A 281,756-nucleotide genomic window follows, 5' to 3' on the forward strand; every position below is an offset into this window, starting at 1 on the left:
TACAAAAAAGTCAAAAAACCTAAGACAAATTAAAAAGAATCACTGGCAAATTTATACATGCAGTAAAGTTGAATTGAGCATCACCAGAACATAAACATAAAGTTCCTCATTCTGCCCTTAAATTGCCTTAAGTGTGTTTATGCTCCAAACCAATGAGGGGAACTAGACAATATCTTTTGCCAAACAAGTGCTTACCACCTCTCAGAGCGCAATGAAAAAGCAGTAAAAGGCTGTTGCGCAATCAATTGGTGTTGGAGATCAGGTGTTGGTTTTACTGACTAATGTTACCAAACTAATCACAGAATATCCAATGCTCTTTAGTGACACCCCTACTCAAGCTCTGCGCCCATCCGACAGCATCCATACTGAGTCAATGCTACCGAACGTGCAGCCATGAAAAAGGAGGTACAGTATCTTTTGTACAATCAGTTAGCCAGTCCTAGTTCAAGCCCCTGGAGTTTGGTGTGTTTGTTGGTGCCCAAGACAGATGGTACTCCCAGGTTGTGTACGGTTTTTGTAAGGTGAATGCAGTTACCACGTCTTGGCTTTTGGTATGCGAAATGCCACTTTTCAAACGTTGCTCACTATTGTGTTCTGATCTGTTACGCATATCTGGATGACTTGGTTGTATATACCAGCACTTGGTCAGAACATGTACACATCCTGAGAATGGTATTTGACAGATTTGCATCGGCTTTGTTCATGGTCAACCTTGTCAAATGTGAGTTTGATAAAGCTACAGTCATAAAATGTTGGTAAGCAGGTTGGCCAGGGTAGGGTATGGCCTGTAAATGCAACATATGTGGCCATTACCGGATTTGCAGCACCTAAGACCAGCGTAGGTTCATTGGAATGGCTGGCTATTACCATAGTGTTTGACAGAACTTTTCCTTGGACACAGCTCAATAAATCAATCAATTCTTTTTCAAAATTTTTTTTATTTGTATAGGACTTTTAACAGAGGGGCTTTGTCCCCCAAGAGTATGCCTAAGGCAACAGTGGCAAAAAAAAGGAAGACACCTTGAGCAGAACCTGACTAGGCTGCTGGTTGACACCGGTTTGTTGTAAAAAATGTTTTTTACATAAAACCAGATCAATTATAGTACATAAATGTCCAATCTGAATTAATTAAGTCCAAGCAACGATGACGCCGCTCATGTGGAGAGATGGCAGGAACACCAATGGGTGGACTGTCAGGCTAGGGGACAAGCTCGGTGCTACAGCTGAATCAACAGTGGGCGAAGGAGGGCGCACTGCTGGTCTTGGGCTAGAGGGAGAAGGGGAAATTAACACTGTTTGGGGGGGTTTCTGATAGTAGTTGGTCAAGCAGAGCAGGAGAGAGAGGTGCCTGCGTGCGATAAGGAAAACCCAGGCAGAATAAGACTATGGCAGCATAGCTAAGGGAAACAGAGGCAGTAGCCAACACAGCCATGAGGGCAGACTTGAGACCACCAGTCCACCAGGGACTCTATAGCTTATCCCAGTCCACTCCTGCCCCTCAACTATAGTTTTAAGCCTAGCTTTAAAATAGGTGATAGTGGCTGCACCCTGAACATGAGCAGGCAATATGTTCCACAGGAGAGGAGCACGATAAGAAAAGGGTCTTCCACCGATGGTAATTTTAGCCATTCTAGGAATAACAAGGAGGCCTGCACCCTGCGAATGGAGCAGTCGTGAGGGAGTATAAGGAAGAAGTCAAAAGTACAAAGCGGCAAGCCCATGTATTACATTACATTACATTACATTACGTGGTATTTAGCAGACGCTCTTATCCAGAGCAACATACAGCAAAGTGCAAATCAAACACAAGGCTTTAAAGGTCAGAAGTATTATCTTATAGGCGCCATTTAAATTTAAATAGCTCCCCTGACACGTTTGCTCAGCTCTACAAGACAGTGTATCTGGTTCCAAGATTGTCAACACGCCTTTGAAAGCGTCAAAACCTTGTTGTGCAGTGCTCCTGTGCTCGCTGCTCCAGAGTTTGCGCTACTGGAGATGTTTGACGCGAGCGCCTTTGGAGCTGGAGCTGTGTTACTTCACGAAAGTGCAGAGGGAATTGATCGCCCCATCTGTTTATTTTTGAGAAAGTTTACCAAGCCTCAGCTCAACTATTCCACCATAGAATAAGAATAATTAAATGAAAGGTCCTAAATAAACGTACTATACATTTTAGATTGCATTTTAGTAATTTGGCAGAATAGTTAAAAACCGAATCAAATAAATATTTTTGATTTGCTTCTGATCTCAGACAGCCTTTATCAAGTTTTTATGTAAAAACTAGTCAATTGCTTACAGTAATGTGTTACTTTTGTCTCTGTAAAATTAAATCTTTTGGAAAACCGAATATTTGTAAATCTCAAATGTGTTCTTTTATACTAACACACACAAAAAAAAAAAACATATATCGAATAAAGTCTAGGGTGCCTAAGACTAATGCACAGTGCTGTATAAGTGTAAATACCAGGAAATAAAAGCTGAACTTCTTATCTCATGTTAATCTTTTCATATCGACCACAAATGTATTCAGTGCATTGCAAAAACAAGGGGACTGTAAATTCAATGTCCCGAAGTGTGCGTACTTGAACAAGCTTTACAACTCCACCGAGCCAACGCCCTCAATTATCCTTAGCCTACGGAGACTTGGTATATCTTACTGTCACATTAATTGCTTGGAATGGCAGTGAGCTCCCCTAGGTATACAATCAAAATCATAGTAAACATAAGAAATATAAAAGCAAGTGAGACTATTGAGCAGTTGATGGAGGTGAGACAGAGCACAAATATTGTTTGGCCCTTTAAAGGTACCGTATCCAACAAACTGAATATATTGCTTGGCAAACTGAGATCCGGTTAAACTGTATTGATTCATGGGATGGTCATCTTCACGTGCTTCTCTGTAAATGAGTTGAAACGCCATTGGCTGTCGCAAATAAAACCACTTTTCAACCAATGAGCTTGAATCATTGTATATATAGTGTCGTGCCATCAACTGTATATTTTGAAACCCGAATTTAAGGACACAGGCAGAAGGGATTTACAGTGGTCTTGTAACAATGTTTTAACGCAAACATCTTACCTATTGTACCTTTAAGGAAATCTCAAGCAGCCCCCAAAGTCATTTGTTATGATGGTTTGAAAACATACAGGTCTAGTTGTGATGTCACTAGCTGTCACTCTGATACAGGCCACGTTCAGCAGGCTTTTGTTCCAGGGAGCATGGACTCTTTTACTTGGTACACCGCATTGTCTGGTTCACTTCCTTTGCACACGAATGCAATGGACACAGGACAAACGGTCAGCCCTGCTCAAAACTCCATTCCCCGGTTATTGAGACCATCATGAAGGGTCCCCTTTGTCCAGCTCCTTTTCTCTCTCGCAAATATGCGATTTCCTGTGATAGGCTGTGCAGTGCAGATAGGCAGCAGAGACAGGCTCCAGAAAGAATTTACAAGGTCTGCATCCAGAAGTGATAAGCTATACTTGAATTCTTTTGAAATCATTTACTTCTGGAAAGCACAAAGAAAGTGCATTTTAAATAGCTTCTACTCTCTGGGGGTTTTATTATTAGGCATATTATTGTAAACACCTTTTTTAGTAAGGGTTGACAGCTACGAATAACTGGCAATGGCAATGGAGTAAGCACCTTCCGTCCAGATGCGTCCGTAAAGCACCAACGTATTGTAAAACCTTGATTCAGTTATCCGAGCTCAACACATTAGTCAAGTGAAATTTCCATGCACTACTTGGTCTCCCGAAAGTCCTTTGCGCAACTGACCCCCCATCTTGGTAGAAATTCCCATCAATGCACTGAGAACGCACACAAGTTTGTGTGTAGAAATGAGTAGGTTACCACTCTGTAAAAATCGGCCTCACAAAAGTCTATGTGATGGCACTTGCAGACTGCTATTAGAGGATGCGCTGAAATAAACAGGTTCCCAAATCCCTGTCCTTTTCTTTATGTGTTTCCCCAGTTCCCTTTGCATCATGTTTTGTATTATTTTACTTGTGTGTTTTTATTTTTCCATGTTGTAGGTTGGATGCGGATTTCTTCCAGTCCTGGTTTTCCATCACACACAATCACTCCAGCTTCACCTGCTTTGTCATGACCTGAATTATTCCATTAGCACAGATTTTGGTTTTGGTTCCGCTCACACTCCATTCCCTTCTCTGCCAGACCGTGAAGTTTCTTCTTCTTAGTCAAGTGCCTTTTCATGTCTGTCTGTTGTTATGAGCTATACTGTTTGTTTTTGTGCCCAGCCTTGTCTCCTGCCTGTCCAGCTGGTTCCTGCCTGCCGTGCCTGCCTGTCTGGGGGTTCTGACCTCCAGCTCTACTTGTGTACTACTAATAAACGCTGATGAGTGCTTACTGAACTGTTGTCTGCATCTGGCTTTTGGGTCCTAACTAGTCACCCATTGTAACAAAAAGAGTAAATAAGAACAATGTTGATACAACCAGTCACTCTGGTTTCATGCTATTCCATGAGATTAGGTCTTTTTATACCTGTTGCAGTGTTTTGTTTAATGTGAGGACATCATCTATGCATTGTGTGTGATTTTATTTTGGGAGATTTGGAGAAATGTGGGCATTTCTTTCAAAGAAAGGGAGAAGTTTTAGATGTATTGCTTTTGCATATACACTCAGTAAGCACTTTATTAGGTATATGCTGTAGCCTATCCACTGAAGTTTGACATGTTGTGTGTTCAGATGCTCTTCTGCATACCACTGTTGTAATGTGTGGTTATTTGCATTCCTGTCACCTTTCTGTCAGCTTTGACCAGTCTGGCCATTCTCTTATGACCTCTCTCAATAAGGTGCTTCTGTCTGCATAACTGCTGCTCACTGGATGTTTTTGTTTTTTCACATCATTCTCTGCAAACCCTAGAGACTTTTGTGCATGAAAATGAGGAGATAAGCAGTTTCTGAGGTACTCAAACCACCCTGTCTGGCACCAACAATCATTCCACGGTTAAAGTCACTTAGATCACATTTTTCCCCAATTATGATGGTTTATGTGAACATTAACTGAAGCTCCTGACCTGTTTCTGCATGATTTTATGCATTGCACTGCTGTCACATGATTGGGTGATTAGACAAGTAGGTGTACAGGTTTTCCTAAAAGTGCCCGGTGTATATGTGTATATGTCTTGACATTTCGATGGTCTTTCTTTGGATAAGAGGAGTTTGGAATCAGAGGGATGGCCTGTAGCTTAGTGGTTAAGGTACAGGACTGGCACATGCAAGGTCGGTGGTTCTAATCCCAGTGTAGCCACAATAAGATCCACACAGCCGTTGGGCCCTTGAGCGAGGCCCTTAACCCTGCATTGCTCCAGGGGAGGATTGTCTCCTGCTTAGTCTAATCAACTGTACGTTGCTCTGGATGAGAGCTTCTGCCAAATGCCATTAACGTAATGTGCAGGGGAGAAGGAGAGACAATGGACTGATATGCTGCCGGTTATTTTTCTGTCATTAGTAAAACCCAGTTAAGCTAACTCTGTCCCCCTGGTTTTCAGTTGCACTACTCCACAAAATAGCTATTACAATAATTATAGGCTGTTTGATTTTGGTACATTCCCTACCAAAAGGCTTATAGGACTGGCATCCAATCCGCTTTGTAAAAACTCTCTGCACAAATCTACATGCAATGCCTGTCATTGTGCAACCCGTTTTCTTCATAGCTTAAAAAGTTGATTGGCAAGTTTTTGTTTCTTTTGTTTTGATTGTGTGTGTGCTGTAAGGAAGAAGTGGAAGCTTGGGAAAACCAAGATCTTGCGTGGTAAACAGTCAGGAACATTCAAGCAGTTATAAGAATACTTCACTTTTCTGGCAGGTGACACCACATGTTCAGGAAAGGGGTTGCCTTGTTTGTCCCTTCACCTTGCACGTCCTGCCTTTCACTCCCCAGTGAAATGCCAAATACCACCATCATGTGTCATTTCCTCAGTCAACTGCTGCACCACACCTCACCTCACGGAACACTGCCACCCTGATTCCGGGAGTTCTTTTAATACCATTCTCATTTCTTGTCACGGATAGCTATTTACCAACAGCGGCACAGCGACGGCCGATCCATTTCAGAATTTCCAGACAACAATCTGCTCTTAATTATTTAATTACACACACACAAACACACACACACACCACACACATTACCGGAACTCTTGCTTGCTGAAAGATGTCAGAAACCATTTCTGACATCTGATCTGATCAGGTCTGCATGGTTTATAGAGCTGTAAGAAAACTCAAACTAGTGACTGGTTGGTATAAAAACCAGCATGCAGACTGGCCCTCCTGGACTGGAGTTGTGCAACCCTGCTATAATTGAATATCTGAATGTCTCTTTCAGGGTGGGGGCAGGTTTGCATATTTTCTGTTATTTTTATTTTTAATATTTTTAACTCGGTAGACAGATGATCAGCACGAGATCTTACATTTATATTCAAGTCTTTCATCATAATTTGTGTGCACTTAAGCACATATTTAATATCGGAAAATTACAGAAAAACATCCAGCATTACATAATATCAAATCTATCAGTATTTGTTTGCTCTTTCTTTTGTGTAACCCTATTACCACTTTAGCTGTACAAGGACTGGTAGACCACTAAACTATCACCAATTATCACCATTCATCTGGAGGGCACCAAGAATAAGGGAAATGGGAAAATACACCCATACAATCCATAGCCGGCAGCATGAAATCCCATGCACCCAATCTTGCGTAGGGCAGCAGAGGATGTGCCTTGTCCCACACACCATACACTCTGAAAATGAAAAGTTCCTGGAGCTTTTAGGGTTTCCTGAATTTGCCACACCGGCAAAAACTTTAGAACCCTTTTTTGAGGTTCTCCGAGGTACATTTTGGAACTTGAAAGGTGCCTGGGGGAATCTGTTATGTCCCATAATAATAATAATAATAATATAATACTAATTCAGTAATAACAACACCAACATTGCTAGATCACATACAACATAATTTATTGTTTAGAATATATAAACAAATATGAGTACATATGAATAAATCTATAGTCCATGACAATGTTCTGAATACATTCCAGAAATGACAACTTCATTTAAGAAGGTTCTTCAAGCAACCCTAGGATGCTTAGGAGAACCATGTTTAATAAAGAGGAGATCATTTTTGGACTTACAAAGGTTCAAATATGAACTGGTGACAGAAGAAGAGCTCTTAAATTAACTTTACGGTTAATTAAGGAATCTATGGTTCTTTTTTGAACCTTTACTTTACCTCTGAGAAACACATGGAGTAGAGGCTTTTTCCAGTACATAATTTGACAGGCGCCCTGACAGTTTTCCACTTCACACTTTTGACAAATAGAGCAGTACAGGAGTTTGGCTTTGTATGGGAATTAGTGGCAGTCTGTATGAAAGTTCATTGTGAGCTCCCTATTCATGTAGCTACTTCCAATCCGAGTGCGTTTCTCTCTTTCTTACACACGCCCTCCTAAGCCTCTGCTCTGGCCAGCACCACGGTGTCTCCTGTGTCACTTCATCACACACCTGGAAAGGTGTCACACGCAACTTCCTCTCAGCTTCACAGGTGAGCCAGTCCTGCTAACTTAACTCTTTGTTTGACATTAAGACAATGGAATAGAAAGAGTAATGAAATGATACATATGAGCCTATGAATGATGAACTACAATAGTTACAATATTTTTTTTGCTTTGTAACTATTGAATTGGGGGCCTGACAGCTTGAATCCTTTCAGCTTTAAAAAAAAACAAAAAAAAAAAACACTGTGTTGTTTTTTGTACTCTGAGGGTTTTTTGAGTTTTTTTTATGTAAAATCAAGATTAGGTTTTGGCTCCAACTGCTTCAGGTCAACCTAAAACCCACTCCACAGCTTGTATCCTGAAATCTAACAATGTGATCAGTAAACATGTTTAGTAAAATTTGTTCAGCAAAAGATATACAATTAGCTTCAATAAACTAAAAAAAACTCAAATTAATTTGTGTGTGTGTTGATGATCATGATGATATTTTTTTAACAATCTTTGAACCCTTTCAATCTTTGATCATTTAAATATTATGACACCCATTCTCTACAATGAAAATGCGTGACTGAAATTCATTTGGGAAATGCAACAATCGTTAGATTAAGTCCCGATTCAAATATCCAACGGTCACCAAGAGAACCTCATATATGACTATTTTAATGCTGATTAGAACATGTTGCCCAACCATTTTATTTGAGGGTTTATCCTTTTCCTGGTGGCGTCATAAAGCAGCTGAGGAGAGGGAGGGGCCCACTGTTCCAGTTTGATGCCATGTTTTCAGGTGGCACCACTGAAGTCGGTTCAATAAACCAGCCGAAAACCAGACAAACGAGCCGAGTGAGCGAGCCGGCGCTATCTCCCATGAGTAACTCAACCGCTGACACGCGGCTGCATTGTGACATGTGCAGGATAGAGATTTAATCGACTGTCTGGAGGCCTGATACTCCAAGGTGGGCAGTATAGTTTAGCCCCTCTGATCCTTGTGGGCACGCATTCCTCGTTATCTGTGCGATACAGTATTTACTATTTTGATTTCAGAGCTAAGTACTATCAAATGAACTGTAAAACATATTTTCTCAGTACTTTTTTTTCTTCGTACTTTTTTTGTTTTATAGTACTTACCTCAATCAAATAAAATAGCTGAGCGGCACGGATGGTGCAGTGGGTAGCACTGCCACGGTCGTGGGTTCGAATCCTGGTCGACCGGGGCCTCTCTGTTTGGAGTTTGCATGTTCTCCCCGTGTTCGCGTGGGTTTCCTCCCACAGTCCAAAGACATGCAGGTTAGGCTGATTGGAGAGTCTAAATTGCCCGTACTTATGAGTGTGTGAGTGAATGGTGTGTGTGCCCTGCGATGGACTGGCGACCTGTCCAGGGTGTATTCCTGCCTTTCGCCCAATGTATGCTGGGATAGGCTCCAGCCCCCTGCGACCCTGTTCAGGATAAGCGGGTTAGGATAATGAATGAATGAACTAAATAAAATAGCTACCTAATAATTACACAAGTTGCAGGAGTTATTATATACTTAGTAATTAATGGCCTGTTAGGCGTAAACGTTCATTACAGCCACTTCACAGATGCTCGTATCTAGAGCAGCACACAGGAGTGGAGAGCATCAGTGTAACTCCCAGGACTCTGAAATGCGCCAGTGATGAGGCACTAAACATTACATTACATTACTATAATCAGAAGGTACAGTGTTGTAACATTAGTTGCAGATAATGGAGTTGAATAATTGGAAAGTCCTTTTAAGAGCGTGCTTCATCATTCAGGTGTGGATTATGAAAGCCATTTATCTTGGTATGTACTGAATAAAAGGAGATACAGATAGATAATAGTGCATTTTAACTGAGCTGGCCAGTTTAGACTGCAGAAAACACAAGCCACTAATAAAGGATCACCAAATTGTACAGTATTAAGATGAATTTGAAGATGCCTGGCTCTCAACCCTCCTGAAGCAGCTTGAGCTAGGTTTTGAAACAGCTGGTAGCTGGTTGAACAGTTCAAACCATCTACCAGCTTGACGTGGTTTGACCAGTTCAAGCTATATGTTTCGAAACAGCTGATAGCTGGTTGACCAGCTACCAGCTCAGATAAGCTACCAGTACTATCTGGTTGATCAGCTCACTCCCAGCAAGACCAGCTTATGACCAGCTAAATGTTCAAGGGACTTTACAGAAGCAGTACTTACAGGAAATCATACCACAGTACAGAAAGGAAGAAAGCAAGCATTAGTTCCTCTGACTGATTACAGGTTCCCACTAGGCCCATTCATATGGAAGGGAAAAAAGCACCCAGACCGAGAAAGCTTTAGATTTTTTCCCGGGGTTATGCAGCCAGCTTACACTGAAAATCTGTTTCTTTGGACCAATTGTCTTCTGTGTCTGTTTATAGAGCATAATATTTACACAGCCGTGGTATCATTCCAAGATTCAAAGAGAAAACATTCATTTTTTATTTGAATGAAAATGTTCTCTGTGTGTCATCTTTGTATTGTGGCCAATTAAAACTAAGGGGTTGGCTACAATAAAAGCTGTAAAAAAAAAAAGCTAGAAGTTGTCTTCTAGAAGTGCATTCTAATATTCCAATATTATATCCTCTGCAGTAAGCGGTGGTCAGTTACAGTAGAATTATATAGCTATGTTTTTTATGCCCGCTATGGCAATGTCACTACTAGTGTGATCACTAGTAAAAACGTTTGTTTAAAAAAAATGATTGGCCTTTTAAAGTTGTATAGCTGCAGATTTTCTGCCTTTGCGAGGGCATGCTATGTTGTAGCATGCTTGATGGTAGCGGTTTTTACGTTTTCCCTTGAATTTGCTGCATACATCTCAATTATCAGATTTTTTCGTGCGTTGTGCCTGCCACAAGCAAGTTACAGCACCTTATAGTGTACTTTTGCAGTGTTGCTTTGGGAAGCCTGTGCTCTTCTTGCAGTGTACTTATTCTTTCTGAAATAATTATACCATATTTATAACATATTTACATCATTTCTTTCTTTTCTTTTTTTGTACCACCACAAGTATGTTTGGTTCAGACGTTAAGTGTATTGCCGTTAGGAAGTGTCATATGAGTGCTGGAGAGGGGCATTGAGTGTTTGTAAAATGTATTAAAAAACCTACTCATTTGGCCAACCAACCCTTTCTTAGTACTGCCAAAAAACATTTGCCTATGCCACTGTATAGCTTGCACAATATGACTAAATAAATCAATAAATGTTCCTAGGGTTTATTTATTATTTGCCTGTGTGGCCAAAATGTGTTTTATTCAGAATGCCAAAATAGGTTATTTCATCCCGCTTCTGTTACAAGGGTTATAATGAAATTATGAATTTCATACATTTTTGTGCCATTGCTGCTAGCATTATGGCAAAAATAGTTATTTTTTTATCAGAAGGCAAGTGGATTAGTGTACAATGTCCTGAATTCCAAATGCAGCTTCTGTAAAACCCCACGCTAACCCAACGACGGAATTTAGCGAGGGCTGAAGGTATCAGCGTGCTCGTCCTTCTGGTGTTGCTGAAAGAATACTAATAGGGCCCCTATGCAGACAGTCTAGATCAGCCAATAAACAAACCACGATACAAAGGCAGTAGTACCACTCTGCCTTCCGCTCTTTACTGGTCCGGGCTGACCCAGAATCTCCACAATAGGGCCAATAGATTCACCTTTGTTGACTCCATTTTAGAATAATAATTTAGATTAGTTATCCACATTAGTGGATGTCGTATTTATAATTTTGACTTGATCGCTATAGGAATCCTGGACTGAGATTTACTCTCCGAACAGTCCTCTGCTGGTACCACTGCATGTCACATCACGCGTAATGTGCACGTCTCACGAACTGACTTGCTATCTGTAGTCATTACAGAGGTCGCAGGAATAGCTACTCTTGGGTATATCTGTTTACAGCCTAGGGACCCAAGCAGACCAACCTAGCTACGGCTGTGCTCGACATGAATGAACTACCACGCGGAGGCGAGGGATTTACCATCATAGGTCTACGGTCTATATGCCGTGATACATTAAGCGTAAATATTCATCCTCCCTAGACCAGTTTGAGGGGGTAAACCAAGCATTCCCTGTGTAACATTAAGTGTCAGTAAGGAAAACCAAACAGATCAAGTTTTAACAATTTATTTTACCAGGCAGGTTACATACGTAATTACATACTAGTTCCAAATCAAAAAACATTACAACGGAAACCAAATTACAGAGTCTTAAAAGTCATACCTGGTAATAAAAGCTACATACGGGAGTCTGGCTACAGACACCCTGTACGTAGAAATTACGTGCACTGGGTGCACGGGAAGCTGATTGCATTCTCCCAGATTGCTTAGTTTGCTGTCCTTAAATCCAAAATCTGGCCTTTGATGTTAACCCTAAAAATGGGTCACCCATCTGTAATTTGGAGCCACGCCTCCCCAGGAAGCGCAGGGGGGTTGAGGCACATGGCTTTCACTGGGGCAGAGCTCCACACAGCTTCTCCTGGTTGGTTATGATGTACAGAGTTTGCTGTTGCAGAAATAAAACCATTGCACCAGTCGCACTGAAACAATCAGAATAATACCAAACATGAATATTATCTAAACTGACTTTGTCATGAAACATCCAATGCTGTACACATCATTTAGTGACTGAGTAAAGAGGGAGAGAGCAATGAAGGGGGGTTCAGGAGAAGGTCAGGTCCTAACAGGTCGTGCCCTCTGAAACCTTCCCGTGCCGTAAAGGATGTTCCCCCACAGGCTCCTGCCCGTATGGGTGCGGAGATAGTGGGGGTTAATGGTGCATGCTCCTGAGTTAAATTACTTTACAGCCACATATTCCACAATACCAGAGGAAGCCAGCAAGCTGACCAGCCCTGAGTGATAATGCCAGATGTCCGCCTTACACTTCCATGGGCTTGCATGTCCACTGTCGAACACAGAGAGTGTGTGCGTGTTTGTGTGTGTGTTTAGGCGCCTGTGTGTGTGTGTGTGCATATGGCCTCTGACAGTGTTTGATACTCCATACAAGCACACTACTCGTACTAAATTCCAGGCTGATTTCCATTGAAATGTAGTACGAGTCGTGTGCTTAGTATTCGCTTTTGAACACAGCCTCAGGGGCCCATTCAGAACAGGCCCTTTGAACAGGCCTGCATCCCGCCAGCTCTATTGACATTATTATCTTTGTGAACCAGAAGTTTTTGTAAGAAAAATTTGGACGTATTGCTACATAAGACCTTCTGCCACTGGGTGTCGCCAGGACTGACACTTGTATCCCATAATCTCTTCTTCTTGTTGCCTTTCCACATGAATGGTTTCTTATCTGAGACATGCCCTATAAGACCATTTCTTGCAAGACTTATTTTTGCTTGTGCTTTGGTGCCAGATGAATCTGCCAGGTGCTAAGCAAGCCCTGCATTGGATTTCCTTCTGTCCATCCAGGAAATGAACACGAAGTACTTTCATTTAATTTAATTTTTTTTTAACTTGAATACCACATCCTAAAAATCCGGGTAGGCAGGTTATTGCTTGTTGTGAATTTGCCAAAATATTTTCATATGTTGTAACATGTTTTTGCCATCCAAGGTGCTTTTATTACGTAAAATATATACTATTTATTATGTACTTTTTTCTCCTGGATCTCAGGAGTTTAAGTGACATTTTTATTGCAAATTAATTATATACAAATAAATTATGTATTTATCATTCTTTATAAGTGTGTGGTGTTAAAAATGTCAAAGATACTAAAATCTAGGTGTAATTCCAGTTTTTATGAAGATGAAAGTGAGACCAGTTAACTGACATGAACTTCAAAGCTGAATATCTAATGCCAAATTTGTTAGCTTAATATTATAAACCTCTCAAGCTCACCCCAGTTACTCCATGTATTTGTTAAATTCCACCACCAACAGGTCTGCTAATCAGCGCCTCATTGATTTGAGCCATAAATATATTATGTATACTTGAACTTTGAGAGCTTAGAATTATAAGGTTCTAACTAGTTGGTGTCATAAATACAGTATGTTGTTTATAGGGCACTAAATATATGTGAGACGTTTTGCACAAAAATACTGTTTAAAAGTATTAAAAAATTATAAATTTACCACAGGTAATGCCTGGAACCCATTACCTGTGGTATCTTTGAAGTTTGATTTCTCAAAACCACACTAAACGCAGATAGAACCTCATACATAATTAATTAATTACATAAGTATACAATTTATCTGAATATTATATTGTGTCTTTCCCATCAAATTAACATTTACTGCCCAGATAAATATCTTTCACCCCGGGGCAGGGCCGGTGTTGGTATTTTAGCATGAATTCCTTTACTCGTACTGCAATATTCAATCACTATTGTCACAGGATATACCATATGAAAGTTTTACAGCCGTGAGTTTTATCTGTAAGATGTCATTGCTTGAGCGACAACAGTTCCTTAACAGGATCTCGCTTACTCTGCATTTTGGAAATCCATGTACAGTACTACACAAAATAAGGTAATGTCAGTGTCCTTTTCATGGCATGCATCCAGCAAACCAACTGCATAATAATGCAATTCTAAGAAAGTCAGAGAAACGTTGATAGAATGTTCATTGTTTACTTAGAATTTCTCTGGATGAATTATCATGGTTATCTGAACATTTTATATAGGCTCTCTCGAACAGGATGGGCCCACGTATCAACTTATCTGACTAGTATCAGTAATCCAGTAAAGGCATGATCCCCATCTGTGAGCAAAAAATACAGTGTAACTTCAGCTCCGCCTAGAACCGGCTAGTGGTATGGTATTGACGCATTTTAGCTAATGACATTACGTTTCAAACAATGTATAGTTTGTTAGGCTTGCAGAAAAAAAACACAGCATTTTTTGCCTGCATAAGGAAACCATTTCAATTTCCAATATGCATGCTGAGACTGTTACGCTTTAGCAAAACCAGTTCTTGAGATTTTTTGGCCAAAAAGGTTGACGTTTTACAACAAATTATGTTTGCGATGCCTATGTTTAAAAAGAGGACTTTCCTTTCCAAGGAATCTTTACATTACATTACATTACATTATTGGCATTTGGCAGACGCTCTTATCCAGAGCGACGTACAGTTGATTAGACTAAGCAGGAGACAATCCTCCCCTGGAGCAATGCAGGGTTAAGGGCCTTGCTCAAGGGCCCAGCGGCTGTGCGGATCTTATTGTGGCTACACCGGGATTAGAACCCCTGACTTTGCATGTCCCAGTCCTTTACCTTAACCACTACGCTACAGGCCGCCGAATCTCTCGTCTCTCTTCTCTTCTCGAGTCCCTTGTATTATCGAGTGAATATTTATGAGGAAGACCGTGAAAACACCTTTGGCTCCATTATAGAGCGAATTTCCATTGACAATCAATATATTACTATACAAGATGTTATTATTGTGATAATTCTACGTTTTTTTACAATCTTATCGACCTGTTGCTGTCTGAGGAGAGCACGAGGCGAGGGAGAAGGAGAGGGAGAGCACGAGGAGAGGGAGAGGGAGAGCATGAGGAGAGGGAGAGGTAGAGGGAGAGCACGAGGAGAGGGAGAGGTAGAAGGAGAGGGAGAGCACGAGGAGAGGGAGAGGGAGAGGGAGAGCACAAGGAGAGGGAGAGGGAGAGTGAGAGCACAAGGAGAGGGAGAGGGAGAGCACAAGGAGAGGGAGAGGAGAGGGAGAGGGAGAGAATGAGGAGAGGGAGAGGGAGAGCACAAGGAGAGGGAGAAGGAGAGCACAAGGAGAGGGAGAGGAGAGGGAGAGAGAGAGCATGAGGAGAGGGAGAGGGAGAGGGAGAGCATGAGGAGAGGGAGAGGGAGAGGGAGAGCACGAGGAGAGGGAGAGGGAGAGGGAGGGCACGAGGAGAGGGAGAGGGAGAGCACGAGGAGAGGGAGAGCACGAGGAGAGGGAGAGGGAGAGGGAGATCACGAGGAGAGGGAGAGGGAGAGGGAGAGCGCGAGGAGAGGGAGAGGGAGAGGGAGAGCACGAGGAGAGGGAGAGGGAGAGGGAGAGCATGAGGAGAGGGAGAGGGAGAGCACGAGGAGAGGGAGAGGGAGAGAGAGCACAAGGAGAGGGAGAGGGAGAGCACGAGGAGAGGGAGAGGGAGAGCACGAGGAGAGGGAGAGGGAGAGCACGAGGAGAGGGAGAGGGAGAGCATGAGGAGAGGGAGAGGGAGAGCATGAGGAGAGGGAGAGGGAGAGGGAGAGTGAGAGCACAAGGAGAGGGAGAGGGAGAGGGAGAGGGAGAGCACGAGGAGAGGGAGAGGGAGAGCACGAGGAGAGGGAGAGCACGATGAGAGGGAGAGGGGGAGGGAGAGCACGAGGAGAGGGAGAGGGAGAGCATGAGGAGAGGGAGAGGGAGAGGGAGAGTGAGAGCACAAGGAGAGGGAGAGGGAGAGGGAGAGCACGAGGAGAAGGAGAGGGAGAGAGAGAGCACAAGGAGAGGGAGAGGGAGAGCACGAGGAGAGGGAGAGGGAGGGCACGAGGAGAGGGAGAGGGAGAGCACGAGGAGAGGGAGAGGGAGAGCACGAGGAGAGGGAGAGGGAGAGCACAAGGAGAGGGAGAGGGAGAGCATGAGGAGAGGGAGAGGGAGAGCACGAGGAGAGGGAGAGGGAGAGGGAGAGCACGAGGAGAGGGAGAGGGAGAGGGAGGGCACGAGGAGAGGGAGAGGGAGCGCACGAGGTGAGGGAGAGGGAGAGGGAGAGCACGAGGAGAGGGAGAGGTAGCGGGAGAGGGGCAGGAGGGGTGAAGTTGTGTACTTTCATTAGCAAAATACTGTATTTTACACTTCATAAGACCCATAATATCATTTAGTTTCCATATGTCCTTTTGGAGCCACCAAATGACCTTTTTGGAAAACTACCTAGACATAGCTTAGAAAAAAAACCCCAATGCAGAATGCGCGTTTTTGGAGATAATTTCATCAATTATTATTGTGGCTCCATTGTATTTCCACAATAATCTGTATCAACTCGAAAAATAGAAAAGCTTTTCAGAAAAAAAATCTTCTACTTCCACTGTGTTTGAACTTCTGTACTTCTGAACTTCTGTTTTAGTAATACTAGAAATTCTGACTCTTGGAAAACAAACCCCAAAGAGTTATCTTTCAGAAGACACCAGGGTTATACCTTAAGCCAAAAAGGGTTCAAGAAATGTGTTATTTTGGGTATGTGATCAAGCTTGTATCAAGAAAAGGGGTGACAGTTACGGGTTAAACACAATTATCTTGTGTGGCCGAATACTAATGTTGTATTTTCCTATTAGGTATACTTTGATTCCAAATGCACTGATAACTCAAGAGTCAACATGCGGCAGCACCCTCACCTCCTCACCCTCTGCGTTACTGCTATAGCGCTCGGTAAGTAGCATTCACTGCCCCTCCTCTCTCTGACCAGTGTGACTGGCTAATGTGGCAATTCCATCTGATACAACAATGGGATGCTAGTGGCTAAAGTGTTTGTGCTTCAACAACTCGGAAGTACACTGTTTGACATTTATGGCTTCTTGTTCTCTTGTTCTTAGGGTACCTGACAAACCACGCATATGCTCAGGTATGTGTATTTTTTGTATTATGCCAAGAATGATTAATTATGTATGAAGAACCATTATTAATCATATAATTATTATCAATTATTATCAATTATTATGAATTCCCTGATACACAAATTAAAATGTGATACAAATATAAAACACTTGGAGAGATATTAAGTGAAATCAAACAAATGAAAATATTCCTTTATCTTATTATGCTTCTTGTCTGTTATACACTCTGTCTGTTCTTGTCTGTTATACATGAAAAAAAGGTGCAAATGATTTATACTGTATATTTCTGGCTAGGGGTACAATTATGTATGTATAGGGTACCACCCCAGTTAGAATTTTTAAAATGTATTATTTCATTTTTTCTGAGTGTACTTATCGTACTAAAGTGTAGTAAAGCCACTAAATGCAAACTACCTCCCTGCTATGTCAAACCTACCTCCCAATGACATTTGTAGCAAGATTGCCCATAATCCCTAAAAAATAGTGGTTTAGGGTTTGCTTTTCACACAACCACCACCAGGTGGCAAATGAGGGTATAGGGTAGGTCTTCCACTGTAGCACTAAACCTCATTAGCACTGGCATCTCTTATATAACTTTTAAAGGTTTAAATCCCATAGTGGGACTTTTACTGTTTATGGATGTTGCAACAGAAATTTTCGGTGCCATTACCGTGACGGAATGCTTTCATTTTTAAATTAGAAAAGTCTTGGCTGCACTGAGATGGCAAAGTCTGTCTTTGAATTATACTCAAGCTTGCCTTAAAACATGACAATATTGTACATAAGCGAGCATGTTTAGCATTATGGAGTTTTTTTTTGTTTGTATTACTATTCCGCTTCTTCTGCAGTTACGGTAACCTCACTGACAGGCTCATCAAAGACTTAAACCTTGCAATATAGGCCGACCAAAACAAACTTAAAATTTTCCCCTTCTCTGTCGTTCAGTTTGCTACTGAACAGCAGGTCAGACACATTCCCACTTAGACTCTCAACACCTATTGTCAAAGGAATGTTTTTGATATCTTGTGGAATCCATTCCACGAAGAATTGAGGCTGTTTTGAGAGCAAAGTGAGGCCCTACCCAGTTTAGTATAGTGTTCACAATAAAGTGCTCAGTAAGTGTATATTGAGTGTTGTTATGGTCAATATATCTGTTATATGCAATATATTTTGCAAATACAGCATGCTATTGACACTGTCATGTTACATAAAAGTTTGCCGATTGGTGTTTGCTAATTTAAGTGTGCTATTCTAACTCTTAGCGCATTTGCCATTCTCGCAAAAAAATATCCCCAGCACACTGCAATATGCAAGTAAGCTTGTGTGTAATTCAAAGGCATGCTTTGCTATCTGGATAGGCTCCAGCCAAGCCAGACATGGTCAGTTCTGTAATGTATTTGTAAATAGCGTTGTAGAGACGTGGATGTTGTTAACATGAGCTCAACAGTACAAACATTAACGTAACATTAAAGTAAACAAACGTTTGTAATCCAACTAGCTGATGTTGGCTGTCCCTGGTGTAAAATCCAGCTGTGACCAGCTTGAGATACCAGCTACCCATCTGTTTCAAAACATAGCTTGCGCTGTTCAAACCATGTTGAGTATGGAGCTGGTCTAACTGGTCAACCAGCTACCAGCTATTTCAAAACCTAGCTTAAGCAGTTTTTTTCAGCAGGGGTTGATATTCGCTTGAAAAGTTGGACAGGGATGTAACATTACAAGCGACCAGAAAACAATATTGTTCATTTTTGGCTGTGGATTTACTGTCTGTTCTGAGTGATAAAGTAAGGTTTATAAAGTTTGCTTTAATTGTATTCACCCACTCCACCCCCGCAAGACTCAGAGAAAGTGCTAATATGTGTAGATATGGCCCGCTATTCATCTGAATGACTGAGGATTTCCATGCTCCTGATAACTGGAGTTGACACGTGTCCCTTGTGCAAAGAAAAGACCATACCCTGACTTCCTGTAGGATAAATAAAAAAGAAAGGGGTTATTTATCCACTTTGCAGATACAAGTTGGCAAGCAACACACTTATGGAGAGAGATTAGTCTCAATATTATTCACAAATGCGTGTAACATGATCCACAAATTAGAGACGATTCACAAATGTGTTTACTGTACTGTTGGTTATTTCTGGAAACAGACTTTTCAGATCTTTCATGACAATGCAAGCTTTTCGTGATAAAGGGCACTGCTGCCCACTACTGTCAGAACCTGCAAGTACGTCAGACCGCTGTGGATTAGTGCGCTAACATATGCCACCTCATGGTGGTTATGCAACCATGTATTTTATAGTTAAAGTGTTTGGAATTATTTGTATTATTCAGTGAGACATTGAAGTTTTGAAATTAGACTGACTTTGGCCCATGAATTGTGTACTAATGCAGATGAATATGAGTAACATGCAAACTGAATTACACATTTTCCAACATATTCAGTCATGTACCTTTGTCAGAAAGAATATCCAACATATCCAAAGACTGCAAGTCTAGATTCTGTTATCCCGATTTTGCGGTATCTGGATCAGAATGATCCTATCTGAAAATTATTTGAGTAACCAGAACAAAACCTATAAGATCAATTTGATCTGGGGAAAGTAGATTTCAGAATCTGGATAATTCTGGTTTAGACCCAGGTGATTTACTTTTTAGGGCTTCAATGAGTCAGATGAGTATAATTCCATGGCTGAACTTTTTATTCTGAAGTAACTCCATGCCTTCTAAAGTATCCAACAGCAGTGGCTGTTCTGTCTGGTGTTAGTAACCAAGGGTTCCTCTAAACAGTTGTCCAAGGATGTCAGAATCAAGATGGTTCATGGTTCATTTCAAGGCTACAAAAATTCAATATTTCAAACTCCCTATTTCCTCTGTCAGAAACAATATTATAAAATTGAAGATAAATGGAACATTTGGAAAGGTCAAGGAAAGGTCTGGAAGACCAAGAAAGATTTCAGACAGAATGGCCCGAGACCTGGTGAGAAATGCTCAGAAGCCACATCACTGCCAAAGAGCTGCAAAAAAATAGTAGCAGACACAGGTCAGAACAGCTGTTCACAGGACAACAATACAATACAACAATACAAAGACCTACATGGCAGACTTGCCAGAAAGAACGACCTCAACACAAAATTAAGCGTCTGAAGTATGCAAAAGAAAGCATTGAGAAGCCTGAAGCCTTTTGGAACAATGTGCTTTGGACTGACAAAACCAAAACTTCTTGGCCACCACCAAAAAATGGTGAAGCCTTTGTAGAGAAGAGCACCTTGCCAACTGTTAAGCATGGAGGTGGATCCATTATGCTTTGGGATTGTGTAGCAGTTGGGTGCACAGGAAATATTGTGCAAGTGGAAGGAAGGATTCCACAAAATACCAAGACATTCTAGAGGCTAATGTTCGAAGGTCAGTCCAGACCTTGAAGAGAGCTTGAGGAGAGGTTGGGTAAGACAATACTCCAAAACATACCTTGAAGTAACTCCTGGAAAGACAGATGAAGGTTTTGGAATATTAGATGAGGTTGAATATTATTGAAAATCTGTGGAGAGATCTCAAACATGCCATACATGCAAGGAGGCCAGAGAATATTTCTGAGCCAGAAGTGTCATGCCAGGAAGAATAGGGAAAATTCCAATAGCAAGAATTGGAAGACTCTTAGGCTACAGGAATCTTTTCAAGCTTTTATATTTGCCCGAGGAGGAGATACAAAGGACTAACTGACAGGGCTCCCAAACTTTTGCACAGGTCCTTTTTCCTTTCTTTATTATTTTGAAACTGTATAAAATTAAAACAAAAGGTAATCTTGTTTTAAAATTTGAAGAAATGTGTCATGTTTAATATTGTACCCGTTTGCAATTAATTAATTTTGCACACCACTGTATCTTCTTTCCAGGTACAGTGTAAAGAAACTTCTGCAGATTCTCTTTAAGTAATATCACATTCCACAGATAACTGTTTTTACAATTCTTTTGACCAGGTTTTAAACAAAAACCTTTCACATTTTGTTTAAATTGTTGTGTTCTTTACCAGAGGAAGCTCAGATAATCTGTGAAATATGCTGTTAAATGGTCCCTTGATGTGTTTTTTGAAGGCTTCCAATCCCACTGTGAAAAACTTCTTACAATGTGTTGGACTGAAGTCTATGAACATGACTGGTGGCCAGAACAACAGCCAAATTGCCGATGAAGTGTTAGAAGAATTCACAGATGTCTACACCTTCGTGGTAAAGTATACTTTGTAACATACATTTCTGTTGTAATTCAACCATTTTACTCTTTACAGTACATTTACTTTACAGTTGCCACCTTTTTCATTCAGACCAGTTGAAACCACTTATATTTTATTGTTCATAACATCTACTTGTATAATTACAGATTTACTGATATGTAATTGATATATACTGTATGTCAGCCTCACTCAGTCAGTCATTAACACATGCCTGAGCATTGTGGGAATAGGTTGCATCTGTATCGACTCAGGGAATCATTATAAATGTCTTTAGTGTGGTCCTGGTCCTTTCGTCTTAGATTAACTGTATAATTCTGGTGGTCCTCTGGTTTTAAATTAACTGTGTAATTATATAAACTGGTACCATATTTATTTTCCCCTGCAGAGATCCAGCTTCAGTCGTGATTCCATCCTGGAATTGTTTTTTAGCCTTCATAACTCCTCAGCCAATCAGTCGCCCCAGGATTTGGGCTTCATCAAGCTGTGGTTCCAAGTGAACCTTAGACCCTTCCTCGCCAGGGTGTCCAAGGAGTCCCTGTCTTGTCTGAGCGGAGGAAACTTCAGCTGTGAGACATACCAGGCCATGTATGTGTTTCACACTGTTCGATCTCACACTGTTAAACCCCACTTTATGTGTTCCCATGCAACACTGTTCAGATGGCAGGCACACAGCAAGATTATTAGTGCTTTCAAATATTGTTTCAGTGTTTGCGTTTGATGTCTGTTCGATGTGAATTTCTATGTGCGATGAAGGATATTTTATATAATCACAGCAGGCTTTACAAAGGTTTCCTGCTTTATTCCATTTTATTTTATTTTTATTTTTATTGTACCATATGGCCCTCGGTGGCCCAGATGGATCTAGCGATCCTGAGAACAACACGCCTTCTTCAAGCAGTCTCGTCTCATAGCCCTTAACCGTGTTTCTGAGGCGATCGTGGTGCTGTTGCACACAGCGATCCTACTGGTCCATGCTGAGTCCCTCCCTCGGAGCAGTGAGCCAATTATGCCGCTCCATGAGAGCCAAACTCAGCTTTTGGCAGGACCGGGAATCGAACCCCGGTCCTGAGTGTGCAACTGTGCTGCCTACATCAAAGTCTGTTACTTTAGCTGTGCGCCACCATGACCCCCCCCTCCCCCCCAAGGTTTTGTGGTGTAAAGAAAAAAACGTACACACACACACACACACACACACTTCATACAGCATTGAAACGGCTTATACAGTGATGTTTGACACAAAAACTGTCTGAGCCAATCAAAAACATACACTGAAACTGAAATAATATCCGAAAACTAAATAAATATCTTCAAGTTGAAAGTAATTTTGCTGCATATACTCTCCAATGTCCTGAACATTCATGTGAATATCATCCTTCTGATCCTCCCATCATTTTCAAAATGAATTGTAAAAATTGCTTGTGTATCTTTAATCTCTGCAGCGTCAAAGAGATAAGTCTCCATTTTTCAAGTCTGGACCCTGCCCGGCAGAAGTGGATCTACAAGCACTTTGTGTACTCCTTCCTGGCCAGGAACAGCACAGCCGGTACTGGTATTAGGACCCAAACATACAGTATTCCATATTAATTATGTCAAAGGCTCTAATCATCTAAAGAGCACCAACAGCACCTTGCTCCCTGCACTTGAAGTTATGTTAAATACGATATGCACTTGGCAATTTCCTCTATGTGCCATGCAAACTGTGAATGGGTTTGGTCTATTGTTAATGAAACAGTGTTAAGGGGGTCCAGTATACATGAGACAGTGTTAATGGTGTCTCGTGGGAGTTCTTGGGGAGAATGATTAAAGTGACTGTGAAGTGGCTGGAATGTTTTTGAAATGGGTGTATCCACTACACATCCACCAAATATCAAAGTAATGTGGTCGTGATCCTAAAAATTGGGATACTGATTTGGTAATCCAATCCTACCTAGAATCTTGATGAAGCCTTTTAGGGTATTTCAAAATTCTATGGTGGAAATTAGGATACATTTACATTTACATTTTAGTCATTTGGCAGATGCTTTTAATCCAAAGCGACTTACAAGTGCATAGGTTCTACCATAAGTCAGAGCATCACATCCAGAAACTAGCAAAATACACAGGAAATGCTGTTCTAAACATAGTTGTCATCAGAAGTGCATTTTTTATTTTTTTATTTTTTTTGGGGGGGGGGTTCGACAAGGATAGGGATATCAGAAAGGAGGGGCAGGGGAAATCAGGAGGGAGGACTATGGTAGAGTTTGAAAAGGTGGGTTTTGAGTCTGCGTCGAAATAGGGGGAGGGATTCTGCTGTTCTGACAGTGGTAGGCAGGTCATTCCACCACTGAGGAACCAGAACGGAAAACAGGCGTGAACGTGCAGCTTGACCGCCAGGTGCACGTAGAGAGGGAACCGTAAGGCGACCAGAGCTGGCAGACCAGAGTGGTCTAGCTGGGGAGTAGGGAGTGATCAGGGATTGTATGTAAGGTGGGGCAGTCCCCATACATCACTTCACTACCAGGTTTTTCACCTCAATCAAGTCGTTTTTTCCTTTGAGCGTGGCTAATGTGACAGAATCGAATTCAGTAATTATAATTATAAGCCTCAATTGCTGTTTTTATTAAATGTGTGCGTGTGTTCCAAAATATTATTTCACTGGTGGCGCGAACCCAAAAGGTGTGATTTAATGTGACCGTGTTAAATATTCATTTTAGTTAAATGAGACCACGTTTATGATTAATTTAGTGTTAATTTAGTCATGAAGAGACACAGGTTAATGGGGACTTTGTTAGCTGGATGGTGTTAAAGAGGTCCAGTTTCATGAGACACTGATAATTTGGTGTTAGTTAATCAATAAATGGTGTTTGTTATTTTTTTTTATTTTGGATAAAGGCTGCGTTTCTTCTGGGGAGACCAGTGAGGTATGGCTGAAGAAGAACTTTGGTGCATTCGCAGTCGTGTCTCAGCTCAGAGACTTCACCACACTGAACACGGGCTTCAATGCTGTAAGTGTAACTTCATGTGCTGCATTTATCAAAAATGATCTGAAATTCCACTTCTAAATCCATTTCTTAACCCTCCTGTTGTCACATGACAAATGGTACTGGCCTGAAGAAACATTATTCGCCAATTTTTGATGAGGGGTGGGTTGTTTCCACATTGTTTCTACAAATATTAATTGGGGGTTAAAATTCAATGAAGAGGCTTTATCAAAGGCAATGGCATTTCAGACCCTGTGGACACAGGATGCGGGTATAAAATGAAGACGACACTGGGGTTTATTCCTGTTATTGATTTAAGATTAATTTAAAGAACATAATTTCTATTGTGCTGGCACCATAATTTTTTTGTGGCTACTACAGTGCATTTAATGGTTTGTTTCAAACCCCCATTTACAAGACAGACATAGTTAGCCTATCACCCGGGTGAATTTGTCAGGTATGAAATGGTGGAGAGGGGGTGGCTGTATGTAGGCTAATTAAAACAACCAGTTTTAAAACCTGGTTAAAACCTCAGGCTTTTACACTCAGTGAGTACTTTGTTAGGTATTTACTTGGCTGTTGTAATGTATGGTTATTTGCGTTACTGTCACCTTCTTGTCAGCTTTGACCAGTCTGGCCCTTCTCCACTGGCATCTCTCATTACCAAGGCCCACAGAACTTCCCTGTCTGGCACCAACAACCATTCACAGTCAAAGTGACTTAGATCACATTTTTCCCCATTCTGGCATTTGGTCTGAAAAACAGCTGAACCTCTTGACCATGTCTGCATGCTTTTATGCATTTAGTTGCTGCCACATGATTGGCTGATTTAATATTTGCATTAACAATCTGGTGTACAGGTCTAGCTAATAAAGTGCTCAGTGAGTGCATATCAGGTCATTGTAGTTCTGAGGCCAGTTTGGATCAAAGATGCAATGAGACCAGACAAGATAGAAAATAACCCTTTTTCAGAACATCTTCTGTTTGTATGTCTGAGATGCCAGAGTGTTTAAGAACTTAAATCATCTCATCTCTTGACCACTTGTATCCTAGTAAGCAAACATGGGGCTAAAGCATATATGATGGTTAAACAGAGGGTTACAACAATTCCCTATACAGCAAAGACTTTTCACAAATCACCTTACTGGTTGGGTGCTTTGGAGGTTTCATCCAAACCATAGACCCAGCATCATTAACTTGATTGAATATCAGGGTACATCATGCATTGGGTAGTCTAATTTGGTTTGAGTGGCAGGATCCATCTTGCATCAGAAATTCTAATTTGGTTCGAATAGCAGGGTCCGTCTTGCATTGGAAATTACATTTTCATTTCACTGCTTCAACTTCAGCTGGAAGTCCTGCACCTCCTCACTCCAGTACAGAAGGCAGAGCTGCTCCTGAGCCCTGAATTGGGTCACCTCGACGACAGTACCCTCGCCATGGTCTTCGAAAGTCTGCTGAAGCCCCTCCTTAACCACTCAGGACCCGTGGTCAACTCATCTTCACCAGGACTGGGGGTGGGTCCAATGTTAGGCCGCCGGTATGCTCTTTGGGTCAAAGGGTGTGTGTGATATGTCATTCAGCAGAGTAAGCAAACCCCTATTTACGTCTCCACAGAAATCCAAAGGGTTCCTGAAAAAGCTTAAACCCCTGGGGAGATTTATCGGGCGGATTGTGAACTTCATTCATAGGGTAAGTACACCAAGTACAGGGCCTGCGTGGCCTCCCCCCTGTTTTTCCTCATTCAGCACTGTATTTTACTCTCCGTTTTCCACGTCCTTGCTATTTCAGAAACTTGGTTCATTTGCCAGACGGTTTCAGCTGGCATTCTTACAATGATGCCATGTAATGGCTTCAATGAAAGACAAAACAGGTGTTTGTTTTAGTTTGAAATTCTGCAGGAAGCAAACCTACTGGCTGTCAGCAGTGCAAGAGCTGGAGTTACATGACAGCTACTGTTAAGTGAAAGTTCAGCAGTAATGCACTTGCAATTGTCCTGAAATCTGCTGGGCATTCTGCACTCATCTGTGCCTCCTTTGCCCTCAGTCTGATCTGACGTCCTTGAAGAGTCACAAGGTGGCTCAGGCCGTGCTGAACTACACCCTCGCAGAGCTGGTCGCTATCCTGGGGAACGGGACCAACGGGACTCACGGGACCAATGGGACCAAACCAACCCCCTCACCCTTCCCAGCCAGCTTCAACATCTCCGACGTGCACGACTGGTACCAGCATGTGGTGGTCCCACTGATCCGCCGTTTCCTGCCCCACAATGAGAGCATCCCCCCTGAACTCACTGCTGCCTTCATCCATGCTTTGTGAGTGTTTGCAAACAATGGTCATCTCACAAAGTGTACTGATAACACACAGCTTGACTAGCTTGAGTGTGAGTTGGTCATAATGCTGGTCTAGCTGGGTATGAGCTGATCAACCAACTAGTGCTGGTAGTTTGTCTGTTTCAAACCATAGCTTGAGCTTGTCAAGCCATCTCATGCTGGGACCTGGTCAACCAGCTTAACCATGTTGAGCTGGGAGCTGGTCTGAACTGGTCAACCAGCGACCAGCTTGAGCTGGTTGACCGGTTATTAATGAATTGTTCAATTATTGAATTGTTAAATTATTTGTAATGGAAATTTGGTGGTTCAAATAGATGACTGTGCACTGTTTTATGTTATAAACTGTTATTCTTTTAAGTGGCAATTATTGATATTAATGATTACAGATTGTATGCAGTGTAGGAGACAAAGAAAGCATTTTAACCAAAATAATTTAGACATTTATTTTCTGTGTCTGTCTGCAGCTCTGGAAATTCTGATCCAGAACCCTCAGATCCTCCAGACATCTGTCACGCTCCTGTAGATGTTCGCCCCTGCGCTGTGAGTTCCCTTTCCAGTTAGTCTTATTCTGCAGTGTACCTCACCCATTATACTACCTGCGGCATAAACATCAAATCACGGTCCTCGAGGGCTGAGAACTGCTGGCTTTCCAGCCTCCTGTTACCCGGTCTGGCCAATCAGAAGCACTAATTGCTTCGTTAATCACCTGAGATAAAAGAAAACCAGGGCTGAATTTGGATTTGAGGGCCAGGTTTGATGAACCGTTTACACAGGTATTGCACCTAGCGGACACATAGCGGAAATTTTTGAGGATGCTTTCTTGCATACTGTGTGTGTGTTCACATAATTCATCATGCACAAATTATTTTTTCGGGTTCCTGTTCTGAAAGGTTAGATACAGCCATTATCCTTTTTCCGTTCTTTCTCAGGAAGTCACACTTAGAGACAGCAACACCAGTAGAAACTAATGCCACACAGGGCAGCAGTTTCACTAATTCGACATGCGCATTTTTGTCCTTGGTCACACGCACTACGAAGAAAATGCGGGGGAAATGACCTGCCTCTTGGGCAGTTTTATGTCAGAGCATTTTTTTTGGGAAAAAATCATCTCTATCTTTGTCTGTGTGCTAGAGAGAAAAAATCAGACCTTGGAAAAAAGTAATATTATAAAATATATGTAGCCTGGATTGAACATCCATATATGAGCGGAAATATTTTTCATTTGCTGTCAAACATGAAAGTAGTCAAATGGGGAAAATAGTTTCTTTGGAAAATATTGGTATCACTAGGAGGTGAACTCATATCAATTGGTGAAACTAATAGCTTGAAAGTTGGCCCCTTGGGTTAAAGTGGCAATCTACGATTTTCCTCGGTTTACTCAACTGTACTCAAATGGAATGGAATGGACTTTATTGTCATTGCACAGTACAGAGCAACGAAATTACAGTTGACAGTTTCATCCCGTCCAAGAAACATACAGAGGCCATTTCGTGGCCAACATGGGGAGGGAGACAGGAGCAGGAGAACTATCATTAGATAAGAAAGAAACAATGGGGGAGATGAGGGAAAAAAACACAACTCCCCAAACTGGGCTCCTTTATGGGGGCCCAGTTTGGGATTAGGAAAAAAAAAACCTTGGCACATAAGCAAACAATTAAACATCACAACAAGAAAACTCGAGACATGCACATTTTGGTATTGGGAAAGGTCTCAGGGAGGGGAGGTGTCGCAGCCACATGGCGCAACGCTCAACTCCCCAGCAGACTGCTCTATGATAGGGAAAGACTCGAGGGGGCCGACAAACTCCTCCTCCTCGTGTTCATGCCGCTCAAACTCTCCTTTGTCACTTCCAGAAGTACATGTACGCATCTCCGCACTCGCAACAGTCATTTCTTCCAGAGGCTTCCGTGGTTTCCGCGTGCACATTTCAATATAGTTTTTATACAATTTTAATATATAGAAATGAAATTAAACAACGCTCAATGGACATTGCTACATGTTTCAAATATAGTATTTGTTCGCACTAGTTTTGCGCTGTTCACATGAATAAACCATTGCAAGCGGACATTGTTTTCCTCTTCCTGTCCTTACAGCTTGCCAACTCAGTGGAAGTCGTAGATAAAATCTTCAACTGTGTGGACCAAACAAACCTGACTGCTGAACACCTGAAGCCCCTCATGGCTCAGCTCATTGCCATTGTGGAGCCGCTAATTCAGCAGCGCTGTGGTCCGGTATGTTGCATTAAAAAAAACAGTTAGGGACATGGTTTCATTAGCTAGTTCTATATAACAACAATTCCATCTTTCCCTACATTTTAATTATTTAAATGGTTTAGTTGTTCTTCATTTGTTGTTCATTCCAAACAACTTTGAGGGTACGGACTGATACATCAGTATCTTGCTGGTCAACTGTTTTGCATAACTGTTTTTTTTTTTTTTTCTGATTCAGAATTCAAGCGTCATGGCATCTAAGCTCTGCAGCTCACTCTCCCTGCCCAACATGGACAACATCTCCTCTGAGAACTTCCAGGATGTGGAATCCACCCAGATCTTTTTCCAGACCAAAATCAGGCCTTTTCTGCCCTCTATTTCTGGAGATTTCCTCAGATGTGTCTTGACAAGGAACCTCAGCTGTCCATCTTACCAGACCTTGTATGTATAAATCCAATTCCAATGATACGGTGTTGTTTCTCTACCGAGTATATTGAGCTGGGATTCTATATACACTAATGGAGAACTTTATTAGGAATTTATTATTTTACTTTACTACCCCTACTTATTCATGCGATTATCTAATCAGCCAATCATGTGGCAGCAGTGCAATGCATACAATCATTTAGATACAGGTCAGAGGCTTCAGTTAATGTTCACATCAACCATTAGAATGGGGACAAATGTGATCTAAGTGACTTTGACCGTGGAATGATTGTTGGTGGCAGACAGGGTGGTTTGAGTATCTCAGAACTGCTGATCTCGTGGGATATTCACGCACACTAGTCTCTAGAGTTTGCAAAGAATGGCACAAAAAGAACAAAAAGACATCAAGGGAGAATGGCCAGACTGGTCAAAGCTGACAGGAAAGTGATAGTAACACAGATAACCACACATTGCAACAGTGGTATGCAAAAGAGCATCTCTGAACACACAACGCATCATAACTATAAGTAGATAGACTTCTTTTTTAGACTTCTATTGCTGTAGTCTAATACCTAATAAAGTGTTGACTGACTATATGTACTATAAGTATATCTGGGATTCACAAATTCAGTCCTGGTTTTAGTTCCAGTCAAAGGTGCAACCCCTGATTTGTCCTGAACTAGACACATTTAGGCCATGGAATCAGTGCACTTGTGAAAGAATTTCATAGTTAAAAGCCCAAAGATCAAATTCACTGCAAAGTAAACATGCTGTGTGGAATGGATTCTAGGGGTATGCCCACATACTATTGAGTATACATGTTGAGTACATTAGATGAGAAAGTTAAATAGGCGAAATGAAGTATACTCTTAAATACCCATAATAATAATGCGCAGCCTCGCTTTTAAAAACTCTTTTTGATATTTTCATTCAAAACGACAGAGACAGATGAACATGGCCATGCAAGGGTGGAATGTCTCAGAACAGTGGTTCTGGGCCCCCCTGTGTACGCTAGTTTTCATTCAAATCCCAGAACTTTACCAAACAATATAGCACAATAAGCACAATAAGCATAATAAGGGACATTTAACTCTTCCTGTCATCCATTACGATTTCTGATATGAAATTGCTTAAGAGGGTAAATAATCCCTTGAAACATCAATAGCACATAATTAAGAAAAATGGACTACTTAAATTTCTGGGAATCCAAATGTGATTAAAGCATTTGTATACCATTTGGGGCAAACTTAAGAATGAACTTAAAACTTCTTTCCTGAGACTGAACTGGTTCTAGTTCTCCATAGCTAGAATAAAATATTAATGTGGTGATTGATGTGTCTTTCTGTGGTCCTGGTGTGCTTTCCCAGGGTGAAGGAGCTGTCCAATCACACGCAGTCTCTGGGCAAAAATAGACAGATGTTGGTGTATACAAATTTCATCAATCCTTTCCTGTCACGACAGATGTCTGCAGGTACTTCCATCAGCTGATTTTACTGTTCTTAAAACAGGTTACTACTGCAAACAGTCAAAACTGTTATACCAGTGTATTTATTCTTCCTTTTTGGATTCTGTTTCAGATCCTAGCTGCATATCCCAAACAAATGGCAGCAGGGACTGGGTGATGAAGAATTTTGGCCGGTTTTCCGTCTTTGCACCCTTGCAGGATTTCTTCTCTTTGAACTCAAACTTTTCTGCTGTGAGACATTTTACTTTTGTTCATGAGTGATATGTGAAACCCAAATGATTTTTGAAGGTACCAGCTGCCAGCTGCTTCAAAACAAGGCTTGAGCTGCTCCAACCATATCAAGCTAGGAGCTGGTCTGAACTGGTCAACTAGCTACCACCTGTTTCAAAACCTAGCTTGAACTGTTGTTTTCAGCAGGGATGCATAGTGACAAAAGCTTTTTAAATAAGGTTGACTTTATTGTGCCAAACTGGTGACTTGTTGCTGCACTCCTCTCAGCTGGAGACCCTGAACCTTCTCAGCCCTCGACAGACAGCGGAGCTGGTCGTGTCGCCCCACCCTGCACTTTCAGATAAAGAGGCCATCATCAATGCAGTGTTTGACCACTTCATGGAATCACCAAATGACATGAAGCAGAGAGAATTCCTCAGGGAGTTTGCAATGTTATCCCAACAGGTAATATTCTCGTGCGTAAGGGTTTATGTTTTTATAAAATGTATTTTAAATTAGCATCATATGTTCAGTGTGCACAGGCTCAGCAGGGAAACAAGGCCACATATAGCCCTTAAAAAGATCACGTATGACCATTAAAATAAATGGTGATAGAAAAATGAAACCGTGTTCTCATTAAGTTATTTTTTCCCGTTTGTAGAGACCGCTGAACTGCAGCTCCATCCAAACCATGTGAGTTCAACCACAGGCTTACTTTGTCTCTGTCTTTGATCACATTGCTGCAATATGGTGTTCCCTGGCGTGATTGGTCTGTTGACCTTACCAGGCATTGTTTCAGTTTATTTTCCTCTTTTTGCTCAGAATCAAGAGGCTTCGTCACTCACTGTCCTCAATGCCAGGACGTCAGGAGCCAGTCATCTGGGCCAGCATTAACGTGTTCATGCAAGCAGGACCCAGACGTGAGTACAAGTAAAATTTGCAGAACAAACTGCATTTCCAATTCTTTGTAAAACCCCATAACCCAGAACATTAAACACAGCTTTTTCAACAATTTTCAATTATCGTTGCCAAATTACTTTCAATTCCGTTCTGTAGTGTGCATTTTTCAGTTGTTGTTATCTAATGTCGCTAACTAGCAAACTAACACTTCTGATTTACTAGTGCAGAAGGATTCTGTTGAGAGCAGTATTACGAATCGATGTGGTCAAACTGGAAATTATTAGCGTGCTGGTTATACAATATGATTGAGGGACATTGAGTGATCATTGCTTTGAAAACATTATTGTTGACAGAAATTATTTCAGGGTTTTTTTTTACAGCAAAGGTCAAGTGTGTCAGATCTAGTGCTGTGTCTATCTCTCCACTCCTGATATATACTTCCTTCCTGTCTCCTGTCATTGATTCCACCTGTTTCTCGTTTTGTGCTTGTTTAGTGGTGTATTTAAACCCCTTTGTTTCTGTCTTTTGTTGCCAGATTGTTATGTGTCCCGACCATATGCCCCAGCATTGATTTCTGATTGATTTCTGTTACGACCCATTTTGTCTTAGACTTCCGCCTCTTGATTTATCCTTCTGTTCTGATTTGACCCGTTGTGTTTGGACTCTGTTTGGCTTTGGTGTTTGGCTTTGGTATTTGTTTTTGGATTGTGCTTTTGTTTGGACTGCCCGTGTGTTTTTGACCCTTCACTTGTATTATCAACTACTCTCTGGATTTTCGTGGTTGTACCCGTTTTCCTGTCTTCTGAACCTTTGCCTGGACTTTAGTTTCTGAACTGCCTAATCTCTGACCCTTGCCTGTTTGAACTGCTCTGAACTAATAAAGTCTTTAATGTTAAGTTCTGTGGTCTTGCTCTTGGGTTCAGTGTTCTGGCTCCTGACATATTTATTTTAGTTATATGTGATTGTTCCAGTGTGACACTGTTTCTTTTTTTGTATTTGGCACAGACTGCATGACGATGCCAGTTGATGAAAGGGTAATGCTAAGTTCCAAGTTCTTCTCATAATGAATATGAACATATCCAGATCATTCACATACTTGCACCAAAATAATGTAGCATGTCCAAAGCTTTGTTTTCCATTTAAAGCCAACTGACATTTCCCATTTTTTGTATTTGACATTTTGGTACTGCTGCTTGAGAGTATATGAGCAGGAGAGTAAGTGTGATTTTCACAAAAGCAGCTTTTACTCACATTTGTTTTTCCTTGTTTCAGTGTCCATTCACACCATGGAACGGTAAGCTTCACACAGTCCAACAGGGCTGTATTCGTACGCACTGAGAGAGTTTCTCTACCGTCCACATGCTTAAAAAAAAAAAAAAAAAACGTTCTTACATTACTTTGTATGTAATATATATCTGGGCTTAATGACACCTGTCAGCCCAGTTTATCACAGTTTGATGCATCTTTTTGAATTCCAGGTTTATTTTGATATATTTATCTGACTTTTTACAGAGAGCAGCATTTGTTCTGGAGTACACAAGTGGGTACAATTCAAATACTAAAGGAAAACATTCTTAATCTATCCTTTATACAAAAATCATTGTGTGTGCATTAATTATTTGACAGATGATATAATAATTAAATAAAGCTTTGTTTCTGACATGCTTGTTCTTGAATGAATTCAGCTCGAGCCTACAGGATGACTTGGACTCTGGGATGACTGGAATGCTCTGCAATATTACACTCACTGAATATGCTTGCTCATCGGTATGAGTTTGTAAACCTTTTTTTCTGAGATTTCTATGCAAGGCTTTGTATTCAAGGTTTAGATAAATGACATTAATTTCATGGTCTTCATATTATTTCCTTCAGTTGGCCTCACTCACTGGCGAAAAACTAGCTGACCTGCTAACATGTAAGGTGTCTGGTGGCATGGTCTACCCCAAGCAGACCTGGAAGCTCTTCCTCACCAAGGCGTCTGGAGTCCTGAATGAAGCTCTCACCATCCTCACTAACAGGGTAACAACATCTCAGTGCTGTGAGTTTGCCTTTGGCTGATGTGCTCCCGAAAGTCTGGCAAAAATAACGGCTTTCACCTTTCACAGTCCGTCAAGTTGAGGAGCCCGCCCGTCCTGGAGGTGGTGGGTGAACTCAGAATCAACACACTCAGCGAGGAACAGCTACAGACCGTACCAGTCATCCACCACCTGTTCCATCCAAAACTGCGGACTCTCATGTCCTCTGTGTCAGTGGAGTTTCTGTCCTGTCTCAGCAGCAAGAACTTCACCTGCGAGACCTACCACCACGTGTAAGTGCTGAGTCATTTCCCATCATACATTGCTGCAGTGAATCAGTGTCATTCTCATGACTTCATGGAGGTCTGTCGCTAACTGCAGTCTTTTTACCCAGGGTGAATGAATTTGGCTACCAGTTTCCTCACATGGACGACATGCAACAGCGCATGGTGCTCAAACATTTCATCCTCCCCTTCCTGACCCGAAATCACACCTCAGGTAAAGATCTTTTTCAAAACATCATGTGATGTTGTACCTTCAGCATTCCAAAATGGTGGCGCTGTTAAAGTGTCTATTTGCGGATTCTTGCCTCAGACCCTGCCTGTGTGGACAGCACTAATGGAAGTGAGGCCTGGCTGTACAAGAACTTCAAATCGTATTCTGCCTTTGTGCCTCTCCGGGAGCTCCTGATGCTAAATCCAAACTTCCAACCGGTATGTTGCACTGATTCATAATTCCATTCATGTGTGTCAGTAAGCCATGGTACTTTGCATGATCGCAGTAGCAGAGTAGTCTCGTGGATGCTGCATTGTGGAAATCGTGGAATTATAGAATTATCTGTGTTATGAGTGGTTTTGAGGTATTTAGCTTCACAGATACCAAAGTGAATGGGCTACAAGCAGGTACAACCTTTTAAATCTTTTCATACTTTTAAACATTATTTTCATTATGTGTGTAAAGATTCACACATATACAGTATTTAGTACCTTTGACGTATTCACAACACTAACTAGTTTTGGTCGAAATGTTAGTTAGAACCTTATAATTCTAAGGTCATGAAATGCACATAAACAATCTTTTAGAAAGACATCACTCAGCATGCAAGAGCATTAGCATGCAACCACTGTCATCTTGTCCTTGCTGCTCTTGCCCATGGCTTGCTTTTAGGGGGCTTTATGCCAGGTTCTGCTGCCAAGCATAGTGATAAATGCTTTGTAAAACATGCAATTTAACTAAGTTTGACTTTATTGTGCCAAATCGGTGACTCGTTGCTGCACTCCTCTCAGCTGGAGACCCTGAACCTTCTCAGCCCTCGACAGACAGCGGAGCTGGTCGTGTCGCCCCACCCTGCACTTTCAGATAAAGAAGCCATCATCACTGCAGTGTTTGACCACTTCATGGAATCACCGAATGACATGAAGCAGAGAGAATTCCTCAGGGAGTTTGCAATGTTGTCCCAACAGGTAATATTCTTGTGTGTAAGCGTTTATGTTTTTATAAAATGTATTTTAAATTAGCATCATATGTTCAGTGTGCCCAGGCTCAGCAGGGAAACAAGGCCACATACAGCCCTTAAAAAGATCACGTATGACCATTAAAATAAATGGTGATAGAAAAATGAAACCGTGTTCTCATGAAGTTATTTTTTCCCGTTTGTAGAGACCGTTGAACTGCAGCTCCATCCAAACCATGTGAGTTCAACCACAGGCTTACTTTGTCTCTGTCTTTGATCACATTTCTGCAATATGGTGTTCCCTGGCGTGATTGGTCTGTTGACCTTACCAGGCATTGTTTCAGTTTATTTTCCTCTTTTTGCTCAGAATCAAGAGGCTTCGTCACTCACTCTCCTCAATGCCAGGACGTCAGGAGCCAGTCATCTGGGCCAGCATTAACGTGTTCATGCAAGCAGGACCCAGACGTGAGTACAAGTAAAATTTGCAGAACAAACTGCATTTCCAATTCTTTGTAAAACCCCATAACCCAGAACATTAAACACAGCTTTTTCAACAATTTTCAATTATCGTTGCCAAATTACTTTCAATTCCGTTCTGTAGTGTGCATTTTTCAGTTGTTGTTATCTAATGTCGCTAACTAGCAAACTAACACTTCTGATTTACTAGTGCAGAAGGATTCTGTTGAGAGCAGTATTACGAATCGATGTGGTCAAACTGGAAATTATTAGCGTGCTGGTTATACAATATGATTGAGGGACATTGAGTGATCATTGCTTTGAAAACATTATTGTTGACAGAAATTATTTCAGGGTTTTTTTTTACAGCAAAGGTCAAGTGTGTCAGATCTAGTGCTGTGTCTATCTCTCCACTCCTGATATATACTTCCTTCCTGTCTCCTGTCATTGATTCCACCTGTTTCTCGTTTTGTGCTTGTTTAGTGGTGTATTTAAACCCCTTTGTTTCTGTCTTTTGTTGCCAGATTGTTATGTGTCCCGACCATATGCCCCAGCATTGATTTCTGATTGATTTCTGTTACGACCCATTTTGTCTTAGACTTCCGCCTCTTGATTTATCCTTCTGTTCTGATTTGACCCGTTGTGTTTGGACTCTGTTTGGCTTTGGTGTTTGGCTTTGGTATTTGTTTTTGGATTGTGCTTTTGTTTGGACTGCCCGTGTGTTTTTGACCCTTCACTTGTATTATCAACTACTCTCTGGATTTTCGTGGTTGTACCCGTTTTCCTGTCTTCTGAACCTTTGCCTGGACTTTAGTTTCTGAACTGCCTAATCTCTGACCCTTGCCTGTTTGAACTGCTCTGAACTAATAAAGTCTTTAATGTTAAGTTCTGTGGTCTTGCTCTTGGGTTCAGTGTTCTGGCTCCTGACATATTTATTTTAGTTATATGTGATTGTTCCCGTGTGACACTGTTTCTTTTTTTGTATTTGGCACAGACTGCATGACGATGCCAGTTGATGAAAGGGTAATGCTAAGTTCCAAGTTCTTCTCATAATGAATATGAACATATCCAGATCATTCACATACTTGCACCAAAATAATGTAGCATGTCCAAAGCTTTGTTTTCCATTTAAAGCCAACTGACATTTCCCATTTTTTGTATTTGACATTTTGGTACTGCTGCTTGAGAGTATATGAGCAGGAGAGTAAGTGTGATTTTCACAAAAGCAGCTTTTACTCACATTTGTTTTTCCTTGTTTCAGTGTCCATTCACACCATGGAACGGTAAGCTTCACACAGTCCAACAGGGCTGTATTCGTACGCACTGAGAGTTTCTCTACCGTCCACATGCTTAAAAAAAAAAAAAAAAAACTTTCTTACATTACTTTGTATGTAATATATATCTGGGCTTAATGACACTTGTCAGCCCAGTTTATCACAGTTTCATGCATCTTTTTGAATTCCAGGTTTATTTTGATATATTTATCTGACTTTTTACAGAGAGCAGCATTTGTTCTGGAGTACACAAGTGGGTACAATTCAAATACTAAAGGAAAACATTCTTAATCTATCCTTTATACAAAAATCATTGTGTGTGCATTAATTATTTGACAGATGATATAATAATTAAATAAAGCTTTGTTTCTGACATGCTTGTTCTTGAATGAATTCAGCTCGAGCCTACAGGATGACTTGGACTCTGGGATGACTGGAATGCTCTGCAATATTACACTCACTGAATATGCTTGCTCATCGGTATGAGTTTGTAAACCTTTTTTTCTGAGATTTCTATGCAAGGCTTTGTATTCAAGGTTTAGATAAATGACATTAATTTCATGGTCTTCATATTATTTCCTTCAGTTGGCGTCACTCACTGGCGAAAAACTAGCTGACCTGCTAACATGTAAGGTGTCTGGCGGCATGGTCTACCCCAAGCAAACCTGGAAGCTCTTCCTCACCAAGGCGTCTGGAGTCCTGAATGAAGCTCTCACCATCCTCACTAACAGGGTAACAACATCTCAGTGCTGTGAGTTTGCCTTTGGCTGATGTGCTCCCGAAAGTCTGGCAAAAATAACGGCTTTCACCTTTCACAGTCCGTCAAGTTGAGGAGCCCGCCCGTCCTGGAGGTGGTGGGTGAACTCAGAATCAACACACTCAGCGAGGAACAGCTACAGACCGTACCAGTCATCCACCACCTGTTCCATCCAAAACTGCGGACTCTCATGTCCTCTGTGTCAGTGGAGTTTCTGTCCTGTCTCAGCAGCAAGAACTTCACCTGCGAGACCTACCACCACGTGTAAGTGCTGAGTCATTTCCCATCATACATTGCTGCAGTGAATCAGTGTCATTCTCATGACTTCATGGAGGTCTGTCACTAACTGCAGTCTTTTTTCCCAGGGTGAATGAATTCGGCTACCAGTTTCCTCACATGGACGAGATGCAACAGCGCATGGTGCTCAAACATTTCATCCTCCGCTTCCTGACCCGAAATCACACCTCAGGTAAAGATCTTTTTCAAACCATCATGTGATGTTGTACCTTCAGCATTCCAAAATGGTGGCGCTGTTAAAGTGTCTATTTGCGGATTCTTGCCTCAGACCCTGCCTGTGTGGACAGCACTAATGGAAGTGAGGCCTGGCTGTACAAGAACTTCAAATCGTATTCTGCCTTTGTGCCTCTCCGGGAGCTCCTGATGCTAAATCCAAACTTCCAACCAGTACGTTGCACTGATTCATAACTCCACTCATGTGTGTCAGTAAGCCATGGTACTTTACACTGCTTCTGATATCATGCAGTCTTTTGGATGCTGCATTGTGTGGAAAAAAGTCATTTAGAAATAAATCATGTTAGAGAAATCACTGTCATCTTTCACATACTTTCTCCTTGGGGCTTGCTTTTATTGCGCTTCATGTCAGGCTCTGCTGCCAACCCTGCTGTAAAATCCAACTATGTCAGCATGACCAGCTTAAACATTGAGCTGGGTATGAGCTGGTCAACCATCATGGCCAAACTGGTCCGACAGAAATGCTGACTTAGCTCGGAATTAACTGATGAACCATGTACCTTGTAATGTGTCTGAGCTGGTGCTGATCAACCAGCTACCAGCACCTTCAAAGCATGGCTTGAGCTTCTCAAACCATATCAAGCTGGGAGCTGGTCTGAACTGGTCAACCAGCTACCACCTGTTTCAAAACCTAGCTTGAGCTGTTGTTTTTAGCAGGGATGCATAGTGACAAATGTTTTGTAAAACATGCTATTTAAATAAGTTTGGGCCAAATCAGTGACTTGTTGCTGCACTCCTCTCAGCTGGAGACCCTGAACCTTCTCAGCTCTCGACAGACAGCGGAGCTGGTCGTGTCACCCCACCCTGCACTTTCAGATAAAGAAACCATCATCAATGCAGTGTTTGACCACTTCATGGAATCACCAAATGACACGAAGCAGAGAGAATTCCTCAAGGAGTTTGCAATGTTGTCCCAACAGGTAATATTCTCATATGTAAGGGTTTATGTTTTTGAAAATGTATTTTAAATTAGCATCTTATGTTCTGTGTGCCCACACTCAGCAGGGGACAAGCTGGGTTTAGTTTTCTTTTTACACTGCTCCCCGTGAAAGAGAATTCCTGGAAGAACAAGAAAATATCAGGAATGTTTTTTTCTTAAGGACGTTGGGCCTCATGGAAGAACATTATAGTAAATTGTTTTACTTTCTCTTATTCCTCCTAAACAGTCCACTAAAGTTGCTGAAAGAATTTGAGCCGAGAATTAAGCAATGCAGGTGCTGAATCTGGATTCATATTTGGTCTGGACCACCTACTTTGATCTGAGTTCTGTGAACCAAAATACGATGGTTCTTGCATGAGGTCTTGCATGTTTGGTTTTAAAGGCTTGCACTGCAAAAAGTGTCATTTTTAACAAGCTTTTTTTTTTTCTCAAAGAGAAAATGGCCTGAAAACAAGACCATATATGACCATAATAATAAATACCACACTATAACTTTGCATGTTTTCCACTCTCAGGCAAACCTCAGTTGTGACCTCTACAAAACCATGTGAGTTGGCTGACACATCTCAGAATTTCAATAATGTATCCTTCAGTCATTCTTGATAGTGAATAAAAATGGTTGCCTCGTTTGCCTTTGTTTTATATGCCCAGACTGCGCAGGATAGACCAGGCAGCACTATCTGAGTCCAGTGAATTTGAATCTCAAAGAATGCCAATCAGGGGCAAGATTGCACAGATAGCTCTACTGCGTGAGTACTTTGCATTCATACCAATGACAAATGGAGTTGTACAGACATAAACTTAACATAAGACGTTAATACATTTTCCAATTGTGTTTTTTCATTTTTCTCCAGATTGCTCAATAAATGACATCATTCCAGGGGTGAGATTCTGCCAATCAGAATATTACTTATAAGACACCAGTGCCAGTCAGAACAATACCCATAAAACACCACTGCCAGTCAGAACATTATCTATAGGACACCACTGCCAGTCATAACATTACCTATAAGACACCACTTCCAGTCATAACATTACCTATAAGACACCACTGCCAGTCACAACATTTTATTTAATATAAGATATTTTTCTGAAAACAGCAGTGTGTCAGTATATGACAACTTATGTTTTTCTTTTTCAGTGTCCTACGACCCCAGTAAATGGTATGTTTCATTAAAAATGTACCTTTCCCTCCCTACCTCACCACCATGATTATCCCTGTATATGCCATAGACGATAATGGCACTTATGTAGTTATATATAGATATTGTTGTGTTTTGTATTGGTATTGTATTGTTGTACTCGGGGTATTCTAGCTGCCAACCGTGGTATGCTAGTTTGTAAGTTGATGAATTCTTAAAGGGTTCCGATTGTATCTGTATGGTCACACTAGGACTCCTACCGTCATCTTCACACTTGTTCCTGTGTTTGATCTGCACTTCATTGTACGACGCTCTGGATAAGAGTGTCTGCTAAATGCCTTGTAATGTAATGTAGATAGCATGAATTTACAGACTTTTGTTTTTGCAGAGAGCCGAATCTGTGCTGAAGCCAACAGGTGGGTAGATGATCATAATAACAATAATGATAATAATAATAACATAATTATTTTTTCGGTGACACTTTACAATAATTTTCATGAATTGGCAATAACTAATGTCGTTGTGAATTAATTATGGACAGATGACCTTTTCTAAACATATTGTCAGTTTTAGAAACTACTCAAAAGAGAAGGTAAGCTTTATAACGAGACCAAAGTTATCTCTCTACTCTGGATATATAGGGTGTTGTTTTCCATTGCATTTTGAGTGCTACCAAACAATGTTTTTGAGAAAAACGGATTCAAAGTTTCCTCGCAAGACAGTAGTTACGTGAGGCTGGCAGACTGCATTGGGCTAACAAAACTCTGGGGCTGTAACTTGTCATCTTCTGAACCCTTTAAAAGTATATTTTACTCTGAACATTTACTCTTGACATTAAAATATACAGACCATGAAAGCAAATACATTACAATGTTGCCACAAACGCAGCTGATGTGATTGTTTGTGACTGGTAAACAGTGACAAGTTGGCAAGCCTCCAAACAATGCACAATTGTGTTACTTTCACATTGACTTCTTGCATTTGAAAGCTTAAAAACTATAGTTTTACTCTGAATGTGGCATTAAGACAAGCATTAGTTTATGCATGTGTTAACGACAAACTAACATCTTTGTTCCATTAATATTTAAACATTGGCAAACCATTGGATCATTTCATAATTCAACTTAATTAACCAAATTAGCAAGCCAGAGCTACATGGCTAATCTGTATCCAGTCAAAAACAAAAAATGTTTTCAGTGAGAAATAAAGCTTCCACTTTCACTGTGTTTGAACTTCTGTAACTTTGTTTTGGTAATATGTTGATTAATTCTGTCTCTCGGAAAACAAACCTCAAAGGGTTACCTTTCAGCAGAGACCACGATTATGCCTGTAGCCAAAAGGGTTTAATTTTATTTTGTAATTAGTTTTTAAGCTTGTGTCAAGAAAAAGGGGCGATACTTAAGGGGTTAACAACTTAATTAGTTCATGCCAATTCAAGGAACCTTATTGGAAAGTGTTACCATTATTTATTATACACTGCTTGCCATATAAATGTGCTCAAATACAATGCAACTGTCAATATGCAGCACATAGTAATGTGTATTGTACCTGTGGCTTCTTAAAATAGCCCCATTTAGAAATGATGGATGATATGAAATCTACATACTAAATGGTGACTTTCTGTTGGAAATCCAAGCATCTGTGACATTTTCCATGTTGAACATTAGTTTGGAAATATGAAAGCATAAATTGACTTGAGTTATATTGGGCCATTGTTCATGGTATTATGCTTGAATAGCAGGTGTCAGAAAGGGAATAAAACTGATTAGTATTTCATGGCCTCTTCCCTCAGTGGTGCTTACACAAACACGATGATGCTGTGTAACAACAGTCTGAGACATTACGCCTGTCTGTCAACGGTAAGTACATTGTATCTTTCGACAGTCTGTCAACACATTATGGCTGTCTATAGTTGGTAAACAAGTTACGATTGTGTACAGTCGGTAAGGACATTACGCCCATCTACAGTCGGTAAGCACATTACACCTGTCTACAGTCAGTAAGCACATTACACCTGTCCACAGTCGGTAAGCACATTAGACCTGTCTGCAGTCAGTAAGCACATTACGCCCATCTACAGTCGGTAAGCACATTACACCTGTCCACAGTATGCCTGCATACAGTCGGTAGCTGCATTACGCTTGTCTACAGTCAGTTAGCACATTCTTTATTGTATTGTTTTCATCTTTTATTTTTGATTATTGTTAAGCACATTCCAGATTTAATTTGTGTTATGATAATATTCTTTTTTTTTCAGCCAACAAACCTAACATCGGAACAAGTGGCCATGATTCTGAGCTGTAATTTGATGGGCAACAAGACGTATTCAAAAGAAACCTGGAAACTGCTCTTCACCAAAGTCTCCGGAGTGCTGCATGAAGCTCTGTTACTGTTCGCCAACATGGTAAGAAAGCACCTCTTCCTCTGATGTTCATTTTTCTGATTAAAATTCTGCAACATGCCTGAATCATCAGTTGCTCCATATCCATGGAGCCAATAATTACTTTTTAGTTTCATCCCAAACAACACACTGTTGGAATAGATTAGCACTCATTATACAAGCATTTGTTTATATCCATAAAGCTGTGCACAAAGAGACAGACATGGTTCTTTATCAAACAAAGGCCTTTTATGTAGTGTCACTGGAGTATAATTCTCTTCCCTGTGGTAGACCCCCAGCCTGAGAGAGCCTTCTGCTTCAATGGTTCTTGATGTGATCAGCGAGAGCCTGGATGCAGGGATCACTGATTCAAGTGAAGACGTATCTTTGATCACCAAGATCTTCCAGAAGAAGCTGAAGCCATTCTTACCCTTCATATCAGAATCCCTGCTGTCCTGCCTGAGCGCCAAGAACTTCAGTTGTCAGGCCTTCGAAGTCATGTATGTAACATGTGTTTGTGTTTGTGTGTGTGTGTGTGTGTGTGTGTGTGTGTGTGTGTATATGTGTCTGTCTCAATTTCCAATAAGATCAGCAGGGACCCCAATATATTGGGCATGTGACCCAAAATTATGTAGCACCTGAATTCTCATGGGGCACTCTAGGCATTGGATTGTCTCAATCATCTGATTAATTGTGGTTGTTGATCAATTGTGACCCTCATGAAAATGAATAGCTGATATAATAGACCAGGGGCTGAACTGTGAAGGGAGTTTAACATACCCAGGGTTTCTTTGTATAACTTGGCTTAACAAAACCAAACAACTGGTTTCGGGCTTAACCGGTACTCGGAAAGTGATTATCAACTTGCCAAGTAAAGACGGGCTTTGTTAACAAAGAGCTTTACCCATTCCCGCAAAAGTGGCAGTGTATGTAAAAATGAGCCCATAGCAGTGCAGCTTGGGCTACTTGAGCAGCATATTTCTCACCTGAGGAATAAACTGATCTGAACGAATATAATGGACTGATAAGAAGTCCGAACTTCGAAGCTGTCTTATTGACAGAAGTTATCATGTATTGGGAAATACACGTGCAGGGAAAAAATGGAAAAAGAAGAGAGACGTTGGGAGAAGTTTTAGGAGAAGTTATTTGGAACTATAACCGCTGAACACACATGTATCCTTCTGACTTTCAAAGTATTTGGAGCTATCACAATCAGTTTCAGGCATTGTCCAAGATGCACTGCATGGTGCTTCTTATGAGCATGAGGGCAAGCTTCAGACTTTACTGTGAAAGCTTAGAAATATAGCTTATAGGTTAGACAATAAATCTATATTAATGACAGTAGGAGATCAATTGCTGTCAATCATTGTGCTGAAGTAGTGGCAATTGATGTCGATTTAGGGGGAGGGGCAGTGTGATAACAGATGTACAAGGAGACTTGCAGTGGGATGAGTGAATTGCAGCTGAGAAAACTGCCCTCGATAAACCGGTGTCCCTAGATAAAATTGATAAATACACCATCAGCGAATATACTTTTGCCTATGTTGAGTGAATAACACTGTTTTTTTTCCTTCTTCTGCATCTTCAAAATTGCCCACATGACTGCTTGTAAGCTCATCCTTTTTTATTTCAGAGTGTGGACTCTCAATGACAAATATGAAGAGATGGACAGACGCCAGCGGGCTTTGGTCTACATGGATTTCATCCAAATCTTCTTGTCTCGGACTGAAACTAAAGGTGCCAGATTTGTTCCATTCATTTTTTTTTGTATTCATGTGAGAATATGGTGCTTTAACCCTTTCCACTTTGGCCCTCTAGAGGGCAATTTCCACCTAATTTGTACTAGTCCTATAAAAGTGTCAATATCTAGTAAAGTATTTACTACACACACGCTTGATTACATCAATTAAAGAAGAGGCTTGTTCCATTCAGAAATTTGAGACAGAACAACTTTATGTCAGAGCATGTCGATACAGTGTACACGAAAGACATTAAAATACAAAGCAATTTCAAAATGCCTTAATTTTTATATTTTAGCACTGAATATCTCAATTTATAACTAAAGGACCGACCCATCTTTTTGTCCAGACACATGAATAATATTTTTCTATTAAAACAGATTTTAGGGAGCCCTTTTTCATTTCTACCAATTTGGTAATTCATTTAACTTTTGCAATGAAAGGCGATTAGGTAATCTCTTCCCTCATGCTGACGACTGATTCCAATTGTCTGCCGCATGTGGTCTTATTGCCTATGAAAGTCAGCTGCGTGTCTTTCTATTTAATTCCCTTTTCTCATTGAATCGGCGCTTGTTTGTTGAATTCCCCATTTATGTGAGGTATGTGACTGACGATTCTCATTTACCTGTTGTGAGTTTATGGGAGCTGAACATGCAGCAACTCTCCGTCACCTTTGAATAGTGAGTCTGGCACACTTTCACCTGCACATTTTGTTTTTGCACAAATGCAGACACACAACGGTTGTAAGACAGGATTCCTCTGGGAATTGAGAGTAGCTTCCTTCTGTCTTAGATAAGTGTTGGGGTTTTGTGTGTATTGCACCCTTTTTGGCACCCTTGGAAGGAGCATTAGGCTGAGTTAGTGTAGACCTTGGAGTACTGAGGCCCTCTGTCGGTGGCTAAGACTGGCTCAGACTCTTTTCGACTTTGATCAAACGTAAGGGATAAGTCAATGTTTCCCCAATCTGTGTGTGACAGTTGTTCTTGCCGTTGCTGTGTGTCCCGTAGTGTGCTGTTTCTAAGTTTGACAGCAGCATGGCATTTGCTTTGGTATAGCGAGGTGTTTCTTTTGGTCACTTTTCACACTCATTGTTTTCATTGTTGTCATTGTTCATGTCTGTTGTTGTGTATGTGTGTTTAGCACTAAGGCTCAAGACACCGCTGTCAGAGAAGAGTCTTGCACACCTCCGATAGTTCAGGAATCTGTAGGAGACCCTCGTGGCGGATTGTGTTGTTAGGTTAAGTCTGCATTTGCCTCATACACGAGGGGCTTATGCTTTTTCTTTCCGTCTTAGTGCAGGTCTGTATTATGTATTACACTGAGGTTAGTGTCTTGGAGTTGATGCCCCTCGTGGCTGATAGTGGTGCATACCTCTGATATCCAATGGCTCTAAGCTTGTTCTGCTTGGAGTATCGCCCCCCTTAGATGAGGGCTTTGTGAACTCACCGATAAGCTTGGGGCTCTGTGACTGAGAACCCTGTCACTTTGTGTACACTTCCTATCTCTGTAATATTCCTGCGGTGCCAGGTGAATCAGAGGTTTCTGTGTTTCATAGGTTCCCATCTCTTTTTAAAGGATTCCTGCTTTGTCAGTGACTTAGATTCTTTAGGTTGTTTTGTGTATTTTAGTTTTAGGGCTAGTATTCCTGCTGTGGAATCAGAGACGGGATGTCTTGTTTGTCTCTCTGGTCCAAGGTAGGCTATAATGCTGTTGGGAGCCTGGGTAGGCATCTCCCTTCCGCTATAGGTGTACCTACGGTTTACTCATCTCATTTTATGACCACCATAATCTGTAGGATGTGAGGTTGAGTTTCCCTGCCGTGTCTTGTTTCCTCACTCGATTCAGACTAAACTTTGCGACCGTTTTGATAGGTTGTTTTATCGGTTGGCTAGTTACCAGGGAGTAATTTATTCCCTTTCTTGTTTATCCCTTACTCCTCTGGGGTGTATCCCTTGTCTCAAGGAATGCCCCCAGATAATATCAGTGGTTATCTCACATCTTGTGGGTAACTTTTTCACACTTACATTCACACATATGAGAGTATGTTTTTCAAGTGTTGAAAAAGGAAATGCCGTACAAGAAGCTTACTAAGTTTAACATTAGTTTGGTAGTGAAATGACCTAGCAATGCATTTACGCAACAATAAGAAGTAGTTCAAGGTACTTGGGTATAATGAGAGGCTGATAAGCATCTAAGCTGCTGTTTTCACTAGCGGAGAGTCTTTCTAACAGTCTGGCATCACCGTTTTGAGGTGGGTTTTTTTACGTCACAGTATTTATTTTTGTATTATATAAATATGAACACAGCAATAATTTGGGAGGTTTATGACTCAACCACAAGGGGGCAAAGTTGATAGGGTTCAGCCATTAATCTTGTTCTCATGCATGGTTCCTTGGTTTGGAATCAAATCTGAACCAAATCAGTGCTGACTGAGGCCAGTGAATATTAAAATTGAATTACTGAATTATAAAGTAATGCAAGTAATAATCTGCCACATGCATTTTCCAGACCCAGGGTGTGTCCGCAGTTCAAACGGCAGTGTGCCATGGCTTCAGAAGAACTTTGGGAAATTTTCTAGTTTCCTAACCCCCGAAGACATCCAGAGGCTCAACAGAAACTTCTCTGTGGTAGGTTAAAGTGCCGCAAACATGGAAGATATCTGTAGACAAATATAGGAAACGTAGGAGGATGTAAAGAGATCTCTGTAATGAAGACTGACATTATGAGTAAAGAATTCTGTCATTCAGAATTAGAGGTCTAAAGTGTGTCTTCCCTGTGGGTCTGTAGGAGGAAGCTCTGCGTCATCTGACCGTTAAGCAGTTGGCTAACTTCTTTGCTGCTCCAGGACAACTGGAAACTGCTGAAGACGTCAGCAAACTAATGAGCCACGTGGCAGACGACCAATTGGGAACGTTCTTTGATAGGTTTTCAACAGTCATTGAGGTATGAAGTGCAGACCAACACTGGGCTTTGAGAAGGTCTACAAAATGTTGTCTTTATTGTGAGGGTTGTGTAACCAGTGTAACCACCAGGAAGTGAAATGGGTCATTTTAGTTGTTGTGGAAAATTCCAAGAACATCCAAAGACCATAAGAAATGTTGCGATTCTGTTGGGCGTCACACCTGAAGGACCTAGTCCTGTAAAAGTAAGACTGTTCTCTAAAAACACTCATAACATAACATAATGACAAGAGCAGGCCATTCAGCCTAGCACTACAAGTGGGCAGTACATAATGCTTTGTTTACCTAAAAGCTATCTAGTACTATATCAAGCCTGGTCTTGAAAACCCCCCCAGAGATTCTGCCTTCACTCCATGACCTGGCAAGCTATTCCACACAGTTACCACTCTCTGTGTGAAAGGATACTTCCTAATGACTGCGTGGAGTTTATCCTTTGCTAATTTATATCATTTAATAATTCATGCCACCTCGTTCTGCTACCTGAAGAATATCCTGCAGTTCACTTTAATCCCTTTTATGAATGAAAAGCCTCAATCGCAGGTATCAGGGAGCAGGTGACAAATTCTGGGAGACTCCCGTACCTTCTGGGAGTACTACACTGTCTGTCTGGCAGAAATCAAAGCCAAAGGGCAGCTGTCCTCTGTGGGGGACTGAAAACCTCTCCAAAGGATCTGCTCCTCGGGTGAGTGGTGACGCTCTGTCTCCTTTAGGGTCGGCCCTTCCCGATGGAGGCGCGCTCTGCAATGCTGCAGCAGGTGCTGGACCGAGCCAACCTCTCCGATGCCGCGGTCAGCGATGAGGAAGCCCAGGTATGGCTTCAGCAACGTCTGCCGCCCCTGCTGCTGAACCTGCAACGGGAACACGTGGGCCCTCTCTTCAACATCGTCAAGCGCAGGGACTGCAACATCAGCCAGGAATTGTAAGATGGCCTCTCTTCCTTCCTCCTGCTCTAACCTACAGTAAAGTCCTTTAGGAACTTTCCCACTGCAAAATGGTCAGTCTGCCAATGGGATGACTTGTCAAGAAAACAGTTACAGGCTAATGTTTTCTACTTCAAAGAAAGAAAAAAGATCTTAACTCTCATTACAAGACTAAAACCGCTTGTTAGGTCAGACATTTTTTGCAGTGCTCATAATTCAGGAGAGTGGACAATCAATGCTGGCGGTTTGAATGAAAATGGTTAGACCTGGATAAAATGATGTAACTGTTTTGGATTCAGACATTTTCTATGGGAATATTTCTTTATCCATTCATAGCTCTCACTTCTCCTTTTCATGTGATTTTCAGGGTGAAGCATCTTAGCGGTATCCGCCAAACCCTTGATGATGACACGGAAAGCGAGGTCATCAAAAACATTGTTGACTCACTCAGAGGTACTGAACAAAATACCAAATTTATACACAGACATCTTCAGCACAAAGAGTCAGTGTTATCTTGTGTCACTGCCTAGAGGTCATGTTATTTCGCACATAGAGTCATTGTCTTCTCGCCTCACTCCCTAGAGATATAAATTGCTAGAAAAAATGGCAGAGAGGCATGAACAGTGCAAAAAGTAACAGTAACACTGGTACTGAGTAATCTGAGATTTGGCTGTTGATCTGTGCTGCTCTTTGGTGGTGCTTCATAGTACAGTAATCTGTGCCTGGCTGTTTATGTCAAACACGAAACCGTGGCCTTTCCTTTCTCACAGACCCTCAGCCACTGCGCTGCTACACAAACCAGAGTTTCTACCAGTTTCTGAAAAAAAGCTTCCTCAAATTCCCTTCTCCCCAACTGTCTACTGTCCTTTCACTGATGCCTCCTGACAGACAGGCAGAGGTAAGTAAAGATGCTGTATAACCCCTCCAGTAGCTTTAGCCTGTTTCTTTCTGTAGATTTAGAAACATTTGGCTCCTCCCCTCTAATACATTTTTAATGGCCAGGATTTGGCTCCTCCCTTCCAATAGATTTTTATTGGTCAGGATTTGTCTCCTCAATTCTCCTGTTTTCCCCACTGCAGCTGATAAACTCCATTCCTCCCAATGAGCTTGGTGAGCTGCTGAGGAAACCGATGTTTATAGATAACAGCACAGACCTTTGCACCCTCCTGCTGCACCACCGACAGACCCCCGAACTCCTGGAGACGGTGAGCAGTGATGTTGGGAGAGTGAATAAGAACAAGCTGGCCCAACATGAGCTTTTTATTTTATGTCAATTATGAATAGAACTGGAACCCAAACCTGATTGATATCAGGAAAACAAATTCTAACATCAGTGTCATGCCCACTGTCAGAAATTAGTATGGCTCCTGAAGTTTGGTCTGAACACACCTAAATTAAGAGTCATGGGATTAGGTCATAATATTTGTGTGCTGTTTTTCCCACAGGAGGAATTTTCAGAACACGTGAGGTCACAGATCTTGCCCTGTGTGTGGCCCCTGGCCCTCAGAAGTGACAATGAGGAAGAAGTGAAGAGATGGTTTGTCAGTCGGCTTAATGGTTACTTGCAATTCCTCAATGAGGACCTCATCAGCTCCCAGGATACCCTCAATGCATCATGCTTGGCCTTCAGGAACCTGTAAGCATTAAAAGCAGGTGGAATAGCATCCTCTCACTCACCTGTGTTCAGGCATTCATTACATGACAATTATTTTACTGACAACTTCAAAAAGTCAAAGTGCATCTGGTTTCATTTTCATTTTGTAGCATCTTCTTACTGGGAACCGACTACAACTTCAGCAGGACGGATATCGAAGAAGATGAAGTGTATGACATCATTAAGACCTACCTCAGCACCGGTGAGGCCCACTTCCTGCCTTCTAGTAAATGTTCAAAAAGATTTTTGTTAATACTGTGCAATTTCTGAATCATTCTATTTTATAATACAATATTTGCATAGGTTTAATGAAAAAGGCTTTGCCCAATTTAAAGCATACATACATCTGTACACTTCTTTTTGTTGTCATTAAAGATGGAAGTCCAAAGTGCTACGACCGCAATGACCCGACCCTCAACTCCACAGCTTGGTTTTTCAACTACTTTTGCAATTTCATTAGATTCGCTGACTCGGATGACTTCAGAACATTTGGTTCAGAAGAAGCAGTATGTTTTTTTTTTTTCTTCTAACATTTATAAGTGCTTTTTTGTCAGTTTTTCTTTGCCCTTAAGTTGAGTCTAAGAGAGTTTGCACCGATAGTTATTGAGCTTAAGAGTTTGCACTGAGAGCCATTGAGTTTAAGAGAGTTTGGACAGAGTTATTGATTTTAGGAGAGTTTGCAGTGAGAGTTGCTGAGCTAAAGAGAACTTGTACTGAGAGTTACAGAGTTGAAGAGAAGGTTTGCACTGAGCGTTACTGGGCATAAGAAAGTTTTCAGTGAGAGTTTCTGAGCTTAAGAGAGTTTGTACAGAGTTATTCAGTTTAAGACCGTTTGTACAGAGTTGTTGATTTCATGAGAGTTTGCAGTGAGAGTTGCTGAGCTTAATAGGGTTTGTACTGAGCGTTACTGAGTTTAAGGGAGTTTGTACTGAGTATTGTGTTGAAGAGCAAGTTTGCACTGAGAGTTACTGAGGGTAAGACTTTTTTTCACTGAGAGAGTTACTGAGTTTGAGAGAGTTTGCACTGAGAGGTACTGAGTTTAAGAAAGTTTGTATTATATTTTATTGTATTGTATTGTATTTGTATTATATTGTAAAGAGTGATTGAGTTCAAGAGAGTTTGGACATTTTAGGAGAGTTATTGATTTTAGGAGAGTTTGAAGTGAGAGTTGTTGAGTTTAAAATAGTGTTTGCACTGACAGGTATTGAGATTGAGAAAGAGTTTGCACAGAGAGTTTTTGAGTTTGAGTGAGAGTTCTACTGAGTGTTATTTAGTTTAAGAGAGTTTGATCAAACTTATACTGAAGACAATCAAAATGTTGCATTTCAGATACAGCAGGTTTGTTTAATTATGCGTGTGTGTTTTCACTTTCAGCTTCAGGTCTTCTCTGTCAATCGACAAAATATCGAGCTCTTAAGTCAACCTGGCATCCCAGATGACGTGGTCTCATGGTACACTGAGTCCATCTTCCAGGAGAACCCACAATTCCTTCCCACAAAGTAAGCTTGGCATGTAAACCACACCATTGCCCTACAGAAACACCTCACATGCTTACTGTCTAATATGAGTCATTGTTCCATTCACTGTAAATGTTAGGACTGCTTCTGTGAAACCCAAAGTCCAGTTTGAACATGCTTTAGACAAAATAAATTGTATGCGTGTTGCACTGAACAAAATAAGTTGATGAATTCAAAATATAAATTGATAAAGAAATGTGAATGTGTTTAAAGACCAGAATACGGCAAGCAAATTTCCATTAAAATATAAAAAATAAATACTATATATTTATATATTATTTGTGGAATTCTGTATCATCTTTTCCAATTGGAATGCTGACATTCAATGGGCCTCATTCAAGAAACATGCATACGATCAGAGTTTGTTCTTCTTTATATGATAAGACTGTTGATTTTAACTACAATAACTAATCAATCTTAATAACTTTACATTTTCCACTAGTTTTTATTTGTAATTTCATTTTCAATGTCTTAGATTTATACCACCACACAGACAAATAACCAACCACCTCGGTTATATCGCATCGCTTAATTTCTTATAACCTTGTTATAAGAAAGCATAGAACGAGGAAGATTTCCATTTTCATTTAAAAATGTAACTTTTGAATGCCATTCACTTATTATTTTCTGCTCACATGACATGACATGACATAAGGTAATGGTGAGAACAGGCCATTCAGCCCAGCAATGCTTGCCTTTAAGCAAGCTAAATCATGTCTAACACTATCAGGCCAGGTCTGGCAAGCTATTCCACACATTGACCACTCGCTGTGTGAAAAAATACTTTCTAAAATACAATCTGTATGGAATTTCTCCTTTGCCAGTTTCCGTTTGTGCCCTCTCGTTCTCCCGTTCATGAAAAAACGCTTTAAGCAGGTGGTTTTAATGTTGTGGCTGATCAGTGTCTGTCTGATGCAGTTAGGTTTGAGGCAATTTTAGGCTGTGCAAAGTTATTTTTTCCCAGCAACAGGGGCTATATTTTCTCCCGTTACCATTGTATTTCAATTAATACATTTGTTTCGAAACTAAAAATAAATTGTGCATAGCTACATTACAGTGGGATAATACCCTATGAACAAATATGTGGGGCAGTTATTGCCTCATAACTGACTCGTTCATAGGGTATTATCCCTTACTTAAAGTGATAGGTCACATTTTTAGAACCAGGTCCTGAATTACTGAACTACTATATTCACCACGTGATAAATTGTGGGACATGTTGGGGTCAAGCCCTCCTGCCTCGAGTAACACTGGTCTGCCTTTTACAGACTGCCGCCCCGACTCCAATGCTATGCTTCAGGAGAGGCTTTGTCCAGCCTGGATGAGAGTCAGACTCTGGCTGTTATCAGGAACATAAATCAGTCCTGCACTGCTGTGGAACCCCATGTAAGTAATATATTAAAACAGGCAGAGTCATAAAACTTCTGCTCTGAATTATTTCATTTGAACAACCATTTCAGTTATTGCATGACATTCTGTTTTTCTTTTCCACAAACCTCGTTTTGACAAAGTTTTGGAATGATTATCAAGATCGTATGCCATCATCAATTATTGGTTCTGTTAAGTGATAATCTCCACATCTTTCATCTCAATAACTTTTCTCTCGTACACTGTTTGTTCGTTCATTTGATTTGCCTATGGCACTAAACATTCATAAAAAAAATATATAATAATAATAATAATAACAACAAAATTAATTTAGAACACTGATGAGGATAATTTGTGAGTGGCTGATTGATGGACAAGTGAATTGGTTGTTTTTTGTTTTCTGGTTGAGTGGTTTACTGATTCCCTGATTAGTTGATTGCTTTCTTGATAGGTGGAATTGTTGAGTAGTTGAATAATTGGTCCTGTCACTGGTTGTTTTTTTGACGAGTGTTGTTTTCATTATTTCAGATTCCGGCAGTGCTGGCTGGGAATATTAAAACACTCAGTCCTGGACTGATCACTGCCCTGGGAAACCAGGTGACAGGTTTGAGTCCAGGCCAGATCAGTGGAGCTCCTCCAAGCGTCATCATCGGGTCCCTTAAGAACCTGGGCAAAGTTTCAGGCTGGAACCAGGCCCAGTCCAATAGCATCATAGCAGCGATCCTTGGACAAAACTTCCAGGTCCGTTTTTACACATCGCATCCTGTCTGTACAACAGCAAAGTCATTTTTGAGCTGAACATGGAAAATAGGCAATTCACTATGTGAATTGAAGGAAAAATATTTAGAAGATGCTAATTCTAGAAAAATAATGTCTCCCTTTATTTACAAAGATGAAACAAGTATATGATTGGGTCAAGCAGTGGACACACACACACACAGACACAGGCACACATTTTGAATTACATAATCATTACTATACTCCTAATAACCGCAAATGTTGTATTATTTTTGTCATTAAGTACTAGTTTATGTCAGTGCATTTGTAATTTCCGTAGTTTTTCTTCAAAAATATGCTTTCCTTCCACAGGTTGACAATCAGGAAAATCTGGAAAGCCTGGGCTCTCTAATACAAGGCGTTCCCTTTTCAGCCATTTCAAAAATCTCCCCCACTGTAGCTCAGCAAACCGCTTCCAATCCAGTTTTTGTTAACAAACTTCTGAGTGCTCCTGTAATTGTGCGGGAGAAATTCGTCCAAAAGGTATGCTAAGAAAGTGCTACATTGCCTTTAAATCACTTCCCAGTGATTGGCTGAAACATTGAGCATCATTCACAAAACTGTTCTTAAATGATTCTTATAGTGGTCCTTAAGAAAGGTGTCTACAAAATTCTAATCTAGGATTCATAAAATAAAATATCCCAGGTGTGTCAGACTATGAGAAGCAACTGTTCGTATACTGTGTATGCAGTGTTCGTGTTGATTACAATAAGGAAACACTGAAGTGGTGCCATAAACGGCATGGTGACTTCAGAGTCATGCGCATACATCAGCCATCCATGCCTCTCCGCAAACATATCAGTGAGGTTTCTCCCAGAGGCTCGAATAGCCATGTAATCCAAAACAGTAAATATGCCACTATTAAGTGTTGGGATTGGCTGAGCGATCAATCATCATTATCAAACACTTTTATTGTTAAACAAAATGAATTATGTGTTCCGAACACGGCTATTATCGTAAGCTGAAGCCAGGATATATAAGGTACTATGTGTGAATAAAAATGTAAAGCTAATTCCGATGAGTTAATGTTGTTAAATTATCTTTAGGCCTACTGTATATTTGTATTGATAAACATTTTTTTTGTTGTATGAGGCTTGTATGTACATCGATTTTGATTGGACCAAAGAGCAAATTCAGAAAAGATGTTTGTGGAAATAAAATGTCCACTGTCACGCTCTGTATAACTTCTCTGGAAATAATACAATACAAAATGGGTTTTTTTAATTTCATGCATTTTTTTTTTTTTTATTAGCATGCATTTAGCGTTTAGTATGGGTTTCTTACACAAATAATGAATTATCTTTTGTCATTTTCCTGAGATCATTAGTCTCATTAAAAATCAAGCAGTTTAATAACTACAGTGGACAAGAGATAACCCCGTTCTCTCTTTCCCATTCTTCTTTCCAAAGATTATCGAAGTGGATTCTACACCCCAGATACTGTTAAACAACGTCCCTGATGACCTAGCCTCAGAAATCCCTGGAAATCTGCTGATCTTTTCTGAAAATATGGATCCAGCTGTGGTGCAGAAGATAAATAAGAAAAAATGGAAACCTGAGCAGGTACAGCATCGCAAACCTATTACATTTTTACACATCTCCTGATTCTTAGGAAAGCGGCATTATTCACAGCTGTTAACGCTTGAAACCCTCCCATCCATGAGCAGTGCTGGAGCCAACTGTGTGTCTTCATCCTGTGGAGTGCTTTAACAGATACCAGACCATGGGGCCCATCCACACACTGATACAGTACTTTACCAGATACCAGACCATGGGGCCCATCCACACACTGATACAATGCTTTAACAGATACCAGACCATGGGGCCCATCCACACACTGATACAGTACTTTACCAGATACCAGACCATGGGGCCCATCCACACACTGATACAATGCTTTAACAGATACCAGACCATGGGGCCCATCCACACACTGATACAGTACTTTACCAGATACCAGACCATGGGGCCCATCCACACACTGATACAGTACTTTACCAGATACCAGACCATGGGGCCCATCCACACACTGATACAATGCTTTAACAGATACCAGACCATGGGGCCTGAAAAAAGTCACGTGATCCTTCAGTAAAGATAGAGGCAACATCTAATCTTAGAAGGTCTTAAAAATCATTTTATATTGTCTTTATTCTGTAGTAATTACATGTTCATCTGACACTGGATGAAACCAAAAAAGCTATCTACAATTAGCTTGGTATGCAATACATAAGCAAATGAACTATTTCAGCTCGAAGGATGCTGTAAACTATGTTTGAAGGCTGTGGATATGAGATTGATTAATAGGAAACTATAAGGTTACTGTAACATGCTATGATATTTCCACCAATATCAAATTGTATTTAATAAAACTGAAATGCAGATTTTCAGGTTCTCCTGAAAACACATGGAAAGTAATGTATGGGCTATTCCTGTAGAATGAAAAATAATTATGTATTTATTTACGATGCCAGTGTAGTAAGATTATCAGTGATTTGACTCTGAGTTTTTGGATTAGAAAATATCAATTTTGGTGAGTGAGTTTTTTTGGTGAGTTTCCGGCCTTGTTCTGTTCCAGAAAGTACGGTTTTGTTTCGAGGGGGCCAAGCACTAAACATGTGAAGGCACCCTGGTGTTTTCTGAAATTTAGCATAATGGTAGAGAGTAATGGCAAAAAGCCATGACATTAATTTTACATTGGTTGGGCAATAGCAATCAATTGAAATGGCTAACTTTGAACAGGCCCCGTTTGAACTCTTGCCCCTACAATCATTAGATTTTGCTCTTAATGGCCCCTGGTGTTGGCGTCATCGCAAGGCAAAATGTTTAAAAGTGGCAGCATTTTCAAGCAATGTGAGTCTATGGCAGCACCTATAACCAATTTGTCATTTTTTATGAAACTTTGCACAATGGTAGAGGGTAGCTCCAATGTTGCAATGGTGTGTTGGCCTTGCTGCTTGGCCCTTGGGATTGCTGCTTGCAGCTATATTTACTTTTGTTATGTCTGATGTGGCTTTTGTGAAAATCACAGGGTCTTTTTTTACATCAAAAGTACAAAGAGTCTAATCTTTACAGTTGTATATGGGTTTCGTACTGCTCCTTGAATCATTAAGCAATAAAAGTTTTACTTTAAGGTTAATGTTATTGTTTTATGCTGGTATTGAATCAACATGGCCACTGGGGGCACAATAAACTACCATATTCCAGAGTGTGGCACCCATCCACACACTGCAACAGTGCTTTAACAGGATAAGCCACACAGCACCTTCCCCCACCCATGTTAAAGAAGCACTCCATGGAAAAGATATTTTTGGACTTTTATCCTGTTGTGGAATAAGGATTGTCATTCTTGCTAATTTAATTGAACTTTAACATAATTACCAAGTGACTAACATGCCAAGTGGACTTTACACACTTTACCGAGAAGTTGGTCTTTAATTTCATGAATTTTATTTGCAGGCGGCTCTGCTTTTTGATATAGTTGCTGAAGGAACCAGTGATGCTGATGAGTGAGTAGTAATACCTTTGAATTTTCTATAATATCCATAGCTTTTCCACTCTTTTTATTGCAATGACAGATGGCTGTCTCTTCACCTTTTGAGTAAGCATAGGTGACCTTGACAGACAAAAATGTGAACACCCTGGATTAAGTTCTTAATATTTGCTCAAAAATGTGTTGAATTGGTACTTTTATAGCTCACATGATATTGAGTTATTCAGAATTTGGATGCCTGCACCCTAAAACAATATTTTTACTTGTTTCAATGCGTTGAACTATGGAAACTGATTATATTACAAGAAGACAAGAATGTGATGGAATGTATGAAAAATAAGTGAGAAAAATAGACTTTTGTGTGTGTGTGTGTGTGTGTGTGTGTGTGAGCACATATTGACATACCGTGTGTATGTAACCATGCGACTTTCTCATTTTTATTGTAGCCTTTCAACAGAGATGCTCCAGGGATTCTCGTGCACAAGGATTCGCCGTTTTAAAAAAACAAAAGTCAGAAATCTCATCAGAGCTTGCAGGAGGAGAAGGAACCAAAGAAAGGTGGTTCTGCGCGAACCCCAGGTAATGCTGAAATGCTCAAACCGAGGATAAAAATACTAGAAATTCATAGCGTGGCAAGAGATGGATTAAAGTATAATGTGCTATTTCTTTTCGACAGTTAACCTGCATGAGCAATATCATCAAGAGTGAAAGGCCACAGAATTTCACAGAATTACCTTCCGACATGCTGTTGTACCTAGAGTGAGTTATCTTTCTAATGTTAAACCAAACCCAACTTTCTAACCCTAACACAACTTTCTAATGCTAGCCCAACTTTCTAACCTTAGCCTAACTTTCTAAACCTAACATTCGATTAAAAAAATTGCATATACCGTATGTCCACTGTTACATGAATATGTAGGAGAGACAGGGAATGCAATTAGATGTACACAAATACATACAGCATATAACATTAGACCCACACCTGGTGGCTCTTTTCCTTCACCATGGACTTGAGGCTCTAGAAATATGGGCCTTCAAATAAATAATTACTGGACACCAGAGGAGAGACGCAGGTTAGATCCGAAAACTTCATACTTTATAATACAAGTGGACTTAACAAACGCACATAACACTCTAACACAAGAGGGACCAAATTCTTCCTACTTCCAGTTCTCCAGTGAATGGCCAGGGCAAACTTATCTGTCCCAATGGAAGCTGATCGAGGGCAACTTTGGAAAGACAGATTATTTTTACTAATCTCACCCAACCTTTAAACCTAAGCCAAATTTTCGAAGTCAACTTCAGAAATAGCTTTTGTGCTTCAAATCTTAATGAAGGATTCATCTTCTTCATGTTACCCTGCATGCTCTTTTCCAGCATACTCACCTCCTGAATACTCTCTTCCTGCATGTTCTTATCCTGCATACTATACTCCTGCATGTCCTTAAGGTTTCTGTGCCCATGTGCTCCTGTAGCTACTCCACCGTGCAGCAGGCAACATGCAAGGCGTACTTCATACAAACCGGAGAAGCAGACTTTGATGTTCTGTCTGACGCTTTGAGTGGGAAGAAAGCAGAGTTACTGAGCAATGCCAAAAGCTGCCTGGTGAGTAGCACTGGTGAACTGTTAAATTAATTTTAATCGATTCTTCAAAATTGATTAAATCCAGTGGTAGGTACTGCCACCACTTTGTAGGTAGACAACAAATAAATGTTTCTTTGTACTAAAGAGTCCACTTACCCTGTTGTACAATATGGGATGATAAAAGGACATGAAATCCAGAACAGGTGCCGCCCTCCGGCCCGTTTACATTCATTAATCTATGCATTTTATTTATTCCAGGGTGTAACAGGAACAAACCTGAACAAGGAGACTGTGGAGGTTCTGGGAAACATGTGCTGCACACTGGATGAGTCTCACATCAGTGACTCTGACCCACTGATACTGGAGAAACTTAAAAACTGCAAGGAGTTCTCAGACAAGCAGCTCGATGCAATGGAAAAAGTTCTTCTCCGTGGTACCCCCATTTATGGGTAGGTAAAGAAAACAGTCTAACAGAGGGACATAAGGGCTGAACTCGGACCTGGGTCAAATACGTAAATGTTTTGGATTTATTTAGGATTTCTGTGCTTCATTGATCTGGTATGGTGCATTTGAGTCAAACAGAAGACCAGAAGGTGGTACCTAACCTCTATACTGGAGACCCTGTCTGTTCTGTCCTCTCTGATAGACTGCCTGTCCAACAATCCCACAATATCTAAATGAACACCTGTAGGAGGCAGTATTGTAACTTTGTTTTCAGGATTTAAAAAATAAACCTTTTTTAAAATCCTTTGGATTAAAATAGTCTAAATATCAGTTTCTACCTTTTCTTACTGTTCATCATCATCTTTTTCTTCTGGCTATGATGTCTATGGCAGCCCCTACAAAGTTTTTTAATTTGGCACAGTGATTGGAGACAGTCCCATGATTCTTTTCACCGAGATTAATGTCTACACCTCGAGCACTCTAGCCCTACCAACGGGTCAAAGTTGGAGTTACGTTTATGGATGTAAGTTGAGGAGTAATCGTGATTTTTACAATTGAGGTACCATTAAATTCCTTGGATCAAACTCACTAATTGAATTTGCACAAAATCCGCCATATTGGATTTTCTGAAAAAGTTAAGAACATGTTCACAGGCCACAAATTGTATCCAATCTTCACCAAACTCGGCACAGATGATGTGCATACTGAGCCTCACAAAAGATATCAGATGGATTTTAGATTTTTGAAAGCGCTTGTCCGTCACAGCAAATTGAAATCGGCGGCAAATTCACCTAACAAAGTGAGCTCATATTTCAGCAACGCTTTTATGAATCGACACCAAACTGGGTACATTGGCTCAGTTTGATACCATAGAATCATTTGACCACTGCAGGGCACCACAATATGTCAAGACATATTTTTCCAGATAATGGTAATGTGTTTGCCTTAAAGTAATTATTGTGTGTGGTTGGTTGTATCTTGGGAGATCCCAAGTCAAAGACAAAAGTGTTTGTCCATTACAGTCAATCAAAAATGTCAGCAATGTCGCCAAACAGAAAGTGGTGTCCGAACTCAGGAATGCTTTGCTGTATCAAAACCAAACTTGGTAAATCGACTCGGACCCTCATTTTGAAGAAGCAAGAAAGAATTTCTGTTATTTGGCCACTGGGGCCACAAAGTTTGGCCAGTATTCACCAAATCTTCTTGATCTTCGGACCAAGCCGAGGTATAGCCAATCAAAATTAGCAGCGAAGCCGTCAAACAGGAATCTCAGCAACGCTTTCATGTATTGATACAAAACTTGGTATATGGACTCACGACTCCTTCTTGAGGCTATGACACACATTATGACACACATCCGGTGTCATTTTCCCACTAGGAAGCACTGCAATAAGCAAAAATATGTCTGCTTATTACTGTTAATGTATTTCGCTTAGAAAAACTGATTCTAATGTATGCTGATTCTTTGGTAAATCCCAAAGCTGAGACCTGACAAACTGTTATTTGAACTTAATTGATGTTGCCATTGAACTTGATCAAAATGTTTAAAAACATTTCAACGCCAACATATTTTGTCCAATCTTCACCAAACTTGGCACAGATCATCTTCAGACCAACCCTCACAAATGTCTCTGATGCATTTTTGATTAACAAAAAACATTCATCCATCACAGCCAATGACCTAAACAGGGCGTGAGCTCATATTTTATTGACATAAAACCTAAAGCTTACAGCTACCCTTTTAACATGATCTGATCAAGTTTTCACGGCGACCCTGCCTTGCTGGACTGCTTGGGCCCCTAAACCCTGCTTGCAGGTTCAATTATATTTTTATTTATGCCATTTATTGTGCAGACAGTGCACATTGCCGAACACAGTGTTCATATGCTATGCACTATATTTTATGGACAATATGTTATATGTTAGTGTATTTTCATCCGTAGTCCCTCGGGCTAAAACCAAAATGTAACATTAGTAAAACAAAAAAAAGTTATTAAAGCATAAAAATATGTTTTTAAATGATTTCATTGTTTGCTTTCAGAAATCCTTCAAAATGGAACTTTAAAACTCTGCAAAAGTTGGAACCCCTCCCAGTGTTTCTAGGAAGCTCATTCTGGTGTCGTCTTGGAAAGGTGCGTACATATTTGCATGACTGGATCATTAGATGATAGATTAGTTTTGTCCATGTGCATGTTGACCTTTCATACCAAAGTAATTATTCAGTTGAAAATAAGAGGACACAATTGTGAGCAACTGCAATAGGTGGCGCCATTTTTTCTCATTCGAGATAGCCACACCCACACATTGATTTTAATATTGTTTCTATTGGCAAGAAATTCCTTTTCTTCTCTGGGAAGCTTGTATTGTATTTTTCTCATCATTACAGAGGGTCAAACGCAGATACCTCAGAAAGCTCCGGAAACAGAAAGGAAGCAGGCGGGAAAGGAAGAAGCTCAAAAGACTTTTCAAACAATTACGTTGTTCCAAAAATATACAAGGAGCTGGTAGGTTGGAACAAAATTTAGTTGTTACTTCTGTTTAAAAATAGGAGGCGGTATTGCTCAGGAGGTAAGAGCGGTCTTCTGGCAGTCGGAGGGTGTGTGGAAGTGTCCCTGAGCTAGACTCCCAACCCCCACTTGCTCCTGATGCGCTGGTTGGTGCCTGGTATGGCAGCGTTGGTGTGTGTGAATGGAAGAATGAGAGGCATTAACTGTAAAGAGCCTTGGATACACTCACCAAGCACTTTATTAGGTATTTATTAGACTTCTACTGCTGTAGCCTATCCACTTAAGAGTTATGATGCAGTGTTCAGTGATGCTGTTCTACATTACATTACATTACATTACGTGGCATTTAGCAGACGCTCTTATCCAGAGCGACGTACAACAAAGTTGTAATGTGTGGTTATTTGCATTACTGTCACCTTCCTGTGACCAGTCTGCTCTGACACATTTGGTTGACTAGTCATCTTTAACAGCCCATAACATAAATAAGCCTTTGTTTATTTAAAACTAGGACCTTTGCCCTAAGAAGAAAGTCATCCCTCTGAAATGTCTCCATTGCACTAGGTACAGTATGTACAAGCCCTTCCATGTTCACACTTCATTGGTTTGTCTTTCTTCAGATCATTGCACAGTTGGAAACATCACACAGGTCACCATCAACGATGACTCTTTTCCCTTCGGTTACGATGCCATCCAGTTCGGCCACTGTCTAAGCGTGCAGGTTGTGAAGGACAATTTTGCAGCTCTGGCTCAGAAGGTGGATGAGGATGAATTGCAGACAATTGTTCTGAGCAAATCAAAGCAGGTACTAATAACAATAATAATAATAACAATAATAATATGACCTATCACTATTGTGTCAGTTCCACAGGGCTGTCATCATTAATACATAAACATATTTTCAAATGTGCCATACGTAAATCACGGTTCTGCTATTTCCTGTCTCTCAGGCATTCCCAGCGGGCCTTTCAGATATGCAGTTGCAACTCCTGGGTTCTGTGTCTCGTATGGCCTCCCTGGATGACATCAGCAAGTGGAGCATCATCACCATTGACAACCTGGCTGCTCTAATGAACTCAGAAGATGGAGCGTGGGAGCCTGAAAAGGTAATGCAGGAACACAGGTTCCATGAAGCAGACAGCACTGCGCATTCAGTCCTGATCAAACTCGACTTAGTTTCTGGCTCTCTCTCAAATTCTGTCCTGACGTGTGCTTCTTTAATTTCACAGGCAGGATTATAGAATGGATAGTGTCATGATCAGTTTTTTTCCCTCCAAGTTCCCAGCGTTATTTCCCTCTGTGCTTTCCGTAGACTGTATTCCTCCACATTAATTTGTTCCACCTGTTTTCACTTCCTGGTTTTTGTGCACACCTAATTATTATTTTCCCCTCGTCTATTTAAACCTGCTTGTTTTGTTAGTTTTTTGGCAGATTGTCATGTGCTTCCGCCATACTTTCCAGTGTTTTTTCCTGTCTGATTACCTGGGTATCGACCCGTTTTGTTTTCGACTTTCGCCTTTTGGATTTCTCCTCTGTTCGAATATGACTTTGATTCACCGGTTTGTGCTCTTGGATTTGGCTGCCTGTTTGGACTGCCTTATCGTTATGGACCATCTGCCTTTGACCTCTACTATATATTGGACTTCCTTTGTCATCCTGTTGCTGCTCCCGAGCCTGTCTGTGCCCACCCAGAACCCTGTCTGCTCCCAGCTGAGCGTTACAATGGAGATCCTGACGCCTGCGGATCCTTCCTGTCTCAGTGTTTGCTGATATTTCAGCTGCAGCCACCCGTCGTCCCAACCGAGACGCTTACGTCATCGTCCTGTTGTCTGGCAGAGCATGAGAATGGGGGACGGGATTCGGGATTTTGGCGCCACTGAGTACAACCGAACACCCTCTTCACTTTGGCTATGAAGAGGATCTTCGACCTTGCGGTTTCCGGGCCTGTTGCAACGCGTTAACTCTTCCGCATCCGCCAGGGTAACCATTCTGTTTCGGTATTACTCCATCGAGTTCCGGACCCTGGCTGTCTCAGCGGGGTGGAGCCTTCAACAACGGGCTGTCCAGTTGAACAAGTTGACGACCTGCGAACTACCTGCTATTCTGGAGGCACTCATTGGTCTAGCCATACAAGGGGACTCACGTTTAAGGGAGCAACGAGCTTCGAGACATGCCCGAGAACCCAATTACCCCTGACCTACACCCGTCCCACATCCCAGTCGTCAGCCCTTGGGAGAAGACCCCGAACCTGAGCCCTAGCAAGTCGGCCGAACCAGGCTTTCACCGCAAGGGAGGGAGATGCATATTCTGTAATGTCTCTGCCTCTACTGTGCTGGACTAGGTCTACTCTGAGGCAAGCCTTTCGGACTAACACTCTAACGGGAGCTGCATTGGTTGAAGTTACCACCATTACATTACATTATTGGCATTTGGCAGATGCTCTTATCCAGAGTGACGTACAGTTGATTAGACTAAGCAGGAGACAAAGCAGGAGACAATCCTCCCCTGGAGCAATGCAGGGTTAAGGGCCTTGCTCAAGGGCCCAACGGCTGTGCGGATCTTATCGTGGCTACACCGGGATTAGAGCCACCGACCTTGCGTGTCCCAGTCATTTACCTTAACCACTACGCTACAGGCCGACCATCACGTCACCTGTTAGCCTCCTAATTTTGGGGAGGCCCTAGGTGATTCCCCGAAACCACCTTGTTTTTTAACAGGTTCCACTTCAACTGCACCTACTGGCCTGGCTCAAAGAACATCAAACTTGACACCCCGTCTGCCATCATACTTTGCCTCCCGCCTCCCCTATGCCGCTTCCATCCAGTTTTTCATGTTTCCTGGGTTAAGCCTTATGTCACCTCCATGACCTTTCTGTTAAACACCCTGAGTTGGACGTGAGGGGCACCGGGTGTCGCCCATAGGGGGGGGGATTCTGTTATGATCTGTGTTTTTTTTCCCCAGTGTTTTTGCCTGTTATTAACCAGCAATTTCTGAATATTCTGTACAGGACTGGGGATTTAAAAGGGAAGGTTCACTTTCTCGGGTATTAAAGAGAATTGGATTTAATTGACAGATTTGATTTGAGTTGAAATCAAAATGGACTTTTCCTCAATTTAGTCTTCATAACCGCATGAACATGTCTTAAAGTACATATTCCAAAACATTTCTGAAATAGTAATTTTATGTAAATAAGGACCAGTGGGCGTGAATGCCGATCAAATTTCTGTCAATTTTTCCCTCCAATCTAATATACTTTTCACATGGTGGCATGTAATCCACATTTATCTAACATTTCTTTTATTAATACTCCCAAACATTTACACTGATGCCCTATTTTCAGCTATTGAACCTTTCAATCAAAGTTGTTGTTCTTCATTTTCTGTTGTAGAGCAAAGCCATCATCTTAAAATACTTGGAAACACCTGCCAATACCCTGGGGACCGCAGAGCTGAATGCAATAGGCGGGCCTAATCTGTGCCCCCTTCCCAACAGTGTCCTGAGGAACATCACCCCTGAGAGTCTGAAGTGAGATTCTAATGAACCCTTATTGAGCTTTTACTGTGAGGCCTTATTGAGTCTAGGAAGCCTCATGAAGTTTTAATGATCAGAACTTATAAAAGTTTAAACTACGAGCCCTTACTGAGTTTTACCTATGGGGTCATATTGTGTAAAGATCAATCTGATTGAGGGTAACGGCTGTAGGTTTGTATTACAGGTGGGACATTGCAGTTAGTTCCTTGAGCAAAAGTGTAAGCTGAATGCTAAATGAAGGTACAGTAAGGACCATTAAACTGTGTGAGATAAAGCACTGCTAACACTAGCTCCTTTTTTTACATTTACAGAAATGCCAACTCCTTGACTATTTCAGCTTGTCCTGTGGAGTTCAAGGATGAAATGTTCCTCATAGCTGAACAGGCCTTTAATGAATCTGATCCCATATCACTGATGACTTACCAGCTCATTCAGTCTTACCTAGGTGAGTGTCATGGTCAACAACCTGTAGCTCGCTGGCCATTTTCATTTGCATGCTATAACACTATTTTCATTCCTCTCATACAGGTTGAACAAACAGTTGTCCACCGAGGTGGTAGCATTGCTTGGTTGTTAATGACTGGCTTGTAGCCATCTAGTTCTAATTTCCTTTGTGTTCCATTTGTGTCTGTTCAGGAGGCGCACCCAAAGATTACATATTAAGACTGTCAAGAGCCAATGTTAGCATGGACTTAGAAACCTTTATAAACCTGAACTCAAGCGTACTCTTGGTAAGTTGAGAAATGTGATGCGACACACAGTAAATGAACCCTAGAACATGGTATTCTCATAGACCAATATGATGCTTTTCTAACATGAATACTTCTTCCACTTTAAGGATCTCAATGTGACGGCGGTAAGTCAGCTACTGGGAGGTAATGTGCAGGACCTGAAGACCTTTGAGCATGTGACTGTCATACAGCACTGGATCCAGAGACAGCCTCAGTCCGATCTGGACAGTTTGGGCATTGAGCGGACACCTCCAGTAAACACAACTTCAACTCCAACATCTGGTAAGATGTCTGACCCAATGACATTTCATAAGATATTTTTTACATTCAAGCATGACAGGTTCCATAAATCATCCTGAATAATGCATCTGCCAAACTGCAGCATAACCATAATTATAATCAGAATAATGTTTCAAAGCATCCTTTATTCCTACAAGGACATTGGAGACCTGCCCCTAAAGCCCATTGTATTTTCTCCAGAGCTAATATACAAGGGTTACCACTTTTCACTCGCGATACCGAAACCAAGTATTGGAGTACTGAGGACCCATCCAATACAGACCACCATTTTCTTTATATCTAATTGAACAGCAGCACACAAGGCCTTAATGTGGATACGCTTCGATAGGGATCAACCCAGTCCATGTAAAAATAATAAATGAATAAAAACTAATATAGTCAAGCTGGGAAACAAAAACAAAGAGCTCCTTCCATTATTTTGCATAAAAAGCAGAAATATGAATTCAAATTATGCCACCCAGCATTCTTTTCTTCAGAATATCTCAAATTTCACAGATTAAGTCATAGCTGCCCTTAATGGAATATAAAGGAGGCTGATTCAGAGATGGCCATGTTTTGATACTACATATTTTAAAAACAGGAACTCATATCATGTGGGAATTTTCTCCCCTTTGACAGGCTCAATGATTTCCGTATGGCTTTCGAAAATGTCGGTGTAGAACCACCCATGTAAAAATTGTGTTCATAAAATACCCTTTCTGTGAAGAATTTATTTTATCGATATATGACTGTTCCTGTGTGACACTGTTTCATTTTTTTTTATGTACAGACTGCATGATGATGCCATTTGATGAAAGGGTAATGCAATTTTTTGTGTTTGACATTTTTTTGTTACTGCTTGAGAGAACATATGAGCAGGAGAGTAAGTGTGACTTTCACAAAAGCAGCTTTTATTCACATTTGCTTTTTCTTTGTTTCAGTGTCCATCCACACCATGTAATGGTAAGCTTCAATCAGGGCTGTATTCTGACACACTTTCTCTACAGTGCACATGCTTTATTTTTTAACAAAGAATTATACTTTCATACATTAATTTGTATGTAATGTCTTTATAGCTGGGCTTAATGAAACCTGTCAGCCCAGTTTATCACAGTTTGATGCATCTTTTAAAATTCCGGTTTTATTTTGATATATTTATCTGACTTTTTACAGAGAGCGGCATTTGTTCTGGAGTACACAAGTGGGTATTTTAAAATATTCAAGAAAAAGAAATACATTCTAAATCTATCTTTACAGCTATGTTATATCTATCTAACATGATTGTTCTTAAATGAATACAGCTCTAAGCTGCAGGACTACTTGGACTCTGGGATGACTGGAATGCTCTGCAATATTACACTCACTGAATATGCTTGCTCATCGGTATGAGTTTGTAAACCTTTTTTTCTGAGATTTCTATGCAAGGCTTTGTATTCAAGGTTTAGATAAATGACATTAATTTCATGGTCTTCATATTATTTCCTTCAGTTGGCCTCACTCACTGGCGAAAAACTAGCTGACCTGCTCACATGTAAGGTATCTGGTGGCATGGTCTACCCCAAGCAGACCTGGAAGCTCTTCCTCACCAAGGCGTCTGGAGTCCTGAATGAAGCTCTCACCATCCTCACTAACAGGGTAACAACATCTCAGTGCTGTGAGTTTGCCTTTGGCTGATGTGCTCCCGAAAGTCTGGCAAAAATAACGGCTTTCACCTTTCACAGTCCGTCAAGTTGAGGAGCCTGCCCGTCCTGGAGGTGGTGGGTGAACTCAGAATCAACACACTCAGCGTGGAACAGCTACAGACCGTACCAGTCATCCACCACCTGTTCCATCCAAAACTGCGGACTCTCATGTCCTCTGTGTCAGTGGAGTTTCTGTCCTGTCTCAGCAGCAAGAACTTCACCTGCGAGACCTACCACCACGTGTAAGTGCTGAGTCATTTCCCATCATACATTGCTGCAGTGAATCAGTGTCATTCTCATGACTTCCTGGAGGTCTGTCACTAACTGCAGTCTTTTTTCCCAGGGTGAATGAATTCGGCTACCAGTTTCCTCACATGGACGAGATGCAACAGCGCATGGTGCTCAAACATTTCATCCTCCCCTTCCTGACCCGAAATCACACCTCAGGTAAAGATCTTTTTCAAAACATCATGTGATGTTGTACCTTCAGCATTCCAAAATGGTGGCGCTGTTAAAGTGTCTATTTGCGGATTCTTGCCTCAGACCCTGCCTGTGTGGACAGCACTAATGGAAGTGAGGCCTGGCTGTACAAGAACTTCAAATCGTATTCTGCCTTTGTGCCTCTCCGGGAGCTCCTGATGCTAAATCCAAACTTCCAACCGGTATGTTGCACTGATTCATAATTCCATTCATGTGTGTCAGTAAGCCATGGTACTTTGCATGATTGCAGTAACAGAGTAGTCTCGTGGATGCTGCATTGTGGAAATCTTGGAATTATATTATCTGTGTTATGAGTGGTTTTGAGGTATCTAGCTTCACAGATACCAAAGTGAATGGGCTACAAGCAGGTACAACCTTTTAAATATTTTCATACTTTTAAACATTATTTTCATTATGTGTGTAAAGATTCACACATATACAGTATTTAGTACCACAACACTAACTAGTTTTGGTCAAAAATGTCAGTTAGAACCTTATAATTCTAAGGTCATGAAATGCACATAAACAATCTTTTAGAAAGACATCACTCATCATGCAAGAGCATTAGCATGCAACCACTGTCATCTTGTCCTTGCTGCTCTTGCCCATGGCTTGCTTTTAGGGGGCTTTATGCCAGGTTCTGCTGCCAAGCATAGTGATAAATGCTTTGTAAAACATGCAATTTAACTAAGTTTGACTTTATTGTGCCAAATCGGTGACTCGTTGCTGCACTCCTCTCAGCTGGAGACCCTGAACCTTCTCAGCCCTCGACAGACAGCGGAGCTGGTCGTGTCGCCCCACCCTGCACTTTCAGATAAAGAAGCCATCATCACTGCAGTGTTTGACCACTTCATGGAATCACCGAATGACATGAAGCAGAGAGAATTCCTCAGGGAGTTTGCAATGTTGTCCCAACAGGTAATATTCTTGTGTGTAAGCGTTTTATGTTTTTATAAAATGTATTTTAAATTAGCATCATATGTTCAGTGTGCCCAGGCTCAGCAGGGAAACAAGGCCACATACAGCCCTTAAAAAGATCACGTATGACCATTAAAATAAATGGTGATAGAAAAATGAAACCGTGTTCTCATGAAGTTATTTTTTCCCGTTTGTAGAGACCGTTGAACTGCAGCTCCATCCAAACCATGTGAGTTCAACCACAGGCTTACTTTGTCTCTGTCTTTGATCACATTGCTGCAATATGGTGTTTCCTGGCGTGATTGGTCTGTTGACCTTACCAGGCATTGTTTCAGTTCATTTTCCTCTTTTTGCTCAGAATCAAGAGGCTTCGTCACTCACTGTCCTCAATGCCAGGACGTCAGGAGCCAGTCATCTGGGCCAGCATTAACGTGTTCATGCAAGCAGGACCCAGACGTGAGTACATGTAAAATTCGCAGAACAAACTGCATTTCCAATTCTTTGTAAAACCCCATAACCCAGAACATTAAACACAGCTTTTTCAACAATTTTCAATTATCGTTGCCAAATTACTTTCAATTCCGTTCTGTAGTGTGCATTTTTCAGTTGTTGTTATCTAATGTCGCTAACTAGCAAACTAACACTTCTGATTTACTAGTGCAGAAGGATTCTGTTGAGAGCAGTATTACGAATCGATGTGGTCAAACTGGAAATTATTAGCGTCCTGGTTATACAATATGATTTAGTGACATTGAGTGATCATTGCTTTGAAAACATTATTGTTGACAGAAATTATTTCAGGGGGTTTTTTTTACAGCAAAGGTCAAGTGTGTCAGATCTAGTGCTGTGTCTATCTCCCCACTCCTGATATATACTTCCTTCCTGTCTCCTGTCATTGATTCCACCTGTTTCTCGTTTTGTGCTTGTTTAGTGGTGTATTTAAACCCCTTTGTTTCTGTCTTTTGTTGCCAGATTGTTATGTGTCCCGACCATATGCCCCAGCATTGATTTATGATTGATTTCTGTTACGACCCATTTTGTCTTAGACTTCCGCCTCTTGATTTATCCTTCTGTTCTGATTTGACCCGTTGTGTTTGGACTCTGTTTGGCTTTGGTGTTTGGCTTTGGTATTTGTTTTTGGATTGTGCTTTTGTTTGGACTGCCCGTGTGTTTTTGACCCTTCACTTGCATTATCAACTACTCTCTGGATTTTCGTGGTTGTACCCGTTTTCCTGTCTTCTGAACCTTTGCCTGGACTTTAGTTTCTGAACTGCCTAATCTCTGACCCTTGCCTGTTTGAACTGCTCTGAACTAATAAAGTCTTTAATGTTAAGTTCTGTGGTCTTGCTCTTGGGTTCAGTGTTCTGGCTCCTGACATATTTATTTTAGTTATATGTGATTGTTCCAGTGTGACACTGTTTCTTTTTTTGTATTTGGCACAGACTGCATGACGATGCCAGTTGATGAAAGGGTAATGCTAAGTTCCAAGTTCTTCTCATAATGAATATGAACATATCCAGATCATTCACATACTTGCACCAAAATAATGTAGCATGTCCAAAGCTTTGTTTTCCATTTAAAGCCAACTGACATTTCCCATTTTTTGTATTTGACATTTTGGTACTGCTGCTTGAGAGTATATGAGCAGGAGAGTAAGTGTGATTTTCACAAAAGCAGCTTTTACTCACATTTGTTTTTCCTTGTTTCAGTGTCCATTCACACCATGGAACGGTAAGCTTCACACAGTCCAACAGGGCTGTATTCGTACGCACTGAGAGAGTTTCTCTACCGTCCACATGCTTAAAAAAAAAAAAAAATACTTTCTTACATTACTTTGTATGTAATATATATCTGGGCTTAATGACACCTGTCAGCCCAGTTTATCACAGTTTGATGCATCTTTTTGAATTCCAGGTTTATTTTGATATATTTATCTGACTTTTTACAGAGAGCAGCATTTGTTCTGGAGTACACAAGTGGGTACAATTCAAATACTAAAGGAAAACATTCTTAATCTATCCTTTATACAAAAATCATTGTGTGTGCATTAATTATTTGACAGATGATATAATAATTAAATAAAGCTTTGTTTCTGACATGCTTGTTCTTGAATGAATTCAGCTCGAGCCTACAGGATGACTTGAACTCTGGGATGACTGGAATGCTCTGCAATATTACACTCACTGAATATGCTTGCTCATCGGTATGAGTTTGTAAACCTTTTTCCTGAGATTTCTATGCAAGGCTTTGTATTCAAGGTTTAGATAAATGACATTAATTTCATGGTCTTCATATTATTTCCTTCAGTTGGCCTCACTCACTGGCGAAAAACTAGCTGACCTGCTAACATGTAAGGTGTCTGGCGGCATGGTCTACCCCAAGCAAACCTGGAAGCTCTTCCTCACCAAGGCCTCTGGAGTCCTGAATGAAGCTCTCACCATCCTCACTAACAGGGTAACAACATCTCAGTGCTGTGAGTTTGCCTTTGGCTGATGTGCTCCCGAAAGTCTGGCAAAAATAACGGCTTTCACCTTTCACAGTCTGTCAAGTTGAGGAGCCCGCCTGTCCTGGAGGTGGTGGGTGAACTCAGAATCAACACACTCAGTGTGGAACAGCTACAGACCGTACCAGTCATCCACCACCTGTTCCATCCAAAACTGCGGACTCTCATGTCCTCTGTGTCAGTGGAGTTTCTGTCCTGTCTCAGCAGCAAGAACTTCACCTGCGAGACCTACCACCACGTGTAAGTGCTGAGTCATTTCCCATCATACATTGCTGCAGTGAATCAGTGTCATTCTCATGACTTCATGGAGGTCTGTCGCTAACTGCAATCTTTTTTCCCAGGGTGAATGAATTTGGCTACCAGTTTCCTCACATGGACGACATGCAACAGCGCATGGTGCTCAAACATTTCATCCTCCGCTTCCTGACCCGAAATCACACCTCAGGTAAAGATCTTTTTCAAAACATCATGTGATGTTGTACCTTCAGCATTCCAAAATGGTGGTGCTGTTAAAGTGTCTATTTGCGGATTCTTGCCTCAGACCCTGCCTGTGTGGACAGCACTAATGGAAGTGAGGCCTGGCTGTACAAGAACTTCAAATCGTATTCTGCCTTTGTGCCTCTCCGGGAGCTCCTGATGCTAAATCCAAACTTCCAACCGGTATGTTGCACTGATTCATAATTCCATTCATGTGTGTCAGTAAGCCATGGTACTTTGCATGATCGCAGTAGCAGAGTAGTCTCGTGGATGCTGCATTGTGGAAATCGTGGAATTATAGAATTATCTGTGTTATGAGTGGTTTTGAGGTATTTAGCTTCACAGATACCAAAGTGAATGGGCTACAAGCAGGTACAACCTTTTAAATCTTTTCACACTTTTAAACATTATTTTCATTATGTGTGTAAAGATTCACACATATACAGTATTTAGTACCTTTGACGTATTCACAACACTAACTAGTTTTGGTCGAAATGTTAGTTAGGACCTTATAATTCTAAGGTCATGAAATGCACATAAACAATCTTTTAGAAAGACATCACTCATCATGCAAGAGCATGAGCATGCAACCACTGTCATCTTGTCCTTGCTGCTCTTGCCCATGGCCTGCTTTTAGGGGGCTTTATGCCAGGTTCTGCTGCCAAGCATCGTGATAAATGCTTTGTAAAACATGCAATTTAACTAAGTTTGACTTTATTGTGCCAAATCGGTGACTCGTTGCTGCACTCCTCTCAGCTGGAGACCCTGAACCTTCTCAGCCCTCGACAGACAGCGGAGCTGGTCGTGTCGCCCCACCCTGCACTTTCAGATAAAGAAGCCATCATCACTGCAGTGTTTGACCACTTCATGGAATCACCGAATGACATGAAGCAGAGAGAATTCCTCAGGGAGTTTGCAATGTTGTCCCAACAGGTACTATTCTTGTGTGTAAGCGTTTATGTTTTTATAAAATGTATTTTAAATTAGCATCATATGTTCAGTGTGCCCAGGCTCAGCAGGGAAACAAGGCCACATACAGCCCTTAAAAAGATCACGTATGACCATTAAAATAAATGGTGATAGAAAAATGAAACCGTGTTCTCATGAAGTTATTTTTTCCCGTTTGTAGAGACCGTTGAACTGCAGCTCCATCCAAACCATGTGAGTTCAACCACAGGCTTACTTTGTCTCTGTCTTTGATCACATTTCTGCAATATGGTGTTCCCTGGCGTGATTGGTCTGTTGACCTTACCAGGCATTGTTTCAGTTTGTTTTCCTCTTTTTGCTCAGAATCAAGAGGCTTCGTCACTCACTCTCCTCAATGCCAGGACGTCAGGAGTCAGTCATCTGGGCCAGCATTAACGTGTTCATGCAAGCAGGACCCAGACGTGAGTACAAGTAAAATTCGCAGAACAAACTGCATTTCCAATTCTTTGTAAAACCCCATAACCCAGAACATTAAACACAGCTTTTTCAACAATTTTCAATTATCGTTGCCAAATTACTTTCAATTCCGTTCTGTAGTGTGCATTCTTCAGTTGTTGTTATCTAATGTCGCTAACTAGCAAACTAACACTTCTGATTTACTAGTGCAGAAGGATTCTGTTGAGAGCAGTATTACGAATCGATGTGGTCAAACTGGAAATTATTAGCATCCTGGTTATACAATATGATTGAGTGACATTGAGTGATCATTGCTTTGAAAACATTATTGTTGACAGAAATTATTTCAAGGTTTTTTTTTACAGCAAAGGTCAAGTGTGTCAGATCTAGTGCTGTGTCTATCTCCCCACTCCTGATATATACTTCCTTCCTGTCTCCTGTCATTGATTCCACCTGTTTCTCGTTTTGTGCTTGTTTAGTGGTGTATTTAAACCCCTTTGTTTCTGTCATTTGTTGCCAGATTGTTATGTGTCCCGACCATCTGCCCCAGCATTGATTTCTGATTGATTTCTGTTACGACCCATTTTGTCTTAGACTTCCGCCTCTTGATTTATCCTTCTGTTCTGATTTGACCCGTTGTGTTTGGACTCTGTTTGGCTTTGGTGTTTGGCTTTGGTATTTGTTTTTGGATTGTGCTTTTGTTTGGACTGCCCGTGTGTTTTTGACCCTTCACTTGTATTATCAACTACTCTCTGGATTTTTGTGGTTGTACCCGTTTTCCTGTCTTCTGAACCTTTGCCTGGACTTTAGTTTCTGAACTGCCTAATCTCTGACCCTTGCCTGTTTGAACTGCTCTGAACTAATAAAGTCTTTAATGTTAAGTTCTGTGGTCTTGCTCTTGGGTTCAGTGTTCTGGCTCCTGACATATTTATTTTAGTTATATGTGATTGTTCCAGTGTGACACTGTTTCTTTTTTTGTATTTGGCACAGACTGCATGACGATGCCAGTTGATGAAAGGGTAAAGCTAAGTTCCAAGTTCTTCTCATAATGAATATGAACATATCCAGATCATTCACATACTTGCACCAAAATAATGTAGCATGTCCAAAGCTTTGTTTTCCATTTAAAGCCAACTGACATTTCCCTTTTTTTGTATTTGACATTTTGGTACTGCTGCTTGAGAGTATATGAGCAGGAGAGTAAGTGTGATTTTCACAAAAGCAGCTTTTACTCACATTTGTTTTTCCTTGTTTCAGTGTCCATTCACACCATGGAACGGTAAGCTTCACACAGTCCAACAGGGCTGTATTCGTACGCACTGAGAGAGTTTCTCTACCGTCCACATGCTTAAAAAAAAAAAAAAAAAAACTTTCTTACATTACTTTGTATGTAATATATATCTGGGCTTAATGACACTTGTCAGCCCAGTTTATCACAGTTTGATGCATCTTTTTGAATTCCAGGTTTATTTTGATATATTTATCTGACTTTTTACAGAGAGCAGCATTTGTTCTGGAGTACACAAGTGGGTACAATTCAAATACTAAAGGAAAACATTCTTAATCTATCCTTTATACAAAAATCATTGTGTGTGCATTAATTATTTGACAGATGATATAATAATTAAATAAAGCTTTGTTTCTGACATGCTTGTTCTTGAATGAATTCAGCTCGAGCCTACAGGATGACTTGGACTCTGGGATGACTGGAATGCTCTGCAATATTACACTCACTGAATATGCTTGCTCATCGGTATGAGTTTGTAAACCTTTTTTTCTGAGATTTCTATGCAAGGCTTTGTATTCAAGGTTTAGATAAATGACATTAATTTCATGGTCTTCATATTATTTCCTTCAGTTGGCGTCACTCACTGGCGAAAAACTAGCTGACCTGCTAACATGTAAGGTGTCTGGTGGCATGGTCTACCCCAAGCAGACCTGGAAGCTCTTCCTCACCAAGGCGTCTGGAGTCCTGAATGAAGCTCTCACCATCCTCACTAACAGGGTAACAACATCTCAGTGCTGTGAGTTTGCCTTTGGCTGATGTGCTCCCGAAAGTCTGGCAAAAATAACGGCTTTCACCTTTCACAGTCTGTCAAGTTGAGGAGCCCGCCTGTCCTGGAGGTGGTGGGTGAACTCAGAATCAACACACTCAGCGTGGAACAGCTACAGACCGTACCAGTCATCCACCACCTGTTCCATCCAAAACTGCGGACTCTCATGTCCTCTGTGTCAGTGGAGTTTCTGTCCTGTCTCAGCAGCAAGAACTTCACCTGCGAGACCTACCACCACGTGTAAGTGCTGAGTCATTTCCCATCATACATTGCTGCAGTGAATCAGTGTCATTCTCATGACTTCATGGAGGTCTGTCACTAACTGCAGTCTTTTTTCCCAGGGTGAATGAATTCGGCTACCAGTTTCCTCACATGGACGACATGCAACAGCGCATGGTGCTCAAACATTTCATCCTCCCCTTCCTGACCCGAAATCACACCTCAGGTAAAGATCTTTTTCAAAACATCATGTGATGTTGTACCTTCAGCATTCCAAAATGGTGGCGCTGTTAAAGTGTCTATTTGCGGATTCTTGCCTCAGACCCTGCCTGTGTGGACAGCACTAATGGAAGTGAGGCCTGGCTGTACAAGAACTTCAAATCGTATTCTGCCTTTGTGCCTCTCCGGGAGCTCCTGATGTTAAATCCAAACTTCCAACCAGTACGTTGCACTGATTCATAACTCCACTCATGTGTGTCAGTAAGCCATGGTACTTTACACTGCTCCTGATATCATGCAGTCTTTTGGATGCTGCATTGTGTGGAAAAAAGTCATTTAGAAATAAATCATGTTAGAGAAATCACTGTCATCTTTCACATAGTTTCTCCTTGGGGCTTGCTTTTATTGCGCTTCATGTCAGGCTCTGCTGCCAACCCTGCTGTAAAATCCAACTATGTCAGCATGACCAGCTTAAACATTGAGCTGGGTATGAGCTGGTCAACCATCATGGCCAAACTGGTCCGACAGAAATGCTGACTTAGCTCGGATTGAACTGATGAACCATGTACCTTGTAATGTGTCTGAGCTGGTGCTGATCAACCAGCTACCAGCACCTTCAAAGCATGGCTTGAGCTTCTCAAACCATATCAAGCTGGGAGCTGGTCTGAACTGGTCAACCAGCTACCACCTGTTTCAAAACCTAGCTTGAGCTGTTGTTTTTAGCAGGGATGCATAGTGACAAATGTTTTGTAAAATATGCTATTTAAATAAGTTTGGGCCAAATCAGTGACTTGTTGCTGCACTCCTCTCAGCTGGAGACCCTGAACCTTCTCAGCTCTCGACAGACAGCGGAGCTGGTCGTGTCACCCCACCCTGCACTTTCAGATAAAGAAACCATCATCAATGTAGTGTTTGACCACTTCATGGAATCACCAAATGACACGAAGCAGAGAGAATTCCTCAAGGAGTTTGCAATGTTGTCCCAACAGGTAATATTCTCATATGTAAGGGTTTATGTTTTTGAAAATGTATTTTAAATTTGCATCATATGTTCTGTGTGCCCACACTCAGCAGGGGACAAGCTGGGTTTAGTTTTCTATTTACACTGCTCCCCGTGAAAGAGAATTCCTGGAAGAACAAGAAAATATCAGGAATGTTTTTTTCTTAAGGACGTTGGGCCTCATGGAAGAACATTATAGTAAATTGTTTTACTTTCTCTTATTCCTCCTAAACAGTCCACTAAAGTTGCTGAAATAATTTGAGCCGAGAATTAAGCAATGCAGTTGCTGAATCTGGATTCATATTTGGTCTGGACCGCCTACTTTGATCTGAGTTCTGTGAACCAAAATACGATGGTTCTTGCATGAGGCCTTGCATGTTTGGTTTTAAAGGCTTGCACTGCAAAAAGTGTCATTTTTAACAAGCTGTTTTTTTTCTCAAAGAGAAAATGGCCTGAAAACAAGACCATATATGACCATACTAATAAATACCACACTATAACTTTGCATTTTTTCCACTCTCAGGCAAACCTCAGTTGTGACCTCTACAAAACCATGTGAGTTGGCTGACACATCTCAGAATTTCAATAATGTATCCTTCAGTCATTCTTGATAGTGAATAAAAATGGTTGCCTTGTTTGCCTTTGTTTTATATGTTTTATAGACTGCGCAGGATAGACCAGGCAGCGCTATCTGAGTCCAGTGAATTTGAATCTCAAAGAATGCCAATCAGGGGCAAGATTGCACAGATAGCTCTACTGCGTGAGTACTTTGCATTCATACCAATGACAATTGGAGTTGTACAGACATAAACTTAACATAAGACGTTAATACATTTTCCAATTGTGTTTTTTCATTTTTCTCCAGATTGCTCAATAAATGACATCATTCCAGGGGTGAGATTCTGCCAATCAGAATATTACTTATAAGACACCAGTGCCAGTCAGAACAATACCCATAAAACACCACTGCCAGTCAGAACATTACCTATGAAACACCAGTGCCAGTCAGAACAATACCCATAAAACACCACTGCCAGTCAGAACATTATCTATAGGACACCACTGCCAGTCATAACATTACCTATAAGACACCACTGCCAGTCATAACATTACCTATAAGACACCACTGCCAGTCACAACATTTTATTTAATATAAGATATTTTTCTGAAAACAGCAGTGTGTCAGTGTATGACAACTTATGTTTTTCTTTTTCAGTGTCCTACGACCCCAGTAAATGGTATGTTTCATTAAAAATGTACCTTTCCCTCCCTACCTTACCACCATGATTATCCCTGTATATGCCATAGACGATAATGGCACTTATGTAGTTATATATAGATATTGTTGTGTTTTGTATTGGTATTGTATTGTTGTACTTGGGGTATTCTAGCTGCCAACCGTGGTATGCTAGTTTGTAAGTTGATGAATTCTTAAAGGGTTCCGATTGTATCTGTATGGTCACACTACGACTCCTACCGTCATCTTCACACTTGTTCCTGTGTTTGATCTGCACTTCATTGTACGACGCTCTGGATAAGAGTGTCTGCTAAATGCCTTGTAATGTAATGTAGATAGCATGAATTTACAGACTTTTGTTTTTGCAGAGAGCCGAATCTGTGCTGAAGCCAACAGGTGGGTAGATGATCATAATAACAATAATGATAATAATAATAATATAATTATTTTTTCGGTGACACTTTACAATAATTTTCATGAATTGGCAATAACTAATGTCGTTGTGAATTAATTATGGACAGATGATCTTTTCTAAACATATTGTCAGTTTTAGAAACTACTCAAAAGAGAAGGTAAGCTTTAGAACGAGACCAAAGTTATCTCTCTACTCTGGATATTCAGGGTGTTGTTTTCCATTGCATTTTGAGTGCTACCAAACAATGTTTTTGAGAAAAACGGATTCAAAGTTTCCTCGCAAGACAGTAGTTACGTGAGGCTGGCAGACTGCATTGGGCTAACAAAACTCTGGGGCTGTAACTTGTCATCTTCTGAACCCTTTAAAAGTATATTTTTACTCTGAACATTTACTCTTGACATTAAAATATACAGACCATGAAAGCAAATACATTACAATGTTGCCACAAACGCAGCTGATGTGATTGTTTGTGACTGGTCAACAGTGACAAGTTGGCAAGCCTCCAAACAATGCACAATTGTGTTACTTTCACATTGACTTCTTGCATTTGAAAGCTTAAAAACTATAGTTTTACTCTGAATGTGGCATTAAGACAAGCATTAGTTTATGCATGTGTTAACGACAAACTAACATCTTTGTTCCATTAATATTTAAACATTGGCAAACCATTGGATCATTTTATAATTCAACTTAATTAACCAAATTAGCAAGCCAGAGCTACATGGCTAATCTGTATCCAGTCAAAAACAAAAAATGTTTTCAGTGAGAAATAAAGCTTCCACTTTCACTGTGTTTGAACTTCTGTAACTTTGTTTTGGTAATATGTTGATTAATTCTGTCTCTCGGAAAACAAACCTCAAAGGGTTACCTTTCAGCAGAGACCACGATTATGCCTGTAGCCAAAAGGGTTTAATTTTATTTTGTAATTAGTTTTTAAGCTTGTGTCAAGAAAAGGGGGCGATACTTAAGGGGTTAACAACTTAATTAGTTCATGCCAATTCAAGGAACCTTATTGGAAAGTGTTACCATTATTTCTTATACACTGCTTGCCATATAAATGTGCTCAAATACAATGCAACTGTCAATATGCAGCACATAGTAATGTGTATTGTACCTGTGGCTTCTTAAAATAGCCCCATTTAGAAATGATGGATGATATGAAATCTACATACTAAATGGTGACTTTCTGTTGGAAATCCAAGCATCTGTGACATTTTCCATGTTGAACATTAGTTTGGAAATATGAAAGCATAAATTGACTTGAGTTATATTGGGCCATTGTTCATGGTATTATGCTTGAATAGCAGGTGTCAGAAAGGGAATAAAACTGATTAGTAATTCATGGCCTCTTCCCTCAGTGGTGCTTACACAAACACGATGATGCTGTGTAACAACAGTCTGAGACATTACGCCTGTCTGTCAACGGTAAGTACATCTTTGTATCTTTCGACAGTCTGTCAACACATTATGGCTGTCTATAGTTGGTAAACAAGTTACGATTGTGTACAGTCGGTAAGGACATTACGCCCATCTACAGTCAGGAAGCACATTACACCTGTCCACAGTCGGTAAGCACATTACACCTGTCTGCAGTCAGTAAGCACATTACGCCCATCTACAGTCGGTAAGCACATTACACCTGTCCACAGTATGCCTGCATACAGTCGGTAGCTGCATTACGCTTGTCTACAGTCAGTTAGCACATTCTTTATTGTATTGTTTTCATCTTTTATTTTTGATTATTGTTAAGCACATTCCAGATTTAATTTGTGTTATGATAATATTCTTTTTTTTTCAGCCAACAAACCTAACATCGGAACAAGTGGCCATGATTCTGAGCTGTAATTTGATGGGCAACAAGACGTATTCAAAAGAAACCTGGAAACTGCTCTTCACCAAAGTCTCCGGAGTGCTGCATGAAGCTCTGTTACTGTTCGCCAACATGGTAAGAAAGCACCTCTTCCTCTGATGTTCATTTTTCTGATTAAAATTCTGCAACATGCCTGAATCATCAGTTGCTCCATATCCATGGAGCCAATAATTACTTTTTAGTTTCATCCCAAACAACACATTGTTGGAATAGATTAGCACTCATTATACAAGCATTTGTTTATATCCATAAAGCTGTGCACAAAGAGACAGACATGGTTCTTTATCAAACAAAGGCCTTTTATGTAGTGTCACTGGAGTATAATTCTCTTCCCTGTGGTAGACCCCCAGCCTGAGAGAGCCTTCTGCTTCAATGGTTCTTGATGTGATCAGCGAGAGCCTGGATGCAGGGATCACTGATTCAAGTGAAGATGTATCTTTGATCACCAAGATCTTCCAGAAGAAGCTGAAGCCATTCTTACCCTTCATATCAGAATCCCTGCTGTCCTGCCTGAGCGCCAAGAACTTCAGTTGTCAGGCCTTCGAAGTCATGTATGTAACATGTGTTTGTGTTTGTGTTTGTGTGTGTGTGTGTGTGTGTGTGTGTGTATATGCGTCTGTCTCAATTTCCAATAAGATCAGCAGGGACCCCAATATATTGGGCATGTGACCCAAAATTATGTAGCACCTGAATTCTCATGGGGCACTCTAGGCATTGGATTGTCTCAATCATCTGATTAATTGTGGTTGTTGATCAATTGTGACCCTCATGAAAATGAATAGCTGATATAATAGACCAGGGGCTGAACTATGAAGGGAGTTTAACATACCCAGGGTTTCTTTGTATAACTTGGCTTAACAAAACCAAACAACTGATTTCGGGCTTAACCGGTACTCGGAAAGTGGTTATCAACTTGCCAAGTAAAGACGGGCTTTGTTAACAAAGAGCTTTACCCATTCCCGCAAAAGTGGCAGTGTATGCAAAAATGAGCCTATAGCAGTGCAGCTTGGGCTACTTGAGCAGCATATTTCTCACCTGAGGAATAAACTGATCTGAACGAATATAATGGACAGATAAGAAGTCCGAACTTCGAAGCTGTCTTATTTACAGAAGTTATCATGTATCGGGAAATACACGTGCAGGGAAAAAATGGAAAAAGAAGAGAGACGTTGGGAGAAGTTTTAGGAGAAGTTATTTGGAACTATAACCGCTGAACACACATGTATCCTTCTGACTTTCAAAGTATTTGGAGCTATCACAATCAGTTTCAGGCATTGTCTAAGATGCACTGCATGGTGCTTCTTATGAGCATGAGGGCAAGCTTCAGACTTTACTGTGAAAGCTTAGAAATATAGCTTATAGGTTAGACAATAAATCTATATTAATGACAGTAGGAGATCAATTGCTGTCAATCATTGTGCTGAAGTAGTGGCAATTGATGTCGATTTAGGGGGAGGGGCAGTGTGATAACAGATGTACAAGGAGACTTGCAGTGGGATGACTGAATTGCAGCTGAGAAAACCCTAGATAAACCGGTGTCCCTAGATATAATTGATAAATACACCATCAGCGAACATACTTTTGCCTATGTTTAGTTAACACTGTTTTTTTTCCTTCTTCTGCATCTTAAATATTGCCCACATGACTGCTTGTAAGCTCATCCTTTTCTATTTCAGAGTGTGGACTCTCAATGACAAATATGAAGAGATGGACACACGCCAGCGGGCTTTGGTCTACATAGATTTCATCCAAATCTTCTTGTCTCGGACTGAAACTAAAGGTGCCAGATTTGTTCCATTCATTTTTTTTTGTATTCATCTGAGAATATGGTGCTTTAACCCTTTCCACTTTGGCCCTCTAGAGGGCAATTTACACCTAATTTGTACTAGTCCTATGAACGTATTTACTAAACACACGCTTGATTACATCAATTAATCAATTGTTCCATTCAGAAATTTGAGACAGAACAACTTTATGTCAGAGCATGTCGATACAGTGTACACAAAAGACATTAAAATACAAAGCAATTTCAAAACGGCTTAATTTTTATATTTTAGCTCTGAATATCTCAATTTATAACTAAAGGACCGACCCAGTTGATGCCAACTTGTGTGCAAAATTTGGTTAAGATATTGACAGGAATTCAAAATCCCCAAGAGTTTTCCCAAAACTGCACCCAGATGTTCTCAAGTGTCCCCAAATTTCTCCAAATGAAAAACATTTGCATATCTTTTTGTCCAGACACATGAATAATCTAAAAAGCATATTTTTCTATTAAAACAGATTTTAGGGAGCCATTTTTCATTTCTACCAATTTGGTAATTCATTTAACTTTTGCAATGAACGGCGATTAGGTAATCTCTTCCCTCATGCTGACGACTGATTCCAATTGTTTGCCGCATGTGGTCTTATTGCCTATGAAAGTCAGCTGCGTGTCTTTCTATTTAATTCCCTATTCTCATTGAATCGGCGCGCTTGTTTGTTGAATTCTCCATTTATGTGAGGTATGTGACTGACGATTCTCATTTACCTGTTGTGAGTTTATGGGAGCTGAACATGCAGCAACTCTCCGTCACCTTTGAATAGTGAGTCTGGCACACTTTCACCTGCACATTTTGTTTTTGCACAAATGCAGACACACAACGGTTGTAAGACAGGATTCCTCTGGGAATTGAGAGTAGCTTCCTTCTGTCTTAGATAAGTGTTGGGGTTTTGTGTGTATTGCACCCTTTTTGGCACCCTTGGAAGGAGCATTAGGCTGAGTTAGTGTAGACCTTGGAGTACTGAGGCCCTCTGTCGGTGGCTAAGACTGGCTCAGACTCTTTTCAACTTTGATCAAACGTAAGGGATAAATCAATGTTTCCCCAATCTGTGTGTGACAGTTGTTCTTGCCGTTGCTGTGTGTCCCGTAGCGTGCTGTTTCTATGTTTGACAGCCGCATGGCATTTGCTTTGGTATAGCGAGGTGTTTCTTTTGGTCACTTTTCACACTCATTGTTTTCATTGTTGTCATTGTTCATGTCTGTTGTTGTGTATGTGTGTTTAGCACTAAGGCTCAAGACACCGCTGTCAGAGAAGAGTCTTGCACACCTCCGATAGTTCAGGAATCTGTAGGAGACCCTCGTGGCGGATTGTGTTGTTAGGTTAAGTCTGCATTTGCCTCATACACAAGGGGCTTATGCTTTTTCTTTCCGACTTAGTGCAGGTCTGTATTATGTAGTACACTGAGGTTAGTGTCTTGGAGTTGATGCCCCTCGTGGCTGATAGTGGTGCATACCTCTGATATCCAATGGCTCTAAGCTTGTTCTGCTTGGAGTATCGCCCCCCTTAGATGAGGGCTTTGTGAACTCACCGATAAGCTTGGGGCTCTGTGACTGAGAACCCCGTCGCTTTGTGTACACTTCCTATCTCTGTAATATTCATGCGGTGCCAGGTGAATCAGAGGTTTCTGTGTTTCATAGGTTCCCATCTCTTTTTAAAGGATTCCTGCTTTGTCAGTGACTTAGATTGTTTAGGTTGTTTTGTGTATTTTAGTTTTAGGGCTAGTATTCCTGCTGTGGAATCAGAGACGGGATGTCTTGTTTGTCTCTCTGGTCCAAGGTAGGCTATAATGCTGTTGGGAGCCTGGGTAGGCATCTCCCTTCCGCTATAGGTGTACCTACGGTTTACTCATCTCATTTTATGACCACCATAATCTGTAGGATGTGAGGTTGAGTTTCCCTGCCGTGTCTTGTTTCCTCACTCGATTCAGACTAAACTTTGCGACTGTTTTGATAGGTTGTTTTATCGGTTGGCTAGTTACCAGGGAGTAATTTATTCCCTTTCTTGTTTATCCCTTACTCCTCTGGGGTGTATCCCTTGTCTCAAGGAATGCCCCCAGATAATATCAGTGGTTATCTCACATCTTGTGGGTAACTTTTAGAACCCAACCTGGTCACACTTACATTCACACATATGAGAGTATGTTTTTCAAGTGTTGAAAAAGGAAATGCCGTACAAGAAGCTTACTAAGTTTAACATTAGTTTGGTAGTGAAATGACCTAGCACTGCATTTACGCAACAATAAGAAGTAGTTCAAGGTACTTGGGTATAATGAGAGGCTGATAAGCATCTAAGCTGATGTTTTCACTAGCGGAGAGTCTTTCTAACAGTCTGGCATCAGGTTTTTTTACGTCACAGTATTTATTTTTGTATTATATAAATATGAACACAGCAATAATTTGGGAGGTTTATGACTCAACCACAAGGGGGCAAAGTTGATAGGGTTCAGCCATTAATCTTGTTCTCATGCATGGTTCCTTGGTTTGGAATCAAATCTGAACCAAATCAGTGCTGACTGAGGCCAGTGAATATTAAAATTGAATTACTGAATTATAAAGTAATGCAAGTAATAATCTGCCACATGCATTTTCCAGACCCAGGGTGTGTCCGCAGTTCAAACGGCAGTGTGCCATGGCTTCAGAAGAACTTTGGGAAATTTTCTAGTTTCCTAACCCCCGAAGACATCCAGAGGCTCAACAGAAACTTCTCTGTGGTAGGTTAAAGTGCCGCAAACATGGAAGATATCTGTAGACAAATATAGGAAATGTAGGAGGATGTAAAGAGATCTCTGTAATGAAGACTGACATTATGAGTAAAGAATTCTGTCATTCAGAATTAGAGGTCTAAAGTTTGTCTTCCCTGTGGGTCTGTAGGAGGAAGCTCTGCGTCATCTGCCCGTTAAGCAGTTGGCTAACTTCTTTGCTGCTCCAGGACAACTGGAAACTGCTGAAGACGTCAGCAAACTAATGAGCCACGTGGCAGACGACCAATTGGGAACGTTCTTTGATAGGTTTTCAACAGTCATTGAGGTATGAAGTGCAGACCAACACTGGGCTTTGAGAAGGTCTACAAAATGTTGTCTTTATTGTGAGGGTTGTGTAACCAGTGTAACCACCAGGAAGTGAAATGGGTCATTTTAGTTGTTGTGGAAAATTCCAAGAACATCCAAAGACCATAAGAAATGTTGCGATTCTGTTGGGCGTCACACCTGAAGGACCTAGTCCTGTAAAAGTAAGACTGTTCTCTAAAAACACTCATAACATAACATAATGACAAGAGCAGGCCATTCAGCCTAGCACTACAAGTGGGCAGTACCTAATGCTTTGTTTACCTAAAAGCTATCTAGTACTATATCAAGCCTGGTCTTGAAAACCCCCCCAGAGATTCTGCCTTCACTCCATGACCTGGCAAGCTATTCCACACAGTTACCACTCTCTGTGTGAAGGGATACTTCCTAATGACTGCGTGGAGTTTATCCTTTGCTAATTTATATCATTTAATAATTCATGCCACCTCGTTCTGCTACCTGAAGAATATCCTGCAGTTCACTTTAATCCCTTTTATGAGAGAAAAGCCTCAATCGCAGGCATCAGGGAGCAGGTGACAAATTCTGGGAGACTCCCGTACCTTCTGGGAGTACTACACTGTCTGTCTGGCAGAAATCAAAGCCAAAGGGCAGCTGTCCTCTGTGGGGGACTGAAAACCTCTCCAAAGGATCTGCTCCTCGGGTGAGTGGTGACGCTCTGTCTCCTTTAGGGTCGGCCCTTCCCGATGGAGGCGCGCTCTGCAATGCTGCAGCAGGTGCTGGACCGAGCCAACCTCTCCGATGCCGCGGTCAGCGATGAGGAAGCCCAGGTATGGCTTCAGCAACGTCTGCCGCCCCTGCTCCTGAACCTGCAACGGGAACACGTGGGCCCTCTCTTCAACATCGTCAAGCGCAGGGACTGCAACATCAGCCAGGAATTGTAAGATGGCCTCTCTTCCTTCCTCCTGCTCTAACCTACAGTAAAGTCCTTTAGGAACTTTCCCACTGCAAAATGGTCAGTCTGCCAATGGGATGACTTGTCAAGAAAACAGTTACAGGCTAATGTTTTCTACTTCAAAGAAAGAAAAAAGATCTTAACTCTCATTACAAGACTAAAACCGCTTGTTAGGTCAGACATTTTTTGCAGTGCTCATAATTCAGGAGAGTGGACAATCAATGCTGGCGGTTTGAATGAAAATTGTTAGACCTGGATAAAATGATGTAACTGTTTTGGATTCAGACATTTTCTATGGGAATATTTATCCATTCATAGCTCTCACTTCTCCTTTTCATGTGATTTTCAGGGTGAAGCATCTTAGCGGTATCCGCCAAACCCTTGATGATGACACGGAAAGCGAGGTCATCAAAAACATTGTTGACTCACTCAGAGGTACTGAACAAAATACCAAATTTATACACAGACATCTTCAGCACAAAGAGTCAGTGTTATATTGTGTCACTGCCTAGAGGTCATGTTATTTCGCACATAGAGTCATTGTCTTCTCGCCTCACTCCCTAGAGATATAAATTGCTAGAAAAAATGGCAGAGAGGCATGAACAGTGCAAAAAGTAACAGTAACACTGGTACTGAGTAATCTGAGATTTGGCTGTTGATCTGTGCTGCTCTTTGGTGGTGCTTCATAGTACAGTAATCTGTGCCTGGCTGTTTATGTCAAACACTAAGCCGTGGCCTTTCCTTTCTCACAGACCCTCAGCCACTGCGCTGCTACACAAACCAGAGTTTCTACCAGTTTCTGAAAAAAAGCATCGTCAAATTCCCTTCTCCCCAACTGTCTACTGTCCTTTCACTGATGCCTCCTGACAGACAGGCAGAGGTAAGTAAAGATGCTGTATAACCCCTCCAGTAGCTTTAGCCTGTTTCTTTCTGTAGATTTAGAAACATTTGGCTCCTCCCCTCTAATACATTTTTAATGGCCAGGATTTGGCTCCTCCCTTCCAATAGATTTTTATTGGTCAGGATTTGTCTCCTCAATTCTCCTGTTTTCCCCACTGCAGCTGATAAACTCCATTCCTCCCAATGAGCTTGGTGAGCTGCTGAGGAAACCGATGTTTATAGATAACAGCACAGACCTCTGCACCCTCCTGCTGCACCACCGACAGACCCCCGAACTCCTGGAGACGGTGAGCAGTGATGTTGGGAGAGTGAATAAGAACAAGCTGGCCCAACATGAGCTTTTTATTTTATGTCAATTATGAATAGAACTGGAACCCAAACCTGATTGATATCAGGAAAACAAATTCTAACATCAGTGTCATGCCCACTGTCAGAAATTAGTATGGCTCCTGAAGTTTGGTCTGAACACACCTAAATTAAGAGTCATGGGATTAGGTCATAATATTTGTGTGCTGTTTTTCCCACAGGAGGAATTTTCAGAACACGTGAGGTCACAGATCTTGCCCTGTGTGTGGCCCCTGGCCCTCAGAAGTGACAATGAGGAAGAAGTGAAGAGATGGTTTGTCAGTCGGCTTAATGGTTACTTGCAATTCCTCAATGAGGACCTCATCAGCTCCCAGGATACCCTCAATGCATCATGCTTGGCCTTCAGGAACCTGTAAGCATTAAAAGCAGGTGGAATAGCATCCTCTCACTCACCTGTGTTCAGGCATTCATTACATGACAATAATTTTACTGACAACTTCAAAAAGTCAAAGTGCATCTGGTTTCATTTTCATTTTGTAGCATCTTCTTACTGGGAACCGACTACAACTTCAGCAGGACGGATATCGAAGAAGATGAAGTGTATGACACCATTAAGACCTACCTCAGCACAGGTGAGGCCCACTTCCTGCCTTCTAGTAAATATTCAAAAAGATTTTTGTTAATACTGTGCAATTTCTGAATCATTCTATTTTATAATACAATATTTGCATAGGTTTAATGAAAAAGGCTTTGCCCAATTTAAAGCATACATACATCTGTACACTTCTTTTTGTTGTCATTAAAGATGGAAGTCCAAAGTGCTACGACCGCAATGACCCGACCCTCAACTCCACAGCTTGGTTTTTCAACTACTTTTGCAATTTCATTAGATTCGCTGACTCGGATGACTTCAGAACATTTGGTTCAGAAGAAGCAGTATGTTTTTTTTTTTTCTTCTAACATTTATAAGTGCTTTTTTGTCAGTTTTTCTTTGCCCTTAAGTTGAGTCTAAGAGAGTTTGCACCGATAGTTATTGAGCTTAAGAGTTTGCACTGAGAGCCATTGAGTTTAAGAGAGTTTGGACAGTTATTGATTTTAGGAGAGTTTGCAGTGAGAGTTGCTGAGCTAAAGAGAACTTGTACTGAGAGTTACAGGGTTGAAGAGAAGGTTTGCACTGAGCGTTACTGGGCATAAGAAAGTTTGCAGTGAGAGTTTCTGAGCTTAAGAGAGTTTGTACAGAGTTATTCAGTTTAAGACCGTTTGTACAGAGTTGTTGATTTCATGAGAGTTTGCAGTGAGAGTTGCTGAGCTTAATAGGGTTTGTACTGAGCGTTACTGAGTTTAAGGGAGTTTGTACTGAGTATTGTGTTGAAGAGCGAGTTTGCACTGAGAGTTACTGAGGGTAAGACTTTTTTTCACTGAGAGAGTTACTGAGTTTGAGAGAGTTTGCACTGAGAGGTACTGAGTTTAAGAAAGTTTGTATTATATTGTATTGTATTGTATTGTATTTGTATTATATTGTAAAGAGTGATTGAGTTCAAGAGAGTTTGGACATTTTAGGAGAGTTATTGATTTTAGGAGAGTTTGAAGTGAGAGTTGTTGAGTTTAAAATAGTGTTTGTACTGACAGGTATTGAGATTGAGAAAGAGTTTGCACAGAGAGTTTTTGAGTTTGAGTGAGAGTTCTACTGAGTGTTATTTAGTTTAAGAGAGTTTGATCAAACTTATACTGAAGACAATCAAAATGTTGCATTTCAGATACAGCAGGTTTGTTTAATTATGCGTGTGTGTTTTCACTTTCAGCTTCAGGCCTTCTCTGTCAATCGACAAAATATCGAGCTCTTAAGTCAACCTGGCATCCCAGATGACGTGGTCTCATGGTACACTGAGTCCATCTTCCAGGAGAACCCACAATTCCTTCCCACAAAGTAAGCTTGGCATGTAAACCACACCATTGCCCTACAGAAACACCTCACATGCTTACTGTCTAATATGAGTCATTGTTCCATTCACTGTAAATGTTAGGACTGCTTCTGTGAAACCCAAAGTCCAGTTTGAACATGCTTTAGACAAAATTAATTGTATGCGTGTTGCACTGAACAAAATAAGTTGATGAATTCAAAATATAAATTGATAAAGAAATGTGAATGTGTTTAAAGACCAGAATACGGCAAGCAAATTTCCATTAAAATATAAAAAATAAATACTATATATTTATATATTATTTGTGGAATTCTGTATCATCTTTTCCAATTGGAATGCTGACATTCAATGGGCCTCATTCAAGAAACATGCATACGATCAGAGTTTGTTCTTCTTTATATGATAAGACTGTTGATTTTAACTACAATAACTAATCAATCTTAATAACTTTACATTTTCCACTAGTTTTTATTTGTAATTTCATTTTCAATGTCTTAGATTTATACCACCACACAGACAAATAACCAACCACCTCGGTTATATCGCATCGCTTAATTTCTTATAACCTTGTTATAAGAAAGCATAGAACGAGGAAGATTTCCATTTTCATTTAAAAATGTAACTTTTGAATGCCATTCACTTATTATTTTCTGCTCACATGACATGACATGACATAAGGTAATGGTGAGAACAGGCCATTCAGCCCAGCAATGCTTGCCTTTAAGCAAGCTAAATCATGTCTAACACTATCAGGCCAGGTCTGGCAAGCTATTCCACACATTGACCACTCGCTGTGTGAAAAAATACTTTCTAAAATACTATCTGTATGGAATTTCTCCTTTGCCAGTTTCCGTTTGTGCCCTCTCGTTCTCCCGTTCATGAAAAAACGCTTTAAGCAGGTGGTTTTAATGTTGTGGCTGATCAGTGTCTGTCTGATGCAGTTAGGTTTGAGGCAATTTTAGGCTGTGCAAAGTTATTTTTTCCCAGCAACAGGGGCTATATTTTCTCCCGTTACCATTGTATTTCAATTAATACATTTGTTTCGAAACTAAAAATAAATTGTGCATAGCTACATTACAGTGGGATAATACCCTATGAACAAATATGTGGGGCAGTTATTGCCTCATAACTGACTCGTTCATAGGGTATTATCCCTTACTTAAAGTGATAGGTCACATTTTTAGAACCAGGTCCTGAATTACTGAACTACTATATTCACCACGTGATAAATTGTGGGACATGTTGGGGTCAAGCCCTCCTGCCTCGAGTAACACTGGTCTGCCTTTTACAGACTGCCGCCCCGACTCCAATGCTATGCTTCAGGAGAGGCTTTGTCCAGCCTGGATGAGAGTCAGACTCTGGCTGTTATCAGGAACATAAATCAGTCCTGCACTGCTGTGGAACCCCATGTAAGTAATATATTAAAACAGGCAGAGTCATAAAACTTCTGCTCTGAATTATTTCATTTGAACAACCATTTCAGTTATTGCATGACATTCTGTTTTTCTTTTCCACAAACCTCGTTTTGACAAAGTTTTGGAATGATTATCAAGATCGTATGCCAACATCAATTATTGGTTCTGTTAAGTGATAATCTCCACATCTTTCATCTCAATAACTTTTCTCTCGTACACTGTTTGTTCGTTCATTTGATTTGCCTATGGCACTAAACATTCATAAAAAATATATATAATAATAATAATAATAACAACAAAATTAATTTAGAACACTGATGAGGATAATTTGTGAGTGGCTGATTGATGGACAAGTGAATTGGTTGTTTTTTGTTTTCTGGTTGAGTGGTTTACTGATTCCCTGATTAGTTGATTGCTTTCTTGATAGGTGGAATTGTTGAGTAGTTGAATAATTGGTCCTGTCACTGGTTGTTTTTTTGACGAGTGTTGTTTTCATTATTTCAGATTCCGGCAGTGCTGGCTGGGAATATTAAAACACTCAGTCCTGGACTGATCACTGCCCTGGGAAACCAGGTGACAGGTTTGAGTCCAGGCCAGATCAGTGGAGCTCCTCCAAGCGTCATCATCGGGTCCCTTAAGAACCTGGGCAAAGTTTCAGGCTGGAACCAGGCCCAGTCCAATAGCATCATAGCAGCGATCCTTGGACAAAACTTCCAGGTCCGTTTTTACTCATCGCATCCTGTCTGTACAACAGCAAAGTCATTTTTGAGCTGAACATGGAAAATAGGCAATTCACTATGTGAATTGAAGGAAAAATATTTAGAAGATGCTAATTCTAGAAAAATAATGTCTCCCTTTATTTACAAAGATGAAACAAGTATATGATTGGGTCAAGCAGTGGACACACACACACACAGACACAGGCACACATTTTGAATTACATAATCTATTAAGTATTACTATACTCCTAATAACCGCAAATGTTGTATTATTTTTGTCATTAAGTACTAGTTTATGTCAGTGCATTTGTAATTTCCGTAGTTTTTCTTCAAAAATATGCTTTCCTTCCACAGGTTGACAATCAGGAAAATCTGGAAAGCCTGGGCTCTCTAATACAAGGCGTTCCCTTTTCAGCCATTTCAAAAATCTCCCCCACTGTAGCTCAGCAAACCGCTTCCAATCCAGTTTTTGTTAACAACCTTCTGAGTGCTCCTGTAATTGTGCGGGAGAAATTCGTCCAAAAGGTATGCTAAGAAAGTGCTACATTGCCTTTAAATCACTTCCCAGTGATTGGCTGAAACATTGAGCATCATTCACAAAACTGTTCTTAAATGATTCTTATAGTGGTCCTTAAGAAAGGTGTCTACAAAATTCTAATCTAGGATTCATAAAATAAAATATCCCAGGTGTGTCAGACTATGAGAAGCAACTGTTCGTATACTGTGTATGCAGTGTTCGTGTTGATTACAATAAGGAAACACTGAAGTGGTGCCATAAACGGCATGGTGACTTCAGAGTCATGCGCATACATCAGCCATCCATGCCTCTCCGCAAACATATCAGTGAGGTTTCTCCCAGAGGCTCGAATAGCCATGTAATCCAAAACAGTAAATATGCCACTATTAAGTGTTGGGATTGGCTGAGCGATCAATCATCATTATCAAACACTTTTATTGTTAAACAAAATGAATTATGTGTTCCGAACACGGCTATTATCGTAAGCTGAAGCCAGGATATATAAGGTACTATGTGTGAATAAAAATGTAAAGCTAATTCCGATGAGTTAATGTTGTTAAATTATCTTTAGGCCTACTGTATATTTGTATTGATAAACATTTTTTTTGTTGTATGAGGCTTGTATGTACATCGATTTTGATTGGACCAAAGAGCAAATTCAGAAAAGATGTTTGTGGAAATAAAATGTCCACTGTCACGCTCTGTATAACTTCTCTGGAAATAATACAATACAAAATGGGTTTTTTTAATTTCATGCATTTTTTTTTTTTTATTAGCATGCATTTAGCGTTTAGTATGGGTTTCTTACACAAATAATGAATTATCTTTTGTCATTTTCCTGAGATCATTAGTCTCATTAAAAATCAAGCAGTTTAATAACTACAGTGGACAAGAGATAACCCCGTTCTCTCTTTCCCATTCTTCTTTCCAAAGATTATCGAAGTGGATTCTACACCCCAGATACTGTTAAACAACGTCCCTGATGACCTAGCCTCAGAAATCCCCAGAAGTCTGCTGATCTTTTCTGAAAATATGGATCCAGCTGTGGTGCAGAAGATAAATAAGAAAAAATGGAAACCTGAGCAGGTACAGCATCGCAAACCTATTACATTTTTACTCATCTCCTGATTCTTAGGAAAGCGGCATTATTCACAGCTGTTAACGCTTGAAACCCTCCCATCCATGAGCAGTGCTGGAGCCAACTGTGTGTCTTCATCCTGTGGAGTGCTTTAACAGATACCAGACCATGGGGCCCATCCACACACTGATACAGTACTTTACCAGATACCGGACCATGGGGCCCATCCACACACTGATACAATGCTTTAACAGATACCAGACCATGGGGCCCATCCACACACTGATACAGTACTTTACCAGATACCGGACCATGGGGCCCATCCACACACTGATACAGTACTTTAACAGATACCAGACCATGGGGCCCATCCACACACTGATACAGTACTTTACCAGATACCAGACCATGGGGCCTGAAAAAAGTCACGTGATCCTTCAGTAAAGATAGAGGCAACATCTAATCTTAGAAGGTCTTAAAAATCATTTTATATTGTCTTTATTCTGTAGTAATTACATGTTCATCTGACACTGGATGAAACCAAAAAAGCTATCTACAATTAGCTTGGTATGCAATACATAAGCAAATGAACTATTTCAGCTCGAAGGATGCTGTAAACTATGTTTGAAGGCTGTGGATATGAGATTGATTAATAGGAAACTATAAGGTTACTGTAACATGCTATGATATTTCCACCAATATCAAATTGTATTTAATAAAACTGAAATGCAGATTTTCAGGTTCTCCTGAAAACACATGGAAAGTAATGTATGGGCTATTCCTGTAGAATGAAAAATAATTATGTATTTATTTACGATGCCAGTGTAGTAAGATTATCAGTGATTTGACTCTGAGTTTTTGGATTAGAAAATATCAATTTTGGTGAGTGAGTTTTTTTGGTGAGTTTCCGGCCTTGTTCTGTTCCAGAAAGTACGGTTTTGTTTCGAGGGGGCCAAGCACTAAACATGTGAAGGCACCCTGGTGTTTTCTGAAATTTAGCATAATGGTAGAGAGTAATGGCAAAAAGCCATGACATTAATTTTACATTGGTTGGGCAATAGCAATCAATTGAAATGGCTAACTTTGAACAGGCCCCGTTTGAACTCTTGCCCCGTTTGACCTACAATCATTAGATTTTGTTCTTAATGGCCCCTGGTGTTGGCGTCATCGCAAGGCAAAATGTTTAAAAGTGGCAGCATTTTCAAGCAATGTGAGTCTATGGCAGCACCTATAACCAATTTGTCATTTTTTATGAAACTTTGCACAATGGTAGAGGGTAGCTCCAATGTTGCAATGGTGTGTTGGCCTTGCTGCTTGGCCCTTGGGATTGCTGCTTGCAGCTATATTTACTTTTGTTATGTCTGATGTGGCTTTTGTGAAAATCACAGGGTCTTTTTTTACATCAAAAGTACAAAGAGTCTAATCTTTACAGTTGTATATGGGTTTCGTACTGCTCCTTGAATCATTAAGCAATAAAAGTTTTACTTTAAGGTTAATGTTATTGTTTTATACTGGTATTGAATCAACATGGCCACTGGGGGCACAATAAACTACCATATTCCAGAGTGTGGCACCCATCCACACACTGCAACAGTGCTTTAACAGGATAAGCCACACAGCACCTTCCCCCACCCATGTTAAAGAAGCACTCCATGGAGATATTTTTGGACTTTTATCCTGTTGTGGAATAAGGATTGTCATTCTTGCTAATTTAATTGAACTTTAACATAATTACCAAGTGACTAACATGCCAAGTGGACTTTACACACTTTACCGAGAAGTTGGTCTTTAATTTCATGAATTTTATTTGCAGGCGGCTCTGCTTTTTGATATAGTTGCTGAAGGAACCAGTGATGCTGATGAGTGAGTAGTAATACCTTTGAATTTTCTATAATATCCATAGCTTTTCCACTCTTTTTATTGCAATGACAGATGGCTGTCTCTTCACCTTTTGAGTAAGCATAGGTGACCTTGACAGACAAAAATGTGAACACCCTGGATTAAGTTCTTAATATTTGCTCAAAAATGTGTTGGAGAGGGTTCCATAATTTTTTTTTCAATAGGAGAGTTGAATTGGTACTTTTATAGCTCACATGATATTGAGTTATTCAGAATTTGGATGCCTGCACCCTAAAACAATATTTTTACTTGTTTCAATGCGTTGAACTATGGAAACTGATTATATTACAAGAAGACAAGAATGTGATGGAATGTATGAAAAATAAGTGAGAAAAATAGACTTTTGTGTGTGTGTGTGTGTGTGTGTGTGTGTGTGTGTGAGCACATATTGACATACCGTGTGTATGTAACCATGTGACTTTCTTATTTTTATTGTAGCCTTTCAACAGAGATGCTCCAGGGATTCTCGTGCACAAGGATTCGCCGTTTTAAAAAAACAAAAGTCAGAAATCTCATCAGAGCTTGCAGGAGGAGAAGGAACCAAAGAAAGGTGGTTCTGCGCGAACCCCAGGTAATGCTGAAATGCTCAAACCGAGGATAAAAATACTAGAAATTCATAGCGTGGCAAGAGATGGATTAAAGTATAATGTGCTATTTCTTTTCGACAGTTAACCTGCATGAGCAATATCATCAAGAGTGAAAGGCCACAGAATTTCACAGAATTACCTTCCGACATGCTGTTGTACCTAGAGTGAGTTATCTTTCTAATGTTAAACCAAACCCAACTTTCTAACCCTAACACAACTTTCTAATGCTAGCCCAACTTTCTAACCTTAGCCTAACTTTCTAAACCTAACATTCGATTTCAAAAATTGCATATACCGTATGTCCACTGTTACATGAATATGTAGGAGAGACAGGGAATGCAATTAGATGTACACAAATACATACAGCATATAACATTAGACCCACACCTGGTGGCTCTTTTCCTTCACCATGGACTTGAGGCTCTAGAAATATGGGCCTTCAAATAAATAATTACTGGACACCAGAGGAGAGACGCAGGTTAGATCCGAAAACTTCATACTTTATAATACAAGTGGACTTAACAAACGCACATAACACTCTAACACAAGAGGGACCAAATTCTTCCTACTTCCAGTTCTCCAGTGAATGGCCAGGGCAAACTTATCTGTCCCAATGGAAGCTGATCGAGGGCAACTTTGGAAAGACAGATTATTTTTACTAATCTCACCCAACCTTTAAACCTAAGCCAAATTTTCGAAGTCAACTTCAGAAATAGCTTTTGTGCTTCAAATCTTAATGAAGGATTCATCTTCTTCATGTTACCCTGCATGCTCTTTTCCAGCATACTCACCTCCTGAATACTCTCTTCCTGCATGTTCTTATCCTGCATACTATACTCCTGCATGTCCTTAAGGTTTCTGTGCCCATGTGCTCCTGTAGCTACTCCACCGTGCAGCAGGCAACATGCAAGGCGTACTTCATACAAACCGGAGAAGCAGACTTTGATGTTCTGTCTGACGCTTTGAGTGGGAAGAAAGCAGAGTTACTGAGCAATGCCAAAAGCTGCCTGGTGAGTAGCACTGGTGAACTGTTAAATTAATTTTAATCGATTCTTCAAAATTGATTAAATCCAGTGGTAGGTACTGCCACCACTTTGTAGGTAGACAACAAATAAATGTTTCTTTGTACTAAAGAGTCCACTTACCCTGTTGTACAATATGGGATGATAAAAGGACATGAAATCCAGAACAGGTGCCGCCCTCCGGCCCGTTTACATTCATTAATCTATGCATTTTATTTATTCCAGGGTGTAACAGGAACAAACCTGAACAAGGAGACTGTGGAGGTTCTGGGAAACATGTGCTGCACACTGGATGAGTCTCACATCAGTGACTCTGACCCACTGATACTGGAGAAACTTAAAAACTGCAAGGAGTTCTCAGACAAGCAGCTCGATGCAATGGAAAAAGTTCTTCTCCGTGGTACCCCCATTTATGGGTAGGTAAAGAAAACAGTCTAACAGAGGGACATAAGGGCTGAACTCGGACCTGGGTCAAATACGTAAATGTTTTGGATTTATTTAGGATTTCTGTGCTTCATTGATCTGGTATGGTGCATTTGAGTCAAACAGAAGACCAGAAGGTGGTACCTAACCTCTATACTGGAGACCCTGTCTGTTCTGTCCTCTCTGATAGACTGCCTGTCCAACAATCCCACAATATCTAAATGAACACCTGTAGGAGGCAGTATTGTAACTTTGTTTTCAGGATTTAAAAAATAAACCTTTTTTAAAATCCTTTGGATTAAAATAGTCTAAATATCAGTTTCTACCTTTTCTTACTGTTCATCATCATCTTTTTCTTCTGGCTATGATGTCTATGGCAGCCCCTACAAAGTTGTTTAATTTGGCACAGTGATTGGAGACAGTCCCATGATTCTTTTCACCGAGATTAATGTCTACACCTCGAGCACTCTAGCCCTACCAACGGGTCAAAGTTGGAGTTACGTTTATGGATGTAAGTTGAGGAGTAATCGTGATTTTTACAATTGAGGTACCATTAAATTCCTTGGATCAAACTCACTAATTGAATTTGCACAAAATCCGCCATATTGGATTTTCTGAAAAAGTTAAGAACATGTTCACAGGCCACAAATTGTATCCAATCTTCACCAAACTCGGCACAGATGATGTTCATACTGAGCCTCACAAAAGATATCAGATGGATTTTAGATTTTTGAAAGCGCTTGTCCGTCACAGCAAATTGAAATCGGCGGCAAATTCACCTAACAAAGTGAGCTCATATTTCAGCAACGCTTTTATGAATCGACACCAAACTGGGTACATTGGCTCAGTTTGATACCATAGAATCATTTGACCACTGCAGGGCACCACAATATGTCAAGACATATTTTTCCAGATAATGGTAATGTGTTTGCCTTAAAGTAATTATTGTGTGTGGTTGGTTGTATCTTGGGAGATCCCAAGTCAAAGACAAAAGTGTTTGTCCATTACAGTCAATCAAAAATGTCAGCAATGTCGCCAAACAGAAAGTGGTGTCCGAACTCAGGAATGCTTTGCTGTATCAAAACCAAACTTGGTAAATCGACTCGGACCCTCATTTTGAAGAAGCAAGAAAGAATTTCTGTTATTTGGCCACTGGGGCCACAAAGTTTGGCCAGTATTCACCAAATCTTCTTGATCTTCGGACCAAGCCGAGGTATAGCCAATCAAAATTAGCAGCGAAGCCGTCAAACAGGAATCTCATCAACGCTTTCATGTATTGATACAAAACTTGGTATATGGACTCACGACTCCTTCTTGAGGCTATGACACACATTATGACACACATCCGGTGTCATTTTCCCACTAGGAAGCACTGCAATAAGCAAAAATATGTCTGCTTATTACTGTTAATGTATTTCGCTTAGAAAAACTGATTCTAATGTATGCTGATTCTTTGGTAAATCCCAAAGCTGAGACCTGACAAACTGTTATTTGAACTTAATTGATGTTGCCATTGAACTTGATCAAAATGTTTAAAAACATTCCAACGCCAACATATTTTGTCCAATCTTCACCAAACTTGGCACAGATCATCTTCAGACCAACCCTCACAAATGTCTCTGATGCATTTTTGATTAACAAAAAACATTCATCCATCACAGCCAATGACCTAAACAGGGCGTGAGCTCATATTTTATTGACATAAAACCTAAAGCTTACAGCTACCCTTTTAACATGATCTGATCAAGTTTTCACGGCGACCCTGCCTTGCTGGACTGCTTGGGCCCCTAAACCCTGCTTGCAGGTTCAATTATATTTTTATTTATGCCATTTATTGTGCAGACAGTGCACATTGCCGAACACAGTGTTCATATGCTATGCACTATATTTTATGGACAATATGTTATATGTTAGTGTATTTTCATCCGTAGTCCCTCGGGCTAAAACCAAAATGTAACATTAGTAAAACAAAAAAAAGTTATTAAAGCATAAAAATATGTTTTTAAATGATTTCATTGTTTGCTTTCAGAAATCCTTCAAAATGGAACTTTAAAACTCTGCAAAAGTTGGAACCCCTCCCAGTGTTTCTAGGAAGCTCATTCTGGTGTCGTCTTGGAAAGGTGCGTACATATTTGCATGACTGGATCATTAGATGATAGATTAGTTTTGTCCATGTGCATGTTGACCTTTCATACCAAAGTAATTATTCAGTTGAAAATAAGAGGACACAATTGTGAGCAACTGCAATAGGTGGCGCCATTTTTTCTCATTCGAGATAGCCACACCCACACATTGATTTTAATATTGTTTCTATTGGCAAGAAATTCCTTTTCTTCTCTGGGAAGCTTGTATTGTATTTTTCTCATCATTACAGAGGGTCAAACGCAGATACCTCAGAAAGCTCCGGAAACAGAAAGGAAGCAGGCGGGAAAGGAAGAAGCTCAAAAGACTTTTCAAACAATTACGTTGTTCCAAAAATATACAAGGAGCTGGTAGGTTGGAACAAAATTTAGTTGTTACTTCTGTTTAAAAATAGGAGGCGGTATTGCTCAGGAGGTAAGAGCGGTCTTCTGGCAGTCGGAGGGTGTGTGGAAGTGTCCCTGAGCTAGACTCCCAACCCCCACTTGCTCCTGATGCGCTGGTTGGTGCCTGGTATGGCAGCGTTGGTGTGTGTGAATGGAAGAATGAGAGGCATTAACTGTAAAGGGCCTTGGATACACTCACCAAGCACTTTATTAGGTATTTATTAGACTTCTACTGCTGTAGCCTATCCACTTAAGAGTTATGATGCAGTGTTCAGTGATGCTGTTCTACATTACATTACATTACATTACGTGGCATTTAGCAGACGCTCTTATCCAGAGCGACGTACAACAAAGTTGTAATGTGTGGTTATTTGCATTACTGTCACCTTCCTGTGACCAGTCTGCTCTGACACATTTGGTTGACTAGTCATCTTTAACAGCCCATAACATAAATAAGCCTTTGTTTATTTAAAACTAGGACCTTTGCCCTAAGAAGAAAGTCATCCCTCTGAAATGTCTCCATTGCACTAGGTACAGTATGTACAAGCCCTTCCATGTTCACACTTCATTGGTTTGTCTTTCTTCAGATCATTGCACAGTTGGAAACATCACACAGGTCACCATCAACGATGACTCTTTTCCCTTCGGTTACGATGCCATCCAGTTCGGCCACTGTCTAAGCGTGCAGGTTGTGAAGGACAATTTTGCAGCTCTGGCTCAGAAGGTGGATGAGGATGAATTGCAGACAATTGTTCTGAGCAAATCAAAGCAGGTACTAATAACAATAATAATAATAACAATAATAATATGACCTATCACTATTGTGTCAGTTCCACAGGGCTGTCATCATTAATACATAAACATATTTTCAAATGTGCCATACGTAAATCACGGTTCTGCTATTTCCTGTCTCTCAGGCATTCCCAGCGGGCCTTTCAGATATGCAGTTGCAACTCCTGGGTTCTGTGTCTCGTATGGCCTCCCTGGATGACATCAGCAAGTGGAGCATCATCACCATTGACAACCTGGCTGCTCTAATGAACTCAGAAGATGGAGCGTGGGAGCCTGAAAAGGTAATGCAGGAACACAGGTTCCATGAAGCAGACAGCACTGCGCATTCAGTCCTGATCAAACTCGACTTAGTTTCTGGCTCTCTCTCAAATTCTGTCCTGACGTGTGCTTCTTTAATTTCACAGGCAGGATTATAGAATGGATAGTGTCATGATCAGTTTTTTTCCCTCCAAGTTCCCAGCGTTATTTCCCTCTGTGCTTTCCGTAGACTGTATTCCTCCACATTAATTTGTTCCACCTGTTTTCACTTCCTGGTTTTTGTGCACACCTAATTATTATTTTCCCCTCGTCTATTTAAACCTGCTTGTTTTGTTAGTTTTTTGGCAGATTGTCATGTGCTTCCGCCATACTTTCCAGTGTTTTTTCCTGTCTGATTACCTGGGTATCGACCCGTTTTGTTTTCGACTTTCGCCTTTTGGATTTCTCCTCTGTTCGAATATGACTTTGATTCACCGGTTTGTGCTCTTGGATTTGGCTGCCTGTTTGGACTGCCTTATCGTTATGGACCATCTGCCTTTGACCTCTACTATATATTGGACTTCCTTTGTCATCCTGTTGCTGCTCCCGAGCCTGTCTCTGCCCACCCAGAACCCTGTCTGCTCCCAGCTGAGCGTTACAATGGAGATCCTGACGCCTGCGGATCCTTCCTGTCTCAGTGTTTGCTGATATTTCAGCTGCAGCCACCCGTCGTCCCAACCGAGACGCTTACGTCATCGTCCTGTTGTCTGGCAGAGCATGAGAATGGGGGACGGGATTCGGGATTTTGGCGCCACTGAGTACAACCGAACACCCTCTTCACTTTGGCTATGAAGAGGATCTTCGACCTTGCGGTTTCCGGGCCTGTTGCAACGCGTTAACTCTTCCGCATCCGCCAGGGTAACCGTTCTGTTTCGGTATTACTCCATCGAGTTCCGGACCCTGGCTGTCTCAGCGGGGTGGAGCCTTCAACAACGGGCTGTCCAGTTGAACAAGTTGACGACCTGCGAACTACCTGCTATTCTGGAGGCACTCATTGGTCTAGCCATACAAGGGGACTCACGTTTAAGGGAGCAACGAGCTTCGAGACATGCCCGAGAACCCAGTTACCCCTGACCTACACCCGTCCCACATCCCAGTCGTCAGCCCTTGGGAGAAGACCCCGAACCTGAGCCCTAGCAAGTCGGCCGAACCAGGCTTTCACCGCAAGGGAGGGAGATGCATATTCTGTAATGTCTCTGCCTCTACTGTGCTGGACTAGGTCTACTCTGAGGCAAGCCTTTCGGACTAACACTCTAACGGGAGCTGCATTGGTTGAAGTTACCACCATTACATTACATTATTGGCATTTGGCAGATGCTCTTATCCAGAGTGACGTACAGTTGATTAGACTAAGCAGGAGACAAAGCAGGAGACAATCCTCCCCTGGAGCAATGCAGGGTTAAGGGCCTTGCTCAAGGGCCCAACGGCTGTGCGGATCTTATCGTGGCTACACCGGGATTAGAGCCACCGACCTTGCGTGTCCCAGTCATTTACCTTAACCACTACGCTACAGGCCGACCATCACGTCACCTGTTAGCCTCCTAATTTTGGGGAGGCCCTAGGTGATTCCCCGAAACCACCTTGTTTTTTAACAGGTTCCACTTCAACTGCACCTACTGGCCTGGCTCAAAGAACATCAAACTTGACACCCCGTCTGCCATCATACTTTGCCTCCCGCCTCCCCTATGCCGCTTCCATCCAGTTTTTCATGTTTCCTGGGTTAAGCCTTATGTCACCTCCATGACCTTTCTGTTAAACACCCTGAGTTGGACGTGAGGGGCACCGGGTGTCGCCCATAGGGGGGGGGATTCTGTTATGATCTGTGTTTTTTTTCCCCAGTGTTTTTGCCTGTTATTAACCAGCAATTTCTGAATATTCTGTACAGGACTGGGGATTTAAAAGGGAAGGTTCACTTTCTCGGGTATTAAAGAGAATTGGATTTAATTGACAGATTTGATTTGAGTTGAAATCAAAATGGACTTTTCCTCAATTTAGTCTTCATAACCGCATGAACATGTCTTAAAATATATATTCCAAAACATTTCTGAAATAGTAATTTTATGTAAATAAGGACCAGTGGGCGTGTATGCCGATCAAATTTCTGTCAATTTTTCCCTCCAATCTAATATACTTTTCACATGGTGGCATGTAATCCACATTTATCTAACATTTCTTTTATTAATACTCCCAAACATTTACACTGATGCCCTATTTTCAGCTATTGAACCTTTCAATCAAAGTTGTTGTTCTTCATTTTCTGTTGTAGAGCAAAGCCATCATCTTAAAATACTTGGAAACACCTGCCAATACCCTGGGGACCGCAGAGCTGAATGCAATAGGCGGGCCTAATCTGTGCCCCCTTCCCAACAGTGTCCTGAGGAACATCACCCCTGAGAGTCTGAAGTGAGATTCTAATGAACCCTTATTGAGCTTTTACTGTGAGGCCTTATTGAGTCTAGGAAGCCTCATGAAGTTTTAATGATCAGAACTTATAAAAGTTTAAACTACGAGCCCTTACTGAGTTTTACCTATGGGGTCATATTGTGTAAAGATCAATCTGATTGAGGGTAACGGCTGTAGGTTTGTATTACAGGTGGGACATTGCAGTTAGTTCCTTGAGCAAAAGTGTAAGCTGAATGCTAAATGAAGGTACAGTAAGGACCATTAAACTGTGTGAGATAAAGCACTGCTAACACTAGCTCCTTTTTTTACATTTACAGAAATGCCAACTCCTTGACTATTTCAGCTTGTCCTGTGGAGTTCAAGGATGAAATGTTCCTCATAGCTGAACAGGCCTTTAATGAATCTGATCCCATATCACTGATGACTTACCAGCTCATTCAGTCTTACCTAGGTGAGTGTCATGGTCAACAACCTGTAGCTCGCTGGCCATTTTCATTTGCATGCTATAACACTATTTTCATTCCTCTCATACAGGTTGAACAAACAGTTGTCCACCGAGGTGGTAGCATTGCTTGGTTGTTAATGACTGGCTTGTAGCCATCTAGTTCTAATTTCCTTTGTGTTCCATTTGTGTCTGTTCAGGAGGCGCACCCAAAGATTACATATTAAGACTGTCAAGAGCCAATGTTAGCATGGACTTAGAAACCTTTATAAACCTGAACTCAAGCGTACTCTTGGTAAGTTGAGAAATGTGATGCGACACACAGTAAATGAACCCTAGAACATGGTATTCTCATAGACCAATATGATGCTTTTCTAACATGAATACTTCTTCCACTTTAAGGATCTCAATGTGACGGCGGTAAGTCAGCTACTGGGAGGTAATGTGCAGGACCTGAAGACCTTTGAGCATGTGACTGTCATACAGCACTGGATCCAGAGACAGCCTCAGTCCGATCTGGACAGTTTGGGCATTGAGCGGACACCTCCAGTAAACACAACTTCAACTCCAACATCTGGTAAGATGTCTGACCCAATGACATTTCATAAGATATTTTTTACATTCAAGCATGAAAGGTTCCATAAATCATCCTGAATAATGCATCTGCCAAACTGCAGCATAACCATAATTATAATCAGAATAATGTTTCAAAGCATCCTTTATTCCTACAAGGACATTGGAGACCTGCCCCTAAAGCCCATTGTATTTTCTCCAGAGCTAATATACAAGGGTTACCACTTTTCACTCGCGATACCGAAACCAAGTATTGGAGTACTGAGGACCCATCCAATACAGACCACCATTTTCTTTATATCTAATTGAACAGCAGCACACAAGGCCTTAATGTGGATACGCTTCGATAGGGATCAACCCAGTCCATGTAAAAATAATAAATGAATAAAAACTAATATAGTCAAGCTGGGAAACAAAAACAAAGAGCTCCTTCCATTATTTTGCATAAAAAGCAGAAATATGAATTCAAATTATGCCACCCAGCATTCTTTTCTTCAGAATATCTCAAATTTCACAGATTAAGTCATAGCTGCCCTTAATGGAATATAAAGGAGGCTGATTCAGAGATGGCCATGTTTTGATACTACATATTTTAAAAACAGGAACTCATATCATGTGGGAATTTTCTCCCCTTTGACAGGCTCAATGATTTCCGTATGGCTTTCGAAAATGTCGGTGTAGAACCACCCATGTGAAAATTGTGTTCATAAAATACCCTTTCTGTGAAGAATTTATTTTATCGATATATGACTGTTCCTGTGTGACACTGTTTCATTTTTTTTTATGTACAGACTGCATGATGATGCCATTTGATGAAAGGGTAATGCAATTTTTTGTGTTTGACATTTTTTTGTTACTGCTTGAGAGAACATATGAGCAGGAGAGTAAGTGTGACTTTCACAAAAGCAGCTTTTATTCACATTTGCTTTTTCTTTGTTTCAGTGTCCATCCACACCATGTAATGGTAAGCTTCAATCAGGGCTGTATTCTGACACACTTTCTCTACAGTGCACATGCTTTATTTTTTAACAAAGAATTATACTTTCATACATTAATTTGTATGTAATGTCTTTATAGCTGGGCTTAATGAAACCTGTCAGCCCAGTTTATCACAGTTTGATGCATCTTTTAAAATTCCGGTTTTATTTTGATATATTTATCTGACTTTTTACAGAGAGCGGCATTTGTTCTGGAGTACACAAGTGGGTATAATTAAAATATTCAAGAAAAAGAAATACATTCTAAATCTATCTTTACAGCTATGTTATATCTATCTAACATGATTGTTCTTAAATGAATACAGCTCTAAGCTGCAGGACTACTTGGACTCTGGGATGACTGGAATGCTCTGCAATATTACACTCACTGAATATGCTTGCTCATCGGTATGAGTTTGTAAACCTTTTTTTCTGAGATTTCTATGCAAGGCTTTGTATTCAAGGTTTAGATAAATGACATTAATTTCATGGTCTTCATATTATTTCCTTCAGTTGGCCTCACTCACTGGCGAAAAACTAGCTGACCTGCTCACATGTAAGGTATCTGGTGGCATGGTCTACCCCAAGCAGACCTGGAAGCTCTTCCTCACCAAGGCATCTGGAGTCCTGAATGAAGCTCTCACCATCCTCACTAACAGGGTAACAACATCTCAGTGCTGTGAGTTTGCCTTTGGCTGATGTGCTCCCGAAAGTCTGGCAAAAATAACGGCTTTCACCTTTCACAGTCCGTCAAGTTGAGGAGCCTGCCCGTCCTGGAGGTGGTGGGTGAACTCAGAATCAACACACTCAGCGAGGAACAGCTACAGACCGTACCAGTCATCCACCACCTGTTCCATCCAAAACTGCGGACTCTCATGTCCTCTGTGTCAGTGGAGTTTCTGTCCTGTCTCAGCAGCAAGAACTTCACCTGCGAGACCTACCACCACGTGTAAGTGCTGAGTCATTTCCCATCATACATTGCTGCAGTGAATCAGTGTCATTCTCATGACTTCATGGAGGTCTGTCACTAACTGCAGTCTTTTTTCCCAGGGTGAATGAATTCGGCTACCAGTTTCCTCACATGGACGAGATGCAACAGCGCATGGTGCTCAAACATTTCATCCTCCCCTTCCTGACCCGAAATCACACCTCAGGTAAAGATCTTTTTCAAAACATCATGTGATGTTGTACCTTCAGCATTCCAAAATGGTGGCGCTGTTAAAGTGTCTATTTGCGGATTCTTGCCTCAGACCCTGCCTGTGTGGACAGCACTAATGGAAGTGAGGCCTGGCTGTACAAGAACTTCAAATCGTATTCTGCCTTTGTGCCTCTCCGGGAGCTCCTGATGCTAAATCCAAACTTCCAACCGGTATGTTGCACTGATTCATAATTCCATTCATGTGTGTCAGTAAGACATGGTACTTTGCATGATCGCAGTAGCAGAGTAGTCTCGTGGATGCTGCATTGTGGAAATCGTGGAATTATAGAATTATCTGTGTTATGAGTGGTTTTGAGGTATTTAGCTTCACAGATACCAAAGTGAATGGGCTACAAGCAGGTACAACCTTTTAAATCTTTTCATACTTTTAAACATTATTTTCATTATGTGTGTAAAGATTCACACATATACAGTATTTAGTACCACAACACTAACTAGTTTTGGTCAAAAATGTCAGTTAGAACCTTATAATTCTAAGGTCATGAAATGCACATAAACAATCTTTTAGAAAGACATCACTCATCATGCAAGAGCATTAGCATGCAACCACTGTCATCTTGTCCTTGCTGCTCTTGCCCATGGCTTGCTTTTAGGGGGCTTTATGCCAGGTTCTGCTGCCAAGCATAGTGATAAATGCTTTGTAAAACATGCAATTTAACTAAGTTTGACTTTATTGTGCCAAATCGGTGACTCGTTGCTGCACTCCTCTCAGCTGGAGACCCTGAACCTTCTCAGCCCTCGACAGACAGCGGAGCTGGTCGTGTCACCCCACCCTGCACTTTCAGATAAAGAAGCCATCATCACTGCAGTGTTTGACCACTTCATGGAATCACCGAATGACATGAAGCAGAGAGAATTCCTCAGGGAGTTTGCAATGTTGTCCCAACAGGTAATATTCTTGTGTGTAAGCGTTTTATGTTTTTATAAAATGTATTTTAAATTAGCATCATATGTTCAGTGTGCCCAGGCTCAGCAGGGAAACAAGGCCACATACAGCCCTTAAAAAGATCACGTATGACCATTAAAATAAATGGTGATAGAAAAATGAAACCGTGTTCTCATGAAGTTATTTTTTCCCGTTTGTAGAGACCGTTGAACTGCAGCTCCATCCAAACCATGTGAGTTCAACCACAGGCTTACTTTGTCTCTGTCTTTGATCACATTGCTGCAATATGGTGTTTCCTGGCGTGATTGGTCTGTTGACCTTACCAGGCATTGTTTCAGTTCATTTTCCTCTTCTTGCTCAGAATCAAGAGGCTTCGTCACTCACTGTCCTCAATGCCAGGACGTCAGGAGCCAGTCATCTGGGCCAGCATTAACGTGTTCATGCAAGCAGGACCCAGACGTGAGTACATGTAAAATTCGCAGAACAAACTGCATTTCCAATTCTTTGTAAAACCCCATAACCCAGAACATTAAACACAGCTTTTTCAACAATTTTCAATTATCGTTGCCAAATTACTTTCAATTCCGTTCTGTAGTGTGCATTTTTCAGTTGTTGTTATCTAATGTCGCTAACTAGTAAACTAACACTTCTGATTTACTAGTGCAGAAGGATTCTGTTGAGAGCAGTATTACGAATCGATGTGGTCAAACTGGAAATGATTAGCGTCCTGGTTATACAATATGATTTAGTGACATTGAGTGATCATTGCTTTGAAAACATTATTGTTGACAGAAATTATTTCAGGGTTTTTTTTTTACAGCAAAGGTCAAGTGTGTCAGATCTAGTGCTGTGTCTATCTCCCCACTCCTGATATATACTTCCTTCCTGTCTCCTGTCATTGATTCCACCTGTTTCTCGTTTTGTGCTTGTTTAGTGGTGTATTTAAACCCCTTTGTTTCTGTCTTTTGTTGCCAGATTGTTATGTGTCCCGACCATATGCCCCAGCATTGATTTCTGATTGATTTCTGTTACGACCCATTTTGTCTTAGACTTCCGCCTCTTGATTTATCCTTCTGTTCTGATTTGACCCGTTGTGTTTGGACTCTGTTTGGCTTTGGTGTTTGGCTTTGGTATTTGTTTTTGGATTGTGCTTTTGTTTGGACTGCCCGTGTGTTTTTGACCCTTCACTTGCATTATCAACTACTCTCTGGATTTTCGTGGTTGTACCCGTTTTCCTGTCTTCTGAACCTTTGCCTGGACTTTAGTTTCTGAACTGCCTAATCTCTGACCCTTGCCTGTTTGAACTGCTCTGAACTAATAAAGTCTTTAATGTTAAGTTCTGTGGTCTTGCTCTTGGGTTCAGTGTTCTGGCTCCTGACATATTTATTTTAGTTATATGTGATTGTTCCAGTGTGACACTGTTTCTTTTTTTGTATTTGGCACAGACTGCATGACGATGCCAGTTGATGAAAGGGTAATGCTAAGTTCCAAGTTCTTCTCATAATGAATATGAACATATCCAGATCATTCACATACTTGCACCAAAATAATGTAGCATGTCCAAAGCTTTGTTTTCCATTTAAAGCCAACTGACATTTCCCATTTTTTGTATTTGACATTTTGGTACTGCTGCTTGAGAGTATATGAGCAGGAGAGTAAGTGTGATTTTCACAAAAGCAGCTTTTACTCACATTTGTTTTTCCTTGTTTCAGTGTCCATTCACACCATGGAACGGTAAGCTTCACACAGTCCAACAGGGCTGTATTCGTACGCACTGAGAGAGTTTCTCTACCGTCCACATGCTTAAAAAAAAAAAAAAACTTTCTTACATTACTTTGTATGTAATATATATCTGGGCTTAATGACACCTGTCAGCCCAGTTTATCACAGTTTGATGCATCTTTTTGAATTCCAGGTTTATTTTGATATATTTATCTGACTTTTTACAGAGAGCAGCATTTGTTCTGGAGTACACAAGTGGGTACAATTCAAATACTAAAGGAAAACATTCTTAATCTATCCTTTATACAAAAATCATTGTGTGTGCATTAATTATTTGACAGATGATATAATAATTAAATAAAGCTTTGTTTCTGACATGCTTGTTCTTGAATGAATTCAGCTCGAGCCTACAGGATGACTTGAACTCTGGGATGACTGGAATGCTCTGCAATATTACACTCACTGAATATGCTTGCTCATCGGTATGAGTTTGTAAACCTTTTTCCTGAGATTTCTATGCAAGGCTTTGTATTCAAGGTTTAGATAAATGACATTAATTTCATGGTCTTCATATTATTTCCTTCAGTTGGCCTCACTCACTGGCGAAAAACTAGCTGACCTGCTAACATGTAAGGTGTCTGGCGGCATGGTCTACCCCAAGCAAACCTGGAAGCTCTTCCTCACCAAGGCGTCTGGAGTCCTGAATGAAGCTCTCACCATCCTCACTAACAGGGTAACAACATCTCAGTGCTGTGAGTTTGCCTTTGGCTGATGTGCTCCCGAAAGTCTGGCAAAAATAACGGCTTTCACCTTTCACAGTCTGTCAAGTTGAGGAGCCCGCCCGTCCTGGAGGTGGTGGGTGAACTCAGAATCAACACACTCAGCGTGGAACAGCTACAGACCGTACCAGTCATCCACCACCTGTTCCATCCAAAACTGCGGACTCTCATGTCCTCTGTGTCAGTGGAGTTTCTGTCCTGTCTCAGCAGCAAGAACTTCACCTGCGAGACCTACCACCACGTGTAAGTGCTGAGTCATTTCCCATCATACATTGCTGCAGTGAATCAGTGTCATTCTCATGACTTCATGGAGGTCTGTCGCTAACTGCAGTCTTTTTTCCCAGGGTGAATGAATTCGGCTACCAGTTTCCTCACATGGACGACATGCAACAGCGCATGGTGCTCAAACATTTCATCCTCCCCTTCCTGACCCGAAATCACACCTCAGGTAAAGATCTTTTTCAAAACATCATGTGATGTTGTACCTTCAGCATTCCAAAATGGTGGTGCTGTTAAAGTGTCTATTTGCGGATTCTTGCCTCAGACCCTGCCTGTGTGGACAGCACTAATGGAAGTGAGGCCTGGCTGTACAAGAACTTCAAATCGTATTCTGCCTTTGTGCCTCTCCGGGAGCTCCTGATGCTAAATCCAAACTTCCAACCGGTATGTTGCACTGATTCATAATTCCATTCATGTGTGTCAGTAAGCCATGGTACTTTGCATGATCGCAGTAGCAGAGTAGTCTCGTGGATGCTGCATTGTGGAAATCGTGGAATTATAGAATTATCTGTGTTATGAGTGGTTTTGAGGTATTTAGCTTCACAGATACCAAAGTGAATGGGCTACAAGCAGGTACAACCTTTTAAATCTTTTCACACTTTTAAACATTATTTTCATTATGTGTGTAAAGATTCACACATATACAGTATTTAGTACCTTTGACGTATTCACAACACTAACTAGTTTTGGTCGAAATGTTAGTTAGGACCTTATAATTCTAAGGTCATGAAATGCACATAAACAATCTTTTAGAAAGACATCACTCATCATGCAAGAGCATGAGCATGCAACCACTGTCATCTTGTCCTTGCTGCTCTTGCCCATGGCCTGCTTTTAGGGGGCTTTATGCCAGGTTCTGCTGCCAAGCATCGTGATAAATGCTTTGTAAAACATGCAATTTAACTAAGTTTGACTTTATTGTGCCAAATCGGTGACTCGTTGCTGCACTCCTCTCAGCTGGAGACCCTGAACCTTCTCAGCCCTCGACAGACAGCGGAGCTGGTCGTGTCGCCCCACCCTGCACTTTCAGATAAAGAAGCCATCATCACTGCAGTGTTTGACCACTTCATGGAATCACCGAATGACATGAAGCAGAGAGAATTCCTCAGGGAGTTTGCAATGTTGTCCCAACAGGTACTATTCTTGTGTGTAAGCGTTTATGTTTTTATAAAATGTATTTTAAATTAGCATCATATGTTCAGTGTGCCCAGGCTCAGCAGGGAAACAAGGCCACATACAGCCCTTAAAAAGATCACGTATGACCATTAAAATAAATGGTGATAGAAAAATGAAACCGTGTTCTCATGAAGTTATTTTTTCCCGTTTGTAGAGACCGTTGAACTGCAGCTCCATCCAAACCATGTGAGTTCAACCACAGGCTTACTTTGTCTCTGTCTTTGATCACATTTCTGCAATATGGTGTTCCCTGGCGTGATTGGTCTGTTGACCTTACCAGGCATTGTTTCAGTTTGTTTTCCTCTTTTTGCTCAGAATCAAGAGGCTTCGTCACTCACTCTCCTCAATGCCAGGACGTCAGGAGCCAGTCATCTGGGCCAGCATTAACGTGTTCATGCAAGCAGGACCCAGACGTGAGTACAAGTAAAATTCGCAGAACAAACTGCATTTCCAATTCTTTGTAAAACCCCATAACCCAGAACATTAAACACAGCTTTTTCAACAATTTTCAATTATCGTTGCCAAATTACTTTCAATTCCGTTCTGTAGTGTGCATTCTTCAGTTGTTGTTATCTAATGTCGCTAACTAGCAAACTAACACTTCTGATTTACTAGTGCAGAAGGATTCTGTTGAGAGCAGTATTACGAATCGATGTGGTCAAACTGGAAATTATTAGCGTCCTGGTTATACAATATGATTGAGTGACATTGAGTGATCATTGCTTTGAAAACATTATTGTTGACAGAAATTATTTCAAGGTTTTTTTTTACAGCAAAGGTCAAGTGTGTCAGATCTAGTGCTGTGTCTATCGCCCCACTCCTGATATATACTTCCTTCCTGTCTCCTGTCATTGATTCCACCTGTTTCTCGTTTTGTGCTTGTTTAGTGGTGTATTTAAACCCCTTTGTTTCTGTCATTTGTTGCCAGATTGTTATGTGTCCCGACCATCTGCCCCAGCATTGATTTCTGATTGATTTCTGTTACGACCCATTTTGTCTTAGACTTCCGCCTCTTGATTTATCCTTCTGTTCTGATTTGACCCGTTGTGTTTGGACTCTGTTTGGCTTTGGTGTTTGGCTTTGGTATTTGTTTTTGGATTGTGCTTTTGTTTGGACTGCCCGTGTGTTTTTGACCCTTCACTTGTATTATCAACTACTCTCTGGATTTTTGTGGTTGTACCCGTTTTCCTGTCTTCTGAACCTTTGCCTGGACTTTAGTTTCTGAACTGCCTAATCTCTGACCCTTGCCTGTTTGAACTGCTCTGAACTAATAAAGTCTTTAATGTTAAGTTCTGTGGTCTTGCTCTTGGGTTCAGTGTTCTGGCTCCTGACATATTTATTTTAGTTATATGTGATTGTTCCAGTGTGACACTGTTTCTTTTTTTGTATTTGGCACAGACTGCATGACGATGCCAGTTGATGAAAGGGTAATGCTAAGTTCCAAGTTCTTCTCATAATGAATATGAACATATCCAGATCATTCACATACTTGCACCAAAATAATGTAGCATGTCCAAAGCTTTGTTTTCCATTTAAAGCCAACTGACATTTCCCATTTTTTGTATTTGACATTTTGGTACTGCTGCTTGAGAGTATATGAGCAGGAGAGTAAGTGTGATTTTCACAAAAGCAGCTTTTACTCACATTTGTTTTTCCTTGTTTCAGTGTCCATTCACACCATGGAACGGTAAGCTTCACACAGTCCAACAGGGCTGTATTCGTACGCACTGAGAGAGTTTCTCTACCGTCCACATGCTTAAAAAAAAAAAAAAAAAAACTTTCTTACATTACTTTGTATGTAATATATATCTGGGCTTAATGACACTTGTCAGCCCAGTTTATCACAGTTTGATGCATCTTTTTGAATTCCAGGTTTATTTTGATATATTTATCTGACTTTTTACAGAGAGCAGCATTTGTTCTGGAGTACACAAGTGGGTACAATTCAAATACTAAAGGAAAACATTCTTAATCTATCCTTTATACAAAAATCATTGTGTGTGCATTAATTATTTGACAGATGATATAATAATTAAATAAAGCTTTGTTTCTGACATGCTTGTTCTTGAATGAATTCAGCTCGAGCCTACAGGATGACTTGGACTCTGGGATGACTGGAATGCTCTGCAATATTACACTCACTGAATATGCTTGCTCATCGGTATGAGTTTGTAAACCTTTTTTTCTGAGATTTCTATGCAAGGCTTTGTATTCAAGGTTTAGATAAATGACATTAATTTCATGGTCTTCATATTATTTCCTTCAGTTGGCCTCACTCACTGGCGAAAAACTAGCTGACCTGCTAACATGTAAGGTGTCTGGCGGCATGGTCTACCCCAAGCAGACCTGGAAGCTCTTCCTCACCAAGGCGTCTGGAGTCCTGAATGAAGCTCTCACCATCCTCACTAACAGGGTAACAACATCTCAGTGCTGTGAGTTTGCCTTTGGCTGATGTGCTCCCGAAAGTCTGGCAAAAATAACGGCTTTCACCTTTCACAGTCCGTCAAGTTGAGGAGCCCGCCTGTCCTGGAGGTGGTGGGTGAACTCAGAATCAACACACTCAGCGTGGAACAGCTACAGACCGTACCAGTCATCCACCACCTGTTCCATCCAAAACTGCGGACTCTCATGTCCTCTGTGTCAGTGGAGTTTCTGTCCTGTCTCAGCAGCAAGAACTTCACCTGCGAGACCTACCACCACGTGTAAGTGCTGAGTCATTTCCCATCATACATTGCTGCAGTGAATCAGTGTCATTCTCATGACTTCATGGAGGTCTGTCACTAACTGCAGTCTTTTTTCCCAGGGTGAATGAATTCGGCTACCAGTTTCCTCACATGGACGAGATGCAACAGCGCATGGTGCTCAAACATTTCATCCTCCCCTTCCTGACCCGAAATCACACCTCAGGTAAAGATCTTTTTCAAAACATCATGTGATGTTGTACCTTCAGCATTCCAAAATGGTGGCGCTGTTAAAGTGTCTATTTGCGGATTCTTGCCTCAGACCCTGCCTGTGTGGACAGCACTAATGGAAGTGAGGCCTGGCTGTACAAGAACTTCAAATCGTATTCTGCCTTTGTGCCTCTCCGGGAGCTCCTGATGTTAAATCCAAACTTCCAACCAGTACGTTGCACTGATTCATAACTCCACTCATGTGTGTCAGTAAGCCATGGTACTTTACACTGCTCCTGATATCATGCAGTCTTTTGGATGCCTCATTGTGTGGAAAAAAGTCATTTAGAAATAAATCATGTTAGAGAAATCACTGTCATCTTTCACATAGTTTCTCCTTGGGGCTTGCTTTTATTGCGCTTCATGTCAGGCTCTGCTGCCAACCCTGCTGTAAAATCCAACTATGTCAGCATGACCAGCTTAAACATTGAGCTGGGTATGAGCTGGTCAACCATCATGGCCAAACTGGTCCGACAGAAATGCTGACTTAGCTCGGAATTAACTGATGAACCATGTACCTTGTAATGTGTCTGAGCTGGTGCTGATCAACCAGCTACCAGCACCTTCAAAGCATGGCTTGAGCTTCTCAAACCATATCAAGCTGGGAGCTGGTCTGAACTGGTCAACCAGCTACCACCTGTTTCAAAACCTAGCTTGAGCTGTTGTTTTTAGCAGGGATGCATAGTGACAAATGTTTTGTAAAACATGCTATTTAAATAAGTTTGGGCCAAATCAGTGACTTGTTGCTGCACTCCTCTCAGCTGGAGACCCTGAACCTTCTCAGCTCTCGACAGACAGCGGAGCTGGTCGTGTCACCCCACCCTGCACTTTCAGATAAAGAAACCATCATCAATGCAGTGTTTGACCACTTCATGGAATCACCAAATGACACGAAGCAGAGAGAATTCCTCAAGGAGTTTGCAATGTTGTCCCAACAGGTAATATTCTCATATGTAAGGGTTTATGTTTTTGAAAATGTATTTTAAATTAGCATCTTATGTTCTGTGTGCCCACACTCAGCAGGGGACAAGCTGGGTTTAGTTTTCTTTTTACACTGCTCCCCGTGAAAGAGAATTCCTGGAAGAACAAGAAAATATCAGGAATGTTTTTTTCTTAAGGACGTTGGGCCTCATGGAAGAACATTATAGTAAATTGTTTTACTTTCTCTTATTCCTCCTAAACAGTCCACTAAAGTTGCTGAAAGAATTTGAGCCGAGAATTAAGCAATGCAGGTGCTGAATCTGGATTCATATTTGGTCTGGACCACCTACTTTGATCTGAGTTCTGTGAACCAAAATACGATGGTTCTTGCATGAGGTCTTGCATGTTTGGTTTTAAAGGCTTGCACTGCAAAAAGTGTCATTTTTAACAAGCTTTTTTTTTTTCTCAAAGAGAAAATGGCCTGAAAACAAGACCATATATGACCATAATAATAAATACCACACTATAACTTTGCATGTTTTCCACTCTCAGGCAAACCTCAGTTGTGACCTCTACAAAACCATGTGAGTTGGCTGACACATCTCAGAATTTCAATAATGTATCCTTCAGTCATTCTTGATAGTGAATAAAAATGGTTGCCTCGTTTGCCTTTGTTTTATATGCCCAGACTGCGCAGGATAGACCAGGCAGCACTATCTGAGTCCAGTGAATTTGAATCTCAAAGAATGCCAATCAGGGGCAAGATTGCACAGATAGCTCTACTGCGTGAGTACTTTGCATTCATACCAATGACAAATGGAGTTGTACAGACATAAACTTAACATAAGACGTTAATACATTTTCCAATTGTGTTTTTTCATTTTTCTCCAGATTGCTCAATAAATGACATCATTCCAGGGGTGAGATTCTGCCAATCAGAATATTACTTATAAGACACCAGTGCCAGTCAGAACAATACCCATAAAACACCACTGCCAGTCAGAACATTATCTATAGGACACCACTGCCAGTCATAACATTACCTATAAGACACCACTGCCAGTCATAACATTACCTATAAGACACCACTGCCAGTCACAACATTTTATTTAATATAAGATATTTTTCTGAAAACAGCAGTGTGTCAGTATATGACAACTTATGTTTTTCTTTTTCAGTGTCCTACGACCCCAGTAAATGGTATGTTTCATTAAAAATGTACCTTTCCCTCCCTACCTCACCACCATGATTATCCCTGTATATGCCATAGACGATAATGGCACTTATGTAGTTATATATAGATATTGTTGTGTTTTGTATTGGTATTGTATTGTTGTACTCGGGGTATTCTAGCTGCCAACCGTGGTATGCTAGTTTGTAAGTTGATGAATTCTTAAAGGGTTCCGATTGTATCTGTATGGTCACACTAGGACTCCTACCGTCATCTTCACACTTGTTCCTGTGTTTGATCTGCACTTCATTGTACGACGCTCTGGATAAGAGTGTCTGCTAAATGCCTTGTAATGTAATGTAGATAGCATGAATTTACAGACTTTTGTTTTTGCAGAGAGCCGAATCTGTGCTGAAGCCAACAGGTGGGTAGATGATCATAATAACAATAATGATAATAATAATAACATAATTATTTTTTCGGTGACACTTTACAATAATTTTCATGAATTGGCAATAACTAATGTCGTTGTGAATTAATTATGGACAGATGACCTTTTCTAAACATATTGTCAGTTTTAGAAACTACTCAAAAGAGAAGGTAAGCTTTATAACGAGACCAAAGTTATCTCTCTACTCTGGATATATAGGGTGTTGTTTTCCATTGCATTTTGAGTGCTACCAAACAATGTTTTTGAGAAAAACGGATTCAAAGTTTCCTCGCAAGACAGTAGTTACGTGAGGCTGGCAGACTGCATTGGGCTAACAAAACTCTGGGGCTGTAACTTGTCATCTTCTGAACCCTTTAAAAGTATATTTTACTCTGAACATTTACTCTTGACATTAAAATATACAGACCATGAAAGCAAATACATTACAATGTTGCCACAAACGCAGCTGATGTGATTGTTTGTGACTGGTAAACAGTGACAAGTTGGCAAGCCTCCAAACAATGCACAATTGTGTTACTTTCACATTGACTTCTTGCATTTGAAAGCTTAAAAACTATAGTTTTACTCTGAATGTGGCATTAAGACAAGCATTAGTTTATGCATGTGTTAACGACAAACTAACATCTTTGTTCCATTAATATTTAAACATTGGCAAACCATTGGATCATTTCATAATTCAACTTAATTAACCAAATTAGCAAGCCAGAGCTACATGGCTAATCTGTATCCAGTCAAAAACAAAAAATGTTTTCAGTGAGAAATAAAGCTTCCACTTTCACTGTGTTTGAACTTCTGTAACTTTGTTTTGGTAATATGTTGATTAATTCTGTCTCTCGGAAAACAAACCTCAAAGGGTTACCTTTCAGCAGAGACCACGATTATGCCTGTAGCCAAAAGGGTTTAATTTTATTTTGTAATTAGTTTTTAAGCTTGTGTCAAGAAAAAGGGGCGATACTTAAGGGGTTAACAACTTAATTAGTTCATGCCAATTCAAGGAACCTTATTGGAAAGTGTTACCATTATTTCTTATACACTGCTTGCCATATAAATGTGCTCAAATACAATGCAACTGTCAATATGCAGCACATAGTAATGTGTATTGTACCTGTGGCTTCTTAAAATAGCCCCATTTAGAAATGATGGATGATATGAAATCTACATACTAAATGGTGACTTTCTGTTGGAAATCCAAGCATCTGTGACATTTTCCATGTTGAACATTAGTTTGGAAATATGAAAGCATAAATTGACTTGAGTTATATTGGGCCATTGTTCATGGTATTATGCTTGAATAGCAGGTGTCAGAAAGGGAATAAAACTGATTAGTATTTCATGGCCTCTTCCCTCAGTGGTGCTTACACAAACACGATGATGCTGTGTAACAACAGTCTGAGACATTACGCCTGTCTGTCAACGGTAAGTACATTGTATCTTTCGACAGTCTGTCAACACATTATGGCTGTCTATAGTTGGTAAACAAGTTACGATTGTGTACAGTCGGTAAGGACATTACGCCCATCTACAGTCGGTAAGCACATTACACCTGTCTACAGTCAGTAAGCACATTACACCTGTCCACAGTCGGTAAGCACATTAGACCTGTCTGCAGTCAGTAAGCACATTACGCCCATCTACAGTCGGTAAGCACATTACACCTGTCCACAGTATGCCTGCATACAGTCGGTAGCTGCATTACGCTTGTCTACAGTCAGTTAGCACATTCTTTATTGTATTGTTTTCATCTTTTATTTTTGATTATTGTTAAGCACATTCCAGATTTAATTTGTGTTATGATAATATTCTTTTTTTTTCAGCCAACAAACCTAACATCGGAACAAGTGGCCATGATTCTGAGCTGTAATTTGATGGGCAACAAGACGTATTCAAAAGAAACCTGGAAACTGCTCTTCACCAAAGTCTCCGGAGTGCTGCATGAAGCTCTGTTACTGTTCGCCAACATGGTAAGAAAGCACCTCTTCCTCTGATGTTCATTTTTCTGATTAAAATTCTGCAACATGCCTGAATCATCAGTTGCTCCATATCCATGGAGCCAATAATTACTTTTTAGTTTCATCCCAAACAACACACTGTTGGAATAGATTAGCACTCATTATACAAGCATTTGTTTATATCCATAAAGCTGTGCACAAAGAGACAGACATGGTTCTTTATCAAACAAAGGCCTTTTATGTAGTGTCACTGGAGTATAATTCTCTTCCCTGTGGTAGACCCCCAGCCTGAGAGAGCCTTCTGCTTCAATGGTTCTTGATGTGATCAGCGAGAGCCTGGATGCAGGGATCACTGATTCAAGTGAAGACGTATCTTTGATCACCAAGATCTTCCAGAAGAAGCTGAAGCCATTCTTACCCTTCATATCAGAATCCCTGCTGTCCTGCCTGAGCGCCAAGAACTTCAGTTGTCAGGCCTTCGAAGTCATGTATGTAACATGTGTTTGTGTTTGTGTGTGTGTGTGTGTGTGTGTGTGTGTGTGTGTGTGTATATGTGTCTGTCTCAATTTCCAATAAGATCAGCAGGGACCCCAATATATTGGGCATGTGACCCAAAATTATGTAGCACCTGAATTCTCATGGGGCACTCTAGGCATTGGATTGTCTCAATCATCTGATTAATTGTGGTTGTTGATCAATTGTGACCCTCATGAAAATGAATAGCTGATATAATAGACCAGGGGCTGAACTGTGAAGGGAGTTTAACATACCCAGGGTTTCTTTGTATAACTTGGCTTAACAAAACCAAACAACTGGTTTCGGGCTTAACCGGTACTCAGAAAGTGATTATCAACTTGCCAAGTAAAGACGGGCTTTGTTAACAAAGAGCTTTACCCATTCCCGCAAAAGTGGCAGTGTATGTAAAAATGAGCCCATAGCAGTGCAGCTTGGGCTACTTGAGCAGCATATTTCTCACCTGAGGAATAAACTGATCTGAACGAATATAATGGACTGATAAGAAGTCCGAACTTCGAAGCTGTCTTATTGACAGAAGTTATCATGTATTGGGAAATACACGTGCAGGGAAAAAATGGAAAAAGAAGAGAGACGTTGGGAGAAGTTTTAGGAGAAGTTATTTGGAACTATAACCGCTGAACACACATGTATCCTTCTGACTTTCAAAGTATTTGGAGCTATCACAATCAGTTTCAGGCATTGTCCAAGATGCACTGCATGGTGCTTCTTATGAGCATGAGGGCAAGCTTCAGACTTTACTGTGAAAGCTTAGAAATATAGCTTATAGGTTAGACAATAAATCTATATTAATGACAGTAGGAGATCAATTGCTGTCAATCATTGTGCTGAAGTAGTGGCAATTGATGTCGATTTAGGGGGAGGGGCAGTGTGATAACAGATGTACAAGGAGACTTGCAGTGGGATGAGTGAATTGCAGCTGAGAAAACTGCCCTCGATAAACCGGTGTCCCTAGATAAAATTGATAAATACACCATCAGCGAATATACTTTTGCCTATGTTGAGTGAATAACACTGTTTTTTTTCCTTCTTCTGCATCTTCAAAATTGCCCACATGACTGCTTGTAAGCTCATCCTTTTTTATTTCAGAGTGTGGACTCTCAATGACAAATATGAAGAGATGGACAGACGCCAGCGGGCTTTGGTCTACATGGATTTCATCCAAATCTTCTTGTCTCGGACTGAAACTAAAGGTGCCAGATTTGTTCCATTCATTTTTTTTTGTATTCATGTGAGAATATGGTGCTTTAACCCTTTCCACTTTGGCCCTCTAGAGGGCAATTTCCACCTAATTTGTACTAGTCCTATAAAAGTGTCAATATCTAGTAAAGTATTTACTACACACACGCTTGATTACATCAATTAAAGAAGAGGCTTGTTCCATTCAGAAATTTGAGACAGAACAACTTTATGTCAGAGCATGTCGATACAGTGTACACGAAAGACATTAAAATACAAAGCAATTTCAAAATGCCTTAATTTTTATATTTTAGCACTGAATATCTCAATTTATAACTAAAGGACCGACCCATCTTTTTGTCCAGACACATGAATAATATTTTTCTATTAAAACAGATTTTAGGGAGCCCTTTTTCATTTCTACCAATTTGGTAATTCATTTAACTTTTGCAATGAAAGGCGATTAGGTAATCTCTTCCCTCATGCTGACGACTGATTCCAATTGTCTGCCGCATGTGGTCTTATTGCCTATGAAAGTCAGCTGCGTGTCTTTCTATTTAATTCCCTTTTCTCATTGAATCGGCGCTTGTTTGTTGAATTCCCCATTTATGTGAGGTATGTGACTGACGATTCTCATTTACCTGTTGTGAGTTTATGGGAGCTGAACATGCAGCAACTCTCCGTCACCTTTGAATAGTGAGTCTGGCACACTTTCACCTGCACATTTTGTTTTTGCACAAATGCAGACACACAACGGTTGTAAGACAGGATTCCTCTGGGAATTGAGAGTAGCTTCCTTCTGTCTTAGATAAGTGTTGGGGTTTTGTGTGTATTGCACCCTTTTTGGCACCCTTGGAAGGAGCATTAGGCTGAGTTAGTGTAGACCTTGGAGTACTGAGGCCCTCTGTCGGTGGCTAAGACTGGCTCAGACTCTTTTCGACTTTGATCAAACGTAAGGGATAAGTCAATGTTTCCCCAATCTGTGTGTGACAGTTGTTCTTGCCGTTGCTGTGTGTCCCGTAGTGTGCTGTTTCTAAGTTTGACAGCAGCATGGCATTTGCTTTGGTATAGCGAGGTGTTTCTTTTGGTCACTTTTCACACTCATTGTTTTCATTGTTGTCATTGTTCATGTCTGTTGTTGTGTATGTGTGTTTAGCACTAAGGCTCAAGACACCGCTGTCAGAGAAGAGTCTTGCACACCTCCGATAGTTCAGGAATCTGTAGGAGACCCTCGTGGCGGATTGTGTTGTTAGGTTAAGTCTGCATTTGCCTCATACACGAGGGGCTTATGCTTTTTCTTTCCGTCTTAGTGCAGGTCTGTATTATGTATTACACTGAGGTTAGTGTCTTGGAGTTGATGCCCCTCGTGGCTGATAGTGGTGCATACCTCTGATATCCAATGGCTCTAAGCTTGTTCTGCTTGGAGTATCGCCCCCCTTAGATGAGGGCTTTGTGAACTCACCGATAAGCTTGGGGCTCTGTGACTGAGAACCCTGTCACTTTGTGTACACTTCCTATCTCTGTAATATTCCTGCGGTGCCAGGTGAATCAGAGGTTTCTGTGTTTCATAGGTTCCCATCTCTTTTTAAAGGATTCCTGCTTTGTCAGTGACTTAGATTCTTTAGGTTGTTTTGTGTATTTTAGTTTTAGGGCTAGTATTCCTGCTGTGGAATCAGAGACGGGATGTCTTGTTTGTCTCTCTGGTCCAAGGTAGGCTATAATGCTGTTGGGAGCCTGGGTAGGCATCTCCCTTCCGCTATAGGTGTACCTACGGTTTACTCATCTCATTTTATGACCACCATAATCTGTAGGATGTGAGGTTGAGTTTCCCTGCCGTGTCTTGTTTCCTCACTCGATTCAGACTAAACTTTGCGACCGTTTTGATAGGTTGTTTTATCGGTTGGCTAGTTACCAGGGAGTAATTTATTCCCTTTCTTGTTTATCCCTTACTCCTCTGGGGTGTATCCCTTGTCTCAAGGAATGCCCCCAGATAATATCAGTGGTTATCTCACATCTTGTGGGTAACTTTTTCACACTTACATTCACACATATGAGAGTATGTTTTTCAAGTGTTGAAAAAGGAAATGCCGTACAAGAAGCTTACTAAGTTTAACATTAGTTTGGTAGTGAAATGACCTAGCAATGCATTTACGCAACAATAAGAAGTAGTTCAAGGTACTTGGGTATAATGAGAGGCTGATAAGCATCTAAGCTGCTGTTTTCACTAGCGGAGAGTCTTTCTAACAGTCTGGCATCACCGTTTTGAGGTGGGTTTTTTTACGTCACAGTATTTATTTTTGTATTATATAAATATGAACACAGCAATAATTTGGGAGGTTTATGACTCAACCACAAGGGGGCAAAGTTGATAGGGTTCAGCCATTAATCTTGTTCTCATGCATGGTTCCTTGGTTTGGAATCAAATCTGAACCAAATCAGTGCTGACTGAGGCCAGTGAATATTAAAATTGAATTACTGAATTATAAAGTAATGCAAGTAATAATCTGCCACATGCATTTTCCAGACCCAGGGTGTGTCCGCAGTTCAAACGGCAGTGTGCCATGGCTTCAGAAGAACTTTGGGAAATTTTCTAGTTTCCTAACCCCCGAAGACATCCAGAGGCTCAACAGAAACTTCTCTGTGGTAGGTTAAAGTGCCGCAAACATGGAAGATATCTGTAGACAAATATAGGAAACGTAGGAGGATGTAAAGAGATCTCTGTAATGAAGACTGACATTATGAGTAAAGAATTCTGTCATTCAGAATTAGAGGTCTAAAGTGTGTCTTCCCTGTGGGTCTGTAGGAGGAAGCTCTGCGTCATCTGACCGTTAAGCAGTTGGCTAACTTCTTTGCTGCTCCAGGACAACTGGAAACTGCTGAAGACGTCAGCAAACTAATGAGCCACGTGGCAGACGACCAATTGGGAACGTTCTTTGATAGGTTTTCAACAGTCATTGAGGTATGAAGTGCAGACCAACACTGGGCTTTGAGAAGGTCTACAAAATGTTGTCTTTATTGTGAGGGTTGTGTAACCAGTGTAACCACCAGGAAGTGAAATGGGTCATTTTAGTTGTTGTGGAAAATTCCAAGAACATCCAAAGACCATAAGAAATGTTGCGATTCTGTTGGGCGTCACACCTGAAGGACCTAGTCCTGTAAAAGTAAGACTGTTCTCTAAAAACACTCATAACATAACATAATGACAAGAGCAGGCCATTCAGCCTAGCACTACAAGTGGGCAGTACATAATGCTTTGTTTACCTAAAAGCTATCTAGTACTATATCAAGCCTGGTCTTGAAAACCCCCCCAGAGATTCTGCCTTCACTCCATGACCTGGCAAGCTATTCCACACAGTTACCACTCTCTGTGTGAAAGGATACTTCCTAATGACTGCGTGGAGTTTATCCTTTGCTAATTTATATCATTTAATAATTCATGCCACCTCGTTCTGCTACCTGAAGAATATCCTGCAGTTCACTTTAATCCCTTTTATGAATGAAAAGCCTCAATCGCAGGTATCAGGGAGCAGGTGACAAATTCTGGGAGACTCCCGTACCTTCTGGGAGTACTACACTGTCTGTCTGGCAGAAATCAAAGCCAAAGGGCAGCTGTCCTCTGTGGGGGACTGAAAACCTCTCCAAAGGATCTGCTCCTCGGGTGAGTGGTGACGCTCTGTCTCCTTTAGGGTCGGCCCTTCCCGATGGAGGCGCGCTCTGCAATGCTGCAGCAGGTGCTGGACCGAGCCAACCTCTCCGATGCCGCGGTCAGCGATGAGGAAGCCCAGGTATGGCTTCAGCAACGTCTGCCGCCCCTGCTGCTGAACCTGCAACGGGAACACGTGGGCCCTCTCTTCAACATCGTCAAGCGCAGGGACTGCAACATCAGCCAGGAATTGTAAGATGGCCTCTCTTCCTTCCTCCTGCTCTAACCTACAGTAAAGTCCTTTAGGAACTTTCCCACTGCAAAATGGTCAGTCTGCCAATGGGATGACTTGTCAAGAAAACAGTTACAGGCTAATGTTTTCTACTTCAAAGAAAGAAAAAAGATCTTAACTCTCATTACAAGACTAAAACCGCTTGTTAGGTCAGACATTTTTTGCAGTGCTCATAATTCAGGAGAGTGGACAATCAATGCTGGCGGTTTGAATGAAAATGGTTAGACCTGGATAAAATGATGTAACTGTTTTGGATTCAGACATTTTCTATGGGAATATTTCTTTATCCATTCATAGCTCTCACTTCTCCTTTTCATGTGATTTTCAGGGTGAAGCATCTTAGCGGTATCCGCCAAACCCTTGATGATGACACGGAAAGCGAGGTCATCAAAAACATTGTTGACTCACTCAGAGGTACTGAACAAAATACCAAATTTATACACAGACATCTTCAGCACAAAGAGTCAGTGTTATCTTGTGTCACTGCCTAGAGGTCATGTTATTTCGCACATAGAGTCATTGTCTTCTCGCCTCACTCCCTAGAGATATAAATTGCTAGAAAAAATGGCAGAGAGGCATGAACAGTGCAAAAAGTAACAGTAACACTGGTACTGAGTAATCTGAGATTTGGCTGTTGATCTGTGCTGCTCTTTGGTGGTGCTTCATAGTACAGTAATCTGTGCCTGGCTGTTTATGTCAAACACGAAACCGTGGCCTTTCCTTTCTCACAGACCCTCAGCCACTGCGCTGCTACACAAACCAGAGTTTCTACCAGTTTCTGAAAAAAAGCTTCCTCAAATTCCCTTCTCCCCAACTGTCTACTGTCCTTTCACTGATGCCTCCTGACAGACAGGCAGAGGTAAGTAAAGATGCTGTATAACCCCTCCAGTAGCTTTAGCCTGTTTCTTTCTGTAGATTTAGAAACATTTGGCTCCTCCCCTCTAATACATTTTTAATGGCCAGGATTTGGCTCCTCCCTTCCAATAGATTTTTATTGGTCAGGATTTGTCTCCTCAATTCTCCTGTTTTCCCCACTGCAGCTGATAAACTCCATTCCTCCCAATGAGCTTGGTGAGCTGCTGAGGAAACCTATGTTTATAGATAACAGCACAGACCTTTGCACCCTCCTGCTGCACCACCGACAGACCCCCGAACTCCTGGAGACGGTGAGCAGTGATGTTGGGAGAGTGAATAAGAACAAGCTGGCCCAACATGAGCTTTTTATTTTATGTCAATTATGAATAGAACTGGAACCCAAACCTGATTGATATCAGGAAAACAAATTCTAACATCAGTGTCATGCCCACTGTCAGAAATTAGTATGGCTCCTGAAGTTTGGTCTGAACACACCTAAATTAAGAGTCATGGGATTAGGTCATAATATTTGTGTGCTGTTTTTCCCACAGGAGGAATTTTCAGAACACGTGAGGTCACAGATCTTGCCCTGTGTGTGGCCCCTGGCCCTCAGAAGTGACAATGAGGAAGAAGTGAAGAGATGGTTTGTCAGTCGGCTTAATGGTTACTTGCAATTCCTCAATGAGGACCTCATCAGCTCCCAGGATACCCTCAATGCATCATGCTTGGCCTTCAGGAACCTGTAAGCATTAAAAGCAGGTGGAATAGCATCCTCTCACTCACCTGTGTTCAGGCATTCATTACATGACAATTATTTTACTGACAACTTCAAAAAGTCAAAGTGCATCTGGTTTCATTTTCATTTTGTAGCATCTTCTTACTGGGAACCGACTACAACTTCAGCAGGACGGATATCGAAGAAGATGAAGTGTATGACACCATTAAGACCTACCTCAGCACCGGTGAGGCCCACTTCCTGCCTTCTAGTAAATGTTCAAAAAGATTTTTGTTAATACTGTGCAATTTCTGAATCATTCTATTTTATAATACAATATTTGCATAGGTTTAATGAAAAAGGCTTTGCCCAATTTAAAGCATACATACATCTGTACACTTCTTTTTGTTGTCATTAAAGATGGAAGTCCAAAGTGCTACGACCGCAATGACCCGACCCTCAACTCCACAGCTTGGTTTTTCAACTACTTTTGCAATTTCATTAGATTCGCTGACTCGGATGACTTCAGAACATTTGGTTCAGAAGAAGCAGTATGTTTTTTGTTTTTTTTCTAACATTTATAAGTGCTTTTTTGTCAGTTTTTCTTTGCCCTTAAGTTGAGTCTAAGAGAGTTTGCACCGATAGTTATTGAGCTTAAGAGTTTGCACTGAGAGCCATTGAGTTTAAGAGAGTTTGGACAGAGTTATTGATTTTAGGAGAGTTTGCAGTGAGAGTTGCTGAGCTAAAGAGAACTTGTACTGAGAGTTACAGAGTTGAAGAGAAGGTTTGCACTGAGCGTTACTGGGCATAAGAAAGTTTGCAGTGAGAGTTTCTGAGCTTAAGAGAGTTTGTACAGAGTTATTCAGTTTAAGACCGTTTGTACAGAGTTGTTGATTTCATGAGAGTTTGCAGTGAGAGTTGCTGAGCTTAATAGGGTTTGTACTGAGCGTTACTGAGTTTAAGGGAGTTTGTACTGAGTATTGTGTTGAAGAGCGAGTTTGCACTGAGAGTTACTGAGGGTAAGACTTTTTTTCACTGAGAGAGTTACTGAGTTTGAGAGAGTTTGCACTGAGAGGTACTGAGTTTAAGAAAGTTTGTATTATATTGTATTGTATTGTATTGTATTTGTATTATATTGTAAAGAGTGATTGAGTTCAAGAGAGTTTGGACATTTTAGGAGAGTTATTGATTTTAGGAGAGTTTGAAGTGAGAGTTGTTGAGTTTAAAATAGTGTTTGCACTGACAGGTATTGAGATTGAGAAAGAGTTTGCACAGAGAGTTTTTGAGTTTGAGTGAGAGTTCTACTGAGTGTTATTTAGTTTAAGAGAGTTTGATCAAACTTATACTGAAGACAATCAAAATGTTGCATTTCAGATACAGCAGGTTTGTTTAATTATGCGTGTGTGTTTTCACTTTCAGCTTCAGGTCTTCTCTGTCAATCGACAAAATATCGAGCTCTTAAGTCAACCTGGCATCCCAGATGACGTGGTCTCATGGTACACTGAGTCCATCTTCCAGGAGAACCCACAATTCCTTCCCACAAAGTAAGCTTGGCATGTAAACCACACCATTGCCCTACAGAAACACCTCACATGCTTACTGTCTAATATGAGTCATTGTTCCATTCACTGTAAATGTTAGGACTGCTTCTGTGAAACCCAAAGTCCAGTTTGAACATACTTTAGACAAAATAAATTGTATGCGTGTTGCACTGAACAAAATAAGTTGATGAATTCAAAATATAAATTGATAAAGAAATGTGAATGTGTTTAAAGACCAGAATACGGCAAGCAAATTTCCATTAAAATATAAAAAATAAATACTATATATTTATATATTATTTGTGGAATTCTGTATCATCTTTTCCAATTGGAATGCTGACATTCAATGGGCCTCATTCAAGAAACATGCATACGATCAGAGTTTGTTCTTCTTTATATGATAAGACTGTTGATTTTAACTACAATAACTAATCAATCTTAATAACTTTACATTTTCCACTAGTTTTTATTTGTAATTTCATTTTCAATGTCTTAGATTTATACCACCACACAGACAAATAACCAACCACCTCGGTTATATCGCATCGCTTAATTTCTTATAACCTTGTTATAAGAAAGCATAGAACGAGGAAGATTTCCATTTTCATTTAAAAATGTAACTTTTGAATGCCATTCACTTATTATTTTCTGCTCACATGACATGACATGACATAAGGTAATGGTGAGAACAGGCCATTCAGCCCAGCAATGCTTGCCTTTAAGCAAGCTAAATCATGTCTAACACTATCAGGCCAGGTCTGGCAAGCTATTCCACACATTGACCACTCGCTGTGTGAAAAAATACTTTCTAAAATACAATCTGTATGGAATTTCTCCTTTGCCAGTTTCCGTTTGTGCCCTCTCGTTCTCCCGTTCATGAAAAAACGCTTTAAGCAGGTGGTTTTAATGTTGTGGCTGATCAGTGTCTGTCTGATGCAGTTAGGTTTGAGGCAATTTTAGGCTGTGCAAAGTTATTTTTTCCCAGCAACAGGGGCTATATTTTCTCCCGTTACCATTGTATTTCAATTAATACATTTGTTTCGAAACTAAAAATAAATTGTGCATAGCTACATTACAGTGGGATAATACCCTATGAACAAATATGTGGGGCAGTTATTGCCTCATAACTGACTCGTTCATAGGGTATTATCCCTTACTTAAAGTGATAGGTCACATTTTTAGAACCAGGTCCTGAATTACTGAACTACTATATTCACCACGTGATAAATTGTGGGACATGTTGGGGTCAAGCCCTCCTGCCTCGAGTAACACTGGTCTGCCTTTTACAGACTGCCGCCCCGACTCCAATGCTATGCTTCAGGAGAGGCTTTGTCCAGCCTGGATGAGAGTCAGACTCTGGCTGTTATCAGGAACATAAATCAGTCCTGCACTGCTGTGGAACCCCATGTAAGTAATATATTAAAACAGGCAGAGTCATAAAACTTCTGCTCTGAATTATTTCATTTGAACAACCATTTCAGTTATTGCATGACATTCTGTTTTTCTTTTCCACAAACCTCATTTTGACAAAGTTTTGGAATGATTATCAAGATCGTATGCCATCATCAATTATTGGTTCTGTTAAGTGATAATCTCCACATCTTTCATCTCAATAACTTTTCTCTCGTACACTGTTTGTTCGTTCATTTGATTTGCCTATGGCACTAAACATTCATAAAAAAAATATATAATAATAATAATAATAACAACAAAATTAATTTAGAACACTGATGAGGATAATTTGTGAGTGGCTGATTGATGGACAAGTGAATTGGTTGTTTTTTGTTTTCTGGTTGAGTGGTTTACTGATTCCCTGATTAGTTGATTGCTTTCTTGATAGGTGGAATTGTTGAGTAGTTGAATAATTGGTCCTGTCACTGGTTGTTTTTTTGACGAGTGTTGTTTTCATTATTTCAGATTCCGGCAGTGCTGGCTGGGAATATTAAAACACTCAGTCCTGGACTGATCACTGCCCTGGGAAACCAGGTGACAGGTTTGAGTCCAGGCCAGATCAGTGGAGCTCCTCCAAGCGTCATCATCGGGTCCCTTAAGAACCTGGGCAAAGTTTCAGGCTGGAACCAGGCCCAGTCCAATAGCATCATAGCAGCGATCCTTGGACAAAACTTCCAGGTCCGTTTTTACACATCGCATCCTGTCTGTACAACAGCAAAGTCATTTTTGAGCTGAACATGGAAAATAGGCAATTCACTATGTGAATTGAAGGAAAAATATTTAGAAGATGCTAATTCTAGAAAAATAATGTCTCCCTTTATTTACAAAGATGAAACAAGTATATGATTGGGTCAAGCAGTGGACACACACACACACAGACACAGGCACACATTTTGAATTACATAATCATTACTATACTCCTAATAACCGCAAATGTTGTATTATTTTTGTCATTAAGTACTAGTTTATGTCAGTGCATTTGTAATTTCCGTAGTTTTTCTTCAAAAATATGCTTTCCTTCCACAGGTTGACAATCAGGAAAATCTGGAAAGCCTGGGCTCTCTAATACAAGGCGTTCCCTTTTCAGCCATTTCAAAAATCTCCCCCACTGTAGCTCAGCAAACCGCTTCCAATCCAGTTTTTGTTAACAACCTTCTGAGTGCTCCTGTAATTGTGCGGGAGAAATTCGTCCAAAAGGTATGCTAAGAAAGTGCTACATTGCCTTTAAATCACTTCCCAGTGATTGGCTGAAACATTGAGCATCATTCACAAAACTGTTCTTAAATGATTCTTATAGTGGTCCTTAAGAAAGGTGTCTACAAAATTCTAATCTAGGATTCATAAAATAAAATATCCCAGGTGTGTCAGACTATGAGAAGCAACTGTTCGTATACTGTGTATGCAGTGTTCGTGTTGATTACAATAAGGAAACACTGAAGTGGTGCCATAAACGGCATGGTGACTTCAGAGTCATGCGCATACATCAGCCATCCATGCCTCTCCGCAAACATATCAGTGAGGTTTCTCCCAGAGGCTCGAATAGCCATGTAATCCAAAGCAGTAAATATGCCACTATTAAGTGTTGGGATTGGCTGAGCGATCAATCATCATTATCAAACACTTTTATTGTTAAACAAAATGAATTATGTGTTCCGAACACGGCTATTATCGTAAGCTGAAGCCAGGATATATAAGGTACTATGTGTGAATAAAAATGTAAAGCTAATTCCGATGAGTTAATGTTGTTAAATTATCTTTAGGCCTACTGTATATTTGTATTGATAAACATTTTTTTTGTTGTATGAGGCTTGTATGTACATCGATTTTGATTGGACCAAAGAGCAAATTCAGAAAAGATGTTTGTGGAAATAAAATGTCCACTGTCACGCTCTGTATAACTTCTCTGGAAATAATACAATACAAAATGGGTTTTTTTAATTTCATGCATTTTTTTTTTTTTTATTAGCATGCATTTAGCGTTTAGTATGGGTTTCTTACACAAATAATGAATTATCTTTTGTCATTTTCCTGAGATCATTAGTCTCATTAAAAATCAAGCAGTTTAATAACTACAGTGGACAAGAGATAACCCCGTTCTCTCTTTCCCATTCTTCTTTCCAAAGATTATCGAAGTGGATTCTACACCCCAGATACTGTTAAACAACGTCCCTGATGACCTAGCCTCAGAAATCCCTGGAAATCTGCTGATCTTTTCTGAAAATATGGATCCAGCTGTGGTGCAGAAGATAAATAAGAAAAAATGGAAACCTGAGCAGGTACAGCATCGCAAACCTATTACATTTTTACACATCTCCTGATTCTTAGGAAAGCGGCATTATTCACAGCTGTTAACGCTTGAAACCCTCCCATCCATGAGCAGTGCTGGAGCCAACTGTGTGTCTTCATCCTGTGGAGTGCTTTAACAGATACCAGACCATGGGGCCCATCCACACACTGATACAGTACTTTACCAGATACCAGACCATGGGGCCCATCCACACACTGATACAGTACTTTACCAGATACCAGACCATGGGGCCCATCCACACACTGATACAGTACTTTACCAGATACCAGACCATGGGGCCCATCCACACACTGATACAATGCTTTAACAGATACCAGACCATGGGGCCCATCCACACACTGATACAGTACTTTACCAGATACCAGACCATGGGGCCCATCCACACACTGATACAGTACTTTACCAGATACCAGACCATGGGGCCCATCCACACACTGATACAATGCTTTAACAGATACCAGACCATGGGGCCTGAAAAAAGTCACGTGATCCTTCAGTAAAGATAGAGGCAACATCTAATCTTAGAAGGTCTTAAAAATCATTTTATATTGTCTTTATTCTGTAGTAATTACATGTTCATCTGACACTGGATGAAACCAAAAAAGCTATCTACAATTAGCTTGGTATGCAATACATAAGCAAATGAACTATTTCAGCTCGAAGGATGCTGTAAACTATGTTTGAAGGCTGTGGATATGAGATTGATTAATAGGAAACTATAAGGTTACTGTAACATGCTATGATATTTCCACCAATATCAAATTGTATTTAATAAAACTGAAATGCAGATTTTCAGGTTCTCCTGAAAACACATGGAAAGTAATGTATGGGCTATTCCTGTAGAATGAAAAATAATTATGTATTTATTTACGATGCCAGTGTAGTAAGATTATCAGTGATTTGACTCTGAGTTTTTGGATTAGAAAATATCAATTTTGGTGAGTGAGTTTTTTTGGTGAGTTTCCGGCCTTGTTCTGTTCCAGAAAGTACGGTTTTGTTTCGAGGGGGCCAAGCACTAAACATGTGAAGGCACCCTGGTGTTTTCTGAAATTTAGCATAATGGTAGAGAGTAATGGCAAAAAGCCATGACATTCATTTTACATTGGTTGGGCAATAGCAATCAATTGAAATGGCTAACTTTGAACAGGCCCCGTTTGAACTCTTGCCCCGTTTGACCTACAATCATTAGATTTTGCTCTTAATGGCCCCTGGTGTTGGCGTCATCGCAAGGCAAAATGTTTAAAAGTGGCAGCATTTTCAAGCAATGTGAGTCTATGGCAGCACCTATAACCAATTTGTCATTTTTTATGAAACTTTGCACAATGGTAGAGGGTAGCTCCAATGTTGCAATGGTGTGTTGGCCTTGCTGCTTGGCCCTTGGGATTGCTGCTTGCAGCTATATTTACTTTTGTTATGTCTGATGTGGCTTTTGTGAAAATCACAGGGTCTTTTTTTACATCAAAAGTACAAAGAGTCTAATCTTTACAGTTGTATATGGGTTTCGTACTGCTCCTTGAATCATTAAGCAATAAAAGTTTTACTTTAAGGTTAATGTTATTGTTTTATACTGGTATTGAATCAACATGGCCACTGGGGGCACAATAAACTACCATATTCCAGAGTGTGGCACCCATCCACACACTGCAACAGTGCTTTAACAGGATAAGCCACACAGCACCTTCCCCCACCCATGTTAAAGAAGCACTCCATGGAAAAGATATTTTTGGACTTTTATCCTGTTGTGGAATAAGGATTGTCATTCTTGCTAATTTAATTGAACTTTAACATAATTACCAAGTGACTAACATGCCAAGTGGACTTTACACACTTTACCGAGAAGTTGGTCTTTAATTTCATGAATTTTATTTGCAGGCGGCTCTGCTTTTTGATATAGTTGCTGAAGGAACCAGTGATGCTGATGAGTGAGTAGTAATACCTTTGAATTTTCTATAATATCCATAGCTTTTCCACTCTTTTTATTGCAATGACAGATGGCTGTCTCTTCACCTTTTGAGTAAGCATAGGTGACCTTGACAGACAAAAATGTGAACACCCTGGATTAAGTTCTTAATATTTGCTCAAAAATGTGTTGAATTGGTACTTTTATAGCTCACATGATATTGAGTTATTCAGAATTTGGATGCCTGCACCCTAAAACAATATTTTTACTTGTTTCAATGCGTTGAACTATGGAAACTGATTATATTACAAGAAGACAAGAATGTGATGGAATGTATGAAAAATAAGTGAGAAAAATAGACTTTTGTGTGTGTGTGTGTGTGTGTGTGTGTGTGTGAGCACATATTGACATACCGTGTGTATGTAACCATGCGACTTTCTCATTTTTATTGTAGCCTTTCAACAGAGATGCTCCAGGGATTCTCGTGCACAAGGATTCGCCGTTTTAAAAAAACAAAAGTCAGAAATCTCATCAGAGCTTGCAGGAGGAGAAGGAACCAAAGAAAGGTGGTTCTGCGCGAACCCCAGGTAATGCTGAAATGCTCAAACCGAGGATAAAAATACTAGAAATTCATAGCGTGGCAAGAGATGGATTAAAGTATAATGTGCTATTTCTTTTCGACAGTTAACCTGCATGAGCAATATCATCAAGAGTGAAAGGCCACAGAATTTCACAGAATTACCTTCCGACATGCTGTTGTACCTAGAGTGAGTTATCTTTCTAATGTTAAACCAAACCCAACTTTCTAACCCTAACACAACTTTCTAATGCTAGCCCAACTTTCTAACCTTAGCCTAACTTTCTAAACCTAACATTCGATTTCAAAAATTGCATATACCGTATGTCCACTGTTACATGAATATGTAGGAGAGACAGGGAATGCAATTAGATGTACACAAATACATACAGCATATAACATTAGACCCACACCTGGTGGCTCTTTTCCTTCACCATGGACTTGAGGCTCTAGAAATATGGGCCTTCAAATAAATAATTACTGGACACCAGAGGAGAGATGCAGGTTAGATCCGAAAACTTCATACTTTATAATACAAGTGGACTTAACAAACGCACATAACACTCTAACACAAGACGGACCAAATTCTTCCTACTTCCAGTTCTCCAGTGAATGGCCAGGGCAAACTTATCTGTCCCAATGGAAGCTGATCGAGGGCAACTTTGGAAAGACAGATTATTTTTACTAATCTCACCCAACCTTTAAACCTAAGCCAAATTTTCGAAGTCAACTTCAGACATAGCTTTTGTGCTTCAAATCTTAATGAAGGATTCATCTTCTTCATGTTACCCTGCATGCTCTTTTCCAGCATACTCACCTCCTGAATACTCTCTTCCTGCATGTTCTTATCCTGCATACTATACTCCTGCATGTCCTTAAGGTTTCTGTGCCCATGTGCTCCTGTAGCTACTCCACCGTGCAGCAGGCAACATGCAAGGCGTACTTCATACAAACCGGAGAAGCAGACTTTGATGTTCTGTCTGACGCTTTGAGTGGGAAGAAAGCAGAGTTACTGAGCAATGCCAAAAGCTGCCTGGTGAGTAGCACTGGTGAACTGTTAAATTAATTTTAATCGATTCTTCAAAATTGATTAAATCCAGTGGTAGGTACTGCCACCACTTTGTAGGTAGACAACAAATAAATGTTTCTTTGTACTAAAGAGTCCACTTACCCTGTTGTACAATATGGGATGATAAAAGGACATGAAATCCAGAACAGGTGCCGCCCTCCGGCCCGTTTACATTCATTAATCTATGCATTTTATTTATTCCAGGGTGTAACAGGAACAAACCTGAACAAGGAGACTGTGGAGGTTCTGGGAAACATGTGCTGCACACTGGATGAGTCTCACATCAGTGACTCTGACCCACTGATACTGGAGAAACTTAAAAACTGCAAGGAGTTCTCAGACAAGCAGCTCGATGCAATGGAAAAAGTTCTTCTCCGTGGTACCCCCATTTATGGGTAGGTAAAGAAAACAGTCTAACAGAGGGACATAAGGGCTGAACTCGGACCTGGGTCAAATACGTAAATGTTTTGGATTTATTTAGGATTTCTGTGCTTCATTGATCTGGTATGGTGCATTTGAGTCAAACAGAAGACCAGAAGGTGGTACCTAACCTCTATACTGGAGACCCTGTCTGTTCTGTCCTCTCTGATAGACTGCCTGTCCAACAATCCCACAATATCTAAATGAACACCTGTAGGAGGCAGTATTGTAACTTTGTTTTCAGGATTTAAAAAATAAACCTTTTTTAAAATCCTTTGGATTAAAATAGTCTAAATATCAGTTTCTACCTTTTCTTACTGTTCATCATCATCTTTTTCTTCTGGCTATGATGTCTATGGCAGCCCCTACAAAGTTTTTTTATTTGGCACAGTGATTGGAGACAGTCCCATGATTCTTTTCACCGAGATTAATGTCTACACCTCGAGCACTCTAGCCCTACCAACGGGTCAAAGTTGGAGTTACGTTTATGGATGTAAGTTGAGGAGTAATCATGATTTTCAAAATTGAGGTACCATTAAATTCCTTGGATCAAACTCACTAATTGAATTTGCATAAAATCCGCCATATTGGATTTTCTGAAAAAGTTAAGAACATGTTCACAGGCCACAAATTGTATCCAATCTTCACCAAACTCGGCACAGATGATGTTCATACTGAGCCTCACAAAAGATATCAGATGGATTTTAGATTTTTGAAAGCGCTTGTCCGTCACAGCAAATTGAAATCGGCGGCAAATTCACCTAACAAAGTGAGCTCATATTTCAGCAACGCTTTTATGAATCGACACCAAACTGGGTACATTGGCTCAGTTTGATACCATAGAATCATTTGACCACTGCAGGGCACCACAATATGTCAAGACATATTTTTCCAGATAATGGTAATGTGTTTGCCTTAAAGTGTTTGTCCATTACAGTCAATCAAAAATGTCAGCAATGTCGCCAAACAGAAAGTGGTGTCCGAACTCAGGAATGCTTTGCTGTATCAAAACAAAACTTGGTAAATCGACTCGGACCCTCATTTTGAAGAAGCAAGAAAGAATTTCTGTTATTTGGCCACTGGGGCCACAAAGTTTGGCCAGTATTCACCAAATCTTCTTGATCTTCGGACCAAGCCGAAGTATAGCCAATCAAAATTAGCAGCGAAGCCGTCAAACAGGAATCTCAGCAACGCTTTCATGTATTGATACAAAACTTGGTATATGGACTCACGACTCCTTCTTGAGGCTGTGACACACATTATGACACACATCCGGTGTCATTTTCCCACTAGGAAGCACTGCAATAAGCAAAAATATGTCTGCTTATTACTGTTAATGTATTTCGCTTAGAAAAACTGATTCTAATGTATGCTGATTCTTTGGTAAATCCCAAAGCTGAGACCTGACAAACTGTTATTTGAACTTAATTGATGTTGCCATTGAACTTGATCAAAATGTTTAAAAACATTTCAACGCCAACATATTTTGTCCAATCTTCACCAAACTTGGCACAGATCATCTTCAGACCAACCCTCACAAATGTCTCTGATGCATTTTTGATTTTCAAAAAACATTCATCCATCACAGCCAATGACCTAAACAGGGCGTGAGCTCATATTTTATTGACATAAAACCTAAAGCTTACAGCTACCCTTTTAACATGATCTGATCAAGTTTTCACGGCGACCCTGCCTTGCTGGACTGCTTGGGCCCCTAAACCCTGCTTGCAGGTTCAATTATATTTTTATTTATGCCATTTATTGTGCAGACAGTGCACATTGCCGAACACAGTGTTCATATGCTATGAACTATATTTTATGGACAATATGTTATATGTTAGTGTATTTTCATCCGTAGTCCCTCGGGCTAAAACCAAAATGTAACATTAGTAAAACAAAAAAAAGTTATTAAAGCATAAAAATATGTTTTTAAATGATTTCATTGTTTGCTTTCAGAAATCCTTCAAAATGGAACTTTAAAACTCTGCAAAAGTTGGAACCCCTCCCAGTGTTTCTAGGAAGCTCATTCTGGTGTCGTCTTGGAAAGGTGCGTACATATTTGCATGACTGGATCATTAGATGATAGATTAGTTTTGTCCATGTGCATGTTGACCTTTCATACCAAAGTAATTATTCAGTTGAAAATAAGAGGACACAATTGTGAGCAACTGCAATAGGTGGCGCCATTTTTTCTCATTCGAGATAGCCACACCCACACATTGATTTTAATATTGTTTCTATTGGCAAGAAATTCCTTTTCTTCTCTGGGAAGCTTGTATTGTATTTTTCTCATCATTACAGAGGGTCAAACGCAGATACCTGAGAAAGCTCCGGAAACAGAAAGGAAGCAGGCGGGAAAGGAAGAAGCTCAAAAGACTTTTCAAACAATTACGTTGTTCCAAAAATATACAAGGAGCTGGTAGGTTGGAACAAAATTTAGTTGTTACTTCTGTTTAAAAATAGGAGGCGGTATTGCTCAGGAGGTAAGAGCGGTCTTCTGGCAGTCGGAGGGTGTGTGGAAGTGTCCCTGAGCTAGACTCCCAACCCCCACTTGCTCCTGATGCGCTGGTTGGTGCCTGGTATGGCAGCGTTGGTGTGTGTGAATGGAAGAATGAGAGGCATTAACTGTAAAGTGCCTTGGATACACTCACCAAGCACTTTATTAGGTATTTATTAGACTTCTACTGCTGTAGCCTATCCACTTAAGAGTTATGATGCATTGTGTGTTCAGTGATGCTGTTCTACATTACATTACATTACATTACGTGGCATTTAGCAGACGCTCTTATCCAGAGCGACGTACAACAAAGTTGTAATGTGTGGTTATTTTCATTACTGTCACCTTCCTGTGACCAGTCTGCTCTGACACATTTGGTTGATTAGTCATCTTTAACAGCCCATAACATAAATAAGCCTTTGTTTATTTAAAACTAGGACCTTTGCCCTAAGAAGAAAGTCATCCCTCTGAAATGTCTCCATTGCACTAGGTACAGTATGTACAAGCCCTTCCATGTTCACACTTCATTGGTTTGTCTTTCTTCAGATCATTGCACAGTTGGAAACATCACACAGGTCACCATCAACGATGACTCTTTTCCCTTCGGTTACGATGCCATCCAGTTCGGCCACTGTCTAAGCGTGCAGGTTGTGAAGGACAATTTTGCAGCTCTGGCTCAGAAGGTGGATGAGGATGAATTGCAGACAATTGTTCTGAGCAAATCAAAGCAGGTACTAATAACAATAATAATAATAACAATAATAATATGACCTATCACTATTGTGTCAGTTCCACAGGGCTGTCATCATTAATACATAAACATATTTTCAAATGTGCCATACGTAAATCACAGAACGGTTCTGCTATTTCCTGTCTCTCAGGCATTCCCAGCGGGCCTTTCAGATGTGCAGTTGCAACTCGTGGGTCCTGTGTCTCGTATGGCCTCCCTGGATGACATCAGCAAGTGGAGCATCATCACCATTGACAACCTGGCTGCTCTAATGAACTCAGAAGATGGAGCGTGGGAGCCTGAAAAGGTAATGCAGGAACACAGGTTCCATGAAGCAGACAGCACTGCGCATTCAGTCCTGATCAAACTCGACTTAGTTTCTGGCTCTCTCTCAAATTCTGTCCTGACGTGTGCTTCTTTAATTTCACAGGCAGGATTATAGAATGGATAGTGTCATGATCAGTTTTTTTCCCTCCAAATTTCCCTCTGTGCTTTCCGTAGACTGTATTCCTCCACATTAATTTGTTCCACCTGTTTTCACTTCCTGGTTTTTGTGCACACCTAATTATTATTTTCCCCTCGTCTATTTAAACCTGCTTGTTTTGTTAGTTTTTTGGCAGATTGTCATGTGCTTCCGCCATACTTTCCAGTGTTTTTTCCTGTCTGATTACCTGGGTATCGACCCGTTTTGTTTTCGACTTTCGCCTTTTGGATTTCTCCTCTGTTCGAATATGACTTTGATTCACCGGTTTGTGCTCTTGGATTTGGCTGCCTGTTTGGACTGCCTTATCGTTATGGACCATCTGCCTTTGACCTCTACTACGTATTGGACTTCCTTTGTCATCCTGTTGCTGCTCCCGAGCCTGTCTGTGCCCACCCAGAACCCTGTCTGCTCCCAGCTGAGCGTTACAATGGAGATCCTGACGCCTGCGGATCCTTCCTGTCTCAGTGTTTGCTGATATTTCAGCTGCAGCCACCCGTCGTCCCAACCGAGACGCTTACGTCATCGTCCTGTTGTCTGGCAGAGCATGAGAATGGGGGACGGGATTCGGGATTTTGGCGCCACTGAGTACAACCGAACACCCTCTTCACTTTGGCTATGAAGAGGATCTTCGACCTTGCGGTTTCCGGGCCTGTTGCAACGCGTTAACTCTTCCGCATCCGCCAGGGTAACCATTCTGTTTCGGTATTACTCCATCGAGTTCCGGACCCTGGCTGTCTCAGCGGGGTGGAGCCTTCAACAACGGGCTGTCCAGTTGAACAAGTTGACGACCTGCGAACTACCTGCTATTCTGGAGGCACTCATTGGTCTAGCCATACAAGGGGACTCACGTTTAAGGGAGCAACGAGCTTCGAGACATGCCCGAGAACCCAGTTACCCCTGACCTACACCCGTCCCACATCCCAGTCGTCAGCCCTTGGGAGAAGACCCCGAACCTGAGCCCTAGCAAGTCGGCCGAACCAGGCTTTCACCGCAAGGGAGGGAGATGCATATTCTGTAATGTCTCTGCCTCTACTGTGCTGGACTAGGTCTACTCTGAGGCAAGCCTTTCGGACTAACACTCTAACGGGAGCTGCATTGGTTGAAGTTACCACCATTACATTACATTATTGGCATTTGGCAGATGCTCTTATCCAGAGTGACGTACAGTTGATTAGACTAAGCAGGAGACAAAGCAGGAGACAATCCTCCCCTGGAGCAATGCAGGGTTAAGGGCCTTGCTCAAGGGCCCAACGGCTGTGCGGATCTTATCGTGGCTACACCGGGATTAGAGCCACCGACCTTGCGTGTCCCAGTCATTTACCTTAACCACTACGCTACAGGCCGACCATCACGTCACCTGTTAGCCTCCTAATTTTGGGGAGGCCCTAGGTGATTCCCCGAAACCACCTTGTTTTTTAACAGGTTCCACTTCAACTGCACCTACTGGCCTGGCTCAAAGAACATCAAACTTGACACCCCGTCTGCCATCAGACTTTGCCTCCCGCCTCCCCTATGCCGCTTCCATCCAGTTTTTCATGTTTCCTGGGTTAAGCCTTATGTCACCTCCATGACCTTTCTGTTAAACACCCTGAGTTGGACGTGAGGGGCACCGGGTGTCGCCCATAGGGGGGGGGATTCTGTTATGATCTGTGTTTTTTTTCCCCAGTGTTTTTGCCTGTTATTAACCAGCAATTTCTGAATATTCTGTACAGGACTGGGGATTTAAAAGGGAAGGTTCACTTTCTCGGGTATTAAAGAGAATTGGATTTAATTGACAGATTTGATTTGAGTTGAAATCAAAATGGACTTTTCCTCAATTTAGTCTTCATAACCGCATGAACATGTCTTAAAGTATATATTCCAAAACATTTCTGAAATTGTAATTTTATGTAAATAAGGACCAGTGGGCGTGTATGCCGATCAAATTTCTGTCAATTTTTCCCTCCAATCTAATATACTTTTCACATGGTGGCATGTAATCCACATTTATCTAACATTTCTTTTATTAATACTCCCAAACATTTACACTGATGCCGTATTTTCAGCTATTGAACCTTTCAATCAAAGTTGTTGTTCTTCATTTTCTGTTGTAGAGCAAAGCCATCATCTTAAAATACTTGGAAACACCTGCCAATACCCTGGGGACCGCAGAGCTGAATGCAATAGGCGGGCCTAATCTGTGCCCCCTTCCCAACAGTGTCCTGAGGAACATCACCCCTGAGAGTCTGAAGTGAGATTCTAATGAACCCTTATTGAGCTTTTACTGTGAGGCCTTATTGAGTCTAGGAAGCCTCATGAAGTTTTAATGATCAGAACTTATAAAAGTTTAAACTACGAGCCCTTACTGAGTTTTACCTATGGGGTCATATTGTGTAAAGATCAATCTGATTGAGGGTAACGGCTGTAGGTTTGTATTACAGGTGGGACATTGCAGTTAGTTCCTTGAGCAAAAGTGTAAGCTGAATGCTAAATGAAGGTACAGTAAGGACCATTAAACTGTGTGAGATAAAGCACTGCTAACACTAGCTCCTTTTTTTACATTTACAGAAATGCCAACTCCTTGACTATTTCAGCTTGTCCTGTGGAGTTCAAGGATGAAATGTTCCTCATAGCTGAACAGGCCTTTAATGAATCTGATCCCATATCACTGATGACTTACCAGCTCATTCAGTCTTACCTAGGTGAGTGTCATGGTCAACAACCTGTAGCTCGCTGGCCATTTTCATTTGCATGCTATAACACTATTTTCATTCCTCTCATACAGGTTGAACAAACAGTTGTCCACCGAGGTGGTAGCATTGCTTGGTTGTTAATGACTGGCTTGTAGCCATCTAGTTCTAATTTCCTTTGTGTTCCATTTGTGTCTGTTCAGGAGGCGCACCCAAAGATTACATATTAAGACTGTCAAGAGCCAATGTTAGCATGGACTTAGAAACCTTTATAAACCTGAACTCAAGCGTACTCTTGGTAAGTTGAGAAATGTGATGCGACACACAGTAAATGAACCCTAGAACATGGTATTCTCATAGACCAATATGATGCTTTTCTAACATGAATACTTCTTCCACTTTAAGGATCTCAATGTGACGGCGGTAAGTCAGCTACTGGGAGGTAATGTGCAGGACCTGAAGACCTTTGAGCATGTGACTGTCATACAGCACTGGATCCAGAGACAGCCTCAGTCCGATCTGGACAGTTTGGGCATTGAGCGGACACCTCCAGTAAACACAACTTCAACTCCAACATCTGGTAAGATGTCTGACCCAATGACATTTCATAAGATATTTTTTACATTCAAGCATGACAGGTTCCATAAATCATCCTGAATAATGCATCTGCCAAACTGCAGCATAACCATAATTATAATCAGAATAATGTTTCAAAGCATCCTTTATTCCTACAAGGACATTGGAGACCTGCCCCTAAAGCCCATTGTATTTTCTCCAGAGCTAATATACAAGGGTTACCACTTTTCACTCGCGATACCGAAACCAAGTATTGGAGTACTGAGGACCCATCCAATACAGACCACCATTTTCTTTATATCTAATTGAACAGCAGCACACAAGGCCTTAATGTGGATACGCTTCGATAGGGATCAACCCAGTCCATGTAAAAATAATAAATGAATAAAAACTAATATAGTCAAGCTGGGAAACAAAAACAAAGAGCTCCTTCCATTATTTTGCATAAAAAGCAGAAATATGAATTCAAATTATGCCACCCAGCATTCTTTTCTTCAGAATATCTCAAATTTCACAGATTAAGTCATAGCTGCCCTTAATGGAATATAAAGGAGGCTGATTCAGAGATGGCCATGTTTTGATACTACATATTTTAAAAACAGGAACTCATATCATGTGGGAATTTTCTCCCCTTTGACAGGCTCAATGATTTCCGTATGGCTTTCGAAAATGTCGGTGTAGAACCACCCATGTAAAAATTGTGTTCATAAAATACCCTTTCTGTGAAGAATTTATTTTATCGATATATGACTGTTCCTGTGTGACACTGTTTCATTTTTTTTTATGTACAGACTGCATGATGATGCCATTTGATGAAAGGGTAATGCAATTTTTTGTGTTTGACATTTTTTTGTTACTGCTTGAGAGAACATATGAGCAGGAGAGTAAGTGTGACTTTCACAAAAGCAGCTTTTATTCACATTTGCTTTTTCTTTGTTTCAGTGTCCATCCACACCATGTAATGGTAAGCTTCAATCAGGGCTGTATTCTGACACACTTTCTCTACAGTGCACATGCTTTATTTTTTAACAAAGAATTATACTTTCATACATTAATTTGTATGTAATGTCTTTATAGCTGGGCTTAATGAAACCTGTCAGCCCAGTTTATCACAGTTTGATGCATCTTTTAAAATTCCGGTTTTATTTTGATATATTTATCTGACTTTTTACAGAGAGCGGCATTTGTTCTGGAGTACACAAGTGGGTATTTTAAAATATTCAAGAAAAAGAAATACATTCTAAATCTATCTTTACAGCTATGTTATATCTATCTAACATGATTGTTCTTAAATGAATACAGCTCTAAGCTGCAGGACTACTTGGACTCTGGGATGACTGGAATGCTCTGCAATATTACACTCACTGAATATGCTTGCTCATCGGTATGAGTTTGTAAACCTTTTTTTCTGAGATTTCTATGCAAGGCTTTGTATTCAAGGTTTAGATAAATGACATTAATTTCATGGTCTTCATATTATTTCCTTCAGTTGGCCTCACTCACTGGCGAAAAACTAGCTGACCTGCTCACATGTAAGGTATCTGGTGGCATGGTCTACCCCAAGCAGACCTGGAAGCTCTTCCTCACCAAGGCGTCTGGAGTCCTGAATGAAGCTCTCACCATCCTCACTAACAGGGTAACAACATCTCAGTGCTGTGAGTTTGCCTTTGGCTGATGTGCTCCCGAAAGTCTGGCAAAAATAACGGCTTTCACCTTTCACAGTCCGTCAAGTTGAGGAGCCTGCCCGTCCTGGAGGTGGTGGGTGAACTCAGAATCAACACACTCAGCGTGGAACAGCTACAGACCGTACCAGTCATCCACCACCTGTTCCATCCAAAACTGCGGACTCTCATGTCCTCTGTGTCAGTGGAGTTTCTGTCCTGTCTCAGCAGCAAGAACTTCACCTGCGAGACCTACCACCACGTGTAAGTGCTGAGTCATTTCCCATCATACATTGCTGCAGTGAATCAGTGTCATTCTCATGACTTCCTGGAGGTCTGTCACTAACTGCAGTCTTTTTTCCCAGGGTGAATGAATTCGGCTACCAGTTTCCTCACATGGACGAGATGCAACAGCGCATGGTGCTCAAACATTTCATCCTCCCCTTCCTGACCCGAAATCACACCTCAGGTAAAGATCTTTTTCAAAACATCATGTGATGTTGTACCTTCAGCATTCCAAAATGGTGGCGCTGTTAAAGTGTCTATTTGCGGATTCTTGCCTCAGACCCTGCCTGTGTGGACAGCACTAATGGAAGTGAGGCCTGGCTGTACAAGAACTTCAAATCGTATTCTGCCTTTGTGCCTCTCCGGGAGCTCCTGATGCTAAATCCAAACTTCCAACCGGTATGTTGCACTGATTCATAATTCCATTCATGTGTGTCAGTAAGCCATGGTACTTTGCATGATTGCAGTAACAGAGTAGTCTCGTGGATGCTGCATTGTGGAAATCTTGGAATTATATTATCTGTGTTATGAGTGGTTTTGAGGTATCTAGCTTCACAGATACCAAAGTGAATGGGCTACAAGCAGGTACAACCTTTTAAATATTTTCATACTTTTAAACATTATTTTCATTATGTGTGTAAAGATTCACACATATACAGTATTTAGTACCACAACACTAACTAGTTTTGGTCAAAAATGTCAGTTAGAACCTTATAATTCTAAGGTCATGAAATGCACATAAACAATCTTTTAGAAAGACATCACTCATCATGCAAGAGCATTAGCATGCAACCACTGTCATCTTGTCCTTGCTGCTCTTGCCCATGGCTTGCTTTTAGGGGGCTTTATGCCAGGTTCTGCTGCCAAGCATAGTGATAAATGCTTTGTAAAACATGCAATTTAACTAAGTTTGACTTTATTGTGCCAAATCGGTGACTCGTTGCTGCACTCCTCTCAGCTGGAGACCCTGAACCTTCTCAGCCCTCGACAGACAGCGGAGCTGGTCGTGTCGCCCCACCCTGCACTTTCAGATAAAGAAGCCATCATCACTGCAGTGTTTGACCACTTCATGGAATCACCGAATGACATGAAGCAGAGAGAATTCCTCAGGGAGTTTGCAATGTTGTCCCAACAGGTAATATTCTTGTGTGTAAGCGTTTTATGTTTTTATAAAATGTATTTTAAATTAGCATCATATGTTCAGTGTGCCCAGGCTCAGCAGGGAAACAAGGCCACATACAGCCCTTAAAAAGATCACGTATGACCATTAAAATAAATGGTGATAGAAAAATGAAACCGTGTTCTCATGAAGTTATTTTTTCCCGTTTGTAGAGACCGTTGAACTGCAGCTCCATCCAAACCATGTGAGTTCAACCACAGGCTTACTTTGTCTCTGTCTTTGATCACATTGCTGCAATATGGTGTTTCCTGGCGTGATTGGTCTGTTGACCTTACCAGGCATTGTTTCAGTTCATTTTCCTCTTCTTGCTCAGAATCAAGAGGCTTCGTCACTCACTGTCCTCAATGCCAGGACGTCAGGAGCCAGTCATCTGGGCCAGCATTAACGTGTTCATGCAAGCAGGACCCAGACGTGAGTACATGTAAAATTCGCAGAACAAACTGCATTTCCAATTCTTTGTAAAACCCCATAACCCAGAACATTAAACACAGCTTTTTCAACAATTTTCAATTATCGTTGCCAAATTACTTTCAATTCCGTTCTGTAGTGTGCATTTTTCAGTTGTTGTTATCTAATGTCGCTAACTAGCAAACTAACACTTCTGATTTACTAGTGCAGAAGGATTCTGTTGAGAGCAGTATTACGAATCGATGTGGTCAAACTGGAAATTATTAGCGTCCTGGTTATACAATATGATTTAGTGACATTGAGTGATCATTGCTTTGAAAACATTATTGTTGACAGAAATTATTTCAGGGGGTTTTTTTTACAGCAAAGGTCAAGTGTGTCAGATCTAGTGCTGTGTCTATCTCCCCACTCCTGATATATACTTCCTTCCTGTCTCCTGTCATTGATTCCACCTGTTTCTCGTTTTGTGCTTGTTTAGTGGTGTATTTAAACCCCTTTGTTTCTGTCTTTTGTTGCCAGATTGTTATGTGTCCCGACCATATGCCCCAGCATTGATTTATGATTGATTTCTGTTACGACCCATTTTGTCTTAGACTTCCGCCTCTTGATTTATCCTTCTGTTCTGATTTGACCCGTTGTGTTTGGACTCTGTTTGGCTTTGGTGTTTGGCTTTGGTATTTGTTTTTGGATTGTGCTTTTGTTTGGACTGCCCGTGTGTTTTTGACCCTTCACTTGCATTATCAACTACTCTCTGGATTTTCGTGGTTGTACCCGTTTTCCTGTCTTCTGAACCTTTGCCTGGACTTTAGTTTCTGAACTGCCTAATCTCTGACCCTTGCCTGTTTGAACTGCTCTGAACTAATAAAGTCTTTAATGTTAAGTTCTGTGGTCTTGCTCTTGGGTTCAGTGTTCTGGCTCCTGACATATTTATTTTAGTTATATGTGATTGTTCCAGTGTGACACTGTTTCTTTTTTTGTATTTGGCACAGACTGCATGACGATGCCAGTTGATGAAAGGGTAATGCTAAGTTCCAAGTTCTTCTCATAATGAATATGAACATATCCAGATCATTCACATACTTGCACCAAAATAATGTAGCATGTCCAAAGCTTTGTTTTCCATTTAAAGCCAACTGACATTTCCCATTTTTTGTATTTGACATTTTGGTACTGCTGCTTGAGAGTATATGAGCAGGAGAGTAAGTGTGATTTTCACAAAAGCAGCTTTTACTCACATTTGTTTTTCCTTGTTTCAGTGTCCATTCACACCATGGAACGGTAAGCTTCACACAGTCCAACAGGGCTGTATTCGTACGCACTGAGAGAGTTTCTCTACCGTCCACATGCTTAAAAAAAAAAAAAAATACTTTCTTACATTACTTTGTATGTAATATATATCTGGGCTTAATGACACCTGTCAGCCCAGTTTATCACAGTTTGATGCATCTTTTTGAATTCCAGGTTTATTTTGATATATTTATCTGACTTTTTACAGAGAGCAGCATTTGTTCTGGAGTACACAAGTGGGTACAATTCAAATACTAAAGGAAAACATTCTTAATCTATCCTTTATACAAAAATCATTGTGTGTGCATTAATTATTTGACAGATGATATAATAATTAAATAAAGCTTTGTTTCTGACATGCTTGTTCTTGAATGAATTCAGCTCGAGCCTACAGGATGACTTGAACTCTGGGATGACTGGAATGCTCTGCAATATTACACTCACTGAATATGCTTGCTCATCGGTATGAGTTTGTAAACCTTTTTCCTGAGATTTCTATGCAAGGCTTTGTATTCAAGGTTTAGATAAATGACATTAATTTCATGGTCTTCATATTATTTCCTTCAGTTGGCCTCACTCACTGGCGAAAAACTAGCTGACCTGCTAACATGTAAGGTGTCTGGCGGCATGGTCTACCCCAAGCAAACCTGGAAGCTCTTCCTCACCAAGGCCTCTGGAGTCCTGAATGAAGCTCTCACCATCCTCACTAACAGGGTAACAACATCTCAGTGCTGTGAGTTTGCCTTTGGCTGATGTGCTCCCGAAAGTCTGGCAAAAATAACGGCTTTCACCTTTCACAGTCTGTCAAGTTGAGGAGCCCGCCTGTCCTGGAGGTGGTGGGTGAACTCAGAATCAACACACTCAGTGTGGAACAGCTACAGACCGTACCAGTCATCCACCACCTGTTCCATCCAAAACTGCGGACTCTCATGTCCTCTGTGTCAGTGGAGTTTCTGTCCTGTCTCAGCAGCAAGAACTTCACCTGCGAGACCTACCACCACGTGTAAGTGCTGAGTCATTTCCCATCATACATTGCTGCAGTGAATCAGTGTCATTCTCATGACTTCATGGAGGTCTGTCGCTAACTGCAATCTTTTTTCCCAGGGTGAATGAATTTGGCTACCAGTTTCCTCACATGGACGACATGCAACAGCGCATGGTGCTCAAACATTTCATCCTCCGCTTCCTGACCCGAAATCACACCTCAGGTAAAGATCTTTTTCAAAACATCATGTGATGTTGTACCTTCAGCATTCCAAAATGGTGGTGCTGTTAAAGTGTCTATTTGCGGATTCTTGCCTCAGACCCTGCCTGTGTGGACAGCACTAATGGAAGTGAGGCCTGGCTGTACAAGAACTTCAAATCGTATTCTGCCTTTGTGCCTCTCCGGGAGCTCCTGATGCTAAATCCAAACTTCCAACCGGTATGTTGCACTGATTCATAATTCCATTCATGTGTGTCAGTAAGCCATGGTACTTTGCATGATCGCAGTAGCAGAGTAGTCTCGTGGATGCTGCATTGTGGAAATCGTGGAATTATAGAATTATCTGTGTTATGAGTGGTTTTGAGGTATTTAGCTTCACAGATACCAAAGTGAATGGGCTACAAGCAGGTACAACCTTTTAAATCTTTTCACACTTTTAAACATTATTTTCATTATGTGTGTAAAGATTCACACATATACAGTATTTAGTACCTTTGACGTATTCACAACACTAACTAGTTTTGGTCGAAATGTTAGTTAGGACCTTATAATTCTAAGGTCATGAAATGCACATAAACAATCTTTTAGAAAGACATCACTCATCATGCAAGAGCATGAGCATGCAACCACTGTCATCTTGTCCTTGCTGCTCTTGCCCATGGCCTGCTTTTAGGGGGCTTTATGCCAGGTTCTGCTGCCAAGCATCGTGATAAATGCTTTGTAAAACATGCAATTTAACTAAGTTTGACTTTATTGTGCCAAATCGGTGACTCGTTGCTGCACTCCTCTCAGCTGGAGACCCTGAACCTTCTCAGCCCTCGACAGACAGCGGAGCTGGTCGTGTCGCCCCACCCTGCACTTTCAGATAAAGAAGCCATCATCACTGCAGTGTTTGACCACTTCATGGAATCACCGAATGACATGAAGCAGAGAGAATTCCTCAGGGAGTTTGCAATGTTGTCCCAACAGGTACTATTCTTGTGTGTAAGCGTTTATGTTTTTATAAAATGTATTTTAAATTAGCATCATATGTTCAGTGTGCCCAGGCTCAGCAGGGAAACAAGGCCACATACAGCCCTTAAAAAGATCACGTATGACCATTAAAATAAATGGTGATAGAAAAATGAAACCGTGTTCTCATGAAGTTATTTTTTCCCGTTTGTAGAGACCGTTGAACTGCAGCTCCATCCAAACCATGTGAGTTCAACCACAGGCTTACTTTGTCTCTGTCTTTGATCACATTTCTGCAATATGGTGTTCCCTGGCGTGATTGGTCTGTTGACCTTACCAGGCATTGTTTCAGTTTGTTTTCCTCTTTTTGCTCAGAATCAAGAGGCTTCGTCACTCACTCTCCTCAATGCCAGGACGTCAGGAGCCAGTCATCTGGGCCAGCATTAACGTGTTCATGCAAGCAGGACCCAGACGTGAGTACAAGTAAAATTCGCAGAACAAACTGCATTTCCAATTCTTTGTAAAACCCCATAACCCAGAACATTAAACACAGCTTTTTCAACAATTTTCAATTATCGTTGCCAAATTACTTTCAATTCCGTTCTGTAGTGTGCATTCTTCAGTTGTTGTTATCTAATGTCGCTAACTAGCAAACTAACACTTCTGATTTACTAGTGCAGAAGGATTCTGTTGAGAGCAGTATTACGAATCGATGTGGTCAAACTGGAAATTATTAGCATCCTGGTTATACAATATGATTGAGTGACATTGAGTGATCATTGCTTTGAAAACATTATTGTTGACAGAAATTATTTCAAGGTTTTTTTTTACAGCAAAGGTCAAGTGTGTCAGATCTAGTGCTGTGTCTATCTCCCCACTCCTGATATATACTTCCTTCCTGTCTCCTGTCATTGATTCCACCTGTTTCTCGTTTTGTGCTTGTTTAGTGGTGTATTTAAACCCCTTTGTTTCTGTCATTTGTTGCCAGATTGTTATGTGTCCCGACCATCTGCCCCAGCATTGATTTCTGATTGATTTCTGTTACGACCCATTTTGTCTTAGACTTCCGCCTCTTGATTTATCCTTCTGTTCTGATTTGACCCGTTGTGTTTGGACTCTGTTTGGCTTTGGTGTTTGGCTTTGGTATTTGTTTTTGGATTGTGCTTTTGTTTGGACTGCCCGTGTGTTTTTGACCCTTCACTTGTATTATCAACTACTCTCTGGATTTTTGTGGTTGTACCCGTTTTCCTGTCTTCTGAACCTTTGCCTGGACTTTAGTTTCTGAACTGCCTAATCTCTGACCCTTGCCTGTTTGAACTGCTCTGAACTAATAAAGTCTTTAATGTTAAGTTCTGTGGTCTTGCTCTTGGGTTCAGTGTTCTGGCTCCTGACATATTTATTTTAGTTATATGTGATTGTTCCAGTGTGACACTGTTTCTTTTTTTGTATTTGGCACAGACTGCATGACGATGCCAGTTGATGAAAGGGTAAAGCTAAGTTCCAAGTTCTTCTCATAATGAATATGAACATATCCAGATCATTCACATACTTGCACCAAAATAATGTAGCATGTCCAAAGCTTTGTTTTCCATTTAAAGCCAACTGACATTTCCCTTTTTTTGTATTTGACATTTTGGTACTGCTGCTTGAGAGTATATGAGCAGGAGAGTAAGTGTGATTTTCACAAAAGCAGCTTTTACTCACATTTGTTTTTCCTTGTTTCAGTGTCCATTCACACCATGGAACGGTAAGCTTCACACAGTCCAACAGGGCTGTATTCGTACGCACTGAGAGAGTTTCTCTACCGTCCACATGCTTAAAAAAAAAAAAAAAAAAACTTTCTTACATTACTTTGTATGTAATATATATCTGGGCTTAATGACACTTGTCAGCCCAGTTTATCACAGTTTGATGCATCTTTTTGAATTCCAGGTTTATTTTGATATATTTATCTGACTTTTTACAGAGAGCAGCATTTGTTCTGGAGTACACAAGTGGGTACAATTCAAATACTAAAGGAAAACATTCTTAATCTATCCTTTATACAAAAATCATTGTGTGTGCATTAATTATTTGACAGATGATATAATAATTAAATAAAGCTTTGTTTCTGACATGCTTGTTCTTGAATGAATTCAGCTCGAGCCTACAGGATGACTTGGACTCTGGGATGACTGGAATGCTCTGCAATATTACACTCACTGAATATGCTTGCTCATCGGTATGAGTTTGTAAACCTTTTTTTCTGAGATTTCTATGCAAGGCTTTGTATTCAAGGTTTAGATAAATGACATTAATTTCATGGTCTTCATATTATTTCCTTCAGTTGGCGTCACTCACTGGCGAAAAACTAGCTGACCTGCTAACATGTAAGGTGTCTGGTGGCATGGTCTACCCCAAGCAGACCTGGAAGCTCTTCCTCACCAAGGCGTCTGGAGTCCTGAATGAAGCTCTCACCATCCTCACTAACAGGGTAACAACATCTCAGTGCTGTGAGTTTGCCTTTGGCTGATGTGCTCCCGAAAGTCTGGCAAAAATAACGGCTTTCACCTTTCACAGTCTGTCAAGTTGAGGAGCCCGCCTGTCCTGGAGGTGGTGGGTGAACTCAGAATCAACACACTCAGCGTGGAACAGCTACAGACCGTACCAGTCATCCACCACCTGTTCCATCCAAAACTGCGGACTCTCATGTCCTCTGTGTCAGTGGAGTTTCTGTCCTGTCTCAGCAGCAAGAACTTCACCTGCGAGACCTACCACCACGTGTAAGTGCTGAGTCATTTCCCATCATACATTGCTGCAGTGAATCAGTGTCATTCTCATGACTTCATGGAGGTCTGTCACTAACTGCAGTCTTTTTTCCCAGGGTGAATGAATTCGGCTACCAGTTTCCTCACATGGACGACATGCAACAGCGCATGGTGCTCAAACATTTCATCCTCCCCTTCCTGACCCGAAATCACACCTCAGGTAAAGATCTTTTTCAAAACATCATGTGATGTTGTACCTTCAGCATTCCAAAATGGTGGCGCTGTTAAAGTGTCTATTTGCGGATTCTTGCCTCAGACCCTGCCTGTGTGGACAGCACTAATGGAAGTGAGGCCTGGCTGTACAAGAACTTCAAATCGTATTCTGCCTTTGTGCCTCTCCGGGAGCTCCTGATGTTAAATCCAAACTTCCAACCAGTACGTTGCACTGATTCATAACTCCACTCATGTGTGTCAGTAAGCCATGGTACTTTACACTGCTCCTGATATCATGCAGTCTTTTGGATGCTGCATTGTGTGGAAAAAAGTCATTTAGAAATAAATCATGTTAGAGAAATCACTGTCATCTTTCACATAGTTTCTCCTTGGGGCTTGCTTTTATTGCGCTTCATGTCAGGCTCTGCTGCCAACCCTGCTGTAAAATCCAACTATGTCAGCATGACCAGCTTAAACATTGAGCTGGGTATGAGCTGGTCAACCATCATGGCCAAACTGGTCCGACAGAAATGCTGACTTAGCTCGGATTGAACTGATGAACCATGTACCTTGTAATGTGTCTGAGCTGGTGCTGATCAACCAGCTACCAGCACCTTCAAAGCATGGCTTGAGCTTCTCAAACCATATCAAGCTGGGAGCTGGTCTGAACTGGTCAACCAGCTACCACCTGTTTCAAAACCTAGCTTGAGCTGTTGTTTTTAGCAGGGATGCATAGTGACAAATGTTTTGTAAAATATGCTATTTAAATAAGTTTGGGCCAAATCAGTGACTTGTTGCTGCACTCCTCTCAGCTGGAGACCCTGAACCTTCTCAGCTCTCGACAGACAGCGGAGCTGGTCGTGTCACCCCACCCTGCACTTTCAGATAAAGAAACCATCATCAATGTAGTGTTTGACCACTTCATGGAATCACCAAATGACACGAAGCAGAGAGAATTCCTCAAGGAGTTTGCAATGTTGTCCCAACAGGTAATATTCTCATATGTAAGGGTTTATGTTTTTGAAAATGTATTTTAAATTTGCATCATATGTTCTGTGTGCCCACACTCAGCAGGGGACAAGCTGGGTTTAGTTTTCTATTTACACTGCTCCCCGTGAAAGAGAATTCCTGGAAGAACAAGAAAATATCAGGAATGTTTTTTTCTTAAGGACGTTGGGCCTCATGGAAGAACATTATAGTAAATTGTTTTACTTTCTCTTATTCCTCCTAAACAGTCCACTAAAGTTGCTGAAATAATTTGAGCCGAGAATTAAGCAATGCAGTTGCTGAATCTGGATTCATATTTGGTCTGGACCGCCTACTTTGATCTGAGTTCTGTGAACCAAAATACGATGGTTCTTGCATGAGGCCTTGCATGTTTGGTTTTAAAGGCTTGCACTGCAAAAAGTGTCATTTTTAACAAGCTGTTTTTTTTCTCAAAGAGAAAATGGCCTGAAAACAAGACCATATATGACCATACTAATAAATACCACACTATAACTTTGCATTTTTTCCACTCTCAGGCAAACCTCAGTTGTGACCTCTACAAAACCATGTGAGTTGGCTGACACATCTCAGAATTTCAATAATGTATCCTTCAGTCATTCTTGATAGTGAATAAAAATGGTTGCCTTGTTTGCCTTTGTTTTATATGTTTTATAGACTGCGCAGGATAGACCAGGCAGCGCTATCTGAGTCCAGTGAATTTGAATCTCAAAGAATGCCAATCAGGGGCAAGATTGCACAGATAGCTCTACTGCGTGAGTACTTTGCATTCATACCAATGACAATTGGAGTTGTACAGACATAAACTTAACATAAGACGTTAATACATTTTCCAATTGTGTTTTTTCATTTTTCTCCAGATTGCTCAATAAATGACATCATTCCAGGGGTGAGATTCTGCCAATCAGAATATTACTTATAAGACACCAGTGCCAGTCAGAACAATACCCATAAAACACCACTGCCAGTCAGAACATTACCTATGAAACACCAGTGCCAGTCAGAACAATACCCATAAAACACCACTGCCAGTCAGAACATTATCTATAGGACACCACTGCCAGTCATAACATTACCTATAAGACACCACTGCCAGTCATAACATTACCTATAAGACACCACTGCCAGTCACAACATTTTATTTAATATAAGATATTTTTCTGAAAACAGCAGTGTGTCAGTGTATGACAACTTATGTTTTTCTTTTTCAGTGTCCTACGACCCCAGTAAATGGTATGTTTCATTAAAAATGTACCTTTCCCTCCCTACCTTACCACCATGATTATCCCTGTATATGCCATAGACGATAATGGCACTTATGTAGTTATATATAGATATTGTTGTGTTTTGTATTGGTATTGTATTGTTGTACTTGGGGTATTCTAGCTGCCAACCGTGGTATGCTAGTTTGTAAGTTGATGAATTCTTAAAGGGTTCCGATTGTATCTGTATGGTCACACTACGACTCCTACCGTCATCTTCACACTTGTTCCTGTGTTTGATCTGCACTTCATTGTACGACGCTCTGGATAAGAGTGTCTGCTAAATGCCTTGTAATGTAATGTAGATAGCATGAATTTACAGACTTTTGTTTTTGCAGAGAGCCGAATCTGTGCTGAAGCCAACAGGTGGGTAGATGATCATAATAACAATAATGATAATAATAATAATATAATTATTTTTTCGGTGACACTTTACAATAATTTTCATGAATTGGCAATAACTAATGTCGTTGTGAATTAATTATGGACAGATGATCTTTTCTAAACATATTGTCAGTTTTAGAAACTACTCAAAAGAGAAGGTAAGCTTTAGAACGAGACCAAAGTTATCTCTCTACTCTGGATATTCAGGGTGTTGTTTTCCATTGCATTTTGAGTGCTACCAAACAATGTTTTTGAGAAAAACGGATTCAAAGTTTCCTCGCAAGACAGTAGTTACGTGAGGCTGGCAGACTGCATTGGGCTAACAAAACTCTGGGGCTGTAACTTGTCATCTTCTGAACCCTTTAAAAGTATATTTTTACTCTGAACATTTACTCTTGACATTAAAATATACAGACCATGAAAGCAAATACATTACAATGTTGCCACAAACGCAGCTGATGTGATTGTTTGTGACTGGTCAACAGTGACAAGTTGGCAAGCCTCCAAACAATGCACAATTGTGTTACTTTCACATTGACTTCTTGCATTTGAAAGCTTAAAAACTATAGTTTTACTCTGAATGTGGCATTAAGACAAGCATTAGTTTATGCATGTGTTAACGACAAACTAACATCTTTGTTCCATTAATATTTAAACATTGGCAAACCATTGGATCATTTTATAATTCAACTTAATTAACCAAATTAGCAAGCCAGAGCTACATGGCTAATCTGTATCCATCCATCCATCCATCCATTATCTGAACCCGCTTATCCCGATCAGGGTCGCAGGGGGGCTGGAGCCTATCCCAGCATACATTGGGCGAAAGGCAGGAATACACCCTGGACAGGTCGCCAGTCCATCGCAGGGCACACGCACCATTCACTCACACACTCATGCCTACGGGCAATTTAGACTCTCCAATCGGCCTAACCTGCATGTCTTTGGACTGTGGGAGGAAACCGGAGTACCCGGAGGAAACCCACGCAGACACGGGGAGAACATGCAAACTCCGCACAGAGAGGCCCCGGCCGACGGGGATTCGAACCCAGGACCTCCTTGCTGTGAGGCGGCAGTGCTACCCACTGCACCATCCGTGCCGCCCTATCTGTATCCAGTCAAAAACAAAAAATGTTTTCAGTGAGAAATAAAGCTTCCACTTTCACTGTGTTTGAACTTCTGTAACTTTGTTTTGGTAATATGTTGATTAATTCTGTCTCTCGGAAAACAAACCTCAAAGGGTTACCTTTCAGCAGAGACCACGATTATGCCTGTAGCCAAAAGGGTTTAATTTTATTTTGTAATTAGTTTTTAAGCTTGTGTCAAGAAAAGGGGGCGATACTTAAGGGGTTAACAACTTAATTAGTTCATGCCAATTCAAGGAACCTTATTGGAAAGTGTTACCATTATTTCTTATACACTGCTTGCCATATAAATGTGCTCAAATACAATGCAACTGTCAATATGCAGCACATAGTAATGTGTATTGTACCTGTGGCTTCTTAAAATAGCCCCATTTAGAAATGATGGATGATATGAAATCTACATACTAAATGGTGACTTTCTGTTGGAAATCCAAGCATCTGTGACATTTTCCATGTTGAACATTAGTTTGGAAATATGAAAGCATAAATTGACTTGAGTTATATTGGGCCATTGTTCATGGTATTATGCTTGAATAGCAGGTGTCAGAAAGGGAATAAAACTGATTAGTAATTCATGGCCTCTTCCCTCAGTGGTGCTTACACAAACACGATGATGCTGTGTAACAACAGTCTGAGACATTACGCCTGTCTGTCAACGGTAAGTACATCTTTGTATCTTTCGACAGTCTGTCAACACATTATGGCTGTCTATAGTTGGTAAACAAGTTACGATTGTGTACAGTCGGTAAGGACATTACGCCCATCTACAGTCAGGAAGCACATTACACCTGTCCACAGTCGGTAAGCACATTACACCTGTCTGCAGTCAGTAAGCACATTACGCCCATCTACAGTCGGTAAGCACATTACACCTGTCCACAGTATGCCTGCATACAGTCGGTAGCTGCATTACGCTTGTCTACAGTCAGTTAGCACATTCTTTATTGTATTGTTTTCATCTTTTATTTTTGATTATTGTTAAGCACATTCCAGATTTAATTTGTGTTATGATAATATTCTTTTTTTTTCAGCCAACAAACCTAACATCGGAACAAGTGGCCATGATTCTGAGCTGTAATTTGATGGGCAACAAGACGTATTCAAAAGAAACCTGGAAACTGCTCTTCACCAAAGTCTCCGGAGTGCTGCATGAAGCTCTGTTACTGTTCGCCAACATGGTAAGAAAGCACCTCTTCCTCTGATGTTCATTTTTCTGATTAAAATTCTGCAACATGCCTGAATCATCAGTTGCTCCATATCCATGGAGCCAATAATTACTTTTTAGTTTCATCCCAAACAACACATTGTTGGAATAGATTAGCACTCATTATACAAGCATTTGTTTATATCCATAAAGCTGTGCACAAAGAGACAGACATGGTTCTTTATCAAACAAAGGCCTTTTATGTAGTGTCACTGGAGTATAATTCTCTTCCCTGTGGTAGACCCCCAGCCTGAGAGAGCCTTCTGCTTCAATGGTTCTTGATGTGATCAGCGAGAGCCTGGATGCAGGGATCACTGATTCAAGTGAAGATGTATCTTTGATCACCAAGATCTTCCAGAAGAAGCTGAAGCCATTCTTACCCTTCATATCAGAATCCCTGCTGTCCTGCCTGAGCGCCAAGAACTTCAGTTGTCAGGCCTTCGAAGTCATGTATGTAACATGTGTTTGTGTTTGTGTTTGTGTGTGTGTGTGTGTGTGTGTGTGTGTATATGCGTCTGTCTCAATTTCCAATAAGATCAGCAGGGACCCCAATATATTGGGCATGTGACCCAAAATTATGTAGCACCTGAATTCTCATGGGGCACTCTAGGCATTGGATTGTCTCAATCATCTGATTAATTGTGGTTGTTGATCAATTGTGACCCTCATGAAAATGAATAGCTGATATAATAGACCAGGGGCTGAACTATGAAGGGAGTTTAACATACCCAGGGTTTCTTTGTATAACTTGGCTTAACAAAACCAAACAACTGATTTCGGGCTTAACCGGTACTCGGAAAGTGGTTATCAACTTGCCAAGTAAAGACGGGCTTTGTTAACAAAGAGCTTTACCCATTCCCGCAAAAGTGGCAGTGTATGCAAAAATGAGCCTATAGCAGTGCAGCTTGGGCTACTTGAGCAGCATATTTCTCACCTGAGGAATAAACTGATCTGAACGAATATAATGGACAGATAAGAAGTCCGAACTTCGAAGCTGTCTTATTTACAGAAGTTATCATGTATCGGGAAATACACGTGCAGGGAAAAAATGGAAAAAGAAGAGAGACGTTGGGAGAAGTTTTAGGAGAAGTTATTTGGAACTATAACCGCTGAACACACATGTATCCTTCTGACTTTCAAAGTATTTGGAGCTATCACAATCAGTTTCAGGCATTGTCTAAGATGCACTGCATGGTGCTTCTTATGAGCATGAGGGCAAGCTTCAGACTTTACTGTGAAAGCTTAGAAATATAGCTTATAGGTTAGACAATAAATCTATATTAATGACAGTAGGAGATCAATTGCTGTCAATCATTGTGCTGAAGTAGTGGCAATTGATGTCGATTTAGGGGGAGGGGCAGTGTGATAACAGATGTACAAGGAGACTTGCAGTGGGATGACTGAATTGCAGCTGAGAAAACCCTAGATAAACCGGTGTCCCTAGATATAATTGATAAATACACCATCAGCGAACATACTTTTGCCTATGTTTAGTTAACACTGTTTTTTTTCCTTCTTCTGCATCTTAAATATTGCCCACATGACTGCTTGTAAGCTCATCCTTTTCTATTTCAGAGTGTGGACTCTCAATGACAAATATGAAGAGATGGACACACGCCAGCGGGCTTTGGTCTACATAGATTTCATCCAAATCTTCTTGTCTCGGACTGAAACTAAAGGTGCCAGATTTGTTCCATTCATTTTTTTTTGTATTCATCTGAGAATATGGTGCTTTAACCCTTTCCACTTTGGCCCTCTAGAGGGCAATTTACACCTAATTTGTACTAGTCCTATGAACGTATTTACTAAACACACGCTTGATTACATCAATTAATCAATTGTTCCATTCAGAAATTTGAGACAGAACAACTTTATGTCAGAGCATGTCGATACAGTGTACACAAAAGACATTAAAATACAAAGCAATTTCAAAACGGCTTAATTTTTATATTTTAGCTCTGAATATCTCAATTTATAACTAAAGGACCGACCCAGTTGATGCCAACTTGTGTGCAAAATTTGGTTAAGATATTGACAGGAATTCAAAATCCCCAAGAGTTTTCCCAAAACTGCACCCAGATGTTCTCAAGTGTCCCCAAATTTCTCCAAATGAAAAACATTTGCATATCTTTTTGTCCAGACACATGAATAATCTAAAAAGCATATTTTTCTATTAAAACAGATTTTAGGGAGCCATTTTTCATTTCTACCAATTTGGTAATTCATTTAACTTTTGCAATGAACGGCGATTAGGTAATCTCTTCCCTCATGCTGACGACTGATTCCAATTGTTTGCCGCATGTGGTCTTATTGCCTATGAAAGTCAGCTGCGTGTCTTTCTATTTAATTCCCTATTCTCATTGAATCGGCGCGCTTGTTTGTTGAATTCTCCATTTATGTGAGGTATGTGACTGACGATTCTCATTTACCTGTTGTGAGTTTATGGGAGCTGAACATGCAGCAACTCTCCGTCACCTTTGAATAGTGAGTCTGGCACACTTTCACCTGCACATTTTGTTTTTGCACAAATGCAGACACACAACGGTTGTAAGACAGGATTCCTCTGGGAATTGAGAGTAGCTTCCTTCTGTCTTAGATAAGTGTTGGGGTTTTGTGTGTATTGCACCCTTTTTGGCACCCTTGGAAGGAGCATTAGGCTGAGTTAGTGTAGACCTTGGAGTACTGAGGCCCTCTGTCGGTGGCTAAGACTGGCTCAGACTCTTTTCAACTTTGATCAAACGTAAGGGATAAATCAATGTTTCCCCAATCTGTGTGTGACAGTTGTTCTTGCCGTTGCTGTGTGTCCCGTAGCGTGCTGTTTCTATGTTTGACAGCCGCATGGCATTTGCTTTGGTATAGCGAGGTGTTTCTTTTGGTCACTTTTCACACTCATTGTTTTCATTGTTGTCATTGTTCATGTCTGTTGTTGTGTATGTGTGTTTAGCACTAAGGCTCAAGACACCGCTGTCAGAGAAGAGTCTTGCACACCTCCGATAGTTCAGGAATCTGTAGGAGACCCTCGTGGCGGATTGTGTTGTTAGGTTAAGTCTGCATTTGCCTCATACACAAGGGGCTTATGCTTTTTCTTTCCGACTTAGTGCAGGTCTGTATTATGTAGTACACTGAGGTTAGTGTCTTGGAGTTGATGCCCCTCGTGGCTGATAGTGGTGCATACCTCTGATATCCAATGGCTCTAAGCTTGTTCTGCTTGGAGTATCGCCCCCCTTAGATGAGGGCTTTGTGAACTCACCGATAAGCTTGGGGCTCTGTGACTGAGAACCCCGTCGCTTTGTGTACACTTCCTATCTCTGTAATATTCATGCGGTGCCAGGTGAATCAGAGGTTTCTGTGTTTCATAGGTTCCCATCTCTTTTTAAAGGATTCCTGCTTTGTCAGTGACTTAGATTGTTTAGGTTGTTTTGTGTATTTTAGTTTTAGGGCTAGTATTCCTGCTGTGGAATCAGAGACGGGATGTCTTGTTTGTCTCTCTGGTCCAAGGTAGGCTATAATGCTGTTGGGAGCCTGGGTAGGCATCTCCCTTCCGCTATAGGTGTACCTACGGTTTACTCATCTCATTTTATGACCACCATAATCTGTAGGATGTGAGGTTGAGTTTCCCTGCCGTGTCTTGTTTCCTCACTCGATTCAGACTAAACTTTGCGACTGTTTTGATAGGTTGTTTTATCGGTTGGCTAGTTACCAGGGAGTAATTTATTCCCTTTCTTGTTTATCCCTTACTCCTCTGGGGTGTATCCCTTGTCTCAAGGAATGCCCCCAGATAATATCAGTGGTTATCTCACATCTTGTGGGTAACTTTTAGAACCCAACCTGGTCACACTTACATTCACACATATGAGAGTATGTTTTTCAAGTGTTGAAAAAGGAAATGCCGTACAAGAAGCTTACTAAGTTTAACATTAGTTTGGTAGTGAAATGACCTAGCACTGCATTTACGCAACAATAAGAAGTAGTTCAAGGTACTTGGGTATAATGAGAGGCTGATAAGCATCTAAGCTGATGTTTTCACTAGCGGAGAGTCTTTCTAACAGTCTGGCATCAGGTTTTTTTACGTCACAGTATTTATTTTTGTATTATATAAATATGAACACAGCAATAATTTGGGAGGTTTATGACTCAACCACAAGGGGGCAAAGTTGATAGGGTTCAGCCATTAATCTTGTTCTCATGCATGGTTCCTTGGTTTGGAATCAAATCTGAACCAAATCAGTGCTGACTGAGGCCAGTGAATATTAAAATTGAATTACTGAATTATAAAGTAATGCAAGTAATAATCTGCCACATGCATTTTCCAGACCCAGGGTGTGTCCGCAGTTCAAACGGCAGTGTGCCATGGCTTCAGAAGAACTTTGGGAAATTTTCTAGTTTCCTAACCCCCGAAGACATCCAGAGGCTCAACAGAAACTTCTCTGTGGTAGGTTAAAGTGCCGCAAACATGGAAGATATCTGTAGACAAATATAGGAAATGTAGGAGGATGTAAAGAGATCTCTGTAATGAAGACTGACATTATGAGTAAAGAATTCTGTCATTCAGAATTAGAGGTCTAAAGTTTGTCTTCCCTGTGGGTCTGTAGGAGGAAGCTCTGCGTCATCTGCCCGTTAAGCAGTTGGCTAACTTCTTTGCTGCTCCAGGACAACTGGAAACTGCTGAAGACGTCAGCAAACTAATGAGCCACGTGGCAGACGACCAATTGGGAACGTTCTTTGATAGGTTTTCAACAGTCATTGAGGTATGAAGTGCAGACCAACACTGGGCTTTGAGAAGGTCTACAAAATGTTGTCTTTATTGTGAGGGTTGTGTAACCAGTGTAACCACCAGGAAGTGAAATGGGTCATTTTAGTTGTTGTGGAAAATTCCAAGAACATCCAAAGACCATAAGAAATGTTGCGATTCTGTTGGGCGTCACACCTGAAGGACCTAGTCCTGTAAAAGTAAGACTGTTCTCTAAAAACACTCATAACATAACATAATGACAAGAGCAGGCCATTCAGCCTAGCACTACAAGTGGGCAGTACCTAATGCTTTGTTTACCTAAAAGCTATCTAGTACTATATCAAGCCTGGTCTTGAAAACCCCCCCAGAGATTCTGCCTTCACTCCATGACCTGGCAAGCTATTCCACACAGTTACCACTCTCTGTGTGAAGGGATACTTCCTAATGACTGCGTGGAGTTTATCCTTTGCTAATTTATATCATTTAATAATTCATGCCACCTCGTTCTGCTACCTGAAGAATATCCTGCAGTTCACTTTAATCCCTTTTATGAGAGAAAAGCCTCAATCGCAGGCATCAGGGAGCAGGTGACAAATTCTGGGAGACTCCCGTACCTTCTGGGAGTACTACACTGTCTGTCTGGCAGAAATCAAAGCCAAAGGGCAGCTGTCCTCTGTGGGGGACTGAAAACCTCTCCAAAGGATCTGCTCCTCGGGTGAGTGGTGACGCTCTGTCTCCTTTAGGGTCGGCCCTTCCCGATGGAGGCGCGCTCTGCAATGCTGCAGCAGGTGCTGGACCGAGCCAACCTCTCCGATGCCGCGGTCAGCGATGAGGAAGCCCAGGTATGGCTTCAGCAACGTCTGCCGCCCCTGCTCCTGAACCTGCAACGGGAACACGTGGGCCCTCTCTTCAACATCGTCAAGCGCAGGGACTGCAACATCAGCCAGGAATTGTAAGATGGCCTCTCTTCCTTCCTCCTGCTCTAACCTACAGTAAAGTCCTTTAGGAACTTTCCCACTGCAAAATGGTCAGTCTGCCAATGGGATGACTTGTCAAGAAAACAGTTACAGGCTAATGTTTTCTACTTCAAAGAAAGAAAAAAGATCTTAACTCTCATTACAAGACTAAAACCGCTTGTTAGGTCAGACATTTTTTGCAGTGCTCATAATTCAGGAGAGTGGACAATCAATGCTGGCGGTTTGAATGAAAATTGTTAGACCTGGATAAAATGATGTAACTGTTTTGGATTCAGACATTTTCTATGGGAATATTTATCCATTCATAGCTCTCACTTCTCCTTTTCATGTGATTTTCAGGGTGAAGCATCTTAGCGGTATCCGCCAAACCCTTGATGATGACACGGAAAGCGAGGTCATCAAAAACATTGTTGACTCACTCAGAGGTACTGAACAAAATACCAAATTTATACACAGACATCTTCAGCACAAAGAGTCAGTGTTATATTGTGTCACTGCCTAGAGGTCATGTTATTTCGCACATAGAGTCATTGTCTTCTCGCCTCACTCCCTAGAGATATAAATTGCTAGAAAAAATGGCAGAGAGGCATGAACAGTGCAAAAAGTAACAGTAACACTGGTACTGAGTAATCTGAGATTTGGCTGTTGATCTGTGCTGCTCTTTGGTGGTGCTTCATAGTACAGTAATCTGTGCCTGGCTGTTTATGTCAAACACTAAGCCGTGGCCTTTCCTTTCTCACAGACCCTCAGCCACTGCGCTGCTACACAAACCAGAGTTTCTACCAGTTTCTGAAAAAAAGCATCGTCAAATTCCCTTCTCCCCAACTGTCTACTGTCCTTTCACTGATGCCTCCTGACAGACAGGCAGAGGTAAGTAAAGATGCTGTATAACCCCTCCAGTAGCTTTAGCCTGTTTCTTTCTGTAGATTTAGAAACATTTGGCTCCTCCCCTCTAATACATTTTTAATGGCCAGGATTTGGCTCCTCCCTTCCAATAGATTTTTATTGGTCAGGATTTGTCTCCTCAATTCTCCTGTTTTCCCCACTGCAGCTGATAAACTCCATTCCTCCCAATGAGCTTGGTGAGCTGCTGAGGAAACCGATGTTTATAGATAACAGCACAGACCTCTGCACCCTCCTGCTGCACCACCGACAGACCCCCGAACTCCTGGAGACGGTGAGCAGTGATGTTGGGAGAGTGAATAAGAACAAGCTGGCCCAACATGAGCTTTTTATTTTATGTCAATTATGAATAGAACTGGAACCCAAACCTGATTGATATCAGGAAAACAAATTCTAACATCAGTGTCATGCCCACTGTCAGAAATTAGTATGGCTCCTGAAGTTTGGTCTGAACACACCTAAATTAAGAGTCATGGGATTAGGTCATAATATTTGTGTGCTGTTTTTCCCACAGGAGGAATTTTCAGAACACGTGAGGTCACAGATCTTGCCCTGTGTGTGGCCCCTGGCCCTCAGAAGTGACAATGAGGAAGAAGTGAAGAGATGGTTTGTCAGTCGGCTTAATGGTTACTTGCAATTCCTCAATGAGGACCTCATCAGCTCCCAGGATACCCTCAATGCATCATGCTTGGCCTTCAGGAACCTGTAAGCATTAAAAGCAGGTGGAATAGCATCCTCTCACTCACCTGTGTTCAGGCATTCATTACATGACAATAATTTTACTGACAACTTCAAAAAGTCAAAGTGCATCTGGTTTCATTTTCATTTTGTAGCATCTTCTTACTGGGAACCGACTACAACTTCAGCAGGACGGATATCGAAGAAGATGAAGTGTATGACACCATTAAGACCTACCTCAGCACAGGTGAGGCCCACTTCCTGCCTTCTAGTAAATATTCAAAAAGATTTTTGTTAATACTGTGCAATTTCTGAATCATTCTATTTTATAATACAATATTTGCATAGGTTTAATGAAAAAGGCTTTGCCCAATTTAAAGCATACATACATCTGTACACTTCTTTTTGTTGTCATTAAAGATGGAAGTCCAAAGTGCTACGACCGCAATGACCCGACCCTCAACTCCACAGCTTGGTTTTTCAACTACTTTTGCAATTTCATTAGATTCGCTGACTCGGATGACTTCAGAACATTTGGTTCAGAAGAAGCAGTATGTTTTTTTTTTTTCTTCTAACATTTATAAGTGCTTTTTTGTCAGTTTTTCTTTGCCCTTAAGTTGAGTCTAAGAGAGTTTGCACCGATAGTTATTGAGCTTAAGAGTTTGCACTGAGAGCCATTGAGTTTAAGAGAGTTTGGACAGTTATTGATTTTAGGAGAGTTTGCAGTGAGAGTTGCTGAGCTAAAGAGAACTTGTACTGAGAGTTACAGGGTTGAAGAGAAGGTTTGCACTGAGCGTTACTGGGCATAAGAAAGTTTGCAGTGAGAGTTTCTGAGCTTAAGAGAGTTTGTACAGAGTTATTCAGTTTAAGACCGTTTGTACAGAGTTGTTGATTTCATGAGAGTTTGCAGTGAGAGTTGCTGAGCTTAATAGGGTTTGTACTGAGCGTTACTGAGTTTAAGGGAGTTTGTACTGAGTATTGTGTTGAAGAGCGAGTTTGCACTGAGAGTTACTGAGGGTAAGACTTTTTTTCACTGAGAGAGTTACTGAGTTTGAGAGAGTTTGCACTGAGAGGTACTGAGTTTAAGAAAGTTTGTATTATATTGTATTGTATTGTATTGTATTTGTATTATATTGTAAAGAGTGATTGAGTTCAAGAGAGTTTGGACATTTTAGGAGAGTTATTGATTTTAGGAGAGTTTGAAGTGAGAGTTGTTGAGTTTAAAATAGTGTTTGTACTGACAGGTATTGAGATTGAGAAAGAGTTTGCACAGAGAGTTTTTGAGTTTGAGTGAGAGTTCTACTGAGTGTTATTTAGTTTAAGAGAGTTTGATCAAACTTATACTGAAGACAATCAAAATGTTGCATTTCAGATACAGCAGGTTTGTTTAATTATGCGTGTGTGTTTTCACTTTCAGCTTCAGGCCTTCTCTGTCAATCGACAAAATATCGAGCTCTTAAGTCAACCTGGCATCCCAGATGACGTGGTCTCATGGTACACTGAGTCCATCTTCCAGGAGAACCCACAATTCCTTCCCACAAAGTAAGCTTGGCATGTAAACCACACCATTGCCCTACAGAAACACCTCACATGCTTACTGTCTAATATGAGTCATTGTTCCATTCACTGTAAATGTTAGGACTGCTTCTGTGAAACCCAAAGTCCAGTTTGAACATGCTTTAGACAAAATTAATTGTATGCGTGTTGCACTGAACAAAATAAGTTGATGAATTCAAAATATAAATTGATAAAGAAATGTGAATGTGTTTAAAGACCAGAATACGGCAAGCAAATTTCCATTAAAATATAAAAAATAAATACTATATATTTATATATTATTTGTGGAATTCTGTATCATCTTTTCCAATTGGAATGCTGACATTCAATGGGCCTCATTCAAGAAACATGCATACGATCAGAGTTTGTTCTTCTTTATATGATAAGACTGTTGATTTTAACTACAATAACTAATCAATCTTAATAACTTTACATTTTCCACTAGTTTTTATTTGTAATTTCATTTTCAATGTCTTAGATTTATACCACCACACAGACAAATAACCAACCACCTCGGTTATATCGCATCGCTTAATTTCTTATAACCTTGTTATAAGAAAGCATAGAACGAGGAAGATTTCCATTTTCATTTAAAAATGTAACTTTTGAATGCCATTCACTTATTATTTTCTGCTCACATGACATGACATGACATAAGGTAATGGTGAGAACAGGCCATTCAGCCCAGCAATGCTTGCCTTTAAGCAAGCTAAATCATGTCTAACACTATCAGGCCAGGTCTGGCAAGCTATTCCACACATTGACCACTCGCTGTGTGAAAAAATACTTTCTAAAATACAATCTGTATGGAATTTCTCCTTTGCCAGTTTCCGTTTGTGCCCTCTCGTTCTCCCGTTCATGAAAAAACGCTTTAAGCAGGTGGTTTTAATGTTGTGGCTGATCAGTGTCTGTCTGATGCAGTTAGGTTTGAGGCAATTTTAGGCTGTGCAAAGTTATTTTTTCCCAGCAACAGGGGCTATATTTTCTCCCGTTACCATTGTATTTCAATTAATACATTTGTTTCGAAACTAAAAATAAATTGTGCATAGCTACATTACAGTGGGATAATACCCTATGAACAAATATGTGGGGCAGTTATTGCCTCATAACTGACTCGTTCATAGGGTATTATCCCTTACTTAAAGTGATAGGTCACATTTTTAGAACCAGGTCCTGAATTACTGAACTACTATATTCACCACGTGATAAATTGTGGGACATGTTGGGGTCAAGCCCTCCTGCCTCGAGTAACACTGGTCTGCCTTTTACAGACTGCCGCCCCGACTCCAATGCTATGCTTCAGGAGAGGCTTTGTCCAGCCTGGATGAGAGTCAGACTCTGGCTGTTATCAGGAACATAAATCAGTCCTGCACTGCTGTGGAACCCCATGTAAGTAATATATTAAAACAGGCAGAGTCATAAAACTTCTGCTCTGAATTATTTCATTTGAACAACCATTTCAGTTATTGCATGACATTCTGTTTTTCTTTTCCACAAACCTCGTTTTGACAAAGTTTTGGAATGATTATCAAGATCGTATGCCAACATCAATTATTGGTTCTGTTAAGTGATAATCTCCACATCTTTCATCTCAATAACTTTTCTCTCGTACACTGTTTGTTCGTTCATTTGATTTGCCTATGGCACTAAACATTCATAAAAAATATATATAATAATAATAATAATAACAACAAAATTAATTTAGAACACTGATGAGGATAATTTGTGAGTGGCTGATTGATGGACAAGTGAATTGGTTGTTTTTTGTTTTCTGGTTGAGTGGTTTACTGATTCCCTGATTAGTTGATTGCTTTCTTGATAGGTGGAATTGTTGAGTAGTTGAATAATTGGTCCTGTCACTGGTTGTTTTTTTGACGAGTGTTGTTTTCATTATTTCAGATTCCGGCAGTGCTGGCTGGGAATATTAAAACACTCAGTCCTGGACTGATCACTGCCCTGGGAAACCAGGTGACAGGTTTGAGTCCAGGCCAGATCAGTGGAGCTCCTCCAAGCGTCATCATCGGGTCCCTTAAGAACCTGGGCAAAGTTTCAGGCTGGAACCAGGCCCAGTCCAATAGCATCATAGCAGCGATCCTTGGACAAAACTTCCAGGTCCGTTTTTACTCATCGCATCCTGTCTGTACAACAGCAAAGTCATTTTTGAGCTGAACATGGAAAATAGGCAATTCACTATGTGAATTGAAGGAAAAATATTTAGAAGATGCTAATTCTAGAAAAATAATGTCTCCCTTTATTTACAAAGATGAAACAAGTATATGATTGGGTCAAGCAGTGGACACACACACACACAGACACAGGCACACATTTTGAATTACATAATCTATTAAGTATTACTATACTCCTAATAACCGCAAATGTTGTATTATTTTTGTCATTAAGTACTAGTTTATGTCAGTGCATTTGTAATTTCCGTAGTTTTTCTTCAAAAATATGCTTTCCTTCCACAGGTTGACAATCAGGAAAATCTGGAAAGCCTGGGCTCTCTAATACAAGGCGTTCCCTTTTCAGCCATTTCAAAAATCTCCCCCACTGTAGCTCAGCAAACCGCTTCCAATCCAGTTTTTGTTAACAACCTTCTGAGTGCTCCTGTAATTGTGCGGGAGAAATTCGTCCAAAAGGTATGCTAAGAAAGTGCTACATTGCCTTTAAATCACTTCCCAGTGATTGGCTGAAACATTGAGCATCATTCACAAAACTGTTCTTAAATGATTCTTATAGTGGTCCTTAAGAAAGGTGTCTACAAAATTCTAATCTAGGATTCATAAAATAAAATATCCCAGGTGTGTCAGACTATGAGAAGCAACTGTTCGTATACTGTGTATGCAGTGTTCGTGTTGATTACAATAAGGAAACACTGAAGTGGTGCCATAAACGGCATGGTGACTTCAGAGTCATGCGCATACATCAGCCATCCATGCCTCTCCGCAAACATATCAGTGAGGTTTCTCCCAGAGGCTCGAATAGCCATGTAATCCAAAACAGTAAATATGCCACTATTAAGTGTTGGGATTGGCTGAGCGATCAATCATCATTATCAAACACTTTTATTGTTAAACAAAATGAATTATGTGTTCCGAACACGGCTATTATCGTAAGCTGAAGCCAGGATATATAAGGTACTATGTGTGAATAAAAATGTAAAGCTAATTCCGATGAGTTAATGTTGTTAAATTATCTTTAGGCCTACTGTATATTTGTATTGATAAACATTTTTTGTTGTTGTATGAGGCTTGTATGTACATCGATTTTGATTGGACCAAAGAGCAAATTCAGAAAAGATGTTTGTGGAAATAAAATGTCCACTGTCACGCTCTGTATAACTTCTCTGGAAATAATACAATACAAAATGGGTTTTTTTAATTTCATGCATTTTTTTTTTTTTTTATTAGCATGCATTTAGCGTTTAGTATGGGTTTCTTACACAAATAATGAATTATCTTTTGTCATTTTCCTGAGATCATTAGTCTCATTAAAAATCAAGCAGTTTAATAACTACAGTGGACAAGAGATAACCCCGTTCTCTCTTTCCCATTCTCCTTTCCAAAGATTATCGAAGTGGATTCTACACCCCAGATACTGTTAAACAACGTCCCTGATGACCTAGCCTCAGAAATCCCCAGAAGTCTGCTGATCTTTTCTGAAAATATGGATCCAGCTGTGGTGCAGAAGATAAATAAGAAAAAATGGAAACCTGAGCAGGTACAGCATCGCAAACCTATTACATTTTTACACATCTCCTGATTCTTAGGAAAGCGGCATTATTCACAGCTGTTAACGCTTGAAACCCTCCCATCCATGAGCAGTGCTGGAGCCAACTGTGTGTCTTCATCCTGTGGAGTGCTTTAACAGATACCAGACCATGGGGCCCATCCACACACTGATACAGTACTTTACCAGATACCAGACCATGGGGCCCATCCACACACTGATACAGTACTTTACCAGATACCAGACCATGGGGCCCATCCACACACTGATACAGTACTTTACCAGATACCAGACCATGGGGCCCATCCACACACTGATACAATGCTTTAACAGATACCAGACCATGGGGCCTGAAAAAAGTCACGTGATCCTTCAGTAAAGATAGAGGCAACATCTAATCTTAGAAGGTCTTAAAAATCATTTTATATTGTCTTTATTCTGTAGTAATTACATGTTCATCTGACACTGGATGAAACCAAAAAAGCTATCTACAATTAGCTTGGTATGCAATACATAAGCAAATGAACTATTTCAGCTCGAAGGATGCTGTAAACTATGTTTGAAGGCTGTGGATATGAGATTGATTAATAGGAAACTATAAGGTTACTGTAACATGCTATGATATTTCCACCAATATCAAATTGTATTTAATAAAACTGAAATGCAGATTTTCAGGTTCTCCTGAAAACACATGGAAAGTAATGTATGGGCTATTCCTGTAGAATGAAAAATAATTATGTATTTATTTACGATGCCAGTGTAGTAAGATTATCAGTGATTTGACTGAGTTTTTGGATTAGAAAATATCCATTTTGGTGAGTGAGTTTTTTTGGTGAGTTTCCGGCCTTGTTCTGTTCCAGAAAGTACGGTTTTGTTTCGAGGGGGCCAAGCACTAAACATGTGAAGGCACCCTGGTGTTTTCTGAAATTTAGCATAATGGTAGAGAGTAATGGCAAAAAGCCATGACATTAATTTTACATTGGTTGGGCAATAGCAATCAATTGAAATGGCTAACTTTGAACAGGCCCCGTTTGAACTCTTGCCCCGTTTGACCTACAATCATTAGATTTTGTTCTTAATGGCCCCTGGTGTTGGCGTCATCGCAAGGCAAAATGTTTAAAAGTGGCAGCATTTTCAAGCAATGTGAGTCTATGGCAGCACCTACAACCAATTTGTCATTTTTTATGAAACTTTTCACAATGGTAGAGGGTAGCTCCAATGTTGCAATGGCGTGTTGGCCTTGCTGCTTGGCCCTTGGGATTGCTGCTTGCAGCTATATTTACTTTTGTTATGCCTGATGTGGCTTTTCTGAAAATCACAGGGTCTTTTTTTACATCAAAAGTACAAAGAGTCTAATCTATACAGTTGTATATGGGTTTTGTACTGCTCTTTGAATCATTAAGCAATAAAAGTTTTACTTTAAGGTTAATGTTATTGTTTTATGCTGGTATTGAATCAACATGGCCACTGGGGGCACAATAAACTACCATATTCCAGAGTGTGGCACCCATCCACACACTGCAACAGTGCTTTAACAGGATAAGCCACACAGCACCTTCCCCCACCCATGTTAAAGAAGCACTCCATGGAAAAGATATTTTTGGACTTTTATCCTGTTGTGGAATAAGGATTGTCATTCTTGCTAATTTAATTGAACTTTAACATAATTACCAAGTGACTAACATGCCAAGTGGACTTTACACACTTTACCGAGAAGTTGGTCTTTAATTTCATGAATTTTATTTGCAGGCGGCTCTGCTTTTTGATATAGTTGCTGAAGGAACCAGTGATGCTGATGAGTGAGTAGTAATACCTTTGAATTTTCTATAATATCCATAGCTTTTCCACTCTTTTTATTGCAATGACAGATGGCTGTCTCTTCATCTTTTGAGTAAGCATAGGTGACCTTGACAGACAAAAATGTGAACACCCTGGATTAAGTTCTTAATATTTGCTCAAAAATGTGTTGGAGAGGGTTCCATAATTTTTTTTTCAATAGGAGAGTTGAATTGGTACTTTTATAGCTCACATGATATTGAGTTATTCAGAATTTGGATGCCTGCACCCTAAAACAATATTTTTACTTGTTTCAATGCGTTGAACTATGGAAACTGATTATATTACAAGAAGACAAGAATGTGATGGAATGTATGAAAAATAAGTGAGAAAAATAGACTTTTGTGTGTGTGTGTGTGTGTGTGTGTGTGAGCACATATTGACATACCGTGTGTATGTAACCATGTGACTTTCTTATTTTTATTGTAGCCTTTCAACAGAGATGCTCCAGGGATTCTCGTGCACAAGGATTCGCCGTTTAAAAAAAACAAAAGTCAGAAATCTCATCAGAGCTTGCAGGAGGAGAAGGAACCAAAGAAAGGTGGTTCTGCGCGAACCCCAGGTAATGCTGAAATGCTCAAACCGAGGATAAAAATACTAGAAATTCATAGCGTGGCAAGAGATGGATTAAAGTATAATGTGCTATTTCTTTTCGACAGTTAACCTGCATGAGCAATATCATCAAGAGTGAAAGGCCACAGAATTTCACAGAATTACCTTCCGACATGCTGTTGTACCTAGAGTGAGTTATCTTTCTAATGTTAAACCAAACCCAACTTTCTAACCCTAACACAACTTTCTAATGCTAGCCCAACTTTCTAACCTTAGCCTAACTTTCTAAACCTAACATTCGATTTCAAAAATTGCATATACCGTATGTCCACTGTTACATGAATATGTAGGAGAGACAGGGAATGCAATTAGATGTACACAAATACATACAGCATATAACATTAGACCCACACCTGGTGGCTCTTTTCCTAGAAATATGGGCCTTCAAATAAATAATTACTGGACACCAGAGGAGAGACGCAGGTTAGATCCGAAAACTTCATACTTTATAATACAAGTGGACTTAACAAACGCACATAACACTCTAACACAAGAGGGACCAAATTCTTCCTACTTCCAGTTCTCCAGTGAATGGCCAGGGCAAACTTATCTGTCCCAATGGAAGCTGATCGAGGGCAACTTTGGAAAGACAGATTATTTTTACTAATCTCACCCAACCTTTAAACCTAAGCCAAATTTTCGAAGTCAACTTCAGAAATAGCTTTTGTGCTTCAAATCTTAATGAAGGATTCATCTTCTTCATGTTACCCTGCATGCTCTTTTCCAGCATACTCACCTCCTGAATACTCTCTTCCTGCATGTTCTTATCCTGCATACTATACTCCTGCATGTCCTTAAGGTTTCTGTGCCCATGTGCTCCTGTAGCTACTCCACCGTGCAGCAGGCAACATGCAAGGCGTACTTCATACAAACCGGAGAAGCAGACTTTGATGTTCTGTCTGACGCTTTGAGTGGGAAGAAAGCAGAGTTACTGAGCAATGCCAAAAGCTGCCTGGTGAGTAGCACTGGTGAACTGTTAAATTAATTTTAATCGATTCTTCAAAATTGATTAAATCCAGTGGTAGGTACTGCCACCACTTTGTAGGTAGACAACAAATAAATGTTTCTTTGTACTAAAGAGTCCACTTACCCTGTTGTACAATATGGGATGATAAAAGGACATGAAATCCAGAACAGGTGCCGCCCTCCGGCCCGTTTACATTCATTAATCTATGCATTTTATTTATTCCAGGGTGTAACAGGAACAAACCTGAACAAGGAGACTGTGGAGGTTCTGGGAAACATGTGCTGCACACTGGATGAGTCTCACATCAGTGACTCTGACCCACTGATACTGGAGAAACTTAAAAACTGCAAGGAGTTCTCAGACAAGCAGCTCGATGCAATGGAAAAAGTTCTTCTCCGTGGTACCCCCATTTATGGGTAGGTAAAGAAAACAGTCTAACAGAGGGACATAAGGGCTGAACTCGGACCTGGGTCAAATACGTAAATGTTTTGGATTTATTTAGGATTTCTGTGCTTCATTGATCTGGTATGGTGCATTTGAGTCAAACAGAAGACCAGAAGGTGGTACCTAACCTCTATACTGGAGACCCTGTCTGTTCTGTCCTCTCTGATAGACTGCCTGTCCAACAATCCCACAATATCTAAATGAACACCTGTAGGAGGCAGTATTGTAACTTTGTTTTCAGGATTTAAAAAATAAACCTTTTTTAAAATCCTTTGGATTAAAATAGTCTAAATATCAGTTTCTACCTTTTCTTACTGTTCATCATCATCTTTTTCTTCTGGCTATGATGTCTATGGCAGCCCCTACAAAGTTTTTTAATTTGGCACAGTGATTGGAGACAGTCCCATGATTCTTTTCACCGAGATTAATGTCTACACCTCGAGCACTCTAGCCCTACCAACGGGTCAAAGTTGGAGTTACGTTTATGGATTTAAGTTGAGGAGTAATCATGATTTTCAAAATTGAGGTACCATTAAATTCCTTGGATCAAACTCACTAATTGAATTTGCATAAAATCCGCCATATTGGATTTTCTGAAAAAGTTAAGAACATGTTCACAGGCCACAAATTGTATCCAATCTTCACCAAACTCGGCACAGATGATGTTCATACTGAGCCTCACAAAAGCTATCAGATGGATTTTAGATTTTTGAAAGCGCTTGTCCGTCACAGCAAATTGAAATCGGCGGCAAATTCACCTAACAAAGTGAGCTCATATTTCAGCAACGCTTTTATGAATCGACACCAAACTGGGTACATTGGCTCAGTTTGATACCATAGAATCATTTGACCACTGCAGGGCACCACAATATGTCAAGACATATTTTTCCAGATAATGGTAATGTGTTTGCCTTAAAGTGTTTGTCCATTACAGTCAATCAAAAATGTCAGCAATGTCGCCAAACAGAAAGTGGTGTCCGAACTCAGGAATGCTTTGCTGTATCAAAACAAAACTTGGTAAATCGACTCGGACCCTCATTTTGAAGAAGCAAGAAAGAATTTCTGTTATTTGGCCACTGGGGCCACAAAGTTTGGCCAGTATTCACCAAATCTTCTTGATCTTCGGACCAAGCCGAAGTATAGCCAATCAAAATTAGCAGCGAAGCCGTCAAACAGGAATCTCAGCAACGCTTTCATGTATTGATACAAAACTTGGTATATGGACTCACGACTCCTTCTTGAGGCTGTGACACACATTATGACACACATCCGGTGTCATTTTCCCACGAGGAAGCACTGCAATAAGCAAAAATATGTCTGCTTATTACTGTTAATGTATTTCGCTTAGAAAAACTGATTCTAATGTATGCTGATTCTTTGGTAAATCCCAAAGCTGAGACCTGACAAACTGTTATTTGAACTTAATTGATGTTGCCATTGAACTTGATCAAAATGTTTAAAAACATTTCAACGCCAACATATTTTGTCCAATCTTCACCAAACTTGGCACAGATCATCTTCAGACCAACCCTCACAAATGTCTCTGATGATTTTCAAAAAACATTCATCCATCACAGCCAATGACCTAAACAGGGCGTGAGCTCATATTTTATTGACATAAAACCTAAAGCTTACAGCTACCCTTTTAACATGATCTGATCAAGTTTTCACGGCGACCCTGCCTTGCTGGACTGCTTGGGCCCCTAAACCCTGCTTGCAGATTCAATTATATTTTTATTTATGCCATTTATTGTGCAGACAGTGCACATTGCCGAACACAGTGTTCATATGCTATGAACTATATTTTATGGACAATATGTTATATGTTAGTGTATTTTCATCCGTAGTCCCTCGGGCTAAAACCAAAATGTAACATTAGTAAAACAAAAAAAAGTTATTAAAGCATAAAAATATGTTTTTAAATGATTTCATTGTTTGCTTTCAGAAATCCTTCAAAATGGAACTTTAAAACTCTGCAAAAGTTGGAACCCCTCCCAGTGTTTCTAGGAAGCTCATTCTGGTGTCGTCTTGGAAAGGTGCGTACATATTTGCATGACTGGATCATTAGATGATAGATTAGTTTTGTCCATGTGCATGTTGACCTTTCATACCAAAGTAATTATTCAGTTGAAAATAAGAGGACACAATTGTGAGCAACTGCAATAGGTGGCGCCATTTTTTCTCATTCGAGATAGCCACACCCACACATTGATTTTAATATTGTTTCTATTGGCAAGAAATTCCTTTTCTTCTCTGGGAAGCTTGTATTGTATTTTTCTCATCATTACAGAGGGTCAAACGCAGATACCTGAGAAAGCTCCGGAAACAGAAAGGAAGCAGGCGGGAAAGGAAGAAGCTCAAAAGACTTTTCAAACAATTACGTTGTTCCAAAAATATACAAGGAGCTGGTAGGTTGGAACAAAATTTAGTTGTTACTTCTGTTTAAAAATAGGAGGCGGTATTGCTCAGGAGGTAAGAGCGGTCTTCTGGCAGTCGGAGGGTGTGTGGAAGTGTCCCTTAGCTAGACTCCCAACCCCCACTTGCTCCTGATGCGCTGGTTGGTGCCTGGTATGGCAGCGTTGGTGTGTGTGAATGGAAGAATGAGAGGCATTAACTGTAAAGTGCCTTGGATACACTCACCAAGCACTTTATTAGGTATTTATTAGACTTCTACTGCTGTAGCCTATCCACTTAAGAGTTATGATGCATTGTGTGTTCAGTGATGCTGTTCTACATTACATTACATTACATTACGTGGCATTTAGCAGACGCTCTTATCCAGAGCGACGTACAACAAAGTTGTAATGTGTGGTTATTTTCATTACTGTCACCTTCCTGTGACCAGTCTGCTCTGACACATTTGGTTGACTAGTCATCTTTAACAGCCCATAACATAAATAAGCCTTTGTTTATTTAAAACTAGGACCTTTGCCCTAAGAAGAAAGTCATCCCTCTGAAATGTCTCCATTGCACTAGGTACAGTATGTACAAGCCCTTCCATGTTCACACTTCATTGGTTTGTCTTTCTTCAGATCATTGCACAGTTGGAAACATCACACAGGTCACCATCAACGATGACTCTTTTCCCTTCGGTTACGATGCCATCCAGTTCGGCCACTGTCTAAGCGTGCAGGTTGTGAAGGACAATTTTGCAGCTCTGGCTCAGAAGGTGGATGAGGATGAATTGCAGACAATTGTTCTGAGCAAATCAAAGCAGGTACTAATAACAATAATAATAATAACAATAATAATATGACCTATCACTATTGTGTCAGTTCCACAGGGCTGTCATCATTAATACATAAACATATTTTCAAATGTGCCATACGTAAATCACAGAACGGTTCTGCTATTTCCTGTCTCTCAGGCATTCCCAGCGGGCCTTTCAGATGTGCAGTTGCAACTCGTGGGTCCTGTGTCTCGTATGGCCTCCCTGGATGACATCAGCAAGTGGAGCATCATCACCATTGACAACCTGGCTGCTCTAATGAACTCAGAAGATGGAGCGTGGGAGCCTGAAAAGGTAATGCAGGAACACAGGTTCCATGAAGCAGACAGCACTGCGCATTCAGTCCTGATCAAACTCGACTTAGTTTCTGGCTCTCTCTCAAATTCTGTCCTGATGTGTGCTTCTTTAATTTCACAGGCAGGATTATAGAATGGATAGTGTCATGATCAGTTTTTTTCCCTCCAAATTTCCCTCTGTGCTTTCCGTAGACTGTATTCCTCCACATTAATTTGTTCCACCTGTTTTCACTTCCTGGTTTTTGTGCACACCTAATTATTATTTTCCCCTCGTCTATTTAAACCTGCTTGTTTTGTTAGTTTTTTGGCAGATTGTCATGTGCTTCCGCCATACTTTCCAGTGTTTTTTCCTGTCTGATTACCTGGGTATCGACCCGTTTTGTTTTCGACTTTCGCCTTTTGGATTTCTCCTCTGTTCGAATATGACTTTGATTCACCGGTTTGTGCTCTTGGATTTGGCTGCCTGTTTGGACTGCCTTATCGTTATGGACCATCTGCCTTTGACCTCTACTACGTATTGGACTTCCTTTGTCATCCTGTTCCTGCTCCCGAGCCTGTCTGTGCCCACCCAGAACCCTGTCTGCTCCCAGCTGAGCGTTACAATGGAGATCCTGACGCCTGCGGATCCTTCCTGTCTCAGTGTTTGCTGATATTTCAGCTGCAGCCACCCGTCGTCCCAACCAAGACGCTTACGTCATCGTCCTGTTGTCTGGCAGAGCATGAGAATGGGGGACGGGATTCGGGATTTTGGCGCCACTGAGTACAACCGAACACCCTCTTCACTTTGGCTATGAAGAGGATCTTCGACCTTGCGGTTTCCGGGCCTGTTGCAACGCGTTAACTCTTCCGCATCCGCCAGGGTAACCGTTCTGTTTCGGTATTACTCCATCGAGTTCCGGACCCTGGCTGTCTCAGCGGGGTGGAGCCTTCAACAACGGGCTGTCCAGTTGAACAAGTTGACGACCTGCGAACTACCTGCTATTCTGGAGGCACTCATTGGTCTAGCCATACAAGGGGACTCACGTTTAAGGGAGCAACGAGCTTCGAGACATGCCCGAGAACCCACTTACCCCTGACCTACACCCGTCCCACATCCCAGTCGTCAGCCCTTGGGAGAAGACCCCGAACCTGAGCCCTAGCAAGTCGGCCGAACCAGGCTTTCACCGCAAGGGAGGGAGATGCATATTCTGTAATGTCTCTGCCTCTACTGTGCTGGACTAGGTCTACTCTGAGGCAAGCCCTTCGGACGAACACTCTAACGGGAGCTGCATTGGTTGAAGTTACCACCATTACATTACATTATTGGCATTTGGCAGATGCTCTTATCCAGAGTGACGTACAGTTGATTAGACTAAGCAGGAGACAAAGCAGGAGACAATCCTCCCCTGAAGCAATGCAGGGTTAAGGGCCTTGCTCAAGGGCCCAACGGCTGTGCGGATCTTATCGTGGCTACACCGGGATTAGAGCCACCGACCTTGCGTGTCCCAGTCATTTACCTTAACCACTACGCTACAGGCCAACCATCACGTCACCTGTTAGCCTCCTAATTTTGGGGAGGCCCTAGGTGATTCCCCGAAACCACCTTGTTTTTTAACAGGTTCCACTTCAACTGCACCTACTGGCCTGGCTCAAAGAACATCAAACTTGACACCCCGTCTGCCATCAGACTTTGCCTCCCGCCTCCCCTATGCTGCTTCCATCCAGTTTTTCATGTTTCCTGGGTTAAGCCTTATGTCACCTCCATGACCTTTCTGTTAAACACCCTGAGTTGGACGTGAGGGGCACCGGGTGTCGCCCATAGGGGGGGGGGGGGGGGGGGATTCTGTTATGATCTGTGTTTTTTGTCCCCAGTGTTTTTGCCTGTTATTAACCAGCAATTTTTGAATATTCTGTACAGGACTGGGGATTTAAAAGGGAAGGTTCTCTTTCTCGGGTATTAAAGAGAAGCTGAAAGGGAAGTTAGATCAGCACTTGCTTCTGCAATATGACGTATAGGCGCGGGAAACCGATCTTTTGGGCAGACATTTTGGAGGGCGAGGAGTCAACTTGACTGACGATAAATGATGAGAGCCGCAGTCTATGGCTCTGTCTTCATAACCGCATGAACATGTCTTAAAGTATATATTCCAAAACATTTCTGAAATTTTATGTAAATAAGGACCAGTGGGCATGTATGAACTTTTCACTCCAATCTAATATACTTTTCACATGGTGGCATGTAATCCACAGTTATCTAACATTTCTTATATTAATACTCCCAAATTACAAGGGCTACAACATTTACACTGATGCCCTATTTTCAGCTATTGAACCTTTCAATCAAAGTTGTTGTTCTTCATTTTCTGTTGTAGAGCAAAGCCATCATCTTAAAATACTTGGAAACACCTGCCAATACCCTGGGGACCGCAGAGCTGAATGCAATAGGCGGGCCTAATCTGTGCCCCCTTCCCAACAGTGTCCTGAGGAACATCACCCCTGAGAGTCTGAAGTGAGATTCTAATGAACCCTTATTGAGCTTTTACTGTGAGGCCTTATTGAGTCTAGGAAGCCTCATGAAGTTTTAATGATCAGAACTTATAAAAGTTTAAACTACGAGCCCTTACTGAGTTTTACCTATGGGGTCATATTGTGTAAAGATCAATCTGATTGAGGGTAACGGCTGTAGGTTTGTATTACAGGTGGGACATTGCAGTTAGTTCCTTGAGCAAAAGTGTAAGCTGAATGCTAAATGAAGGTACAGTAAGGACCATTAAACTGTGTGAGATAAAGCACTGCTAACACTAGCTCCTTTTTTTACATTTACAGAAATGCCAACGCCTTGACTATTTCAGCTTGTCCTGTGGAGTTCAAGGATGAAATGTTCCTCATAGCTGAACAGGCCTTTAATGAATCTGATCCCATATCACTGATGACTTACCAGCTCATTCAGTCTTACCTAGGTGAGTGTCATGGTCAACAACCTGTAGCTCGCTGGCCATTTTCATTTGCATGCTATAACACTATTTTCATTCCTCTCATACAGGTTGAACAGACAGTTGTCCACCGAGGTGGTAGCATTGCTTGGTTGTTAATGACTGGCTTGTAGCCATCTAGTTCTAATTTCCTTTGTGTTCCATTTGTGTCTGTTCAGGAGGCGCACCCAAAGATTACATATTAAGACTGTCAAGAGCCAATGTTAGCATGGACGTAGAAACCTTTATAAACCTGAACTCAAGCGTACTCTTGGTAAGTTGAGAAATGTGATGCGACACACAGTAAATGAACCCTAGAACATGGTATTCTCATAGACCAATATGATGCTTTTCTAACATGAATACTTCTTCCACTTTAAGGAGCTCAATGTGACGGCGGTAAGTCAGCTACTGGGAGGTAACGTGCAGGACCTGAAGACCTTTGAGCATGTGACTGTCATACAGCACTGGATCCAGAGACAGCCTCAGTCCGATCTGGACAGTTTGGGCATTGAGCGGACACCTCCAGTAAACACAACTTCAACTCCAACATCTGGTAAGATGTCTGACCCAATGACATTTCATAAGATATTTTTCATAAGCATGAAAGGTTCCATAAATCATCCTGAATAATGCATCTGCCAAACTGCCATAACCATAATTATAATCGGAATAATGTTTCAAAGCATCCTTTATTCCTACAAGGACATTGGAGACCTGCCCCTAAAGCCCATTGTATTTTCTCCAGAGCTAATATACAAGGGTTACCACTTTTCACTCGCGATACCGAAACCAAGTATTGGAGTACTGAGGACCCATCCAATTCAGACCACCATTTTCTTTATATCTAATTGAACAGCAGCACACAAGGCCTTAATGTGGATACGCTGGGAAACAAAAACAAAGAGCTCCTTCCATTATTTTGCATAAAAAGCAGAAATATGAATTCAAATTATGCCACCCAGCATTCTTTTCTTCAGAATATCTCAAATTTCACAGATTAAGTCATAGCTGCCCTCAATGGAATATAAAGGAGGCTGATTCAGAGATGGCCATGTTTTGATGCTACATATTTTAAAAACAGGAACTCATATCATGTGGGAATTTTCTCCCCTTTGACAGGCTCAATGATTTACGTATGGCTTTCGAAAATGTTGGTGTAGAACCACCCATGTGAAAATTGTGTTCATAAAATACCCTTTCTGTGAAGAATTTATTTTATCGATATATGTCTGTTCCTGTGTGACACTGTTTCATTTTTTTTTATATACAGACTGCATGATGATGCCATTTGATGAAAGGGTAATGCAATTTTTTGTGTTTTACATTTTTTTGTTACTGCTTGAGAGAACATATGAGCAGGAGAGTAAGTGTGACTTTCACAAAAGCAGCTTTTATTCACATTTGTTTTTTCTTTGTTTCAGTGTCCATCCACACCATGTAATGGTAAGCTTCAATCAGGGCTGTATTCTGACACACTTTCTCTACAGTGCACATGCTTTTTTTTTTTAACAAAGAATTATACTTTCATACATTAATTTGTATGTAATGTCTTTATAGCTGGGCTTAATGACACCTGTCAGCCCAGTTTATCACAGTTTGATGCATCTTTTAAAATTCCGGTTTTATTTTGATATATTTATCTGACTTTTTACAGAGAGCGGCATTTGTTCTGGAGTACACAAGTGGGTATAATTAAAATATTCACTAAAAAAGAAATACATTCTTAATCTATCTTTATAGCTATGTTATATCTATCTAACATGATTGTTCTTAAATGAATACAGCTCTAAGCTGCAGGACTACTTGGACTCTGGGATGACTGGAATGCTCTGCAATATTACACTCACTGAATATGCTTGCTCATCGGTATGAGTTTGTAAACCTTTTTTTCTGAGATTTCTATGCAAGGCTTTGTATTTAAGGTTTAGATAAATGACATTCATTTCATGGTCTTCATATTATTTCCTTCAGTTGGCCTCACTCACTGGCGAAAAACTAGCTGACCTGCTAACATGTAAGGTGTCTGGTGGCATGGTCTACCCCAAGCAGACCTGGAAGCTCTTCCTCACCAAGGCGTCTGGAGTCCTGAATGAAGCTCTCACCATCCTCACTAACAGGGTAACAACATCTCAGTGCTGTGAGTTTGCCTTTGGCTGATGTGCTCCCGAAAGTCTGGCAAAAATAACGGCTTTCACCTTTCACAGTCCGTCAAGTTGAGGAGCCTGCCCGTCCTGGAGGTGGTGGGTGAACTCAGAATCAACACACTCAGCGAGGAACAGCTACAGACCGTACCAGTCATCCACCACCTGTTCCATCCAAAACTGCGGACTCTCATGTCCTCTGTGTCAGTGGAGTTTCTGTCCTGTCTCAGCAGCAAGAACTTCACCTGCGAGACCTACCACCACGTGTAAGTGCTGAGTCATTTCCCATCATACATTGCTGCAGTGAATCAGTGTCATTCTCATGACTTCATGGAGGTCTGTCACTAACTGCAGTCTTTTTTCCCAGGGTGAATGAATTCGGCTACCAGTTTCCTCACATGGACGAGATGCAACAGCGCATGGTGCTCAAACATTTCATCCTCCCCTTCCTGACCCGAAATCACACCTCAGGTAAAGATCTTTTTCAAAACATCATGTGATGTTGTACCTTCAGCATTCCAAAATGGTGGCGCTGTTAAAGTGTCTATTTGCGGATTCTTGCCTCAGACCCTGCCTGTGTGGACAGCACTAATGGAAGTGAGGCCTGGCTGTACAAGAACTTCAAATCGTATTCTGCCTTTGTGCCTCTCCGGGAGCTCCTGATGCTAAATCCAAACTTCCAACCGGTATGTTGCACTGATTCATAATTCCATTCATGTGTGTCAGTAAGACATGGTACTTTGCATGATCACAGTAGCAGAGTAGTCTCGTGGATGCTGCTTTGTGGAAATCTTGGAATTATAGAATTATCTGTGTTATGAGTGGTTTTGAGGTATCTAGCTTCACAGATACCAAAGTGAATGGGCTACAAGCAGGTACAACCTTTTAAATCTTTTCATACTTTTAAACATTATTTTCATTATGTGTGTAAAGATTCACACATATACAGTATTTAGTACCTTTGACGTATTCACAACACTAACTAGTTTTGGTCAAAAATGTCAGTTAGAACCTTATAATTCTAAGGTCATGAAATGCACATAAACAATCTTTTAGAAAGACATCACTCATCATGCAAGAGCAATAGCATGCAACCACTGTCATCTTGTCCTTGCTGCTCTTGCCCATGGCTTGCTTTTAGGGGGCTTTATGCCAGGTTCTGCTGCCAAGCATAGTGATAAATGCTTTGTAAAACATGCAATTTAACTAAGTTTGACTTTATTGTGCCAAATCGGTGACTCGTTGCTGCACTCCTCTCAGCTGGAGACCCTAAAACGTCTCAGCCCTCGACAGACAGCGGAGCTGGTCGTGTCGCCCCACCCTGCACTTTCAGATAAAGAAGCCATCATCACTGCAGTGTTTGACCACTTCATGGAATCACCGAATGACATGAAGCAGAGAGAATTCCTCAGGGAGTTTGCAATGTTGTCCCAACAGGTAATATTCTTGTGTGGAAGCGTTTATGTTTTTATAAAATGTATTTTTAATTAGCATCATATGTTCAGTGTGCCCAGGCTCAGCAGGGAAACAAGGCCACATACAGCCCTTAAAAAGATCACGTCTGACCATTAAAATAAATGGTGATAGAGAAATGAAACCGTGTTCTCATGAAGTTATTTTTTCCCGTTTGTAGAGACCGTTGAACTGCAGCTCCATCCAAACCATGTGAGTTCAACCACGGGCTTACTTTGTCTCTGTCTTTGATCACATTGCTGCAATATGGTGTTTCCTGGCGTGATTGGTCTGTTGACCTTACCAGGCATTGTTTCAGTTCATTTTCCTCTTCTTGCTCAGAATCAAGAGGCTTCGTCACTCACTGTCCTCAATGCCAGGACGTCAGGAGCCAGTCATCTGGGCCAGCATTAACGTGTTCATGCAAGCAGGACCCAGACGTGAGTACATGTAAAATTCGCAGAACAAACTGCATTTCCAATTCTTTGTAAAACCCCATAACCCAGAACATTAAACACAGCTTTTTCAACAATTTTCAATTATCATTGCCAAACTACTTTCAATTCCGTTCTGTAGTGTGCATTTTTCAGTTGTTGTTATCTAATGTCGCTAACTAGCAAACTAACACTTCTGATTTACTAGTGCAGAAGGATTCTGTTGAGAGCAGTATTACGAATCGATGTGGTCAAACTGTAAATTATTAGCGTGCTGGTTATACAATATGATTGAGTGACATTGAGTGATCATTGCTTTGAAAACATTATTGTTGACAGAAATTATTTCAGGGTTTTTTTTTTACAGCAAAAGTCAAGTGTGTCAGATCTAGTGCTGTGTCTATCTCCCCACTCCTGATATATACTTCCTTCCTGTCTCCTGTCATTGATTCCACCTGTTTCTCGTTTTGGGCTTGTTTAGTGGTGTATTTAAACCCCTTTGTTTCTGTCTTTCGTTGCCAGATTGTTATGTGTCCCGACCATATGCCCCAGCATTGATTTCTGATTGATTTCTGTTACGACCCATTTTGTCTTAGACTTCCGCCTCTTGATTTATCCTTCTGTTCTGATTTGACCCGTTGTGTTTGGACTCTGTTTGGCTTTGGTATTTGTTTTTGGATTGTGCTTTTGTTTGGACTGCCCGTGTGTTTTTGACCCTTAACTTGTATTATCAACTACTCTCTGGATTTTTGTGGTTGTACCCGTTTTCCTGTCTTCTGAACCTTTGCCTGGACTTTAGTTTCTGAGCTGCCTAATCTCTGACCCTTGCCTGTTTGAACTGCTCTGAACTAATAAAGTCTTTAATGTTAAGTTCTGTGGTCTTGCTCTTGGGTTCAGTGTTCTGGCTCCTGACATAATTATTTTAGTTATATGTGATTGTTCCAGTGTGACACTGTTTCTTTTTTTGTATTTGGCACAGACTGCATGACGATGCCAGTTGATGAAAGGGTAATGCTAAGTTCCAAGTTCTTCTCATGATGAATATGAACATATCCAGATCATTCACATACTTGCACCAAAATAATGTAGCATGTCCAAAGCTTTGTATTCCATTTAAAGCCAACTGACATTTCCCATTTTTTGTATTTGACATTTTGGTACTGCTGCTTGAGAGTATATGAGCAGGAGAGTAAGTGTGATTTTCACAAAAGCAGCTTTTACTCACATTTGTTTTTCCTTGTTTCAGTGTCCATTCACACCATGGAACGGTAAGCTTCACACAGTCCAACAGGGCTGTATTCGTACGCACTGAGAGAGTTTCTCTACCGTCCACATGCTTAAAAAAAAAAAAAAATACTTTCTTACATTACTTTGTATGTAATATATATCTGGGCTTAATGACACCTGTCAGCCCAGTTTATCACAGTTTGATGCATCTTTTTGAATTCCAGGTTTATTTTGATATATTTATCTGACTTTTTACAGAGAGCAGCATTTGTTCTGGAGTACACAAGTGGGTACAATTCAAATACTAAAGGAAAACATTCTTAATCTATCCTTTATACAAAAATCATTGTGTGTGCATTAATTATTTGACAGATGATATAATAATTAAATAAAGCTTTGTTTCTGACATGCTTGTTCTTGAATGAATTCAGCTCGAGCCTACAGGATGACTTGAACTCTGGGATGACTGGAATGCTCTGCAATATTACACTCACTGAATATGCTTGCTCATCGGTATGAGTTTGTAAACCTTTTTCCTGAGAATTCTATGCAAGGCTTTGTATTCAAGGTTTAGATAAATGACATTAATTTCATGGTCTTCATATTATTTCCTTCAGTTGGCCTCACTCACTGGCGAAAAACTAGCTGACCTGCTAACATGTAAGGTGTCTGGCGGCATGGTCTACCCCAAGCAAACCTGGAAGCTCTTCCTCACCAAGGCGTCTGGAGTCCTGAATGAAGCTCTCACCATCCTCACTAACAGGGTAACAACATCTCAGTGCTGTGAGTTTGCCTTTGGCTGATGTGCTCCCGAAAGTCTGGCAAAAATAACGGCTTTCACCTTTCACAGTCTGTCAAGTTGAGGAGCCCGCCTGTCCTGGAGGTGGTGGGTGAACTCAGAATCAACACACTCAGTGTGGAACAGCTACAGACCATACCAGTCATCCACCACCTGTTCCATCCAAAACTGCGGACTCTCATGTCCTCTGTGTCAGTGGAGTTTCTGTCCTGTCTCAGCAGCAAGAACTTCACCTGCGAGACCTACCACCACGTGTAAGTGCTGAGTCATTTCCCATCATACATTGCTGCAGTGAATCAGTGTCATTCTCATGACTTCCTGGAGGTCTGTCACTAACTGCAGTCTTTTTTCCCAGGGTGAATGAATTTGGCTACCAGTTTCCTCACATGGACGACATGCAACAGCGCATGGTGCTCAAACATTTCATCCTCCCCTTCCTGACCCGAAATCACACCTCAGGTAAAGATCTTTTTCAAAACATCATGTGATGTTGTACCTTCAGCATTCCAAAATGGTGGTGCTGTTAAAGTGTCTATTTGCGGATTCTTGCCTCAGACCCTGCCTGTGTGGACAGCACTAATGGAAGTGAGGCCTGGCTGTACAAGAACTTCAAATCGTATTCTGCCTTTGTGCCTCTCCGGGAGCTCCTGATGCTAAATCCAAACTTCCAACCGGTATGTTGCACTGATTCATAATTCCATTCATGTGTGTCAGTAAGCCATGGTACTTTGCATGATCGCAGTAGCAGAGTAGTCTCGTGGATGCTGCATTGTGGAAATCGTGGAATTATAGAATTATCTGTGTTATGAGTGGTTTTGAGGTATTTAGCTTCACAGATACCAAAGTGAATGGGCTCCAAGCAGGTACAACCTTTTAAATCTTTTCATATTTTCTTTATGTGTGTAAGATTCACACATATGCAGTATTTAGTGCCTTTGACGTATTCACAACACTAACTAGTTTTGGTCAAAAATGTCAGTTAGAACCTTCTAAGGTCATGAAATGCACATAAACAATCTTTTAGAAAGACATCACTCAGCATGCAAGAGCATTAGCATTCAACCACTGTCATCTTGTCCTTGCTGCTCTTGCCCATGGCTTGCTTTTAGGGGGCTTTATGCCAGGTTCTGCTGCCAAGCATAGTGATAAATGCTTTGTAAAACATGCAATTTAAATAAGTTTGACTTTATTGGTGACTAATCGGTGATTCGTTGCTGCACTCCTCTCAGCTGGAGACCCTGAACCTTCTCAGCCCTCGACAGACAGCGGAGCTGGTCGTGTCGCCCCACCCTGCACTTTCAGATAAAGAAGCCATCATCACTGCAGTGTTTGACCACTTCATGGAATCACCAAATGACACGAAGCTGACGGAATTCCTCAATGAGTTTGCGATGATGTCCCAACAGGTAATATTCTTGTATTTCAGGGTTTATGTTTTTGAAAACTTTAAACATCGAGTGTCATATGTTCAGTGTAGCAGGCTCAGCAGTGAACAAGCTGGTTTTAGTTTTCTATTTATTTTAACACTGCTCTCAGTGGAAGAGAATGGCTGGAAGATGCCGATTTCATTCCCAGCAGGCATATCTGTTCCTGGGCTTGCATTGGGCCTCATGCAAGAACAAATTTATACATTTTTCTATTTTCTCTTATTCCTCCTAAACAGTCCACTAAAGTTGCTGAAAGTATTTGAGCCGAGAAATAAGCAATGCAGTTGCTGAATCTGGATTCATATTTGGTCTGCAATGCCTAGTTTGAAAGTTTGATCTGAGTTCTGTGAACCACAGTACAATGGTTCTTGCATGAGGCCCATTGTTTGGTTTTAAAGGCTTGCACTGCAAAAAGTCTCTTTTTTAATCTTTCAATTAATTAATCTTTTTTTAAATTTTTTCTCTCAAATAGAAAATGGCCTGAAAACAAGATCATGTATGACCATAATAATAAATACTACACCGTAAATATAACTTTGCATTTTTTCACTCTCAGGCAAACCTCAGTTGTGACCTCTACAAAACCATGTGAGTTGGCTGACGCATCTCAGCATTTCAATAATGTATCCTTCAGTCATTCTTGATAGTGAATAAAAATGGTTGCCATGTTTGCCTTTGTTTTATATGCCCAGACTGAGCAGGATAGACCAGGCAGTGGCATCTGAGTCCAGTGAATTTGAATCTCAACAAATGGCCATCAGGGGCAAGATTGCACAGACGGCTCTACTGCGTGAGTACTTTGTACAATTCCATTTGTCCTAGGTATGAATGCAGACATAAACTTAACATAAGACGTCAATACATTTTCCAATTGTGTTTCTTCATTTTTCTCCAGATTGCCCAATAAATGACATCATTCCAGGGGTGAGATTCTGCCAATCAGAATAACACTTATAAGACACCACTGCCAGTCAGAACATTACCTATAAAACACCACTTCCAGTCAGAACATTACCTATAAAACACTGCTGCCAGTCAGAACATTACCTATAAAACACCACTGCCAGTCAGAACATTACCTATAAGACACCACTGCCAGTCACACCATTAATGGAAGATATTTTCTGAAAACAAACAGCTGTGTGTCAGTATATGACGACTTATCTTTTTCTTTTTCAGTGTCCTACGACCCCAGTAAATGGTATGTTTCATTATATATGTTATGATTTATGATTATATCTATGTTTTTTGTTTGGATTTAGTGCTCATGGGTTTATATGTAGTTGTGTAGATAGCATGAATTTACTGACTTTTTGAATTTACTGTTTTTGCAGAGAGCCGAATCTGTGCTGGAGCCAACAGGTGGGTAGATGATAATAATAATAATAATAATAATAATAATAACAGAATTATTTTTTCGGGTGACACTTCTCAATAAGGTTCATCAATTGGCATTAACTTAAGATTGTAGTTACGTGAGGCTGGCAGACTACATTGGGCTAACAAAACTCTGGGGCTATAACTTCATCTTCTGAACCTTTGAAAACTATATTTTTACATTTACTCTTGAGATACAGACCATGAAAGCAATATGAAGATGAAAAATTTACATTTTAAACATAAACATCGATTTATGTGAAATTGGCCACCGCGACTTACAACTGATTGATAGAGCCAATCCCACAAAATAGTTTCAGTAATAGTTGGAGTAATTCTCTTGGAAAACAAACCTCAAAGGGTTACCCTTCAGATGAGATCACGATTAGTCAAAAGGGTTAAAGCCATTTTATTTTGGGCATGATATTTTTAAGCTTGTGTCAAGAAAAAGTGTTACCATTATTTCTTATACACTGCTTGCCATATAAATGTGCTCAAATACAACGCAACTGTCAATTTGCATATTATGCAGCACATAGTATTGTGTATTGTACATAGCCCTGTGGCTTCTTAAAATGGCCCCATTTAGAAATGCTGGATGATATTACATTAAGTGTGAAATGGCGACTTTCTGTGGGAAATTCAAGCATCTGTGACATTTTCCATGTTGAACATTAGTTTGGAAATATGAAATTATAAATTGACTTCAATTTGCTAATCAATGATATGGGTTATATTGGGTCATTGTTCATAGTATTATGCATGAATAACAGGTGTCAGTAATAGAACAAAATACTCATGATTTGTAATTTATGTCACATCCTCTTCCCTCAGTGGTGCTTACACAAACACGATGATGCTGTGTAACAACAGTTTGAGACATTACGCCTGTCTGTCAACGGTAAATACATTGCGTCTTTGTAGTCTGTCAACACATTATGGCTGTCCATAGCTGGTAAACACGTTACGATTGTGTACATTCAGTAATCACATTACGCCTGCCTATATTTCGAAAGCAAATTACACCTCTCTAGTCGTTAAGCACATTACACCTGTCTACAGTCGTTAAGAACATTACACCTCTCTACATTTGGTAAGCACATTACTCCCATCTACGGTCGGTAAGCAAATAACACCTGTCTACAGTCAGCTAGCACATTATGCCTGTCTACAGTTGATAGTCACATTATACCTGTCTATATGTGTCTATATAGATAGGCATAATGTCTCTATATGAGAAACTTCTGGAGCATTCAATTTCATTGTCCTTTTCTGAGAGAAAATGTTGAATGAGATTGCATTTTCAGCTTGCTTTTATTATCGATTATTTATTGTTAATCACATTCCAGATTTAATTTGTGTTATTATAATATTCATGTTTTGGTTCAGCCAACAAACCTAACATCGGAACAAGTGGCCATGATTCTGAGCTGTAATTTGATGGGCAACAAGACGTATTCAAAAGAAACCTGGAAACTACTCTTCACCAAAGTCTCCGGAGTCTTGCATGAAGCCCTGGTAAAGTTCGCCAAGATGGTAAGCAAGCACCTCTTCCTCTGAGGTTTGATAAAGAACCAGACATGGTTCTTTATCAAACAAAGGCTTTATTTTGATGCGTGATTTTTGTAGAGTGCAACTATAGTATAATTCTCTTCCCTGTGGTAGACCCCCATCCTGAAGGAGCCTTCTGCTTCAATGGTTCTTGATGTGATCGGAGAGATCCTGGATGCAGGACTCACTGAGTCAAGTGAAGACTTATCTTTGATCACCAATATCTTCCAAAAGAAGCTGAAGCCATTCTTACCCTTCATATCAGAATCCCAACTGTCCTGCCTGAGCACCAAGAACTTCAGCTGTCAGGCCTTCGAAGTCATGTATGTAGCATGTGTTTGTGTTTGTGTTTGTGTGTGTGCGTTTGTCTCAATTTCCAATAAGATAAGCAGGGACCCAGTATATTGGGCATGTGACCCATAATTATGTTCACTTTCAGTACCACCTGAATCCTCATGGGACACTGTAGGCATTGGATTGTCTCTCACTCATCTGACTAATTGTGGTTATTGATCAATTGTGACCCTCATAAAAACAAATAGTTGACATAATACATCAGGGGAGTGTACTACGAATGGAATGGCCTCACAAACAGTCCCTTTAGATGGAGGTGTGTGCTGCTATTGCCCCTTTACGATAGCTGGGCATATGTGTTTTAATATATATGGACGACTGGCTCATTTTAGCCCCTTCCCAGGAGTTGGTTGTTAACACATCAATATGCTGATATTCCACATCAAAGAACTGGGTTTCACCATCAATCGCGACAAGAACACTTTCATCCAAAGCCATCCCATCCCACTTTCATTTCATTCAATACTTAGGGCTCCAGCTGAACTTCTTGTCAATGACGGCATGCCTCTCCCAGGAGTGAATTGCTTCTCTGAGACACTGTGTTCGCCGCTGCATCAGTTGAATCACGATTATGCACCTGTTGGGGCTGATGCCAATAATGTAATGTAATGTAAATATAGTGTAATTAAAAACCCTGGATGTTATACTTATTTCTGGCTTTTCGCTGAGTGCATTCGGGAGCATACTTATCAGGATGTAAACAGACAATTTTGGTCCCATAATTATGGTCTATAACTTCACTGGAAAAAATGAGGCACAGCTTCACTAACATTTTCCATGAACAACAACAATGACACATGAGCAAGGGCAAGATGTCTTCTGACATGTCCACGGTGTGGTTAGAAAATAGTATGGAGGATTTTTCACCTCATGCCTGTTGAAATTTGAGGTTGATGTCAACAATGTAACTGGATTTGTCTCGGGTAATGGACAGTACATTATGAAAAGCATACAATGAATCTCTCAAAGGCTTGATGGCAAATGCAGTTCATTTTACTTGCAATGTTCACATTGTGGCACCCGTGAGTGACATTTGGGCTAGCAATCTCTCAAATGATGACAAAGTCTTTGGAGCCGTCTCAAAGATTGCCAATATACTTTTGCCTATCTAGATATTTCATAGTTAATAATGCAGGGTTTTTTTCTCCTGCATATTCAAAATTTCCCACGACTGATTAAATGCTCACCCTGTTCTATTTCAGAGTGTGGACTCTCAATGACAAATATGAAGAGATGGACAGACGCCAGCGGGCTTTGGTCTACATGGATTTCATCCAGGTCTTCTTGTCTCGGACTGAAACTAAAGGTGCCGGATTTGTTCCATTGTTCCTCTTCTTTTGTATTCATATGAGAACATATTGATTTCAGCTGGTCATAAAACAAAGTGCCTTAAGGCATCAATCTTGTCAGAGTGAATGGATGAGATCCTTGGTTTCTAATCAAGTCTCAACCAAATCAGTGCTGACTGAGGCCAGTAAATATTCAAATTGAATTACTGAATTATACAGTTATGAAAGTAATAAGCTGCCACATGTATAACTGTCAGTGCCTTTTCCAGACCCAGGGTGTGTCCGCAGTTCAGACGGCAGTGTGCCATGGCTTCAGAAGAACTTTGGGAAATTTTCTAGCTTCCTAACCCCCGAAGACATCCAGAGGCTCAACAGCAACTTCTCTGTGGTAGGTGCCACAAACAAGGAAGATATCTGTAGACAAATATAGGAAACGTAGGAGGATGTAAAGAGATCTCTGTAATGAAGACCAAAATTATGAGTAAAGAATTCTGTCATTCAGAATTAGAGGTCTAAAGTGTGTCTTCCCTGTGGGTCTGTAGGAGGAAGCTCTGCGTCATCTGACCGTTAAGCAGTTGGCTGAGTTCTTTGCTGCTCCTGGACAGCTGGAAACTGCTGAAGACGTCAGCAAACTAATGAGCCATGTGCCAGACGACCAATTGGGAACATTCTTTGATGAGTTTTCACCAGCCATTGAGGTATGAAGTGCAGACCAACACTGGGCTTTGAGAAGGTCTGCAAAATGACAGTTATTGTGAGGGTCATGTGTAGTGTAACCACCAGGACGTGAAATGGGTACTTTTAGTTTTCTTCTCCTTCTACCTCCTGTCACTTCAGTTTAAGAGAGCAACATTCTTAGCACTTTTAGCAAGTAGTAAAAATTCCAAGAACATCCAAAGACCAAAAGAAATGTAGCGACTCTGTCATGTCTCACACCTGATGGACCTAGTCCTGTAAAAGCAAGACTGTTCTCCAGAAACACCTATAACATCTGCGTGGAATTTATCCTTTGCTCATTTATATTAATTCTAATGCAGAACTGTACCTGATGAATCTCCTGCACTTCACTTTAATCCATTTTACGAATTTAAAAGCCTCAATGGTGGGTATCAGAGAGCAGATGACAAATTCTGGGAGACTCCTGTAACTTCTGGGAGAACTACACTGACTGTCTGGCAGATATCAGAGCCAAAGGGCAGCTGTCCTCTGTGGGGGACTGAAAACCTCTCCAAAGAATCTTCTCCTCGGGTGAGTGGTGACGCTCTGTCTCCTTTAGGGTCGGCCCTTCCCGATGGAGGCGCGCTCTGCAATGCTGCAGCAGGTGCTGGACCGAGCCAACCTCTCCGATGCCGCGGTCAGCGATGAGGAAGCCCAGGTATGGCTTCAGCAACGTCTGCCGCCCCTGCTGCTGAACCTGCAACGGGAACACGTGGGCCCTCTCTTCAACATCGTCAAGCGCAGGGACTGCAACATCAGCCAGGAATTGTAAGATGGCCTCTCTTCCTTCTTCCTGCTCTAACCTACAGTAAAGTCCTTTAGGAACTTTCCCACTGCAAAATGCAATAAATAGTCTGCCGATGGGATGACTTGTCAAGAAAACAGTTACAGGCTAATGTTTTCTACTTCAGAGAAATAAAAAGATCTTAACTCTCATTACAAGACTAAAACCACTTGTTAGGTCAGACATTTTTTGCAGTGCTCATAATTCAGGAGAGTGGACAATCAATGCTGGCGGTTTGAATGAAAATTGTTAGACCTGGATAAAATGATGTAACTGTTTTGGATTCAGACATTTTCTATGGGAATATTTCTTTATCCATTCATAGCTCTCACTTCTCCTTTTAATGTGATTTTCAGGGTGAAGCATCTTAGCAGTATCCGCCAAACCCTTGATGATGACACGGAAAGCGAGGTCATCAAAAACATTGTTGACTCACTCAGAGGTACTGAACAAAATACCAAATTTATACACAGACATCTTCAGCACAAAGAGTCAGCGCTATCTTGTGTCACTGCCTAGAGGTCATGTTATTTTGCACATAGAGTCATTGTCTTCTCGCCTCACTCCCTAGAGATTTAAATTGCTAGAAAAAATGGCAGAGAGGCATGAATAGTGCAAAAAAACAAACCGTAATGCTGGTCCTGAGTAATCTGAGATTTGGCTGTTGATCTGTGCTGCTCTTTGGTGGTGCTTCATAGTACAGTAATCTGTGCCTGGCTGTTTATGTCAAACACTAAGCCGTGGCCTTTCCTTTCTCACAGACCCTCAGCCACTGCGCTGCTACACAAACCAGAGTTTCTACCAGTTTCTGAGAAAAAGCTTCCTCAAATTCCCTTCTCCCCAACTCTCTACTGTCCTTTCACTGATGCCTCCTCACAGACAGGCAGAGGTAAGTAAAGATGCTGTATAAGCCCTCAATTAGCTTTAGGCTGTTTCTTTATAATAGTCAAGAGTTGGCTCCTGCCCTCTTAATATATTTTTTTAATGGTCAGGATTTGTCTCCTCCCTCCGATATATTTTTATTGGTCAGGATTTGTCTCCTCCCCCTCAATTCTCCTGTTTTCCCCACTGCAGCTGATAAACTCCATTCCTCCCAATGAGCTTGGTGAGCTGCTGAGGAAACCGATGTTTATAGATAACAGCACAGACCTCTGCACCCTCCTGCTGCACCACCGACAGACCCCCAAACTCTTGGAGACGGTGAGCAGTGATGTTGGGAGAGTGAATAAGAACAAGCTGGCCCAACATGAGCTTTTTATTTTATGTCAATTATGAATAGAACTGGAACCCAAACCTGATTGATATCAGGAAAACAAATGCCAACACCAGTGACATGCCCACTGTCAGAAATGATTATGATTATTGGTCTGAACCAGGGGCGGAATTAAGGGTTGGACTGGCGGTGCAATTGCACCAGGGCCCGGGGTGAGGAGGGCCCCGTGGTGAGGAGGGCCCCGGGGTGAGGAGGGCCCGGGGTGAGGAGGGCCCCGTGGTGAGGAGGGCCCCAGGGTGAGGAGGGCCCCGGGGTGAGGAGGGCCCCGGGGTGAGGAGGGCCCCGTGGTGAGGAGGGCCCCGGGGTGAGGAGGGCCCCGGGGTGAGGAGGGCCCCGGGGTGAGGAGGGCCCGGGGTGAGGAGGGCCCCGTGGTGAGGAGGGCCCCAGGGTGAGGAGGGCCCCGGGGTGATGATCTGTCACGTTCAGTTTCAGGAGTGCGGTACACATCAGCAAAAGATAGCTACCAAACAAAAAATGTGCCCAAAAAAGCAGCAAAGCTACCAAAAGTAGATCTATTTCTTAAACTAGCAACTATCTTTGGCAATACGATGAAGATGATTATGAATTTCACTGCCACAGCCAAACACTCGTTCTCAAAAGTTGCGCTGGATGTCCTTTTAAATGAGTGAGCTGCTTTTTACCGTGAAGCTATTATTTGTCAGAAAGAGTAATATAATATAGCTAGTGCTTATCCATGTGCTTTACCTACTGTCTGTTTTTCTGAATTACTGGTGCATGCGTGCTGCAAGTGTGAATGCGGGTCATGTTATTGAAGGGGAGAGGGCCCTGATTATAATTTTCACCAGGCCCCGACAAGTTTTAATTATGCCTCTGGTCTGAACGCACCTTTTAAGAGTTATGGGATTAGGACCTAATATTCATGTGTTGTTTTTCCCACAGGAGAAATTTTCAGAAAACGTTAGGTCACAGATCTTGCCCTGTGTGTGGCCCCTGGCCCTCAGAAGTGGCGATGAGGCAGAAGTGAAGAGATGGTTTGATGTCCGGCTTCCTGATTACTTGCAATTCCTCAACAAGGACCTCATCAGCTCCCAGGATACCCTCAATGCATCGTGCTTAGCCTTCAGGAACCTGTAAGCATTAAAAGCAGGCGGAATAGGAATCCACCTGTGTTTGGGCATTTATTACTTTCCAATTATATATCTGACCCTTTTATCCAAAGTGACTTGTTGATATTCCTTGTATTTTTGGCTCTATTTCTGCCAAGATGAAGCTGTCCCAATCTGCCACAGTAATTGGGCTGACTGCTTGTGGTATTGTTCGGATGAATATCTTTGCTTAATTAACATAATTAATACGTAACCTATAGTGAGCTCCAGAATTATTGGCACACTTAATAAAAATGATGAAAAATGGCTCCATGTAATACACAACACAGATAATAATGTATACAGTGGGGTCCAAAAGTCTGAGACCACATTGAAAATCTGGGCGATTATTATCCTTTATTTAATCCTGGAAATAGGCAGAAAGTTTTAGGATTTTAAATAAATAAAATATATGAAAGATAGGCTTTGCCAGAACTACTCGAGGACCAAAGTAGAGCAAGGAGTGCTGGACAATCCACAGTCACCTGACCTCAACCCCACTGAACATTTATGGGGGCACTTGAAGACTAACAAAAGCCAAGCATTCAGTAAAATCACAAGATGTTCTTTGGAACATTGTCAAATAATGCTGGAATAAGATGAATCATCAGGTTTTGCAAAGATTTGTGGAGTCCATGCAAGAATGTTGGAAAAGTAACAGCTGATAACCTCAAGTCAAAGTTCATCTGGTTTCATTTTGATTTTGTAGCATATTTGTATTGGGAACCAACTACAACTTCAACAGCACAGACATTAGAGAAGATGAAGTTTATGACATCATTAAGACGTACATCAGCACAGGTGAGGCTCACTTCTTGCCTTCTAGTAATCATGTTCAAATGACTGTAGTCTAAAGCACACCAACCTAATGTATTCTTTAAAAAATAATAATTATTATTATTTTTCAATACTTGCAAGTTGTAATACAATATTTTCATAGGTTTAATGAAAAACATTTTGCCCAATTTAATGCATACATATATATGTACACTTATTTTTGTTGTCATTAAAGATGGAAGTCCAAAGTGCTACGACCGCAATGACCCGACCCTCAACTCCACGGCTTGGTTTTTCAACTACTTTTGCAATTTCATTAGATTTGCTGACTCGGATGACTTCAGAACATTTGGTTCAGAAGAAGTAGTATGTTTTTTTTTCTTTTCTTTGAACATTTATGAGTATTTGTATTTTTTTTTGTCAGTTACCATTTTGTTAAATATTTAACTTTTGTAAATGTTGTTGTAGCAGTGAATATTTTGACATATCTGAGCCTAACTGCTCTGTTCTTCGCCCTTAACACTGAATCTTACTGAGTTTAAGGGCTCTATCTTGGACACGGCGTAACATGGTGGTAGCTCAAATTAAAGTATCTTTGCTAGTTATTGAGTTTAAGGGTTTGCACATAGAATTCTTGAGTTTAAAAGACAGTTTGCACTGACAGGTATTGAGTTTAAGAGACAGTTTGCACTGATTGAACTTATGAAGACATGCGTTCAAAACGGTGCATTTCAGATACAGCAGGTTTGTTTCATTATGCATGTGGTTTTTTTTTCACTTTCAGCTTCAGGTCTTCTCTGTCAATCCACAAAATATCGAGCTCTTAAGTCAACCTGGCATCCCAGATAACGTGACCGCCCTGATCACAGAGTTAATCTTCCAGGAGAACCCACAATTCCAACCCACAGAGTAAGCTTGGCATGAAAACCATGCCATGGTCCCTACAGAAATACTACACATTTCACAGTTTACCATCTGACATGAGTCATTCTTTGGTATAATAACAGCTTATTCACATCAGCTGATTCAATTTAGAATGCTTTGTTATAAAGTAAATGTAAGTACCGTAAGCCAATAATGTAATGTAATGTGATAAATTAGAGGACCTGTCAGGGTCAAGCCCTCCTCCCTTGAGTAACACTGGTCTGTCTTTTACAGACTGCCGCCCCGATTCCAATGCTATGCTCCAGGAATGGCTTTGTCCGGGCTGGATGAGAGTCAGACTCTGGCTGTTCTCGGGAACATAAATCAGTCCTGCACTGCTGTGGAACCCCATGTAAGTAATATATTAAAGGCATACGCATGGAGGGTCATAAAACTGCTCTTAATGAGTTAATTTGAACAACCATTTTGGTGATCGAATGACATTCTATTTTTCTTTTGCACAGAACTCTCAATAATGTTCAAACACATTTTGACAAAGTTTTTGAATGGTTATCAAAACTAACTGCAACTAACTATTTTTCTATCGATTAATCTGATGATTATTTTTGTCGATTAGTCTAAACTATTCATGCAGGGGGGTTGGTGGGGTGACTATGGATTCAATTTGCAGTTGAACATTTCAAAATGTATTGACATGTTTTTGAAGTGCGATACTACTATTCTTAGATCACTTGCGTAGTTGCCTCTCAAACGCCACCGGCTGAAGACCCAGAGTAGACCCAGAGTAGACCCAGAGTCCACTATCTGAGTAAAGGGCTCAAATCATCCACACGGATTTGTTGTTTACTAGGAGAAAGAAAGTTGCAGTTGCACAATTTTACACTGATAAAATTAGATTTTTATATTAAGATTTGTACTTATTGATACAAGTGTATTCATAACATTGTTAATAATATTAATAATATTGTGGTTCTGTCACAGAAAAGCTCCAAGATATTGAACCCGATCTATTATGGCTTTGTTATGGTTCTGTCGTGGACAAGCCCCCAATCTGTTATGACCCAAAAACCCAGCAGTGTTGCAATAGCACAGAGGGGGGAGCTGGTTGTAACATCAAACCACCACACAAAGACTTAATCAAGGTTTACAAAGAGAAAAGGACTAGTTATTAATACAGATTTATTAATGGAGAGAGAAGGATTTCTCCTCCTCATTAAATCCTAAAATACAAATTTACTATAAATTTACTATTATATAATAAATAAAAATTATAAAAGCATAAGTATAATGTTCATACCTGGCAACAAAAACAAGTAAAATCAGAAAGTCATAAAGTCATTAAGTAATTTAAAAGACAATTTAGGATTTGGAGCCACAGTTCGCACACACCCTCCTCTGAACAGGTGGGACAGATGGCTTCACAGGAGGCAGATTTCCACACTGATGCAGTTTTCTCCTAGGTTCATAGATGGTTATTAAGCCCTAAGAATACTGCTGTGGAAATTATACCATTGCACCAGTCACACTGAAACAATCAGAATGACACCACAACATGAGTATGTTCTGATCTTGGATTGTCATGAAACATATCATGCCACATACACTATTTCAGTGATGGTAAGGTTGTACACTGGGGGACAAAAATGTAAAAATACCTCTAATTGAAAATACATATGGTGACACAATGAAGATGTCACCATATGAAGATGAAGGGGACAAGTGATTTCTTGTTGGTTGAATTGTTGAGTAGTTGTTTCATTGAATAACTGGTTGATTTTTTTGACGAGTGTTGTTTTTATTATTTCAGATTCCGGCAGCGCTGGCTGGGAATATTAAAACAGTCAGTCCTGCACAGATCACTGCCCTGGGAAGCCAGGTGACAGGTTTGAGTCCGGGCCAGATCAGTGGAGCTCCACCAAGCGTCATCTTTGGATCCCTTCAGAACCTGGGCAAAGTTTCAGGCTGGACCCAGGCTCAGTCCATGAGCATCATAACAGTGATCCTTGCACAAAACTTCCAGGTCCATTTTTACTAATCGTATCCAGTCAGTACAACAGCAACAAAATTTGAGCATTTGCAATTTACAGATTTCCATAGGTTTTCTTCAGAAATGTGCTTTCCTTCCACAGGTTGACAATCGGGAAAATCTGGAAAGCCTGGGCTCTCTAATACAAGGCGTTCCCTTTTCAGCCATTTCAAAAATCTCCCCCACTGTAGCTCAGCAAACCGCTTCCAATCCAGTTTTTGTTAAGAACCTTCTGAGTGCTCCTGTAATTCTGCGGCAGATGTTCATCAGACAGGTATGTCAAGAAAGTGCTATGTTACCTTTAGTTCACTTCCTAGTGGTTGGCTGAAACATTAAGCCTCATTCACAAAACTGTTCTTAAATTATTCTTACAATGGTCCCTAAGACCACAAAATTCTAATGTGGAATTCATTAAAAATCCCAAACCATTGATTTTTGTGAGTATCCCAGGTTTGTCAGAATAAGAAAGCCAACTGTTCGGAAACTGTAAGCGCGGTGTTCATGTTGATTACAATAAGGAAACACTGTATTGATGTCATAAACGGCATGGTGACTTCAGAGTCATGCGCAAACCGTCTTATGTGTGCCGTCTTGGCCAGGACTCCCTGGAAGAAGAGATCTTGTATCTCAATGGTGACATTTCCTGGTTAAATAAAGGACAAATAAAAAAAAAAAAACATCAGCCATTCATGCCTCTCCACAAATAATGTAATATGTGTGTAGTGGGGCGGCCTGTAGCATAGTGGTTAAGGTAAATGACTGGCATACCCAAGGTTGGTGGTTCTAATCCTAGTGTGGTATAGCCACAATAAGATCCGCACAGCCGTTGGGCCCTTGAGCAAGGCCCTTAACCCTGCATTGCTCAAGGGGAGGATTGTCTCCTGCTTAGTCTAATCAACTCTAGATGAGAGCGTCTGCCAAATGCCAATAATGTAATGTAATGTGTATGTATTGAATGTCTGTATTCTAAGTGTGTATATTTCTTAACATCTTCCAATTAACACTGTCATATATTTTATATTTTTCTTTTCTTTTCATAAAAAAGCCTAACTAGGGATGGGAGTTGGAAACTAGCAATAGCTATAATCTCTGTATGCAGAACATCAGCTACATGAACCTGGTGTAAACTGGCAGTAATGATGCTCTGTCTCTCGGCATTGTCCCTACTCAAATAAACGTTAAATAAATACATTAAATAAATTGAAAATCAAGTAGTTTACCCACTACAGCAGGCAGAGATAACCCTGTTCCCTCTGTACCCTGTTTGTTTATTTCCAAAGATTATCAAAGTGGATTCTACACCCCAGATACTGTTAAACAACGTCCCTGATGACCTAGCCTCAGAAATCCCCAGAAGTCTGCTGATCTTTTCTGAAAATATGGATCCAGCTGTGGTGCAGAAGATAAATAAGAAAAAATGGAAACCTGAGCAGGTACAGCATCGCAAACCTATTACATTTTTACTCATCTCCTGATTCTTAGGAAAACGGCATTATTCACAGCTTGGATGAAAGCAGAGCAAAATAGCCATCTACAAGTAGCTTGGTATGCAATACAATAGATAATTAACCATTTCAGCTAGAAGGACACTATTAACCATGTTTTGAAGCTGAATGTATATGAGGTTTCCACCCATATTAAATTATATTGGCAAACACAGAAATGTTCATTTTCAGGTTCTCCTGAAAAAAAAAAAGGAATGTAAAATAATGTGTCGGCCTTTCCTAATCTACTGCTTTGTTATTTTTGGTTTTATTATTCCACAATGGGATTGTTACTGCTGTTGTTATCTCTTTTCTGGCTTTGACAGGTTTTTTGGGGGGTTTTTTGCACGAAAGAGTGAAGAGCTTAACCTTTACAGTTTTATATGGGTTTCTTACTGCTCCTTGAATCATTAAGAGATAAGTTATATGTTAAGGTTAATGTTATTGTTTGATGCTGGTATTGAATCAACATGGCCACTGGGGGCACAATAAACTACCATATTCCAGAGTGTGGCACCCATCCACACACTGCAACAGTGCTTTAACAGGATAAGCCACACAGCAGCTTCCCCCACCCATGTTAAAGAAGCAGTCCACGGGAAAGATATTTTTGGACTTTTGTCCTGTTGTGGAATTAGGATTGTCATTCTTGCTAAATTAACTCTTTGCAAATGTAATTGATTTGAACATAATTACCAAGTGACTAAAATGCCAAGTGGACTTAACACACTTTACAGAGAAGTTGGTCTGAACAAATGAATTTTATTTGCAGGCGGCTCTGTTTTTCGATACAGTTGCTGAAGGAACCAGTGATGCTGATGAGTAAGTAGTAATATCTGTGAATATGGGGAATTTTCTATTATATCCATAGCTTTATTACAACAACAGACTGCTAGCTCTTCACCCTTTAAGTATGCATGGACGACTTGTGACATAATATAAGCACTGTCTTAGACATACAGAAAATATGAGCACCCGGGATAGTCTTAAGTTTTAATATTCAATCAAAAACGTATTTGATGATGACTCTTTTTTTTTCCAACAGGAATTTAATTTGGTACTTTTATAACTCACATAATATTGACAGTTTACATCATGTATCATGCTATTACGGAGTTATTCATAATAGGGATGCCTGCACCCTAAAACAATATTTTAAATTGCTCCAATGTACTGCAATAAACACACTATGGAAAATTATTATATTACAAAACAATGTGATGGGTTTTATGAAAAATTAGAGAAAAAGAATGTGTGTGCGTGTGTTATTGTAGCCTTTCAACGGAGATGCTCCAGGGATTCTCGTGCACAAGGATTCGCCGTTTTAAAAAAACAAAAGTCAGAAATCTCATCAGAGCTTGCAGGAGGAGAAGGAACCGAAGAAAGGTGGTTCTGCGCGAAACCCAGGTAATGCTGAAATGCTCAAACCGAGGATAAAAATACTAGAAATTCAAAGCACAGCAAGACAAGAATTGAGGTATAATGTCTTATTTTCTGTTCCAGTTAACCTGCATGTACAATAACATCAAGCGTGAAATGCCACAGAATTTCACAGAACTCCCTTCAGACATGCTGTTGTACCAAGAGTAAGTTTCTAACACTAACCCGAACCCAACTTTCTAGCCCAACTTTCAAAACAGCTTTTGTGGCTCAAGCCTCAATGAAAGATTCATCTTCCTCATGCATACTCTCTTCCCACCTCCTGCATGTTCTTGTCCTGCATACTATACTCCTGCATGCTCTCCTCCTACATGTTCTTGTGCTGCATACTCTCCCCCTTCATGTTCTTGTCCTGTATATTGTACTCCTGCATACTATACTCCTGCATGTCCTTAAGGTTTCTGTGCCCATGTGCTCCTGTAGCTACTCCACCGTGCAGCAGGCAACATGCAAGGCGTACTTCATACAAACCGGAGAAGCAGACTTTGATGTTCTGTCTGACGCTTTGAGTGGGAAGAAAGCTGAGTTACTGAGCAATGCCAAAAGCTGCCTGGTGAGTTGCACTGGTTAATAACTGTTAAATTATAATTATATTTTAATCAATTCTGGAGAATTAATCAATTCTTAATCAATTCTTGAGAATTGATTAAATCCATTGGTAAGCACCGCCACTTCACTTTGTAGGTAGATAACAAAGACATTTTTTTTGTGTTAGGCACAGAAAAAGGTGCCATAATCCAGTCCAGGGGGGCTGAAGTGTCTGCAGGTTTAATTCTGCAGGTTTAACTCCAGTCCTAGAGGACCAGTGTCTGCAGGTTTAACTCCAGTCCTAGAGGACCAGTGTCTGCAGGTTTAACTCCAGTCCTAGAGGACCAGTGTCTGCAGGTTTAACTCCAGTCCTAGAGGACCAGTGTCTGCAGGTTTAACTCCAGTCCTAGAGGACCAGTGTCTGCAGGTTTAACTCCAGTCCTAGAGGACCAGTGTCTGCAGGTTTAACTCCAGTCCTAGAGGACCAGTGTCTGCAGGTTTAACTCCAGTCCTAGAGGACCAGTGTCTGCAGGTTTAACTCCAGTGCTCGAGTACCAGTGTCTGCAGGTTTAACTCCAGTCCTCGAGTACCAGTGTCTGCAGGTTTAACTCCAGTCCTAGAGGACCAGTGTCTGCAGGTTTAACTCCAGTCCTAGAGGACCAGTGTCTGCAGGTTTAACTCCAGTCCTAGCGGACCAGTGTCTGCAGGTCTAACTCCAGTCCTAGAGGACCAGTGTCTGCAGGTTTAACTCCAGTGCTCGAGTACCAGTGTCTGCAGGTTTAACTCCAGTGCTCGAGTACCAGTGTCTGCAGGTTTAACTCCAGTCCTAGAGGACCAGTGTCTGCAGGTTTAACTCCAGTCCTAGAGGACCAGTGTCTGCAGGTTTAACTCCAGTCCTAGAGGACCAGTGTCTGCAGGTTTAACTCCAGTCCTAGAGGACCAGTGTCTGCAGGTTTACCTCCAGTGCTCGAGTACCAGTGTCTGCAGGTTTAACTCCAGTCCTCGAGTACCAGTGTCTGCAGGTTTAACTCCAGTCCTAGAGGACCAGTGTCTGCAGGTTTAACTCCAGTGCTCGAGTACCAGTGTCTGCAGGTTTAACTCCAGTCCTCGAGTACCAGTGTCTGCAGGTTTAATTCCAGTCCTAGAGGACCAGTGTCTGCAGGTTTAACTCCAGTCCTAGCGGACCAGTGTCTGCAGGTTTAACTCCAGTCTTAGAGGACCATTGTCTGCAGGTTTAACTCCAGTCCTAGAGGACCAGTGTCTGCAGGTTTAACTCCAGTCCTAGAGGACCATTGTCTGCAGGTTTAACTCCAGTCCTAGAGGACCAGTGTCTGCAGGTTTAACTCCAGTGCTCGAGTACCAGTGTCTGCAGGTTTAACTCCAGTCCTCGAGTACCAGCGTCTGCAGGTTTAACTCCAGTCCTAGAGGACCAGTGTCTGCTGGTTTAACTTCGCTCCTGGAGGACTGCAGTGTCTGCAGGTCTAACTCCAGCACTGGAGGGCCGCAGTGTCTGCATATTTAACGGTAGTTCAGGAGGGGGCAGTGTTTCTGTAAGTTTATTTCCAGTCCAGGAGGGCCTTCGTGTGATTCAGTGGCAGTGGTTCATTGAATCACTGATTGGCTAAAGAGTGCACATACCTTGTTCTCAAGTTCTTAATTAGCTGAATGAAATAAAACCGTAAAAACCAACAGAACTCTTTTACATTAATGGCATTTGGCAGACGCTCTTATCCAGAGCAACGTACAACAAAGTGCATACCCATAACCAGGGATAAGTGCGCTGAAAGACCCTAGAGGGAAGTACAATTTCAACTGCATATACACTCTTGATATAGGAACCCTTATCAGCTTTACTACTATGAGCTCATCACTGCATTCTGATTAAATCACACATAGGATTGGGATAATTAAAGGTCCCATATTGTGGAAAATGACATTTCCATTGCTATGTGGATTATGAAGGAGTTCTAGGTGCTATAAGAATCACTGTGAAAGTATCAAAGCGCACAGTCCCCAAAATAAATCCACACAATCGGTTTTAAGAAACAGCATTTAAACGAGCCGTTTGAACTTCCGTAACTTTATGATGTCGCAACTTCATAAAACATGGCCCACGTTGCAGCCGGAAGACGCTCCGCACAGACGGCAGTTAGTTGCAGATCAGCCAATCAGAACAGAGGTTCATTAATATTAATGAACTTTAAAGACACAATCACTAAAACAGCCTGTTATTGGTAAAGCTCATGAGAAGCACTGGAGAATGGACATGTAAAACTGGATAGATATTGTTTTTGGTTCTTGGAACCACGCAAACTCCTTCTTATGGATGTCAGGTCCTAAAATAAAACAATGGAAAGGTGTACAATATGGGACGATTAAATAATATACAGGGCCAGGATAATAAATTAATGTATGAATAATGTAAACATTTGATTTATTCCAGGGTGTAACAGGAACAAACCTGAACAAGGAGACTGTGGAGGTTCTGGGAAACATGTGCTGCACACTGGATGAGTCTCACATCAGTGACTCAGACCCACTGATACTGGAGAAACTTAAAACCTGCAAGGCTTTCTCAGACAAGCAGCTCGATGCAATGGAAAAAGTTCTTCTCCGTGGTACCGCCATTTATGGGTAAGTAAAGAAAACAGTCTAACAGAGGGACATAAGGGCCTGGTTGAACAAAAACTTGGGTCAAATACATGAATGTTTTGGATTCAAATCATTTCTGTGCTTCATTGCCTGGTGCACTTGAGCCATCAGTTTCTGTAAACAGATACCATCCCATTCTTTTACGGTTAACCGTATCTTTTTTTTCTTCTTCTTTTTTTAACTGTACTGACAAATTGAATTGTATTTTCAAACTTTATTTTGGGCCATCTTAATAGTTAATGTCAACACTAAGTCAGATAATAGCCTAATTGCCAAATTAAAGATTTACATCGCCATTTACATTACATTTAATTTGATATTGTGCAGTGTAACCTCAGATACAGCAGTCTGTAGACTAGTTAAATCCCTGTTGTTTGTGTCCAGGCATAGTATAGTTTTGAATGTCAACAAATAGCCACGGATCCTCTGTGAACCTTAAGAAGCGGCATTATGCTACAATAAGCCATACGTCAACCAACAGCTACAGGATTACTTTGATAACTATACTGTAGCATTCAATTCCCTGTGGCGTTTTGATTTTAAACCCCCTGAATTTGCTTGTGAGAACTACTGGAGCTTTTCAATTGCTAGTTTAGAATGTAAACCACAATAATACACCGGGTGGTGAATGCACATTCATTTTAAACCAAGCTTACATTACATTATTGGCATTTGGCAGACGCTCTTATCCAGAGCGACGTACAACAAAGTGCATACCCATAACCAGGGATACGTTCGCTGAAAGACCCTAGAGGGAAGTACAATTTCAACTGCTACCTGTACAACAAAGATAAGGACGAGGGCCCTTTTTTTTTTTTTTTTTTGAGAACAAAGAAACAAAGAAACAGAGCAAAAGTGACCAAAGTTAACTATCCAAACACTGCTTACCTAGACAACTAAAAATACCGATTCACAAAGCAAGTCGCAGAGACAACAATTAAGGTTCACAGGGAGGTAGGGAGGGATGGGGAGACGTGCTGCTTGAAGAGGTGTGTCTTCAGCTTGCGCTTGAAGGTGGGGAGAGATTCTACAGTTCTGACCTCAACGGGGAGTTCGTTCCACCACCGTGGAGCCAGAACAGACAGTAGTCGTGAGCGTGAGGTGGAGGTTCGGAGAGGGGGAGGTGCCAAATGGCCTGTGGAGGCTGAACGAAGAGGTCTGGCAGGGGTGTAGGGTCTGATGATTTTTTTTAGATAAGCTGGGGAAGACCCTTTAACTGCTTGGAAGGCTAGCACCAATGTTCAACCAAGCTTACCAGTTCAGTTTCAACGATCAGTTATTGGTTAGGAACTGTTAACTGTTTAAGTGTTTAGATCCGTCGTATTTGACCCAGGTCTGGTAAAGAATGATACTGCAGATATCCTTCTACAGAAATCCTCAGGAAATGCTTATGAAAGTCCCTGTGTAATCCCTTCTATGTTAACAATTTTACAAATTTACTAATGAAAAAATGTGTTCTTGCTGTGATATATCTAATCTCTATAAAGGATACCCTGTCTGTTCTGTACTCTCTGATAGACAGTCGAACAATCTTACAGTATCTAAATGACCGACTGTAGGGGGCAAAATCATAACTTTGTTTTCAAAAAACTTTTTTTAAATCCCATGGATTAAAATAGGCTTAATGTCATATCTGTGTTTTGTTCTGTGTGTATGATACTATAAAACGAGTAAAACATTCTAACTGTTTTTTTAGCATTTTGGCCCCAAATGGCATCTGTTCTGAGCTATTCAATCTTATGTTATTGGGGGCCAAGCATCGAAGCTGCATAGGCAGACAATGTGTTTTACTATTATTCATCATCATCTTTTGCTTCTGGTTATGGTGTCTACGGCAGCCCCTAGTAACGTATAGTGAAAGCTTTTCAAATTTGGCACACTGATTGGAGACAGTCCCATGATTCTTTTCACCAAGATTAATGTCTCCACCTCAAGCACTCCAGCACCACCAACGGGTCAAATTTGGTAGTATGTTTATGCATGTAAATTTTGAGCCTTATGTGATCTTCAAAACTGAGGTACCGTTGGATTCCTTGGATTAAGTCGAGTTCAACATTAATTTCCGCCATATTCGATTTTCCACCATTGGATTTTCAGAAAAAGTTAAAAACATTTTCACAGGCAACAAATGTTGTCCAGTCTTCACCATATTCACTAATCTTTGCAGATGATGTTCATACCAAGCCTCACAAAAAAGTTATAGAAAGTGTTCGTCCATTACAGTCAACCGCAAAGTCAGCAAACAAAAACTTAGGTCATAACTCAGCAACGCTTTGATCTACCATAACCAAACTTGGTACACAGTTTTCCTATTATTTGACCACTGCAAGACTTTTATGTTTACACCGTTTTCAGGATTTAAAAAAACCAAACATTCTTTTTAATCGGTGGATTAAAATAGGCTTAATGTCATATCAGTTTTTCTCTTCTGTTCTGTGTGTGTGATGCTATAAACAAGTTAAAAAATATATATATAACTATTTTTGTGCATTTTGGGCCATCTGTTCAATCTGAGCTATTCAATCTTACGTTACTGTATTTGCATTTATGCCATTTATTTTGCAGACAATGTGCATTACACAACATTTGAGTGTACATGTACTATGCACTATATTTTATGTACAATATGTTATGTATTTGTGTATTTTCAAAACAAAGCAAATATGTAACAATAAAACAAACAGAAAATATTAAAGCAAAAAAATATATTTTAAATAATTGCATTGTTTGCTTTCAGAAATCCTTCACAATGGAACACTAAAACTCTACAAAGGTTGGAACCCCTCCCAGTGTTCTTAGGAAGCTCATTCTGGAGTCGTTTTGGAAAGGTGCGTTCATATTTGTATGGCTGCATCATTAGATGTTAGATGAGTTTTGTGCATGTGCATGTTGACCTTACACACCATGAACAAAGTACTTTTTCTGTTGAAAATAAGAGGACACAATACAGCACTGAGTAACTGCAATATGTGGCGCCATTTTTTCTCATTCAAGAGAACCACACCCACACACTGAGTTTAATTCCTTTTCTTTCCCGGGAAGCCTTTACTGAATTTTTCTCATCATTGCAGAGGGACATCCGCAGATATCTGAGAAAGCTCCGGAAACTGAGAGGAAGCAAGCGGAGAAGGAAGGAGTTAAAAAGACTTTTTAGAAAAATTCGTGGGCGCAGGAATAGACGAGCAGCAGGTAGGCCGGAACAAAATTTTCTCGCTACTTCAATGTAAACTGGGGGCTGACATTAGCTCAGTGGTCGTCTGGCAGTCGCAGGGTGTTTTTAAGTGTCCCTGAGCTAGACTCCCAACCCCCACTTACTCCCAATGAGCTGAATGGTGCCTTGAATGGCAGCCTTTGATGTGTGTGAATGGGTGAATGAGAATAAAATGCAGTCCGTTTACCATGCTAGGCAATATACTTGGATACTTTTGGTGGCTAGTATGGATGTGACAAGTCATCAGTTTTTGTAACTGGTTACGATCTCATTTTTGAAATGGTTAACCGGTTACCCGATACTCATTATGACTGCTAGGGGTCGTTTTTTTGTTTTTTTTCTGGATTACTGAGAAATGTAATTGTATTTTCAAACTTTATTTCTCATTGCATTATCTCAATAGTTAAATGTCAACATTGTAAGTCAGATAATAGTAACTCTGTACAATTTGATATATTCTTATGTAACAGTAAACTTGCATTTTATATGGCAATGCATTTTATATGGCGTGGGACAACCGTGGTGGTGAGATTAACATATACATTTTTCACTGAAAGCAAGGAATTTTCGCTTTCAAAATAACCTAATGATAATGTATTACTTCATTACTTTTTATGTAGATACCGCATAGAGGAAAGCGAAGTTCGGTTTGCTGATAGTTTGTATTTGCATGTCCACAAATAAACACGGATGAACAAACGCCATAGAATAAGCCATACGTGAACTATCAGCTACAGATTTAAAACACACAGAAATTATTTGACAAATATAGTACTGTAGCATTCAATTCCATGTGGTGTTTGCATTCTTAACCCACTGCCGCAGGTTGCTGGCTTGTACAACTGCAGCTTGTGGATTTAATGTAAACAGCGTATTGTAATATTTTGTGCAACATTTTTGCAATGATGTGTTGCTTTATTTTTATGTGATACAGAATAGAGAAAAGCTACGTTTAGTTTGCCGTAGTTTGAATTTGTGTGTCAACGAATAAACATGGATCTTCTGTGAACCTTAGGAAATTACATAACGTTATAATAAGCTGTAAGTCAACCAACCGCTACAGAAATTCTTTGATAACTCTAATACTGTAGCATTCAATTCCCTGTGGTGTTTGCATCTTAAACCCCCTGAAATGGCCAGATTGCTTGTCAGAACTATTGAAGCTAGTCGAACCACAATAATACGCCTGGTGATGAACGTGCATTTATTTTGAACTGAGCTTTCAATTTCACCTTCAGAAAAAAAATATTGGTTATCGGTTATCAATTTTTTGTAACCGGTTACAAATAAGTTTTGGTTAACCGGTTAACCGTTTAACTGTACACACCCCTAGTGACTAGTCATCTGTAATAACACAAATAAGCCTTTGCCGATTTAAAACTAGGACCTTTGCCCTAAGAAGAAAGTCATCCCTCTGAAATGTCTCCATTGCACTAGGTACAGTATGTACAAGCCCTTCCATGTTCACACTTCATTTGTTTGTCTTTCTTCAGATCAGTGCACAGTTGGAAACATCACACAGGTCACCATCAACGATGACTCTTTTCCCTTTGGTTACGATGCCATGCAGTTCGGCCACTGTCTAAGCGTGCAGGTTGTAAAAGAAAATTTGGCAGCTCTCGCTCAGAAGGTGGATGAGGATGAATTCCAGGCAATTGTTCTGAACAAATCAAATCAGGTACTAATAATACAAATATGACCTCTAACATTATTGTGTCACTTCAACAGGGCAGTCATCATTAATACATAAACATATTTGCACTAAAAAGTGTTTTGAATACAGTGTAAAAATCCAGTTGAAAGGTGCCATACGCAAATCGCTGAACGGTTCCGGTACTTCTTGTCTCTCAGGCATATCCAGCAGGCCTTTCAGATATGCTGGTGCAACTCCTGGGTCCTGTGTCTCGTGTGGCCTCCCTGGGTGACATCAGCAAGTGGAGCATCACCAGCATTGACACCCTGGCTGCTCTAATGAACTCAGAAGATGGAGCGTGGGAGCCTGCAAAGGTAATGCAGGAACACGGGTTCCATGAAGCAGACAGCGCTGTGCATTCAAGTCCTGATCAAACTCGACTTTTCTCACAGTAGTTTCTGCCTCTCTCTCAAACTCTGTTCTGGCCTAATATTTGGAGGGCGGGGAGTCAGTTTGACTGACGACAAATGAGGAGAGCCTATGGCTCTTGGTGTGAGGGTTGAGGCTGTGCAGAGAGCCAGACGCGACTGAGGGAATAACCCTGCTAAGCGAACGTGTTCGCCACTAAATCCCGGGAGGTATACAGATGGGAATACACACAATAAAATAATAATGCCTACTCCCGGAACAGAGGGAGGAACAGAAAGGAAATAACGCAAATAAGATTCCCGAATACAAATAAAGATGAAGCCCCAAAAAACGGCTGGCGAAAATAAAACAACCCTTGGAAAACCGGGGCAAATAACTCAACCAAAAGAAGTGCTTTTCACTTTTGCACTGGCGGTCACCGAGCGATAAGGAAAATAAAGTACAACCTAGCATAAAAGGCTAGGCATAAAAATAAAAACCATGAGACGCAGCTCAGGACAAAATGAAAACCAAAATACACGTACCGGGGACACCGTCCCTCACCCACGGACACGAGCCGACAAAATAAAAGGAAAACCAGAATCTTATCGGAAGACGTGAGCGAACACAACCAGCTGCACGTCTTCCTACCTTAGAACCTTTATAGCTGACTACAGCGAATAAATACCTGCACCGTACCGGACTCAAACATTTACCGAGTCTACCTGGCGCATTTACCGGCTTAGTGCAAGGAGAGTTTGACACTAAAGCGATGGTGAACTGTCTGCACTGCCCTTAAATACCCACGGGAAGAACACCTGGCGCTAACAAGGACCAGGTGCAAACGATGAAGCCCTGCCCTCTGGTGGCTTCCTTTGGCAACCACTCCTCACCATGACACTTGGGGGAGGAATATGCACCACTGCGTGAAAGGATATTGATTGGAGTTGAATGGAAAATTGACAGATTTGATCTACATACACGGCCACTGGTACACAATGATGTCAATTTCTGTCTTTAAAGACAAGCAGAAATCAATTTTTTCAATTAACCACACAAAGGCGTCTTAAAGCATATATCCCCAAAAAATCATAAAATTGTAATACCAAAAGTTTTTTTGCCATCCTATACCAGTGGATGTGTGTATGGCGATTACATGTCAATTTTCTATTCCCCTCCACTCAAGATATTTTCACCGATTTAACTTTTCAAAGTTGTTCTTCTTCATTTTCTGTTGTAGAGCAAAGCCATCATCATGAAATACTTGGAAACACCTGGCAATACCCTGGGGACCTCAGAGCTGAATGCAATAGGCGGGCCTAATCTGTGCCCCCTTCCCACCAGTGTCGTGATGACCATCACCCCTGAGGCACTGAAGTGAGATTCTAATGAACCCTTATTGAGCTGTTACTGTGAGCCCTTATTGAGTTTAAACTTGGAGGCCTCATAATGTTTAAATTATCAGATCTTTTAGAGTTTTAACTACGAGCCCTTACTGAGTTTTAACTATGGGGCCTTATAAAGTTTTAAAGGAACACATCTTTTTGGAAAAATCTTTGTAAATCCAAACATTTTTGGATTTTTTCCAACTTACCCACACTTAGACGAGATGTTCGATTTCATTTTTGTGGAATGTTAGCTAACTAGCTAGTCAGCTAATAATGTATTTGTAGAAAAATGTATGTAGGTAGCTAACTTAACTTAGGTTAGCTAGCAACTGTAGCTCTGGCTCAATGTAACCTCTAGCTATAACGTTAGGGAACGGTTATATTGGGTGTGATCTGGGGTGACTAAGGTTATCTATTCATCAGGACCTTTGTGGCTAACTCATGTCTAGATTAGATATCTAGCTATAAGTTGATATGGCCAGCACCTACGGCGAAGTCTAATACATTTTTAAAGAGAAATGCTCGCATTTTCTGAAAGCCTCAAAAGACAAGAAAATAAATTAATCAGCCCTAATGCTAACATCGGCCTGTTCTCCATCAAGGTATCAGCACAGATCTTTGAAAACATGCTATAGCGCTGTTGCTACTATTCAGTTTGTGAAGAAAAAGACTCTTATTCATACCCAATTATGTGCATAGAATTAACATGGCAGCATATTATTATTTGGGTAAATTCAACAGATAGAAAATAAATTGAATATAGTACATAATTAGAACTTATTCCTACAGTGAGTATCAAAGTGGTTTGTGGGTGAGACATTGAGTAACTGTGAATGGACATGACTTTGTTTAATTGGCCAATGACTTTTGGACAAAAATAATATGTAATGCCCATATATGTTCATACTGTAGGCTATGCATCTGCTTTTACACTTATCCAGAATGACAAACAGTATGCATATATGAATGAGATCATAACAATCATCACTCTTTACTCATTATACATTTTAATGTAGGATATTAGATTTAGGATTCAGGATGCAGGATTTAATGCAGGATCAATGAATCGCACTAGTTTAAAATGTGTAGCCACGTACCAACACAGTTTGTCGGCAAGCTATGTTGAAAGAGTGATACAAGATATGTGGTCTTAAATAGGACACATGTTGGAAATAAAGCATGCTTTAGAAGAGCACAAAATAAGTATATTGCCTCTTTAATATGCAAAATTGCCAATACACTTTACAATGCAGTACTCTGAGATTGTTTAAGATCCAAACCTCTCAAAGAATTCACAATCTGCCCAGTGATGAGCACATGTTGTTTGACATACAGTAGGCATTATACATGGCTGTAGCAGTTGTCAGAGATCTGTGTCGATACCTTGATGGAGAGCAGGCTGATGTTAGTGTTAGGGCTGATCAATTAAATCTCTTGTCTTTTGAGGCTGTCCTCAAATGCAAATATTTCACTTAAAACATAGTTTTAGTTTTTTAGTGATTAATAAAGCATTGCTTACACTAGCTTCTTTTTTTACATTTGCAGAAATGCCAACGCCTTGACTATTTCAGCTTGTCCTGTGGAGTTCAAGGATGAAATGTTCCTCATAGCTGAACAGGCCTTTAATGAATCTGATCCCATATCACTGATGACTTACCAGCTCATTCAGTCTTACCTAGGTGAGTGTCATGGTCAACAACCTGTAGCTCGCTGGCCATTTTCATTTGCATGCTATAACACTATTTTCATTCCTCTCATACAGGTTGAACAAACAGTTGTCCACCGAGGTGGTAGCATTGCTTGGTTGTTAATGACTGGCTTGTAGCCATCTAGTTCTAATTTCCTTTGTGTTCCATTTGTGTCTGTTCAGGAGGCGCCCCCAAAGATTACATATTAAGACTGTCAAGAGCCAATGTTAGCATGGACTTAGAAACCTTTAGAAACCTGAACTCAAGCGTACTCTCGGTAAGTGGCGAAATGTGATGCGACACACAGTAGACAAACCCTAGAACATGGTATTCTCATAGACCAATATGACCCTTAATTAACATTAATCCTTCTTCCACTTTAAGGATCTCAATGTGACGGAGGTGAGTCAGCTACTGGGTGTCAACGTGGATGACCTGAAGACCTTCGAGAATGTGACTGTCATACTGGGCTGGATCCAGAGACAGCCTCAGTCCGATCTGGACAGTTTGGGCATCGGCCTGAGAGGAGGACGAGAGACCGTTATGACGGCAGCGACGACACCAGCGGCAGCAGCGTCAGTTGGAGCAGCATCAAACACAACAAGCCCAGCAAACACAGCTTCAGTAAACACATCTTCAGGAAACACATCTTCAGCTACAACATCTGGTAAGATGTCTGCACCAATGACATTCAATAAGAGTGAGCTAAATACTGCTCATATGATAATAATTTTTCTTTTCATACCGGCATAAAATGTGCTGTAAGTCAACACATTTTTCAACTAGCTGGATAACGCATCTGCCAAACTGCATAATCATAGTAACTGTAATTATAATCATAAGACTGGTGTCTCAATGTTAACCGACTTTCAAAATGTAATATTTTTTGTATATTGAGTTCAGCAAGAGATTAAAAGCTGGCCGTAATATCCTTGATTCCTACAAGGACAGTGGAGACCTGCCCAAAAGCCTGATTGTATTTTCTCCAGAGCTAATATACTACTAGGGTTAATACTGAATAAAAAACTAATATAGTCAAGCTGGGAAACAAAAACAAAGACCTCCTTCCATTATTTTGCATAAAAAGCCGAAATACAAACAACATTATTATGACTAAATTATGCCACCCAGCATTCTTTTCTTCAGAATATTTCAAAATTCACAGATGAAGTCATAGCTGCCCAGAATGGAATATAATTTGTTTAATTAACTGAAGATGCTAACAAACTATGGGAACATTTTCCATTTGTTTCTAACATGATTGTCTTGTTGGGTAACTTCAAGTCCCCCTTGCAAAATTAATTTCGATCTTAATGGCGTATTGCTGGTTTAAATAAAAGAAAATGCTTAATGCCGATGTAACAAGAATCCAGAGAGAAGTAAAATTCAGGTTATTTGTTATTGTTTTAGCAAACAGGGCCGCGTTTCCCGATAACGCTGTCTCTTAGCGCTTTTACGAAGACTCTCTAAGGTATACCTTAGCAAAGTTGTTTACTTTTCTACGCGTGTTCCCCCCCAAGCTATCTCTTAGGCAGTTGCTAAAGGGACTTCTACGTGCAACGTTACTAGGCCCATTGATGGCTCAAAGATTGATTATTCACTCCATGCAGCAACTGCTTGACTGCGTTATGAGAGAAAAGTGTTTTTATGAATAAAACATTGCAGGAATACTTTAAAATATTGCATTTATCACAACCGTATATTTCGTTTTCGGCAAATTATATATATAATATAGTTATAGTTATATATATATATAGTTTGTGATATCAGATTGTAGTTTCACAACTCGTCCCGCTACGCCACCTAGCAATACGCCTTCTTTGGCATGTTATGTTTTATTGACATTATTTTAATGTCTTTGTCATGGTCCCTTAAATGACTTTGCAATCAGGGTTGAATTGCCAGAAGCACCATCACATTACTGGTGTAATAGACCATTTTCTCTGATCAGATGACGTTTTCAATAAAAGCACACCAACATGAAAACAACATAAGCTATGAAAAAAAAAAAAAAAGAAGAAGCGGCCCCACAGCTTCACAGCAAACGAAATCGAGATATTGTTAGAGGATGTGGCGCTGAATAAAGAAACATTATTTTCCAGTTTTAGGACTACGGTGTCCAACAAAGCAAAGAAAGAACTATGGTTAAACATCGCTCCAGCCCACAGAGAGAGTGGAAAATCGTCAGTTTATAAATACCATTTAAAAGGCAATTAGGCAACATGTTCAATAAAGTGCAACATGCATCCTTCGTACAGAAGGTATACTTAGCGAAGAACGTTTTGGGAAACATGCTGAAATGTTAAGGCAGAGCTTGAGGGATAACTTTGGAACAACGTAGCGTTAATAAGGCTACAGGAAACGCAGCCCAGAATAGCACATTGGTAGTTACGGTTGTATGAGAACAATGGTGAGAATTGTGTGTGTGTGGATTGTAGCTATGCATTTGTGAATTACACACAAACCCCACATGGGAGAGGAAAATCTAAAAGATTAAGGAAATTCACAAACTCTCATCACTGACTGCACGCATGTCACTTGATCCTCAAAGATTCAATGCTTCACCAACCAATTTTACATTTGAGAATGGATCACCAAAATACACATGGAAATTTGAAACATTCTGCTTTTCATTTACAAAGCATGAGGTATTTCTGCAGAAGGGAAAATGTAATGTAATTTACTGCAAATATACTTTGCCAATACTTATTTATGCACTTGTACAAATCAGTGCAAATTCCTTTACAAGACACAAATTGAGAAATAAATGTTGTAAAACTCATTTTTGATGTGTCTCTTTGGCATGGATTATGATGCATGAATGTTTCAATAATATTGGCACACATCTCTCTCCATACATCACACATGGTCGCATTGCATTATTAATCTTCTGATCAGATTGTATAAATACAGCCACTGTCACACACATCCAATCCAGAATTTTAGTCCGGATCAGATTTGTGCATATATGCTGTAGCTGCTGTGTATTTGTTTCTTGCCAAAATTGTCGATCCATTCACCTCCTGGGTCCTCTACAGAAACTGTAATATCATTGTGCAGTACACTGCTGTGGCTATGTCTAAATATTTTGTAAATCCCAGGATGATATACTGTACTTATTTCTGGGGTTTTGTTCAGTTTATTCGTGAGTAAATGTTTCTGGAAGAAACATAGCAATATTGTTCTCATAAATATAACACCCAGTTTTGCTGAAGTTTCCCTTCAACAACATATGAGGAGGATGGACTGTCTCATGACACTTGCAGAGTATGGTTGGAAAAACAATAATATGGAGGATATTTTTTCACATACTCCCCGTCACGTATAAACACATATGCACAGTAGGGGCTTATCCGATATACCCCTACAGCACTAAGCAGTATGCGGTGTGCTTAGGAGACAAGACATACTTTGACACCGTAGTTAGGAGGATGATTCAGACGCCCATGTTTTGATGCTACATACTTTAAACATGGGAGCCCTGATTATGTGAGAATTTTCTCCCTTTTGACAGGCTCAATGATTTATTTCCTTAAAAACTTTTTGGCAAATGTCGGTGTAGAACCACCCATGTGAAAATTGTAATCAGACATTGGTATGAGCATAACTATGCAGGACAATCTACTGTAAAATGAGTATTTCTTGTAATGCTTTTTTTTGTTTGTTTGTTTCAGGTCATGGCGGAACAGGCACACCTTCTGCTCACCAACTGTCACTGTTCGTTGGCTTGACATTTGCTGTATTGCAACTGTTGAAGTAATTTAAGAAGGAAAAGACTCATCTCAATGAGTCTAGTTCGTTTCCATCCAATTTAGTCTATTTTAAATGTTTGGTTTAGGTGGTGAGGCCGGCGGGTTTTTGTGATGATAAATGAGTGCAATGTATTTTAGCTCTCAAAAACATGTCAGCTCAAAATTTTATCATATGGGTATTTTAATATTAAGATGATTGATTGGGATCTAGTGTAACCACAAATATATATTTTTATATTGATTTGTATTCATATTCATTATCATGTAGAATGTGGGGATTGGGGATGCTCAATGCACTATGTAATCACTTTATTATAATACAGTGAATACTTCCATCATGAACGTTTACTTCTCAGGGAGAGACTGGTATATAACAGTTATTTAACTATAATGCCATCTATATACCATATCAGTCACTACAATGATTTTTATACCGTGTAGTCATTTGGGGCATTTAAAGAAGACATTCATTAGATTTGTTAGCCTAATCTTCTGGTGCATTTTTGTATCAGTACATTAAGGTATGAGATTTGTTCATTTTATATTTTATGTGAGAAAACAAAGCTTTCATATTCTGAAGCTTGCCATACAGAAAGCATACACAGTTGGATTTGTTAAAGACATCTTTTAACAGTTTTAATTGGGACACAAACACATGATCAATGACACACTTATAATATATAATTACTACTACAAAATAAACATTGTCTTGAAAGAAAGAACTGCACATGGCCTTGGTGATTTGTCCCGTTTTGAGCCTCGTCTGCTACATTACATTACATTACATTATTGGTATTTGGCAGACGCTCTTATCCAGAGCGACGTACAGTTGATTAGACTAAGCAGGAGACAATCCTCCCCTGGAGCAATGCAGGGTTAAGGGCCTTGCTCAAGGGCCCAACAGCTGTGCGGATGTTATTGTGGCTACACTGGGATTAGAACCACCGACCTTGTGTCTCCCAGTCATTTACCTTAACCACTACGCTACAGGCTGCCCCTACCTCCAGAGCGCTACGATGGCGAACCCTGCTACTGCGCCTCGTTCCTGTCCCAGTGTTCGCTCATCTTCAAATTCCAGCCGGCTACCTTCCCCACCGAACGTTCCAGGGTGGCATGCGTCATCACTCCCCTGTCTAGCAGAGTCCGTGAGTGGGGAACTGCCTTCTGGCACTCTGGTGCCCATGAGTGCTACAGCTTGGCCCTCTTCGGCTCCCCCATAAAGACGGTGTTCATCCAAGCAGTTTCAGGACCTGCCGCCTCACGTGAACTGTTCTGCATCTGCCAGGGTTCATGTTCTGTCTCGGGCTATTCCTTAGAGTTCCGGACCCTGGTGGCATCATGCAACGCCCAAACAGACACCGGATTTAGTAAAATAATGTATTAAACAAAAGGTGTGTGTGTGTGTGTGTACGTAGTTGCACCAGTAACACTCGTCTCTGGACCAAGAGAGGGGAGGACACATTAGTGGTTATTAGTGGAGTTTGGAAGAGTTAGCTGTGATCAGGAGTAAAACACGTGTGATTAATTCTACAGGTTACATTCGTGATAACGGTGAACCGATTCACATAAATAAGCTACACAACTAACAGAGCATACTCACATAATAAAGTGAACTAATGTTACAAACAGAAAACACATACATTCACAGCAGCCGAACCACAATGAAGACTAAACTAAACAGTAGCTAATGCCTTGGATGTTTGTTCAGTCTAACCGAGTTGTAAATGAGGAATTTCCGTAGAGAGCTGTGTACCTGTTGGTGTCCTTCAGCCTTGGAAACGCAATGTCTGGTCTGGTCATCTGAAAGATGAGCGCTGGTGGCATTGGTCGCAGGCCGCAAGAGTTTGTTTAGCTGTTTGTAATACACGGGGTGTGTACCAAGTTCCAGGTTTTTTGGACATTTTCCCGTTGGCTGTCTAATGTACTGCGTATACTAGTTCACCGGGTTGAAAGTGTCCTAGACTTACTGTGAAGTAAGCTAAGTTTTGTGGTAGGATCTTCACCTCTGTCTGGGCAGGAAGCTGAGAGAGAGCGAGAACCTCTGTCCAAGCGGCCAGGAAGGTAAGAATGAATTAGGCAAGAGAAGAGGCCGGACATTGCAATTGTCCTAGCTCTTATACTCTGAAAGTTTATTGCTCCCGGCGTTACAGTATTGGCTAAACGGTAACTAGACGTCATGCCGGTGGTAAACACGTCACGGAAGTGTCCTGTGGAATCATGGGAAGAGTAGTTACTTGGTCCCTACACAAGTGTTCCCGGGAACCTGACTGGAGAGGAACCTGAGAGCAAGACATTCCCCTCCGCTCCCCCTGCCACAAGCTAGACCCCAGATTAATTGGCCCGTTCACTATCACCCACGTCCTTACCCCGTCTGCTGTCACACTTTGCCTCCCACCTCCCCTACGCCACATCCATCCGCTGTTTCATGTTTCACACGTAGGGGGGAGGTAAAGTGGGACTCAGGAAGGGCTACCATTTGTAAGGAACCTGAGAGCTGGGGCTCATGATACGCTTCAAAGGACCAGAGGACAATACTGTTCAGACTTCCTTTGGGGGGTTTCAGGCCATCTGCTTCAAAGGTGATAAGGGGAAGATGGACTGTGGTTGTATGTGTGGTTTAAGGGCATTTGGGTCAGAGGGGTCATTCCCAAGCCATGGGAAAAGAATGTCCTCCAGAACATTTGTGCCCGGTCTCGTGACCCAACACCTGGTCACTTCCTAGGGGAAAGACTCCGGACAATACCACAGTGCCCTCATTTGGGCACCGCTGTCATTACATCAGTTACTGCTCTCCTGGATTAAAGCTTCAAAGCTGCTGTTGAGATAGTGAATAGACCCGGTAAAACCTTGAGAACATTGCCTGTGTAATACTTATATTATTGCATTATGTCTTATGTAGTAGGAACAGGAATTGCATATAAAATGGATAATCAGGAGAGAAGTTTCATGATAACTGCAACATAATACGACATAAGGATAATCTGTTTGGTATGGATGTGATCTGGTAAAATCAAGGAATGGGATGAGATACATTTCATACCAAATGGAGTTTAATAAACCGTTGTTTCAGGAACTCAAGGAAAAACTGTAACAGTGGAATGTCCTCTCTGGTAATCATCCCATTTTCTCTTTTACCCTACTTAACAACCCCCAAGGGAGGGGGTTTAAATTTCAGAATTGACCACCCCTCCAGGGTAATTTATGGTACAGCCGCCTGGTTCAAATGCATGATTTGGCATCAAAGTAAGGGATACAAGCCTATCAGGGAAGATCGCATTCGACTTTCCACACTGTGCACATTCTGTATCTGTGTGTAGCCAAAGCAAGCGAGGTAAGATTATTTACTCTGTATTTCAATTTTTAATTTGTGTTTTTTGAAAATTGACTGTTATATTCTAAGCTAATAACCTACCTGCCTGCGAATATATTATTTTATTTGTAACTTGCGTGATCTCCGTGACTCTAATTCATCTTGTACCTTTTCAGCCTAAATTATGACTGAATACTCAGGGGGACAATATTGACCAAAGACCAACTGATCAGTGGCTTGGTACTCTAGCGGAGTTTCCAAGCTGGGAAAGGCAGCCAAGCTCGGCCTGTAAAAAGGATTGGTGGCACATGGTTCTTGTAATTTCATGCGAAGAGAACCCATGGACATTTCTACATCGGTTTGTGTCAAGTTAGCTTTAAGGAGCCCTCTAAATGCACGCCGACCTGGGCTCGCAACTATCTATGCAAAATATAATGCATGTATTGCATTGGCTAGACCCCCAGCCTCTACTGAACTGAGATTCAGCAATAATGCTAAACCCAGGAGCATATATTGAGTAATGGTGCCGCCGGTAAGAGTGGAGTGCAACTCCCGAGGTTCGCGAATGATTAAAACCAAATTTCGAAATTCTAGTTTCAAATGGAGTCAGATAAACGAGTAAAATTATAGTAACTGCTAAGCTTACAACATGGCCCCGTTTGTGGGAAATGGAGCAGCGCAATCCATATTTGACTCGTGGCAACGGACCCAGTATATTCTTAAATGTAATTGTGCTCTTCTACGCACAGGTGAAACCCTATGTCACCTACACACTTATCCCAACCATACTCTCCAGCATTTATTTCTGAGTTCTGTTAGGACACGTTTTGTCCTAGACTTTCGCCTCTTGATTTATCCTTCTGTACTGATTCAACCCATAGTTTTTCGACCTGGTTTGGCTTCTCGTCTTTTGTTTCTGGATTCTGCTTTTGTTTGGACTGCCTGTGTGTTACTGACTCTTTGCCTGTGACTTCGACTTCATTTTGGATTATCCCTGATATATTGGTTTGCTGGTGTTCCGACCCACTGCCTTGTTTACGAACTGCCTGATCTCTGTTGCTTCTGTTTACTGGTTATTGACCATCATCTGTATACTCTACTGCAAAGAACATAAAGACTTGAGAACTAACACTTGTGGTCTTGCAACCGGGTTATTGTTCTTGACCCTGACACAACTGAAGTCTCAAATCAGTCAGGAGGGCAATGTATCGGAGTGGAACCCAACGACTTCAGGACTACCATTTCTCAGGAAACAATTAAGCCATACCCTGAACTGAGGGAAAATTCCAGAAATTAAGGGTAAAATACCAAACATAGCCACCAAGCAAGAACGCCCTGATGCGCAGAAAAAAAGGTGTGATGAGGACTACAGAACAGAGGCTCACCTCCCAGGCCAGCTATGAGTTCAACAAGGTTTGGACCTTTGTAATGTTTTCGCTCTCAGGCTGACATTACAAAAGTGTTTTGACATTATTATAGATCTCCCTGCATGCATCTGTTAGGCAAATGTTAGAGCATAGCCTAGGCAGAAGTCAACAATTTCTCTGTCGGTCCTATGGTCGTATTGATCAAATAAGACTTATTTCAGCTAATTTCAACTTATTCCTCAGTGATAAGCGACTGTGTTTGTCACTTTTTCACTCATTTTGTATCAGCTAAACGTTAGCTAATTAGCTACCCAGCAAACATGCCCCATTGTGGGCCCGCAGCATGCCCCTGTGTGGGCCCCAGTGTGGGCCCCACTGGGGCAAACTGTGGGCCCCTGTTCCCCAAAGTATGGGTCCCACTTGGGCCCATTGTGGGCCCGCAGCATGCCCCTGTGGGCCCAGGGCTGAGTGTGGGCCCCACTGGGGCCCATTGTGGGCCCGCAACATGCCCCTGTGTGGGCCCCACTGGGGCAAACTGTGGGCCCGTGTTCCCCAAAGTGTGGGCCCCACTTGGGCCCATTGTGGGCCCGCAGCATGCCCCTGTGGGCCCCACTGGGGCCCATTGTGGGCCCGCAGTATGCCCAGTATGCCCACAAGTACACTGTGGGCATACTGGGGGAATACTGTGGGCCCACATGGGCAGTTCTCCAGTGTCCCTGCGGGCATGCTCTGTGGGTTCTTAACAAATAACAAAATTAGTTTGGGCCTATTTCGTACCTGCAGTATAAACCCACAACATTACTATTAATGCATATGCAGAATAATTGCACTTGTTGAAAGTAGCAGTAATAAACTAAGATCATATGTTTTGAATACTGTAGGTGACAGGGGGATTATTAGCCCCAGAAGAAGGCACAGACAACTCTGGTCAGACAGTAGGTTGTCCACAGTAAACCCTCATGGTGGCCCCAAGGGGCAAAACTGCTGCGGGCCCCACACAGGCTAACCCACAGGGGCCCCATGTGGGATTAGTGTGGGTAAACCCACAGTGGGCCTGCCCACAGAAAACCCACATGGGGCCCACGTGGGATTAGTGTGGGTTTGCCCTGCCCACACTGCCCCACAGTAAACCCACACTTACCCACAGTGGGCCCGCACGGGCATGTTTGCTGGGTAGCATCAACTGATGTAATCGAATGTTAGCTAGCTAGTTAGCTAGGCTTGCTACCTAACACTCACTGTTATCAAACATTAATATAATACTGCATTGTATGGTTTCAAAAAAAGTGAAAGAGTGCGTAGCTCTGACGCCAAGCAACAGTGAAGCAACTGTCAAACGTCTCTGAAACAGCTAGCTAGCTTGTAACATTACTTCCACCGGAATGTGGTTTATGATTATGATTGCTTATTAACTATCTCAGACACTAAACACTTTAATTGATGTGAATAGAACCGATAATTATACAGAAAATTTGTAATAACTGCACAATGTCCCTGTGTTCAGAAGACTGCATTAGCTCAGAATGGTTCGAAAACCGCCGTATTAGCCCACAAGGTTCAATTGGTCTGAGAAAAAAAAACACCAAAAAAACCAAACACAATTAGAAAATATTGCTGGGATTCTTTAGTTAACAGTATTTATATTCATAAGTTAACACTTTGACTTTACCCAATGAAAAGAACTGAATAGAGTGGTCAAAATAAAATTAACATGCAGCCACCACAAGCATCACATTTGATTATCGCAACATGAGCACATGAATGCAACAGTGCATTGACATATTAAACCTCTTTATACTTAACCAAGTGCACGTATGTTTGTAACATACAATGGATGTGTTACGATCGCTCGTAAATCGTAACATGAAGGACACACACCAGTTTAAGGAATAACAAAATAATAGAATTTAATAAGACAAAAGATAACAAAATATACAAAAATTAGTAATGAGGTGTGTAGAGCTATGTGTCATGTATTTAATGCAGGTACATAAATTGATTGTGACTGGATACGTGTAAATGTTAGCCAGTCAAACAAAAAGGCTTGTCAGCATGGGAGGAAGCAAGCCCCAACTGCAGGAATGGCAGATGTCTTAAGCCAAAGCCTGCGGCCACAGGTGCACCTCATTAAGCTGATGACCCTCTTGTTCCTCAGCCAGCCACTTGAAAGACAAAAAACCAGAAACGGATACGAGCGGGCCGTCACAGATGAAAAAGGAAGCTGTTTATGAGCATTTAAATGGCATTGAAATGGATGAAAAAGGAAGTTGTTTACGAGCATTTGCGGTGCATATACTGCATCATATCCAATATGTACATGTACATTGGAATTATTGGTCCTTGCTCCTCTCCACAGTGGCTTATCAGTTTGTAAGTTCCCGACTAAACAAAATATAAATATGAATTCATCAGATTAACCTAAACCTAAAAATAAAGCCTATACGAATATGAATATAATACAGACAATTGTAAATGTGCAAAGTTATTGTAAGTGTGTAGGTCAAGAGTAAACGGTCACAGATGCAGTTGAGGGGGGGTTAATCAAAATCAAAAGTCACAATTTGAATCGAAAGTCGCAATTTCTGTGGAGAATCACACTCAAAGTAGCCTACACTCAAGCGTGAACATATGTAGGCTACACGCAGACACACTAGTGTGCTGTCTATCACACATGCACGCACACATTCACATGCCATGACACCATCATCATCATCATCATACACTTAACATGGGGGGCTGTGTATGTCTTTCCGTATGTGCGTGTGCATGGCGTGAGGGGTAATGCCACGCTATGGAACTCTTCTGTAGGTCCTTTATTCCAACTGCCACCAGCCTGTTCAATGCATCCCCTGACTGTCTGGACACCATGGACCTGAGCCAGCTTGGAGGGAGCTAAGACAGTTTGTTTTGGTGCCCAGACGTTTATTGAACAGGACAGTTAACATCTTACAGTCCACCTTATCATTGTTCATTGACATGGCACATTCCTGATTTGTTCTTGACCAGCACGTACAACTTGAGATTGTAGACTTTGTGGATTATCTTTTTGTATCTGTCATGTCTGTATACGCTGTACCTACTGTAATTAGTTTCATTAACATGGCATACTCCTGATTTGACACAGTACAGCTTGAGTGTAGACTTTGTGGAATGTTTGTATTGCTGACTCGGTGTACCTAACTGCAATACCTGAATGTGCCTTTTTTTGCTAGATTGTAGAATTCAATGTTGATTAATCTTGCGTACTATGTGTACCTACTGTAAGTAGGCCCTGATTGTGCCTTTTTGTTACATGTACTGCATTGTATTGCTGCAACAGAAGAATTTGCCCTCGGGGATGAATAAAGTACCTATCTATCTATCTAATAGACAGATTATCTGTCGGAACTCGGTATTCCCAATTTCCGACTAGGACTACGACTCTCTGTAGGAGTGGAGAAGCTAATCTAATAAGTACTGACTGCTCTGAGATGTGTTGAGAATAGAGGCCCAGATAAACACATTCAACCCACTTACATCTTTTTGAAGTTAGAAAACAGGAATTGGCATGGTACCTCCCGTATTAGTAAATAATACAACACACAATGACAAAGATTGGATTTAATGATACAAAAATACTGAACATAAACATTTCCCTAATGAAGGACAGCAGACACCCGGATTTCCCTTTTGTCCATAATTTCACACATAAAAAGCTCCATGTCCTCCTTCTGATTGACAAATGGGGACCTCACTTCGTCCTCATCCTCATCCTCATGACCTCCTAAGAAGTTGTTCATGAAAATGTCATATGTGGTCAGGGCCAGCAGAGCATCCACCTCCTCCATGTCCAGTATCCTGGGTCGGAGGACGTGCCCCTGGCAGAGGTGGCTGTTGTGGCCCAGCCACTCATAGGCCTGATGAATGGCCTTCATCACTGGTGCATCCTTTTTGAGAAATAAAATATAATTGAAATCCCCCCATGCTTCTCTTGTCCTTGTCATTGACTTGGAGTCAATCAGCCATACATACAATATGCTATGACTGGCAGGCAGGAACCCTTCTTGAAGTAAACAATCCTGGAGTGTGTTTCATAAAGCTGGCCAACTGAATAAAACCCAGAACTCTTTCAAATCTGGAACATGGAGAGAGCTGTTCTGGATTTTATTCAGTACAGAAGCCAGGCTTACTCAGTTAGCCAGCTTTGTGGAACAGCCCCCTGATTGTAGAGGCCTAACAGAAACCAGATATTTCATAGTGAACTACTACATAATGCAAGTGAATAGGTAAACAAATATATTGAATTAGTCATACGCTCTCAATACATACATGAAGTGTTTGTGGCCTGTCTTCTGCCGTGGTCCTGGTCGGAGGCTGGTCCACTCCCTCCAGGGCTCCAGGGTGGACAGTGGTCCTGGTCCTTTTTGGAGACTGGTCATGTTCCTGTAATGTAAGAGAGCAACAAGAGAGATGATGACTGAAAAATATATTTATTTATTTAACAATGCTCTTTTCAACATTAGTTAATAAAGTGTTTGAAGCGCCTGAATGCATTAGTTATTAATGGTTCTGATTTTACCGGTGGTTAAATTGTATTTCAATCTGACCTGGACGACTTCTGAAAATTGCCGTTTCAGGAGTCTTGGGAGCCTGAACACAGGAGGCAGGTCACCTCCCAGTAGTGCTTTGGACTGCTCCGTCCAGTGGGCAAAAACCTTGCCATGCCTTGAAAAGATGAAAACATGAAATCTGAAAAGCCAATTAGACCCTATTCTAGTTCAATTTGCCCCCTCATACTGTAGAGCTAAGCCGTTCCCACACACAGTAGCTACACAGTCGGCCCCCTACCCCTGCCCCAAGTAATCATTGCCCCCAGTTTGCAACTATTTTCAACACAATTACCCACCCGTCCCCTAATCAAAATAGTTTAGTAAGCTCTTTTAGGCAAATTAATCATACCGGTCCAGTGCAAAATTCTCCATTAGCAACATGCACCACCACTTTCTGATAGAGGTCATGTCATTCTAAAAGAAAAGGATAACAGTAGTTCAAATTAATAATTTCACATCTTAAAACAATTATTTAAAAAGATGTTGAAATAACACAAAAAAACTCACGACTGTGTAGTCAAATGGAGAACTTAATGTGATGTACAAAACCGCCTGCAACACATACAACACGTTATTGAAATCATTTCTATTAATGGGTATCAAACAGAAATGATATAAATGTAAATGATATGTCTCACCATTAGCATGAATATCCCGCAGTCGATCCCAAAAGTTTGTCTTGGAAACCCCTGAAAAAATAGAAGTGGAATGGTAACTGTCAACTATCAATTGTGTCCATGAGTGTCAAGCATTCATTCTGTTCACTAAAAGTTATTGTCTTTGGTTCATCCCGTTCATCCCAGTAAACTGCCTTATTAACGTTCCCAGTTGTTGGTGTTGTCTTTTGAACTCGTGAACTAGCCTACATTGTTATTCCCAAACTAGTCTAGTTTTATTACATTTACATTTGTAATTAGTAAAAATTTGTGACAACGTGGCCGATAAGGGAACCCCTTCCACTAAAGTAGGTCTCGCTGGCCAGCCTCTTAAATTCACTTAGCTAGCATCCAAATCCAAGCAGTTACCGCAGTCTGACAAGATAAACATTTTTTTTAAAAGAACTAATGTTCACAATGTTCACGAGTTGGGTTTACCGTTGAAAGTTAGCATTACTTACTGCAACACTTCTTCTTCTTCTTCTTCTTCTTTTGGTTTTATGGCAGATTGCAATCTTAGACCTTACTGCGACACTTCATCAGGCTATCTTCTTCTGCTTTCGATCGTTCATGCGCAGTTCACCTGCCAACATTTCCACGCCCCTGGAGGTTACCGCCCCTGGAGGTCACCACCCCTGGAGGTGGAGGTGGCTCTGCATCGAGCAGCTACTCATTTTAACACGCAAACCAGTAATTCAATCAAGTTATCAGAGAAAACAAAGTTTCCTTTCTGAACTTTGTTACAAAAGTCGAATAGATTTTCCATGGAAAAAAAATCCAGCTGAAATAAAGATGTCTCTATACCTTTTTTCCTTTCTTTTACTCACGATTTGATGTCCTAGGTTGAAGCACAACTTTCCCGTTCATCTTCTCTCCCGGTGTGATGCCCTTTCAGTTTACGCCGGAGGATTGCAGAAATAATGTCGCTACACACGTTTGCTAAAACAAGCACTATCTAAATTGGGAAAATAAAACCGAATGTTCATGAAATGAAGCAACCACACTAGCTGGCCGTTAAGTCATACTTGAGGAAAGTGTTCAAGCAGGCCGAAGCTGGTAGCACTTTTAAATTACACTCAGTCCAGTCAACGGTGCCAGTTCTTTCTGGAGAGTATGGAAAGGTCTCTTCCACCTTTTCTAAGGGATGCTGCTATTACAATTTACAAGTGGAAAAAAACAAATACAATGCCAGGGAGTAGCTTTCCGCCAAACAACCTGGGAGCTTGTGGTGGCACATCTGCCTTGTTTCAATGACACACGAACTGAGTGCTCCTCCTTCCAGTGTATCAATACTAGTACGAAACCTAATGCATATCCCCCAACCACAATTAAGCATTTTCATTATATGGAGCCAAAAGTAACATTCCCTTTACTAGTATGATACTTGTGTACACATATGCATATGTATATGTATAGAGTAGACGAATGGTAGTCTTATATATTTGTTTCAGCCCGGGTACACTATGAACGCAGCTAAAACGGTCGCTTAGGGAAACTAGCATCTAGCTTGCCGTGGTGGTGTTTGTAGCATTTTTCGCTAGCTAGTAAATCCTGTTATGGTTAAGAATTTGTTTGATATTAATAATACTTAATTATTTAGAGCCAAACGTAACATTACCTTTACTTATGTGATACTCGTGCATGCATATTTAGCTATATCAAACAATAGCTGTATATGGCCTATTTACTTAACTTATACTACCATACAGTGCATCCGGAAAGTATTCACAGCGCTTCACTTTTTCCACATTTTGATATTTTACAGCCATATTCCAAAATTGATTAAATTCATTTTTTTCCTCCAAATTCTACACGCAATACCTCATAATGACAACGTGAAAAAAGGTTTTTTGAGATTTTTGCAAATTTATTAAAAATAAAAAACGAAGAAATCACATGTACATCAGTATTCATAGCCTTTGCCATGAAGCTCAAAATTGAGCTCAGGTGCATCCTGTTTCCACTGATCAACCTTGAGATGTTTCTACAGCTTAATTGGAGTCCACCTGTGGTAAATTCAGTTGATTGGATATGATTTGGAAAGGCACACACCTGTCTATATGAGGTCCCACAGTTGACAGTGCATGTCGGAGCACAAACCAAGCATGAAGTCCAAGGAATTGTCTGTAGACCTCCGAGACAGGATTGTGTCGAGGCACAAATCTGGGGAAGGCTACAGAAAAATGTCTGCTGCTTGAAGGTCCCAATGAGCACAGTGGCCTCCATCCGTAAATGAAAAAGTTAGGAACCACTAGGATTCTTCCTAGAGCTGACCGCCCGTCTAAACTGAGCTATCAGGGGAGAAGGGCCTTAGTCAGGGAGGTGACCAAGAACCTGATGGTCACTCTGTCAGAGCTCCAGCGTTCCTCTGTGGAGAGAGGAGAACCTTCCAGAAGGACAACCATCTCTGCAGCAATCCAACAATCAGGCCTGTATGGTAGAGTGGCCAGACGGAAGCCACTCCTTAGTAAAAGGCACATGGCAGCCCGCCTGGAGTTTGCCAAAAGGCACCTGAAGGACTCTCAGACCATGAGAAACAAAATTCTCTGGTCTGATGAGACAAAGATTGAACTCTTTGGCGTGAATGCCAGCCGTCATGTTTGGAGGAAACCAGGCACCGCTCATCACCTGGCCAATACCATCCCTACAGTGAAGCATGGTGGTGGCAGCATCATGCTGTGGGAATGTTTTTCAGTGGCAGGAACTGGGACACTAGTCAGGATTGAGGGAAAGATGAATGCAGCAATGTACAGAGACATCCTGGATGAAGACCTGCTCCAGAGCGCTCTTGACCTCAGACTGGGGCGACAGTTCATCTTTCAGCAGAACAACGACCCTAAGCACACAGCCAAGATATCAAAGGAGTGGCTTCAGGACAACTCTGTGAATGTCCTTGAGTGGCCCAGCCAGAGCCCAGATTTGAATCCGATTGAACATCTATAGAGATCTGAAAATGGCTGTGCACCGACACTCCCCATCCAACCTGATGGAGCTTGAGAGATGCTGCAAAGAGGAATGGGCAAAACTGCCCAAAGATAGGTGTGCCAAGCTTGTGGCATCATATTAAAAAAGACTTGAGGCTGTAATTGCTGCCAAAGGTGCATCAACAAAGTATTGAGCAAAGGCTGTGAATACTTATGTACATGTGATTTCTTAGTTTTTTATTTTGAATAAATTTGCAAAAATTTCAAAAAAACTTCTTCCATGTTGTCATTATGGGGTGTTGTGTGTAGAATTTTGAGGAAAAAAATGAATTTATTCCATTTTGGAATAAGGCTGTAACATAACAAAATGTGGGAAAAGTGAAGTGCTGTGAATACATTCCGGATGCACTGTAGCTGTGGTAGCGTTAGCTAGCGTTTGTAGCATATCGCTAGTTAGTGAAATCTGTTGAGGTTTTAAAGGTTTTCTTTCATGATATGTAATTATTTGGACATTAACTGTTGTTAAGTATGAGTGTTCCAGCCTAAGAAAACACAATCAACTGTTTATACACGATTTTGTACGAATAGCAGCAGCGCACATACGTTACTAGATATACCCATTGCACAGGACAATGCCTACAATCCTTTTTTCACTACAAATCTACAGTGGTGTGAAAAAGTGTTTGCCCCCTTCCTGATTTCTTATTTTTTTTGCATGTTTGTCACACTTAAATATTTCAGATCATCAAACAAATTTAAATATTAGTCAAAGACAACACAAGTAAACACAAAATGCAGTTTTTAAATTAAGGTTTTTATTATTAAGGGAGAAAAAAAATCCAAACCTACATGGCCCTGTGTGAAAAAGTGATTGCCCCCTAAACCTAAATAACTGGTTGGGCCACCCTTAGCAGCAACAACTGCAATCAAGCGTTTGCGATAACTTGCAATGAGTCTCTTACAGCGCTGTGGAGGAATTTTGGCCCACTCATCTTTGCAGAATTATTGTAATTCAGCCACATTGGAGGGTTTTCGAGCATGAAGCGCCTTTTTAAGGTCATGCCACAGCATCTCAATAGGATTCAGGTCAGGACTTTGCCAGGACTTTGCCACTCCAAAGTCTTCATTTTGTTTTTCTTCAGCCATTAAGTAGGCGACATGGCTCAGGCAGTAAGAGCACTCGTCTGGCAGTCGGAGGGTTGCCGGTTCAATCCCCCGCCCGGGTGGTGTCGAAGTGTCCCTGAGCAAGACACCTAACCCCCAAATGCTCCTGATGAGCTGGTCGGCGCCTTGCATGGCAGCCAATTGCCGTCGGTGTGTGAGTGTGTGTATGAATGGGTGAATGAGAAGCATCAATTGTACAGCGCTTTGGATAAAGGTGCTATATAAATGCCAACCATTTACCATTCAGAGGTGGACTTGCTGGTGTGTTTTGGATCATTGTCCTGCTGCAGAACCCAAGTTCGTTTCAGCTTGAGGTCACGAACAGATGGCCGGACATTCTCCTTCAGGATTTTTTGGTAGACAGCAGAATTCATGGTTCCATTTATCACAGCAAGTCTTCCAGGTCCTGAAGCAGCAAAACAGCCCCAGACCATCACACTACCACCACCATATTTTACTGTTGGTATGATGTTCTTTTTCTGAAATGCGGTGTTACTTTTACGCCAGATGTAATGGGACACACACCTTCCAAAAAGTTCAACTTTTGTCTCGTCAGACCACAGAGTATTTTCCCAAAAGTCTTGGGGAACATCAAGATGTTTTCTGGCAAAATTGAGATGAGCCTTAATGTTCTTTTTGCTAAGCTGTGGTTTTCGTCTTGGAACTCTGCCATGCAGGCCATTTTTGCCCAGTCTCTTTCTTATGGTGGAGTCATGAACACTGACCTTAACTGAGGCAAGTGAGGCCTGCAGTTCTTTGGATGTTGATGTGGGGTCTTTTGTGACCTATTGGATGAGTCGTCGCTGCGCTCTTGGGGTAATTTTGGTCGGCCAGCCACTCCTGGGAAGGTTCACCACTGTTCCATATTTTCGCCATTTCTGGATAATGGCTCTCACTGTGGTTCACTGGAGTCCCAAAGCTTTAGAAATGGCTTTATAACCTTTTCCAGACTGATAGATCTCAATTACTTTCTTTCTCATTTGTTCCTGAATTTCCTTAGATCTCGGCATGATGTCTAGCTTTTGAGGATCATTTGGTCCACTTCACTTTGTCAGGCAGGTCCTATTTAAGTGATTTCTTGATTGAGAACAGGTGTGGCAGTAATCAGGCTGGGGTGGGCTAGAGAAATTGAACTCAGGTTTGATAAACCACAGTTAAGTTATGTTTTAACAGGGGGGGCAATCACTTTTTCACACAGGGCCATGTAGGTTTGGATTTTTTTCCCTTAATAATAAAAACCTTCATTTAAAAACTGCATTTTGTGTTTACTTGTGTTGTCTTTGACTAATATTTAAATTTGTTTGATGATCTGAAATATTTAAGTGTGACAAACATGCAAAAAAAAAAGAAATCAGGCAAACACTTTTTCACACCACTGTATATATTACTTTGTCTCTCCTAATAGCCCTTGTTGAAGAACCAAGCTACAGGAAGGCTGCTCTTTCAGGTTTGCCTACCCGGAAATGTCAGAGGCCTAAAAAATTGCGGTAATGCACTAACTGCCGTAAACCAACAAAAAAAAAAAAGATTTTGTAAAGGGGATAGAATTTGTTGTGACAGCTGCAACCTGCCTTTTTTCACTACAAAAGGGTACAATAGGTAATTTTGGACTCCTGCCAGTCAAGAGAGGAATTGCAGCAACAAACACCCTCAAACCACAACATGCACTATTTTGGAAAGTTGACAGTGTCAAGCGCTACAGAGCCTGCTGTCTTTTCGTGGTATTCTCGTCAGAAAATGTTCACGGAACAGGTGACTTTATGAAATTGGCTTTAGTGTGCTGCACAACAATATATGTTTTGTCTTTTTGAAGTTTTCACTTTAACGAACCAACTATATTATGAGCAAGCAACTTAGTTGGCTATGGAACTAGCTGGTGTGGTGCCTCGGGGTGGATCCTGAGGTGCAGTGGGCAGGCCCAGACACAGGAGTCAGCAATTCGCCTTTCGCTAAGCCACACCCTAGAATGCAGACTGGCCAATCACAGTGCAGCCAAGAACAAGCTCCGACAGGGGTCCGACACTTTCATGACAGCGCTCCATTGACTCTAGTGCAGGTGTCTCAGATTTTCGTACTTTTCGACACTCGTTTTTGTGGACTATAAAATAGTTATGGTTAAACGTTCTGCCTGGGGCACTTGTAACACTGATACTCGTTTCCCAGAGAGGTTGGAGGGGGGTGTGCATTTTTTCCCCTTCCCCAAACCAAAATCAAACCCTGACAAGTGTCGCCTGTGGATAAAACTTTGTGGACGTTCTCACTCTCAGTTGAACCCCTCAAGGATCGACAGGCACACTTTTGTGTGTTCTATGTTTTGCCTTTAACCCTACAGTAAAGTTACACTATTCGGTATTCCGTTATTTCAGGCTATAAATTGGGTTCGCTAACCTAAAATATGAAGAATCAAAGGTGCTAGCAAGTAGCAAGCTGGCTTAGCGATAACTTATCACGTAAACACAGTCTGGATTCTATTTTTTGACAACATAAGACTAGCAGCTAGATGTGGACTTTGTAATTCATGATCCATCCAAACACCTAACGTTAATATGTTATAGACAAGCTATTGATAAGCCCAATTATGTGGCCGCAGAACCCTGAGGAGCTAACCAAAATAGCACCTTGTTAATTACAGCTAACGTTGCCTACTTATGGTTATGATACGCTAGCATACAAGGCTACTGGATGCAATGTATGTTACATGTGCTTCGTGCTTTTGCTTTGTAATAAAGACGATAATAGTGAATAGAGACCTACCCAGCTTTACATGAACAGTGTTGCTCCTTGATATCAGTGCCAGCCTCCGTCTCGATCAGCAGGTTATGTGGCAATTCACTTTTAGATTGGGATCTATAGGCTTTTGCCTCTATTTTGATCGCACTTATTATGTTCATTTTGTGTTACCTGGATGTCCTGTATGTAGCCTTCAAAGGCATACTGTAACCCTTTCTGTCTACTCCTATCTGAAACCACATTTGCTGCTTTGTAAAAGCACGACAGCAGTTCATCTGGAAGAGCTGTCCAACACGGCAAGTTTGTCGGACTTAGCAACAAGAACTAAGGGGGGCGGGGTTAGCGAAAGGTAAATTATCAGAAAAAATGTTAAAAAAAATTTTTTTGCAGGATATTGGTTCTTCGGGTCTATACAGCAGGGTGTAGACGGTCCGTCGTCTACCCGGTGCAGGGCTGGCTGGCTCTCCTCTCTGGCTCTTCTCTGGCTCTCCTCTGGCTCTTCTCTGGCTCGCTCTCTGCCTCGCTCTCTCTCCCTGGATAGGCGCCGACTGACCCTGCTTGTAGCCTCGCGCCTTAAATATCTTCCCCTGCTGATTAGGGAAAAGGGCTACAGCTGAGTCAGTATTTTTCCACAGGTGTTCACTCACGTGTGCTGTCCGGGGTCCTGGACTGCAGGTAGAGGGATCTCTCGCCAGGGTGCTGATCTCCCCATCACCTCTCTGGGAAAATAGACTCCTTCGCATACCTCTCCCAATGCGTAATGTTTGCGTTGCGCGGGCCCTTCCGGGGTTCTCCACCCACATGGCACAACATGCAGGAGCAAGGGTGCCACACTATACAACTAAGATATGATAGTGTACCACAAATGATGCAACTGCAACTTACAGTTTGAGACAAATAAAGGTTTAGCTAAACACGCATGATTCGACACAGGTGCTGTGTAGTGCTTCAGGTACATGACAGGGACCCTCAAGGTCAGTGGTTCGAACCCCAGTGTAGCCACAATAAGATCCGCACAGCCATTGAGCCCTTGTGCAAGGCCCTTAACCCTGCATTGCTCCAGGGGAGGATTGTCTCCTGCTTAGTCTAATCAGCTGTATGTCACTCAGGATAAGAGCGTCTGCCAAATGCCTTCAATGTAATGTAAAGAGATAAAAGGAACGTGTAGCTGCCCAAATTGCACTCCAGACAAGCTATCACTGAAACTCTGTAATCTATTGCTTATTATCCAAGCGAAGAATACATATCTAGTTATAAAAAGATACCAGTTTGTTATCGGTAGCAGCAAGAAAATTAGCTATTAGTTAGCTTGCTAAATGTACAAATATCCACCTGAGACACAACGCGTGTGAAATAATGCTCACTACTATGTTCGTATTGCCTCAGGTGGATATTTGTAAACTCGTCGAGCTAACTATGGCTAATTTGCTTGTTGCTCCCAATAGCTAACTGGTATTGTTTTATAACTAGATATGTAGTCTTCACTTGGATAATAAGCAATAGTATACAGTTTCAGTGATACAGCTTGTCTGGAGTGCAATTTGGGCAGCTACACGGAATCTGAATAAGCCCCCACAGCATTGGCTGTGGCAATTAGGCATTTTTCAACCAATGAGCTTGAATTATTGTACAGCTGTGTAATGTTTTGGTACAGAGTGACAGCCCGTAACTGCATATTTTCAAACCAGAATTTAAGGACTATAAACACAGAGGGTGAGTCAAAACTTTAGTATTGCGAGGTGTTTATTTTGGTCACTTTTCGTACTCATTGTTTTCATTTCTGTCATCGTTTATGTGTACTGTGTGTGTATAGTACAAACACTCAAGACCCCTGAAGGTCTGGGGATCTGCGGGGTAAGACCTCCGTGGTGGATTGTGTATTTAGGTTTCTTCCACATAGGTATCATGCACACAATAGGGTGTTTTCTGGAAAATTTTTCTTGAGAACATGAGTCAAGACCTACTCAAATTATGTATTTTTTATATAAATAGGTCCCTATCCACATTCTTGTGGAAAAATTAAGTTATAATTTGTTTCTAAATAAATGTTACATCTCTTTAAACACTATCTGATCCTTTCAGCTTTAGCTTTCAGGTTGAGTTGGACACTTTTGTAGGTAAAGTGGGACACTATTTTATCATTAAAAACTCATTATTATTCATATTCTGTCCTCCAGCGTGCGTCCTTAAAGCACGCATTAGACAGATTGATAAACAGTCCGTCCGAGTGATGAATGAAGACACGGGAATTCAGAAATAAAGTTATTTATTTTACTGGAGCATCGTCATGGCTTCTCTTATACAGAATCTGTGAAACTAAAATAATAACAAAGAAACGAATCAGTTTCAGTTCAAAGTAACTTATACAACATCATGTATTCGTAATCATGTAAATACCCTAATAAAGCGAACAATGCGTAAATTCACTGAATGAATTGCTGTCTAAGTACAATGTGGAAATCCACTATGTTAACTAAAACACCATGAGGATTGTACTGGGTGATCTGCTTATTTTACACAGCATCACACTATGAATTCACAAAATATTAATATGTAAGAAATCCTGAAACTCAGGGGAACAATATCACTCACAAGCAAAGCTTCTCCAAGGCTTGAACACATGTAGATGTTTTTAGATTAGACTGAGAGCTTAGTAGTGTATCAACTACTGTCCATGTGGGACAAAATTGCTGACGTGGGTGGGACTCCCAGGGAGAGGAACCACCTGACCCCCTGTAAACAGGAACTAAATCATAGCTGCCATCCCAAGAATGGCCAGTAGGTGTCACTAATACACAGGATCATTAATGCAGTATCTAACATTACATGACACTCCCCGTCTGGTATTAAACAGAATATCACTAAACATTTCTTAAACAAGTAAAAGGAACAATGTCACACTAATGTAACTAGTATTTAAAGAGCCATAAGGAGCACAATTTCCACTATTGGTCTCAAGAATGTCTTTGCAGTACCACCTTTGTTTACTCTTAGCTCCAATTTCCTGACCTTTCCGTCGGCGTCAGGAATGGCCTTGGTGACGAGAGCCATTGGCCACTCATTTCTCGACACTTGGTTGTCCTTTAGCAGGACCAGGTCGCCCTCTTTAATGTTTGGCTTACTTTCTTGCCATTTGCTACGAGTTCGAAGTGTAGCAAGGTATTCTTTTCTCCATCTGTCCCAAAAGATATTGGCAAGATGCTGCACTCTCCTCCATTGCTGCTGGTAAAGATCTTTTCTGTCGAAAGATCCGGTAGGAGGGTGTGGAACAGACACTTTCTGTGAGAGGATCATTGCCGGTGTCAAGAGAAAGGGAGACTCAGGATCAGTCGAGATGGGTGCCAGAGGCCTGGCATGGCCCCCTCGTGTGCGGCGCGTGGACACCTCCCAGGGGCCAAACACGTCCAGGCCCACGTTGGTAAAGGGTGGCTCTGTGCTGTGGCGATCAGAAGGGAGATCAGCCATTCTCTGCTCTGTAGTTTTTCCTCTGAGCTTGTTGCATGTGATGCATTTCCGGAGATTGCTATTGACACACTTCTTAGCCCCAACAATCCAGAACCCTTGAGAGCGAATGGCGGCCTCAGTGAAGACGCGGCCTTGGTGTTTCACTCTCTCGTGAAAGTGCCTTGTGATGAGTGTGGCAATGTGGTTGTGGCTTGGGATGATGAGTGGATGTTTTTCTGTTGTACTGAGTGTGGCATGTTCGAGCCGTCCTCCGATTCTCAAAAGGCCATCTTTAAGCACAGGATTCAGTTTTCTGAGTGGACTGTTTTAGGTATATCTTTCCCATTTTCCAAGCATGTGAATTCTGCTTTGTAGGCCTCTCTCTGGACGCATTTAATGACAACGGCTTTGGCTTGTGTACGTAACTCAGTGGTGAGAGACTTTGTGCAGTAATGCCATCCACTACAATTTTCTCTCTTTTTAAAGGACTGTGCGATGTGGATGAGAGAGGCTGTAGCTCTTATAAGGGACTTCCATGAGGAAAATCTCTCAAAGCGATGAGAGCTACCCTAACACCACTTTACTGTCAGTATAGAATTCTAAGGCATCTGGCTTGCAGTCTAACTCCTGTACAGTCAGCTCTGCTACTTTCACAGCTAGGACAGCAGCGCACAGTTCAAGTCTAGGTATAGTGTGGTTAGGCTGAGGAGCTAATTTAGCCTTGCCCATAATAAAGCCCACATGACACTCACCATCATTGTCTGTGACCTTCAGGTAAGCAACGGCTGCTCTGTCCTCAGTGGATGCATCAGCGAGGGATGCTGCTGTATATGCTTGTGGAGTTTCAAACAGTTCAAGATCTTGGAGTGAATCTTTCCAGGCATTCCATTCAGCGTCCTTTTCAGTGGGAAGAGGAGCGTCCCAGTCTACAGTTGTGCTTGTGAGCTCTCTGAGCGGGAGTTTCCCTCAGATTGTGATGGGGGCCGTGAGACCCAGAGGATCAAACAGGCTGTTGACAGTCGCTAAAACACCTCTGCGTGTGAATGGCTTAGCACTGTAGGCAACGCGGAATGTGAATGTATCATTTTGCAGATTCCAGCTCAGTCCGAGACTGCGCTGTACTGGGGGAAGGTCCTTCTCTAAGTCCAGGTCTTTCAGGTCCTTTGCAGAGTCGTCTGAGGGGAACGCTTGCATTACTGCTGGGCTGTTGGACACTATCTTGTGAAGCCTCAGCTTGGAGATGGCAAGATGGAGATTTCTTGTGTCGCTTTGAGCAGGTCAATGGCAACTGTGACAGTAGGCAGGGATCTGAGCCCATCATCGACATAGAAATCCCTCGGCACAAAGTGCTTAGCAGCTGCGCCAAACTGGGCCTCCCCGAGCGCAGCAGCGTGTCTGAGACCGTACATCGCAACAGCAGGGGAGGGGCTATTGCCAAACACATGAACCCTCATTCTGTACTCCACAATGTCTTTGGATGTGTCATTGTCTCTGAACCACAGGAAGCGGAGGAAGTTCCTGTGATCCTCTCTGACTATGAAACTGAAACATTTGTTCTATATCTGCTGTGATGGCTACTGGTTCGCGCCTAAAGCGTATTAGGACCCCGAGCAAGCTGTTGTTTAAGTCTGGGCCTGTCAGCAGCACATCATTCAGTGACACACCATGATGCTGAGCGCTGCAGTCGAATACCACCCTAATTTGGTCAGGCTTACGTGGGTGGTACACTCCGAATGTTGGCAGGTACCAGGCTTCCTCTCCTTTGAGCAGAGGTGGAGCCAATTCAGCGTGATGATGATCGAAGATTTTCTGCATGAACGCCACAAAGTGTTCCTTCATCTTCGGCTTCTTATCAAGCGTGCGACAAAGAGAGGTGAGACGGTTTGCAGCTTGCTCTTTGTTATTGGGCAGACGTAGCCTGGGTACACGAAAGGGAAGCGGCGCCACCCAGCTGTTTGTGTCATCCATGAACATATCCTTGTCCATTATTTGTATGAACTGTCTGTCCTCAATCGAAGGAGCAACTTTATTGTCATCCTCTGTTCTGTCAAAGACTGTGTTACCTAAAGGGCTTTCACAGTTGTGGCCTTGACTGAGAGAGAGGTAAGTGCTATGGCTAGAATGAGAGAAAGAGGGGGTTTTAGGAATACTTTCTACATGCAGAGACTCTTTCAGCGAGATGTGGTTGCGACATGGACTAAAGTGTGAAGGGCGGCCATTACCTAATATGCTAGTGTGGTAAGCGCTCACAGTTGTGGGTTTGTGAGCAGCACCTAAGCAGACCTCACCGACCACGACCCAGCCAAGTTCAAGTCTCTGTGCATAGGGTGCATTCCTAGGCCCGTTGTGCTGTTCTCTCACCTTGTGAATTTGCAGGATGTCACGTCCAAGCAGAAGGAGAATCTGTGCATCTGAATCCAGAGGGGGGATAAGGTGAGCAACAGACTTGAGGTGTGCATGGTGCTCTACAGCCTCAGGAGTGGGTATCTCTGACCTGTCATCCGGCATATGGTTGCACTCAATGAGCGTGGGAAGCAGCACGCTGCAGGTTCCATCGAGAGATGGTGCGGCAAAGCCTGTAGCTCTTCTCCCAGACATCTCTGTGACCCCAGCGCACGTGCGCAGAGTGCATGGAGACTCTGCTTTTGAGGCAGAATAAATCAAAGAACTCTGACCTGGCAAGCGACCGGTTGCTTTGATCGTCTAGTATTGCGTATGCTTTCACTGCTTTGTTTGGCTGGTCTTTATGATGAACCTCAATGAGACACATTTTAGAGCAGGAGCGAGAGCTTAGAGTATCTCCACATACTTCAGTGCATTTTGAGTTGACAGCAGGAGGGGCTCTCTCACGCTCCTCCCCGCCATGCTCTGCATTGGGGGGTCTCACAGTCCATGGAGGAGGCCTGGGATGTTACATTCTGAGCACTGGACGGCTACTTTGCAATCCTTTGCTAAGTGTGTGCTTGACGAGCAGCATCTGAAACAGACATTATTCTCTTTTAGGAATGTTCTGCGTTCTTCAATACTTTTATTGAAGATTGAAGATTGTGGGGTAGTTTATTGACGATGGGTGCCACGCCTCATGCTGTGTCCAGGTAAGTGAGCCCAGGTAGGTAACCGTCCAGCTTTGCAGACTCACTTTCTTTCAGTAGGTCTCCGAGTTCTCTAAACTAAATCATTAGCTGCCATCCCAAGAATGGCCAGTAGGTGTCACTAATATACAGGATCATTAATGCAGTATCTAACATTACATGACAATTCATGTGAGAAAAACAATTACAAAGGTTTATTCATATCATTCAACAACAATATATCCAAATTGCAACAAATAACTATTATGTTAGGTGATCCATTGTATTCAACAGTCAACATGTGCTCATGTAATTAACATTAAGCTATGAAAAGTTTTTTAAAAAGTTTGAAAAATTTAAATTCCAGCCATCCATTATCTTAACCCACTTATCTTGAACAGGGTCGCAGGGGGGCTGGAGCCTATCCCAGCATACATTGGCAAAAGGCAGGAATACACCCTGGACAGGTTGCCAGTCCATCGAAGGGCACACACACCATTCCCTCATAAACTCATACCTCTTTGGACTGTGGGAGAAAACCAGAGTACCCAAGGGAACCCACTCAGACACGAGGTGAACATGCAAACTCCACACAGAGAGGCCCCGGCTGACCGGGATTCAAACCCAGGATCTCCTTGCTGTGAGGGAGCAGTGCTACCCACTGCACCATCCGTGCCGCCCTAAACTTATGTGAAATTACTCAATGTAACATCTCTAAAAAACATATATCTTCAGTTAAGAAATTTCAGTTTTACATTTCCAAACAATTATCTCAAGCTAGGAAAAATAAGTAGGTGTAATAAAGTAAAAATGTTCCTGATAAAGTGCTTGGTGAGTGTAGATCAATATCAACCGTATTTATTATGTGCAGCCTTTTATCTTCATTTTTATTAAGGGTGGCAATAATTCTGGAGCCGACTGTATCTGCTAGAAAGGAAGCACCCCAAGAGAGGGCAGTCCCAAAAATGTCGATCTCAACCAGAGGGGAAATCAGGATGGTGGTTGATGGGTTTTTTTTTTTTCTTTCTGTTGAATAAAAACCAAAATACATTCCGGAAACCAAATCTAGACTGTTCCTCTTATTTGAGAGACTGTCTCTGACACTTCCTTTTTTGTGCATTGGGTCAGTTTATATTGTGACTTTCCTTAAAATGCCGTAATACTGGCAAGATACCATAACACCAGGATGCTGGAGATTGTCCTCATGGAATTTTGTGAGTTTTAATTCCTGTCCGACAGTAGGTGAAAACTCCACTTCTGGCATATACTGTATATGCACAATAGATATTTGCCATGTTAACACATAAGTAAATGTATGTACAATTTTCGAGTGCATCATTGATCTTCAGAAATTATCTACAGTCGGTATGAAACTGAGTTCTTGAAGATTTTGCTATTTTTCTGTACTTTTCAGTACTCATACTTGATATTTGTTGATATTTTTACTGACAATCAGTCCGCACGTTGACAATGGACTTCTGTACCCATGCAAATTCACTGAATCAGCACTAAACTGAAAGTAAAACAAAAATTGAATATGAATTGTGAAAAAATATTGCATTTTTCCAAAACCAACTAAAATAAATAGAAATGATAATCAATAATTTTAATTTTCTATTTTTGATCACAGCTAAAAATTATTAAACAATTAAAACAATTATGGAACAGAAACAGTACATTTGCTCAAATCCTTTTTTATTTTTCATAAATTTTTATTTTATTGTTATTTGTCAGTACCTTCCCTTCCATATGATGTAGCAGTCTAAAATTTTATATAGATTGTTGCAATATACAACTGTCAGTAACTTCCTATCTGTGTGCCGAAGCAGTGTATATCAGAAACATGACTGTTCGTTAGAAAACTAATTTTATTTTCAAATAGATCTTTTGTTGATATTATATTAGTTTTGTATGTAAAATTGTCAATATCTTCCCTGCTATGGGAATGTGGTTTTTGTATATGAAAAATGCAAATGTATTGCCCACACTGATTATATACACATTTTAACAACCACACAATCCTTATGTCAAATATCCTTCTTTTAAGAAAGCTATGTCTGAGTTTTTATGTTTTATGAGATATTCTTTAAAGTTGTACACAATTTCATGAAAATTACATTTTAGAAACTGTATTCCGAACAGAATGTTCGCTGTAAATTTTTATTTTAACCAACCTGCAAATATATTATGTCTATTTTGTCTGTTTTATGCACAGTAAGATATGTACTGGATCAAGTTTAAAACTCATTTGAAAATGGCACATATGTTAAAATGGCTGTAGTGAGAAGGCAATGCAAATTATTTAATGTGAGAGAACCATACATTCCAAGAAAAGAGGAAATGTGCGATAAATATAAAAATAATCTAAAGAAGTTTATAAAAGTATACCTTAAACCTGAACTAAATCTCATGTACTGTACTCCAAAGTGAGCATAGATCCTGGTTCTTAAAGTATCTCAATTTAGGACACAAAGAAGTAGTCCATAAATGGTATATTTACAGTATAGTTCCAGGAAACACTTCAAGGGCTGGTTCCTCAGACATTGATTAAGCCTGGTCCTTGACTTAAAACATTTGTATAGATTATCATTGAATTTTTCTTTTTGTCAAGAACTGGGCTTAATCCATGTCTAGGGAACCAGCCCTAACTATACTGAAAATGGGCCAGTTAGGTTTACTAACTAAATAGTTTCTGAGATATTGACACTTGAATAGGATTAGTACAAAATAGGTGGAAATTGCTCTCTTGGGGTAAAAAGGGTTAACCAATAACCAAAGTAGAGAATGTTTGCTTAGCTCTCACATATTGTATAACCACCAACTTCAGATGCAGATAATGTGAGCTAAGCTCACTCGTATTGTGTCATTACAGCACCAGTGCTGATATGACAGACTGTACTTTTAAAATGAGGAAGATGAGAGAAAAACAACAATTTGTGCTACCACTCGCTACAGAAATGTAGTTTCTGAGCATATGCTCATAAATGGTTATCAAACGCGCCGTACAATTGATGGTTCCTATTCACCCATTTACGTACCAACAGCACATGGCTGCCATGCAAGGCACCAATCAGCTCGTCAGGAGCATTTGGGGGTTAGGTGTCTTGCTCAGGGACACTTCGACACACCCAGGGTGGGATCGAACCAGCAAGCCTCCGACTGTCACACGACTGCTCTTACTGCCTGAGCTAATGTTGCTCCATAGAAAGTGAATTGATTACTTAACACGGTAGCTTAGGTATTAACAAAAGTAAACAAAACTTGCTGACTTGTCAGCGTCTTCACAAAGTGCTCAGGGTTGTTTGCTTTTCAAGTGTTCTTGCATAGCAGTTATGGATTTACAGAGTCTGCAGTGCACCATGTTAGCAGGTCACCGTTTGAAATATTGCCACACCTTGGATGTTTGTGGTTGAGATTATTTTGATAAAGGTTCGTTTTGTCCGCTTGGACTGAGTGCTGCCATTGTGTGTGCATGTGAAGATAATTTGCAAGGTAACATCGAAGGTAGTGACAAGTCTATTTATCAAATCAATGACGTCGATTACGCCGATGTGCTGGCCTAGCACTGAAATTGAATAACTGGTTTCACCATCTTTAGCAGCAATAATTGCAAGTGTTCATGGTTTCTTCAATAATAAGCATTGTCCAGGTCCCAAGGCGGCAAAGAATCCACACACCATCGCACTAACATCATCATGTTTCACTTTTGCTATGCTGTTCTTATGATGAAATGCTGTATTTGCTTTATGCCAGACATAATGGGATGCATATCGTTCAAAAAGTTCCACTTTTGACTGATCTGTATATTGTCCCAAAAGACTTGCAAATCATCCAGGTGCTTTTTTGCATTGTCAATGTGACCTTGGAGGTATTCTGGCAGGCCAGCCACTCATGGAAAAATCACCAATTGTTCTCCTTTTGGTGATAATGGCTCTCACCGTGGTTTGGTGTACTCCCAGAGCCATATAAATGGCTTTCCAGACTGATATATTTCGAAACTATTCTGGAGTTTCCTTTGATCATGCCATACCAAAGCTATACATTTGTTGAAATGAATGCAGTTCTGTGAAGAAAAGTTGGATATAATACCTCCACAGTAATGTGAAATACTAACGAGATGATAGATTTGACCCTTTGTTAACAGGATGACACCATACATCTCAGATCCTTATCATACAGGTAGGAATAGGTAGAAACAGGTTAGATGTGTGTTATGAGAACCGATTGGAACCATTTGCAGACAGGGGCTGGAGAACAGGAGGGTAGAAGGGCAGGAGATGGGTACGGGAAGCAAAAAGACTGGAGCAGGACTGGACAAACACTGAACACAGAACACAGAAACAAGAACAGAAGCAGGTAGGCTTATATGCAACGCTAATGAAGAGACAATGAGAAACCCCAACTGCGTTCCTCTGGACGATACCCCTCCCAATCGACTAAGGGAGTTGTAGGCGTACTTTATCCAGGGAAGACAGCTGACCCAGGTAGTGGTGGTCCCCTCAATCAGGCAGTACAGCCCTTTCCCTAACTCTTGATTGAGCTGTTCATTGCCGTCCATTGGTCTCGGGATGAAACCTGGAAGACAGGTTGGGTGTGGCTCCAATGAGAGTGCAGAAGGCTCGTCAATATCTACTGGCAAGGGGGGGCCCCTGTTGGAGACAAACTCCTGGGGAAGACCATACATTTTTTTTTTAATGTGTTAGAAAACACAGCTCAACAGTAGCACAGCTCAGCTGTGCAACAAATTTGTTTCTGTTTCATGGTAGACCACCAGAAATGATGGGATAGCAGAGCCAGAGTGCAGTTGGTTCCGGGGTGGCAGACGAGATAAGAGGCGTGAGCTCAGGCAAGAACTTTGGAGCGTACGACAAGGAATATAGAGGAGTGTTGCAAAGACCCGGTTCAGTAGCAAGAGCCTCTTCTACAACTCTGACAATATCCAGCCTGGCCGGGGGCCACCAAACAGCTGGCAGGAAGCACTGGATCTGGACCTCCTCCTTCCTCGGGCAGGGTGTACAGGCGAGACAAAACGTCAGGTTTTATGTTTTTAGATCCCAGTTGATAGGACAGAGTGAAATGTAACCCCCGCAAAAAAACAGGGACCAACGGGACTGGCAAGGGTTGAGCCTGCGGACTGAATAGAGGTAGGTTGCAATGATCAGTCCACACAAGGAATGGGATGGAGGCTCCATCTAACCAATGGTGCCACTCCTCAAATTCCATCTTGACCGGCTGTAACTCCCGGTCTCCCATGCAGTAACTTTTTTCTGCCAAAGAGAGCTAATCATCCTCTGCTCTCTGCGACAGTACAGCCCCCACTCTGGTGTTGGAGCAGTCAACTTACACAACGGACTGTTTACTTGGATCAGGTAGGAACAGGACAGGTGCTTTGGTGAAGTGTTGATTAAGTTTCTTGAAGGCTGTGTTCGCTTCCGTAGTCCAGTGGAAAGGGGTAGATGTGAGTGCAGTGAGAACAATTAGGAGGTTAGCCAATTCGAGGAAGCGTTGAAGTTGTCTGTGGTTTTTGGGTTCAGGCCGTTCCTGAACCATCCTCATTTTAAGTCCATTTCAAGTTTTCCCTATGAAATGACGAAACCCAGGAACTGTACAGATGACAAGTGAAAGTCACATTATTCTGCTTTGAGGTACAGTTGATTCTTGAGGAGGCGCTGGATGACATAATGCACATGGCGAATGTGTCCTTTCGGGGGTCCAGGAAAAGACAAGCTTGTCTTCCACTCATCCCCCTCTCGGTGGTAGGCGTTATGAAGATCCAACTTAGTGAAAATGTTGCAGCCTTGCAGGGCGGAGAAAGCTGAATAGATGAGTGGCAGGTGGTAGCAGTTCTTGATGGTGATATCATTAAGACCACAGTAGTCTATGCAGGGGCATTTCACAATGAGCCATCCTTCTTTTTTCAAAGAAGAAACTGGCTGGCTCCTGCTGGAGATGAGGATGGGCAAATGATTCCGGAAGCCAGTGATTCGGCGATGTATCTGTCCATAGCTTCGGGTCTCAGGAGTGGAAAGGGAATATAGGCAACCTCTCGGGGGTGAGGTTCCTGGAAGCAGTTTGATGGGGCAGTCATAGGCAAGGTGAGGCAGAAGGGAGCAGGCTCAGGAGGTTGTGATATTCATGAGGCACTTTGGTGAGATAGATCGCCTCCTCCCTCTGAGTTGGCTGGGTACTCATGGAGCTGGCAGCGGAGTTGAGGCAGGTGGCATGGCATTTCAGACTCCAGCCTGTTATAATACCCCGAGTCCAGTAAATCTGGGGCTTATTACATTACATTACATTAATGGCATTTGGCAGATGCGACGTACAGCAAAGTGCAAACCCATAACCAAGGATAAGTGCGCTCAAAGACCCGAGAGGTAAGTACAATTTCAACTGCTACCTGCACAACAAAGATAAGGACTATTTGATCATCGTGTTTTTTTTATTGGTTTTTTTTATCATAGTGCCGCAACACGCAACAATGTATGAACCGCTTACGTAGCCAAATAAAACATCCTAACACACAAGTAAATATCACAGGTAAAGACAACAATTAAGGTTTACAGGGAGGTGGGGAGGGACAGGGAAAGGTGTAGCTTGAAGAGGTGGGTCTTCAGTCTGCGCTTGAAGATGGCAAGAGATTCTACTGTTCTGACCTCCATGTGGAGTTCGTTCCACCACTGTGGAGCCAGAACAGACAGTAGTCGTGAACAGGAGGTGGAAGTTGGAGAGGGGGTGGCACCAAGTGGCCTGTGGTGACTGAACGAAGAGGTCTGGCAGGGGTGTGATTCTTTGGAGGTAAGCTGGAGCTGACCCCTTAACTGCTTGGAAGGCTGGCACCAATGTTTTGAATTTGATGCGAGCCATGACAGGCAGCCAGTGGAGGGAAGTAAGCAGGGGGGTGACATGCGAGTATTTGGGAAGGTTGAAGACCAGACGAGCTGCTGCATTCTGGATAAGTTGGAGGGGTCTGATGGCGGACGCTGGGAGTTTCAGTAGTCCAGGTGGGGAAAAAACCATTGCTTGGACCAGGAGCTGGGTCGAGTAGGGGGTGAGAAATGGGCGGATTATCCGGGTGTTGTGTAGGAAGAACCTGCCACAATTGGCATTTTGGTCACCGCCGCAATGTTCTCGGAGTGGGACAGTCTGCTGTCCATCACCACGCCGAGGTTCCTTGCACAGGGTGCTGGCGTCAGTGAGGTATACCCGAGGGACATAGAGAGATCCAAATGGGGAGAGGTAATAGCAGGAATGAATATCATTTCAGTCTTACCTGGTTTGAGCTTTAGATGGTAGTTGTCCATCCAGCTCTGGATGTCCCACAGGCAAGCAGAGATACGGGCTGAAACCTGTGTGTCAGATGGTGGGAATGAGATGAAGAGTTGGGTATCGTCCGCATAGCACTGGTAGGAAAGACTATGTGCAGTGGTAACAGGGCCAAGGGAACAAGTGTAAAGACAGAAAAGAATCAGGCCAAAGACTAAGCCCTGGGGAACTCCTGTGGCAAGGGGCCGAGGTGTCGATACCATACCAGCCCAGGAAACCTGGAAGGAGCGACCAGAGAGGTAGGACCCGATCCAGTTCAGGGCTGTGCCACAGATCCCCGTTGCTGACAGGGAGGACAGGAGGATGGAGTGATCCACAGTGTCAAAGGCAGCAGAGAGATCTAGAAGAATGAGGACAGAGGAGAGGGAGGCCGCTCGTGCAGCATGGAGTGATCTCCGTCGAGATCTCAGTCTGAAGGTCTGAAGCCAGACCGATCTAGCAGGTTGTTTTTAGAAAAGAAAGAAGAAAGTTGATTAGAAGCAGGTAATTTGACTGTTTTAGTTCCAGATGATGAGGGGATCCAGGATAGGCTTTCGTAGCAGCAGGGTGATGTGGGCCCTCTTAGAGGATGATGGAAAACAACCAGAGGACACGGAGGAGTTGACAAGGGCGGTGACAAATGGGAGAATGTCAGGTGTGATAGTCTGGAGGAGAGAAGGAGGGATAGGGTCAAGGGCACAGGTTGTATTTGCTTCCCTTCCCTTTGCTTTTCTGTGTGAAAAATAACAGAGGAAATCTGGAAGGGGGCAAATACTTTTTCACTGCATTGTATATACTTAATGCATACTTAAAAATGAACTTGATGTACTCCAGTATACTTTGAAAATTAACTTACAAAAGAAGTTGTGCATAAGGGTGAATGTACTGACCAAATGAACTTCTAAAACATTTTTATCAGTCATGTCCCGTGTCTCTGCTTCCTAATCCAAGCCTGCTCCTAGCTCCTTCACCCTGCTCCAGTCCCTTTTTCCAACCTATGGTCCTTAGCCCTTCTCCGTCTCCAAACCCCATCCCCATTCCTGCCTTCCCCTTCAGACTGATCTCCTGGTTTAGACCCTCACCTGCTTTTTACTTTATCTCGCCTGCTCTCCATTACCTTGTCTGCACAGATCCTGACCCTCCTATTCTGTATTTTTCCTGTTTGTTGGCTATTGAACCGTGTTAATAAAGATCCATTTCTATCAGTTCTGAGTCTGTGCTTGGTTCCAGATGACATTTATTACAGGTCAATACTTAATGGTGGAATTGGTACTGGATCCAATCACATTTAAAAAGCAATGAAAATGAAGAGATGGATGTGTATAGTATGTATAGTAATGTAAAAACATTTCCTTGTTTCAATCCAACAGTTTACCTTCTGACTGTCCTTTTGCCGGCAGGTAAGAAGAGTTTCTTCATTGATGAATCATTTTAGGGTGCAATGTCTTAACTGCCTACGTCTATATAGTGCCGTTATCAAAAGCGCTGTACAATCAATGCTTGTCATTCATACACAGATACTCACACACCAATGGCGATTGGCTGCCGTGCAAGGCACCAACCGGCTCTTGTTAGCGTATGCCTAGATCTCAGGTAAACCTGTCCAGTGCTCTTGAATATCAGTCTGTTGTTCTGTTCCTCTCTGTGACTTTTAGATGGGGCTCAGATCAGACTAGTCAATGGGACTGGAAGGTGCTCTGGAAGAGTGGAGGTCTATCACAGTGGCCAGTGGGGAACCGTGTGTGATGATGACTGGGATATGAATGATGCTGCAGTGGTGTGCTGGGAGCTGGGCTGTGGCACAGCTGAGTCTGCTCCAGGTGGAGCCCAGTTTGGCCAGGGGAGTGAAGAAATTTGGATGGATGATGTTGGCTGTACAGGCAGTGAATCTTCACTCTCACAGTGCTCACACAGACGGTTTGGAATTCACAACTGTGGTCATGGAGAGGATGCAGGTGTTGTCTGCTCAGGTAAGGGACTTATAATGTGTTATACTGGGATACTCATTTTAAGGATGACATCGCTACATTCAGACAAATTAACAGTGATGACATCAAGCTTATTAATAGTCCTTACTTCCTTGATAATAATATATTCCTATACATTCCTGCTGGCAGAACTTCCTGACATGTACGTGCACCAAAGTCAAGATGGAGATTTTTGGTAATTGGTCTAAAATATCACATGGGTGGCTGCATTAGATGCATTCACAGAACTGTATAAGATCCTTTTCAGTATTTTCTTTTATCATGTTAGGTTTCCAGATCAGATGAGTCAGAACTTCCGGACATGTACAGTACTGTGCAAAAGTTTTAGGCAGGTGTGAAAACATGCTGTAAAATGAGAATACTTTCAAAAATAGAAATGTTAATCGTTTATTTTTTTATCAATTAACAAAATGCATGAACAGAAGAAGTGAATGAACAGAAGAAAAATCTAAATCAAATCAATATTTGTTGTGACCAACCATTGCTTTCAAAACAGCAGCAATTCAGCAGCAATACTTGCACACAGTTTTTGAAGGAACTCGGCAGGTAGGTTGTTCCAAACATCTTAGAGAACAAGCCACAGTTATTCTGTGGATTCAGGCAGCCTCAAATGCTTCTGTCTCTTCATGTATTCTCAGACAGACTCGATGATGTTGAGATCAGGGCTCTGCGGGGGCCATACCATCACTTCCAAGACTCCTTGTTCTTCTTTACGCTGAAGATGGTTCTTAATGACATTGGCTGTATGTTTGGGGTTGTTGTCCTGCTGCAGAATAAATTTGGGCCCAATTACATGCCTCCCTGATGGTATTGCATGAGGGATAAGTATCTGCCTGTACTTCTCAGCATTGAGGAGACCATTCATTCTCACCAAATCCCCAACTCCATTTGCAGAAATGCAGCCCCAAACTTGCAAGGAACCTCCACCATGCTTCACTGTTGCCTGCAGGCACTCATTCATGTACCGCTCTCCAGCCCTTCAGCGAACAAACTGCCTCCTGCTACAGCTAAATATTTCACATTTTGACTAATCAGTCCAGAGAATCTGCTGCCATTTTTCTGCAGCCCAGTTCCTGTGTTTTTGTGCATAGTTGTGTTGCTTGGCCTTGTTTCCATGTCGGAGGTATGGCTTTTTGGCCACAATTCTTCCATGAAGACCACTTCTGACCGGACTTCTCCACACAGTAGATAGGTGTACCTGGGTCCCACTGGTTTCTGCCAATTCTGAGCTGATGGCAGTGCTGGACATCTTCCAATTGTGAAGGGAAGTAAGCATGATGTGTCTTTCTTCTGCTGCACTAAGTTTCCTTGGCCGACCACTGCATCTACGGTCCTCAACATTGCCTGTTTCTTTGTACTTCTTCAACAGAGCTTGGACAGCACATCTGGAAACCCCTGTCTGCCTCGAAATGTCTGCCTGGCAGAGACCTTGCTGATGGAGTATAACTGCCTTGTGTCTTGTTGCTGTGCTCCGTCTTGCCATGGTGTATGACTTCTGACATTAAACTGTCTTCAGCAGCCTCATCTTGGAAGAAGAGTTTAGCTGTTCCTCACACAGTTTTAACCATCCTACACAGCTGTTTCTGTTTCAGTTAATGATTGTGTTTCAACCGACATATTAAATTGATGATCATTAGCTCCTGTTTGGTATAATTGGTTAATCACACACCTGACTATATGCCTACAAAATCCCTGACTTTGTGCAAGTGTACCGAGAAGAATTGATGCTGATTTGAAGGCAAAGGTTGGTCACACCAAATATTGATTTGATTTAGATTTCTCTTCTGTTCACTCACTTTGCATTTTGTTAATTGATAAAAATAAACTATTAACATTTCTATTTTTAAAAGCATTCTTACTTTTTCTTACTTAGCATTTTTTCACACGTGCCTAAAAGTTTTGCACAGTACTGTACATGCACCAACGTCAATATAGAGATTTTCTATAATTGGTCGAAAATATCTAATGGGTGGCTGTTTTGGATGTATTCACTGAACTGTATGAGATCCTCTTCAATATTTTCTCATGTCCTGTTAGGTTTCCAGATCAGACTAGTCAATGGGACTGGAAGGTGCTCTGGGAGAGTGGAGGTCTATCACAGTGGCCAGTGGGGAACCGTGTGTGATGATGACTGGGATATGAATGATGCTGCAGTGGTGTGCTGGGAGCTGGGCTGTGGCACAGCTGAGTCTGCTCCAGGTGAAGCCCAGTTTGCCCAGGGGACTGAAAGAATTTGGATGGATGATGTTGGCTGTACAGGCAGTGAGTCTTCACTCTCACAGTGCTCACACAGAGGGTTTGGAACTCACAACTGTGGTCATGGAGAGGACGCAGGTGTTGTCTGCTCAGGTAAGGGACTTATTATGTGTTATATTGGGATACTCATTTTAAGGATGACATCACAACATTCAGACAAATTAACAGTGCTGACGTCAAGCTTATTAATAGTCCTTACTTCCTTGATAATAATACATTCCTACACATTCCTGCTGGCAGAACTTCCCGACATGAACAGTACTGTGCAAAAGTTTTAGGCAGGTGTGAAAACATGCTGTAAAATAAGAATACTTTCAAAAATAGAAATGTTAATCGTTTATTTTTTTATCAATTAACAAAATGCATGAACAGAAGAAGTGAATGAACAGAAGAAAAATCTAAATCAAATCAATATTTGTTGTGAGCAACCCTTGCCTTCAAAACAGCAGCAATTCTACTAGGTATACTTGCACACAGTTTTTGAAGGAACTTGGCAGGTAGGTTGTTCCAAACATCTTAGAGAACAAGCCACAGTTCTTCTGTGGATTCAGGCAGCCTCAAATGCTTCTGTCTCTTCATGTAATCTCAGACAGACTCGATGATGTTGAGATCAGGGCTCTATAGGGGCCATACCATCACTTTCAGGACTCCTTGTTCTTCTTTACGCTGAAGATGGTTCTCAATGACATTGGCTGTATGTTTGGGGTTGTTGTCCTGCTGCAGAATAAATTTGGGCCCAATTACATGCCTCCCTGATGGTATTGCATGCTGGATAAGTATCTGCCTGTACTTCTCAGCATTGAGGAGACCATTCATTCTCACCAAATCCCAGACTCCATTTGCAGAAATGCAGCCCCAAACTTGCAAGGAACCTCCACCATGCTTCACTGTTGCCTGCAGACACTGATTCTTGTACCACTCTCCAGCCCTTCAGCGAACAAACTGCCTCCTGCTACAGCCAAATATTTCACATTTTGACTAATCAGTCCAGAGAATCTGCTGCCATTTTTCTGCACTCCAGTTCCTGTGTTTTTGTGCATAATTGAGTCGCTTGGCCTTGTTTCCATGTCGGAGGTATGGCTTTTTGGCCGCAATTTTTCCATGAAGACCACTTCTGACCGGACTTCTCCGCACAGTAGATGGGTGTACCTGGGTCCCACTGGTTTCTGTCAATTCTGAGCTGATGGCAGTGCTGGACATCTTCCAATTGTGAAGGGAAGTAAGCATGATGTGTCTTTCTTCTGCTGCACTAAGTTTCCTTGGCCGACCACTGCATCTACGGTCCTCAACATTGCCCGTTTCTTTGTACTTCTTCAACAGAGCTTGGACAGCACACCTGGAAACCCCTGTCTGCCTCGAAATGTCTGCCTGGGAGACCTGGCTGATGGAGTATAACTGCCTTGTGTCTTGTTGCTGTGCTCCGTCTTGCCATGGTGTATGACTTCTGACATTAAACTGTCTTCAGCAGGCTCATCTTGGAAGAAGAGTTTAGCTGTTCCTCACCCAGTTTCTGTTTGGTATAATTGGTTAATCACACACCTGACTATATACCTACAAAATCCCTGACTTTGTGCAAGTGTCCCAAGAAGAATTGATGCTGATTTGAAGGCAAAGGGTGGCCACACCAAATATTGATTTGATTTAGATTTCTCTTCTGTTCACTCACTTTGCATTTTGTTAATTGATAAAAATAAACTATTAACATTTCTATTTTTAAAAGCATTCTTACTTTTTCTTACATAGCATTTTTTCACACGTGCCTAAAAGTTTTGCACAGTACTGTACATGCACCAACGTCAATATGGAGATTTTCTGTTATTGGTCTAAAATATCACATGGGTGGCTGTTTTGGATGTATTCACTGAACTGTATAAGATTCTCTTCAATATTTTCATATGTCCTGTTAGGTTTCCAGATCAGACTAGTCAATGGGACTGGAAGGTGCTCTGGGAGAGTGGAGGTCTATCACAGTGGCCAGTGGGGAACCGTGTGTGATGATAACTGGGATATGAATGATGCTGCAGTGGTGTGCGGGGAGCTGGGCTGTGACACAGCTGAGTCTGCTCCAGGTGGAGCCCAGTTTGGCCAGGGGACTGAAGGAATTTGGATGGATGATGTTGGCTGTACAGGCAGTGAATCTTCACTCTCACAGTGCTCACACAGACGGTTTGGAATTCACAACTGTGGTCATGGAGAGGATGCAGGTGTTGTCTGCTCAGGTAAGGGACTTATAATGTCTTAGACTGAGATACTCATTTGGAGGAAGACATCACTGCATTCAGACAAATTAACAGTGCTGACCTCAAGCTTATTAATAGTCCTTACGTCCTTGATAATAATAATAACATTTTACACTTTCAGTAATTAAGCTAGAGTGGAGGTACATGTTTGTTCTTTAAGGAAAAACTCCCAAGTGTACCCTGAAAGGTACAATAATGTTCTATTTGGGTACTAATAAGTGCCTTTTCAAGCAAACATGGTATATGAATTATTAAAGCCTGGGAGAGTGGAGGCCTATCACAGTGGCCAGTGGGGAACCATGTGTGATGATCGCTGGGATATGAATGATGCTGCAGTGGTGTGCTGGGAGCTGGGCGGTGGCACAGCTGAGTCTGCTCCAGGTGGAGCCCAGTTTGGCCAGGGGACTGAAGGAATTTGGATGGATGATGTTGGCTGTACAGGCCATAAACCTTCACTCTTGATCAAGGGCCACAACTTCACCATCAACTGCTCCACTGTGCCACAGTACCCAGGAGATTCTACCTCAGCTTCACAGGGTCCAATGTAACTGAGGCATAGTTTGCTGTCAATAATTCTATCTCCTTCATATTTTCAGCCGCAGATGTTTCCCACCAGAGGGACTGTGTGTATGAGACCACAGTATCTGGGTATGAATTCAGCTCTCCTGCCAGCACACCGCTGCCTCTCACTGTCACAGGTAGGAAGCCAACAGTTACTCTGGGCCTCATTCACTTTTCTTCAGTTCTTCTTACTTGTTCTTGATAAAAGTTCCTCCAAAAAACAAAAGATTTTGTGTATCCCAGGCGTGGACGAATGGTAATTGTTTGTTAATAGAATGCGTACACTTCTTCATGTTGATTTGTAATGTAAACATTCTAGCAATCCCATAAAAGGTATGCCGCCTTTAGGGTCTTCTGCAAACGTCAGCCATTCCATGCTCTCCGCAAAAACGTATCTTCACCTCATATGCATGGTCTCTAAAGATGCAATCTCTTCTCAAGGCACAATTAGCCAAGTAATCCAAAAGCAACAAATGTATCAGGATTATAGAAGGTATAGTTTTTGGAATTGAGTCTTTATTATAATAAAGGCAGGTCAACAGAATCAGCAGGGATAAGTTTGTATATAAAAGTCCAGACAATGGGTGCAAATCATTGTCGTGGTCACAAGTGAAGGGTCAAAAACAAACAGGCAAATCAGACAGAATTGGTATCCAGAAGGCAAAGTCGAAAAACAGAAACAGGTCAATATACAGCGGTTCAGTACAAGACAGACGGGATAAACAAAACGCGGAAGTCCGAAAAAGGTACCGGGTATCATTCAGAATTAAATGCTGGAAAGTACATTCCAATCTGGTGATGTACTGAACAAACAGCGGGGACATGACAACTGGTTTCATCTGTGAAACATGAAACACCGGATGGATGTCGCATAGGGGAGGTGGGAGGCAAAGTCTGACTGCAGAGGGGGTGAGAATATGGGTGATGGTGAAGGGGCCAATGGAAACATAGGTGGCTTATAGCCCAGGCAGCAGGCGAATGGAGATAACCCAGTGGAGGAGATGGGCAAAGAGTTATAGGCGTACTCAATCCAGGATAGGTTTCCACCTGGGAGGCCGGTGATTTCTCCATCATGCAGCAGAGTGTCATCTCTAGCTCCTTGTTGAAACGCTCCATCTGCCAATTGGTCTGGGGGTGGAAGCCGGACAATAGCTGTGGTTTGGCACCAATGAGTTGGCAGAAGGCCTACCAAAAATAACTGGAGAATTGAGGGCGTTGATCCAAGGTTACCTCCAGGGGAAGGCCGTGCAGGCGGAACACATGAAGGACTAAGAGTTCAGCCATCTCTTTAGATGAAGGAAGCTTGGGTAGGGTGATGAAGTGCCCACATTTGGAGAACCGGTCTCCCGCTATCAGGACAACGGACATTCCCTTGGCGACAGTGACAAAGTTCAAGGCCATGTGGGACCACAGGCAACAGGGAACAGGCAGAGGTTGGAGGAGTACTTCAGGGATGCTTCAGGGATGAAGAGACGGCTGGCCAAAGTGTTGTCAGTGGTGTCCCTCTCAAGCAGATGATGCCACTCCTCAAAGGCCAACTTCACTGCCAGGAGTTCCTGGTTGTCGATACTGTAGTTCCTTTCCTTGGGAGAGAGTCGGTGAGAGAAGGGTGGACCTTCTTGTCCAGGGACTGCTGGGACAGCACAGCTCCAACCCCAGTGTCCACCTGGGTCCCCGGAGGTGTCCACCTGGAGGGTGAAGGCGGAGTTGGCGGTGGGTGTCCAGCGGAAGGTGACCTTGCTGGAGGTCAAGGCTGACAGGAGAGCGGCAACAAAGCTGTAGTTACGGATGAACCTCCTGTAAAAATTGGCAAACCCAAGGAAGCATTGGAGCGCCTTGTGGTTCGTAGGAGGGGGCCAATTAGCTACAGCAGAGGTCTTTTCCCAATCTATATTGAGCTGCCCCCAGGAGACGACAAGGATGAGGAATTGGATGGAGAGTTGCTGAAACTCACACTGCTAGGCCTTGACAAAGAGACAATTCTCCAGGAGGCGACGGAGCACTTGGCGGACGTGGTGATGTGTTCCTCCAACGTAGCAGAAAAGAAGAGGATATTGTCCAGGTAAACAAATATGAAGCGGGTGATCATGTCCCGGAGGACATCGTTGATAAGGTTCTGGAAGACAGCTGGAGCATTGATGAGCCCAAACGGCATCACAAGGTATTTGTAGTGGCTGCTCAGGGTGTTGAAAGCCTTCTTTCACTCATCGCCCTCACGGATGCGGACCAGGTGGTGGGCATTGTGGAGATTGAGCTTGGTAAAGTACTGGCATCTTAGTAGTGAAGAGAAGGCTGAGGAGATGAGTGGGATGGGGTAGCGGTTCTTGATGGTGATGTTGTTGAGCCCACGGTAGTTGATACAAGGTTGTAGGGACTTGTCCTTTTCTACACAAAGTTGTCGTGAGCCACGGACCCCTTGCCGAGCTCAGACCTCACGTTCCCACGAGCAGTACCCCACGAGGAGGTGTCTCGGGGACGAACTCAAGTACTCCGAACGTCCTGGAGCCCTGGTAAGTTCTACTGAACTTCCAGCCCAGTCTCGAAGTGAAGGGTGTGATGCAAATCTGGTAATTGATGTCCTGTATTCAATGTATTCCTCTAAAGACTCTTTATCACATATGATTATAGTAAGATATACTTTATTATAATCAATCAAAAGAATAGAGTTATGCAGATTACAGTGTACATATCATCTTTTGCAGTTTGCTAATCACATGCAAGTAACATATACCCCTCTTAAATTACCTTTCCACCACGATGTTTAAAAATCAAGGTACACCCCTCCAATATCCATCCTCCTCTTTGGCCTTTACCTTATCTTATGGCTCTCCCTTCACGGAGATAAAAGCTACTGAACTTCCATTAATACAATGGGTACGAACACCCCTAAAGTCTACTACTTATTTATATCGTATATAGTATCTTTCTAAAAAATAAAAGACATAAAAATAAAAGGAAACTTATAATGTATTACTTCTATGTATTACTTTTCCTACTTCTACAAGTAATATAGATTATAATTACCACTCATGCCCTAAATATAGCCATCTCGTTTTCTGCGGGATTTGATCCCTCCTCTTTGCTGTTGATGAGCTCTTTGAACAGCTGCATTGGTTTGGGAATCTGGGGCAGGATCAGGACCCAGACTTTCGAAAGACGTGACTTTGCACTTCGTACTTCTCCTGCCTGTTGTCTGGGATGTGCACTGGTATTTCTTCGAACACGTCGGGGGTTTTGCAGTGCAGCCGCAGCATATGCCTCTCCTCACTGACACTGAGGTTAGGGGGGGAGGCTTCAGGTTCTTACGTGGGTCCAGCAGGAAGGTGTTCTGTAGCGTGGAGGAACCCCGCGTCCCGTCTGTTGGCCTCCAGGTGCAGTTCACGGCTCCAAGCATGTTGTGAAAGCCCTTTAACTCTTTCACCAGCTTTTCTGTATGATGAGGGATGCGCGTGAATACCTCTTCGACATCAGTCCTGCTGTCACAACTCTTGAGCTGAGTCCGCACCGCGTACGTCACTCCTCTCTCCATATCCATATCCTGGAGTGGCGCGCAGAGGGAGCGCGCCACTCCAGCTTGACTACAGCTGTCTTGTGTTGCTCTCTCTTCACCAGCTCATAGATATCTTCTGAAGCCAAATTCTGGGATCCTGCTCTAAGGTCTAAAAGCTTATTCCTTATATATCTTTTTTGCATACAAAAGTGTACCTTTTTTGATAAGAAATGCCCCCATTATGTCAAGCGGGAAGACATTTATCTCTTATATAACCTGTTTTTTAATGACCATATTAATTATTTCTGTTTTTCCAATTGTCATTTTCTCATACCTCAAAAGAACTGTCCCCAATATTTTATTTCATGGGCCCCTCTGGTTTGGGAATTTCCACCATCTTAATATACGAGTGGAAAAACACTAGCCCTTATGTTGTTTTTAATGAACCTATTCATCACTGGTGTCTGTGTCAGTTTCATAATCTCCCCTTGACTTCCTCCAAACTTTGATCTCATGCAAGCCAGACGTTAAAGCCTGCCACCATCTCAACACCCTCTTCAGGTGCCCCTTTTTGTGGCGCCTTAAGGGATCTACAAAGGACATCCAGCCAATAGCTGAGTGTAAATCATCCGCCATTAATCATTAATTTTCTTTCGGTATTGACATCCCTTCCGTTTTCCTTATTTTTGTTTTTCTTTAGCCAGGCATTGTGCCCCTCCCCTGTAGGGTTGGGGTATTCTCAGTCAGAACTTTAACCTTGCTTTAACTTGCTTTAACTTTAACCTTTAACCCTAAATCTAAGTCCCCCGACTTCAGACTCCTCTACTGACAAGTATGGCTGCTCATTCTCTGAACCACATATTTTTCTTCTTACGGGCGTTCTTACTACCACCTCGATGGCGTGTGCGAGGGGTTAACAATGCATTCCTTTCTAACCCATCCCCCGTCAATCTCTCATCAGGGGGGCCTAGGGCCGGGTCCTCGACAAAGTAGAACCCAGATGAGGATGAGGGATGGATCAGACCGGCAGCCAGGGAGTCCCCAATGTACTTCTCTATGGAGAGGATCTCTGGGACTGACAGGGAGAAGAGACGACCTCTAGGAGGAGTGGGGCCGGGGTACAGCTCAATGACACAGTCATAGGAGCGGTTAGGAGGCAGGGAGCAGGGATTTGCTGAAGACCTGTCCAACATCGTGGTAGACAGGTGGGGTCTCGGGAGCATCAGGAACGGACTCGGGCTGGTTGGAGGCAAACTGGAGGCAGGACATCGGTGACAGTTGGGGCTCCAGCCCGTGATGGTTCCCCGGACCCAGTCAACTTGGGGGTTCTATTGGAGGAGTCAGGGTCTGCCCAACACCACAGAAACCAGGGGAGACTTCACAATGTAGAAGGTGATCTCCTCCTGGTGGTTGCCTGAGATCTGCAGCCAAACTGGGGAGGTGTCCACTGCAGTCAAGGGAGCGGAAGTGAGCAGCTAAAATGGCTGCCTTGCAGACATCACTGTGGGATGGAATGTGCCAAATGTGAAATCATTTTCTTACGCAATGCAAATAAAATACACTGATCAGCAACCATCTGCTTAAACCAGTTCTTCATTATTAAAAATGCTTGAAACTGTATACACTTATCAATAAACACGTAATATTTAATCATATGATATCCGTACTTAGATACTTACAAAAGCAGATCATCATAATATCAAGTTTAATTTTTAAATTAAAATGGAGGGGGGGGGGGGGTGTTGTGTGCGTGCTTTGTTATTGAAATCGTCATGGCTGGGGGGACAAGGGCTCGGGACTCAAAGCAGAACAAGACAAACAAGCAAGGTGCAACCGAAAGGGTCAGGTATAAATACACAGTGGAATGAGACAAACTAGGCGGGGCATGGGAGTGAGGGTGGTCTAACAAATAAACATCAGGTGAGTACATGAAAGGGTAATAGCACAATAATGAGGGGGAAACAAAAACACGAACTGGATTCACAAAGACACACATGTAATACAAACGGCTCTGGACTAGGGAGTAGACAATTGCACAGAATCAGGAGATGTAGAGATACGGAGAGACAGGTGCGAATACTTTGCTGAAACTAAGCAAGTAATCAGTGAAAGAATAGGGAGGCAGAGTTACAGAACAGAATTGAAACTGGAGATGCGTTAATAAGTTAGTTACGTGATTTAAATTACAAATACCCAAAACTAGTGAATGTTAGGTGGTTAATTTGATGAACATATTAGTGTGTTAGTATAATTAGTACTGTACAAAGTCTATGTTAGTTGGGATTAGTATATTAGTCCTATGTACAAACATGAAATGGAGAGAAACCAGGAAGTAAGGAATGCAAGATTGGAAGAAAGGTTGAACCCCGGAACTACACCCTAATAACACCCTAACTAACAGACAGAACTCAGGAACATAACAGAAATATCTTGGTACGTACTGGTGTTCAGGATGACGTCTATCTGAACAGATGCTCCAGGACCTGTAGAATTTTTCATATGTAGCAAGAAATAAAGACCTCCTGTCAAATTTTAAAATGCATGGCTTCTAATCCTAAATCAATTTCACCCTTCTTCCCTCCGTTGGAATTACATGGTACTGCATGTGGTGAAGTCTATGTTGGAATACATCCCATGCATTTTTAAATATGGAGGGTCTTTATTTTTATTTTTTTAAATTCTATAGACATGATTATGAACACCAGTTCATACCAAGACATTTAAATAACAAAACAAATGCACTATTAAGTGTTTATAGACACTTAATACAGTTTATACTGTTCAAAGCATTTTAATCATGAAAAAACTGGTTTAAGCAGGTGGTTTTAATGTTATGACTGATATGTGTATAGGTGTATGTTTTTGGCTTGTTGTACTTCCATTAACAGAACTTCAATATCCGCTTCAGAGAAGCTTTTTTCTTTTTTCTTTTTTTGGTTCTTAATTTGATATGTTTTACTGGTCAAGAGTTCAAGCCAAAACAGGAAGTAACTTGCAATTGTTCAACTTGCAATCATACAAAACACGCTGTTTGGTAGAAATCATAACCTCTTCTAAAAGACGTTCTTGCCTTGAGAAGGCTTTGCTTGTAAGTATTAATAATGAAACTATATTTACGAGTTGCAGTGTGTTGTGTAGTGTGACGTTAAATGTTCGTTTGAAAAGCGTAGCGTCGTGTGATAGGAAAACGTGTTGCAATACTGAATGCGCTAGCATCTATAGCTAACAGTTGCTGCTTATGTATTTTTGAATAACGTGGTGGTATATGCTAGCTGTGCCTGTATTTCTGTTAGTACAGCTTCATGATATGTAACACAAGAAAATGGGGGATATATTTTGATGTATACTCCTTTGTTTATTTGCAGTTTTACAAAGAAAAGAAAAGAGAAAATGTAATGGAAATTCTTTGAATGAATACGGAAACGTTGTTATTTCGTGAGGCCCAATGTGTTTACAAGATTTAGTAAAGATATCAACAGGCATTCAAATTCAGTTTTCCCCAAACTGCACCCAGATGTCCTCAAGTGTGCCCAAATTTCTCCAAATACAAAATATCTGCATATCGTCCAGACACATTCATGATCAGAAAAGCATACTTTTCTATAAAACCTGCCTTTTCCTACAAAATGTAAAGAAAATTAACCTTAACATGTGTATTCACATAAATGAGAATATGTTTCATAACGCATTCCCAAGGTGTCGAAAAAGGTCTCCAAAAAGGATTACTCACCCTAATGAACCTGCATCACCTCCTTAATATTTTCAGCTTCAGAAGCTTCAGTATCTGGACGTGAATTCAGCTCTCCTGCCAGCACACTGCCACCTCTCACTGTCATAGGTAAGGAGCCAAACCTGACCATGTGTCTTCATTTAATTTAACCTGTTTGAGTGAAAGCCTATAGGGACAATATGTGCCCTATTCGTGGAACAAATCCCTCAGTTGGAGTGAATTTTACCCATATCTCTTAGCCCTTATCAATTGAAATGCAAAAGGAAATGCCAAAAGAACATCCCAATCAACCTATATGTTAAAATACAATACAAATCAATACTGTAATATTGGATGTGATACTTCTAAATGGATACAGTCCTCAAGCAGAACCCTGTAATTCACGTAGACTCTCCTCTTCCTCAGCCTCCCTGTCCCTGGCAAACAAGTTAAGATTGTCAGCAGTTGTGCTGCTTCCGGTACTGCTGCCAATTATCCTCTTCCTGGCGTTTCGAAAGAGAAGACACAGCCCTGAAGAATTTCAGCTGAATGTCAGAATGTCAGAATGTCATCAGACAGTCAGCAGAGAATATTAGTGCCTCAAAACAGAGGAACACATACAGTACAGTCTGTAAGTATTTGGACAGTAGTACAATGTATGTTCTTTTGGCTCTGTATCCAAGCACATTCAATATGAAATTAAATAATGAATATTAGGTTTAAGTATAGACTGTCACCTTTAATTTGAGGGTATTTACATCCATATCAAGGCAATCCGTGTAGGAATTACATAACTTTTTATACAGAGGCCCCACATTTTATGGGGCCAAGAGTAATTGAACAGTTGGCTTCTCAGCTGTTTCTGATTAGTCAGGTATACTCAATTGCTTCCTTCGTGCAGGTATGAGAAAGCTCTAAGTGCCTAAATTAAATGTTCTTTGTCAACAAGTGTACCAATGACAGTCAAGGAAGTTGTTATGAGGCTGAGAAATAAAATTTAAAAAACTGTCACAGACATAGGCCAAACAATAGGCTTACCAAAAGAAACAGTTTGAAACATAATTAAGAAGAGAGAGCTCTGGTGAGCCCAGTAATTGCAATGGGTCTGCTATGCCAAGGAAGACCTCTACAGTTGATGGCAGAATAATTCACACCATAATGTATAAAACCCCCCAAACCCTATCCTATAGATCAGAAACCCGTCTTGGTTGCTCGGTTGCATTTGCAGTTGCTAAGAAAGAAGGTATTGTGGACAGAAAGACCAAGATTGACTTGACGGCAAGAGCAAAGTGTGGACACGAAAAGGAATTGACCAAGAACCAAAGTAGCCCCCTCATCTGTGAAACATGGTGGTGGGGGTGTTATAGTATGGCCATGTACAGCAGCCAGTTGCTGGCTTACTTTCCTTCATTGATAATGTAACACTTGATAGCAGCAGAATGAATTCTGAAGTGTATTCATCAAGTTAAATAAAATGCCTCCAAACCCATTGGACGGTGCTTCATCCCACAGCAAGGTAATCATCCCAAACATAAACCAGTGCTCTCTTTCTTCTTAATGATGTTCCAAACAGTCTGTTTCAGTTAGCCTATTGTTGGGCCTATGTACTTGAAAGTTTTATGTCTCTGACTGGTTTTTTTTCTCAACCTCATAATGGTTTCAGTGTCAACTCTGTGGTCCTCATATTGACAAATTCAATAACAAACTTTATTTTGTTTATTTTTCAGTCTGTCACGTGCAAGCGTCCCTGATCGCCTAGGAATTATGGTCCAGGGCTAGAGACAGCACAGTTTGGAAGGTGTGATGGTGCTTCTTTAATAGCACATAAAACAGGGTACAATTGGCCACCAAATTGGAAATCGTAAAAGAAATGTAAAAAATATATCATAATAAAAAGAAATCCAATGTGCTGAGTACAGAGCCAAAAGAACACAAATTGTACCGCTGTCCAAATACTTACAGACTGCACAGAACATCTGACGTGTACTTACCTTGTAGAACCCAGGGGTACTAGGCAGGGTGGTCCCCTCTCTCCGGTATTATTTGCTATTGCTACTGAGCCATTGTCAATCTGCTTCCACACAAGTCATAGGGTAAAGCGCATTGTTAGAACCCGAAAAGAGCTAAACATTTCTTTATATGCTGATGATGTGGTCATCTACATCTCTGACCCTTTTGCCAGTCTTCCTCATGCGCTTTGCATTTTAGATCAATTTAATGTCTTTTCAGGCTACAAATGAAACATGAAGAACAAGGAGTTTTTCCCCATACATCCGAAGGCTATATCTCTGCCACCCTTACGTTTTCCTTTTAAGCTAACCTCAACTCAGTTTGGCTACCTGGGAGTTAAAATAACACGCTAAAACTTTAAATACAACTTCATTACTCTATTGGAGCAAACTAAGCAGGATTTCACCAGATCAGTCAAATACCATGGCATTTTCTTTTGCTCGACTGGAAGATAGAAGGTATTCTCTTCTCTCACATACACATAATGAGCCTCATTTACCAAACGTGAGCCCAACCAAATTCCCCCTCAATTCTTCGGAAATGCATTTGCACAAATGATGTGGGATTTATCTAAGTTTTCGGATGTCAGTTTTTTCGTAGGAGCCAAACAAACTTCTTGAGTGGTCTCAGCTGTTCGTATTGTGCACGGAAATCAAAGCACACAGTTGTAAAGTGTGCTTTGTGCATTTATTATTCCATTCATTTATATTTTATTTTATTTTGAGTGGCAAAATTATTTTAATAGCCAATTGAATATCATTTTCACATTTTTCACATCATACAGGATTCAACATTAAAATTAAATCCTGATTAGTTAATGCTTAATTGGAGTATAATATAAATTCCATAAAACAGGTAAAAAGTTAAATAAGTAGGGCAGAGCCTACAAGTCTAAGAGTTTGCTATAAATGGGGCGTACCCTGCTTACACTGTCGTTCCTATCTGGCCTCTCTTTACATTTAGTCGAAATCTATTGCTTTAGCCTATTAGAAGATTTGGGGCATAGCGTATCCTACTTCGGAAAGAGCGCATATTCAAAGACCGAGACAATTTCTTTCTCACAGAAGAAACAATAACGGCGAGTTCAAGTTCAAACATCATGGTGTAGAAGTGGCATGGCAGGTGGCTGATGCGGTTAATTTGTTAATGAGTTTAGTTTTTTGCCTCGCATTAAATTTCAGAGGTTGATGTGAACTGATTTTTCCAGTCAGAAGGTGGTAATTACGATATGACATGAACGCAGCATTACTCTCTTTAGATTAGATGCATGGCTTACTTCCAGAACATGGTCAGGTGCTTTCCATCCTCAGCTTCTTGTGGACTCGCCCAGTACCATGAAAATATATCGATCCTTGATCATCCCAGACTGTAACATCACTCCTATAATTTTATAACTTTGCCTCCAGTTTTATGTCAAACCATTCCACAGTATGTGGAACTCAAGTCCGCGATTACAAAAACAGCAATATCTCAGATGCATAGGCCAATGCAGTATTCCAGTTCTATGTGGCGCATACGTAGTTTATGTAGCCTATATAAACAACAGTAGGCTAAGTACCAATGTTTAGATGTTAGTTTGGATGAAAAGAAGGAAGCCTGCACACTGATATGCTCCTTATACACCTTTATCGTAGACAATGTTTCAATCTCAGGATCTTCGTGAGGTTTGGCACATTGCTTTATGCTTATCCACGAGGACAATCAACTTAATTTCCTTGTGCTTTTTGAGCAGAATAAACAATGAACAATAAAGGTGAGTTCAAGTTCAAGTTTATTACAAGAAAACATCATGGCATAGAAGATGTTAATCCTAAATAAGTTTTAGATACATGTTCACAAAGAGAAGTTACAAAGTAGCTGTAGCACACAGTCATATAATAATAAAAAAATTCATGTGGAGGCTACACAGTATTTTTTCTCTGCCATCTTTTTAAATTGCCTGAAATTAATTTCCATGGTCCTTATACGTAGGGGGTGTTCATTTATGAATGTAATGAACTTGAAAATGACATTCACAGTCACACACCGACCCCTGATATTTCTGAGAGGAACTCCCCCTTTCCGGCCCTGTTGGCGGAACAGGGCTGGAGAGCAAACCTACCTGACTGGGACCTGGGGAAAGGAGAGATGACAGGAATGGGAAGGAAACACATGGAGGGAACTAGTAATCAGACTTTGACAGCCTCGATGGACACCCGCACCCGCAGACCAACCAGGAGGGCCAGAAGGCGGGGTTTGCACTTTGAGAACGTTTCATAGGTTCCAATACACTTGGTAAAGTGGAGAAAAGTATTTGGATCCAATTACGTATTTGGCCCGCATCTGTTATTTTTGAAGTGTAATGTTGATCAGTGTGCCCAAGTGAGATACCAATGGAGAGGTAATCAGGAAGTGGGAGTTATACTAGTTGATTTTGTATCATTTTATATGTATAACTCAATGCCAATATTAATCTGATTTTAAAGATATGTTTTTTTAAGACCATATATATTGTCTTCAAATTCTAGCTTTTTCAATTTGTTTAAATGTACGTGAACACAAATTATTGTTATGGCTTATTGATCACATTGTTATGCTTTATATTGTTGGTTAAACAAAATAAATTCACAAGTGGACAATCACCTGTCATTCACATCACCGTACAGTGTGGAAATTCCCTTTGTGGCAGTTTTAGCCCCTTAAGTCTCACCAGGATAATATAACTTTTGAAAGTGTTAGAACTCACGGTTCTATCTGTATAACCTATTGCAAGACAAGCATGCTTTAGCGACAGCAGTTCCTTATTTTGTGATATGTGGGTGGCAAATCAAATGTCGGGGGACCTCGTCTTCTCTGCATTTTGGAAATCGATTTTTATGGCAAGGGTTCCGAAGGGTTCTGGAACAAGAAGTGCTCACGTACAAACTTCTCTGACCAGTTTTGGTAATCCTGTTGCACAGTAAAGGCTTGATCTCCATCCGTGAGCAAAAAATACATTATAACTTGAGCTGAACCTAGAACCGGCTAGTGGTATGGTATTGAAGTAACAACTGAGAAGCATGTTAGCTAATGACATTCGTTTCCAATGGTGTATAGTTTGTTAGGCTTTCATCAAACAACAAAGCATTTTTTTGCCTGCATAACGAAACCGTAGAATTTTTAATATGCATGTTGGGACTGTTACACTTCAGCCAAAACTGTTCTCTATTTTATGGTCAAAAAGGTTGACGTCTAAATAGAGGACTTCAGGAATCTGTCATCTCTCTAGCCTCTCAAGTATTCTTGAGTGAATATTTCTGAGGAAGACAGTGAAAACACCTGGCTCCACAATAGAGGGCATTTTCATCGTCATGACCCCATTTTATATCTATTAAACACTATTCCATAAACCTGATCATACACATTTAGGCCTTGTGCCTGATGAACAAGACAGAGCCTAACAGGTGCACATCAAATATAGTAATGAGCCAATCACTGCTCTTTCTTCAGCATCAAAGTTGAGGGGAAAAATGAAACCTCAATGAGAGCCACAAAAAAAACTGTCCATTGTACAAAAACCTAGATAGTCATCTGTTGCATAAAAAAATAACCAGTCGACAGCCAACCTACTTGTGATGAAACGTGTACAGTAATTAGTGTCACAACAAACTGGTTAAGATATAACAATACATCAACAAACTTGCTGCACGACTTACTTCCATGCTACACAGACCGCGGTCTGTGGGACTCGCGCTTAATTTGGGTTGCTGTCTCGGCTGGTAGGCACTTGTGCAAAATGGGAAACGGTAAAGCGTACCACCTACGCAAAGTTGTTCAATGAACAGAAGCTGACCTCGTAGTTTAACTGTAACATTTTGCTATTGAGCAAAATAACAGGAGTAATTCAGTGTTAAGTGGCATGTTCCATTTCTCTCACGCTGTTGTAACCTGCCGAAGCTTGTTAGCTACCTAACGCTAGCGCATATTAATCAGCTACATTCTTAAGCCTCACATATTAAATTCTTAAGCCTCACTTAATAGTTTTGACTGCTACAATACTACAATAAAACACACAAGGTGGAGCGTAATTTATTGACAGTCAAACGCCATTTCAAATAATAAATGTAACGGTTTACACAAACAGCACAACTTTTATTTTTGAGCATTATTAAGACTAGGCTATTCACCAACATGTTGCTGAGTGAATGTACTTTTCCCTCAGAAACAGTTTTGATACGCATATCTTTAGAGGATACTTTTGATTGGATAATGTATTTGACTCACTGAATTTTCGACCAATGGAAACATGCTGTTGAAATGCCCCTTGCTGTCAATACGCCCACTGAACTCAATGATATGGAATCTTTACAATGTAGTCTATTTTCTAAACCAAATTTATGGGGATGGACAGTGGTGTGAAAATGTGTTTGCCCCCTTCCTGATTTCTTATTTTTTTGCATGTTTGTCACAGTTAAATGTTTCAGATCATCCAACAAATTTAAATATTAGTCAAAGACAACACAAGTAAACACAAAATGCAGTTTTTAAATGAAGGTTTTATTATTATTATTAAGGGAGAAAAAAAATCCAAACCTACATGGCCCTGTGTGAAAATGTGATTGCCCCCCCTGTTAAAACATAACTTAACAATGGTTTATCAAACCTGAGTTCAATTTCTCTAGCCACACCCAGGCCTGATTACTGCCACACCGGTTCTCAATCAAGAAATCACTGAAATAGGACCTGCCTGACAAAGTGAAGTCGACCAAATGATCCTCAAAAGCTAGACATCATGCCGAGATCTAAAGAAATTCAGGAACAAATGAGAAAGAAAGTAATTGAGATCTATCAGTCTGGAAAAGGTTATAAAGCCATTTCTAAAGCTTTGGGACTCCAGCGAACCACAGTGAGAGCCATTATCCACAAATTGCAAAAACATGGAACAGTGGTGAACCTTCCCAGGAGTGGCCGGCCGACCAAAATTACCCCAAGAGCGCAGCGACGACTCATCCAAGAGGTCACAAAAGGCCCCACAACAACATCCAAAGAACTGCAGGCCTCACTTGCCTCAGTTAAGGTCAGTGTTCATGACTCCATAAGAAAGAGACTGGGCTGAAGAAAAACAAAATGAAGACTTTGGAGTGGCCTAGTCAAAGTCCTGACTTGAATCCTATTAAGATGCTGTGGCATGACCTTAAAAAGGCGGTTCACGCTCAAACCCTCCAATGTGGCTGAATTACAACAATTCTGCAAAGATGAGTGGGCCAAAATTCCTCCACAGCGCTGTAAGAGACTCATAGCAAGTTATCGCAAATGCTTGATTGCAGTTGTTGCTGCTAAGGGTGGCCCAACCTGTTATTAGGTTTAGGGGGCAATCACGTTTTCACACGGGGCCATGTAGGTTTGGATTTTTTTTCTCCCTTAATAATAAAAACCTTCATTTAAAAAATGCATTTTGTGTGACTAATATAAAAATTTGTTTGATCTGAAACATTTTAGTATGACAAACATGCAAAAAAAATAAGAAATTAGGAAGGGGGCAAACACTTTTTCACACCACTGTATCTGCATTTTGCCGCTGTCCCCCTTACAAAACTTATCCCCTCCGGGGTCACGTTTCCGATTCCATCTCTGCAATGACGTCAATCATATTTGTTTACTGTTGCGTGTAATAGGCTCTGCATCGGCTAGCTAGCGATTCTTTTGTGAATATGTAGTGCTTCATATGTAATATCCCGATTATATACATTGAACCATGATATAGGCTACATCTAGCTAGCTAGATGTAAAGATCGCTAGCTAGCTAGCTAGGAATAAATAAAAAAAAACAGCTATGGCTTATCTTCCTAGTTAGCGAGCGATCTATCTGTCTCGCAAGCTAGATGTTTCTTATTTTGCTTGCTAGGGAGCTAAATTAAATATATCTACCTATGTCATGCGTATCTACTTCTCCACATACATTTATTGCCGAATGGTTTGCTGTCCGTTTCATTAACTAGCTAGCGATACTGATATAAGTCCACCGAGAGATGAGCACTAGGTATCTCTATCGCTATCTTAAACTGTAGGGAAATTGGAAATGTATATGTTTCGCTAACTTACATACACCGGACTAAAATGCTTATTGACAGTAATGACTAAGCGTATGCCGTTCACGTAAAAACACGCTAGCCAGTTGACACTACCGTACACATCAGGGGAATGTATCTTATAGATCGCATCATAGCAACCGACAGATAAAGCGTGGCAACCACGCTGTCGACTTGACACTAACTCATGACGTTACCTTACGCATGAGGGGAACGTAACCGGAAACCGGAAACGTGATAATTTTTGTAAGGGGGATAGAATGTGTTGTGACACCGCCAGTATTTATTAATCCAGCTAATGTTAGCTTGCTAACAGAAGGAGTGGGATTGATTATGATGTGGTTTAGAGCAGTTTGCACTTCATTCAAAACCCATTTAGGAAATGCACATTATAAATGATATTTCAAACAATACAATGCATCAATGTGGTGTCATACATTCATTTCGACCCACAGAACTGTTTCATGATGATCTTTGTTGGCCATGATTGCTGCTCATCGTCACATGTTCAATTTGAGCTACCAAGAGTCAAGTATTGACTTGCAATGAATAAAACATGGCCTTACAAGTTCGTAATCGAATCATGTCAAGTAAAATGCCATCTTGATTCTTATTCTTATATGTATTCCCATCCCCCACCATATGTTGTGCATGGCAATTTTTTTCATCACTTTTCTTCCCCTAATTAACGCAGTGAATCCATTTGGCCTAAGGCAACACAATTTAAAGGGGGTTACAGTTAAATCTCTTTTTAAATTGCACTATGCCACAGACAATGCCACGTTCAGGTGGTAGAACCTGAAGAATGCCGGTGAGGAATCCCAACCAGCTGCTGCACAAACCTCCTCAAAGGAAGCACCTGTGGAGGGGGCAACACAGCACTGCTGCAGGTCAACTGTATCGCACTGATCAACCAGCAAACCAGCTACTGCTGAGAAACAGCCTTGATAAAAGCATAGGTATATATTTTATTTTCCAATAAAATATATACTTATGTTTTGAAGAAATCACATTTTATTTTTCCAATTACATAGGGTTCGTAGGGTGAATACACTGATGAAGCTTGCAGGGTTCAGTACCTCCAATAAGGTTAAGAACCACTGATCTAAGTAGAGGTGGCCCTGGCTGCCTGTAGAGTTGTCATACGCACTGGGCCAACAACACTGAATAACCCCAGGTTTGGGTGCGACAGCAGGCCCCGCATGGTCTGGCTGGAGAGGCCAGGGGGATCCCCTCAGCTATCCAGCTCAGCTATCCAGAACTGATACGGCCACTCTAGACCACAACACCTTCATTTAGGCCAGAACCACTGGCGAAAGAGGGTAGGGGGGGTGGCATACATGAGGGCATCTACCCCCAATGTCCTTCCGGGGACCAATGGTTTCCCTTCCAGGGGAAATGTGTGGTATCCTGAGAGGCAAAGCTTTCAGGAGATAGCTCATTTGCATCGCAATAGCGGGATTGGCTAAACTGCTAGAGTGTAAAGAAAGCTGCTGTCAAACAAATGCGCATAATTCAAAATGGTACATTTTTGGCATTTATATAGCGCCTTCATCCAAAGCGCTGTACAATTGATGCTTCTCATTCACCCATTCACACACCAATGGCAATTGGCTGCCATGCAAGGCACCGACCACCTCGTCAGGAGCATTTAGGGGTTGGGTGTCTTGCTCAGGGACACTTCGACACAGCCCGGGCGGGGGATTGAACCGACAACCCTCCGACTGCCAGACGACTGCGCTTGCTGCCTGAGCCATGTCACCCCCCCAAAGTATAAGGACCAAAAAGCTGTTAACATTGTGAGAATCAGGATGAAATGCTAAACATTTTGATGTATAATATATGCATGTAGTGTCAAAATTGACAGTTACAGCAGTTTACAAAACATGTAAAAAATTCTGTCACCACTTGAGAAACTGAACATTCCACCATTCATTCCTATGGGATTTTTTCCCCTGGAAAATATTCAATATCTTAAATTAATGGTATTAATGGTAATATTGGAAAGCTATGACCAAGCACACCTAGTTTGGTGTCGATAGCCCAAAGTGTGGGAGGAGTATTGCTTTCGCAATTACACTAAATAGAAACTCACATTCTATTTTAAATAGTAGAACAGGTTCTCTGTATTGTTCCAATTTTGAGAAGTAGAACTGACCACTGAGGTGACTCGTTTTTGAAAAACACTTCATACGTTAGCGGACAAGTCCCTGGATATGCGTGGATGCTCTCTGTGACGTCTGGTATGCTTGTGTGGCAGACCTCCACTCCAATTCCAAAGAGCAAGGGCTCATTTTTGGAGATAAATGGTTGTTTGGGTTTGATGTAACTTGCCACTTTTTCCCCTCTGTTGAGTGATGAAAAATGTTTATTTGTGTCCTGCAAACCACCGTGAGTGTATATTGTAAATACAACTTTAAATGAGACTAACTGCTGTTGTTTGATACTCTGACGACACTGTGTATATGAAGGTATTTACTAATACTTTGTGACTGTGCAAATGTCCAGGTCTTGCAAACAAAATTCAGTTGTTGAGAAAGTTTTGCTACTCATAGTCCAATTCCATTTATCTTTTTTCTTTTTTTTGATCAATTATTTGTATTAATTAATTCATTCATTATCCTAACCCACTTATCCTGAACAGGGTCGCAGGGGGGCTGGAGCCTATCCCAGCAGACATTGGGCGAAAGGCAGGAATATACCCTGGACAGGTCTCCAGTCCATCGCAGGGCACACAAACCACTCACTCACACACTCATACCTACGGGCAATTTAGACTCTCCAATCAGCCTAACCTGCATGTCTTTGGACTGTCGGAGGAAACCGGAGTACCCGGAGGAATCCCACACAAACACAGGGAGAATATGCAAACTCCACACAGAGAGGCCCCGGCCGAATAAAAGCTGGACCTCCTTGCTGTGAGGCGGCATGTAGAGTGGGATGTAACTATGCGTGAATGGGGACCTACTTACAAGTTACAAGTAAAATTGTCAATTATTCCAACTGTAGAGAGATGCAAATGACTGGCATCAAACAAAAAGGGGACTGATGTGCACTTGGACTGGAGCTATGCTGACGTCTAGTGTTAAAGGAGAGTAATGACAGCGTTCTTTCTGCTGAAATTTCACATGTTGTCGACAGGGTGTACCTCTCTCTCCTCTCCTCAATTTCCATTAAGCCTTAGAAATTGCCTTATTTGCAGATGATGTCACCCTTTCTCTGAAACATCTTGATGCATCCATACAAGCTTTATTAGACATATTAGACATTTGTGTGGAGAGGGAAAACCCCAGCAATAGTGTTACTATTTTTAATACAACAGGATGCTTTACATATTTGAGCATAAAAATTGTACCAAAGTTGGAAGAAATTGAACGATGGTCAGCTTTACCCATGTCCTTAATTGGTCATATAAATATTTTGAAAATGAATATATTGCCTAAACTATCCCTTTCCCTCCCCCAAAATACTTATTCCATCGACTTAATAATCTATTCACTAACTTCTTCTTGTACAGATTGAAGACTGCATCTATCACTTTTGTATTTGCCATATAATAGGGGAGAACTCAATATTCTCAGAACTGTCTCCGATAGTTTTGAATATGGTAAATGTGTGGTATGAAGTCCAGATCTCCAGATCTTTGTCTTGTTTGGTTTAAACACTTGGTTTAAACCTGGTCACCAGGTTTTAACATTTGGGCTCATAAGGGGATTAAGACGATAACTGACTTGTATTCTAGAAGTAAACTTATGTCAAGTTCCTAAATATAATAAATATAGCTAAAGAACATCTACAGTTAAGAAATTTCATTTTTACATTTCGAAACAATTATCTCAAGCTTGGAAAAATAGGTAGGTGTAATAAAGTAAAAATATTCCTAATAAAATGCTTGGTGAGTATAGATCAATATCAATGGTGTTTATTTTGTGCAGCCTTTAATCTCCATTAAGGGTCTTTATTAAGGGTCTTCATTAAGGGTCTTTATTATGCTCCAGTAAAAGAAATAACTTTATTTCTGAATTCCCGTGTCTTCATTCATCACTCAAGTACGGACTGTTTATCTATCTGTCGTATGCATGCTTTAAGGACGCACGCTGGAAGACAGAATAGTGAAAAAGCAGCATCACGGCGGGCTGAACACAACAGATCATAGAAGACGGTCGCGCCTTCTCTCCTTCAATCTTCATCTCGTCCTTCCCTTCAAGACGTATACAACATGGCAGAGAGCACACAAGAAAGAGCCAACGATACTTCTAGCCAGCTGGAGACCAGGTCAGTGGTGTCTGGCTCAAGTTCGAGGAAATCCTCAGCAAGTATAGCGCCAACTAGAGCACGCGCAAAAGCGGAAGCTGCAAGAGCGTGCACCACATTTGTTAAAAGAGAGACTGAAGTAATATTAGAAAAGGCAAGATTAGAAGCAGAACTGCACTCACTGCAGCATGAGAGAGAAGTTGCAGCGGCCATAACAGAAGCCGAGATTCTGGAGTCTATGGCAGCAGAGCTGGACATCGAGGAAAGGAGAGCACACATTACAGGGTTACCATACGAACCTGCAGAAAAGCGGACCAGCGATTACGTTGACTGTCACAACGAAACACACGATAGCCAACTCACTCGCCTCTACTCTCCCCCTTTTACCCCATCAGCGTGGCAGCCATACCCCATCGATCTTATAGGCACGCAGCCTCACCTCCCTCCTCCATACCAATTAGTGCATGGTCAGACCCTTGCTCATAGTAAAGCATATCAGCCTCACTCTCCTCCTCCTAATGGAGCAATGCAGCAGCCATCTACAGTTAAGAAATTTCATTTTTACATTTCGAAACAATTATCTCAAGCTTGGAAAAATAGGTAGGTGTAATAAAGTAAAAATATTCCTAATAAAATGCTTGGTGAGTGTAGATCAATATCAATGGTGTTTATTTTGTGCAGCCTTTAATCTCCATTAAGGGTCTTTATTAAGGGTCTTCATTAAGGGTCTTTATTATGCTCCAGTAAAAGAAATAACTTTATTTCTGAATTCCCGTGTCTTCATTCATCACTCAAGTACGGACTGTTTATCTATCTGTCGTATGCATGCTTTAAGGACGCACGCTGGAAGACAGAATAGTGAAAGAGCAGCATCACGGCGGGCTGAACACAACAGATCATAGAAGACGGTCGCTCCTTCTCTCCTTCAATCTTCATCTCGTCCTTCCCTTCAAGACGTATACAACATGGCAGAGAGCACACAAGAAAGAGCCAACGATACTTCTAGCCAGCTGGAGACCAGGTCAGTGGTGTCTGGCTCAAGTTCGAGGAAATCCTCAGCAAGTATAGCGCCAACTAGAGCACGCGCAAAAGCGGAAGCTGCAAGAGCGTGCACCACATTTGTTAAAAGAGAGACTGAAGTAATATTAGAAAAGGCAAGATTAGAAGCAGAACTGCACTCACTGCAGCATGAGAGAGAAGTTGCAGCGGCCATAACAGAAGCCGAGATTCTGGAGTCTATGGCAGCAGAGCTGGACATCGAGGAAAGGAGAGCACACATTACAGGGTTACCATATGAACCTGCAGAAAAGCGGACCAGCGATTACGTTGACTGTCACAACGAAACACACGATAGCCAACTCACTCGCCTCTACTCTCCCCCTTTTACCCCATCAGCGTGGCAGCCATACCCCATCGATCTTATAGGCACGCAGCCTCACCTCCCTCCTCCATACCAATTAGTGCATGGTCAGACCCTTGCTCATAGTAAAGCATATCAGCCTCACTCTCCTCCTCCTAATGGAGCAATGCAGCAGCCATCTACAGTTAAGAAATTTCATTTTTACATTTCGAAACAATTATCTCAAGCTTGGAAAAATAGGTAGGTGTAATAAAGTAAAAATATTCCTAATAAAATGCTTGGTGAGTGTAGATCAATATCAATGGTGTTTATTTTGTGCAGCCTTTAATCTCCATTAAGGGTCTTTATTAAGGGTCTTCATTAAGGGTCTTTATTATGCTCCAGTAAAAGAAATAACTTTATTTCTGAATTCCCGTGTCTTCATTCATCACTCAAGTACGGACTGTTTATCTATCTGTCGTATGCATGCTTTAAGGACGCACGCTGGAAGACAGAATAGTGAAAGAGCAGCATCACGGCGGGCTGAACACAACAGATCATAGAAGACGGTCGCTCCTTCTCTCCTTCAATCTTCATCTCGTCCTTCCCTTCAAGACGTATACAACATGGCAGAGAGCACACAAGAAAGAGCCAACGATACTTCTAGCCAGCTGGAGACCAGGTCAGTGGTGTCTGGCTCAAGTTCGAGGAAATCCTCAGCAAGTATAGCGCCAACTAGAGCACGCGCAAAAGCGGAAGCTGCAAGAGCGTGCACCACATTTGTTAAAAGAGAGACTGAAGTAATATTAGAAAAGGCAAGATTAGAAGCAGAACTGCACTCACTGCAGCATGAGAGAGAAGTTGCAGCGGCCATAACAGAAGCCGAGATTCTGGAGTCTATGGCAGCAGAGCTGGACATCGAGGAAAGGAGAGCACACATTACAGGGTTACCATACGAACCTGCAGAAAAGCGGACCAGCGATTACGTTGACTGTCACAACGAAACACACGATAGCCAACTCACTCGCCTCTACTCTCCCCCTTTTACCCCATCAGCGTGGCAGCCATACCCCATCGATCTTATAGGCACGCAGCCTCACCTCCCTCCTCCATACCAATTAGTGCATGGTCAGACCCTTGCTCATAGTAAAGCATATCAGCCTCACTCTCCTCCTCCTAATGGAGCAATGCAGCAGCCATACAATGCAGGTCACGCGGGCATGCAGTCACACGCCTCTCCTACTCACCAGACCCAGACACGAGGAACAGCATGTCAGCCTCCTCCTCCTCTTGTAAGACCACCGCAGCAGCCATGCACCATGGATCACACAGGAATGAGTGACATAGCCAGGTACCTAGTGCGTCGTGAGCTTGTTAATTCAGGGCTGAATACCTTTGACGATCACCCTGAAAAGTACTGGGCCTGGAAGTTGTCATTCGCCAGTGCCATAAAAGGGTTAGGACTAACTGCCAGCGAAGAGCTTGACCTTCTAGTTAAATGGTTAGGGCCCAAGTCATCAGAGCATGTTAAGAGGCTAAGGGCTGTCCACGTTGCTGACCCCAGCGCTGGCCTAAGAATGGCGTGGCTACGCCTGGAGGACTGCTATGGCAGCCCAGAGGTCATTGAAAAGGCACTTTTCGATAAGTTGGAAAATTTCCCCAAAATTAGTAACAAAGAACCTCTCAAGCTTAGAGAACTCGGAGACCACCTGAAAGAAATTGAGTCTGCAAAGCTGGACGGTTACCTACCTGGGCTCACTTACCTGGACACAGCACGAGGCGTGGCACCCATCGTCAATAAACTACCCCACAATCTCCAGGAGAAGTGGATGAGTCAAGGCTCCCACTATAAAATCTATCATTCCCCCCTTTCACATTTTTTGCTGACTTTGTCTGCCGAGAAGCCTACACACGTAATGACCCCAGCTTCGCTCTGAACCTACTTGCTGCAGCTCATCCCACGACACCAGAAAGCCCTGTGAAAAGATACAGCCAGCCAAAAAGCCATGTATCTACCCACAAGAGACGTCTCCCAAACACAAACGTCACACAGCAGCAACACTGAGTAGCAAGCCAGACATTGACAGACAATGCCCCATTCACCAAAAACCACACCCCCTCAGACGTTGTAGAGGCTTTCGAGCTAAAAGTATTGAAGAACGCAGAACATTCTTAAAAGAGAATAATGTCTGTTTCAGATGCTGCTCGTCAAGCACACACTTAGCAAAGGATTGCAAAGTAGCCGTGCAGTGCTCAGAATGTAACAGCAATGCACATGTCACGGCCCTCCATCCCGGGCCTCCTCCATGGACTGTGAGACCCCCCAATGCAGAGCATGGCGGGGAGGAGCGTGAGAGAGCCCCTCCTGCTGTCAACTCAAAATGCACTGAAGTATGTGGAGATACTCTAAGCTCTTGCTCCTGCTCTAAAATGTGTCCCATTGAGGTTCATCATGAAGACCAGCCAAACAAAGCAGTGAAAGCATACGCAATACTAGACGATCAAAGCAACCGGTCGCTTGCCAGGTCAGAGTTCTTTGATTTATTCTGCCTCAAAAGCACATAGTCTCCATACACTCTGCGCACATGCGCTGGGGTCACAGAGATGTCTGGGAGAAGAGCTACAGGCTTCGCCGCACGGTTTCTCGATGGAACCTGCAGCGTGCTGCTTCCCACGCTCATTGAGTGCAACCATATGCCGGATGACAGGTCAGAGATACCCACTCCTGAGGCTGCAGAGCACCATGCACACCTCAAGTCTGTTGCTCACCTTATCCCCCCTCTGGATTCAGACGCACAGATTCTCCTTCTGCTTGGACGTGACATCCTGCAAATTCACAAGGTGAGAGAACAGTGCAACGGGCCTAAGAATGCACCCTATGCACAGAGACTTGACTTGCGCTGCTGTCCTAGCTGTGGAAGTAGCAGAGCTGACTGTACAGGAGTTAGACTGCAAGCCAGATGCCTTAGAATTCTATACTGACAGTAAAGTGGTGTTAGGGTACATCTACAATGAAATCCGCAGATTTTATGTGTATGTCAGCAACAGGATACAAAGGATTAGGAAGTTCACTCAGCCTGAGCAGTGGCACTACGTTCCCACCTCACTGAATCCTGCAGACGTGGCTACCAGATCAGTGCCTGTGGCTCATCTTACTGAAACCCTCTGGCTCACCGGCCCTCCATTCCTACAGCACTCTGGATCCTCACACGTCACAGAGGAAGCACCCTTTGACCTCATTCACCCAGAGTCTGATGCGGAAGTACGAGCTTACGTCACTACATGCACAAAACCGAATACCACTCTGGGCTCTCATCGCTTTGAGAGATTTTCCTCATGGAAGTCCCTTATAAGAGCTACAGCCTCTCTCATCCACATCGCACAGTCCTTTAAAAAGAGAGAAAATTGTAGTGGATGGCATTACTGCACAAAGTCTCTCACCACTGAGTTACGTACACAAGCCAAAGCCATTGTCATTGAATGCGTCCAGAGAAAGGCCTACAAAGCAGAATTCACATGCCTGGAAAATGGGAAAGATATACCTAAAAACAGTCCACTCAGAAAACTGAATCCTGTGCTTAAAGATGGCCTTTTGAGAATCGGAGGACGACTCGAACATGCCACACTCAGTACAACAGAAAAACATCCACTCATCATCCCAAGCCACAACCACATTGCCACACTCATCACAAGGCACTTTCACGAGAGAGTGAAACACCAAGGCCGTGTCTTCACTGAGGCCGCCATTCGCTCTGAAGGGTTCTGGATTGTTGGGGCTAAGAAGTGTGTCAATAGCAATCTCCGGAAATGCATCACATGCAACAAGATCAGAGGAAAAACTACAGAGCAGAGAGTGGCTGATCTCCCTTCCGACCGCCTCAGCACAGAGCCACCCTTTACCAACGTGGGCCTGGACGTGTTTGGCCCCTGGGAGGTGTCCACGCGCCGCACACGAGGGGGCCATGCCAACAGTAAAAGGGGGGCCGTAATTTTTACATGTTTAACCTCCTAAGACCCGCACTCTTTTTTTGGTATGCATTTTTAATTTCTTATTGGGCTTATTGGGACCTTATTGGAAGCCAGATCTGTGAAGTGCATTAGCTTCCGCAATGTTCACTTCTTAGTACGGACGCTCATGCGATAATAGCTCATCATTCGGTCTACTAAGTCAACCCCACCCATCTTGGAGTTGTATTCACGGATGACGCTTGGTCGCGAGATGTTCACATATCATTTCTGTTTCTTGTCCCATTGCTTGCAGGTGTCTTCTGGCTGTGTACCATGAACAGCAGACATCATCAGTACCGGTTTATTGTCATACCACTTCACCACGGACATCTTTCCATCTTCAGTAGTAACCTCTGCTGAGGTACCTCTTCCCTGTCGTCTTGTCGGTTGGTAGCTTCTGCACTGCTTCAGCGATCCGATTCTTCATAACTGTCCCAGTCACGTACACCTCCTTCTCCATCATTCGTTCCACACATTGGGTGGTTGTGAAGAACCGGTCACAGTACACCTTTGTACCAGGATGCAGAGTTTGACACAGACGAGCGATGACCAAGCTTCCCAAACCCAGACCCTCTGGTTCTTCGACCAGCTCAAGCAGTGCATTTGCACCTTGGTACACGTCAAAGTCCAGCACAATGCCATCTGCTGTAGCGCAAACGAAGTTCTTCATGCCAACTGGGTTTGGCTTCATTGGCAGATATTGCCGATACGGACAGGCTCCGGTAAATGGGATCATCTGCTCGTCGATAGACATATTCGGGTGGAGCCTGAGACCTGCAGCCTTTCAGAACACGATCCAGAAAAGGCCTCACTTTCCAGAATTTCTCCTTTTGGTCTTCTGGAACGTCATCATCAATGACCACTTTTAGTGATACCCTCGCGTCTGAATTTTTCAGTGATGGCAGGCATTCTCAGGCGTTTGGACCAGTACATCCTGATTTGTGGGTATGGGACGCAGGACATCAAAATACAGGCACCAAAGAAATGATCTCGTCAACTGATGTGTTGAGTAGGTTCCCACTTCTACCCAGTGAGGTAGCATTAGAGCGATCTACAATCATTTGCGTCAAGTCTTTATCTATATACTGTTCTACATTGTCCAGTGGGGTCCAACCTTCTCTGTCCTGCTCGGTTTCGTCCTCATGCTCAAACTGGACTAGGTTTCGCGTCAGCTTACTGCAAAGTAAGTTACACAGCTACCCATACAAGGAATTCACTGAGGTGTATTGGTGCATAACATTGTTGTTTCCGAGTGGACGGTTATACGAAATTTGAAGAAATACCATCTAGGCATGCCAAAGTACCTTTCTTGGACTGGGTTGGGCTTGGTCCTGGTGTTGGCTCTTCAGGGCCATCGTTTGAGCCATCAGCCTCAACGTGCCCAGACCGACGGCGACGTCTGCGAGGGCGTGAACCTGTTG

General features: G+C 41.3%; 4 protein-coding genes across 5 annotated transcripts; all 4 read left to right on the forward strand.

The window, feature by feature from the left end:
* The first annotated feature begins 7,524 nt into the window (after positions 1-7,524).
* Positions 7,525-31,846, forward strand: LOC133114197 (uncharacterized). Its single transcript, XM_061223365.1, has 18 exons — positions 7,525-7,558; positions 16,770-16,863; positions 17,028-17,056; positions 21,136-21,267; positions 21,658-21,857; positions 22,712-22,815; positions 24,144-24,256; positions 25,582-25,749; positions 25,850-26,056; positions 26,279-26,547; positions 27,030-27,105; positions 28,659-28,796; positions 29,014-29,216; positions 30,569-30,672; positions 30,779-30,897; positions 31,165-31,341; positions 31,538-31,569; positions 31,699-31,846. Exons 2-18 carry the CDS (start codon positions 16,812-16,814, stop codon positions 31,808-31,810), a joined length of 2,235 nt encoding a protein of 744 aa, XP_061079349.1. The 5' UTR covers positions 7,525-7,558; positions 16,770-16,811; the 3' UTR covers positions 31,811-31,846.
* Positions 31,847-33,653: 1,807 nt separating this feature from the next.
* Positions 33,654-150,990, forward strand: LOC133114198 (uncharacterized). Its single transcript, XM_061223366.1, has 204 exons — positions 33,654-33,795; positions 33,882-34,084; positions 34,186-34,289; positions 34,386-34,504; positions 35,078-35,254; positions 35,451-35,482; positions 35,612-35,709; positions 36,695-36,723; positions 36,962-36,983; positions 37,588-37,706; positions 37,793-37,995; positions 38,097-38,200; positions 38,297-38,415; positions 39,006-39,182; positions 39,718-39,749; positions 39,854-39,951; positions 40,057-40,085; positions 40,344-40,365; positions 40,733-40,760; positions 42,137-42,203; positions 42,602-42,748; positions 43,016-43,224; positions 44,358-44,461; positions 46,972-47,090; positions 47,251-47,406; positions 48,134-48,342; positions 48,711-48,796; positions 49,114-49,241; positions 49,423-49,548; positions 49,789-49,979; positions 50,108-50,199; positions 50,373-50,503; positions 51,372-51,496; positions 52,783-52,900; positions 53,411-53,623; positions 53,972-54,142; positions 55,069-55,221; positions 57,118-57,167; positions 57,598-57,730; positions 57,828-57,910; positions 58,627-58,756; positions 58,994-59,184; positions 61,221-61,311; positions 61,566-61,683; positions 62,304-62,488; positions 62,634-62,789; positions 65,072-65,208; positions 65,526-65,659; positions 65,851-65,945; positions 66,053-66,227; positions 67,015-67,043; positions 67,166-67,187; positions 67,398-67,425; positions 67,526-67,607; positions 67,713-67,859; positions 67,946-68,148; positions 68,250-68,353; positions 68,450-68,568; positions 69,128-69,304; positions 69,502-69,533; positions 69,663-69,760; positions 70,747-70,775; positions 71,014-71,035; positions 71,253-71,280; positions 71,426-71,507; positions 71,612-71,758; positions 71,845-72,047; positions 72,149-72,252; positions 72,349-72,467; positions 73,041-73,217; positions 73,414-73,445; positions 73,575-73,672; positions 74,925-74,946; positions 75,339-75,420; positions 75,526-75,672; positions 75,759-75,961; positions 76,063-76,166; positions 76,263-76,381; positions 76,972-77,148; positions 77,683-77,714; positions 77,822-77,919; positions 78,025-78,053; positions 78,376-78,397; positions 78,765-78,792; positions 80,170-80,236; positions 80,610-80,756; positions 81,024-81,232; positions 82,358-82,461; positions 85,096-85,214; positions 85,375-85,530; positions 86,258-86,466; positions 86,831-86,916; positions 87,234-87,361; positions 87,543-87,668; positions 87,909-88,099; positions 88,228-88,319; positions 88,493-88,623; positions 89,490-89,614; positions 90,901-91,018; positions 91,529-91,741; positions 92,098-92,268; positions 93,194-93,346; positions 95,152-95,201; positions 95,676-95,808; positions 95,906-95,988; positions 96,705-96,834; positions 97,072-97,262; positions 99,299-99,389; positions 99,644-99,761; positions 100,382-100,566; positions 100,712-100,867; positions 103,150-103,286; positions 103,604-103,737; positions 103,929-104,023; positions 104,131-104,305; positions 105,093-105,121; positions 105,244-105,265; positions 105,476-105,503; positions 105,605-105,686; positions 105,792-105,938; positions 106,025-106,227; positions 106,329-106,432; positions 106,529-106,647; positions 107,210-107,386; positions 107,584-107,615; positions 107,745-107,842; positions 108,829-108,857; positions 109,096-109,117; positions 109,333-109,360; positions 109,506-109,587; positions 109,692-109,838; positions 109,925-110,127; positions 110,229-110,332; positions 110,429-110,547; positions 111,121-111,297; positions 111,494-111,525; positions 111,655-111,752; positions 112,738-112,766; positions 113,005-113,026; positions 113,634-113,752; positions 113,839-114,041; positions 114,143-114,246; positions 114,343-114,461; positions 115,052-115,228; positions 115,764-115,795; positions 115,900-115,997; positions 116,103-116,131; positions 116,390-116,411; positions 116,779-116,806; positions 118,183-118,249; positions 118,648-118,794; positions 119,062-119,270; positions 120,406-120,509; positions 123,020-123,138; positions 123,299-123,454; positions 124,182-124,390; positions 124,759-124,844; positions 125,162-125,289; positions 125,471-125,596; positions 125,837-126,027; positions 126,156-126,247; positions 126,421-126,551; positions 127,420-127,544; positions 128,831-128,948; positions 129,459-129,671; positions 130,020-130,190; positions 131,117-131,269; positions 133,174-133,223; positions 133,656-133,788; positions 133,886-133,968; positions 134,685-134,814; positions 135,052-135,242; positions 137,224-137,314; positions 137,569-137,686; positions 138,311-138,495; positions 138,646-138,801; positions 141,072-141,208; positions 141,526-141,659; positions 141,851-141,945; positions 142,053-142,227; positions 143,015-143,043; positions 143,166-143,187; positions 143,398-143,425; positions 143,526-143,607; positions 143,713-143,859; positions 143,946-144,148; positions 144,250-144,353; positions 144,450-144,568; positions 145,128-145,304; positions 145,502-145,533; positions 145,663-145,760; positions 146,747-146,775; positions 147,014-147,035; positions 147,253-147,280; positions 147,426-147,507; positions 147,612-147,758; positions 147,845-148,047; positions 148,149-148,252; positions 148,349-148,467; positions 149,041-149,217; positions 149,414-149,445; positions 149,575-149,672; positions 150,658-150,686; positions 150,925-150,990. Exons 1-204 carry the CDS (start codon positions 33,709-33,711, stop codon positions 150,988-150,990), a joined length of 22,857 nt encoding a protein of 7,618 aa, XP_061079350.1. The 5' UTR covers positions 33,654-33,708.
* Positions 150,991-151,381: 391 nt separating this feature from the next.
* Positions 151,382-218,598, forward strand: LOC133114199 (uncharacterized). Its single transcript, XM_061223367.1, has 99 exons — positions 151,382-151,420; positions 151,526-151,672; positions 151,759-151,961; positions 152,063-152,166; positions 152,263-152,381; positions 152,972-153,148; positions 153,683-153,714; positions 153,822-153,919; positions 154,025-154,053; positions 154,376-154,397; positions 154,765-154,792; positions 156,547-156,613; positions 156,987-157,133; positions 157,401-157,609; positions 158,735-158,838; positions 161,473-161,591; positions 161,752-161,907; positions 162,635-162,843; positions 163,208-163,293; positions 163,611-163,738; positions 163,920-164,045; positions 164,286-164,476; positions 164,605-164,696; positions 164,870-165,000; positions 165,867-165,991; positions 167,278-167,395; positions 167,906-168,118; positions 168,475-168,645; positions 169,574-169,726; positions 171,485-171,534; positions 172,001-172,133; positions 172,231-172,313; positions 173,009-173,138; positions 173,376-173,566; positions 175,540-175,630; positions 175,885-176,002; positions 176,627-176,811; positions 176,962-177,117; positions 179,471-179,607; positions 179,925-180,058; positions 180,250-180,344; positions 180,452-180,626; positions 181,344-181,372; positions 181,495-181,516; positions 181,728-181,755; positions 181,858-181,939; positions 182,045-182,191; positions 182,278-182,480; positions 182,582-182,685; positions 182,782-182,900; positions 183,475-183,651; positions 183,848-183,879; positions 184,009-184,106; positions 185,080-185,108; positions 185,347-185,368; positions 185,586-185,613; positions 185,759-185,840; positions 185,945-186,091; positions 186,178-186,380; positions 186,482-186,585; positions 186,682-186,800; positions 187,356-187,532; positions 188,110-188,141; positions 188,246-188,343; positions 188,449-188,477; positions 188,733-188,754; positions 188,888-188,915; positions 189,765-189,831; positions 190,320-190,466; positions 190,596-190,804; positions 192,038-192,141; positions 192,394-192,512; positions 192,667-192,822; positions 193,401-193,609; positions 193,982-194,067; positions 194,387-194,514; positions 194,700-194,825; positions 195,799-195,989; positions 196,714-196,805; positions 197,017-197,147; positions 197,566-197,690; positions 197,940-198,057; positions 199,474-199,686; positions 199,796-199,966; positions 200,973-201,125; positions 201,949-201,998; positions 202,451-202,583; positions 202,680-202,762; positions 203,040-203,169; positions 205,588-205,778; positions 208,534-208,624; positions 208,868-208,985; positions 210,501-210,685; positions 210,859-211,014; positions 212,289-212,425; positions 213,982-214,115; positions 214,307-214,401; positions 214,509-214,791; positions 217,799-218,598. The coding sequence occupies exons 2-99, from the start codon at positions 151,586-151,588 to the stop codon at positions 217,882-217,884; spliced, it is 11,700 nt and encodes a 3,899-aa protein (XP_061079351.1). The 5' UTR covers positions 151,382-151,420; positions 151,526-151,585; the 3' UTR covers positions 217,885-218,598.
* A 23,626-nt stretch (positions 218,599-242,224) lies between these two features.
* LOC133115309 (deleted in malignant brain tumors 1 protein-like) lies at positions 242,225-264,535 on the forward strand. 2 transcript variants are annotated; one of them, XM_061225157.1, is made up of 9 exons: positions 242,225-242,345; positions 249,804-249,833; positions 250,089-250,403; positions 252,459-252,770; positions 254,585-254,896; positions 255,514-255,615; positions 262,735-262,806; positions 263,104-263,308; positions 264,405-264,535. In XM_061225157.1, exons 1-8 carry the CDS (start codon positions 242,318-242,320, stop codon positions 263,271-263,273), a joined length of 1,341 nt encoding a protein of 446 aa, XP_061081141.1. In that variant the 5' UTR covers positions 242,225-242,317; the 3' UTR covers positions 263,274-263,308; positions 264,405-264,535. The 2 variants fall into 2 exon arrangements, with proteins under 2 accessions (XP_061081141.1, XP_061081140.1); XM_061225156.1 differs by lacking the exon at positions 264,405-264,535 and having other exon boundaries at positions 263,104-263,968.
* Positions 264,536-281,756: the final 17,221 nt, after the last annotated feature.

Source organism: Conger conger, chromosome 16 (assembly GCF_963514075.1).
Source record: "Conger conger chromosome 16, fConCon1.1, whole genome shotgun sequence".
In the NCBI taxonomy this organism is placed as follows: domain Eukaryota; kingdom Metazoa; phylum Chordata; class Actinopteri; order Anguilliformes; family Congridae; genus Conger; species Conger conger.

Coding starts and splice junctions, on each gene's coding strand:
- LOC133114197 (XM_061223365.1), top strand. CDS start 16,812: ATGCGGCAGCACCCTCACCTCCTCACCCTCTGCGTTACTGCTATAGCG. Junction 28,797..29,013: donor TTCAGCAGCGCTGTGGTCCG/GTATGTTGCATT, acceptor TTTCTGATTCAG/AATTCAAGCGTCATGGCATC. Junction 31,570..31,698: donor TGCAGCTCCATCCAAACCAT/GTGAGTTCAACC, acceptor CTTTTTGCTCAG/AATCAAGAGGCTTCGTCACT.
- LOC133114198 (XM_061223366.1), top strand. CDS start 33,709: ATGGTCTACCCCAAGCAGACCTGGAAGCTCTTCCTCACCAAGGCGTCT. Junction 74,947..75,338: donor TCCATTCACACCATGGAACG/GTAAGCTTCACA, acceptor GAATGAATTCAG/CTCGAGCCTACAGGATGACT. Junction 123,455..124,181: donor GGTTTTCAACAGTCATTGAG/GTATGAAGTGCA, acceptor TGTCTCCTTTAG/GGTCGGCCCTTCCCGATGGA.
- LOC133114199 (XM_061223367.1), top strand. CDS start 151,586: ATGGTCTACCCCAAGCAGACCTGGAAGCTCTTCCTCACCAAGGCGTCT. Junction 187,533..188,109: donor TTGCGATGATGTCCCAACAG/GTAATATTCTTG, acceptor TTTCACTCTCAG/GCAAACCTCAGTTGTGACCT. Junction 197,148..197,565: donor CATTTGGTTCAGAAGAAGTA/GTATGTTTTTTT, acceptor TTTCACTTTCAG/CTTCAGGTCTTCTCTGTCAA.
- LOC133115309 (XM_061225157.1), top strand. CDS start 242,318: ATGCTGGAGATTGTCCTCATGGAATTTT. Junction 242,346..249,803: donor GATTGTCCTCATGGAATTTT/GTGAGTTTTAAT, acceptor TCAATCCAACAG/TTTACCTTCTGACTGTCCTT. Junction 250,404..252,458: donor TGCAGGTGTTGTCTGCTCAG/GTAAGGGACTTA, acceptor ATGTCCTGTTAG/GTTTCCAGATCAGACTAGTC.